This window comes from Anabrus simplex, chromosome 6, assembly GCF_040414725.1.
Source record: "Anabrus simplex isolate iqAnaSimp1 chromosome 6, ASM4041472v1, whole genome shotgun sequence".
Lineage (NCBI taxonomy): Eukaryota > Metazoa > Arthropoda > Insecta > Orthoptera > Tettigoniidae > Anabrus > Anabrus simplex.
In genome coordinates, this window is record NC_090270.1 from 283,127,306 (window position 1) to 283,399,684 (window position 272,379).

Genomic DNA, 272,379 nt, shown 5'->3' on the forward strand with positions numbered 1-272,379 from the left:
CCTTAATTCCCCACCTTTTTTACACTTTTGACGTTATGTGTCCACCTCCTCCATACTTCGGTTTCTTTGTTCGGTTACGTGGCTGGGTATACCGCTCTCAAGCGAAGCCCATTAAATAAGGTAGACAAGACAAGACAAGATAGCGTTTTACGGGCTCGGTTTCCAGGCCTTGTATTATAACGTAGGCAACGGAAAATATTATGGTTCTTGTTTGTATAGATAGCAGCACTGTTTGTAATGGTGGTGTACGTACGGTATAGAAGTTGAACATGGAAGGGTTGTGTTTGTATGGTTTAATGAAAATTTTGACAAAAATTTTTAAGTGTGTTGTTTTTAAGTCAATGGAAATTTAATATTTTCTGTCAGACGTATACTGTATTGATTATTCATTCCACCATGACGTCTGCTTTGTATTTAGAGCATTATCTTGACAGTAGGTATTTTTCCTTTGCCATACATTTATTTTAGTTTTGGATTAGAATCTCGTTTGTGAAACCTTGTGGAGAATTTATATATTTTAAAGCGATGATAGACTGGAGTTAATAATTTTGAACTTCATCTTAAATACTGTGTAGAATTATTTAAATATGTAAAAATGTATAGTCGTATCTAACCTGTGACTTACACGATATTTTGTCGTTTTCACACGTTCATTTCTGGCAGATTCTTTTAAAGTGCATGATAATGTTCTCTTTGCAGTGCACATCACTTTTGAGAGGAAATTTTCTGCAGAGATATATGTTTGTGATTTAAATTTTCTTTGGCAAGAATGCCATTTATTATTATTATTATTATTATTATTATTATTATTATTATTATTATTATTATTATTATTATTATTATTATTATTTAATATGAAGTTCTGTGCACACATATGAATTAATCTAATACAATTCATTATAATTTTGGTCAAGTTTCAATTTAGTCTTTGGTGAACCTTATGATTGAGTGGGTAAGTTCTGTTCTTGCAGTCCTTCAAATGGTATTGAGTGCACATCCCACCACACATTTGGCATCTGTAGGCTCTTTTTGGGATTATGATTGGCAGCTGTTGTGCTGATCTTTCTATAGAAGCCCTGTGCATCGAATCTTGTTGTAGACTTGCTGCATGGTGAAATTTGGTCCTTTCCATTTCCCGTTCTTCATGATATCATTGTCATATATTTCTGGGTTGACTTGCATTGTTGGCTGTTTCCTCTCTTCGTTATTAGCTTGGAGAAGATCTTGAAAAATTGCATTCTAATGCTGTACCTCTCTCTGTAGGCATCAGGGTTATTATTCTTACCCTTTCCCATGTATAGTACAATGATTGCTGAGTGTGTCTGATTTTGGGAAGTGTCTTTTTTTAGGTAGTATCCATTATATAATAGTGCTTATGTTGCTTTAATGTCCTGTTTCATTGCTTTTAGGTGTTCTGTATAATGTAAAACAAGAGCTAAAAGGTTTCCACCTATTCATTACAGTACTGTTTATTGTAACCTAAAGAAAAAGTTACATATATATACGATACTAGTTTCGGTCTCGATACAGACCATCAGTCAAAATCATTAAAGTTAAGGCAAGGCATGAATCTTGATTCTTTAAGGTGGATGTTCAAGTGTAATTCAGTGCATTTTCTGTAGCTTGGAGAGAGAACAGCAGTATGGGGCCGCCCATTGTCTTGGACGAGGATGACCTGTCGAATCGGTTGGTCTCATGTTTTGCGGCGATATGTAACCCTTGCCTTTTTCAACAGCTCGCAGTAGCAAGCAGCATTGATTGTTCATTGTTCATGCAAAAAAATCAATGAGCAAAATGCCTCGCCGATCGAAAAAGAAAACAGTTGCAAGAATCTTGCCAGCCGACAGTCGAGTCTTGGCTTTCACTGATGCTGCCTTCCCTTTCCTCCGCCACTCCTTACTGGCTTGTTTGGATTCGGGAGTGTAGTGGTGGACCCATGTTTCGTCGCACGTGACGATCCAAACTCAAAAATGCATAACCTTCTTCTGCAAACCTTGCTGTAAGCCTCTGACAGACCTCCAAACTCCAACTTCAGATTTTCGGTCGAAAGACGAGGGGCCCATCTGGAACACACTTTACGGAACTGTAGGTCATTTGTGATGATTGCTTGACAGCTCCCATAACTGATTCCGACTTGTTCTGTAATCTGATATTGTTGATCGTCGTCAATAATGTCTTTAACCACACGAATATTTTCATTTGTAATGCTGGTCCGAGTACGGTGATCGTGTTGCTGATTTTCCACATGTTCTTGTCCTTCCTTGAATTTTTTATGCTAGGCAAACACGCGTTCTCGACAACATTTGATCACCGAACTGTGCAGTCAAACTCTGGCAAATTTCCGCCGCTGTAACTCCTTCACGAGCAAGAAATTTTATAATTATGCGTTGCGCAGTGGAGGGGTGCACCTGTTGCTCTGACATCGTGAGTGTTATTGATGAAACAGCAGGAAATATCTAACAGCTCATTCTCCCCACTCCCAACAGTCCTGCCTAAGCATAGCAGAAGTGTGGGATCAGTCCTACCAACTGTTGATGTTCAGGAACAAAAATCCTGTTTATATTTGATCAACCTTCGTACCTGTACATCTATATAGTTAATTGTGTCATTAAACACTTTATACATATGGCCATTGGCTGCAGTTAAACTTTTAATAAATTATTTAATTGTGTAGTTCCACTTCAAAATTATTTCTTTCTCTGTCATGTGTGTGTCTTTTATTATTATTATTATTATTATTATTATTATTATTATTATTATTATTATTATTAACTTTATTGGCCACATTGGACCACTTGAGTCTTCCATGTACACTTTTCTTTGAAGGTTGTACTGTTTGATTCTTCTTATCTGCCCAGTACTTCTTCATTCATTCTGATTGCAGTGTTCTTAATTCGTCTGAAATCTCTACAGGCATTCTGTGCAGCATTTCAGTTAAAAATTTGTGATTCTTAAGTAGGATGGTAATTTTATTCTTGTTCTCTGCATCTGTAATTTTGAGTGCAACTGTTCGGAGATCCTCTTGAATTTCTTTGATCCAATGCCGTCCTGTCTTCTTTCCCAGATTTCTCATCACTAGTTGTCGTAAAATCCTGTTTCCTGGTAATCGTAAGATGTGAAAGAAATAAAAGATTCTTTTCTTCTTCATCGTGCAGGTAACTGGGTCGATCTCTCAATAGTTTCATTGGGGTGGATTCTCCAGACTCCTTCAACCTGGTACTTTTTATGTGTGCAAGTTCTAATAATTCTTCTTTCAGTTTTGAGGAGCTGATCAGTTCTTCTTTCATTTTTAATTTGGAACAAGGTTTCGCAAGCATAAGTGGCTTCAGGCAAAGTTACAGTTTTGTAGTGTTGGATCTTAGTGTCTATTGAGAAGCATTTTTTGTTATAAGTTGACCAGGTTAGAAATTGTGCTTTTTTCATTTTGTTGGTTCTATTTATCCATGTTGCTTTCTCACATAAGTTGTGCATAATGATTTCTCCAAGGTATATAAATTGTAGGACTATGTTAATATTTTGATCATTTATGATGACTTCTTTTATGTCAAGGGGTTTCATTGGCATGTTCTCAGTTTTCTCAATGGATATTTGTAATCCTATTTTTAATGCAATTTTCTGGAGACTGGTGATCTGAGCGCGGACTTCTTCCATGAAAAGGGCTAAAAGAGCTAAATCATCTACAAACCCTAGGCCGTTTTTCCTTATTGAGGGTTTTGCTCCAATTTAGGTGGGTTTTCTTTTTGCCAAATTTTCATGATGTAATCTAGAGCCACATTGAAGAGCAATGGGGATAATCCTTCACCTTGTCTGAGACCTGTATTTATTGTAAAAGCATTTGACATTTTTCCCCTGAACTTTACCTTTAAAATTGTGTTGGTTAAAGTTAGTTCAATAATTTTTGTTAATTTAGGATGAAGGCCATATGACCTGAGGATTTTTAAAAGAGTAGGTCTGTGTATACTATCATAAGCCTTTTTGAAATCTATGAATGAAATAAACAGCTGTTTATTTCTGTATTTGTAATATTCCATTATATGACCAAGCTCGATAGCTGTAGTCGCTTAAGTGCAGCTAGTATCCAGTCATCGGGAGATAGTGGGTTCGAGCCCCACTGTCGGCACCCCTGAAGATGGTTTTCCGTGGTTACCCATTTTCTCACCAGGCAAATGCCGGGGCTGTACCTTAATTCAGGCCACGGCCACTTCCTTCCAATTCCTAGGCCTTTCCTGTCCCATCGTCGCCATAAGACATATCTGTGTCGGTGCGACGTAAAGCAAATAGAAAAAAAAAATTCCAAGATATCCATTAAGGTGCGTCCACACCAAGATGTTTTCGTTAACTTTGTTAATAAACATTGTTAATGAACAATGTTCATGAACATTTCTGTCTGTTAATAAACAAAATAGCGTGTTCATTAACTTTTCGAGCATGTTGATAAACAAAATTTCTTTAACTTTTGTGAATGAAACTTTTCATTAACATTTCGTGTTTTCGTTAACATTTCGGTTGGCACATGCGCAAAGACGCAATTAGAACACGCAAATTCGTAGCGCGGAATACAATACTTTTATTAATTTTTGAAATCGACTGTCGAATTGCAAGCAACTCAATATACGCTATACAGATACATAAGTGAAGTGTAGGAGTATTTCTCTTACACTCTTACATGATCATTGGTAGGAGTCACCAGTCGCTAGGAATCTTCAAGTTATACTTAGTCTAACATTAATGCAGATGACATTCCGATAAATTTGTATCCTTTCTTCCAATTTCAGACTCAATTACTGTCAACAAGAACTGAAAGTCTTGTGGGGACATTCTCAGAAAGTTTTGAAAGCCTGCTGCATCATGAATTGAAAGTTCTGACATAGGCCTAAGTGTCCTCTCCAAACTTAATTCTAAACGCTTTTCCAATATTTTTCTTTGCCACACTTTGCGTCTACATTTTTCTCTAATTGCACTCATTAAAATAATGAAAGCTGCAGCTGTATTTTCTTCTTCCTGATCTTATCCATTGTAACCTCACAAACAGATATTTTGGTGTGGACACAATGTTAAAGAAGTTTGTTAACAAAAGTTTATTTGGTGTGGACACAATGTTAAAGAGGTTTGTTAACAAGAGTTTATTAACATCTTGAGAAATGTTTTCGTTAACATTGTTTATTAACTTTGTTTCGTTAACATTGTTTATTAACTTTGGTGTGGACTAACCATTATTTGTTTCAGGCTGAGAATTTGGTCTGGGCAACTTCTGTATGGGTGAAATCCTCCTTGGTATTCTCCAAGTTGTGGTTCTGGAATGTTTTTTATCCTATTGTAAATTATGCAGGAGAAAATTTTGTAAGTGCAGTCCAAAAGGGTTATTCCTCTGTAATTGCCTGGATTAGTTTTATCTCCTTTTTTGAATAATGGATGAATTACACCTGAGGTCCAGTGTTCTGGGATTTTCTCTGTGATCTACATTTTGACTAATTGCTGATGTAAATTTATGATTGCTGGTTTCCCTCCATTTTTCCAGATTTCTGCAAAGACTAGGTCTTCACCACATGCCTTATAATTTTGTAGTTCCTTAATTGCAAATTCTACCTCATTGATAGTTGGAGGATTTATTAGATCTGGGGTGGTTAAAATGGGCATATCAGTATTTACTTCCAACGTTTCCAGTGGGTCATCACAATTTAAAAGTTTGTTGAATGTCTCTGCGTGGATCTCTGCATTTTCTTGATTACTATGGGCTAACCTTCCTGATTTATCTCTCAGCATTAATATTGGGGGCTCATATTTTTTAAGGTATTTGCCAAAGGTTTTATAATAATCTCAGGATTGTTTTTTGTTAAAACTCTCCTCTTTGTAAGGTATTTTTAAAATGTTTGGTTTGTCTGACTTTATGGGTTGACTTTCTTTGTTTTATTAGTTCTAAATTTGATTTGTCTGATTTTTGGGCTTGATGATTTATCCAAGTTTGGTGTCTTCTCTCAATTGCCTGGTCACATTCTTCATCCCACCATTCACGTTTTTTCCTAGGATTTGTTGGAGCTAACTCTTCTGCTATTGATTTCAGTTTGGTGGTCAATTCTTCTAATGTATTAGCATGACGAATAGAATACCAAGTGTGATCACTCCTCTCTCTTAACATTGTAGTTGGTGGCCCTGCTGGAGCGTGGCGCTGTAGTCACAATGTACCAGCTGCAATAACACGTGCGCCAAACTGTCGGCGTGAAGTCGTAGTAATAATTTTAATGTCTGTTTCTTTGTTTTAATATTTTCTGAAAGTCCGTGTTAATATCTGTGCAGTGCTTTGTGTGTGCAATCAACAAGTTTCCTATTATTTCGGGAAAATGTCGTACTGTTTCGTTCCTGGTTGTAAATCGGGTTATGGAAGGAAGCGATTTTTTACACCATCAAAAGAAAATAATCTGTTTGCGAAGTGGCCAGAGTTATTCCGCGGAAAGATAGTTATAAAGGCGGACTGTTTTGTTGTGAATGGTGAAAACGATGGACTTCCTCATGTGAGGTGAAAATTAAAACCAGGAGCGGTGCCTCATCTATTTCCAAATTTACTGAAATATCTATCCACTGAGGTAAAATCGCGAAAGGCACCCAGTAGGAAAAGGAGTGAGGACAGTAACAAGAGGATAAGGAACAAGAACCACAAAGTGAGTGAAACAGTGATGAGAACAGTAGGCGGTGAAGTTCAAGGTCAGCTTAGTTGTAGTCAAATTCAGGGTCAGTCTAGTTCTCTTACCGATGCCGAAAAGACACTAGTGTCTGTCAAAGGGTGACTAAAGAATGCAATTCGTATAATGCGAGCTAAATGCAGTCTTTGCTCAGCCAAAGCTAGGATTATTTCCTACAGGGGCAGATTAAGATCACAGAATTTCAATTTAAAGATTGTAAATTTCTTAGTAAGAAGCAGAAAATTATTATCGACACTATGTTAAAGAAATGCCAAGTAAAATCTTCCAACGGTGTGAGGTACAGAAGTGATTTTCTTTTAGAGAATTTATTACTTAGAATAAAATCACCTAAAGGATATAACACTGTCTGCGGCATAATTTGTTACCTCTTCCCTTACAAAGCCATTTGAGGAAACTCTGCAAAGGCCTTAAATATCCCTATGGTGTAAATCCTCATTGCATAAGTGCTATTTCAGATTACTTCAAGGATGAAATGGACGAGAATAAACGGTATAGGATAGTTACATTCGATGAGGTTGAACTAAGAGAAGAGATTCAATTTATTGTGGGGCGATATTGTTTACGTGTGTCTTGACTCGATTGAGGCAATTTCAGTTGTGCCATCAGGAGCTGGCTGTTGTATTGAACACACTTTGAACATTATTCCAAAACTGGTCTACCGCTATTTAGATTGCCCATTTGTCTTCAGAGCGAGATAAATCCGCAGAGAACTGCAAGCCGGACAATCTGCTAAGTCTACTCCTAAACTATCGAAAGTGGCCTCAAACTAGTTTTGGCGAGTAATTTACTTCATTTAATTTATTTTAGAAAAGTGTGAAATGTTATTTACAATATGGTGTATGTTTAATGTACTCTGGTTAAAAAGTATTCTTTAATTATGTAAAGCACAATATTGCTTTCGCTTTTCGTAATGTTTCAATTTATTTCGTGTGTTCTCTTATTAAAGTTCAAAGATATTTCTTCATGGGGACTGAGAATATTATTTATAACTCTCTGACAGTATTATTCATATGTTATGTTTGATTATTTGCGTATCACTGTAAAACAGCTGACCAGGTAGCATTGGTGTTAAGCTCCACTAGCGCCGCTCTGTGGGAGCGCGCTTGAACTCGGTGAGTGATCTCACTTGGTATTCTATTCGTCATGGTATTAGTGTTGACAGATCCTTCTCCTGTTTTCCTATAGTACTCCCCTATTATTTATTAAGGTGGTAGGGTCAGATTTTTTCTATTTTTATTTGGAGGTCTTTTCTTAACACTTGGAGTTAATTTTATTTTGATCTTAACAACATAGTGATCTGACCCTGAGTCTTCCCCCCTTAGGACTTTGACATTGTAGATTTCACGATGGTAAAATTTATCCATGCAAACGTGATCCAGTTGCCGTTCACCTTTTTGGAAATCAGGATGTTTCCAAGTTTTTCATTTGTGAGGTTAAAGTACTGTATGTTGATTTTGAGATAAGATTGTGGTTTCTGTATAATTCAACCAATCTTTGACCATTTTGATTCATCCTCTTATGTGCTGGCCACTTTCCAATGATATCTCGGTACCTTCTTTCTTGTCCCAGTTGTGCGTTGAAATCGCCAAGGAGAATTTTAACGTGTGATGGAGGGATGTTGATTAAAGTTTGATACAGGAAATCCCAGAATTTTTGTGCTTCTTCTTTGTCCTTTAGTGTGTTATTTTTCTGATTAGTGGGAGCATGTACATTGATAATTGTGAAGATTTTGTTTGCAGATTTCAGAGTTAGTGTTGCAAGTCTGGGGGATTGAGATTTAAATTTTACAACTGAATATGATTTTGAAATTTATTAGAAATCCATTACCAAACTGTGGACAGTTTTTCATCACTCGTTTTCCAGGGATTCCTTTATACAGTCGGTACCCTTCTGATTCTGTTAGGTCTTGATCACTATTCCTTATCTCTTGAAGGGCCATGATTAGAATTTTATGTTTGTTCATGATGTCAGTGACAATCTTTAATTTTCCAATTTGGCACAAAGAGTTAACATTGTGTGTCGAGAAAAAAGAGATTTGTTTATGTTTAATTCTTTGAAGTTCTTGTGTAGATGCTGGCTGTTGAGTTTTCAGATGCTCCGATCCATCATAATCTTCCGAATGACACCCCACCGCATCCAAATGCTGTCTTTTCTGCAATATATTATTGCAGTCGGTGGAATTATTTTTCAAAAGACATTTTGACTGTCTAAGGTGTCAGCTTGAGATGAGGATAAATCCTCAAGTTACAATTCCAAATGTTATTTAGAAAGGTGAAGATGAGAGATGAAGGATGATTTTATGAAATTGTGAAGAAGGCTTTCTGCCTTATTTCATCCTAATTGTTCAGGACTGGGAGTAGGCATTTCCTCCATATCCCGCAAACATTATGGTTTTCCCACCAATACTCGGGTAGCTGATTGCAGTGGTTTCCCGCTGGGCGATGGGTTCGCCACATCCCTACGCCAAAGTGTGTGTCTTTTAACTTATATAAAAGCTATAATACCAATATAGTTGGTCCATTATTGGTCATTATAAATTTTCCAGCTAACTCTTTCCTGGTTGCCAGCATTTCTCCCCAGTGTGCTCAGTTGGGCTCATCAGCTGGTAAATAGCACACCTACCAAGAAACATGGCTAGTGCATACCGTGGAGGCCACTGTGTAGGCTACATGGACCCACTGGCAGTGCCAGTGCACTTTGAGAGACTTTGTCTCATTTTCAAAAATTGATGCCTGCCTGGCTGTCAGATGATATTGATTCCCAGAGGGAACCTGAAATATTTGTCCTGAATGAGTAACCAGGAATGAGTTATCTGGAAAATTTATAATGTCCAGTTATATTGGTATTATAAATGTACTCATTCGGGACAAATATTTCAGGTTCCCTATGGGAATCAATATCTGTATCAAATATAAAAGTTGTAGGGATTTCACTGTAAATTTACCAACTTTGATTATGAACACACAGTTGTGTATGACATGTAACTTAGGATTCTGTTTGTTGATATAATGTAAGTTATGGGAGTTCTGGACATTATTTAAAATAAACAAAAATATTTGTACTTTGTAGTAACCTAGGTAACTTAATTATGTATGAGAAAAGGTTTTGAATAATTTGAATAGATAGGGTTGTAATTAGCATTGTAGCTTATTTACAGTCCACACGGCTGAGTTTGGAATCCCAGTTGATCCTGGGTAATAATTTTCATCTGAAAAGTCGTGTGGCATCAAGAATGGTAGCATATTGAGCCTTAAATCCCTGGCCAAATCCAAAATGACCCAAAGTGACTGCAGCAAACCTAGAAATAACTAGGATAAATTGAAAGTTTTAATATCCCACACATTATTTCTGCATGTGCTGGTAACTAGGTCCACAATGTTCCACATTGATTAACTGCAGGTCTAGCAAGTATGCATGACATCTCTTAGGTGGAGGCTTGGTAGTTTACTGCTTGGTCTATATTGGCAGTTGTAGTAAGGCCTACGGCAAAGAAGGTGAATTATTGGGACTCTTCAAAAACTGAGTCCACGTTGTAACAGCCTTAACAGTTGCTGTTTTCTTATGAGTCGGTATAAAAAATTAGTGTGTTATTCCATTTTTATATCATAATTGTCATCAGCCAGTTGCAACCCTACATTGCTGTGAGCCATCTGAGATGTATTAATGAAATCCTTCAACTACCACAAAAAAATTAGTTATTTTATGCTATTATGATTCCCATAAATATCGTCCATTCCAACCTCTTGCTTGTTAGCATTCAGCAGTTGATATATACAGAAGGAATTTGATTGTCAAATTATGATAATTTTTGTTTTTTTGTTTGGGAGGTTTTCTTAAACTCACTCTCTAGTAATGCATTGTGTAAAGATTTTTAAGATCAGTGATGTGGTGTAAGCCATACAGAAAGTTCTTCCAGATTCCATGTTAATAAATTTTGTTTTCTTTCTAGGCCTCGAGCACTTACCTATTGAACTCCAGAGGAATTTCACGTTAATGCGGGACCTTGATGCTAGGGCACAAGGCCTCATGCGCAATATTGACCGTTTAGCTGGTGAATATTTGAAGAACATCAAAACCTTGTCATCTGAAAAGAAGAAAGAACAAATGAATTCCATTCAGAATTTATTTAACAAAGCAAAGGAGTATGGTGATGATAAAGTTCAACTTGCCATTCAGACCTATGAGCTGGTAATTGTAGTACCAATACATCTTTTTTCATTTTTCACAAATAACTTACAAGGCTATTTCATTAATATTTTTACCAAATACGGTGAACGAGTACACGTGAAAGCACAAAAAATTACTAGTGCTGAAATGTGAGGTTCTTGCACGTTTACCCTCCAGCCTGTCATATTAAGGCGCATTACATAGAATATACCAATAATTGTCGCATCAACAGTCACGTCATATAATGTCCCCACTTGTCCCCCTAGGAATCCGCTGGCATGGAGCACTGTCAGAGCTGCCAGTACGTAGTGATTTGCCCTGCATGAGCCATTGGTAACCTCGTTGGTGGAATGGGGACTGATGCTGCTCTCTGCTGCTGCCTACTCATTAGCCACAGTTTTTTTAATTTAAAGTGATATTTGTTCGTGGCGTCGACCTCTGTAGATCTTTTGCCACTACTTTCACCATATGATAGGAACCTGTATGTAAGTGGAATTGCAGAAGTGTAGAGTGTTGAATGTGAGGAAAGAACGTTAAGGACGACACAGACACCCAGTCCTCAGGCCAGGGATATTAATCATTTACAATTAAAAAACCCTGACCCGGCCGGGAATTGAACCCGAGACTGCCGGATGACAGGCGGGCGCGTTGTCCCATACGCCACGGGGCCGGACATTAGCCACAGTTACAATGCATGCCTCATCAGTGTTCAGAAGGTAGTCCTCGGTCCACATTATACCCTGGATAACGTTACAATAATTGGCATATTTTCCCTCAGTATTTTGAATCTAGAATTGCGCTGCTTCTGGATGGACGAGATGTGGCTAAAAATTAACTGGACGCTGGCTTCAAAATCTTAAATTATACTTTGGAAATATTATCCTCTTCAATATAGTCTCCTTCCCAGTCTCAACACCGCTCCATGCAAATTTTCCACTGTTGAAAGCAATGCTGTAGATCCGTTTGTGTCAGACTGTTCATCAGCTTTGCTGCTTTTGCTTTCACTGCTTCTAGAGACTCAAACCGGGTTCCTTTCAGTGCAGACTTGATTTTGGAACAAAAAATGTTGTAGGGGGACCAGATCTGGTGAGTACGTTTGATGTTCCAAAACAGGAATCTTGTGCTTTGCCAGAAACTGCTTGACAGAAAGTGTGCTGTGTGTCAATGTGTTATCTTGGTGCAGGATCCAGGAATGATACTTCCATATTTCAGATCTTTTCTGTCTGATCCACTCATGGAAGGTTTCTAAAACGCCCTTGTAGTAGGCCTTGTTAACTGTCTGATCTCGTGGCACTCAATCAACGTGAATGATTCCCCGGATGTCAAAAATGCACGTGTCCTTGAATTTGGATTTGCTCATGCGTGCTTTCTTCTGTCTTGGGGAAGGGGGACTATCAATGCATAGATTGGTGCTTTGGTTTGGGGTCCTATTGGAAAATCCAAGTTTCATCACGTGATCACATTCTCAAGGAAACTGGGATCATTTTCAGTGTTTTCAAGGTGGTCTGCGTAAATGTTCGTTCTCATGTCCTTTTGCTCAGGAGTGAGGAGTTTTTGAAAAACCTTTGGACATACTATTTTCATAACAAGGTCATCATGCAAAATGTGTCTTAACGTTTTCCTCATCAAGATTGGTTAATTCACAAAAAGCTTGTATGCTCAAGTGACGATCTTTCCTAACAATTTCACAAACTTCTGTAGTGTTTGCGTGTGGTCTTGATGTTCGTGGATCATCTTCAATCACCTCTCTTTGTTTGAATTTTTTGAACCAGTAAAAATCTTGAGTATGGGATAAACACTGATCACCATAAATTTTGCTTAAAAAATTGGAAGTTTTCATAGTGGATTTTCCAAGTTTTATGAGAAATTTCTCATTTGCATGCTGCTCGACTTCACACTCGGCATATTTTCGACAGAACTCAGGTGCACAAGCTTTTGAACGGCTGCTACAGCTCAACTGTTGGTTCCACGTCTACGTGAGTTGGAAGAAGAATGGAGTGGAGAAAAAGGTTGCATTCGCCCCTGCCAAAGTCTTTAGCAAGACCACAGCATGGTTTCCTTATTTTCGATTAAGGTGGCAGCCTTGTGGAAACACACGAAGCGAGCTCTATCGGAGACAATAGACAACTTGTCTTTATGACAGGTGACCCCAGCCCACCAAGAGCAACATAGAAAATGGTTGGAATATATGAGATGTACAGCCTCCTTTTTAAATCTTTTAGGAAGCAGGTTGATGGATCTCTGGCATACATTAAGGAAGGATCTCTCCTCTGTACTTCTTCAGGTGTCGTAAAATGTTATTTTTCTGTGGTTCCAACATTAGAGCTGGGTATCAGAGTACCATGTTTTGTTTATCCTGTCAAAGTTAGAGATGTATTCCCTTTCTTACACTTCATCAGTTTTATCTTAATGTACTGTTACTAATTACTACTTTTAAAAATGCAAATAATAATTATTATTATAAGACAGAAAAATATGACAACAAATTATAAAACCGGGCGAGTTGGCCGTGCGCGTAGAGGCGCGCGGCTGTGAGCTTGAATCCGGGAGATAGTAGGTTCGAATCCCGCTATCGGCAGCCCTGAAAATGGTTTTCCGTGGTTTCCCATTTTCACACCAGGCAAATGCTGGGGCTGTACCTTAATTAAGGCCACGGCCGCTTCCTTCCACCTCCTAGGCCTTTCCTATCCCATCGTCGCCATAAGACCTATCTGTGTCGGCGCGACGTAAAGCCCCTAGCAAAAAAAAAAACAAATTATAAAAATAATTCATTATAATTAATGTAACCCAGTGATATTTAAATAAAATATATCTTATACATAACTTACATATGACTATTAGATTCGAATGAATGTAAATTCATTAATGCTAAAATAATTTAATCGAAGAGAAGCCGTGTGTATGACTGTGTGATACTGAGCCGTATCCTGATGGCCCATAAGAGACAATCAGCTTTATATTTGCCATATTAAATAATTTTATTGAAACAAATTTCAGTCAGGCATGGTAAAAGTAGTAGATCACAGGATAGCTGAGACCGGAAGTCCATGGAGACATAAAGTCACTGAATATCGCGTGATGCTTCCTCGGGACCATGGGAAAGGCTTAACGTTACCAGAAGTTAGCACATCTCGGCACGTGTAGAAGACGTTGGCCAAGAGGAACATTCAGCCAATTAGAACGCGTAGGTGTGGCCAAAATGGAGTCTGGATCGCGCAGAATTAAAATCCCAGGTTGACCAACATAGACATTTGCATGAAGAAGACATCGCTATAAAGGAATCAGTTCTGTTAGTTGACGGATTTCCACAGGTCAGAAAGTGTAAAATAATAAGGAATACGCTATAGAAATAATCTGAGTCATTTTTATATCATCTGGAGTGTGTTTTATGTTGATTTTAATTAATACAAAAGCCATTGTGAATAGCAAGCACGCTGATTGGTTGCTTCTTTAAACATGCTGGAATCCCATAGCTACAATGGCGTTAGCCAAGCTTCTCAAGCATCCCAAGTTTCTGGAGCGTCACTCTGATTGTGGGAGCCGACGTGGTGTGAACATTGTTCGGTACTGCTCTGATACTTCTGCGTGAATGTTGCCATGTGGATAGATATATATTACAGTGTATGGTTTTACGACCGAGAGAGTGGTTTTAGTCGTGAAGTTTACTGAATTAACTAGTGCAGTGCTAAATTGCCGATTTCATTATGGCGCAAAGTTTTACTCCAGAGTAATAGACGGTTATATCAGCCGCAGACTGGAAAGTGAAGAAGAAACGCTCAGCTGTATTGCATTTTCGTGTCGGTCGCGTTTCGAGAAGAACTTTCGAACCGAACCGCAAGCCGATCGAACTAACTGTATAAAATCCTATATGTGTGATATAAATTTTACGTGTGTTTGTTTTGTCAGAGTGATGTTGGCTTAGTTCACAGCTAACAAGGATTTATTCGGCACGTGCAAATTGAGCGGTGAAGAGTCATTTATCTGAAGTCTTCTATGTTGCAGTGTACAGGAACTTTCATCAAGAAGATGGCACTGCCCATAGAAGAAAGAAGATTGTTTCCATGTGTTAAAGCTGTGGTAAACATGGATTAACCAAATACCATAGCAAGGATGTGAGCTGTTGCCAATGTCCAGAGAGTCGTCAAAGATAAGACGCATGTATTTAAATTAAATGGCATGTTATATGAATTATGTTTAAATACTAGTGAAGTTTAGTGTAGGGATTTTTCTTGAACGTAATTTTTGCCTTTGTGTTTATTGTATATTTGTGATGCTGTAAATACGGATAGAAGGGGAATGCATGATTTCTATATTTTTATTTTACTTTACGATTAGTTAGATGGGATATTGAGGGAGTTGTTAGGATTTATTTTGTTTTTGTGTCATTATGCATGTTAATTAGCTTAGTATTATTCCGATATTCTTGTATGTTAGAGATAGGAGGATTAGATTGACAAGATCATCCACTTTCCGAGTTAAACACTTGCTACGTTGAGAGTAAATTCAAATTTTTGTCATTTAGAAAGTTAGTAACAGTTAGATTGCATGACGCATGATATTTCAGGAGCTGACATGTGGAGATGTATCGCAACGTTGAATGAGAAAGGAATCTTCCAATGTAGGTTGGAAACTGTCTCGAACAATGATTTGTATGGGAATCGAACCTGGATTTATATTGCGAAAGGCTGATGATATTGTAAGAAATATAAGAGGTTTTAATGCATGCTGATTTATGAAGTTTATTATTCAGGCCGATTGCATGCCTGATGAAGTGATAAGAATGATGTGCAGTGAATATAGCCCTGCAATTGTATTCTGAGAGAATAATGAGAATCAGAATTGTCGGATATGAATGTCAGGCCAGTGAGTCTGATGTGTGTGATAAATTATTATAGCATGCTAGTAAGAAGCACGATTGTATGTGAGTTTCCGTGCAGTTGAGGAAATATGAGATTGCCTTACAAGTCTACTTATCAGCCGTGTTTACATAGACAGCGTGAATGAGATGTTATTTCCGTGATACAATCTTGTCGAACAGTAACCAAGCTTCAGTGCAGTATTGAGTTCTAACATTTCTTTTCAGCCCACAGCACAGCAGGAAATATGTGACGGATGAACGCGTTTTTGGGTGCGCAAATGCAGCAGAAGAACGCAATGTTGCCCATTGCTTTCCACATGTTTAATAAAGGATAATATATGTTTTCTCTTACAGGATGGTGTTTTGTGCCATTTCATGTTGTTTTGATATGTTGTCATGTTGTTTAATGAGGAACAGCCCGAGTTCTGAGTGAATGTTGGTTTTCAATCTAGTTCTCACTAGATCCTTTTGGTGAACCCCGTTTCACATCGAGTCAGTGTAATATGTAAGATTTCCCTTTCCAAATCCGATGTAAATATTCGAGATACTTTGCTTATATTGTGTTCATTGTAAATATAGCGTAGGGAAATGCCACTAGTATTTTTCATAATTCATATCTGTCCCATTGTGCCTTAATTTTCTTTTTATGTTAACTTTTGCGACGATTCTCCGCAATTTAAGTCCGTATCAATGTGATACTTAACATTGTGCTACTCCATGCGAATCGAATACGTATACGCACACGTATACTATTATGAACATGAACTTTGGAAAATCATGCGAAGAATATTTTTTGAAGTTCACAAGTATTTAAAGTTGTGTTTGAACTTTCCTTTTGCATTTAATTATTTGAGTAATTAACGTTTTTAATGTCCATTTCTTTTCAAGTTTATTTTTGAGATAATGTTATCATTTTTCATTATTTGATTTTCATTTTGTGTTAGTATGATTCGGGGTTATTTTATTAATAAACTCATCCTACCCCATATTATTGTTTCTCTAGAGTATGGTTCCAGTGTGTATGGGACCCTCACCAGGATTACCTGATTCAAGAACTGGAAAAAAATCCAAAGAAAAGCAGCTCGATTTGTTCTGAGTGATTTCCGACAAAAGAGTAGCGTTACAAAAATGTTGCAATGTTTGGGTTGGGAAGAATTGGGAGAAAGAAGAAGAGCTGCTCGACTAAGTGGTATGTTCCGAGCTGTCAGCGGAGAGATGGCGTGGAATGACATTAGTAAACGAATAAGTTTGAATGGCGTTTATAAAAGTAGGAAAGATCACAATATGAAGATAAAGTTGGAATTCAAGAGGACAAACTGGGGCAAATATTCATTTATAGGAAGGGGAGTTAGGGATTGGAATAACTTACCAAGGGAGATGTTCAATACATTTCCAATTTCTTTGAAATCATTTCGGAAAAGGCTAGGAAAGCAACAGATAAGGAATTTGCCACCTGGGCGAGTGCCCTAAATGCAGATCTTGATTGATTGATTGATTGATTGATTGATTGATTGATTCCATTGTGGAGTTTTATCTCCCATATGCAGTTATCAGGTTGTGCCTCTTATGAGGGCTTCTGATAAGTTCACCTGCATACACCCCAGCGTCAGAAGGTAGGGTCTGACACATCCCACTCTGAAGAGTCTAGTGTCAGACCTAAGACGAAACGCTGGTTAATAGAGCAAACACCTGAAAAGCCATACATCTAATTTTTGATCTGATTTTTTATATGCTCTATTGGTGGAAACATATCTAATTCCCTCCATGGGAACTTAGAATTTCCATTCGGAATTGCTAGGCGGGCATTAATTCCATTGTGGAGTTTTATCTCCCGTATGCAGTTATCAGACTGTGCCTGTTAAATAGGCTTCTGGTAAGTTCACCTGCATACACCCCAGCGTCAGTAGGTAGGGTCTGACTCATCCCACTCTGAAGAGTCTAGTGTCAGACCTAAGATGAAATGCTGGTTAATAGAGCAAACGCCTGAAAAGCCAGACATCTAATTTTTTATCTGATTTTTTATATGCTCTATTGGTGGAAACATATCTAATTCCCTCCATGGGAACTTAGAATTTCCAATAGAAGAAATACACTGACTTAGCAAATGTCATGGGATAGTCACCTAATAGAGTGTGGGGCCTCCTCTGGCCCTGCGAACTGCAGTGAGACGCCGTGGAAGTGAGTCAACCAGTCCCTGGTAGTCCTCTGGATGCAGCTGACACCAAATCGTTTGCAGAGCGGCCACCAGTGCTGGTCTGTTCGTGGGTGCAGGACCATAACAGAGACGCCAGCGCCCTGGACCACACCTTTGAGGCAGGCGGGATCCATCGCTTCATGTGGTCTGCGCCATACACGGTGCCTCCCATCAGCATGGTGCAGTTGAAATTGTGATTCGTCCGACCATATCACGTTACGCCATTGTTCCAGTGTCCATCCCTGGTGACTGGCGACAAATGCGCGTCGTTGTGCCCAATGACGTTGGGGTAACAGTGGCACCCGTGTGCGACGCCGGCTCCCATACCCCATAGAACCCATGTTCCTATGGATTGTCCACTGGGAGACATGTCTAGCATGGCCTGTGTTGAATTGAGCCGTGATTTGTTGCACAGCTGCCGGTCTGTTACTATTGAAAATCCGTCTCAGATGTCGCCGGTCACGGTCGTCGAGGGTGGCTGGACGGCCGGTTGTTCATCTGTTGTGGACGGCGACACCCGCATTCAACCATTCACGATACACTCTGGACACGGTTCATCGTGTGAAGCCGAATTCCCGCACCACTTCCGAAATCGCACTTCCCATCCGTCGGGCACCGACCACCATACCCCGTTTGAACGGTGTCAGCTCACGACGACGTTCCATGTTACACCTGTCACATGCACAGCCACTGCTCACAAGGTCTCCTATACAACTGCCGCTGGCACTGGGGACGTGTGGTGCGCAGGCAACACACCTGTGCATCAGTGCTCTGCTATCCCATGACATTTGTTCAGTAAATGTATATCTGTCTAATCAGTGGTTAAAAATGTATACAGATGGCTCACAGGACGAAGAAAACCAACCTGGGGCAGGAATACAGTACATTCATCCCTCTTCTCACTCCACTTCCCAGTAGGCCAAAACAAAACAAATTTTGATGCAGAGATAAAAGCAATTTCCCATGCACTACAACAGTTATTAGGCAGAAACAATGATTACCAAAAACTTATTATCCTTACAGATTAAAAATCAGCCATCCAAGCCGTCTCGTGAAATAAGTCTCAAAATAAAGACCTGAAAGAAATTCTATGTATGATAAAAACCCTCCAAAGACTCCACAAACAGATCTCATTTCAGTAGATTCCTTCTCATGTTGGAATAACAGGTAATGAAGATGCAGACAGATTAGCCAAAAAAGGTAGGCCCTACCACACTACAACAACCTGCCAGTCAGACTGATTTTATGTCAGGAAAAAGGATTCTGAAAAATACTATTAAAAACAAGTATGAAGAAATGGAAAAGAAAACAGCAGAAACCAAATTGTGTATGTGTGTATGTTCAGTCTTCAGCCCTAAGGCTGGTTCGATCCTCAACAGCTCTGCCATCAGCTGTCATAGATTGCCTAGGCATCATTGAAAAGGTGTACTAGGGAAATGAGGAGTGAGGTAGTTTCCCCGTTGCTTTCCTCACTGAGCCAGAAGTTGCTATTACATATCAGTCTGCCAAGCCCACTGAAATGCGTGCACCGACCGACCCTATGAGCAACATTTTCATACCATTCATAGCAGGGACTGGCTGTACAAGGAATGGCATTACTAGCATCGCTCATACCTCAGTAACTTTCATATTGTCAAAGCCAAGGATAAGACACACACAGATCAATGAAAGTAACAAAATTGCTCTAGCCTATACCAGAAGACATAGTGCACTGTAAGCACTAGGTCCTGCCAGCAAAGGCATGAAATCAAATTATGGAAGGATATTGATGCTAAATAGGATCAGTATAAAATAAAACCAAGAAGAGAGGCTCTAGCCTTCTTCAGGCTTAACACTGGCCACGACTGTCTTGCTGCTCATCTGAAACAAATTAACATCCTGAGATCTGAAAAATGCACACTTTGCCATGACCCTGGAAGCAAAATACATAAGGAACACCTACTACATTGCAACAAACTTGATTGACAGCCAGAACTTAAGGAAATCTCACTCAACCATACTGGATTGCAAGAAAGCTGATGAATTGGAATCCGGGCTAGCCATAAGTTACAACACCAACAACATCTTTATGTCGCACAAACTACATTCTACAGTTTTTGGAGACACTGATGCATGATGATTTTGTTCCATAGGAGTTCGTTTACGTGTCATTAATTGAACTGACATAGGGCTGAGGAATTTCAACACTTTCAAATATCACCGGACTAAGCCAGGATTGAATTTGCCAAGTTGGGCTCAGAAGACCAGAGCTTTACTGTCTGAGCTACTCAGCCCAGGGGATGGTTGAAATTGTTTTATTCAAGGAGAATATTGGCCTTTTATATCTGAGAGTTGACTCCTCCTCCTTTCACGGTCTTGCTACAAGATGATGAAATGATAATCCCTTTTGTGCCAAATAATGTTTAGTTTCAAAAGATTGTGATATCTCCAAACTATAGTCAAATTCATTTTCCTGATGTTGGATTTTTTTTGTAGCCTACTTATGAGAAGTTAGTGAGGTTTATTACTGGTACAACCATGAAATTAGTTTCATATCTGGCACCATGACATCATTATCCATTTACAAACTTTTACCCATCTCCATTTTAGTGCTCCTCAGTTCTCTGATTATATTAAACATAATTTCTTCATGTCTGGCTATTGAGAAAGTTATCCAGAACAATACCAGACTATTACAGAATATTGTTCTAATTCTGAACTGTCTGCAGACTGTCAATAGCATCAGAGTTTTCAAATTCAGATTTTGTAAATAGTGTTTCTATTTCCACCACTGTTTGATCAACAACCTTAATCTTGATTGTGTTTCATAAATTGAGGCACTACCTTTGTGAAGATAGTTATAAAAATTTAATTTTACAGCAGATTCAAAAAGTTCTCAGCACACAATGAAGGAAGTTTTATTAAACAGGTCACATAAAATTCGGTCCCTCCCAGTGCCTCCCGCGACCAACTGACCCCGAGCTGCCCCCACGACCCGCTGAAATAGCAAGCGGGTTTCGCGTGTATATGAGGCAGCACAGGCGTTAGCCGCGAGAGGCCAGCGGTGGGCGCTGAAACAAGCTGTCCCCTTCTGTGCTTTATTATATAATATTCAAAACATACAAGATGCAATTAAGTAATTTTTCATTCCATTATTCCTCGGGTTGTATAAGTGTCTCTACATTTTCACAGACTTCTTCCTTGAAATCGGTTTGTTGTTGAGGCACATATTTCATGATAAAAATTGTGTTACTTTTCATTTAACAAGGAACATTTGCAAATGCCTGACTGATAATGGTATAAAATCAAATACAATGAAAAGTTCAATTCGATACAGAAATGATTTTCTTTCGTGGCGTTGAAGCAGCATTTCACAAGTGGATTTTCCATTTGCCGTTCATTCAAATTGTGTGGGACACTTTTACTGAGTTTACTGATCTTCCCCATTGCTTGTAAACGTCTGCTGATTGTTTCTTGTGACACATTTAATGCTTGTGCCAATTGCTGTTGAGTTGGAGTTGGGTCATCATCCAGAGCGCACACTGTCTTTCACATTGAAATCACCACGTTTAAATTGTCGAAACCATGCCTCACATGTTCTAATCAATGTAGCGTGTTCACCATATGTTTCTACCAGCAAACTATGACTTTCCACAGCCTTTTTTTCTTTTGATTAAATAAGAAAATCAATGCATGCCTCAAATGTTATTTTTCGGGCACAAACGTCGACATGATCACTGAATGATACAACACAGGCGCTAGTGTTTGGCGGACTCGACTTGTATGTGTTGGTAGGTTAATGTTAGACGAACAAACTGAAGTATGTTTCAAATTCATATGCTGCGTACTGTTCGTGCTCTTAGTGAAACCGGAAAAGACTTGTATATACACCTGGTACAGTATTTACATTTTAATTTGAAGCTCCCAGTTGCTCAGATATGTATTAATATTATGTAACTAGTACATATCTTGGTTATATTGGCCGGGCGGTCTGTAAAAACAGCAGGGCAGTGCACCCATTGAAAAGGTCCTAGGGAGATCACTGAATTATATGAAAGTGAAACGATGTTCGTTTGTTTCGAATGGACTCAAAAACTACTGGACCGATTTTACTGAAAATTTCACAATTTGTTCTTGTTACTCCTGAGAGAGTTTAGGAGGTGGTTTGAACAAATTATGAAAGGTAGTTTTTAATATAATTCTTTTAATTACAAAGCCACACCAATATTGGATTGACCTTGATGGACAGATTATCACTATGCGACAGCGACTTGCTCTGTATCATGATAGTCTGGTAAGATATGCTATATATCGTTGCTGCTGGAACAAAACCTATGTGAAATATTTCATCTTAGAACTTTGGCCGGTAAGGTTCTGTCATCTAATGTGCAATATTGTGTGCATATTTTCAAGGAATCCTCACTTTTCATAATGTATGCTGCGGGTCAGTATATCTCCAAAAATATTATCACATAGGAGGTTTTGTCCTGGCAACGACGCTATATGAGACCAGGCGAGTTGGCTGTGTGGTTAGGGGCGCGCAGCTGTGAGCTTGCATCTGGGAGATAGTGGGTTCAAACCCCACTGTCGGCAGCCCTGAATATGTTTTTCCGTGATTTCCTGTTTTCACACCAGGCAAATGCTGGGGCTGTACGTTAATTAAGGCCACGGCGGCTTCCTTCCCACTCCTCAGCCTTTCCTATCCCATCGTTGCAATAAGACCTATCTGTCAGTGCGGCGTAAAAAAAATTCTTTAAAAAAACTATATATTAGGATGGGAACACGCCATCATATTTTATGACGTACCTTTCTTGCTAGGAGGTTTATGACCACGGTTGTATAAAGGAAGATGGAAACACGCTGCCATGTTTTATGAAGTACCTTTCTGGCTAGGAGCTTCATGTAACTAGGTAACTCATGGCCTCTTATTTGGAAATAGCAATCCAACATGTAGTGATCATGATACACTTTCATGTAACTAGACAACCCATTGCCTGTTATTCTAAACTACATGTATAAATGTGTCCTGCTTAATAGGCTAAGGGTTGCAAGAACTTTTCAAGTAAATATTGGCATACATTTTCATTACAGTTGTATTTGCTCTTTCCTTTGTAATTATAATTTTTTCAACAATAGAATTAGAATTATTTCATTATGCTATTCTATTTTTAATGTGAAAAAATGAGTCATTTCATTACACTCCAAGGGAAGGGACTGACATGCAAAATAACCAAAAATCACCAATGTTAGTGTAGAGTTCCCAGTTTTCGGGGTCACTCAGGTGAATCGTGGCACTCTGGGTGCTGTTAAAGTCAAAGTTCAATTCTATCGGCATGGCGGTAAGAAGGGATAAAAAATAAAATGTCCATAATGACCGAGATTAACATTGAATCCATAGTTTCCAGGGTCACTAGGCTGATTGCTGTCAGTCCCGATGTCAGTTGGAATTGTGTACGTTATATCTATAGTGCCAAGCGTAAATACATACAGTTGGCACTTATTTTTGCACTGTACTTATACATTTAAAAACTTATAAATAAAATGACTTTGATTTTACAGTAAAAATAGATATGAATCTTTTCTCTGTCTATAGAATGCTACAGCTAGTAATAAATATCATCACAGGTGTAAAATATATTGGAAGTGGAAAGTGTTTGTTGAAGATTTTATTTGTACACCTTGTTAAGTAGTACTTACTGTATGATCTAAAGTGTGGTGATAAAATATTTTATTTGTATTCCATGTAACTACCTAACCTGTACAGTGTCAATATTTTGATAACATACGGTATTTGTAACAACTAGATTTCATTTCTATCCAGAAAGTTGTAACTTGAATTTTTGAACAGGGTGTATGGGCCTTTATTAGTTGTGTATTTTAGAAAGTATGTTCTGACTGTTCTGGAAATGGAAGATTCGCGATCGTGCGTATTCAAGAAAATTATTTATACTTCGCGACTGAAGTAGGAGTTGTGATTGGTGAATCTGGATGGCGATAAGTGGGCTCCTGCGTTCTGATTGGTTACTCCAAGGCCAGGGTTTTCTTTTTAAAGAGAGGGAGACATCATTTTGTGGTCTGTCTGTCTGTCTATCCTCCTTCACTTGACTGTCCAAAGTTTTGACGTCTCGCTACCGGGATGGGTCACTTTGGGGTAAGCACTCTCGATTTCTGTTCCACCTTAAATTTCACTTAATGTTCGCTTACCTTTTCATATAGGAGTTTGCTCTAACCTCACCCAGACTCGCCACTCAATTATTTCGGATGCCTTAGCCTTTCAGCTGGGCTTGCGTGTTTGTTTCCGAGGCATTCCCCTTTCCTTGTTTCACTAAACATGTAAATTGTAGTTTTATTTATTTACCTTGGCGTTTTGCCTCTAATAGTTCCGTGTCCCTTGACGTTTTCAATTATGTTGTTCAGATATTTTGAAAGATACATTTAACTTCCCTCTAAATTGTATTGTACGACTTGGGTTGTAATTAGATGTATGGTATTTGCTTGATTCTTTGAACTTATAGAAGCTATTGTCAAGGAACGTCCACTTTGTGTGTCTCAAGGAACATGTAATTTGTAGTTCAGAAGTTTGGTATGACGAACCCTCGCACGGCCAATTAGCGCGGGTTATGGGGCAGTTATTACATTACCTGGACAGAATTAAGGATTTGTTGTCTCTCGAATTACCAGAAGTTGAGCGGCAGGAATGTCAAGCCTTACTAGTACAGTTTTCAAGAATTCTCAACAGAATCAGTGGTTGCAAATGATAAAAATCATTGTTGTCCGTATTGAAAATACTGAATGTAGGATGTTAAATGGTTTATTTTGTCACCTATTCAATACATATAAATTTTAATTAGGAATTTATTCTTAATTCCGCTTGAGACATGTTTCGCCCTTCATTGAGGGCATCATCAGTCAAAATTATCTCCTCAAGGTAAAAATCAGGTACCTGATTAGTATTTAACAGACACAAATTAATATACATTACAATGGGAAAATTAAGTACGAGAAACTCTTGTACAATGGTGATGGTTAAACAATATAAGTTTAAAGAATAAGAAGTCGGCACCAAAGCTTAAAATTATTGGGTAATTATAGCAGAGTTCAGCAGTGGTGCTCAGAAGAATAATTGATGCACTCATAGGAAATTATAAATTTTAAAATTATTTACAGTATAACAGTCGGGGGGAAGGGTATAGTGCTCGGCGTCAATGTTTTTAACAAAAGTAACTGCCATTGGTTGGCAACTATACATTAAATTTACATTATCCAAATGAACAGTTGAGAATTTACAGTTTATATACATATTTACAAGAGAGCAGCTTGGTGAGCAAGGATATAAAAAAGTAAATTAACAAGTGCGTCCAGTTGCTTTAATCGTTGGAAGATGATTGTAGCATTGTCATATCAGAAATATGCAGAGTGGTTTAATCTTAGTTAATAATCACAGGGGGCAGGGAAAATATTCCATAGCCAAATGAGGGTCTATAGGCATCAAACAGAAGGTTGTCTGGTTGAAGCACCGGGTTCGGTACGGTGAACTTGTCAGCGTGGACGGAGACTCAATGGGAGTCATTGAGTAAACAGTGCATTTGAATGGCAACAATGATGGCAGTTATTTGTAGGTAAATGTATTACTGGGAATGTGTTGCAGGTTGAATCCTTCACTTTTTCTTAGTAGATTTCTTGTAGCTTGGAATGATGTGTGAAAACATCGGTGTGAGATGCTGGTGAGACGTAAATTGATAATATTTTGTGAATGAATGTATGAAGGACCTCGGGACGAAGTTACAGTATTTTGTTGCTGTCTAGTGAAAAAGAATGGAGTTTTTTATGCTGTGAACTGCAGTGGAGAGATTAGAAAATATACAGTAACTATAGAGTCAGAGCGATGTAGCTGGGACGAGGCATCACTTCATTTGGTCTGCGAAGAGGAGCCGTAGTGGCACGCCATATTTGTGCCGATGTGCGCTGGAATTCTAGCGTGTTGTTGGCAGTTGTGTTGTATGAAGTGGAAGTTATCTGTAATCGAGATGTTAATAGTATTAGTTGGTGTGTAAGAAAAGATCGTGGTAAGTAATGAAGAGTAAATGTTATGTTACATACCAAATGTGTCGTTGAGAGGCAATTTGTTGACGGATGTTGGTTGACTATGAAGGAGGCACAGTCGGTAATACGCACATGTGGTTGGCAGTGGCGGCGGGAGGGGGTGAGGAGCTTTGGGAGGGAGGAGCCTGGGCGGGGATCATGCGCAGTGATGAGCTGTGAGAATGGAGGAAGGTAGAGTGGAGGGGTGAGCTTGTTGTGTGTTGATAAAGTGTTGGTTTGTAAAAAGAGGGAGGGGGGGGATGTACGGGCCCGAAAAATTATGTGGATAGTATTTATGTCTTTTTATTAATGCGGTTGAATGTTATTCGTTTGTGTTGGGTGTTGTAGTGTTTCTGTTGGTCAAGTGGCTTTTATGTCTCGTGTTGTATCGATGGAGTCGTAGTGGAGGGGGAAGTGTTTGGGTGGGAGGAGGTATGGGCTTGCTGTCATTGCGTGTGGGGGGATTGGTGCCGTAACTGTGGGTCAACTAGGCACTTCTCTAGGCAGTGCCCACGTAACACCTCTGGCTCTGGACCCCCAGGCAGTAGTAGTTCGAGATGACTAACTGCCAGTTCTAATGGTAAACCCCAAAGCATGGCTTCTTCTCTTGTCAATCATAACTGTACCTTGGATGATTTACTTAATTCTGATTGCTCCCAGACTGAATCTGGTGTTCATTTCTTGCAACCTTTTTAGTATTTCTGCCATACCTTCTTGTAAACTACCATATTTATGCATAGAGGTAAATAATGAACCTGTCTGTGCGTTACTAGACTCCGGGAGTAGTGTCCGCTTGATGAGTGAGACCTGGTATGATTCTATGAAAACTGTTTGCAAGTTACCTACATTAGAACCTGTGTCCTTAACCTGCCATACTGCTAATTCCAATTCATTGAACATTGTAGGGTCACTAGAGGTCAAGATTAGAGTCCGTGATTTCACCTGGAAAATGCCAGTACTAGTGGCAAAATATTTATCCTGCCAATTCATATTGGGTGCCAATTTTGTTGTTAAAACAGGCATGATTTTGGACCTGCAGTTCAGCAGATTCCATTTTAAATTTTGTGCGAGAACCTTTCAGCTGTGTGATTGCTCCCCTATTCTGCCTTGTCACGTTAACGCTGTTCCTGAAGATTCTGACAAACCCAAAGCTTTTTATTTTAATCATTTACCCGAAGAGCAAGCCAATCAATGTAAGAAACTCTGCGATAACTTCCCTGATGTCTTCACCGACAGGTTAAGTGTCACCAATGTCTTGGAATACAAAATTGAAGTTACGGATAACATACCTCTTCGCTCTCCTCTGTATCGGTTGTCACCTCCCAAAATGAAATCCCATAAGGCTATTATTGATCAAATGCTCGCTGATGGAGTGATACGCCCGTCCAAGTCAGCCTATTCTTCTCCAATGTTTCTGGTCCTTAAACCGCAAGGTGGTTATCGTCCTGTAGTGGACTATCTGATGTTGAACCGTACGGTAGTCCTCCAATCTGTCCCTCTTCCTGATTTGCACTCTTGTTTTTCTTGGTTTGCTAATGCAAAAATTTTTACCACCTTCGATTTAAATCAGGCCTGTTACCAGATACCTCTTGCCGAAGAATCCAAGCATCTCACAGTATTTGCGACCGATTGGAACCTATATGAATTTGAGTGTGTCCCATTTGGCTTGGGGACTGGAGCGGCTGTCCTTACTCGGTTACTAGATTGTTTTATCTGACATTGAGTTTATAATTACCTTGACGATTTGGTGATCTTTAGTGAAACCTTCGAGGAACACCTTGTCCATCTCAACGAAGTGCTTGAAAGACTGCGTAAAGCAGGCCTAACCCTCAAGGCCACCAAGGTTTCCTTCGCCCAACCCCAGATGTCCTTCTTAGGCCATATTGTGTCGGGGAGGGGTGTCTCAATCGATCAGTCTCATTCTGCCGCCATCCAGAATTTTCCCACTCCAAAGGACGTCAAGGCTGTAGCCAGATTCATTGGCATGGTTAATTTTTTCGAAAATTCATTCCCAATTTTGCTGAACGTGCAGCCCCATTAAATGCCTTGAGAAGAAAGGATGCCAAATTTGTGTGGGGTGATGCCCAGCGTGAAGCCTTCCTGGACTTGAAATCCGCCTTATGTAACGCTCCTGTACTGGCTATGCCAGACTTTTCTAAACGCTTCATCCTTCAGACTGACGCCTCTTCCTCAGGCATATCTGGTGTTCTTCTTTATGAATTTCAAGAAGGGCATCGTCCTATTTCTTATGCTTCTCGTGCCCTGAATCCTGCTGAGCAAAATTATTCCATTTATGAGTTGGAAGCCTTAGCTGTTGTCTTCTACTTAGAACGCTTCAGAATGTACCTGGAACATCTCCCTTTCGATCTGGAAACTGATAATCAGGCGTTGAGTTGGGTACTGGCCAAGCCGCAAAGGACCGGTCGTCTAGCACGTTGGACAGTGCGCATCTCAGCCTTCCAATTTGAAGCCCGCCACATTCGTGGCACGGAAAACGTTGTGGCTGATGGCCTCAGTAGGATGTTCTATCCAGGTAGCTCCGACCCTCAATCAGAGCCTGCAGATCCCTTTACCGAACAAGTATCAGCCTTTGTCAATGTAGTTCTCACTGACTCTCCCTTCCTTTTCAAGGATATAACCAAACATCAAGAGGACGATGCTGAGTTAAAAGCTATTATCAACAGGATTAAATCTGGCGAGCATGTTAAGCCCTACGTCCTTAAGAATGGTGTCTTGTGTTGTCCTGCTCGCGGTCGCAGAGACCCCAAAATTGTAGTCCCAACTAACCTGGTCCCCGCTCTCTTCAAATATTTTCATGATTCCCCAGTGGACGGTCATCTGGGCATTTTCAAAATGAGAGAGAAGATTCGTAACCACTTAATTTGGAAATCCATGGATATTGAGATCCGTACCCTTGTCAAGTCCTGTAAGACTTGTAACATCAGTAAACCTGCCCCGAATACTCGTCTAGGTCTCTTGTCTTCCGAGCAAGCTTCTTGCCCAATGGAGAGACTGTTCATAGACTATATTGGTCCTTTCCCGAGATCTCGGAATGGTCATTGTTTCATACTTGTGTGTGTTGATGCCTCTTCGCGCTTTACGTGGCTGTTTCCCACTCGTATGGCTAACGCCAACACCACCATCTTGTGCTTGAAACAGATATTCGCTTCGTTTGGACTCTGTCAATTTTTGGTAAGTGATAACGCAAGAAAGAGCCTTTTCTTCTGTCCAGTTCCGGAATTTCTGTTTTGATCTATCCATTGCTCATGTAACCGCTACCCCGTATTACCTGACGCCAAATTATGCTGAGAGAGTAAATCGTAACCTGCAATCTGCCCTCGTCGCTTATCACTCCTCAGACAACTCCAAGTGGGATTCTTCACTAAATTGGTTGTCGTTTGCATTTAACACTGCTGTCCATGAAAGCCACAAGCTTCGTTAATGTTGGCTTTTACTCCAAATTCTCCTCTATCTAATCTGTGGTCAATTAATGATCTTCTGCCCGACAATGCCAGCCCAGAAAAGATCCGAGCTAATTGGCACCATGCACGAAAAAACTTGAAGGTTTATTACGCTAAGGTCCAGCGTAATTACAACCACGGGCGAAGACCGCACGATCTGTCTGTGGGTGACCAGGTGTTTATTAAAACGCACCCCGTCAGTAGTGCTGCGGACCATGTTATCGGTAAGTTAGCCCCCAGATTTCGAGGTCCCTGCACCATCTTAAAGTTCCTTACCCCGGTGACATTATTGGTGAGCGATCCCGAAAAGAAAAGGATCAGCAGAGCCCACCTCTCCCAGGTCAAGGTACCTTAAGCCAGGTAGGGAGGGGTAAATACCATTGTTGGTGACCATGTAGATTTAGTTGTAAGCTATTTGTACGAGTTTAGTTATAAGATAATGATAAGTTTATTATAAAGTATTTATAAGAGTTTATTATAAGGTAATAATAAGTTTTGTTGTTAGTTGTAAGTAATTGTGTAGGTAAAAGCTTTAGGTATCCTCTTGTGTAATGCATTTAGTATTATAAGTTAGGTAGGTTTTAGTTTAGGGTCACTGCTTGGAATTTATTCCCCTTACTTTCAGGTTTAAGGTAAACTCCTATAGTTTCCTTTCACCCCCACCGTAAACTTGTCAAATGAATTAATTATATGCTTACCCCGGGGCTAGGTGCCCTAATATCCCTGGTGTGCGAGAGAGAGCCCCTACTGCATATTCATTAAGCCACCCATTGGGTGACTCTACGCAAGATCTTTGAGCCCAGCAGCATAATTTTTCCTCAAGTACTCCCCTGTCTGCTGTGGTTTGTTTATGTTACAGTGGCTGCAGTGACCAGCTTCTTCTGACGGCAATCTGAAGTGCCAAGTTGGGAGGCACACTGTGTGCCTTGGGCGCTACCGTTTGGCACCACAATCCTGTGATGAACGTCCTAATGGAGGCAGTCTGACTGGACGGTGTCTCACCCACCTGCTTATTTGGTGCAAGACCACTGAACTGCATCTCACCTAGCTACCTGGTTTGGACTGAAATTGAATGGAGGCTGGCGGCAATCGGCCGTGTCGGCAGCCACATCATCAGCGAGAACCTGTGGCCTAGTTGTGCTGTGACTGGTGTGAAAAGGTGGTGCAAGATATTTAGTCCGTAACTGGCTAAAAAGGAGGTTTTGAACGCTGTCTTACAAGAAAGCAAGAAGGTTCTGGATGACTAACAATGGGTAGAAGGAATGAGTATACAGCCTTTGGTGGACAGAGTAGAAATAGTCAAAGCAATTGTAAAAGGTTCAAAAGGCATTTTGGAGTGTAGTGTGACTCTCCATGTGGACATTTATGTGGTATTTATTGAATAGGTGGATCCATGAACACCTTTGTTATTTTTAAAAATTATAGGTAAACTGCAAACTCCAGGCTAATAAAAGGACCTTTGGTGTAGTGACTGTTTGTTTTGGTTTATTGTTAGAAAGTCAACTTCAAGAAAATCATGATTGCTTATCACTCCTCAGACAACTCCAAGTGGGATTCTTCACTAAATTAGTTGTCGTTTGCATTTAACACTGCTGTCCATGAAAGTCACAAGCATACCCCTGCTTCGTTAATGTTGGCTTTTACTCCAAATTCTCCTCTATCTAATCTGTGGTCAATTAATGATCTTCTGCCCGACAATGCCAGCCCAGAAAAGATCCGAGCTAATTGGCACCATGCACGAAAGAACTTGAAGGTTTATTACGCTAAGGTTCAGCGTAATTACAACCACGGGCGAAGACCGCACGATCTGTCTGTGGGTGACCAGGTGTTTATTAAAACGCACCCCGTCAGTAGTGCTGCGGACCATGTTATCGGTAAGTTAGCTCCCAGATTTCAAGGTCCCTGCACCATCTTAAAGTTCCTTACCCCGGTGACATTATTGGTGAGCGATCCCGAAAGGAAAAGGATCAGCAAAGTCCACCTCTCCCTGGTCAAGGTACCTTAAGCCAGGTAGGGAGGGGTAAATACCATTGTTGGTGACCCTGTAGATTTAGTTGTAAGCTATTTGCAATCTGCAGGTTACGATTTACTCTCTCAGCATAATTTGGCTTCAGGTAATACGGGGTAGCGGTTACATGAGCAATGGATAGATCAAAACAGAAATTCCGGAACTGGACAGAAGAAAAGGCTCTTTCTTGCGTTATCACTTACCAAAAATTGACAGGGTCCAAGTATCTATACTATAGTCAGAACGTTTTCTAAATTAATCGCCTCTCTCCCCAGTAAATTATGTTTAGGGTCGAGCGTGGCTCGACTTTCATGGGGAGGAAGATGTCACAGGTGTAAAATATATTGGAAGTGGAAAGTGTTTGTTGAAGATTTTATTTGTATACCTTGTTAAGTAGTTCTTACTGTATGATCTAAAGTGTGGTGATAAAATATTTTATTTGTATTTCATGTAATTACCTAACCTGTACAGTGTAAATATTTTAGTAACATATGATATTTGTAGCAACTAGATTTCATTTCTATATTTACTGGAACTATCCAGATAGTTGTAACTTGAATTTTTGAACAGGGTGTATTGGCCTTGTTAGTTGTGTATTCTAGAAAGTATGTTCTGACTGTTCTGGAAATGGAAGATTCGCAATCATGCGTATTCGAGAAAATTATTTATACTTCGCGACTGAAGTAGGAGTTGTGATTGGTAAATCTGGGTGGCGATAGGCGGGCTCCTGCATTCTGATTGGCTACTCCAAGGCCAGGATTTCCTTTTTAAAGAGAGGGAGGCATCATTTTGTGGTCTGTCTGTCTATTCTCCTTCACTTGACTGTCCGAAGTTTTGACGTCGTCTCGCTACCGGGATGGGCCACTTTGGGGTAAGCACTCTCGATTTCTGTTCCACCTTAAATTTCACTTAATGTTCACTTACCTTTTCATATAGGAGTTTGCTCTAACCTCACCCAGACTCGCCACTCTAATTATTTCGGATGCCTTAGCCTTTCAGCTGGGCTTGCCTGTTTGTTTCTGAGGCATTCCCCTTTCCTTGTTTCACTAAACTGGTAAATTGTAGTTTTATGTATTTACCTTGGCGTTTTGCCTCTAGTAGTTCCGTGTCACTTGACATGTTTAGTTTTGTTCAGATATTTTGAAAGATACGTTTAACTTCACTCTAAATTGTATTGTTTAACTTCACTCTAAATTGTATTGTACGACTTGGGTTGTAATTAGATGTATGGTATTTGCTTGACTCTTTGAAATTATAGAAGCTATTGTCAAGGAACATCCACTTTGTGTGTCTCAAGGAACATGTAATTTGTAGTTCAGAAGTTCGGTATGACTGAAATTGTTTGGAATTTGTTTGTAAAGTGCTTTGTAAATAATGTTTTGGTAAATAATATATTTTGAAAATCAAGGATCAGGGTTGATTTTCCGGAATCTGCAACCTAAGCCATCTCCATGCCCTTAGTAGGTTCCCAGCTCCTTTCACGTTCATGGGTTTTTATCATCAAGTTGCCCCCACTTATATTTACCAGTGGTGTTATCGGTGGAGTTCCGCGTAGTTCATCAGCTGTTTTCTTGTGTGTGTAGTGTCTTAGGTACCGTGTAATTGCACTTACTTTCCTCCCTTTACTGTGTTTGTTGTAGCCGCTGAAGTAACGGTTACAAATACGACTGGAAACTTGGGTGTAAATTATGATTATTCTCCTAATGTTAACTGTCCTTTGATATACTTCCACAATTTTGTGGTGCGTATAGAAATCTATTAAGCACGAATGTAAAAGACAGTAAGCTCATTGGATGAATGATGCTTTTGTGCAGTTTGGAGTTGAGCAACTCATATCTTCAATGTTACAGCTATCATAGTTAGGAGGATTAAAGCCACCACATTTAACTAGAAATGTAGCTTTCTTCCAGGGATGCTTAATCATATTATTGAATATGGGGCATCTGAACTGGTTCGGCAAACTTTTTCCATTGACAAAAACAGTATACATCCAAAGGTTGGAAAGGAAAGCTGCACCAGGTGGAATGATTGTTACCTGTATGTGTTTATCAGGAATTACAAACAGATTTTGTTGATGTAATGAAAATGAATCTAAAACCAGACAACGTAGTTCCAACATTTGGACGGAGACAGTTATCCCGCCATTGTTCAAGAATACTCTTGCCCTTTTTGCCCGATTTTGAACACTTTGTATGTATGTTAGGAGATTGGATCATCTGTTGCACAGGGGACTAGATGCGCTGCTTGGCTCGTGTTAGACAATAAAAAAATGGGGAGAAAAATTTTTCCTTTCCGTGCAGTGGGCTGAATTGTATATGAATGTGATATTCCAGGTGGTGGTTTTACTCCAACAATTGTGTTTCTTTCACTGATTCCAGATAGTCTGTGTGAATTTCATAATTAAATCCATATTGGTTGTTCAGAATTTCAGCTGATGAATAATTTGAAGAATCTTGTCATTGAATTCAGTACCAAATGTAGTCACAAAACTCTCAATCTCTTCTGGCAATTGAGCTTATTTGTTTGTTACAAAGTGAGTAACTTTGTGATTAACAACCTTGTGAACCACCTTGAAATTCCAAACTTGGGTTGATCCAGCATCGAAAGCAGTCAATTCACGAGCTCTAGCCTTGTGCATTGTGCACGGCCATTAGATTAGCCCTTGTCTCTTGAAAATTAGGCCACACTCCTATATGAGTTTCTCACATTTTGTTCCTTGTTCATAATATCTCTGATAATGAAATAGCTGGTGTTTTGACCCTTCTGAAGTGATGCATGATTGTTTTCATTGATCCTCATTTGTTTTTAGTTTTAGTTACTTTGGCATAATCGAAAGGAACATTGTAGTCTTCAGCTATGTCATATTGTGCTCCTTGGCTGAATGGTCAGCATAGTATTCTTCGGTTCAGAAGGCCCTGGGTTCAATTCCCGACTGGGTCGGAGATTTTAATCTTAAATGGTTAATTACCTTGACTTGAGGACTGGGTGTTTTTACTGTCCCGAATATCCCTGCAGCTCACACATCACACACAACACTATCCTTCACTACAATAACATGTAGCTTCTTACACACGGCAGATGCCGCCCACACTCGTCGGAGGGTCTGCCTTACAAGGGGTGTACCAGTCTAGACATAGCCACACAAAATTATTATTACTATTAGCTTCATCATCACTCAAAAGCTCATAAACAGGCTTGCCATTGGTAGTTTCCTTGGAAGACATTTGACCAGTTCTTCATCTTCTAGGATTTCAGCTATAGTGGTGTCTTCAAGTTTTTTGATGAAGTGAAAAATAGAGTTTTGCAGTTTCTTTTTCCTTGTCATGTACTTCATGTGATGAAGGCAGTAATTCAGTCTGGTATAACTGTTGATCTATAACTGTTGAGCTTTGATAGTTTCCCAGTATACTCGCATTTTCTGCTAGTGTAACTCCTTTCTCTCATCTGTCCAGGGAGGTACCTTTCTTCTGGGGTTTTTCCTGAAATCCATAGACTTCTTTCAGGGCGTGTTGTACAGACCGTCTATCTTGAAGATCTGATATTCCTAATTCTTCAATGTCCTCAGTTTCTGTCAGTCAAGTGGTACGAATCATCTTGTTCTGCCAGAAGGCGATTGGTCAGTCTTTTGGGATTACAGACTATGAATCTAATGTTACATCCGTATTGACAGTTGAACTTACAAAATTGTACAAAATTATTTTGGTATACTCCTTTTCAGTACTATAATATTTTTACGTCCAATTAAGACGAAAGTTTACACAGATAAGACATGTTTCGACCCGGCATTGGGTCATCCTCAGTAAGACACACATAATGAATGATCGTTAAAACAGTCTTGATCACCATCTCAAAGTTTTTAACATTCATCATGCTTTTTAAGAAAAACTTTTTAACTAACATTTCATTTTGTATTCCCAATGTTTTAAATTCATTATATATGTCTTACTGAGGATGACCTAATGCTGGGTCGAAACATGTCTATGTCTGTGTAAAGTTTCGTCTTAATCAGATGTAAAATATTATAGTATTGACTAGGAGGATACCAAAATAACTTTGTGCAGTTTTGTAAGAAGTCTTTTTGGAGGCAGTCTTACTATATGGCCATAGAAAGCTACTCTCCTTTTGCTGGCACAATCAGAGAGCCTTTCTATATATTCGTAGAGCTCGGAATTGTACCGTCTATGGAATTCCTGATCTTCCTTTACCGGACCTAAGATCTTCCTGAGAATTCTCCTCTCTCTGACTTCCAGTTTTTATTATTATTAGTTATTACTGTTATAGATCACAGTATGCACTAACAAACGTAAATAACTACTTTAACGGGCGAGTTGGCCGTGCGGTCAGGGGCACGCGGCTGTGAGCTTGCATCCGGGAGATAGTGGGTTCGAATCCCACTGTCAGCAGCCTGAAGATGGTTTTCCGTGGTTTCCCATTTTCACACCAGGCAAATGCTGGGGCTGTACCTTAATTAAGGCCATGGCCGGTTCCTTCCAACTCCTAGGCCTATACTATCGTCACCGTAAGACCTATCTGTGTCGGTGCGACGTAAAGCAACTGCCAAAAAAAAAAAAAAAAAAAACTACTTTGGAGTCGGACAGAATAGTGTTCTAATACACTGCTCACAGATTATCTCTGACTCCTTATCTGTAGTGAACAAGTCATTGTGGGCAGCTAAAACTTGCATTACTGCTATCTAGTGGATCATTTATCCTTATTCACAAACAATTAGATGAAGAGCTGCTAGGCACTTAGCGAATGTTCCTTGTAAGAAGTCCAGCAGATCCTTTCTCTTCTTCAGTTTTCTAATTGTTGAACTACTCAAGAAAGACCTGTGGCACTACAGCTTATGAAGAGAATTGTGCCTGGCTAGATGACTTCTACCCAGTCAGGTGGTTCGTAGATATTGGAGTCGCACATAGTCAGCATATCATCTTCAGCCATATTGCTTGACATTCATGACCAGGCCCACTGCCATTCATATTAGACAGCTTCCCAGTCAGTCTCGCAAGGTTAAATGAAATCCATTCCAGTCTTTAGTCTGTAGATTGAATTAGTTGGACTAACTGAAAATTGAACCCTTGGCTTCTGGGCAGGTTCACTACTCCTATACCATGGGACTGGCTCTAGATTTAATTTTTGTTGCCTGATGATACATTGAGATGTCTATGCTATAATTATAATTTTGTGTGCTATTGCTATGCTGGTGCAGCTCTTGTAAGGTGGATCCTCCGATGAGGGAGAGTAGCATCTGCCGTGTATGGAAATTCATGTGTTGTTGTGGTGGAGGATAGTGTTGTGTGTGATGTCTGAATGGAGTGAATTAACCATTTAAGATTAAAATCCCTTGACCTGGCCAGGAAATAAATCGGGACCTCAGCTACTAAAGGCCGAGAGGATGATTATTCGGCTAGTCGGATGCGTCATTGATTGCGATAGGCAGCTTGATGTTCCATTTCAATTTCATATGCCCTTGCAGTGTATTTCTTCCTTGCTTCTGAGAACTTTTTGGACAAATTCAATATTAATTTAGTCATTTTAAACCTGCGCTCTATAGAAAGTTGGACAGCGGACTGAAATGGCTGTCATGAACCACAGGAAACCCTAAAGAAAATACAGTTAAAAACCTTGAAACATATGCCACAACCAAGTTATCCTCAAGTTAAGGGTCAATATATAAATCAGTTGAAATTATCAAATTACACTTATTCTTATTCTTTTTCATCTTCATCCATTCCCTTTTCCAGATTCTCTCTGGGTAGTCTAGTGTATCAAAAAGCCCTCTACCTTACTCGATCTTTCTACCATTCCTCTTCTAGTACTTTATGACAAATATACCAAATTACTCTCGAGTTGAAATTAAGTAGTAAAAGAATTAAAGAGGTGTTCCAAAACTAGAAACAAATGACCACCTCTTTCAGAGAACATTCACTTATTCTCCTAATTGTGTGCGCTAAAATCACATATATATATATATTGTACCAGGAATGCCTATGGCCTGGAACATAGTTTTTAATTAGAATATTTGCAGCGGGGCGGCTCAAACACGTGAAGAACGCGCGAGGTAACGGGACGGCACAAAGCCACAAGCAAGAAGCGAGCGAGCTACGCCACCGGCTGCAAGCACATGGGATGATGCGATTATCACGTGAACTTTGCCTAATCGTCTAGAATGTACCACAAGGTATTTTATATCTTCTAAACCCTTTGAGGTATTTAGAAATGAAGTACATTGTCATGTAGCTCGTTATTTAAATGTCAACGTGCTCAAATTTCACGTAAATCGGTTCATGGATTGTTGAGATATGCAGCTACAAGGAAATTGCATTTTTCCACGAGGACAAGCAGCTGACCTCAACATTCTGTATAAAAGGACAGGTCCTGGCGAGGTATAAGCAGTTACAAATTGCAACTCACAGATGACAGACCGTCACGCTGTCTCCGCATACGGGTCTCGAACCTAGTAACTTCGTTGTCATACTCGTAAAATTTATACAGTATTTCAGAACTTAGAAAAATTCCAGTGTGTGCCGAGATGAACTTTAACATTTCACAGTGTTAGCTCTGCACTTATATTTTGAGATTCACGAACTTAAAATTTTTCGTGATCGAAAGTGAATGACTTTACTTAGCCTTTTCTTGTATTGAAACTCACACTTGACTTACTTTGAACTGTGATAGTGGACAACCGAGTGAATATTTCGGTTATTTTATGAGAATTGAGTGGACTACTAACTCTGTTTAAGGGAAATAATTCATATTATCCTTAATTCCAGCAAATCAAAAGGATGATTGTGATCTGATGATAGGGAACTCCGCATTTGTTTTAGTGAACACCTTGAAGTCTGAGGTGCAACTAATAGTTAGGGACGTCTGATCTACATCATACTTGTGTTGTGTGTGAACTAAATTTACACTTGGTAACACGATCATGATTCAAACTCGTACGTTGTTAGAAACGAAACATTTGTCATACATCGAGCTTTAAAGACAGTGATGTGAATTACGTGTGTAAATAGGATGAACTGTTTGATAAACTGTGTCTTGAACTGTGCTTCTAATTAATAATGCCATAATTATTTTTGAGCTGTGCTTCTAATTAATCAAGCTATAATTATTTTTTGAACTGTGCTTCTAATTTTGAATCTGTGCACGATAAACTGTGATTTGAACTGTGCTTCTAATTACTTTCTACTAGTGATTTAACATTTTTCACTTAGTCAAATCATGCTTATCCGACACTCGTAACATACAGTCAGTTGAACTTCCTCGTGTTCGCGAAACTCATTAGTGATACCAGAAACCCTGACCGAGTGTCTACTTCACCATATCATCCTGATGTTGGAGATGACATAGGAATTAACATGGTACATTGTGGGAGGTGGTATGTAGTACTATGGTGGACATCATGACATCAGAGGAATTCCAAATGCTGTTCGCTGAACCGCATTTTCCAGTTCCAGCATCAAGACTATTCAGGTGATATGAGTGCATTTACCAACAGACTTTTATCTCAAAGATTGAACTGTAAAGACAGTGATTACTTCATTTTCAACAAACTTTCATCACCAATTAGAAGTCATACAATTCACGTAATTTTTCAAAGAGTTAAACAGTACTCGTAAATTATAAAGTAATACTAGACTTAGCGAGAAGAGTAACTTTGTTCTTTTATTTCAAGTGTTAACTTTAGAAAGAATATAGGAGTTTGAAGTGCTACATTCTAAAGACTTTAGGAATTTGAAGTGCTAACCTTCTAGAATGACTGTAGGAATTTTAATTGGGATGGTGGGAGTAGGGTATGAGTCCTAATTGTAAGAAGTAGTGTATTGTGTTGAATGGGTGGAGCATTTTTGGAAATAAAGATATATTGATATTTTAATATTATATGATATTCAATACAGATTTAAAATGAGATTTATTACTTGCAATAAGTGGTATGTTCCGAGCTGTCAGTGGAGAGATGGCGTGGGAGGACATCATTAGACGAATACGTTTGAGTGGTGTCTTCAAAAGTAGGAAAGATCACAATATGAAGATAAAGTTGGAATTCAAGAGGACAAATTGGGGGAAATATTCGTTTATAGGAAGGGGAGTTAGGGATTGGAATAACTTACCAAGGGCCATGTTCAATAAATTTCCAATTTCCTTGCAATCACTTAAGAAAAGGCTAGGAAAACAGATAGGGAATCTGAAACTGTCTCAACTGCCTTAAATGCAGATCAGTAGTGATTGATTGATTGATTGATTGATTGATTGATTGATTTATTTATTTATTTATTTATTTATTTATTTATTTATTTATTTATTTATTTATTTATTTATTTATTTATTTATTGAAGTGCTAACATTCTAGAAAGACTTTAGGAATTCTAAGTGATAATATTCTAGAAAGACTTTAGGAGAATTACTTTCCAAGTGAAGTGATATTTATTTTGCGAACTCTATGAACTTAATAAAAAGAGTGATTAGTTTCAAATTTCATTTATTGCCAACATTCACAAAAATTCATAATATTGCTGGAATCAGACAACAGTAAATCCAACAGAGGAAATTTAAAGTTAATTTGTATTTTCAAATGCGAAATAATGAAGTTATTTGTGCCGTAAACAAGTTGAATAAACTTAACATCTTAAAAATAACATCTATTATTTCGCAATGCGAACACCTTTGTCTGTACCGGCTCCTGAGAACTGAACACTCCCTTAGATAAGTCTCATGCCCCTTTTCCTATGACTTTTCCTGGTACAATATATATATATATACCCACACACACCCACACACATTACTTGATTCGACATTTCTATGTCCAATACTTGCAACTAGGCCCTAAGCCTATCTTGAGTCTGTAATTTCATTATGGAATCTACCCCACTTCTTTCAGCTAATTTCTCTACCAAAATTATCATCAGATAAAAATTTTGACTGAGCAAGTTAGCTGCACAGTTTGGGTCGTATAATTGTGAGCATGCTTTCGGGAAATAATAAGTTTGAACCCCACCATCAGCAGCCCTGAAGGTGGTTTTCTGTGGTCTCTTATTTTAACCCCTGACAAATGGTGGGGCTTTATTGTAATTAAGGCCACAGTCCCTTCCTTCCCAGTCCTAGCCTTGTCCTATCCCATCATCGCCATAAGACCTAGCTGAGTCGGTGTGATGTATAACCCAAACCAAAAAGAAACTAACTTATGAATGACCTGATGGGAGATTACTTCTTGGGAATTGTATTTCAAATTATAGTGTTCTAACCAGCCTGGTTGGTTATTAGAAGCAACTCATCTAACCTTGTCAATTAACATATTTTTTTTTTTTTTCCTCCTTTGCAGGTTGATAAACATATTCGAAGGTTGGACTCAGATCTTGCTAGGTTTGAAGCTGAAATTCAAGACAAAGCCATGAGTAATTCTAGAAATCAGGATGAATCAGGAACTACAAAAAGTAAGAATCTAATTGTAATTAATTTTGAATTTTTTGTCATCCATATAGTTTTTTATGGTGTGAGTGCCTGTAGAAATTTGTTAAGAAGGAAGCCATACTTTTCAGTGTTGACTTAGTCAAATAGGACATAAAAAACTTTCCAGTCTGTCAAACACACAAAAATTCAATAAAAAATTATAACACTATAAACATACCTGTAAAAAATACACACTATTACACAAAGAATGACATGCTTCGTTCTACAAGAACATCCTCAGATTCTATCAAATCACTTAAATCATGCAAAAATATGTACAGTACTGTTTACATTGCATAAACTTGTCAATGATAGTTGGGTGATAATATGAACAAGTATTAACAAATTATGATTTTATATGTATTCAACCAGCACCGTATTAACATAATGAAAAACAAAATTCTGTACTTATCTGGATTGCAAAAGCTTAGTCCATTGTCACCAAACACTATTTCATGACTGTGGTCAAGGAAAAGTTTGTGGAAGATATTGGGCAAAGCATGTTGTTCCGCAGAGAGGGGAGGGGCTACTGGAACGTTGTGGATCCTTCCTGTTGGATAGGGGAGAACAGGTCAGTACTTTTTTCGTATTATAATCTAACATACTGTGCTGTGGAGAGGGGATGGAGAAGTAGGGGCAGGGCGATGTGTGTTGTGGAACCTTCCTTCATCTACTGGGATTGGGGAGGTTGGGGGGAGAAGGTTAATAATGTATTTATGTATTATGGATAAGTGCAAGTTAATGATTCAATAAGTGCGGAATAGAAATGGAGAGTATCTATTAGATGTTACTTTTACGGTAAACCATACTAGAAAAAGCTGTTAAGCGCTAATGTAAACAATAAGTGTTGACCAGATATTATGTAAGAGAGCAAAGAGCGGGGAATTCTTTAAATGTGTATGTTCATTTAGGTTGGTTTCGTTAGCTTTTCTTGTGACGTAAATTTTAATTGCTTCCTTAATATTCAAATATTTACTTTTATTTTCGATGTGTAAAATATTGAGGTCTGTGTTAATGTCAGTGAAATGGTGTGAACTGTCGTATATGTACTCTCCGAAGGCTGAGTGCCGATTATGTCTTCTTTGTATCTTGTGTGGAAATTACGTTTTGTTTGTCTTATATATGTGGCATTGCAATTAGGTTCTTGGAGAAAGGGTCTTTTTTGTTTGGGTTGCACTTGCTCACGTGTCTCTGCAGTGTGTAGCTCATTCTAAAGGCTGCTTTAAGACCTTGTTTAAAAAAAAAATATTAGCTACTTTGTATGTGTTCTTGTTAACGTAGTTGAGAACCATGTATTTTTCCCTGTGATATGATGTGGTTTCCCGGGCATTTTTCTTATGTTTATTTAAAAGTTTATTTACTGTGCTTGGAGGATGGTTGTTTTCTTTCGCAATTTCATTATTTGTATCTCTTCAATGAAATCCGTTGTGTTTATTGGTATGGAAATAGCTCTGTGTATCATAGTATTCAGTCCTGGTATCTTGTATGTGTATGGGTGGTTCGACTCGTTGTCAGTAGTGTGTGACGTCTGAGTGGGCTTTCTGTATACTTCGTAAGACAGGTTTTCATTATTCCTACTGATTGTGATGTCTAAAGAGTTTCTGGTTCCATTGCAAACTTGATGGACTTGTGTAAAGAATTTAGTGTGTTTAACAACTGGTGTGCATTAGTGATGTCATTATCATACATGCATATTACGTCATCTGCGTGTCTGTTCCAGTGTACGATTCCTTTTGAATGTTGGCTGGTTAAGAAGAAGTTTTTGAAATTATTAAGAAAAGCTGTTATACCTGACAATGGTGAGCCTGTGGCTAACCCTTCTTTTTGACAATAGATTTTGTTATTGAATGTAAAGCAATTTTGGTTAAACATTGTCCTAAAAAGGCTAATAATTTCCTTGGTAAAGTGTTTTCTGTAAGAAGATTTTTGATAATTTTAATGGATTTATCTACTGGTATGTTGGTGTACATGATGATGTCAATTGATATACGTGTGCTCTCTGTTATTTTAAGTTTATTTAGTTCTCTAATTAGTTCTAGGCTGTTTTTAATTGATCTATCTTCTTTAAGTGAGATTTTCTCTTTTAGAATTTTGTTGAGTTGTTTGCTAAAATTATAACTTGGTGCATCTTTAAGATATACTATTGGTCTAATGGGACACGAGTTTTTGTGTATTTTGGGGAGGAATGTTTATGTGCCTACTAGTTAGCACATGATGAAGAAATCAAAGAATATATGAAGAGATAGATGATTTAGTACAATACGTAAAAGAAGATGAGAATCTAATGAACTGGAAATGGCGTGTGGCTTTTTAGTGCCGGGAGATCCCAAGACGGGTTCGGCTTGCCGGGTGCAGGTCTTTTGATTTGACTCCCGTAGGCGACCTGCACATCGTGGTGAGGATGAAATGATGATGAAGACAACACATACACCCCGCCCCCGTGCCAGGGAAATTAACCAATGATGGTTAAAATTCCCGACCCTGCTGGGAATCAAACCTGGGAACCCCCCGGCACGCTAACCATTTAGCCATGGAGCCGGACACAAGAATCTAATTGTGATGGGAGACTGGAATGCAGTGGTAGTCCAAGGAAGAGAAGGTAATGCCGTAGGAGAATTCAGACTGGGACAAAGGAATGAAATAGCAAGGGGAGGGTTCTTAACGTGGGGAGTTTGGGATTTTTGATGGTGAGGTAACATGGAGAAAGTACTGACCTTCTCTCTCCTATCCAGTAGGAAAGATCCACAACGTTCCAGTAGTCCCTCCCCTGCGTCCCCTCCCCTCTCCGTGGAACAACATGCTTTGCCCAAAATCTTCCACTAGCTTTCCCTTGACTACAGTTGTGAAATAGTGTTTGATAACAACGGATTAAGCTTCGGCAATCCAGATAAGTACAGAATTTTGTTTTTCATTATGTTAATATGGTGTTGGTTGATACATATAAAATCATCATTTGTTAATACTTGTTCATATTATCAACTAACTCTCTATCATTGGCAGGTTTATGCAATACTGTACATATTTACACATGATTTAAGTGATTTGATAGAATCTGAGGATGTTCTTGTTGAACGAAACATATCGTTCTTTGTGTAACAGTGTGTATTTTCACAGGAATGTTTATAGTGTTACAATTTTTATTGAATTTTTGTGTGTTTGGCAGACTGGAAAGCTTTTTATGTCCTATTTGCCTGTAGTAATTTCATTGTTAATGAACCGTGATCATTGACCCGGAGGCTTAGTGGTTGTATGAGTTGGAATATTCGTTAATATGACATAGGAGTCAATGTAATAGATAAGATAAATGTTCCACCGATCAATACATTTATTGTGGATGAATTATTACACTAGTACCGGTTTCGACCTATCTTGGCCATCATCAGCTAGCACACAAATTTACAGTCATGGGATAAATTACAAAGAAGTTACTTAAGAACATCCGGATGTCTGATAAAAATGGAAGTAAAATATATTGCAGTATGTTGCGTTAAAATAGCTCTGATTAAAAATAGTGATGGTTAGAATAAACTAAAACCTATTGATTGAGCATGGGCATGAGTACATAAACACATTAAAATATATATGCCACATCATAAGACACTAAAAATATATAGCACATTAAACACATTAAAACAAGGTATATTTTAAAAAACGTCTATTAAAATTTGAGTTCATGTTGCGTTGCATTCATTCTTCAGTCCTCTTGTGGTTCTTGTGTTGATTAAGTTGAATATCGAGAATGTTCTATGGTTGATATACTTTGTATTGGTATGTTATAAGAACTCTTGTCAGTAAAATTTGAAAATTAAGTTGATGTAGCAAGATAGGTTTTAATATCAGAGTAGTTGGTGGTGACACTTCTCTCGTCTATGCACGTTATATGGTCGTTATCTGTAAAGAAAAGCTAATATGAGTATAGCGTATGTATGAATGTATATCGTATGTATGTATGAATGCCTTAATAACTTATAAATAATAATGACATAGGAGTCGTCGTTCTTTTACTCTGATGAGCAAGACTACATATCACTGGTTGCTTCAGAGGTGAAATCTGACAGGGCTGTATGTAAGGCTAGCATCTGTTTCATAGATATTCGCAGGAATTATCCTATAATATTTCCATTGCAAGAATCTATGGGAGTGAACAAGTGACCTTTACATTTTAATTTGTTGACTTCTTATTTTAAGCAAGTAGGTTTTTAAATGCATAGGGAATAATAAGGTAAATACACTTGTAGACTTCATATTAAGGTTGGTTTCATGATAAAAATGTACGAAGGTGGATCAAATATAAACACGAATTTGAATGTACCACTGCTGTTAGTAATCGTTCTGAGGTGGGGCTTTGCCAGGATGTTGGTGAGAGTGTCTGGAGAAGGGGTTTGTGCACATGAACGACAGTGGAGAGCTGGGCTGCTTCAGTACGCCATGAGTGAGCAAGAGGTGCACATGCCTGTTGCTCAACACATTATCAAATTTCTTGCAAAAGAGGGCACCAAACCTTCCAAAATTTTGAGACTACTTCACGCACAGTTTGGGGAAAGGAACACTTTCACAGACTCAAGTGTATGAGTGGGCTAAAAAATTTGTGGCAGGAAGAGAAGCTGTGGAAAATGAACCTCATGAAAAGAGACCGCAGACAAGCATTACTGCAGACAACATTGTTGCCATTCGTGACATTATTGGTGAAAATCGGCAAATAAAAATTTGTCAAATTGTTTTAGCCATAGGAATAAGTTATGGAAGTGTTCAGACCATCATCCGAGATGAATTCCATTTCAGAAAATTGTATGCCAAGTGGATTCCTCGTCTCCTCGACCAGGAACAAAAAACTTTATGCCAGGAAGCTTGTCAGAGACTCCTGCGTCGCTACGAGGAGGATTTATTGTGTCTTATTGTGACTTGTGATGAAACTTGGGTGGATCATTACGCCCCAGAGTCAAAGCAAGCAAGCAAGCAAGCAAGCAAGCAAGCATGGAGTGGTGGCGAGGAGACGAAGCAGGTCCGGTCAAGGCCAAACAACGCCCATCTGTTGGAAAGGTGCTTGCACCCGTTTTCTGGGACTCCGCGGGCATTTTGTTGGTGGATTTTCTTCACAAACAAAGGACAATTAATGCAGCCTATTACTGTTTTTTGGATTAAGCAAAAGCTGCGTATCACAACAGCCGACGCCTGCAACTGATCCGAATTGTCTTTCTTCTCCATGACAATGCAAGTCCGCGTACTGCCACTTTAACGCGGGAAAAACTAGAGGACATTCACTGAACACTTCTGGAACACCCTCCGTACAGTCCAGATTTATCGCTCTGCGACTACCATTTGTTTGGACCACTCAAACAAGAACTAGGAGGACAGCGGTTCGATGATGATGCAAGTGTAGAAGAGTTCATGCGCAACTGGCTTCGCACACATCCTTCTTCTATCAGGACGGCAGCAAAAACTTACCAATTCTAAGGTGCAAATGTTTATCGAAGGCAGGACACTATGTAGAAAAGTGATCTCTATGTGACTTTTTTTTGGTTGATGCAGTAAATTAAAAAAATAATTCCTGTTTATATTTGATCTGCCCTCGTATATGATTAATTTTGAATATTTTGTTATCCATGTCATTTTCTTGGTGTGAGTTAGTAATTTCCTGGTTAATGATCAGTGGACAACAGCCTAGTGGCTTAGCAGTTGTATGAGTAAGGATTTTAATTAATATGATTAGGAGTTGACCTCCTTTTATTCCGATGAGCAAGACTACACTTCCAACGATATAGCATGTTTTTTACATTTCTGAATGGGCCGTGATTAACCTCAAAGTTTCTTAATTATGATTCATTATTGTTGAACAAAATTAAGCAATTTTTTGTATATAAATTTTTCACTATACAGGAGGGGTTCCCAACCTGGGGGGGCGTGCCCCCCTAGGGGGGCATGGGGCTTTAGCAGGGGGGGGGGGCGTGAAGTGATTTCCGAATTCATTTTTTTAAACTCGAATATTACAATTTTGTGTAATAAACGTTTTTCGAATCTCTCCAAGTGATTGTCGCGCCAAGTCAATCGTTCAAAAGCACTGGTAATTGCCAACTGTTGCCACAAACCTGTACGCAGCTGCGAGGTTGGAGGTGAAATAAGGAATTTGCTGTGTTGTGAGGAGCAAAATGAAGCCTGAGAGCAGGTGCGGGAACAAGACCACGCAACGCGCGTTCAATTGCACACTTTGTGGACGTACTTGCGTGAAAGTATACTATGACCATACGTGACATGTTTCAGCTCATCAGTGATGTAGTAGTTGCTTTCATTTTCCAGTATCATTGTTACATTTTGTACAAGGTTTTTCTCATAAACGAAATATATTACATGAAGGAGGTACTCGTATAAATGACTGTATTATATCAAATTGATCTAGTAGCGAGAACAACAGGAGATACGGCAATAATAGGCTAAATTAGAATACATTTATTTAATATAACATGTTAGGCTATCATGGCTAGCGTGAAATTCTGTCTAGGGCTACTGGTATTTTGGGCTACAATTAATTAATGTTTAACCACAGCAGTTAATGAAACAGTGGCATTTTCTCACCAAAGATCTTAACTGGCAATAAGTTATTACAGTCAGGAGTTGACATTAACTTTGAAGAACAATGAATCAGAGTTTCAGAAGCAACAAATGAAGTGGAAGTTCCTCCTTCCCTCTCACTGTGCAATATATAGACTCGTCTGTGAGTAGCTCGTCCTTGAATGCTCTGTTCCCACCCCTACACATTCTTATTCTTCCCTTGCAGTCAAATTGGCGAGAGCTACACATTACAACTATTCCATCAGAGATGGCGCAGTAATGGCCATGACAATATATCGCCGGTAGACCATCAGTGGCAAAGCTCTTCAACTGTTGATTCTGTAAATACAAAGTATGTTACAAGTGTTATTATTTTTTATATCCACCTATTCAATACAAAGAGATCTTTTTAGAAATTAAATATTATTATAAAATGTTAAGAGACATGTTTCACCCATATTAAGGGCATCATCAGCCTCAAACTCAAACCTGTATGGTGAAAAATCAGGATCCTGATTGCTCTTACAAGTCATAAAAAGATGATATCATTGTAGGTGTCTGTCCAAACATACAAATTGTTAGAATGTCCTTGGCTGAAATTGCAGTATCAAGCTGCATGTCAAAAGTTCACACGATTATACTTTCTGGAGCGTTGAAAAACTTGTTGGGGTAGAGCAATAAACAGCTCAGTCTTTATAACGAAACAGAAATGTGCCTCCTTGAATATTCCTGTTAGAGGATAAGAAAAAGCAAAGCTGATAAACTGTCACAGATGCCAATTTCGTATGTTGTGAAAAGACAACAGCCTTCTTAAGTGGCTGTTCAGCTGCCTATAGTCTATTTAACTGGCTAAAGGAGTGAAAGTCGAATGCGTTATGATAAGATAACTGTCTTCCTTAAGTAATTGTGGGAGCAAGGAAAAAGCATTCGGTTGTCTATAGATGTATTTGTCTTGTTTGAAGGAGCGAAAGTCGAAGGTTTATCGACGCTGATAGAGCTCTTTGGTCTGAATTCCTTTCGTCCGTAAAGATGTAAATTAGTTATGGAAAGGTTACTTGAAGAAAAACAACGTTATGTGTAGGTTCATTTATTTCTTTACATCTTTACAGACGAAAGGACTTCACACCAAAGAGCTCTATCAGCGTCGATAAACCTTCGACTTTCACTCCTTCAAACAAGATAAATACATCTATAGACAACCGAATGCTTTTTCCTTGCTCCCACAATTACTTACGGAAGACAGTTATCTTATCATAACGCATTCGACTTTCACTCCTTCAGCCAGTTAAATAGACTATAGGCAGCTGAACAGCCACTTAAGAAGGCTGTTGTCTTTTCACAACATACGAAATTGGCATCTGTGCCAGTTTATCAGCTTTGCTTTTTCTTATCCTCTAACAGGAGTATTCAAGGAGGCACATTTCTGTTTCGTTATAAAGACTGAGCTGTTTATTGCTCTACCCCAACAAGTTTTTCAACTCTCCAGAAAGTATAATCGTGTGAACTTTTGACATGCAGCTTGATACTGCAATTTCAGCCAAGGACATTCTAACAATTTGTATGTTTGGACAGACACCTACAATGATATCATCTTTTTATGACTTGTAAGAGCAATCAGGATCCTGATTTTTCACCATACAGGTTTGAGTTTGAGGCCGATGATGCCCTTAATATGGGTGAAACATGTCCCTTAACATTTTATAATAATATTCAATTTCTAAAAAGATCTCTTTGTATTGAATAGGTGGATATAAAAAATAACAACACTTGTAACATACTTTGTATTTACGTACATTTCAGTACGGACCTAACATGAGAATTATAACGTGTAATGTTGATTCTGTGCCTCGTATACTTTTGCAGTGGACGTGTCAGTCAATTTGTTTATTGTTAGTGTTGTGTATGCTTCGCTGTAACAGTGCGACTGTGTGAATTGTGTTATTTAATATTGTGACTTTTTTTAAAAATTGATAACAATGTCCAAAAAGAGACTGTACAATGATGACTACATTAAATATGGCTTCACAGTCGTCGAACGGAACGGAATACAACAGCCTCAATGCGTAATCTGCCACTGTGTTCTGAGTAACGATGCGATGAGGCCTGTGCGTTTGGAGAGTCATTTAAACACGAATCATTCAGGCTAAAAAGATAAACCCACAGAATTTTTTGCAACTAAACTCACTAAAACGTATGAAATTAGATTCATCGGTTACTTTTAACCAAGAAAATGAGAAAGCAGTGGAATCATCATATGAACTAGCTCTTCTGATTGCTGAAGACAAAAAAAGCACACACAATTAGGGAAACATTAGTAAAGCCATGTATGTTATTAGCCGCAAATATAGTTTTGGGTGATGGGAGTCGGCAGAAATTGTCTACAATTCTCTTTCTGATAACACAGTGAAGTGCAGACTTCAAGAACTGTCAGAAGACATTAAAATGCAAATTTTGGAGAAGGTGAAATCATCTCCAGTCTTTTCAATTCAGTGTGATAAAACAACCGATGTGGCCCATTGTTGTCAACTGATTGTATATTGTCGATTTGTCGAAAGTGGAATTTTAAGAGAAGAAATGTTATTCTCCCAATGTTTGAAAACAGCTTCGAAAGCTTGTGATGTGTTTTCTGCCATCGATAGTTTTTTCCAAGAACATGGACTTTCCTGGGAAAATTTAGGGGGTGTATGTACGGATGGTGCACCTGCTATGATTGGGTCATGTTCTGGGTTTCTCAAATTGGCCAAAGATAAAAATCCAAACATCATGGAAACCCACTGTATAATTCAAGGCAGGCTTTGACGGCCAAAACCTCGCCCCAAGATTTTAATAACACTCTAAAAGTCGCTATAAGCATTGTGAACTCTGTGAAGACAAATTCTTTAAGGCAAGATCGTTTGAAGCCCTTTGTGTTGACCTTAAGCCGATCACAGAACTCTCCTTTTCCACACAGAGGTTCGCTGGCTATCAAAAGGGAACATGTTGACTTGGCTGTTTGAATTAAAGTCGGAAGTTGAAATTTTTCTTCTTGATGAAAGTAAGAACGATCTGTATGAAGTGTTTACTGATGCCAATTTTGTCGTCTCATTGGCATATCTTTGCGATGTTTTTTAAAGCTTTAAAAAATTTGAACTTAAATCTCCAAGGCAAAAACCCCAATATTATGCTTGCTTATGATGCCATCAGAGCTTTTCCGGGAAAAAAGTACAGTTATGGAAACACCGGCCTCAGTTGAACTACTTCTCATCCTTTTACCGCCTTAATTAAATTTTGCCGGAAAATGAACGTGATCGTAATAAACTTAAGGTGCAAATTCAGTCACATTTGGATTCCCTGGCACAAGAATTCAGTTTCTACTTCCCTGATATCTCATCAGATAAATGGTCCTGAATGTTAAAAAGAAATCCGTTTGCCATTGACATTGAAGCACTGCCAGCACAACTTCAAGAAGAAGTCATAGATTTGAAGTGTGATTCATAGCTAAAAGATGATTACAAAATATTAGGACTGGGTGACTTTGGGGTAAACTGTCTTGCATTGTATCCTGAAATAGCCAAAGTAGCATTGCGTGTCATTTTCCCTTTTTCAACGACATATTTATGCGAGTCAGGATTTTCAACGCTGAGTGTCATAAAATCAAAGCAGCACTGTCGGCTTGATGTTGCAAGTGATCTCCGTTGTGCTCTGTCTATTGTCAAACGAAACATACCGAATATTACCAAGAGAAAACAGTGTCAACCCTCTCAGTGACATTTGTTGACTAATTTAAGGATTTATTGTAAAAGTGTGTTCTTTGTATTGTACTAAAATGAAGTTAGTATGTCATAAAGTGCTTACTTTGTATTATATTTTCATAAGTAATTGAATAATGGAATAATTCATTAGGTTAGGTCTATATCCTCCACATCAGTTTATTGGTGAGGTTATAAAAGCGATTGGAGGGGGGGGGGGCATGACCATCCGTATCTGAAAAGGGGGGCGTCAGCTGGCAAAGTTCGGGAACCACTGTTATACAGAATACAATTTTTAAATCAATGTTCACAATGTCAGTTTTGATTTCGGCCATTGTTCATCACCTTAATGAACCAAAAATCATGCAGCGTTGGTAATATTAAGCATGCAGTGGCGAAACAAACAATTTCAGTTCAGTGTGATTACGTATAACCAAATATTTAACTATGACAATACTGGAGAGCAGTATATCAAGCGCATTGAGTGGAGTACGAACAGCGACGGCGGCGATGTCTAGTGGTATGGTGTGGCAAGCCCAAAACTCATACTTGTCATCGCTACAATTGAGGAAAAGCCGTTTCACTATTGGAAATCTTTGTTAAAATAATTGAACAATGAAATAATTAAGAAAGAATTTTTAATATATACAAAAATGGCCAAAGATTAATTGAACTTTGTGCAGGTCATGGACTCATTTTGGAAACCACCAGATTCATGAGGCGACCACATAAACTTATGGCATAGAAATGCCCTAACGTAAAATTGGGAGAGTTTCAGATTGATCATGTTGCTATGGATAAAGATTATCTGAAGAAATTTATAATGTCAGAGTCCTCCGTGGGGTAGACATTGACTCGGATCATTATACCTCAAAAATAAAAATCAACACCAAAAACGAAACACAAACGTAATCATCTGAAAGCAAGGAGAAATTATCATCCCAGTTATTTAATAAATAATAAAATATATTTAGAAAGATCCAAAACATCTTTAAATGACAAATTAGAGATGATGATCAACAAACTTAAAACCATAGCTGAAGAAATCGCTCCAATTAAAAGGAGAAAATAACATGCGTGGTGGAACGGGGAATGTGACAAAGCAATTCAAGCAAGGCACAAGGCATGGTTAAATGATCAACAGAGGAAAACAGAAAAATCTCGAGAAGAACTAATTAACATAAAAGTAATTGAGAAGTCTCCACCTTATCAATACATTAATTTATTTACTAAAGTAGTAAATTCTGTCAGTACCGGTTTCGATCCCTAGGGGATCATCCTCAGCTGACACGCAAAAAGATTTATATAATTACTAAAACATCACGTATGGGAGATTGTACCTTCATTAATAGTCCAATTGAATCAGACATTGAAAGATTGTTTGTTGATATATTAGTGGATTCATCTATTGGCTTAAAAATACCATTGTGTGAGGTATATAACTTTGTTATGTCTAGGTTATTGAACATCAAGTGGATTTTACACTTGTTCACATTAATTATAAAACTGAGATAAAGTTTACACTTACATACACTAGTGTTTGTAATTGTTGTACAGGCTTAAAACTCTATAGTATTGAGGCATATTGGTTCATTGTATCTAATCTAAAAACACCAAGTAAGTTTTTACATTTCTTGCATTAATTCTGGGACGTTACATTTTTGTGAAACTAGTCCAATTGGACCAGGAGTTAAAAATACTTATTAAAATAGAAAGGATTCTGAATTTAAAATTCCTTGTTGTATGATATATGTTGCCTCGTGTACCTATTTTTAACGTAAAATGGGGTTTACACTTCTTTACATTAGTATTATAAAATATGTATCAACATTGTCTTATAGTGTACAACATAAAGTTTTGATCCGACATAGCAAGCCGGTTAAAAATATTTATATACCAGGTGAAGTAGTAACAAATGGAATAGGTACAATTCCTTATTCTAATTTTCACTGTTTACATTACTACACTGCACTGGTGAATTAGTAAGTATATTGTAAGTCGAAGCTTATGTTGCTTTATCATTAGTTGCGATTTTCATGGATTGTTGCTAGTGATGAAGTTATCTTGTTTTGTAAATATCATTGAAGAGTTACATATGCTGTCACCAAGTCAAATGGTGACTGTTATGATTTGAGTTGCGTTTGATGTGCCGTGCATCTTGAATGAAGTTTAAATTGAGAATATGCGTTTATAGTGGTGATAGCGTGGAGGCTTCTTATATGTTGTAGAATGTATCTATCTGCAAATAGAAATAATCGGTGTGAGAGATAGTGTATGATAAACTGTGGAAGGTGAGTTGTGTGTTGGATTACTTACGTTGAGTGCTGGTGCTATGTGCTCTGTGCGGCTGCCTGTCGAGATCTGTTTCGTGTTATCCTGGGACTGTAGTTAGCGGCGGTGGAGGGGAGGTTTGGAGGGATGGGAGGAGTGCTTGTGAGGGGAGCGGAGTTGGAGTAGGGGGAATCTTTAGGCGGTTCATTTGTATGTGTAGGTCGTTGTTTGTTAATTCTTTTTAGATAATCATTTGTTAGGAGGGGAATGACTGCATTGAACAGGATATTATTTTTATCTGTGGTTTCATTTAGATTGAAATTTGGGTTGACGTATTGATCTAGATTTATGTAGAGTTCTTCTAGTATGCTGAGTAAGGGGCTCTTCGGATTGGTGTTGAGAATTTGCATGTCATTGTTGATATTTGTGAATCTATGTTTTTGGTCATTAATATGTTGTCCCATTGCTGAAAAATGTCTATGTTTGACTGCATTTATGTGTTCATTGTATCGTATTTGAAAGTTTCTCCCGGTATGTCCTATGTAGCTGGCTCTGCAGTCATTGCATTTCAGGCGGTAGACACCTGAGTGGTGATATTTATTTATATTATTGACCGATTTGGAATTGTATAATATGTTAGTGTTGCTGCGTGTGGTTTTGTATGCTATTTTCAGACCTTGTTTTTTGAAAATATTAGTTATGGAATGTATGTGGTTGTTATTATAGGTAAATAATACATAGTCTTTCTTGTCTTTAACAGTTCTGGTTAACTTGGTTTTTGATTGGTTTTTTATTTTGTTAATGATTCGGTTTATCGTTTCTCTTTTATATCCGTTTTGTTTAGCTATTTCATGTATTAGATTCAATTCTTTGTTTAAATCTTTTTTCGTGAGTGGAATATTGTATGCTCTATATATCATGCTATAGTAAGAGGCTTTTTGTGGGTGTGTGGGTGGGTAGAACCTATTTTTATTGTGTTGGATGTGTGGGTAGGTTTCCTGTATATTTTATATGTTAAATAGTTGTTGTGTCTAGTTATGGATATATCTAAGTAATTTAATAATAAACACTTTATTAATCATCATAATTCATAAAGACGCAAATTGTGCATTGTATAAACAAAGTTTACAATGGCGAAAAATGAAAGTATCCTCCTATTCAATACATCATATATTCCGTCATTAGACGGAGTAAACAAGTTCAGACATGTTTCGGCTCGTTTGAGCCATCTTCAGTGAAAAAATTAGGGGGGTTGGAATAATTTACATAATATGAATTGAAAAAATGCTAAAAAACATAATGAAAGCGCAAATGAAAAAACAAACAAAAGAGAGCCTAGACGGAAACAAAATAGCACAAATATACAATATTTACATCAATATGCAGAGTAAAAAACAACTTATTGCAACAAAATTCAGTGAAACAGGAGTTAATTTGAAATAATAATTGATACTAAAAAACTGCGTTAACCTAAGAAACAAGGGAATGAGAAAACAAATGATGCAGATGGAAATGAATGATAGTAGCACATGGTGAGGTTGTGGACCTCATAGTTTACAAATTATTAGTTTATAAAAACGACAAAACAGTTTGAAATCGCTGTCAAAATCCTAGTGGAAACCCATCACATTAAAATGGTCAGGAGGAGAGCGGGAGCAAACATTTTGAGAGAAACCAAGCCTGAATTAACCTGCAGGCGAAAAGCCTGTGATAAGGAGAAAAAACACCTTAAATTTAAGGCTTCAGAAATAGCAGCATTCTTAATATCTTCTCAATCTAGCGGTCCCTTTCTTCATTATTGTTTCATAATGTTGGCTGGTGTTTTGCCTTATTATAGAGGGGTCGGAAGGGCCGCATATATACATCAATAAATATATATATATTTCATATATACATCAATAAATATATATATATATATAAATAAATAAATATATGCGGCCCTTCCGACCCCTCTATAATAAGGCAAAACACCAGCCAACATTATGAAACAATAATGAAGAAAGGGACCACTAGATTGAGAAGATATTAAGAATGCTGCTATTTCTGAAGCCTTAAATTTAAGGTGTTTTTTCTCCTTATCACAGGCTTATCAGGCATATTAGCTGAAATATACATAGAATACCTAGAACATCTAGAAATTCAAAAACTAGACAACATCCCCTTTTGGTGCAGATTTGTCGACGATGTATTTGTAATAATAGACAATAGGCATACCAATGAAAATCAAATCCTAGAACAATTAAATAAAATAGATCCCCACATAAAATTCACTATGGAAACCAAAAATAACAACACTACAAATTACTTAGATATATCCATAACTAGACACAACAACTATTTAACATATAAAATATACAGGAAACCTACCCACACATCCAACACAATAAAAATAGGTTCTACCCACCCACACACCCACAAAAAGCCTCTTACTATAGCATGATATATAGAGCATACAATATTCCACTCACGAAAAAAGATTTAAACAAAGAATTGAATCTAATACATGAAATAGCTAAACAAAACGGATATAAAAGAGAAATGATAAACCGAATCATTAACAAAATAAAAAACCAATCAAAAACCAAGTTAACCAGAACTGTTAAAGACAAGAAAGACTATGTATTATTTACCTATAATAACAACCACATACATTCCATAACTAATATTTTCAAAAAACAAGGTCTGAAAATAGCATACAAAACCACACGCGGCAACACTAACATATTATACAATTCCAAATCGGTCAATAATATAAATAAATATCACCACTCAGGTGTCTACCGCCTGAAATGCAATGACTGCAGAGCCAACTACATAGGACATACCGGGAGAAACTTTCAAATACGATACAATGAACACATAAATGCAGTCAAACATGGACATTTTTCAGCAATGGGACAACATATTAATGACCAAAAACATAGATTCACAAATATCAACAATGACATGCAAATTCTCAACACCAATCCGAAGAGCCCCTTACTCAGCATACTAGAAGAACTCTACATAAATCTAGATCAATACGTCAACCCAAATTTCAATCTAAATGAAACCACAGATAAAAATAATATCCTGTTCAATGCAGTCATTCCCCTCCTAACAAATGATTATCTAAAAAGAATTAACAAACAACGACCTACACATACAAATGAACCGCCTAAAGATTCCCCCTACTCCAACTCCGCTCCCCTCACAAGCACTCCTCCCATCCCTCCAAACCTCCCCTCCACCGCCGCTAACTACAGTCCCAGGATAACACGAAACAGATCTCGACAGGCAGCCGCACAGAGCACATAGCACCAGCACTCAACGTAAGTAATCCAACACACAACTCACCTTCCACAGTTTATCATACACTATCTCTCACACCGATTATTTCTATTTGCAGATAGATACATTCTACAACATATAAGAAGCCTCCACGCTATCACCACTATAAACGCATATTCTCAATTTAAACTTCATTCAAGATGCACGGCACATCAAACGCAACTCAAATCATAACAGTCACCATTTGACTTGGTGACAGCATATGTAACTCTTCAATGATATTTACAAAACAAGATAACTTCATCACTAGCAACAATCCATGAAAATCGCAACTAATGATAAAGCAACATAAGCTTCGACTTACAATATACTTACTAATTCACCAGTGCAGTGTAGTAATGTAAACAGTGAAAATTAGAATAAGGAATTGTACCAGGGGCGTATTCTCCTTGAATGCAAGGCATTCATTGCATGCGTTATGATAACACAAAGAACTGTCTGATTTACGATTTTAGGTTGTTTCAGGTCAAATATTAACGATTTCATCTCTCAGAAGTTCAAAAGGTCCGCGCAACTGTACTGGTTCCGTTGCTTGACTACGTGTGGTGCTGGTGTAGTCTCACCGTCTACTCCACTCTCGGAAGAAAGAGACAGCAAATGGAGGAGTTAACGACGTAAGGCATTCAATCTTAAAATTGCATTCAGTGGCAGACGTAGTTCTGAAACCCTCCGAACGATGTCGCTGCAATTGAAACTTGGTCAGAATTTGTCACCCCATACCCGTGCTACCCTCTGCCATCTGTTAGCAACTTGGAGAAAGTCGATATGTTTACAGCGAACAGGACACACAGATTACCCCCTAGCGAGAACCCAACGTGACGAAACTGACCAATGCCACTAGGGTGACTTATCTCCAGTGCTTGAGTTGTGGCTAACTAGTGAGTTAATTCATTGTGTGTTTTGCTGATTAGTGAGTTCATTCTGTGTGTGCTGTTCCTGTGCTATTCGTCGTTTTCGGAGTTTTATTATATTTTGCGCAATGTGGTATTAGCGATGGACGAGTCTAAAACGGATATAATTGTAAATCAGTTTGAAAAGCCATTTACTGGCCGTTCGTTTGATGAAAAGATGCAAATAGTTAAAGCCGCGAGACCTCTACCTTTTCTCGTAAATTTCTTCTTCTTCTTCTTCTTCTTAATCTGCTTACCCTCCAGGGTTGCCTTTTCCCTCGGACTCAGCGAGGGATCCCTCCTCTACCGCATCAAGGGCAGTGTCCTGGAGCTTCAGACTCTGGGTCAGAGGATACAACTGGGGAGGATGACCAGTACCTCGCCCAGGCTGCCTCACCTGCTATGCTGAACAGGGGCCTTGCGGGGGATGGGAAGATTGCTAGTTTGGTTTTTTTTTGCTAGGGGTTTTACGTCGCACCGACACAGATAGGTCTTATGGCGACGATGGGATAGGAAAGGCCAAGGAGTTGGAAGGAAGCGGCCGTGGCCTTAATTAAGGTACAGCCCCAGCATTTGCCTGGTGTGAAAATGGGAAACCACGGAAAACCATCTTCAGGGCTGCCGATAGTGGGATTCGAACCTACTATCTCCCGGATGCAAGCTCACAGCCGCGCGCCTCTACGCGCACGGCCAACTCGCCCGGTGGGAAGATTGGAAGGGATAGACAAGGAAGAGGGAAGGAAGCGGCCGTGGCCTGAAGTTAGGTACCATCCCGGCATTTGCCTGGAGGAGAAGTGGGAAACCACGGAAAACCACTTCGAGGATGGCTGAGGGGAATCGAACCCACCTCTACTCAGTTGACCTCCCGAGGCTGAGTGGACCCCGTTTCAGCCCTCGTACCACTTTTCAAATTTCGTGGGAGAGCCGGGAAGCGAACCCGGGCCTCCGGGGGTGGCAGTTAATTACATTAACTACTACACCACAGAGGTGGACCCTCGTAAATTTAAAAAGAGAAAACAAGAATTGTGTACGCACGTTCAATCCAGAAACTTACAGTAAAACTGTTTGGCTCGAGTTCACCTACATGTAATTAGGGTGAGTAGAATTGAAATTTACTTAATACATTGTGTTAACTGCATGGTTACTAGTTGCATGCCTCAGTGGAGATTCCAGGATACGCCACTGAATTGTACCTATTCCATTTGTTACTACTTCACCTGGTATATAAATATTTTTAACCGGCTTGCTATGTCGGATCAAAACTTTATGTTGTACACTATAAGACAATGTTGATACATATTTTATAATACTAATGTAAACAAGTGTAAACCCCATTTTACGTTAAAAATAGGTACACGAGGCAACATATATCATACAACAAGGAATTTTGAATTCAGAATCCTTTCTATTTTAATAAGTATTTTTAACTCCTGGTCCAATTGGACTAGTTTCACAAAAATGTAACGTCCCAGAATTAATGCAAGAAATGTAAAAACTTACTTGGTGTTTTTAGATTAGATACAATGAAACAATATGCCTCAATACTATAGATTTTTAAGCCTGTATAACAATTACAAACACTAGTGTATATAAGTGTAAATTTCATCTCAGTTTTATAATTAATGTGAACAAGTGTAAAATCCACTTGATGTTCAATAACCTAGACATAACAAAGTTATATACCTCACACAATGGTATTTTTAAGCCAATAGATGAATCCACTAATATATCAACAAGCAATCTTTCAATCTCTGATTCAATTGGACTATTAATGAAGGTACAATCTCCCATATGTGATGTTTTAGTAATTATATAAATCTTTTTGCCTGTCAGCTGAGGATGATCCCCTAGGGATCGAAACCGGTACTGACAGAATTTACTACTTTAGTAAATAAATTAATGTATTGATAAGGTGGAGACTTCTCAATTACTTTTATGTTGTAGTATCTATCAATACGGACATGAAGCTAATAGATTATAAAAGAACTAATTAATGCCAGAAGACAAACTGTTACCTCTACTACAGTGGTAACACCAAACAAGGCACAAACACAGTTAAAAGGGGAAGGTAAGAGTACAATACACAAAATAAGAAAACACTACACACTCGGAAAAACAGAAACTAGCATTACGCGGATCTCCAACAAAACAAGTACGTAACTATCAGTAGGGCCAACTAGTGAACGACAAAACGGGAAGATGGAAGGGCTGGGAACCTACCAAAGACATGGACATGGCTTAGATAGCGGATTCCGAAATGAATCACCGTGATCCTTAGTTTTAAAAAATATTATTTACAAGATAATTCTACAAATACATTCCAAGTTATGAGCTATAAGTTCAGTGATATACATAGGTTATTCGTAGCAGTGTAAATTCAAATTACAAATCAACTGTACATCTAGTTACCAATGCAGTAGTACAATGCAATTTACCGGTTATCCAAAATCTAGCATACCTAAAGTGATACAGAACTATCAGAGGCAAACCCCAAGGGAAATACTATTAAACTACAATATACATTTTTGGTGAAACAAAACGGGAATGCCTCGGAAACGAACAGGTAAGTCCAGCAGAAAAACTAAGGTGTCATAAGTAACTAATTTGGTGAATCTACGCGAGGTTAGGGCAGACTCCTGTATGAAAAGCAAATCGGAACATTACGGAAATTTTAGCAGGAACGGAATTCAAGAGTGCTTACCCGAGCAGAGTGCCATCCCCGAAGCCGGGGGACGTCAACCAGATAGGCTGCTCGCAGACAGATAAACCGAGACCGACAGAATTCAGGATACAGAATTGATTCGAACACTGCCTCGCTCACTATATATAGGAATTACTGGCCTTGGAGGCAACCAATCAGCGTGCACGTGTTCCCTATCGCCACCTAGACTCACCAATCACAACCTTACTTTCGATCGCAAACTTTGACTAACATTCTAGAATACGCATGATCGCGAAAGTCATATTTTTCCAGAATAGATAGAACACACTTTCTAGAACACATACCAACAAAGTAACACACCCTGTACAAAAGTTATGTAACTTTCTGGATCTTTCCAGGAACTATAGACAGAATTCTACTATTTACAAATGCCTATGTTACAACATTATACAGTACAGGTTAGGTCATGATAAATAAAACATTATATAGTACTTTGCCAATAAAGTCTTCAAAAAATTACATTCCACTCATGCTACATAGTTCACTTGTAACACAAACAGCTAGAGAAATTAGAACAGTTAAAAGAAATTATCAAAAAGAAATGCTTAACACTATAGAGGAAACATTCAATCAGCATAAAACAAGAAACTATTACAAATCATTCAAGCAATATCAATCTAAATTTACCCCTCCCACACTTATGTTGAGAAATAAAAATGGAAATATGGCACACAATAATCAAGATAATGCTAACATCCTTGCAGAATACTTGAAAGAGTTACGTAATTGTGAGGATCCTGTGGAACATTTAGAATTTCATCCTAACCCAAAAAATAAAACTCCTTTACAAAAGACTATGCCACCAGTTTACAGTGAAGTGAAAACAGCAATTAATGCTCTTAAAAACTACAAAGCAGCAGGAGAGAATCAAATAGTAGCAGAAATATGGAAGAATGCTAATAATCAGACTATTCAAAACCTACATAAATAAATCATTGATATTTGGAACACGGAGAAGCTTCCCGAGGAATGGAATACAGCGATAATTTATCTGCTGCATAAGAAAGGTGATCCCTCCGATCCAAATAATTATCGGGGGATATCCTTGCTTGATATTACATACAAAATTTTATCCAAGATTATATACACAAGAATCCAAGAACAACTCGACCAAGAACTTGGAGAATATCAGGGAAGATTTTGACCAGGTAGAAGCTCTCCAGATCAAATCATTAGTTTAAAATGGGTAATTAAGCAGCAAAGAGTTCAAAGTAAGGGTCTAGTCATCACGCTTGTTGATTTAAAAAAAGCATACGACAGTATTCATCGTGAATCATTATTAAAAAGTGTTAGAGAATTTGGCTTACACCAAAAACTTGTTAACCTCATTAGTATGACTTTTAAAAATACGAAGGCAAAAGTTAAATTTAGAGGTGAATTATCAGTATCATTCACTGTAAGAACTGGACTTCGACAAGGAGACAGACTTTCACCATTGTTATTTAATTGTGCATTGGAGGAGGTTATGCGTGAATAGAACAAGAATTGCCAACCAACAATCAAGATCAGTAGAAATATTAAACTCAACTGCCTTGCTTTTGTGGACGATTTAGCATTACTTGCAAATACAATAGAAGAGGCTAAATTTCAAATTTGTAACCGCGGTTCGGAACAACTACAGTTACACATAAATAATAATCATAATTGAAATAGTAAATAACATAATAAATATAATAATGATAGGAAAATGACGCAGTGGCGGAGAATTCATATAAACCAAATACAGGGAACACTTACAGGCCTAAAAATGACAAACTAAGACAGGATAGTGGAACGTGCTGGGAAGCCCTATCTATGAGGTCCATGGGAACGTATGACGTTATGGGGGAGAAAAGACTTACAAGAAACACCCTCTAGCTCAACTATATTAAAAATGACAAGAAGGTTTTACAAAATACAGTTCCACGACACGGAAACAAGACATACTTAAGTAACTTAACATAAAATTTCATTTAACAATGAAGGGGATGCTACATTAAAGGTATAGTTTAAAGCGAAAGTATTTAATGGATGAAATAATTGAAACTACGGTAATTGGAACCTAGGGTAAACTCGGACACATTAAATTAAACTTTTAAAATGACATTAAGCAAAGAAATAATGAAACACAAAAGGAATTAAACTGAAACGAAACCAGAAAACATTGAGAATAACATTGCAAAAACACTGAAATAACACTTACGGCGGAAAGATGGAGTTCCCGAGGGTAGTAGCCCTCGAGCGCGAACGCTCGCTTGGGCGGTCGGATGGAAATTGACGCCGAGCTCACGCATCATTTTTCCCAAGCCGGCAAGAAGACCGGAAATGGCCCGATTACAATCAACCAATAAGATCAAACTTACCCTAGATTCCTGGACCTTTTTGCCAATAGGAAATCTCGTGACCATATATGGTCATTTTAACATCGTTAGGAATTGCACAAGTTCTGGAACCTTACGATTACAACACCAAAATTTCATCATTGGAAACCACACGTGTGGTACAGGGTGACTCAATTTAAATAACCTTTTACATATTAAAATCACATTACAAACATCAAATCAACCTTTGGACAAGTTACACCCTTGCTGACATTAATTTAAATTATAAATTACATAAAATTTACATACAAAAAAAATCACTTCGAAAACAATTCTCGTATCTTGCAATGTTCATCTACAGTTCCATATTATCGTGATGTTTCCATATTTAAAAAAAATTTACAAACATATTTCAGTTACATAAAAAAAATATTCCAGCAGAGTCCAGAGTTCTTATTTCTTCATTTCTCAAAATATTACAAACAAAAATGAAATCCTTCAGATAAGCCACACAAAAACTTTAAAATTTATATTTCTAAACACACTGTAGTTCCAATTGTCCGTCCCACCGACCGGTGACATTCTCCTCCTCCCAAAGTCGAGCTCAGCTCGACAAAAGAAAAGAAAAAAAAAATTTACCCAAAATAACAAAATTTAAATTAACTTAAAATGGGAGGCTTAATGGAGATTTGAAGATTCTCTCAACCCCACAAATTGCACCACAGCGCCTTTTTATCTTCGTTCTCTTCAGGAATGTCCTTACAGGCAAAAACCAGTTGAGCGTTGGTATCGCTGTCAAACGAAGTCGCTGACCGTGGCCGTTGCCAACGTCTCCATCCCTATTGCAGTCCAACCATTGCTTACTTACAGCCTCAGCACAGCCCACCCAACTTAGTGAACAGGTCCATAACTGGCGAAGGTAGGTGGCACAGCACAGACTACTGCCACTGTTAAACAGCTTTCCATTCCACCATCCGACATTTGTGGCCAATAGGTGCGTTGCAGACTCCAAATAGATATCCCAGGTTGAAAAGTCAGTGACATAGCGGTAACTGGAACATAAACATACGCAGCAGAAATTTTGAACTGAAGAACTTAGGCCACTGGCCTGAACTATCGAAGAACTAACAGTTGAGTTCCGAGGGTGGGATTATGGTGTTTTTTCATTAACAATAACAAGCCTCCTTAGGGAGATTCCCTCTCATGTTTCTGGGAAACCCCAGCCCTCCTGGCAAGTGCTATTTCAGAATTTCAAAATTTAGGAAAATTAAAAAAACTAAAAGAAAATTTGCCAGAGTTTACCCTAGTGCCAAAAACATTATAAAATCCCTAACTAATCATGAATAAACTTACCCCAACAGACATTACATTAAATTATATCTAACATGATTATAAATAACCCTTCCCGTTACAACTAAAGTGACTTAACTAAATTATTAACTATAGAATCCGTAAAATGGTACGCACCAATTAATTAAAATTTGCTTGCAACTAATTCTTTATAACTACCAAATTAAGTTACCATGTGCATTCTTAATCACCCAACATTAAGGAACAGAACGAAACAAATAAACGGAAGAATTAGAATGTTACAAGGGAACTCAAAACCGTGAAATAATTAATTACGTTGGCTTGCAACCACTTTCAATGAATTGAATAGTAAGTCACTATTTATTTATCATGTCATGTACTCATGAAATTTTTACATAGATAAACTCACATTACGTATTACGTGTCACACCAGTCAAATGAAGGCGCAATAAAGCCAGGAATACCAAATGAAAATCATATTAATTTATCAACAGGAACTCAAATATGAAAAACAAAAGCGATGCAAGAGTGCACATGCAGACATCCAACTCACTGATATAAGAAATAAAAAGGTACAAGAACAACCTTCATACCAGAGATTACCAGATAACCGCACGACACACAAGACTACGAAGCATATCTGTCCTTCGACATACACACAGACAACATCAAACCACCAAAACAAGTGCGACGATCCCTGAATCAGCATAACCAACGAATGGTAAAAGGCACGGACGACCTCAATACTGAGTTCACCTCACATCACAAGAACACACACACACACACACACACACACACACACACACACAAAAACACCCGTGCGATGACACATCAAGAAGTACCCACAAAATAAAAGGACAGAACATCAGAACCTGACCTCAAGTACCCTTGAACTTATCACACAACAATGAGACTCTTAGGACCAATATCGTACTCCTAGAAGAGGAACGGCCTCTCAGCACCTTAACCCTAAGTCTCAGTACACACACACATATGTCTACCAAAGGCACAATTATATACAACAATCGTAGGACAGATACAGCACAGCTACAAATTTAGAACCGTACTCAGTCTACAGAATCCCATACTTCTACAAATTGAGTACATAAATTTGGAAGACACGAACCCGTAATGCAAGAAATTTTTAATATCGATAAAATCGAACAAGACAAAACAAGCAGAAAAATTAACTGAATAGCTTAGCTAAATTACGATACCTTCAAAATTTCACTAGTGACAAATTTAAACTAACAGAACGTTAAATCTTGGCCATCTGCAGACCTACTATGAATTTAACAACAATTTATAGCTCAGCATAAGGACACCAAAATGAACATTTGCAGAAAATCTTCCTAGCAATCACTCTACAATAACAAGGGACATCATTTTCCATCTAGGCACCTAATACCAAGAAAAAGATTACGAGGAATCTCATACCAGATACACTAGATTTCCAACATGTCACGGGCACAAGTGCAGATCCATAACCCGTCAAATTTGCCCAAAATGATCCTCAGCATTACCTGCTCTAAAGATATGGTGAACACGTGTCACCCTATGAGCCTATCCAAGTCCTCATAGAACCCTCCCTAGCAAATATAGGAATACACGGGTAAATAAATATACGTGACAAGGAAACAGACACTTACACGAAGGAAAAGCACCAAACAAACTAGGAAACTTTCGAAATTAGCAGCTAGTTGGGAAACAATCACCAAAATAGTCCCATACCTACTTGGAAACGAACCCAGATCCAGCAAAAGACCAAAAACAACACATGACCGGAAATTTAAATATATACTGAGCTAAAATACAACGTAAAAATTACTTTAGAAGATCACACACGTAGAATAGTACCAAATATAACATACCAGGCGACAAGAAACAAAATTTAGAAAATAATTTGCCAAAACACGAGATTTATGAACAGGAAAATACTCGAAGAAATATACGAAACTTTACAACATAACCTCAAATTTGTTACAAGTAACAACTCTCAAAATTGTTCACAATTAAGTATTTATTTTCCACCTAGTCGATACAATGATTGCTTAAGGCAATTTTTAATGGTCAAAAGTGGTACATGTTTCGTATATTATCAACATCTTCAGCCACATAACACTGTTTAGATGAAAAATATATAAAATTGACAAAGTAATGCTTTAGAGGAAGTGTCCTTAAAATTAACATAAGATTGACAAGATTAAAACAAACAAATAACTCAAGAGAAAATATATAATATAATATAATATAATATAATATAATATAATATAATATAATATATAATATATATTATATATAATATATATATAAAATATATAATATAATTTATATATTTTCTCTTGAGTTATTTGTTTGTTTTAATCTTGTCAATCTTATGTTAATTTTAAGGACACTTCCTCTAAAGCATTACTTTGTCAATTTTATATATTTTTCATCTAAACAGTGTTATGTGGCTGAAGATGTTGATAATATACGAAACATGTACCACTTTTGACCATTAAAAATTGCCTTAAGCAATCATTGTATCGACTAGGTGGAAAATAAATACTTAATTGTGAATCTATTGAAGTGCGATACGGACCATGAAGCTGATTTTATGTAATCTCAAAATTGTTGTCAAAAATTTACCAAACGAGAAATTGCAGAAAAACTAAGGAAACTCCGTGCTAAAATTTAACCAGAACACAATGATCGCTGACAATTCACGCTACAATTTACGTGGTCTAGAAGGAAAACAAACAGAACGGACCCTCAATAACTTAGGATGTAGGGTGTGTACACTTCGCAATGGGTCAAACGCTCAGCTGTTTTCAAGACACTTCAGCTGTTCAAGAGATAAACATGAATTCAAACACGGGAGTACAGTACCAAATACACTATCGAGACAATACTTAGCACGATATCACGACGCAGTTTAAAACAACCGGAAATTACACAAATGTTACAATCGGAACACAAATGGAAGAAAACTAGACATAATCAAACATATTGAAATTTATCAAAGAAGGCTTTCGGAAAGCGAACACAGCACACGAAATGTGAAGATATCACTTTACTACAAAACACGTGGTCAAGCGAAATCTTGCCACACAGGAAAATTTATTGAAATTAACGAAACCAAAAACTTGTTACAAATAGTGACACAGCATTTCCTCCAACCGTTAATTACAAGAGAAACACAGTAACACAAGACTGCACATCGCGGAATGAAAACACGTGGTGAGATAAACTCGCGCAAGGATCATGAAAACAAAAGCGGGAATTAAGAACACACACGGAACACTTACAACCTATATTCAAACTTAAAAAATTTAAAATTAATTTTAGATAAGTTAGCCGAGAATGATCATTGTAAGTCTTCGCTCCTTTCCATAACACACGCTCTGATATCAAATGTAACCGCGATTGGAACAACTACAGTTACACATAAATAATAATCATAATTGAAATAGTAAATAACATAATAAATATAATAATGAGATAGGAAAATGACGCAGTGGCGGAGAATTCATATAAACCAAATACAGGGAACACTTACAGGCCTAAAAATGACAACTAAGACAGGATAGTGGAACGTGCTGGGAAGCCCTATCTATGAGGTCCATGGGAACGTATGTCGTTATGGGGGAGAAAAGACTTACAAGAAACACCCTCTAGCTCAACTATATTAAAAATGACAAGAAGGTTTTACAAAATACAGTTCCACGACACGGAAACAAGACATACTTAAGTAACTTAACATAAAATTTGATTTAACAATGAAGGGGATGCTACATTAAAGGTATAGTTTAAAGCGAAAGTATTTAATGGATGAAAGAATTGAAACTACGGTAATTGGAACCTAGGGTAAACTCGGACACATTAAACTTTTAAAATGACATTAAGCAAAGAAATAATGAAACACAAAAGGAATTAAACTAAGTGAAACGAAACCAGAAAACATTGAGAATAACATTGCAAAAACACTGAAATAACACTTACGGCGGAAAGATGGAGCTCCCAAGGGTAGTAGCCCTCGAGCGCGAACGCTCGCTTGGGCGGTCGGATGGAAATTGACGCCGAGCTCACGCATCATTTTTCCCAAGCCGGCAGGAAGACTGGAAATGGCCCGATTACAATCAACCAATAAGATCAAACTTACCCTAGATTCCTGGACCTTTTTGCCAATAGGAAGTCTCGTGACCATATATGGTCATTTTAACATCGTTAGCAATTGCACAAGTTCTGGAACCTTACGATTACAACACCAAAATTTCATCATTGGAAACCACACGTGTGGTACAGGGTGTCTCAATTTAAATAACCTTTTACATATTAAAATCACATTACAAACATCAAATCAACCTTTGGACAAGTTACACCCTTGCTGACATTAATTTAAATTATAAATTACATAAAATTTACATACAAAAAAAATCACTTCGAAAACAATTCTCGTATCTTGCAATGTTCATCTACAGTTCCATATTATCGTGATGTTTCCATATTTAAAAAAAATTTACAGACATATTTCAGTTACATAAAAAAAATATTCCAGCAGAGTCCAGAGTTCTTATTTCTTCATTTCTCAAAATATTACAAACAAAAATGAAATCCTTCAGATAAGCCACACAAAAACTTTAAAATTTATATTTCTAAACACACTGTAGTTCCAATTGTCCGTCCCACCGACCGGTGACAAAATTGAACAACTAGAAATTATAGCCAAAAAAATGGGATTACAAATTTCATTTGAAAAAACAGAAATGATGCCAGCTTTTGAAGTTGATTTACCAGTTATTCATCTGAACAGTAATAAAAAGATTAAAATTGTTCAGAAATTCAAATATCTTGGGGAAATAATAACATGGATCACAAATGAAAAAGAAGCAATAGAATACAGAACAACTAAATTTAAACAAGCACAAAGACTTACCTGGCCAACCTATTTAAAAAAAATCTATTTCGATAAACGTTAAGCTGAAACACTGTAATTCCTTAGTTAAACCAGAGGCAACGTATGCTAGTGAAACTTTATTCAAATTAAATGTAAAATCTACGACAGACAAATTATAGAAAACTGATGGAAGAATTCTTAGAACAGTTATTAATAAAAAACACCAAGTTGATGGACAGTGGAGATTGTTGCCTAACAACATTGTCTATCGTGAATGTGAATCAATAATATCTACAATGCATAAAAGAATAATTTCCTTTTTCTGTCACATATCAAGATTACCAGACACCAGGATATTGAAACAACTATTTTATTACTTTTTGAAAAGTAAAATCAATAATAATTGGTTCAAAGAAGTTCAGGATGATGTGGAAGAATTGGGTATAACTCGGCAACAAATCAAAGACAGAAAAGAGAAGAGGATTTTGAAGAACAAAAGCATAAGTCTTAAACTAAAAACAGTTGAACAGAAACAATATACTATATCGGACACACAAAGGGCTTCCAGGTCGGAGAGGATGAGAAAGTTCTGGGAGAAAAAGAAGAAATTAACTCAAATGTATTGATGTAAGTGCTCCAATGTGGATGTAAAATATGTAAATAATATACAATACCTCCTTCATATACCACCAAGTGAGCATTCTACTAGCTATGCCTTTTGCTGTCTTAAAAATTAAAAGCTGAATTTGTTTGATGATTCACCTAGCCTCCGGATGGAATACTTAACTTCCCTCTCCTCTTCTTCTTTCTGCTCTTTTCCCAGTTGCCTGGAGAAGACACATTTAATGGACTTAGCGTAGTTTTATGGCTGGGTGCCTTTCCTGATGCCAACTCTATGTGGAGGGCAGGGGTGTTTATTCTATGGAATAAAAGGAACGAGTTGATCCCTTAAAAATTATCATACAAAAAAAAAAAAAACCAATATATTTAAGCATGTTATTGCAGCCAGTATTTATTGTAAAGTCTGTGGCATTTTACATAATGTTTAGTTAACATTATTTTAAAATTTTAACCTTACAGTGATATATGGGCAGTTGATTCAAACATATGTCTGTCTCCAAAAGCCATGCAAGGATGAGCTTTCAAAGCCATTCATCACGCAAGTGGCTTGCCAGTAGCCAGCAGGGTTCTACTCTGCTCCCTTCATCATTCTTCGCCTGGGTTCGGGAATCACCGTCCAAGGAGAATGCATCTAACTAGTTCGTTCCATTTGAGAATATTTGTATGTGCTAAAACTTGTGAAGAAATATTTGCCCCAATTTGTCCTCTTGAATTCCAACTTTGTCTTCAAATTGTGATCTTTTCTACTTTTAAAAACACCACTCAAATGCATTCGTTTACTAACGTCGTGCTTTTTTTTTTTTTTTTTTTTTTTTTTTTTTTTTTTTGCTAGTGGCTTTACATCGCACTGACACAGATAGGTCTTATGGCGACTGATGGGATAGGAAAGAGCTAGGAGTTGGAAGGAAGTGGTCGTGGTCTTAATTAAGGTACAGGCCTGGCATTTGCCTGGTGTGAAAGTGGGAAACTACAGAAAACTATCTTCAGGGCTTACACGTATATGGACAAGAAAGATATTCCACCTATCAATACTATTTATTATGAAGCAGACTTACATCAGTACCAGTTTCGACTGTATAGAGTCATCAGCTGATAGGTCACAATATTACATCCATTAGGCATTGGTATGTGTTACAATGATGTTGTCATCCATTAGCGCATCCAGATGTCTAATGGGGTTGTGGGTTAGATGTTTTCGTCATATCATTAGTGATTACATGGGGTTAAAATTGCATCTGAGATTAAATATGGTAGTAAAAAGCTTAACTAGACTTAAAATAAATTGTACATATACATTAAACACATTAAAAACACATGAAACATATATATAAAACACTTGGTGAATTTAAACACATTAAAACATTGGAAACATGTATGTAAAAAATACTTGTTGAATTTAAAAGTTCGTCTTTCAGTGTTCTTTCTTCAGGCTTCCTCGTTGGGGTCTTGTGCGCCTATGTTTATGTTGATTGATTTTGACCTCGTAAACAGTTCTTGAGGATGTTCTATTTGACTAAATAATGTATTCATATATGCTTGTAACGAAACCCAATTCATTGGATGGTCAAATATTATGGGTAGAGATGATATGTACCTCAGCTGGTGATGTGTTTTTTAATGAATTTTGAAGCGGATTATAAAGTCTTGATTTTTAAATTTGGTGAATATATGTTTTTATTTAATTTAATTTCCGGGTTGAACCGTGTTGTACTTGTACGCACGTCACGTGCACTTTGCCGACGTTTCGAATACATTGCAGTATTCTTTGTCAAGGCGACTAAAATACCCCTACTCGATCCGAGGTAATCAGTCTCCCAGGCAGAAATTACACTACTAGAGTGGCCTTGATCTTGGCCTTTTATATCCTAGCCATTCTGGCTGACGTAAGCCCTGGCTGTCTCGTGAGAATTCTGGAAAGTATGTGTCACAGCCAGGTAGTGGGGGCTTGCCCGCGCTGTTATGTAATGGGGTTGCGGCCCGTGTGTTTATGTTGTGGTCTGTATGTCTTAAACTATGAATGATAGGCATCCAAGAATTACTGATTTTATATCCTTCTTCTAACTTTATGTTGTTCGGATGTTTCTTGATTTCGATAGCTTCGCGGATTTTCCTTTCCAGATTCCAAGGTATAGCTGCTAGGCTCTTGGTCTTGTCAAATGATATTCCGTGCCTAGTTTCGTAGGAATGGTTGGCTACTGCTGAAATATCTGTGTTTTGGTTCTTGGTGTGACGGATATGTTCTGTTAGGCGGGTGGAGATCAGACGTTTTGTCTCACCTACATAACAAGCTCCGCAGCTACATTCAGTGTGATATTCTCCAGGGGCCTGTACTGGTGGTAGATAATGGGCTAGCTTCCGGTGAGGTTTATAGATAGTTTTTATGTTGTATTTGTCCAGTATCTTGCCGATCCTGTCTGTAGTGTTTTTAATGTATGTTTGTAATGTATGAAAATGATACTGGTTTTCTCTGTAATGTCATTAATATTGTAATTAGGATTGGCGTATTGGTCTAGGGAAATGTAGAAATCTTCAGTTACGTTAAGCAGGGGGCCCTTAGAATTTATGTTTAATACTTTCATATCGTTTTCGATGTCCGTGAACTTGTGTTTGAATTCTTTGATATGCTGACCTATTGATGAAAAGTGGTTATGTTTTACTGCGTTTAAATGTTCGTTGTAGTGGATTATGAAGTTTCTGCCTGTTTGTCCAATATAACTTGTCTCGGAATTGTTGCATTTAATACGGTAAACTCCTGATTGGTTGTATTGGTTTTCAATAAAGCTATTCCCGTCCTAAAAAATGTGATCCTCAAAATAGTAAATAAACAGAACACAGCACGCCCCAGAAGACCGACTAATGAAAGTCCAGCTCCATCCCCACAATAGCCACTACCCCTACCCCTCCATCCATACCCCTCACTACAGTGAACATAAGTACATGCAGTAGTGTGCAACAAGCTCCTAAACAGAACGTCGCTCAACCACAACAACAACAGCAGTGTAAGTACCTATTTACTTCCACACACAACTTCAGGCATTCCTTCAAACTAACACTGTACTCATACTAGTTTATCTTTCACAGATAACTACAGCTCCTACGGATACAGACAAGAGGGAAGTTACCACCAAAAACTTATATTCACTAAATTTAAAAATCAAGACTTTATAATCCGCTTCAAAATTCATTAAAAAACACATCACCAGACATCACCAGCTGAGGTACATATCATCTCTACCCATAATATTTGACCATCCAATGACTTGGGTTTCGTTACAAGCAACATCCTCAAAATCAATCAACATAAACATAGGCGCACAAGACCCCAACGAGGAAGCCTGAAGAAAGAACATTACAAGACATGAACTTTTAAATTCAACAAATGTTTTTTACATACATGTTTCCAATGTTTTAATGTGTTTAAATTCACCAAGTGTTTTGTATATATATATGTTTCATGTGTTTTTAATGTGTTTAATGTATATGTACAATTAATTTTAATTCTAGTTAAGCTTTTTACTACCATATTTAATCTCAGATGCAATTTTAACCCCACGTAATAACAAATGATATGATGAGAACATCTAACCCACAACCCCATTAGACATCCGGATTCACTAATGGATGTATTACCACGAGGAAGGTGATGATTTTTTGAGTCAAATTGTAACGGGGAATGAAACCTGGGTGGCCTACGTTACACCTGAATCAAAACAGCAGTCTATGGAATGGCGACATTCAACTTCACCCAAGATAGTGAAGTTTAAGCAAACAACGTCAGGCCGGAAAATCATGTGTACCGTGTTTTGGGACAGAAAGCGGGTGTTACTGGTGGACTTTTTGCCCCGTGGTGAGACAATCAATTCAGCAACGTATTGTGAGACCTTAAACAAATTGCGCTGCTCAATTCAGAACAAAAGGCGTGGCATGCTCAGGGGCCTATTCCACAAAAGTATGGTCTTGTACATTACAAGTAAATTCTCTAGTAGCTAGTACAAATACCAGAGTTTCTGTTCCACAAAAGAATTTTCTACCGTTGTAATTTACTACTCCATACTTACAAATTACCAGTGAATTTTTATGGGTGTGTTCCACAAAAGTACTACTGTCGGATTTTTTATTATGGACACTCGAGTTTTGGCTTTAATTACAAACGAACCAATAGGCCTATTGCAATGCGAATTATACCAATATTTTGCTTGTTTAATTCTACATTAGTGTATATAAGACACATTGTTTTCGACGTTCATTAAATATTTTTTATTTGTGGTTATAATAAATATTGCCCGGGTTTTTGGCTTCTTCTCTAGGAAGCGCTCACTTAGGAATATATACAAGGAAAACTACTTGTCTGATGGTAATGAAATTTTTATATGTTATAACCACATGTATTTGTAGTGTAATACTCCAGTTGCAATTTTTTTCAACCACCCCGAAAAAAGTTCTTATCATTTTTCTAAAGCAACTCTTTCTCAGCCCAGGATAAAACTCTTTCTCAGCCCAGGATAAACGTACAACAGCAAACATGGGCTTGTTTTGAAGCACTCAGTCATGGTTATTAGAAACTACAACAACTGTAACCGTACAGTTTGGTACCGAATTTATGAAGAGTAATATTGAAAGGAGGTTTTGTGTACGCCGAACCGTGTGATTAACAGCAGGCCGGGTGGGGAAATCGGGCGCAGTGTTGCCGCGTTCAGTAGTAATCACGCGCGCAACGAACATAGCTTTTCGTTTACTTTCAACCTTTAATTTTATTTCCTCTTATAAATTCCACTTCCCATCACCTTTTCTCATAAGGGCTTTGGACCTTCAAAGGCAGGTTTAAAAATGGTTGACTTATTTAGGAATATCACGCTGTACAATTTTTACAAGAGTTATTTGCATTATTATTTACATATATTTACAATATTTAATTCTATCAATTTTCTTCGTCTGAAAAATCACTGTGTTCCGATGAATCGGTGCTGCTGTCATTCATGTTGATTATGACTGGCTCGAAATAAGGGACGTTTTCAGACAGTCCATCTTTTTCCCAGTAGTGGTCTTCAATTTTCTTAGCGTGTTTAATGCATTGTTTCCAGAGTTCAGGGGTGACGGTACGTAAGGCTTCTCGGCATAAAGCGTTAATTGCTTCCATACCTCTACCGTTTTCTAATGTGTTAGCCATATTTGTTTTTGCTATTTTCCCTTTTACATAAGCCCAAATGAGCTCGATTGGATTAAGCTCGCAATGGGCCACTGGTAACCAAACAAGCTGTACATCTGGTCGAAGTCGTTTAGTCAGTTGTTCCAGCTTCTTTACCGGTGTTTGAAAATAAGGCCTGGCAAGGACAATCCGCTCTGATTTCGTTAATTTGTTATAATCGTCAACTCCAGGTGGTAGTGAAATATTCTTTGATGTTATCCAGGATATAATTTCAGGTTTCAGCCATGACATGTTCGGGTTTTTAGATGAAGGATCGACCATCGTATGATATGGAGCTTGATCTATAACAACAGCCGACTTTTGAGGCAATAAACTCAGGACTTTTGTGAACCATTCTTCATAATGAGTCGAGTTCAAGCCACTGCCTTTCTTGCCAATAAAACAAAGTTCTGCACCGTCAAGAAATCCTTCTTCACTTCCGATGTGTAAAATTATGATGCGTTTCCCAGCTCCAGACGGTGTTTTGAACCCTCCACGCCATCCATAAATTTGCTGAATGTACCCTCTGTACAGATTATAGTTGTCAAAGTTTAGCCGTGCTCTGAAGTCTCTAATTCGTCTAAGGTAGGTATGTCGGGATGCAGCAACTGTCACAAATTCCATTAGCACTGGTTTCCTGTTTAGTTTTTTGAATCGGAATCCCAAGCTTCGAACTACTTTCAAAGGCGTAGAAATTGACATATCGGGAAAATCCGGCATATTTTCTAACAGTTTCATGCGGAGGCTTTTAATTGTGGGAAATATCTTATTCATATAAAAATCGTGCATATTTCTTCGTATTGTGCCCAAAGTAAAATCATCTAGATGGATTTTCGGACGCTCCGGTCTCACACACTGCTTCTGTCTTGACCTGGATGACGTATTTCCATCATTCTCCTTTGAAGCGGCTCCTACTCTCTTCACTGACGACAGCGATAATCCAAGACAATCTGCCACCTTCTTGTACACAGGGAACCTCTTGTCCTCTACTTTTTCCCCCTCACATTGAAAGAAACAAATAGCGCTCAAAATCATTGCAAGTTCACCCTCTGATAACGGCAGTCTTGGAGGCATCTTGAAGTGACGTGGCCAACATGCAGAACGTAGGACAACTGAAAATAGCTTGCGGATAAACCAAGGTCATGGGCATTCCGTTCCACAACTGCCCGGGGCGAGTGTACTGTGTTCGTTGCGCGCGTGATAACTACTGAACGCGGCAACACTGCGCCCGTTTTCACCACCCGGCCTGCTGTTAATCGCACGGTTCGGCGTACACAAAACCTCCTTTCAATATTACTCTTCATAAATTCGGTACCAAACTGTACGGTTACAGTTGTTGTAGTTTCTAATAACCATGACTGAGTGCTTCAAAACAAGCCCAACTTTGCTGTTGTACGTTTATCCTGGGCTGAGAAAGAGTTGCTTTAGAAAAATGATAAGAACTTTTTTCGGGATGGTTGAACAAAATTGTAACTTGATTATTACACTACAAATACATGTGGTTATAACATATAAAAATTTCATTACCATCAGACAAGTAGTTTTCCTTGTATATATTCCTAAGTGAGCGTTTCCTAGAGAAGAAGCCAAAAACCCGGGCAATATTTATTACAACCACAAATAAAAAATATTTAATGAACGTCGAAAACAATGTGTCTTATATACACTAATGTAGAATTAAACAAGCAAAATATTGGTATAATTCGCATTGCAATAGGCCTATTGGTTCGTTTTTAATTAAAGCCTAAACTCGAGTGTCCATAATAAAAAATCTGACAGTAGTACCTGTAACTTACTAGTGAATTGGGAAGTATTCTCTACCAGTGAATGGGCAATAATATATAAATGTACTAGGTGCTATTTAAATATACTTATTTCAGATACATTTTGATAAATATGTGGTCTAGCAGTAGTGATAGTGATGGTGATGAAAATGAAAACTACCATCTGTATAGGGAAAGAATAAACTTCCAGTTTAACACTTTATTTGAATACAATGAGCATTTTAGGTTAAGCACAATACAAGTGGAAGATCTTTTGATAGATATTGGGCATAGGTTAAAATATCCTATAAACAGAAATAAATCTCTAACAGTTACTAACAACACTACATGGCAGTACCATGGTATTGCAGATATGCATGGGAAGGCAAAATCTTCGGTCATATTGTTCACTGGCCTGAAAATACTGAGCAAACATGTTCCAAGAACATTACTGGAATCATTAATGAGCAGAGTATCTCTTACATACGTCCATCTCCATGAGCTTTTCCCAAGTCAAATATTTCTATCCAACCATTTATTTTGTCTTTTTTTTTTTTTTTGCCGACTCGCTGAATCCACCGAAAAGAATATCTTTCCTTCTTTCTATTTCCTTCAAAATCAATAACTTCATTTCTCTTGACACCATTTTAACAATTCATGCAGAGTTTGCAATTTCGTAACTGTTAAGTTTGGCGGCCAAATATCTTTATTAACAGCATCTGATTCCTAAAATGACAGATCAAGGTATGTCAGGCTATCGTGGGACATATGCAAGGATTGCAGAAGAACAGAATGGGTGATAATAATGGAGTGATTTCCTATCATCAAAGAAATAAACTGAAAAATAACATCGTAGCATTAAGAAATTCACAGAAATATTATTCTTTGAATGTTTGCTGCATAACTTACCTTAAAATATATCATGATAAATGAGGCATGCATAACCTAATTCAAAGAATGGAATATGAAGATAAACAGCTGATTCATGCTATGATGTAGTACATATATTGATGTCGTCACTTGTAAAACTTGTAACAGTTCACTGGTAATATACAAGAGACTTCAGTCTTTTGTGGAACAGAAATGTACAACTCCATACATTACAAGAATCCACACTAGTAACTTGTAATGTACCAGACCATACTTTTGTAGAATAGGCCCCAGTAAGGGTGTCGTTTTGCTTCATGATAATGCACGCCCACATGCGACTCACAGAAATGCGATATCTATTAGGTTCAACCTATTCAATACTAATGATGTTATTACATTGTTATTATTATTAGTAACATCAACACGTAATTAGTATTGAATAGGTTGAACCTAATAGATATCTCATCTCTGTGATCTCAGTTCAATACGGAAACTTCAATGAAGCTTATATCTTTGAACACATGCGGCTCATCGAACCCAGGACCTCATCACATCATTTTGCTGGGAACAACTTGATCACCCTCCATACAGTCCTGATCTTGCGCCCAGTGATCACCGCTTGTTCCTGCATTTGAAGAAACATATGGCCGGCAAAAGCCACGACGGCAATGATGGTGTCAAGATGGCCATGTAACAGTGGCTGACAAATCAGGCGGCCAACTTCTATGAGGATGGTATGCAAAAGCTCATTGTACGATATGACAAATGCCTCAATATTGCTGGGAATTATGTTGAAAAGTAGAGTAATGTACAGGCTTTCATATAAAAATAAAATTGTTAAAAAATCTGTTTTTCGTTTATTTCAAAATGGGACTTACTTAAAAAACTTGCCTCGTACGTTGGCAGGAAGAGCAGGATTTTTGGTCAGGCAACTACAGAATTATAAACACAAACATGGGAAACGCAGGAGTTGATTTAATAATGAATAAGTAAGAAAATAGGGCAACGCGTAAGTTACTACAACCAGCATAGTGAACGAACTATTGTCGACAAGGTACAGATCAAGCCAATACCCACCACAAAAGTGCAGGTCTGTGTGCCTACTAGTTAGCACATGATGAAATCAAAGAATATATCGTCGTCGTTCGGGCAGAAGTCACTAAGTAAAAAATTGACGGTTTTGAGTTAGGTGCAAAACCATACTAACAAAATGACGCTCTATCGGCAGGTAGAACTTACTAAGTCATATTGAGAAGCATTCCATTGCAAACTGCACTCGCTATTTTCACTAAGTGCATTTTTCCGGTTTGTTAGTCAGGCAGAAGTTTCTCAGTCCACTTAGTGACTTCTGCTTGTGCAAGTTCTTCCTTTGATTATTGTTCAGTAGAATTCACATCATATTATGCAGCTGTTATAACAATAACTCTGTCCATTTTTGGCCGTAATAATTACAGTATGGCTGCGTCATTATTACAATGTTTTTTCAGTCGCCAGAAAGCTGCTATTTGTGTCAAAAGCTGGTTGATATCTGTAAGTTTGCAATAATGTTGAAGTGTAAAGTATGTGATTTATCTTAAGAAAGCAGAAGTTACCTTATATAAAGGACACTAGGAAAGTTTTGCAATACGCAAAAATGGTTGGCTGGACACCCCTGTTATGGTGAGGGATGAAAAGAGGGGTGAAAACCGGTCTAGAAGACAGCAAGGCACGACCTTCACACCAGTTGTTACCAGGCAGTGGGATTGAAAGCAAGTCAAGATGTGGTCTAAAGATGAATATCGCGCAATTATACGCTACAGTTTTGCTCGTGGATTAACTGTTGACCAGCGCCTGGAGGAAATAACTCCTGTGCTGGGGAAAGACTATCCACATCGGGCAACAATTTTCTGCTGGTACAAAGAGTTCCAGAGGGGAAATTTTGGGGTTGAAGACGATCCTCGTTCTGGGCGCCCGTCTGAATCAGTGACTGAGCAAAACATTGAAGCTGTGAGGAAAATGTTGCAGCAAGAGAGGCAAGAGAGCCTCCACATTCCTGCACCAGCTATTCATTCAATTCTACATGGCCATCTCATTGCTAGAAAAGTTTGTTCCCTTTGGGTGCCCCATTCACTTTCAGAGCACATCGAATGAAATGGTGCCGAAAAATGCTAAAACAGTTTGAAAATGGGACTTTGCGTAGCATCAAAAGCATCGTTACAGGTGACGCAACTTGGCTTTATTATTACGACGTCCCAACAAAATCCCAGAACAAGGTGTGGCTGTTTGAAAATGAGGGTACTCCTGTGACTGTGCAAAAGTCAAGGTCAGTAAAGAAAAGGATGAATGCAATATTCTTCACTAAATGGGGCATCCTGACTCGGGTTGTGCTAGAAACACAAAGGACAGTTACTGCAAAGTAGTACAGTGAGACTTGTCTGCCTCAGGTCATCCAGGCTCTCAAGCTGCTCCGTCCAAGGTCATGGCTCAACACTTTGCTCTTGCATCACGACAATGCTCCAGCACATCGTGCTAATGTAACAATGAATTTTCTTGCCAGATCAGGGTTGACTGTGATTGATCACCCTCCATACAGTCCTGATCTTGCCCCCATGTGACTTCGCACTCTTCCCAGAATTGAAGATGAAGCTGAAAGGGCGGCATTTTGCATCTGACGAGGCGCTTCTGGCAGCATGGAATCAAGAGTGTGAAAATGTAACCGAATAAAAGTGGCAGAGTTGGTTCAGTGACTGGTTTCGACGTATGGAGAAGTGTATTGAGGGTGGTGGAAATTATTTTGAAAAACTCTAAAGCATTCGTTCACATCGCAAAACTTTCCTAGTGCCCTTTGTATGTGTAACAAAACCAAGGAGTGTGATGGAAATGAAGTAAACTGGTTGAAAGTAAAGTGCTTTAGATTTGAAAAGGATGCACCAGGTATTCTCAAATATCAATATGGTCATTCTGTAAGGTACTCTGAAATAAATACTTTTGGCCGAAGTCGCCCAAAAGAGATGCCCACCCTTCAGAAGGCTTACAAAACTCTTTTCCCTATATCAGAACAAAAGTACAAGGATCTTATTAGTCTCTGCAATAAAGGAGTTATTCCAACAGAATTTCAAGCATGCTACTGCTCCTTTTCCCATTCAGGTGCAGTGAGGGATCGAAATCCAGAACCAAGTGTGGACAGTGAAAGTGTGAAGCTAAATGATAATGAGTAAAACATGACACATAACAATGAGAAGGGTTTACTGATTTACTGACATGGGTATTTTAATTTTTTTTTTAATTGTCGCACTTTCGTTCTCTGAATCATACTGTGTAGTTATGAGAAATAGTTCAAAGAAATAATAAATAATAATAATAATAAAAACATACATACATTATCATTATAGATTGTTATGCCTTTCAGCGTTCAGGCTGCAAGCCTCTGTGAATTTACTAAACTTCGCCACAATCCTCGATTTGCAACTAGTGCTGTAGCCTCATTTAGTTCTATACCTCTTATCTTTAAATCGTTAGAAACCGAGTCTAACCATTGTCGTCTTGGTCTACCTCTAATTCTCGTACCCTCCAAAGCAGAGTCCGTTATTCTCCTAGGTAACCTATCCTCCTCCATTCACCTCACATGACCCCACAACCAAAGCCGGTTTATGCGTACAGCTTCATCCATCGAGTTCATTCTTAAATTAGCCTTTATCTCCTCATTCCAAGTACCCTCCTGCCATTGTTCCCACCTGTTTGTACCAGCAATCATTCTTGCTACTTTCATGTCTGTTACTTCTAACTTATGAATAAGATATCCTGAGTCCACCCAGCTTTCGCTCCCGTAAAGCAAAGTTGGTCTGAAAACAGATAGTTTCGTCTGGGAGCTGACTTCCTTCTTACAGAATAGCATTGATCGCAACTGCGAGCTCACTGTATTAGCTTTACGACATCTTGATTCAATCTCACTTACTATATTACCACCCTGAGAGAACACACAACCTAAATACTTGAAATTATCGACCTGTTCTAGTTTTGTATCACCAATCTGACATTCAGTTCTGTTGAATTTCTTACCTACTGACATCAATTTAGTCTTCGAGAGACTAACTTTCATACCATACTCATTGCACTTATTTTCAAGTTCCAAGATATTAGACTGCAGGCTTTCGGCACAATCTGCCATTAAGACCAAGTCGTCAGCATAGGCCAGACTGCTTACTACATTTCCACCTAACTGAATCCCTGCCTGCCATTTTATACCTTTCAGCAGATGATCCATGTAAACTACGAACAGCAAAGGTGAAAGATTACAGCCTTGTCTAAACCTTGTAAGTACCCTGAAGCAAGAACTCATTCTACCATCAGTTCTCACTGAAGCCCAATTGTCAACATAAACGCCTTTGATTGCTTTTAATAATCTACCTTTAATTCCATAGTCCCCCAGTATGGCGAACATCTTTTCCCTCGGTACCCTGTCATATGCTTTCTCTAGATCTACGAAACATAAACACAACTGCCTATTCTTCTCGTAGCATTTTTCAGTTTCCTGGCGCATACTGAAAATCTTATCCTGACAGCCTCTCTGTGGTCTGAAACCACACTGGTTTTCATCCAACTTCCTCTCAACGACTGATCACACCCTCCCTTCCAAGATGCCAGTGAATACTTTGCCTAGTATACTAATCAATGAGATACCTTGATAGTTGTTGCAATCCTTCCTGTTCCCTTGCTTATAGATAGGTGCAATTACTGCTTTTGTCCAATCTGAAGGTACCTTACCAACACTCCATGCTAATTTTACTACTCCATGAAGCCATTTCATCCCTGCCTTCCCACTATACTTCACCATTTCAGGTCTAATTTCATCTATTCCTGCTGCTTTATGACAATGGAGTTTATTTACTATCCTTTCCACTTCCTCAAGCATAATTTCACCATCATTTTCCTCCTCCCCATGAGCTTGGCTGTTCGCAACACCACCAGGATGATTTCCTTTTACACTGAGAAGATGTTCAAAATATTCCCTCCACCTCTCCAGTGATTCCCTGGGATCTATTATGAGTTCACCTGAATTACTCAGAACACTGTTCATTTCCTTTTTCTCTCCCTTCCTAAGATTCTTTATTACTGTCCAGATAGGTTTCCCTGCTGCTTGACCTAGCCTTTCCAGGTTGTTACCAAAATCTTTCCACGACTTCTTTTTTGGATTCAACAATATTTGTTTCGCTCTGTTTCTTTCATCTACGTACAAATCCCTGTCTACCTCGGCCCTTGTTTGGAGCCATTTCTGATAAGCCCTCTTTTTACGTTTACAAGCTGCTCTCACTTAATCATTCCACCAAGATGTTCGCCTTTTCCCATCTTTACACACAGTTGTTCCTAGGCATTCCCTTGCTGTTTCCACTACAGCATCCCTGTATGCCACCCATTCACTGTCAATATCCTGAACCTGCTTACTGTCTACTGTTTGAAACTTCTCACTAATCACATCCATGTACTTCTTTCTAATTTCCTCGTCCTGGAGATTTTCTACACTTATTCGTATGCAGACAGATTTCACTTTCTCTACCCTAGGCCTGGATATACTTAGTTCACTACAGATCAGATAGTGGTCTGTATCATCGAAAAATCCACGGAAAACTCGTACATTCCTAACAGATTTCCTGAATTCGAAGTCGGTTAAGATATAGCCTATTATGGATCTGGTACCCCTTGTCTCCCATGTGTAGCGGCGAATAGCCTTATGCTTGAAGAATGTATTCCTAACAGCTAACCCCATACTAGCACAGAATTCCAGCAAATGCTTCCCATTCCCATTAGCTTCCATATCTTCCCCACATTTACCAATCACCCTTTCGTATCCTTCAGTTCTATTCCCAACTCTCGCATTGAAATCGCCCATTAGCACTATTCTATCCTTGCTGTTGACCCTGACCACGATGTTACTCAATGCTTCATAAAACTTGTGAACTTCATCCTCATCTCCACCTTCACACGGTGAATACACGGACACAATTCTCATCCTAATTCCTCCAACTCTCAAATCTACCCACATCATTCGCTCAATTACGTGCCTAACAGAAACTATGTTCCGTGCAATGGTATTCCTGATAAAGAACCCTACCCCAGACTCAGCCCTTCCCTTTTCAAACACCCGTCAAGTACACTTTATAATCTCCTATCTCTTCCTCGTTAACTCCCCTTACACGAATATCACTTACTCCTAGCACATCCAGATGCATCCTCTTTGCTGACTCAGCCAGTTCTACTTTCTTTCTTCCAAAAGCCCCATTAATATTGATAGCTCCCCATCGAATTCCATTTCGTTCGCCAAGTTGTTTCCAAGGAGTCCCTCGCCTGTCAAATGGGAGTGGGACTCCGTTACTCCCATAGGTCCGAGGCTTGCTTAAAATGTTCTGAGCTCGGTAAATTCATGAAGCAGGATGCTGCCCTACTTGCACATAGTCCAAGTGAGGATCTCTCCTTTATCGGGTTATGGACCACCTGTGAATTGTATAGTCCTAGCCGCCTGAGCACAAGGAGGGCCATGACTCAGAATATGTCCGAGATGCCCACTCCCATTCCATAGCAACTGGTATCCTGACCCTCAGGACCGCTTACTAGGCCACTCAGCCGTTGCCCATGGTTCATGAACTGGGGCGTGACTGTAGTAACCCACAAACATAAATCATCAATAATAATAATTTCATGCACCTACACATTTATTGTGAGCCATTACTTCTTATTTTTGCCTTTATAACAACCTACGAAGAGGTTCATTTCCCGGCAGAAGTCACTAATAGTTATGAATTTCATTGGTTCCGTATTGAAGTGGGATTATAACAAAATTAAATTCTTTCAGGTCCACCTATTCAATACAATGACGTTTTATTGTGATTTAATCACATGTCAAATAGTCAAATGGTACTAGTTTCGGCATCTGTGTGCCATCATCAGCCTTGAGTACAAATTAAAACAAGATATATTTCCTAAAACATCTAAAACACATTTTAACACATTATAAAATAACATACAATTAATGTGGTGATACATGAAATACGATAAAATTATGATACAATTGGTGTGATATAAAATTCTTAAAATTCCGGCTGTTCGTTACATAATTCAGTCTATGTGCATCCGGGATAAGTGAATTTTTACAGTTGTATGCTGTCTATGTGAATGACATTTGTTCCTTTAAATATTAGGTGGTTCCAGGGAAGTTTACTTTGATCGTGTAAGATCGTGATGTATTTAGAGATGAATTCCCACTTCAGTTTGAACCTGGAGGAGAAAATAGCTAAGTTAGATGTTGGAAGCAATGTATGGAAGTTACTAGAAACATTAGAATCGTTAAATGATGATTGACTCACCTTGAGCAGCATGTGAACGTGTTGTTACACAGACGGAGCCGGACGACACTATAATTCAGAAGTAAGATTTCTGACTTAATGAATTCTGCCTGAACGGTGACGATATGAAGAGATAGAAGATTTAGTACAATACGTAATAGGAGACGATAATCTAATTGTGATGGGAGACTGGAACGCACTGTTAGGCCAAGGAAGAGAATTCGGACTGGGACAAAGGAATGAAAGAGCAAGTTGGCTAGTTGAATTCTGCACCAATCGTAATTCTAGATAATACTTTGTTCATACACCATAAACGACGGCTGCACACATGGACAAGACGTGGAGACACAGGAAGGTATTAAATAGACTACATTATGATTAGGCAAAGATTCAGAAATCAAGTGTTGGATTGCAAGACATTCACAGGAGCACACTTGGAGTCTGACCACAACGTGGCGCTCATGAAACATCATCTGAGTTGAAAAAATTGAAGAAAGGAAGGATTGCAGGAAGATGGGACTTAAATAAGTTGAAAGGAAAGAGTGTTGGGGATTGTTTCCAGTACAGTGTTGCACTAGGACTAAATGAAGAGGCTGAAGGAAACACAATAGATGAAGAGTGGACAGTCATGAAGAATGAGATCCGTAGGGCTGCTGAACAGAAGTTAGGAAGAAAGGTAAGATCAAGTAAAAATAGATGAATAACTTTGCAGATATTAGACCTGATTGAAGAACAACAAAAATACAAGAATGCAAAAAATGAGGAGGGCAGAAAAAAATACAGGCAATTAAAGAATGAAGTAGATAGAAATTGCAGGTCAGTTAAGGAATAATGGATGAAAGACAAATCCAACAATGTTGAAGGTTGTATGGTTGTAGAAAACTAGATGCTGCATGCTGGAAAATCAAGGAACTTTTGGAGAAAGGAAAAAAATGAAATGGCGTATGGCTTTTTAATGCAGGGAGTGCAAGTCTCAGGACAAGTTCGGCTTGCCAGATGCAGGTCCTTTGATTTGACGCCCGTACGCGACCTGCACATCGTGATCAGGATGAAATGATGATGAAGACAACATATACACCCCGTCCCCGTGTCAGCGAAATTAACCAATTATGGTTAGAATTCCTGCCCCGGGCGGGAATCGAACCTGGGACTCCTGTGACCAAAGGCCAGCTCGCTAACCACGTAGCCATGGAGCCGGACTGGAGAAAGGAATATGAGGTTTATGAATATTAAGAGCTTGGATGAAAAAGCACTTCTGGGGGAAGAAGACAAGGCAGAAAGATAGCAGGAAAATATTAAAACAGTTTTAGCAAGGGAAAGAAGTAGACGGTACGGTTTTGGAATAAGAAGCAGCTGTTGATGCTGATGAAATGGGAGACCCGGTTTTGAGGTCGGTATTTGACAGAGTTTTGAGGAGACACCTAAATAGGAACAAGGCACCTGGAATTTATGACATACCCTCAGAATTAGTGACTGCCTTAGGATGAACCAGCATAGGGAGGTTATTCCATTTAGTGTGCGAGATATTTGATTCAGAAGTGCCATCTGATTTTTTACAGAGTATTGTAATACCCATTCCCAAAAAAGGAATCAGGTGCTGACCAAAATGTTAACACTATTATTTACAGAAGAATGAAAATAATTTAAAACTGAGTTGTAAGAAGATCTGTTTGGTTTCAGAAGAAATGTAGGAGTTCCTGACTTTGTCTGATCTAAGAGGATCGAATTAAAGACAAGCTTACGTTGCATGGCATTTGTTGATCTACAAAAGCCATTTGATAATGTTGATTGGACCAAGCTATTTGAGATCTGAAGGTGATCAGGATCAGATACTGAGAAAGAAGAATTGTCTACAATCTGTACAAAAATCAGTCTGCAGTGATAAGAATCGAAGACTATGAAAAAGATGCAGCAATTCACAAAGGAGTGGGGCAAGGCTGCATTTTTCCCCTCTCATTTTCAATGTTTACATAGAACTGGTGATAAAAGAAATCAAAGAGGAATTTAGAATAGGAATAACTATCCAAGGAGGAGAAATCAAACTCTTGAGATTTGGCGATGATGTATTTATTTCATATGAGTCTGTAGAATATCTGGAGAAATTGTTGAATGGTGTGGACACGGTCTTGGAGAAGGAGTACAAGATGAAGATAAATAAATCCAAAACAAAAGAAATGGAATGCAGTCAAAGTCAGGTGACCCTGGAAATATTAGATCAGGAAATGAAGTCTTAAAGAAAGTAGGTGAATATTGTTACTTGGGTAGTAGAATAACGATGGAAGAAGGACATAAAATACAGACTAGCACGAGAAAGGAAGGCCTTTCTTAAAAGAAATTTGCTCACTTCATATATTGGTATAGGAATTAGAAAGATTGTTTTGAAGATTTTTGTCTGGAGCGTGGTATTGTATGGAAGTGAAACATGGAAAATAACTAGCTCAGAAAGAAATAGGATAGAAGCATTTGAAATGCGATGTTACAGAAGAACACTGAAGGTGAGATGGGTAGGTCGAATCACAAATGAAAACATAGTGAATTGAATTGGTGAGAAGAGAGAATTATACGGAGCAGTGAAATGAAAACTGAACACCCGCTACAACACGACCGTGAAATGGTTTGATTCAAAAGTAATCACCTAAAGCATTAATACATTTATCCCACTGAGAGATGAGATTGTCAATTTCAGTTTTGTTGACCCCCTGTGGGTGGGGGATGCAGGTGAAGAATACACCCACGGTATCCCCTACCTGTCGTAAGAGGGAACTAAAAGGAGCGACCAAGGGATGATTGTATTATAACCATGAAACTACTTGTGATTAGTACCATCATGTGGGAAAAGCCATGGGTCGCCTTTACTTGCAAGTAGTACCACTGTGTTGTGTACACAATAGGTTTGTGATTAGTAGCAGTAGAGAGTGGTTCATTGTGAGTTTCCAGTACCTGTGATTAGTACCATTGTGTGAAACACCACGGGTCTGGGAGTTGCCTGTGATTAGTACCGCTATATAAGCGCCACTGTGGGTCTGCGTTGCCTGTGAATAGTATCCACTATACGATGAACACCACGGGAATACCGGTGCCCGTGATTAGTACACCTAGGTGAGGCGCCATTATGTGAGAAACACCATAGGTCTACGTTACCTATGCGACGTACAATACTTATGAGTAGTACCATAATGTGTGGAACACCGTGAGTCTACGCTACTTTTGATCAGTACTGCAACACGACAAATACCATGGTTCTACTTTACTAGTGATAAGCACCATTAGGCTTATGAGGGGCCATTGACCTGGATTTTGGACCCCTTTAGACAACAAGCATCCTTGATTCAGAATTGTGCTTTAGAAGCAGTCTCTTAGTCAGTAATACAGTGCTATTTTTTATGTTAGTTTCTGGGTCGGTTCCACTGATTGTTTTAAATTCATATCCATCCATCCATTACATTTCGTAACAATAGGGGCCAATGACTTCGATGTTAGGCCCCTTTAAACAACAATCATCATCATCATCATCATCATCATCATCATTAGTTTTGTAGAATGAGGTAAGCTGCTGACAGATCCATAACCGCACCCACTCTTGCACTTCCTTGTCCGAATGAAACCGACATCCACGAATGTCTTTCTTCAGGTCGCCAAAAATGTGAAAATCACATGGTGAAAGATCCGGGCTCTATGAAGGATGTTGAAGTGTTTCCCAACCAAATTGCTGAAGCATAGCCTTCGCCAGATTGGAATTATGGGTGCAAGCATTATCATGCAAAAGGATGATTCTGTCCGACAGCATTCCGGGGTGTTTTGACTTTATGGTACGTCGCAGTTTCTTCAAAGTGTCTTCATAGCGCTGCACATTGATTGTGGTTCCACACTCGAAGAAGTCGACAAGCAGTGAGGGTCCCTGCAGTCATAGGAGGAGGTCATCATGAATTTACCGGAACTTGTGTGAACAGCTTTAGGTGTCTTTGGCGGGGGAGAATTGCGATGTTTCCATTGTTGATTTTTCCATTTACTCTCAGGCTCCAAATGGTGGTTAAATGAAATAAGTTTCATTATGATAGGTCCGTATTGAACTGTGATTACAATAGAGTTAAACTAATGTATTATTAAGGTCCACCTTTTCAATACAAAATATAGCCTACAGTTTAAATTACATAAATGATTAGGGACTAGTTTCGACCTAACATTAGGTCATCGTCAGCCTAAAGCAAATTAAAACATAAATACCAAAGAAATCAAACAATGTAAAGACACATAAGGTCTCGTAAATGTACATACCATGTGAGATATTGAGAAAAGAATTACACAGACGTGCAGCACTATGTTAAAAAACAAAAAATAACTCAATGGCAGAGATTCATAAAAAGTCCAGTGCGCATTGAAAATATGTTAAAGATAGGAATCCTTGAGTTGCTGGAAAAGGAGATTAGTATATGCTGGCTCCTTATCCAGCAACTCAAGGATTCCTATCTTTAACATCTTTTCAATACACACTGGACTTTTTATGAATCTCTGTCATAGAGTTATTTTTTAACGTAGTGCCGCACGTCTCTATTAATTCTTTTCTCAATATCTCACATGGTATGTACATTTACGAGACCTTATGTGCCTTTACATTGCTTGATTTCTTCAGTATTTGTTTTAATTTTGCTTTAGGCTGATGATGACCTGATATTAGGTTGAAACTAGTCCCTAATCATTTATGTAATTCAAACTCTGTATATTTTGTATTGAAAAAGTGGACCTTAATAATACATTAGTTTAACTCAAAATGGTGGCACGACTTTTCATCCTGTGTGATGATATGGGACAGAAACCCATGCTCTTCCCTGTGATACCGCTGCATATGACTCAGACATGATGCCATTCTGTCAATCTTCTGTCCCTCTGTCAGTTGATGCAGAACCTACTGCACGCAAGTTTTGCGAAAATGCGAGTTATCTTTGATAATGGCTTGTGCAGAGCCATGGCTAATGCCAACCTGAACACAAATTGGTTCCTCCGTGATTCGTTGGTTTTGCTGGATAAGACCATCAATCCACCCTATCACATGAGTGGGAATGTCTCGATGTGCCTGTGCTTTGCGTGCATTGTCTTGCATTGATGTGCGCCCTTCTCGGAATCTTCTTTGCCACTCTTACACACTTGTCGTGGACATGCAGTGTTCGCCATACACAGCAGACATGCAGTGATGAGTTTCGCATAATCCGACACCCTCAGCCACCAGAAAACGAACCACACTTCTCTGCTCTCCTGTGCTTACCTCCATTTCTATAACTGGGTGAACACACTAGACCAGTCTGCGCACCAACAAAGACCTAACCTAACAACTGCGTATACCTGTGACTTACATAAAATAAATTTCATCGTAAAGTCCGTATTGTCGTACGTATACTTTTAGGTTAAGTCAATATTCCATTGTAAGATATTTAAGAAAAAGCACCAAAAAAAAAAAAAAAAACAAGGACAGAGCAACACATTAAAATAAATCGGGTTGCCAAACACGTCAACCAAAATAGCGAGTATGTTCCAGATTGTTCCAAGTACAAACATTCAAAAGCTGTTGATGAACAAAATTAAAATCATACACATGAGACGATACAGTAAAGCTTGTTGTTAAAGTTCTTCTTGAGGGTGCCGTTGACATGCAGCATTTAGGTGCGTCGGCAAAGGCTGATAATGAAGTGCATAATGCTATTTGTAGCAGAAAAAAGACGATCAACGAGCATGTGTAGGGAATCCAGTGAGAAGATGTAAAGAACGTCATATTGGTGCAAAGTTGACATTTCTTAATAAAATTAGGTGGAATATCAGATCGTATGACGTATGTAAAAATACAGTGGACGGCGCTAGAATGAGAATAAAGATTATTATAAAAATTGAAAAAATTGAAATTAAGCAAGCTTTTACGATATAAAAATGAAAGAATGAAAAAAAAGAAGATTGTGGCACATCTGATTACTTGCGTTCTCGCTTCTCAAAGAGTAATTAGCTTAGCATGGATTTTTTTTTTTTTTTTTTACTGAGGATGAACTATGGAGGACGTGTGTGATGGGAGCCGGTGTGAGGGAAAATTAGGGGAAGGTTGGAATCAATAGACGGGGAGCGATCACGTGGAAGCTTGTTTGAATGTTTGTCGAAATAGGAACTGTTGAGTAATGCCTCAAAAATTACGTTTATGGTTTCTGAAATCTCATTTAAATTATGAGTGGGGTTGCGTTTTTGATCTGTGTTAATATAAATGTTTTCTAAAACGTTGAGTAAACTATCTTTACTATGAAAACAAAGAATTTTTAAGTCCTGTTCTATGGAAGTGAAGAAATGATTGGACTCTGTCATATGAGTGCTCAAGGCGGAGTATCTTTTATGTTTGGCGGCGTTGACATGTTCTTTATACAGTTGAACCTCCCTTCTGCGGACACTGTCGGTTCCAGGGAAAAATGTCCGTTACGAGAGGTGTCCGCTAAAATAAGTTTGTAAAAATAATCAAACATTTTTAAGGCAAAGAACATCCACCTTAAATATAAGCATACATATCTTTATTTTTATTATCCTAAGTCATTTCTGTGTTAGTATTTCATAGAGAGTTATTATAAGTGATGTTACATCATTTACAAACATTACAGCTTCGTGAAGTAATCGTGAAGCTTCGTCTGTGTAAATTTAGCACGTTTTCTTAACTGCGATATTCTCGAAAACGGAATAAAGTCTGTTAAATGGTTCCGTAGTATTCTCGGCGCACTCGTGGTCCAGCGTGATACACAAATTCTTTATCTGTTTAAGCACATTTAGTCCCTGCTTCATTGTCAGAACTTCTTGTTCTTCTACCGCCTCACCGTCGTCATCACTTTTCGTTCCTGATTCGGGCTCTGTAAAACGATAAGTTTTATTCAAAATGGTCCTTTTGTACGACTAATGAAGGCTGCTATGGACAGCTAGAAATATTTGCGAAGTGCAGTGAATTAAATGAAAACTGAAAATTTAGCTTAAAAGAATTAAAAGCTGTCTATCACAAGAAGAAAATGAATGAGGAGTTGAGATGCAAACAAACATGGACCTTACGATACATGCAACACACAATTACTGTATAACTTGATAACACAGAAAGCTTACCGTAAAGTGCGTCCTGGAGTCGGGACTGCCAGTCGCCTTCGAGATCGTCACAGCAAGGAATATTCTCTTCTTCGGCTTCAATATCATACGTCAATCCAGCTGTCGTTGCTAAAGTCTGAAGTTCATCATATTCATTTTGAACCTCTACCTCTGCTTGTTCTTCAACTGTGGAATTAACGATGCCGCATTTTGCAAAGCATTTCCATGTTTGTTTTGCTGACTGCATTCCAGGCTGCCTTTGTCCACGAAACTGCATCGCCAACATTGATCTTCTTCATCAAATCAAAAGCTGAGTCTGCTTCATCCATGTATGCCACTAACGACCGTAAAACCCTCTTACGATAGTCTTAATTTGAATGCTTGAATGATTCCTTGATCCAATGGCTGAAGATGAGAAGTGGTATTGGGTGGAAGGAACAAGAGTTTTACATTTGAAAGCCGTATTTCTAGATGACACGTAGCATTATCTAGCAATAAGATCACGTTACGGTTTCTGGCCTTCACCTTGGAATCCAAAGGTAGGAGCCAATTCTCGAATATTGCTGACGTCATCCATGCCTTTTTATTCGCATGCCATTCAACACCAAGACAATTTAAGTCCGTGTGTTCAGAGAATTTTGATTTCTATCCTGTTATGTGTTTGTAGTGGTTGGTATCATGACAGCCCTCACTTAAGTTTTGTTTAAAAACAGATGACAGTGCGTAAGTGCGTGTGTTTTATGTTCTAGTGAAAGTGCTTTTGTCAATAATGGTGTTAGGAAATATTCCTGTACAATAAATTATTTTCCTTATAGATTAAGCTCCAAATTTATTATTACGGAACATTTTCTGGCGACCGTGACAGGACTTAGTTAAGATGGAGGAGCTTAAACAGTATAATAAGGAAAGATCACAAATACGTAGACTGTTTACGAGAGCACATGGCGAGTTTCAAACAAAAATATCTGAAGCAGTCGTAGATGCGGAAGAAATGTTGACATACTTCCGTATTTTAGAAGATAAGGCAATGCGGATGTTATCTTTGGATGAAAAGATTCAAGCACTTAGGGGTGTCGAAGAAACGACAGAAGAAGACGACGCCAAGGAATTCGACACGGCAGAAACGTACCGCGAGAAGTGGCTACAAGCTAAGGTTAGGTTCGAAAGTAATTTTCAAGTGAATTTATCTGTTGGTGGAGGTGAAGCCTTAGGGAGTGAGATCGAGACGACGAAGAAAAGGAATTTCAGTTTACCCAAGCTACAGCTTAAACAGTTCGACAGAGATATAAAAAACTGGATTGGTTTTTGGGGACAGTTTAAGAAAATAAACGACGATAGTGATATCGACCCGGAAGATAAATTTCAGTATCTTCTACAGGCTACTGTTCCAGGTTCCGTGGCCAGGGAGCTAGTTGAGAGTTTCCCTCCGTCCGGAGCGAACTATCAAAAAGCAATAGATCACCTGAAATCCAGGTATGCCAGGGAAGAATTACTTATAGAAGTATATGTCCGAGAACTTCTAAATCTTGTTCTGCTTCAAGCTACCGAAGGTAGTACCCTTAGTATTGGAAGCCTCTATGATAAATTAGAAACACAACTGAGAGCTTTGGAATCTTTAGGAGTCACTAGTGATAAGTATGCAGCAATGCTGTATCCTTTGGTGGAGTCTGCATTACCAGAAGAGGTTATGAAGGCATGGGAGAGAGTTCGTGTATCTCATATATCAGAAAATGATCACGATCATCACCTAAGCAAGTTGTTACTGTTTATAAAACAAGAAGTGGAGAGCGAAGAACGTTTGTCACTTGCTCGCTCTAGTTTTATTGTCAAGAGGGATGACATGTTATGCAAGCCAGGTAAACAAGAGAGACTTCCTACTGCTGCTGCTTTGTACTCAGGTGAGGGTCAGAAAACTGAAACAGGTTGTATCTGGTGTGACAAGAGTTCCCATAGATCTGCTGATTGTTTTAAAGTGAGGAATCTCCAGAATGGAGAGAAGAAGGATATTTTGAAGAAAAGGGGTGCTTGCTTTCGTTGTTTGAGGAAGGGGCATAACTCGAGCAAATGTAAAGCATTTGTGAAGTGTATGATTTGCTTAAAAAGGGATCATTGTGCTATATTATGTCCTGATTTAGTTACTAAGAAAGAGGAGAGGGAAAGTTCAAAGGGAAAGGATAATCAATATAATCAAAACACTGAGACTTTAACTGCCTATCAAAATGCAGAGACGCTATTACAGACTCTTGTTGTGAAGGTTTCTGGTAGTGAAGGACCGGTCAAGCTTGCACGAGTTTTATTAGATTCTGGGTCACAAATGTCTTACATAACCAAAGAAAGCGCTGGGAAGTTAGGACTACAAAAACTGGGAAAGGAAGTGATGTCTCATTGTTTGTTTGGGGGTGTAGAAACTAGCAAAGAGACCCATAATGTTTATGATGTAACACTACAAGCGCTAAAAGGGGATTTCAAATGCACAGTCTCGGTGCTTGATAAGAAGAAAATATGTGGTTATGTTCCAAGGTTAGAAACTCAACATGTTTACCCTGTTCTTGCAACTAGAAACATTCAGTTAACAGATGTTGGGGTCGATGTTCCAGAGGTGCATTTGTTGCTTGGAGCAGATGTTTTGGGGAAGCTGCTTACAGGAGTTCTGATTAAGCTGGATGAAAATATGTATGCACTGGAAACCAGGTTAGGTTGGACAGTGATGGGTCAGCGAGATCTGGCTCAGGGCAATCAGTCACTAGTCAGTCTCACTTGTGGTAAAGCAATGGATATATCAGACTTGTGGAAGTTAGAAACTATTGGCATAAAGGACCCTGCAGAGTCTCAGTCAAAGAAAGAGATGGAAGAGGAAGTCGTGAAACACTTCAATGAAACTGTAAGGATGAATGAAGAAGGGAGATACGAGGTTCGTCTCCCCTGGAAGGATGGCCATTCAGAATTGTTGGATAACAGGAAGTTGGCCGAGAAGAGGTTGGAAGCAGTCACTAGAAGATTGGTAAACTTGGACAAGCTTAAAGATTATGATGGTGTGATTCAGGAGTGGATAGAATGTGGAATCGTGGAGACTGTAAATGAGAATGACGAGGCGTCAGGCCACTATTTACCACACAGAGCAGTAATCAAGGAATCAAGTTTAACTACCAAAATTAGGCCCGTGTTTGATGCCTCGGCAAAGGACAGACATGGCAATTCGCTGAATAAATGCTTGGAGAAGGGACCAAATCTAATCGAGATTATTCCCAAACTTTTGTTGCAGTTTCGAAAGCATGCCATAGGGGTCACGGCTGATATTAAAAAGGCATTCCTGCAGATAAGCCTCTATGAGGATGACAGGGATTTTCTGAGATTTCTCTGGTGGAAAGATTATTCCAAAGGCGAGGTCATCACATTGCGGCATTGCAGAGTAGTGTTTGGGGTTACGTGCAGCCCATTCCTATTAGGAGCAACGATAGCGCATCACCTGAGTAAAGTTTCAGCTGAAGATCTGAAAACGGCCAAGAAGCTGCAGAATTCTTTCTACGTGGACAATTGTGTCACTAGCTGTGAAACCGAAGAAGAGATGAGAGAGTTCATTGAAAAATCTACTAAAATGATGAGTTCAGCACATTTTGAATTAAGAGGGTGGATAAGCAATTCACCAGAAAAATCAGAGTCAGAGAACATTGTTTCAATACTTGGTCTTATGTGGGATGCTCGGTCAGATGAGATGTTCTGTATCATTAATACAGTTGAGCTAACCGCACTTTCAACTTCTAAGAGAAGCTTACTGTCAATTGTACAACGTATTTTTGATCCACTTGGTTTCCTGTGTCCAGTAACATTAATCCCTAAATTATTGATGCAGGAAGCCTGGAGAGAAAAATGTGGATGGGACGAGGAATTACCAGAACAAATAACAAACAAATTCCATTCTTGGGTGAAACACTTACCTTTGTTGCGACAATGCAGGATTCCAAGAAGACTTGTACCATGGGAATTTGATAGCAGGGGATTAACTATTCATGTATTTGCTGATGCCAGCAAGTTGTCATATGCTACGTGTATATTCCTAAGGGCAGAAAAGGACTCTATTGTGTCATTACAGTTGGTCCAAGCTAAAGCTAGGGTTGCACCTTTAGGACCAATAACTATACCCCGCCTAGAATTGTTAGCTGCGGTCATAGCCACTCGGTTATGCACACAAGTGAAAGGGGCATTAAACCTCCAAGACTGTAAAACATACTTTTGGAGTGACTCTACAGTGGTGCTCACCTGGATCAAGACGAAAGGAAACTGGAGTGTATTTGTAGGAAATCGTTGTGAGGAAATACGCAAGTTCAGTAACCCGAAGGATTGGCATCATGTTCCAGGGTTTTTAAACCCTGCTGACCTACTATCCAGAGGCATGAACGCAAAGTTTCTGGTAGAAAGTAAATGGTGGGAAGGTCCCACATGGCTCAAGGATGACACTGAACGATGGCCTAAATTGGACATTGCGGCTCCTGAGGATGAAGTCAACAAGGAGAAGAGGAAGATTCTCGTAACAAATGCAGTGTTTGATAAGGAAGAGTTTACATCGAGACTCTGCTATTTTTCTAGTTACCATAGAACGTTATGCATGATTGGCTGGGCACTGAGATTTGTCTACAACCTACGAAACCGAGATGCAAAAAGGAATGGAGAACTATCTGTAGAAGAAGTAGTCGAGGCAGAAAAGTGTCTGATAAGATGTGTTCAAACAGAGAACAGAGAGATCATAGAGCAAAAGTTGAAAAAGAAAACTCAGATTTTTGAAGACAGTCAGGGAATTCTAAGGCTGCGAACAAAGTTAGCCTACGGTGATTATACAGAAAACTTCAAGTGTCCCATTGTGCTGCCTTCAGATAACATCATCGTTGAGAGAATGGTGATGGAAAAACATTGCCTGTCTAAGCACGTTGGACTTCAAACTTTATTAACAATGCTTAGAGAAGACTTCTGGATCATAGGAGGAAGAAAGTTGGTTAGGCGAGTCATAATGAGCTGTGTCAGATGTAAGAGGTATCGGTCCAAGTCAATGGAGACACAATCTGCCCCACTTCCCAAGGAGCGAGTTAACTGCACCGCAGTATTTCAAGTCACCGGGGTAGATCTTGCTGGACCATTGTATCTGAAGACTGGAGAAAAGGCGTGGCTCGTGTTATTCACCTGCGCCGTCTATCGAGCAATTCATATTGAGCTTGTCAGGTCTCTGTCAACAAACGCATTCCTACAAGCCCTACGAAGATTCATTGCTCGCAGGGGCAGGGTGTCTGTTATCTACTCCGACAATGGCACAAACTTCACAGGGGCTAACCATGCTTTGCAAGGGTTAAACTGGGAAGAAATAGTTTCCAGTTGTGTTGTAGAAAGAATAACTTGGAAATTCAACCCTCCCACTGCTGCATGGTGGGGAGGGTGGTGGGAAAGGCTTATTGGAATGGTGAAAGAGCTACTTCGTCGTAATTTGGGCAAGGCTTCGGTTACTTGCGAAGAGTTAAGCACGATACTGTGTGACTGTGAAGCTATTATAAATTCACGGCCATTGACATATGTATCCGATGAGTTACACGATCTGAAACCACTGAAACCAGCTGATTTTCTTCATGAGATACCCAGCACTGATGTGCCAGATTTGGATGCCATCGACAGAAAAGGAATAGAATTAAGATGGCGTTATCTACAGAAACTGCGGGACGATCTTCGGCAGAGGTTCCGCAAAGAATACCTGGCTCTTCTTATTCAACAGGGAGGTAGGACATCCAACAAAGTGAACGTTGGAGACGTTGTGCTGATCGGAGCTGATGACATCAAACGAGCCGATTGGCCACTGGGTGTCGTCCAGGAGGTGTACCCTGGTAAGGATGGCGTCGTCAGGGTTGTCAAACTGAGAACGGCTGCAGGCGAGAGGGTGCGGCCAGTTCAAAGGCTTTATCCCTTAGAAGTCGCCTCATCAGATGAATCTGCAGTAGTGCAAAGCAATCGGCCAGATTCTATCCTAGAGATACATCCAGAGAAGGCTTCGCACGGATCATCGGATGCAGTGGCAAATCCACAAGTGAAGTCTACAAGAAGTGGTAGAATAGTGAAAACACCAAAACGTTTGGACTTATAAATACTCCAGAAGAGACAAGCATTGCATGAGAATCGGTGTCAAATGAAAGGTTGTAGTGTTTTATTGTAGAATGCTGCTGTCTATTTTCATTGTGTTGCAATTTTTTCTGTGGATTAGTGTAAACAAAATTGCAAGGTGGGGAGGATGTTCAGAGAATTTTGATTTCTATCCTGTTATGTGTTTGTAGTGGTTGGTATCATGACAGCCCTCACTTAAGTTTTGTTTAAAAACAGATGACAGTGCGTAAGTGCGTGTGTTTTATGTTCTAGTGAAAGTGCTTTTGTCAATAATGGTGTTAGGAAATATTCCTGTACAATAAATTATTTTCCTTATAGATTAAGCTCCAAATTTATTATTACGGAACACCGTGTTTTTAAAGCACCTGGGTCTCAAGGATTTACCGATTATTAGAGGATTTTCCTTTTCACTGAGTGCATTACAACAAAACATGATGGTGATTCTTTCTTTTGACATTTTCCCACCCTTGCAACTTTCATTCGGCAAAGTCAGTGACTTCTTCGGGATCGCCCTAAAGAACAGACAAGTTTCATCAACATTCAAAATGTCTTTCAGTTCGTAACTATTCAAAATGTCTGGTAACCTATCTTTCCAATCCGCTACTTCAGTCGCAGACACATCACCACCTTCTCCACAGACTGTTTTGAAACTAACGTTATGATGTTTTCTAAAACAATCTTAACCAACCATTGCTAGCTACAAAATTCTCAACTTTCAGATTATTTGCGATTTCTCAAGCTTTTTCTTGTAACATTGGTCCACTCACACACAGTTTCTTCACTCGAGCACACTTGAACCACTCATATACCGCAACGTTCACTTCTGAAAAAACTGACTCCTGCTTTCTTTTCACTCCTCGATTCTTATTTTCCTCTCACTCCTTAAATTTCAGTTCTATTCTTCACAATAGTGTTTATTTGAGTTTTCCCGCAGTTGAATTTTTTGGCAAGCTTTCTCACTGAAAGTCCCTTGTCACTTTCTATACTTACATTTCTTCTTGCCTCAAGATCTGAACACGATCGTCCCTTGTTACTCATGTTTAACAGATAACTGAAATGCTACGGTATTTCTGTCTCACTAATTAGTGCCTGTATTGTCTTTTCCTTCACATTTGCAGATGATGTTGCGATCTGGAGTGACTCAGAAGATGAATTGGGAGAGAGAATACAAAGCTGGAATGAGGAGTTTAAGAAATATGGTTTAAACATCAGCAAGACCAAGACGGTGGTGATGAAAGTGTATGGGGAAGGAGCAGAACCAATAGTCATGTTAAATGAAGCTCAACTGGACAGCGTTCCAGTTTTCAAATACTTGGGTAGCGTTATATCAAATGACAACCTAGCAAAACATGAGGTGAACAATCGAATCAATAAGGCAGCACAATTTTACCACCAGGTAAGACACCTGCTGTGGGATGAGCAAATACCCATGAAAACAAAAATGACATTGTACAAGTCTATTATACACCAATTCTTACATACAGTCTCGAAGCCACAACACTGACCAATAGAGATAATTCCAAACTTCAGGCAGCTGAAATGAAATTCCTACGCACTATGATCCAGAAAACCAGGAAAGACAAGATTAGGAATGAGAAAATTAGAGAAGAAGTAGGAATAGACAATTCTCTCCTAAATAAGATTCAGATATCAATACTGAAGTGGTTTGGTCACATGAAGAGGATGCCAGTAAACAGAACTGCAAGGAAGGAATTTGACAGAAAGGTAGAAGAAAGACGACCCGTGGGAAGGCCACGAAGGAAATGGATAGATTTAGTTAAGAGCGATGTAATGCTGAGAGGTCATGATTGGGACAAGTTGGTGGAGGAAGAATGGTACAAGGACAGGATGAGATGGAGGAGGCTCATATACCACACCCGGGAAACTGGAGATGGTTTAGGATGATGATGATAATGATTGTCTTTTCCTTCTTAAGTTGACCACCTGAGCTCGATCTTATCAGTGACAATCCAAGTTATGAATAGAATGATGCAAGAAGGGACGAAAATCCCCAGGTAACTTGTGAGTCAACAGTCTTTGACAGCATTTCTGGGCAACTAGAATTCTCAGAATAGGCCTATACACCACTAGGTAGAACTGCATTCCGATGTACACTCTCTCCCCTTGCACTCGAAATAGTACAAACATTCAAAAGGTATTTCCTTATGTCTGAAGAATGGTTGTAAAAGAAAGAGTACCATGAGCACTCATATGAAAGAGCACCATGAGCACTCATATGACAGAGTCCGATCATTTCTTCACTTCCATAGAACAGGACCTAAAAATTCTTTGTTTTCATAGTAAAGATAGTTTACTCAACATTTTAGGAAACATTTATATTAACACAGATCAAAAACGCAACCCCACTCATAATTTAAATGAGATTTCAGAAACTATGAACGTAATTTTTGAGGCATTACTCAACAGTTCCTATTTCGACAAACATTCAAACAAACTTCCACGTAATCCCTCCCCGTCTATTGATTCCAACCTTCCCCTAATTTCCCCTCACACCGGCTCCCATCACACACGTCCTCCATAGTTCATCCTCAGTAAAAAAAAAATCCATGCTAAGCTAATTACTCTTTGAGAAGCGAGAACGCAAGTAATCAGATGTGCCACAATCTTCCTTTTTTCATTATTTCATTTTTATATTGTAAAAGCTTGCTTAATTTCAATTTTTTAAATTTTTATAATAATCTTTATTCTCATTCTAGCACCGTCCACTGTATTTTTACGTACGTCATACGATCTGATATTCCACCTAATTTTATTAAGAAATGTCAACTTTGCACCAATATGACGTTCTTTACATCTTCTCACTGGATTCCCTACACATGCTCGTTGATCGTCTTTTTTCTGCTACAAATAACATTATGCACTTCATTATCAGCCTTTGCCGACGCACCTGAATGCTGCATGTCAACGGCACCCTCAAGAAGAACTTTAACAACAAGCTTTACTGTATCGTCTCATGTGTATGATTTTTTGTTCATCAACAGCTTTTGTATGTTTGTACTTAGAACAATCTGGAACATACTCGCTATTTTGGTTGATGTGTTCAGCAACCTGATTTATTTTAATGTGTTGTTCTGTCGTTGTCCTTTTTGTGCTTTTTCTTAAATATCTTACGGCTGATGATGTCTACAAGTTAGACGAAACATGTCCCGTCATAGTTAATAATGTTTGTTTAAATAAATCGACAATAAACTTATGGTATTGTAAAGGTGGAATATTGACTTAACCTAAAAGTACCTGTGAGTTATCACTATGCAGTTCTCCTACCACAACGATGGCAGTATCGATACGTAACAAGTGTTGCCATGTTTGGCTGGTGTTTGGTTTTCATTTGATTGACCCTTATATTTGTCAAAATTTGACCAGAAGAAGAGACGGAATGATAGGTCACATCTTAAGACACCCAGGACCCAGGACTTGTTCAGTTAGTTTTTTGAGGAAAGTGTAGGCGATAAAAAAGGCAGGGGTAGACCGAAGTATGAATGTGACAAGCAGATTAGAGTAGATGTAGGATGATCGGACGAGTTGGCCGTGCGGTTAGAGGAGCACAGCTGTGAGCTTGCATCCGGAAGATAGTGGGTTTGGATCCCACTGTCAGCAGCCTTGAAAATGGTTTTCTGTGGTTTTCCTTTTTCACACCAGGCAAATGCTGGGGCTGTACCTATTAAGGCCACGGTCGTTTCCTTCGAACTCCTAGGCCTTTCCTATCCCATTGTCGCCATAAGACCTACCTGTGTCGGTGCGACGTAAAGCAAATAGCAAAAAAAAAAGTAGGATGTAGTAGTTGCATAGAAATGAAAGGGTTAGTACAGAATAGGGTGGCATGGAGAGCTGCATTGACCTAGTCTGTGGACTGATGGCACAAACAACATATATATATATTTGATAAGAAAGTGCAATGCGTAAAACAGTAAATGTATCTTGCAACCATATAAGAGCTATAATCTAGCTGGCTGCATTGTAGACTAGCTCACTTGGAAGGAAGAGGCATGACATTGTAATGAACCAGTCATTTGGAGGGGCAGGTTCATGTCAGGGACAGAACTTCATTTTTTTTTTCTTTAATTTTGAGTGATATTTTGTCTCGCATACACATTTACAAGATTGAGGGATTTTATGTCCTAAGGTGGGCCAATATTTTGGAGGGTTGCAATAGGATAGGATGCCCAGTCAGTATAATAATTCCGTGTGGCTATTTCTAGCCGAGTGCAGCCCTTGTAAGGCAGACCCTCCGATGAGGGTGGGTGGCATCTGCCGTGTGTATGTAACTGCGTGTTATTGTGGTGGAGAATAGTGTTGTGTGTGGTGTGTGAGTTGCAGGGATGTTGGGGAAAGCACAAACACCCAGCCCCCGGGCCACTGGAATTAACCAATGAAGGTTAAAATCCCCGACCCGGCCGGGAATCGAACCCGGGACCCTCTGAACCGAAGGCCAGTACGCTGACCATTCAGCCAACGAGTCGGACTGACCAGTCAGTGAAACCAAGGTATGAGAACAATAGTTAAGTAAGGAAGTAAGTGCTCAAAGTGATGATATGCAAAGTTTACATTTCCCAGGACGCTGTTGGAGGGACATTCTGACGTTGTACTAAGTTGTCAAAGACTCTTGGGACATTCTGACTCTTGGTGCATAGATGGTTTGTTTTAAATGGCCCTTCAAGAAGTCTAATGGCATTAATATAACAGAATTTGAGGGATGTTCAACCATTCAACATACTGTAAAATATTTTAAATTTATTCAACGAAGACCGGTTTCAACTCCCTTGGAGTGATCCATCAGTTCTTGTTGAATATCAAATCAAGGGAAATCTGATAACAATCACCATTAGGGTAGCCTACATTCATTTCAATTGGTTGACATTTGGCATCATAATAAATTTAATCACATAATGGCGATTGCCTAAAAACACATCAATGGGTTGTAAAACATATACCTTGAATTGTAACGTACATACGATATGCAATACTTGGAACTTAAAAAGTTTTGGGCACATAAAGCAAATGAGTGATGGAAATGCAAATGCAAGGAAGGAGAGGCTGCGGACGACCACAATTGAGATGGAGAGACACAATCCAATGCAGTATTATAGAAAGAAACCTGGACTGGGACACAGTGTTGGAGAAGTGGTGGAAAGACCGAAGAAAGTGGAGAGGAACCATATTGACCCCTGCCTGGCTACAGATGGACAAAGGGAAATGATGATGATGATTCACATATGGAATAAAAGATGTCTTTTGTTTTGACTGTATAGCATTGTAGTGCAGGCTGTGAACTTGCGTAACACATTGGTATTTTACCGGTCAAATCTGGCAAGAATTGGCCTATGTTTGAAAAATGAAGCTCCATGTGCAATTAAAAATATGATGAGGGACTCAATCTACTACGGACTGGCTGGCACTGTGATATTGATCTCACTTTGCTACTCAGAAGCTGTGCAAGGGGCTTGTACTAAGGATGTCTAGCATGCAATTCTTCTCCATTTAGCTGTTTCATGATTGTGTCATGTCGTATCTTGATTTTAAGTATTAATACCACATTTTACTGTACCTAATCAATTGGTATGAACTGAAACTCCACCATTTGTTCAGTGAATGTGCAACAGCAGCTAGATAGAATGTCATATTTGAAAGTGCTCAGTTATACCAATATCATGTCATTGCATTTACTTGCACTTAAATGTGCGCCTCCAAAAATTGTAGAAGTTGTTAGTGAGACGTGAAAACAATATTGTTCACAGGAGACGTGATTGTTAGGCAATGATAACTTTTGAGTGCAAGACACTAGTATCTGACATCTACAGTTTAAGAATATTACTAAATGTTTGTACTGGACATTGTGAAGTTATTACTCACACGAGGATCGGACTAATAAGGTTTCTAACAGTAGATTAAGCTTTGGTCACAAACCAAGGTTCCCTATGTTCATCTGATATCTTTCATACCCATGTATTAGTTTTTTTTTTTAATTGTTCATCTTTGAATCGTTAATGTTTTATAGTGCCGATGCCCCCATAAACAACCCTTAATTGCTTTCTAGATGACCTTACAAATAGTGATCATGTTTGTTCTGTTACATGAAACATGTAAAATTGTAATATGCAGTTAATTGGATTTGCTGTTCTAGAAGGCCGAAAGAAACTGAAGGACAAGGAGAAGAAGAAACGCGTAGGTGGTGGAAGTTCGGAAGAAGAAGCAGCTAAAGCTGCTCGCAAGAAGCAGAAGAAGGGTGGTGCTAGTTCCACCTCTGGTAGTGGCTCAGGTTCAGGTGTTGGATCAAGTTCAGGTACTGGACCTGCAGGCATGGAGAACCCACTCATGTCTGTTTTACCGGGACTTGCCCATCCAGCTGATGTATTGGACATGCCTGTTGATCCCAATGAGCCCACGTACTGTCTCTGCCACCAAGTCTCGTATGGAGAGATGATTGGCTGTGATAATCCAGATGTAAGTATATAAGAACTATTATTTACAGGTATGGTCTCAATTTTTCAAGTCGGCAGAAAGGAATTGGTAAGCTGAAAATGTTTGCTATTTTATATATACAGATATGCGCAAAAACTTTCAAAATCCATATTGTAAACTTTGCTCTTTTCTTTCCATTGTGAACATAAAGAATAACACCATATCTGTAAGCTTAACTATATATGTACAGCAAACAATACTTACCAAATACAAGGGCATAATTGTACCTCTATCAGCTTCAGTACAGACTATGCCCAGCCTTCTGTATTGACCTAACAGCTTACGTGTCATGTCAGTACCTGCAAATCTGCCACCCAATTTTGTGATAAACATTCACATTTCACAAGCTTTACATCAAAATTATGAAATTTTTACCACCATCCTCACTTTCCCTTGCCCTGAGGTACTTTTTAAGGTTTGACATCTGCTAGTGTTTTAGATCTAAGGACTGCCACCATCATCATTGTACAGTTCCAGTTTCTGTTGGCAAGCCTCTTCCATTCTGTCTTACTGAGGCACGTTCTCTTGTTAATGACGTCCTCCAGAGTCCTTTCCCGATCTGCAATGTCCATCTTTAAGTTGTCCATCCAGTGGGTTCTTGGTCTTCTCACCATCTGTTTTGCTGCCACATGTGTCTCCAAGTTAACATATGCTGTTTTTGTTGACTCTATCCTCATCACATGCCCAAACCAGTCTGGACATGCTGACCTGATCTAACAATTATGTCTCAATCCCGGCTTCCTTCCTAACCACATTATTTCTTAACTTGTCCAATTTGGTTTTTTGAGTTGTAGACCTAAAGAACTCCACCTTAGATGCCTGCAACCTTGATGAGTCCTTCTTAGTGAGGATACAGGTTTCAATACCATAGGTTAAGACTGGTATGAAGTACTGACTAAACATCAACAGCTTTGATTTTGTTGGTACTTAGGGATCCCAGAGGAGTGTTGGTACTTGCTGGCAAAAGTGAGAGCTCTTCTGCACTCTGTTTGCCATTTCCTTTTGGCTAGTGTATCTCACAATATTACACTGCCAAGATATGTAAAGTTTTCCACACTTTCTAGTGGATGGTTTCCTAACACGATGTTCACTGCTCGTCCTTCTCTGTTTATTGCCGTTACTACTGCCATAACATCAAATAACTGCTCCTCTTTACTTCTTATTTTCCTCTCTCCATACAGCAATGTCCTAAGTCAGTGTCTTCTTTTGGCATCTTCTTTTTGGAGCTGCATATAAACTCCCCTTGATATATTTAATTCGCGGTTTGGTGTTGCTGAAATGTTGAAAAGAGCATGTAGTAAAACACAACCCCTTGACACTCCATACGATTTATCAAACTTGTTTGAACAAGAGAATGAGGTTACATACCGGCAGGGTTTTGGTAAGTATGGGCGATTTTTGCTTTGATATTAATATTATTACCATCTTAACCATAATCAAGGCTGCATTATATAAGCAATAGACAAAAAATTAATGTTAATTTCTTGTGAAGAAAGTATTACTGACATAGAAATAATTCAAGTATACTTCTCATGTAAAAGAAATGAATAATATCCTGTGATGCTCCTTTACTATAAAAATAGAATTTCTTTTGCTATTAAATTGATTATTTAACTGAGCTGTTATTGTAAAGTGAAATGGAGTATTCTCTCACAAAATTTATTTCCGTATGTTGACAGCCTACGAAGCTCCTAGGTTTGTGCATGGACACAAAAGGCACAAAAATGATATCTTGTAAAGTATGGGTTGTTCTTTGTATCATATCTTTTTCAGATAGGTACGGTAGATACAGTTTAAGTTTTAAGTTATTAGTCCTTTAACATGGCAGACTAACACACATGAAGGAATTGTGCAATTTGGTGGTGTTGAAGATAATATTCACTTTGCTATTTACATTTTACAATATACAAGTTTCTTAGAACAGTATCAAAATATAAGTATGCAACAATTGGCTAGTTTCATAAATTTGTATACATAGTGGCAGTCTTATTTAGTTCAGTGTCATGCCGTCTTTACATTTTGTGGTAATCTGTTGTAGTGTTTAAACCTATAAAATCACAATACCCATTGCTATTACTATCATGGTTTATCTTTCAAAAGGCTAGACGCCATATGTTAATGATGCAAGTACTAGAAAAATTACGTTTCTCCTAGGTTTGAGTGCTGGCTCCTAGATTTAAAAACATTTGTCATGGCCTGTACTAAGTGCAGAAGAACCTGCAAAGCCATTCTCTTGTCTCCTCCAGCCATGAATGTTTTACTAAATATTTTGTGTTGGTGCAATATTTTTATTTTATATGTGTAGTATTACAGCATTCTTGTCCATTAAGTTTTCAACTTGCTCCTTCTTTGGATTAGTGATAGTGTTGGATCCCATGATTGCAATTTCAAAACCCTAGTTGGATTTTTGAAGGGTAAAATACTAGTCCATTTGGTATTTCGTAGCTTCTGTGTCATCATGTAAATGATCTCTGGTGATATGAAATGAATTCCATTTTGGTCCATATTAATGATTAACCACTATCAACAAGGATGAGAAAGTCTACCTATTCAATACTGTATATAATATGTTACTGTTATTTATTACATCGGGACTAGTTTCGACCCTTGTATTAGGTCATCTTCAGCCTTAAATTATAAATGGAAAAGAACATTACATGTAACTTGTAACACACAAGTGATGGACGTATGTGCAAGAGACATCAGTTTTAATGGATTCATGCGTAGCTCATGTTTGAAGATATGCCAGTAGTGTTATATTAGGTTCTGGTGTTTGCAAGTTGTATGTAATGTTCTTTTCCATTTATAATTTAAAGGTTAGGGTGTACCCTGCTAAAAGCAGTGCACAGTTCTTGTGCTGTGGGGGGGAGCTGTGATAAGTGGGCAACCAGCAGTTAAAATTATGAAGGTGGGAAGAATAAATATTGTGACCATGGCGGGAAAATCAGAAGAGTTGATTTTATGGAGAAAGAGAATGTTGCAATGATAGGACAGAGTGAGGTCAAATGGATGGGAAAGGGAGTGAAAAGGATGAGTAGAGGGTACACCTTATACTAGAGTGGAGGAGGTGAGGCAAAGAATGGAGTAGGAATGTGTTAACAAAATCCTGGATGAAAATATGGATAGGGTAGACTACGTTAGTGATAGAATAATCCGAGTACGACTGAGGACGGAAGAAGGAGTAAAAGATTTGGTCCAAGTTTATGCACCCCAAATTGGAAACAGTGAGGAGAATGTAGAGAAATTCTTGGAGACCTCAATGCTCAGGTTGGAAATGACAGAATGGGTAAAGAAGAAGTGATTGATCCATTTGGATATGGAGAAAGAAATGGCGAGGGAGATAAAGTGATTGATTTTTGTGAGAGAAATGGAATGATTGTGGGTAACACATGGTTTAGAAAGATCACTAGATATGGCTTGGGTGTAAGCAGGACAAAAACAGTGGTGCAACAAATTAGAAGTTATTGATTATTTTTTGGTTGAGAAAATATATCTATTCTGTTAATGGATGTAACAGTGCTACCAGGTGAAGTGTTTGATGGAGACCACAGACTAGTGGTAGCAAAATTGAAAATAGGTAAAATTGTGAGAATAAAAGAAATAAGACAGAAGAAAATAAATGTGTGGAAATTGAAAGATAAAAGAACTCAGGAGGAATTAAAACAGCACATCCCAATATCAGATATAGAAAATGTAGAAAAATGGACCAAATTTAAAAATACATTTGTAAGCTGTGCATAGAAGATTTGTGGCAGAACTTTAGCGAGAGTTAAGGAAAAGGGAAGCACCTTGGTGGAATGAAAAAGTGAAGAGGTTGTTAAACAAAAGAAAGCATGGCAAGAATGGAATAGAGATTGGAAAGAAGGAAGTAAGATTAATTATCAGTAAACGTAAGTGTAAAAATGTGGTGAATAAGGATAAAAGAAAAAGTGAGAGAAAACAAAAATATCTACACAAAACAAGTGAAAGAATAAAGTGTAAATGTAGTAACAGACCCAGAGAAGGTAAAGAATAGGTGAAAAGACAATTTCGATAAAGTCCTAAATATTCTTCTTCTTCTTCTTCTTCTTCTTCTTCTTCTTCTTCTTCTTCTTCTTCTTCTTCTTCTTTGCTTCTTCATCCATTCCCTTTTCCAGATTCTGTCTGGGTAGGGTAGTGTACCAAAGCCCTCCACCATACTCGACCTTTCCACCATGCCTCTTCCAGTACTTTATTGCTGTCGACTCCTCTATTTGCAACATAGTCCACAACAGAGCTCCTCCATCTCATTCTAGGCTGTCCCCTAGACCTCTTTGCAGTCTCTGTATCCATGAAAATTCTCTTTGGTATTCTCTCTCCTGGCATTCTCATCATGTGTTCAAACCATTTTAGCTCTGCTATATCAATTTCTTCTTGAAGTTTACACACTCCCACGCTTCTCCTTATTTCCTCATTTCGTATTTTATCTCGTCGTCTTTTCCTGTATGCTCATCAAGAACCTAATTTCAGCTGCTTGTATCTTACTTTGGTTCTGCTTAGTCAACGTGCAGGCGCTGAAGCATAGGTCAGTATAGGTTGATAATCAGATGAGTATAAAGCCTTTTGGCACTTCACTGGCACATCTTTGTTCCATACAATGTCTCACACACTGGTAGAAACTTGCAGACTGCTATATTCTTAAATCAATCACCCCATCCAAATTTCCATCTTGTGACATCACGCTGCCCTGATATTTAAAATTTTTCACTCCTTCAAGAGGTTCATTTCCTATTTTATCACTCCCCTGGATTTTCTGTTACCTCTCATCATGATCAAAGTCTTGCTTTTCACAGTACTAATCTTCATTCCAAAATTTTTTATCTCCTCATTCCATAAATCAACTTGTGTCTGTACTTCCTCTTCATTATCTCCCCAAACTACAATGGCATCAACAAAGATCATAGAAATTACTTGCTTGCCCATCATATTCTCCTTGTTATTATGTAGAATTCTATCCATGATGATAATGAAGAGTAAGGGAGACAATACACTTCCCTGTCTTAAGCTTGTCTCAACTCTGAACCATTAAGTTTGATCCACGTTGGTTCTAACACAGCTTTCGCAATTTTGATACAATGCTATTACCATCTGCATTGTTTCATTCCTAATATGTGCCTCTTTCATTTTCCATACCAAATTACTAGCGACACTGTCATATGCCTTTTCAATATTTAGAAACGTTACTACCATGTCCTTTCCCTATTCCTAATACCTTTCCATAATTTGATGCAATGTAAATATTGGGTCATATGTGGGCCTGCCTCTTCTGAATCCATACTGGTGTTCTGCCAATTTTCCCTCTACTCTGTCTCTTATTCGTTTATCCAAGATTCTTTCAAGGATCTTCGCTGTATAAGGTATCAGTGTCACTCCTCTGTAATTTTCACATTGCTTCCAGTCTCCTTTCTTGAAAATTGGTATATTGACCCCTTTCGTCCACTCTTTTGGAACAGTCTTTTCTCTCCATATCATTCAGAAAGGTCTATACAACCACTGTATACCAATTACACCTGCTGCTATTATCTTTGCTATGGTGACCTCGTCAATTCCAGCTGCCTTGCCTCATTTCATTCTTTTAGTGGCCCACTCAATCTCTGCCCTGGACACCTCGTTTTCCTTATCTTCCATCTGCACTAAATCTGGTTCTTCAATTTCTCCTTGTACCGAGGTATTTTGCACATTGTAAAGCTGTTCAAAGTACCATATAATCTCAAATACCACCCGCCATCTAATAAGACCCGCACCCTTATTTTGAAAGAACAAAATTTAAAAAAAGTGAAGTCAAAATTATTTACAGTCTTTGCTAACACACATCAAATGATTAGAAAATACAAATAAAAGTAAACAAACATTTCCAGAACGATATCCGTCGAGTTCATTCATCATCATTATCATCATAATCATCATCATCAGTACAAACTTTGGAACTTTCATCACCATCACCTTTTCACAAAATGTCGACATTGCTGCCATCCATAGCATTAGAAATGCTACTTTTCCTGAATCTCTTCCATATGAGGTCTCCAGGGATACGATTCCATGCCGTCAAAATCCACTAACACAGCAGCTGAACTTCCGGGCACTGAATGCGACCAGTTGGCGTCAGTGTGTGATTATCAGCCACCATCCATTCTGTGTAGAGCTGTTTCAAGGCTCCTTTAAATGGGTGGTTCACACAGACATCCAGCGGCTGTAGCATAGACGTCGTCCCACCCGGAATGACTGCTAGGTCGGTTTTCCCATCCTTGATATGTTTCTTCACAGCGTCTGTTGTGTGCCTGCGATAACTGTCGAGAACAAGCAAGCTCTTTTGTCCCAATAATGCACCAAGGCGACGTTGCCAGACACACTTTACCCAGTCTTCCACAAGTGAACTGTCCATCCAGCCGGAGTTCTGAGATCTGACGATAACACCAGCGGGTAGATTTTTAGGAAGCGTCTTTCGCTTGAGAACAATGTACGGTGGCAATTCGGTTCCGTTAGCGAGAATATACAACATTACCGTACACCGTTGTTTTTTATTACCACCTGTTCTAATGGTAACACTTTTCGCACCCTTAACATTCACAGTCCTGTCCACTGGCATTTCAAAGTAGACTGGCGTCTGATCTGCATTGCCAATTCGGGAAAGCAAATATGCCCTTTCCTCCTGCAACCGAATTATGTGACGCTGAAATGACAATAACTTCTCATCGTAGGCACCAGGAAGACGCTGTGAAATTGAGGTACGCCTTCGTACGCTTAACCCATTTCTTTTATAAAAATTACAAACCCATCCTCGGCTTGCCTTAAACCCTTCCGATGAAAGTTCCTTTGCGATCTCTAATGCCTTTAGCTGACACATTTTGGTTGACGCACGATATCCCAATTCCCGCCTTTCTGTCACATATTTATAAAGTTTTTTTCAATTTTTGGAAACTGTACACTCAGTTCACGGAAAGCTCTACGATCACCACTACATGTTAATAGCACATTTTTCTTCTTTCTCCAATCGCGAACACACGACTCGTCAATATTGTATTCCCTACCGGCGGCACGATTTCCAATCATTTCAGCTTCCCAAACTACTTTCATTTTCTCACTCGCAGTAAAAGATCGCAAACGCTTTGTGGAATTCATGTTGATACTCCAAGAACATGTGTGAGACTGACACCAAGCGCGGAAGTAGTGTATATTGAGAGCGGAGAGAGCATTGTTGCCAAGCTGCGCCAGCGGTGATGCCCAATTTACACGCATTCGGAAAGAATAATTTCCCAAAATTTTAAATAAGACCCGCAACCAATTTTGGAAGCGTTATTTTCGAAACAACAGAGCGGGTGGTATTCGAGATTACAGTATACAGTATTTTCCCCACCTCTGCAATATGTCCTGCTTCTGTGTCATCACTTCGTCCTGTTCATTTTTAATGAAGTTAGGTCCTTCACTTGGGTTTTTCTTCTTTTTTACCCACTGGAATAAGATCTTTTTGCTTCCGGTTGTATCTCTTGCAGAGATGCAGTGAATATTTGCCAGCATTTCTTTTTTTCTTCTTGAACTACCTTGCGGAGCACTCCTTTTTGCAGTGCCCATATTCTGTTTTGCATTCTGTTGTTCTGTTTCTCAGCCATCTTTTCCAAGCTTGTTTCTTCCGTTTAACTATATATTTTACCCTGTCATTCCACCAGGGCGTTTCTTGATCTTTCTTCCTTCCTGATATTTTTCCACAGGTCTTATCTGCAGACTCCACCATGACTGTTTTAAAGTATGCCCATTCTTCTTCGACCCTTCCTATGTCTTCCTTAGGTATACTTGTTTTAATGTGTGTCTGGAACTCATTTATTTCCTTCTCCTGCAATTTCCACACCCTTTGCCTAATCTCAGTCATCTTTCCCATTTTAACAGCTATCACAACTCTGTGATCTCCTTCAAAAGATTCCTTGGGAGGGCTGTTACATCTACATTTTCCTGTTACCTTTCTCGACCAAAATGTAATCTATCAGAGGATTAATTTTGTTATCCCAGCTATATCTTGTTATCTTCTGTTTTTCTTTTGAAACCATTTGTTACCAATGATAAACTCATTTCTTAGCTGCCTCTGTGGATCAGTGGTAGAGTGTCAGCCTCCGGATCCTAAGATAGCGGCTTCAAACCCGGCAGAGGTAGTAGAATTCTTAAATGGTGGAAAAAAACTCCATTCGACACTCTATGTCGTACGATGTCCGGTGAACATTTGGTGTTTGCCTGACAAAATTCATTAATCTCAGCCATAGACGCCCAAGCCATCTAGCAGGCCTAGAGTAAAAACAGAACGTCGAAATTGACAAGCAGGCAGATGGCATCAAATTGAAATGTCTGCACACGGTAGCTGGGTCATATTATTATTATTATTATTATTATTATTATTATTATTATTATTATTATTATTATTATTATTATTATTATTATTATTATTATTATCTCATTTCTTCTACAAAAGTCTACCAAAATATCTCCAGCCATGTTTCTCTTCCCATATCCAAATGGTCCTATAATCTCTTCATCTTCCATTCTTTCCTGACTTACTGACCTATTTGGGCATTCATGTCTCCTGTGATCACAACTTGTTTGTCCTGTATATGGCCTTCCAAGGCCTTCCTCTAGATCCATATCTGTATTTCCTGTTCGTGGAGCATACCCTTGAATTATATCTGTAACACCAGTTTTTAGTTTCAATCTGACCTTAATCAACCCGTCATTTATGTTTTCCACCAATTCCAGGTATTCCTGTAGGTCTTTTCTAATTATTTGACCTACACCATTTTTGGCTTCTCTTCCTCCACTATAGTATAAGGTATCCTTTCTTTAGTTTCCTCTCACCTTTTCCTTTCCATTTGGTCACACTGATTCCTAGCAGTGCTATATCTTTGTCAACCATAAAATCTACAATTTCTTCCACTTTCCCTGTTAGTGTCACTACATTGATGGTCGCTATGTTGATATATTTGGTTGCTGGTCACCCATTTCTCACATTTCTCTTAGCGTCACAAGAACTGCACGTTGCTTGTGAGGAGTGCCCTAGCTTCAGTACACTTATCATATAGGCTTTTATTACGATGGGTTCGCCACTCCCAGAGGCATTTTAGAGCTACTGCCAGCTGAAACTTGTAGGCTACTCCTAACATGGAGAACAGATGCCTTTTTTAGCCGCTCCTCTGGAGTACAGACGCTACAGTTGATATGGGGTTTCAGTAGCATTTCCTGCACTGAGGGCCCATTCCCCTTCTATAAGGACTCCTCCGCCCATAGCCATTGGTCCTTATAGTGGGTCAGGCTATTTACTGCCGCCCAACACTCGGCGTGGAGACACTGGCTGAATGGTTTACTCCATTACCATAGCAGATTTAACTGGCCAGACATGAATGAATGAATGTGAGAAATGATGCAGAAGAGAGCGTAGTGGTAAATGAGGATGATCCGGAAATGGAGAGTGATATTGCAATGGCAGAGGTGGAAATGGCTGTTGAACGAAAGAAAACAGGAAAAGCAGCAGGGATGGATGAAATGTGTGTGGGAATGATAAAGGCAGCAGGACGTATTGGTCTACATTGGTTATATATATGCTGCTAAGGTATATATGGAGGTTAAAGCAAGTACCTGATGATTGGTGTAAAGATGTTAATACTAGTAGTTAAGAAAAGTGACAGGAAGGTATGTGACAATTATCAAGGAATTACACTGTTGTCACAAGTAGCCAAAATATTAGAATAATAGAAAGGAGGATGAGGTAGTGGTGGTGGTGGTGGTGGTGGTGGTGGTGATCATTGTTTTAAGAGGAAGTACAACTAGGCAAGCATCCTCTATATAACACTAATCAGAAAGAAAAAATGGAAGGGGTCCGACACTTCGAAAAATGAAGGTGTCGGCCAAAGGAAGGCAAGGGCCGCGAAGGGCATAGAAATTAAAGACTCCGTAGGCCTCCATAAGTAATACCGTCGGGGTCGGAAAAGAACAAGAATTGACCAAGGGAGATCGGATAGGATGTTCACAGCCCCTGGGCCCCTTTTAGTCGCCTCTTACGAAAGGCAGGGGATACCGTGGGTATTATTCTACCGCCCCCACCCACAGGGGATAGGAGGATGAGGGGAAGGGTGGAAAGAAATTTAGAAGAAGAGCCGTATGGATTTTGACAGGGCAGGTCAACAATAGACCCTATATTTATCATAAGATTACTGATGGAAAGACTGTGGAAATATGGAAAAGATTGGGTGACGGTATTCCTTGATCTAGAGAAGGCATACGATGGTGTTAATAGAGAAAAAGTGTGGGAAACCCCAGAAAGAATTGCCGTACTTCACCGCATAATCGTCAGACTTTTTATACCAAAATATTTGAAAAGGTAGTGGGGTGTGACCATTATGGGAAGAATATTTTAAAACCAGTATTTGTATTACTGAAAAAAATAATTACAACCAAATGATATTTTATGCAAGTTTACGGTTCACATAATAATCGCGTATACACATCAAAATAATTAAAATAGTCCAAATTAAAATTTGTAATTTATTCGCAACAGTTCGGCAAACGTTTCTCCAACCTAAAAATAAAAATGAACTTGTCACGTTAATAGTTATTAATCAGTTAAAATATTACAAGAGCAATAAATTATTGCATTATTGTGAAATACAGACTTCCCGGTAAACAATTTACTCAAAATCTTCTGTGTCGCTATCGCTGGTTTAGGTATCTGATGTGTTGTCCTCACCATTTGCTCATACCATTATCGGATTCTTTGTCATTCTGCCACACAGCGTCATCGTCGGATCCGTTTAGTGTGTTCAAAATACAAGTCTTTTTGAAGCTCTTGGAGACTAGTTCGGGTGGTACATGGTCCCAACTCTTCATTGCCCACGAGCATAATAAGTCGAAGGATGGACGCCTGATATTTCCAGCGGGTGTCATGTAACGCCACCAGGAATGACTACATGTTGTCTTATTTTTATTAAGAAGTTGCTTCACTTCGTTCACATAGTGACCTCCGGAATCTATCTAAAATAAGCGGAGCCAGCTGTTTCACTGAGTCTTCTATCCCACGCAGTTTTAACCCAGTCCAGCACGAGTTCTTTGACCATCCAACCCTTCGGTTGCACTTGTACATGAATTCCATGGGGAAACTGTAGTTAGTTAGGCATAGTTTTCCTCTTGAAAATTATGTAAGGTGGCAACTTTCTTCCGTCAGCTCTAATAGCAAGCAAGCATTGTCATGTATCGTGATTCCTCACTACTGCTTGTTTTCACAAATACACTCCATGATCCTTATAGTGCAATAGTGCTGTTGCGAGGCATACAGTATTGAGAAAGACTGGAACCTGATCAGCATTACCGATTCGAGAAACTAAGTATAAATTTTCGGGCGCAAACATAGGACAAATCGGTGAAAATTTGCAATCTTGTCCGTGTAATTAGCAGGCATTCTTTGGTATTGTTGATCTCCTTTGCACTGGCAGATTGTGTCATTGCATGAACCTCATAACCCACCCACAGTTCTCCTTAAACTGAGTTAGGGAACGTTGTGTTTGCAACACTATCTTCCGTGCCTTCATTTGTAACATTTCATATGATACACTGCAGCCAATGTTACGTATTTCATTGACGTACATGAACACTTCATCAATTTTCGGACACTTCCCTGTTCACTAAATTTTTACACTATTGAGATTCTTCCACCGTTTTGATACTTCATTTTGCCTTTTGGCAAATTTTTTATTTATATGTCAACAGTACATGTTTCGTTCCTTATTTAGGAACATCCTCAGCTGTTATAGTGGCTTAGGTGAATGGTTAAAATTTTTAAACACATAGATTTACAAATACATTGATTCACTTAAAAACTAATTACGAATTAAGATAGATGATATTTAAAGCAATGTGGGGTTAGTGTGTTACTGGTATGAGAGCAGATGATTACATGGTTGATTGACTTAAAACTATGTCTATTCATTAGAATAGTTGTTCAAAAAATTTTTCACTTTGTTACATAAGAAAGTCTGTATGCAATTAAAATTTTTTAAAAATGTTTAACTTCAAAACATTGTTCAAATTGTTGAAAGTTTTTCTTCTTTTCCTTCCAGGTAAGTTGTTGTATGTTGTGTTCTTGGTTATAGTGCTTTTGATTGAGTCTAATGTGGAAACTTTGGAGCTGATTGCTGATCTGTTAATGTGAAGGGAGCCTCGTTTCAAATTTCTGAAATGAAATAAAATACGGTAGTTGGAATTTGTTCGAAAGCATGTGTCTTCAAGTAATAATAGAATGTATAAGAAAGTTCCTTTACCTTGCTATAGCTGAATTCCGATTCTACTGTGACCCTGGAGGGTCGTTTGATGCTGCTTTGCGTCTGGTGAAGTAATGGTGTGTGTATTCTGTTGTATGCTCCTCCCTACGGGGAGGTGGGGCTGCGGAGAGGGGAGGGTGCGTGTCGGTTACAGTTACGGCATCAACTTTAGGAGGGTTGGGTAGAGGGGATGAACAAAATGGCGGAGGCTCTGTCTTGTTTATCCTTCTACTATTTGTATTATGTTTTTTGCCTAATGCTTCGAGACTTAATAATGTCCCTTCAAATAAAGGGTTTCTATTATCAATAGTTTCATTGAGGTTATTGTCTAAGATTACTTTTTTGTTCTATATAAATATATATAGATTTTCTAAAGTATTAAGGAGAGCTCCTTTGTTTATTTTCTGTAATATAGTTAAGTCCTGCTCTATGGTTGTAAATTGATGTCCCGTTAAACTCATGTGCTGGCCCATCGCGGAAATTTTTTTATGTCTTTCGGCATTGACATTTTCTTGGTATCTTACAGTAAAACTGCGCCCAGTCTGTCCGACATACCTTTTTTTTTTTACATTGATGGCACTTTAATTTATAAACCCCTGATTCAGAGTGTTTGTTTTTACATAGGGAATTGACACTGTTGTGATTAAAAAATTTTTGCTTCGTGTTGTTGCTGGTTGAAAATGCGATCTTATAATTATGTTTTCTGAATAAATTGGTTACTGTGTATAGGTTGGGGTTGTTGAATGTGAACTTAGCGTATTTGTCTTTCTTTTTTGTTTCAGGTGTTAGATTGGTTTGTAATTTTTGTTTGAATTTACCAATTATTTTGTTTATTATCTTTGGTTCGAAACCGTTATATTGGGCTTGTTTGCGAATAAAGAGCAGTTCTTTTTCTCTTTCTGTGTGTGTAAGGGGTATGTTAAACGCTCTGTATATGTAACTGTAATAAGCTGACCTTTTTTGCGATTCTGGGTGCAATGAGTAGTTCTTTATTGTGATGGGAGTAAAAGTAGGTTTTCTATGTATCTTGAAGACGAACTCTTCCTTTTTTCGTGTTACATTTATGTCTAAAAAATTTATTGAGTTTTCTTTTTCTTTTTCTAGTATGAACATTATTCTGGAATCAAGTGTATTTAATTAATTGAGGATATCGTCACTGTTATTCTCTTTTTGATCTATTACGGCAAAGATGTCGTCTACGAAGCGTATCCATAAATTAAGACCTTCTATTTGTCGTATTATTTTGGTGTGTTCTAGGTAGTCGAGATAAATATTAGCTAAAATGCCTGAAGCAGGAGCACCCATTGGGAGGCCTTCTTGTTTATATATTTTGTTATTGAAAGTGAAGTAGTTGTGTTTCGTAATGAATTTGAGTATGTTAATGAAATCCTCTACTTCTGGAATGCCGAGTTGATTATGTTCTATGAGATTCTTTTTGATAATTTTTATTGTTTCGTCCACTGGAATGTTTGTGTACATGTCCTTGATATCGAAGGAACATGTTACTTGATGTGGTGTTAACTTAAAGTTTTTGAGTACTTTGCAAAAATCTATGGAATTTTTTATTGGTGTCTTGTTGTGAAAAAAGTAATGTTTGGTTAGGAAAGTGTGTACGTATTGCAATGTTTTATAAGTAGGACTGTTGCGGAAATTTATTATTGGTCTTATGGGAATTCCTTCTTTATGTAACTTGGGTAAAGCTTTTGCTGTTGGAAGGCCGGGATTCATGTTTATCAATTTTTGGACGTCCTGTTCATTCGAAATAAAAGTTGCGTTTCTAAATAGTGTTTTGAACTCTTTCTGAGTTTTAGTTGTAGGGTCTCGTTCTATTTCCGAAAAAGTGCTATTGTTGAAGAAAGTTTCTGTTTTTTTGATGTATTCCTCTTTATCTAAAACTACTATTGTCCCTCCCTTGTCCGCTTTGGTAATTATTATTTCTTCTTGTTTTATTTTATGTGACAAGCTTGAAGTAGATTTATGTCTATTATGAGAAACTTTTAAACCTTTCATTAAGTTCGGAATTTTCTGTTTTACCTCGTGTCTGACGTCATTCTGAATTTCGTTAGGGAGTTTTTGTATTACCGTTTCTACTTCCGCAATGGTGGTTATTAGTTCTTTTTCTTTATTCCTACTTGTCCAATTGAAACTGGGGCCTTGACTTAGGGTTTTCATTTCCTCCTCGGTAAGATTAACCTTGGAAATGTTCTTAACTGGCAAAGGTAATCTTCCAATTCGATTACTGAATTTGAAGAGTAAGCTTGGCTGTTTTCGTTTTTGGACTTAGCATTTTTTAATGATGTTAATTTGTTGTTAAGGGTTTCTTGTTTTCTACTTAAAATGATATCCATTTTTTCGTTGATGTATCTTTGAAACGAATCCCATTCTAAGGGTAACAGTAGTGTTGGACTTTGGAGATGTGCTAAATACATTTTTCCATTGAGAAATGCTTTCTTTCTGTAAAGGTATTTTATTTCATTTTTTAGCCATATTTGATTGACTCTTTGCCGTAATAGATCAAAAAGAGAATAACAGTGACGATATCCTCAATAAATTAAATACACTTGATTCCAGAATAATGTTCATACTAGAAAAAGAAAAAGAAAACTCAATAAATTTTTTAGACATAAATGTAACACGAAAAAAAGGAAGAGTTCGTCTTCAAGATACATAGAAAACCTACTTTTACTCCCATCACAATAAAGAACTACTCATTGCACCCAGAATCGCAAAAAAGGTCAGCTTATTACAGTTACATATACAGAGCATTTAACATACTCCTTACACACACAGAAAGAGAAAAAGAACTGCTCTTTATTCGCAAACAAGCCCAATATAACGGTTTCGAACCAAAGATAATAAACAAAATAATTGGTAAATTCAAACAAAAATTACAAACCAATCTAACACCTGAAACAAAAAAGAAAGACAAATACGCTAAGTTCACATTCAACAACCCCAACCTATACACAGTAACCAATTTATTCAGAAAACATAATTATAAGATCGCATTTTCAACCAGCAACAACACGAAGCAAAAATTTTTTAATCACAACAGTGTCAATTCCCTATGTAAAAACAAACACTCTGAATCAGGGGTTTATAAATTAAAGTGCCATCAATGTAAAAAAAAAAAAGGTATGTCGGACAGACTGGGCGCAGTTTTACTGTAAGATACCAAGAACATGTCAATGCCGAAAGACATAAAAAAAATTCCGCGATGGGCCAGCACATGAGTTTAACGGGACATCAATTTACAACCATAGAGCAGGACTTAACTATATTACAGAAAATAAACAAAGGAGCTCTCCTTAATACTTTAGAAAATCTATATATTTATTTAGAACAAAAAAGTAATCTAGACAATAACCTCAATGAAACTATTGATAATAGAAACCCTTTATTTGAAGGGACATTATCAAGTCTCGAAGCATTAGGCAAAAAACACAATACAAATAGTAGAAGGATAAACAAGACAGAGCCTCCGCCATTTTGTTCATCCCCTCTACCCAACCCTCCTAAAGTTGATGCCGTAACTGTAACCGACACGCCCCCTCCCCTCTCCGCAGCCCCACCTCCCCGTAGGGAGGAGCATACAACAGAATACACACACCATTACTTCACCAGACGCAAAGCAGCATCAAACGTCCCTCCAGGGTCACAGTAGAATCGGAATTCAGCTATAGCAAGGTAAAGGAACTTTCTTATACATTCTATTATTACTTGAAGACACATGCTTTCGAACAAATTCCCACTACCGTATTGTATTTCCTTTCAGAAATTTGAAACGAGGCTCCCTTCACATTAACAGATCAGCAATCAGCTCCAAAGTTTCCACATTAGACTCAATCAAAAGCACTATAACCAAGCACACAACATACAACAACTTACCTGGAAGGAAAAGAAGAAAAACTTTCAACATTTCGAACAATGTTATGAATTACATAAAATCAGCTTCATGGTCCGTATCGCACTTCAATAGATTCACAATTAAGTATTTATTTATTTTCCACCTAGTCGATACAATGATTGCTTAAGGCAACTTTTAATGGTCAAAAGTGGTACATGTTTCGTATATTATCAACATCTTCAGCCACATAACACCGTTTAGATGAAAAATATATAAAATTGACAAAGTAATGCTTTAGATGAAGTGTCCTTAAAATTAACATAAGATTGACAAGATTAAAACAAACAAATAACTCAAGAGAAAATATATAAATTATTTCTACAATAGAAAGCAGTCGTCAAGGAAACACTTGTACAATATTCCATAGAGAAATTGTCCTAATAAATATTCTTTTCTTAATAATTCATGAAAAAAGATCAATTTATAAATTAAAAATTATACAATTTATAAGTAATTATCGAAATGAAGAAATCCTGATATCACAGTGCGGCTCTTATTATTAATGTAGGCTTAATAAAATTTGACAACTAGGAATTAGTTATATTTTCATCTACATTAATAATAAGAGCCGCACTGTGATATCAGGATTTCTTCATTTCGATAATTACTTATAAATTGTATAATTTTTAATTTATAAATTGATCTTTTTTCATGAATTGTTAAGAAAAGAATATTTATTAGGACAATTTCTCTATGGAATATTGTACAAGTGTTTCCTTGACGACTGCTTTCTATTGTAGAAATAATTTATATATTTTCTCTTGAGTTATTTGTTTGTTTTAATCTTGTCAATCTTATGTTAATTTTAAGGACACTTCATCTAAAGCATTACTTTGTCAATTTTATATATTTTTCATCTAAACAGTGTTATAGGGCTGAAGATGTTGATAATATACGAAACATGTACCACTTTTGACCATTAAAAGTTGCCTTAAGCAATCATTGTATCGACTAGGTGGAAAATAAATAAATACTTAATTGTGAATCCAATGTTATGAAGTTAAACATTTTTTAAAAATTTTACTTGCATACAGACTTTCTTATGTAACAAAGTGAAAAATTTTTTGAACAACTATTCTAATGAATAGACATAGTTTTAAGTCAATCAACCATGTAATCATCTGCTCTCATACCAGTAACACACTAACCCCACATTGCTTTAAATATCATCTATCTTAATTCGTAATTAGTTTTTAAGTGAATCAATGTATTTGTAAATCTATGTGTTTAAAAATTTTAACCATTCACCTAAGCCACTTTAACAGCTGAGGATGTTCCTAAATAAGGAACGAAACATGTACTGTTGACATGTAAATAAAAAATTTGCCAAAAGGCAAAATAAAGTGTCAAAACGGTGGAAGAATCTCAATAGTGTAAAAATTTAGTGATTAGATTTTGATACGGAAAATGAAGCTGATTACTTGCAACACTTCCCTGTTTCCGGACAGTAGACTAGTTTGTGTTTTTGAGCTTCTTTTAATTTCTGCCAGTCACGCACCAAGTTTCCACTCACTGAAAATTTTACTTCCACAGCTGTTACGTTGCTGTTCAGCAAAGACAGTTAGGTACCTTGAGGTTGAAAGCCGCAGAAGGGTTTCTGTAATTATCTACAATTACAAATATATGTTTCACGTGTTAATGTATTGCTATGTAAATTACAGTCCGTAAGTTCCTTATAATTGTATTAAAAAACAAAATATTTCTATAATCATCCTGAAAACAAAATAAAATTTAAATTCTCACGCATACATATCTACAGTAATAAAGTCGCTTATAAACACACACATGCATCTGTACATTCCAGAGCAGGCGATACTTCCACGAGAGTACCTAATAAACATGAAACTGAAAAAACCTACATGGAGAAGTCCATTAGAGGTGAAGTACAAGTGTTGGAAGCAGCTGTGTACCTACTCATAAATTTCCCAGTACCGGAACGTTCTATTATGTATAATAGTTTGCAAGGCTTTGAAAGCTGTACTAGAAACCAAGGGTGTGCGGTGTCCGTATTTCCCGGCGACATTGCCGATAAGCTATAACTTACTGCCTTACGTATTTCAAATGAGAAGTCATAATATGTCACTGTTGTATAAATTGTACACTGTCTCGTGACCACGTTTTCAAACTGCCGATAATCCATGCGTTGCACATATAGTGGTATTGTTTATTTATTTATGCGTTGTATGATTTTACAAATAAAAAGTCATATAATCCTCCTTTTCAATACAAAACCACCATCTATATTAGATGGGATATACATGTTTCAGCCTATCTAAAGGCCATCCTCTGTAGATGTTCAAATATTATATTTATGCAAACAAATAAAAACACTGATGAAGTGTGTGGAATTAAAATACAATTACTGTATCATGATTGACATACTAAAAAAATGTCGAGGTAGAAAAATCCTCTTATCTAAAAACTCGTTTGGTTGACATAAAACTAGCTAATCCTTTTAAAAAGTGAAACACTGTGTTGTGCAGCATAGTGAGACTATCACTAAAGGAAATAATAAGTGTGCATCATCTGTAATGGGAAAAAAAGATAATGAATGAATGAAACAACAAACCAAAAATATCGCATGAAAAGAAAAGGCTCAATCAACTTACTCTTTAAAAGGCTGTCGTCTCAAATGGTACGACCTTGTCGGTCTCATGTCGCTATTGACACTAAGCTTGTGTGTAGCTGGCAGTGTGTCAGAGCTGATGTGGTTGGGTGGGCAAGGCGGAGGGGTAAGGTACAGGAGGGGGATATTGAGGGAGCGGCGGCTCTAGTTCTGGAATGTTGATGGTGAAACTCGTTTTTATTAACAAATTGTTGACAGATGATCGAGACAAAGGTTTCCAGTAAAACATTTTTCTTCTTGTTGATTTCATTTAGGTTGTGTGAGTAATTGTTGTATTGATTAGTATGAATGTAAATATTCTCAAGTATATTGAGTAAGGGACCTTTCTGTTCATAATGTAGTAAAATCTTTAAATCCTCATCAATTCTTGTGTATTTGATTTTCTTCCTTACAATGTTCACTCATGGCTGAGTAGCGGTTATACCTCAAGGCATTAAGATGTTCGGTGTATCTTACAATGAAACTACGACCTGTTTGTCCTACATATATTGAAAAACAAGACTGGCACTTTAATTTGTATACACCAGAGTTCATAAATTTGCTGTTACCATTGACGTTATGGGAATTTAAAACTATTTTAGCATGGGTGTGAGTGGTCTTGAAAGCTATTTTTAATGTGTGCTTTTTAAAAATATTAGAAATTGGATATATGTTGTTACTGGTGAAGGTAAATGTGGTAAACTTCTATTTAGGGGGAGGTTCTTTTTCCAAGGTGTTGTTGGGTTTATTTCTAAATTTATTCAGAATTTTGTTCATGAAGGCTTTATTGAAACCATTATATTTAGCTATTGTATAAATGTTGTTGATTTCTTTCTTAAAGTTCTTATGAGATAAAGGAACAGAAGTGCTCTGAACATGCAATGGTAACGGCATCCAGGCAAGTAAAAAGGCAAATCTTTATTGTAATTTGATGGTAAAGGTTGCCAAATTAAGGTAAAGATATATATTTTTTGAGAAAATGCTTAACTAATGATGTCCCACCCAATTTTTTAAACTTTACAAAGTAAACTCATAGAGACACGGCTAAAACTCGCATGACCCAATGGAAAACTGATAATTTTGCATAAGGGAAAAAATTTAATTCCTTCAGAGAAAGAAAGCTCTTCTTAACAATAGTCTCTATGAAACTCATTTGGAAGTTTCGACCCTTTTATGTCCTCTCGAATTTACTTCCTTTCAAGCTCATGTCACCAATAGAATCAATAAGGTTTTACTGAAAAACAAAGCACTCTCGACAAGAAGTTAAATTATCTGATAAAAGCTACTTCCCACAAAACCTCAAATTTGTTGAATAACGTAGAATGGAATGTTTTTCACCCACCGGTATTGAATCTTAGTTGAGTTGACCTTGATCCTAACGATCTCATGATATTGAACAAGGGGTACTTCCTCCAATCACGACAATTTAATCATTATGTTGGCTGAGTCCGAATTAGCTGTTAATAGGTTGCCTACCGACATTCAAGTTGAGGTTAGATATAAAGTAAAACTGACCCACTAAGGAATATGTCACCAATATATGCAATCTCAAGAGGAAAATTAAAGATAATGATTTAACCATGGCAGATAAAGGCAACGACATTGTAGTTATAGAAAAAGGGACTACATAAACCAAACATTCCTTTTCTACTAACAATAATTTGAATGAAGCCTAAAAAGACCCCTCGAAGGGAACTCAAAGAGAACTGAAATTGTTAATTAAGAACCTTTTATTTTTATTTAATGACGTTGAGAAACCCAAATCGTTTGTCATGAACCCCACGTTTCCTACAGCGAAAGCATTACCGAAGATTCATAAGGCCGAAGTCCCCATAAGGCCCCTTATTAATTCCAGAAATGGTCCGACGTACTGTACAAAATATCTCAGTACATTCACGGTTTTCCCAAAAGACATTTTTTTCCAGGCTAATACGTCAGTTAAAAATTCCCTAGAACTTTGTAATAGAATTAAAGATCTTACTTTACCAACACTACACCCTTCACTCTTTTAATGTTGTTAATATGTACGCGTATGTACCTATTAATGAAACCATTAAATTAGTAAAAACTAATATTTCCAAATTTAGTAAAATGAGTGTAGGTGAGATAGACGAGTTTATTCAGCTCTCTAATTTCACATTAAAATAATAATTTCTTCACTTTTAATAATACTGTTTAGCAACAGAAGGGTCTTCCTATGGAGACATCAGCCTCGGGAATCCTCGCTGACATTTTAATTGATTTTCTTGAACACACTCATATCCTAGGCAAAATTAACGGTATCAAACACTGGACACACTACGTCGATGACACTTTCAATATCCTAGATTCTCATACTATAGATAGCAATACAGTACTTGAATTACTTAATAAAAGTTCACGACAGAGTCCGAAAACAATAACTCTCTTAATTATCTTGATGTATTGCTCGCAATCATAATAAAACCCTTTTCTTTAATATTTACAGGAAGCCCAGTCGCACCCCTAACACAATTCACTAGACTTCTCTACACCCGGGGATACAGAAGAAGACAGCTTTTAATAGCATGATTTTTCAGAGCACTTACTGTTCCTTTATCTTGTAAGAACTTTAAGAAAGAAATCAACACCATTAACACAATAGCTAAATGTAATGGTTTCAAGAAAGCCTTTATGAACAAAATAAATTTAGAAGTGAACCCAAGACCACCTTCGAAAAAGAACCTCCCCTAAAGAGAAGTTTACCATATTTACCTTCAATAAAAATAACATATATGCTAATTCTAATACAGTAGAAGTCCATTATAACGATAATTCAAAACAGCGAAAAATTTACTCGCCATAGCGGATTGTCATTATATCCCATTTTTGTTTAAAAGGCAAAACTTGTGTTTCCGCGGATGATATTCACACTGCAGCTTACTTGTTTTATATTTTTCAAAATCCGATACTGCGTGAAAATGTATGTTTAATTTCATCCTGAAAAAAAAAAACAAAAAACTATAATACCGTATTTTTCTGAATCCAAGACAAACCCCACTTTTTCCTTCAAAAAATTTAAATCGGGCTCAAAAAGTGCTTTGTAAAATCATATGAATGCCTTTGTTGTACAGTACACATTTTTAGACTATTTTTAGACGTCGAACATTGGCTTTTGTTATGCTTTTCTTTTTTGCGGCTGCACAATTCTTTATTTTCGCGCGTTTAATGACCATTAACTTAAAATTGGCATAGTAGTACCGAAGAGAACCCCTTGAAAATTTTCCAGCAATACGTATTCCATGCGTCTCTACAATACGATGATCCATCAGGAAAATATTCTTGCTGTCTATAAAACTGTTACTTTTATTCAGCGTCGGATATAACTGACTACCGCTACACGCACGTTTCGCTTGCCGGGCTCGGCCACTTTCAGCGGCTTGTGATGCATTGTCCTAATCACGGACGTTGAAGTTCAATAAACTAGTTTATTGTGTAACGGTATGGTCATTCCGCCCTTGCGTTTTTCGTGCACTTACCTCACAATTTCATCTTCAACTTCTTTAAAGCGTCCTTGTTGCAGACCACTGAATGCTTTTTTTTTGTACAGTACGCATTATTTTAGCTGTATTTGTCTTCACACTAACGCCAAATATTGGCTTTAGTTAGGCTTATGCCGTATTTTCTTGCGGTTACACAATTATTGTACATTTCCATTAACTTAAAATTGGCATCATAATATCGACGAGAGTCTGTTGAAAATTTGCCAGCAATAATTGTTCCACGTATCTTTACAATACGACTATCCATCACGAAAATATTCCTCCTGTCTATAAAACTTAATTTTACTAAGCGCCAGGTACAGTAGACATGTTATAACTCTGCCGCTGAGTAGCCATGGCCTTTCTAAGAATTCGAAGGCTCGCATGTTTTGATGCCATTCTGCAGATTTTAGAAACTTTTTGTAGAGGCTAATAGATCATTCTCTATTCACCATTTTCCGAGATCCAGTGACATTGCGGCACTGTACAACTGGTTGTCGCTGCTAGCTATGTATAATAAAGAGGCGGTCGTTTACTGTCAATGAGTTTTGTATGTGCAACTTTTATTATAACATGCATGCATGTGCGGGGGTGGAACGGGAGCAGTGTGGTTACCACGGTAGTTGCCATTGGTATTAATTACTGTTAGGCCGTGAATGCAAGAAAACCCTTGATTGTCGTATGAGATTCTGAGAAAAAAATTGTATTCGGAGAAATACGGTATCATTCCAGAGACTTCCGTGGCAAACATTTCAGTTTTCTTCTTCAAACGGCGTCACCTAACCTAACCATATATGTATCATGAAAACATATTTGAAACGCATGTAGAGAAATTATAACTTACCTCGCCAAAAATTTACACGTTAATAGCCTTTCCGAAATTTAATTAGACGCGAGAAAATATGAACTATCCTCTGAAATCAGTGATGTGCCATATTTTAAGTGTGTTGCATTCTTACTTAATTGCAGTAATTAACATTAAAATTAAGCGATCAATCCATTGCTTTTAACGAGTTAACAACTGTTATCGGACACATTATTTACGCATTTATTATAAAAATATGTTCTATTTTATTTCTAATTTTCTTTACGGAACAGCAGTCGACAGGTATTACTAATCGACTCCGACATTGCCTTTGAATGTCGACGAGAAAACTCACTGGTGGCAAGGAAACTATACCGAATCACATAATCACTTGGGTCCATAAATATCGGTAACGGAAAAAATCGTGCGCGCTTAATCGTCGTTATAACAGGGTTCTCGTTATACACCGTACTTGCTATAGCGGACTTCTTCTGTATTTTTAAAACGCACAAGTTAAGAATAGCTTTCAAGACCACACACACCAATGCTAAAATAGATTTTAATTCCCATACCGTCAACGGTAGCAGCAAATTTATAAACTTTGGGGTATACAAATTAAAGTGCCAGTCTTGTTTTTCAATGTACGTAGGACAAACAGGCCGTAGTTTCAATATAAGATACACCTAACATCTTAACGCCTTGAGGTATAACCACTACTCAGCCATGAGCGAACATTGTAAGGAAGAAAATCATAAGTACACAACAATCGACCAGTATTGAAAGATTTTACATTATGAACAGAAAGATTCCTTACTCAATATACTTGAGAATATTTATATTGATATTGATCAATACAACAATTCCTCACACAACCTAAATGAAATCAACAAAAAAAAAAATGTTTTAAGGAAACCTTTGTCCCAGTAATCTGTCAACAATTTGTTAATAAATACAAGTTTCACCATCAACACTCCAGAAATAGACCCACCCCTCCCTCAATATCCCCTTCCCGGTACTTACCCCTCCTCCTTCCCCACCCAACCACATTAGCTCTGACATGCTGCCAGTTACACACAAGCTTAGTGTCAATAATGTCATACCGTTTGAGACGATAGCCTTTTTTTTTTTTTTTTCCCCATTACAGATGATCCACACTTATTATCCCCGTTATTGACAGTCTCACTACATTGCACAACACAGTGTTCCACTTTTTAAAATGATTAGCTAGTTTTGTCAACCAAATGAGTTTTTAGACGAGAAGATTTTTCTACTTCAACATGTTTTTAATACGTCAATCATGATAATTGTATTTTAATTATTATTTAATTCCACACACTTCATCAGTGTTTTTATTTGTTTGCATAAATGTTATATTTGAGCATCTATTGTGGATGATTGTTTTGAAAAGGAGGATTATATAAGACGTTTTCTTTGTAAAGTTATAACCGTCAATATGGAATGAGATTTATAACATGCAATTGTACAACTTCTTGCAAATGTGACTTCGTTGCCAGTTGCCGATAAACCATATATGTATTGCAACTGTGCATTCATATGCAACTTACATTGTAGTTCCATTTACCTTTCAAACAGATTGATGAACAAAATTTGGACATGCAATGATTATGCGATGAAATTTTAAAATCTGATTCTTGTATTTAAAATACAGGATGCGACGATGACACACTGGCGACGATTATGCTGTGAAATACAGTGTTTCAGTTGTTTTCAGAATCCTGTGGGAAAAACAGATTGGTTTAGAAACAAAACTCTACTAAGGGAATTGTATTGTCTCCACTTATGTTTATAATTGTTATGGATGAAATTCTAAAGGAAACAAAGGCAAGATGTGGAGAGGATATTGTTGTTTGTAGATGACATAGTAATCTGGGGGGTCAGTACAGAAGTGCAAATCCAACTAGAGGCTTTAAATGACAATATTGAGAAACATGGTATGAAAATCAGCATGGAGAAGAGCAAAACAGTGGTGATGAGAAGAGGAGAAAGAGAAGGGGACAAAACCTTGAGGTTGTTGATTACTTCAAATATTTGGGAAGTGAAATAATGCAAGATGCAAGGTTGGATAAGGAGATCAGCAGAAGGGTGCAAGCGGGAAATACGTTCTACCAGAATGTAAGGGACCTATGAAATGTAAAGAGATAATGTACAAGATGTGCTATACTCCTATATTAACGGATGCATCAGAGACTTGGACTTTGACAGCAAGAAATTAGAGTAAAATTCAGGCCAGTGAGATGAAGTTCCTGAGGAGTATAGTAGGGAAGACAAGGAGATACAGAGTTAGAAATGTTGAGGTCAGAAGAGAGATAGGGTGTAGAAAAACTAAATGATAGGATGGAGAAGAATAAATTGAGACGGTTTGGACATGTTATGAGGATAGAGGAGGGGAGGATACCAAAGCAAGTGTTGAAGGCTAAGAAGAAGGAAAGAGGGAGGCCCAGAGCAAGTTAGATGGACTCTGTCAAGAAAAAAGATAATGTGTGTTTGCAACATGGCTAGAAAATGCCTATCGGTTCAGATTTTGCCGTAGACTCAGATATTATTATTATTATTATTATTATTATTATTATTATTATTATTATTATTATTATTATTATTATTATTTAATAATTTCAAATGCTCATCTGTGGACTACAATTGTTAATCAAAATGATTTTCAGCTTAGGAATTATCGGTAAGCGATTCATACTAACACTACAGATGCACTAAAGTTTGACGTAATTGTGATGTACAGTGGATTTATGACAAAGTATTTTTTAAAGACGCATAAAAAAAAAATTTCATACAGTTAGATCGCAATCGTGTATGGTATGTAAACGTTGGCCACTGGCGGTTCAAAACAAATCATTCATCGAGTATCCAGTTTAACAGTGAGTTTCCTTATGACAAGGGGGACTGAGTTTTCGAAGCATTGCTAAAAACCTGAACCTCTCGCATGTTACAAACTAACAAGATCTACGGCAAATGTGCGAAGGTCTGGACACCTTAGAGCTCTAATGGACCAAATGTTGTGATATGTACTACAACAAGCATGCAGGAACTCGTGCGTGAGCCCCCAAATGCTTTCTGAAGACGTCGCAACAGCAACAGGCAAGGAAGTAATCCCTCAAACCATCAGGAATTACATTCACGAAGCTGGCTTAAAAGACAGAGCGGCAAGAAAGAATCCATTCATTAATCAGCGCAATATGGTGAAATTATTGGAGTTTGCTCGCACATATCTCGACAAAGCCATGGAATACTGGGAAAAAAGTTTGTATTCTCAGATGAGAGCAAGTTTAACCTTTTTAGATTTGATGAGCGAAGGTATATATGGCGTAAACTAAATCAAGAATTTGACCCTGAGCACATTGTACCAACTCTCAAACATGGCGGAGGTCATGTCATGGTGTAGGGATGCGTGAGCTACGCTGGGTCAGGAGAATTGGTTGTTATTGAGGATAGTATGACTGCCACAGCATATGTGAACATACTTCGTTATAATTTGCTGCGAAACTAAATCTTGATCTTTTTTTTTTTTTTTTTTTTCAACAAGACAATGATCCCAAGCATACGGCTCATATAACTAAAGAACGGCTGCTGTATAAAGTTCACAAGCAATTTCCAACGCCTCCACAGTCCCATAGAAAATCTGTGGTCATTGTTGGAGCAGAGAGTAAAGAAATGGACATGCTCATCAAAAGAAGATTCCAGTGATCATCTAAAGAAGGAATGGTCAAAAATTGATGCCGAAACCACATCAAATCTTGTAAGCTCCTCGTCACGAAGGCTTCAAGCAGTTATAAATGCTCAGGGAATGCATACGAAGTATTGATTGTCAAACTGTGCGTGATTAAGAACAGTGTTTCAACATGTATGAATATTAATTTTGCAAACAGAAAATTATATTTGTTTTGTTTTGTTGCAAAGACTGCATAATTTTTATCCCTAGATGGTCCTTCATACTTCATTAAGAAATGTAATTCGAGTACTAGGGCATGAAGTATTTGTTTTTTTATTAAAGATATATGGCAAGCTGCACATGCAGTGTATGAATACTTATTTTACCCACTGTAGTTCCTTTTGGGGTCTGCAGTATCTTTCTCTGTTTATAATCATTGTGCCTTGACCTCTAGTCTCTGTAACAGTTTTTCTCTTTTGGTAGTAAAGAATGTTAGTTTTAATTACTGTGGTATAATGTCTCACTTTTGCATTGATTGACATAGATTTCTTTTGGTAAATCTTCCTGCATAGGTTGTAGATTAGGTTTTCCTATATGCTTGTATTTAATTATTATTCTTATCATCTCCATTTATTCTGCAACTTTTACAGTATTCATTAATAATATATTGTTGTAGTATTGTACTACCATCCTGTAGTTTGGTGTTGGATCGCCAAGGACTACAAGTTGCTTTACATTACACCGACACAGATAGGTCTTATTGAAAGTTAGAAACTTCATTTTGTTCCGTATTGAACTGGGATTACAGTAAAATGAAAATGTTAAAAGTCCACCTTTTCAGTACAATGAATGTTTATTGATGTGAGTATATATCACATAACGTTTAAAGAAGATTGGTACTAGTTTCGATGCTCATCAGCCAAAGAATCAATTGAACAACATACAACTTATCAAATAGCAATGTATAACACATGATAGCATCTACAAGACAAATATTAAACTATGACTAGTTAAAATATAAAAAACATGACAGCAAATACAAGGACTAATAAAAGTTAAATTCTAACAAGTTAAAACAATGAAAGCAAATTAGAGAAGGTAACACAACTGTTAAGGTATGATACACAAGAAAATAGTCCAGCTTGAGGTTTGTAGAACATAAAGTGTATCTATATACAACACTTGAATGCACCTACTAAGGCAAATTTTAAATGTAACTTTAAAATGATGAGGGTATGGTGCGTATGGCCATCTAAAACACATGACAGCACCTATAAAATCACTGTTAGATTATAACCAGTTGAAATGATGAGTTGCGTCTGACCGTAAAATATAAAAATTTTGAGAAGGTATCCCAGTTGTTGAGTCTTGATAAACAAGAGAATAGTCCAGCTTGAGGTGCATAGATCATAAGGTAACATATGTTATCAGTGGAAAAAATAAACTTTGTTCTCTTAAGTTGCGGTAATTAATAGGTTTAATTCAAGTGGTTTCTAAGCCAACAATGTGCTCGTGTGAAGATCATAATTTGAATGAACGTCATGATTCCCAGTTCAGTATGGAAACGTGAAGACCTAACGAAAAGATTGAAAGCCAAATTAGGCGTGATGTAAATGTACATAGCCAAAAGAAAGATAAGGGAAAGGAGGCGAACTCATCTTGAGCAGCGTGATGGCACAGTTGTTGAAAGGAGAGGAGCTGGCTGATGAAGAGAGCAATATTGGAGGCCGAGTAGCAGAGGGGAAGGGAGAGTGAGAGGAGGGGAAGGGGAAAGAGGAGGAGCTAAAGCTGGGAAGTAGGGCTATGGTGGGGCAGAGCTTGGTAGCTGCAGATAGGTCTTATGGCGACGATGGAACAGGAAAGGGCTAGGAGTGGGAAGGAAGTGGCCATGGCCTTAATTAAGGTACAGCCCCAGTATTTGCCTGGTGTGAAAATGGGAAACCACAGAAAAACCGTCTTCAGGGCAGCCGACAGTGGGGTTCAAACCCACTGTCTCCTGAATACTGGATGCTGGCCACTCTGAAGCGACTGCAGCTATCAAGCTCGGTACCAAGGACTAGGTCCACTGCTTAAAACTGTAGGTTGACGACAGACCGCGTGACAAGCTGGTCGATTACAATTACCGTCATATGAATATGGTTCAGCGTCAAGTGATGAAATGAAAAGGATGAAGGCTAGTGCATCCCCCGCAGGCGACGCATCTCAGCATGACCCAGACGACTCGAGAAGTGGGTGAGGGTTACTGGTATTACCTGGGTGGTGCCGCTTAAACATAAAATTTCACGACACAGGTTTTGCTTCACTCATTGTGATCACCATGACAGAAAAAGTATGTGAATTAGCTAAGGCATTGAAAAGTTGAACAATAAAATTCTGCGTGGTACCGGAGACCAGGTCTAGTGGGGACGGATATTAGTTAGTATATAATGGCAGCTGCCAGAACAACTAACAACATTGGATTGGTTGTTTGTGAGAGATTTAGAGACTCTGTTGCTGAGGTAGAGCGATATAACAATCGCTCAATGAAGATAATTGAGACTACGGAATCACAGAAGATTCCAGTCTTCTACTGATGTGCACCACAAACTAAGCTGCTCTCACAAGGGAACATCCACAATGGTGAAGTCGCCGATCGCGATGAAACTTAGAAAACACATTGAGGTACATGTAAAAACAATCCCAGCATCAATTTTAGGCGCCAACATTCATTAGCGCGTTAACTAAGGGGCCTAAAAGTTGCGACATTTCAAGTTCCGCGCGATCAGCGATGAATACCTGCTGGCCAATGCTAAGCCGGCACACACACTTCCCGTCTGGAGACACATCCTCTGCACCGCCTTTTACCCTCCAAGTGGTTCTCCCCAGCACGTTCCCCTCCCTTCTCCTCACGCTTGCCGGCTGCTTAGCTGTGGAACGAGACCGGCGCTATGTTTTGCTTCTTTACATGCTATAATTATTGAAATCCTTTAAATCACGTTCCGTTTCACACATAATGATAATAAAAAACCTAAACGTATTTACTCATATTCTATGCAAATGTTATATTTTCATTCCTGCTAATTCCGGTGGGTTGTCAATTCGTGGGTACAACCCCGAGTTAAGCACCATCGGGCGTGGACAAATGTGGTATAAGGTACCGCGTCCGACCTAGGCTTAAATTATTGTTTACGTCTGAAACACCTTGAAGCTCTCGTAGTGTCATTTATAGTGGACATACATATGAAATTTATTAAAATAAATCACCCACCTTGAAACAACGTTAAATATCCTTTTATTTAAAGAAATTACGTGCCCGGGTAGAGGATCTCAATGAATGTAATGAGATGTTGTACCTCGGGATATCAAAATATGGTTACAGGTCCACACCTTCTTTTCATGTCCACTCCCCTACCCCCATTTTGTGTACGCTATCAGTTGTGTCATAACGAAACGAAATCGCGAACAACAGCAATTATAAACTCCGAGTTAGAAACTGCTGGTATTTCCCGTATTACGTACTCTGGTATAAGGAATCTAGATAGAATGTTTTTATTTGTGCTTGTATTGAACGATGTATTTATGTTTTGCAGTGAAAGGCACAACACATTTCAATTGCAGCCATGGTTGTCGAACATAAATCGATTAAATGCATAGACAACTTTGATATATGAGTATGACATGGAATGATTGACGTAATAAGCAACGTCTTTAAAAAGAAATAAAGATGTGCATTTATATATGTAGTAGATATACCATAATCATAGGCAGAGCTGTAGTCCTACTTACTCGTACCTTTGCGCTATAGCTGACAGAGGTCTATGTATTCAACAAGTAGCCATATTAAAGTATCACACTACAGTCTTCTGGGTACAATGGCAGTTACATACGTAAAAGTGTACATGGCTATTGTACGAACTGGTACAACAACAAAAAATTACAAGGCACCACAATAAATGACTCCATATACATTACATCGGGCAAACTCCCCGTCAATATTAGTAAGCAAAAACAATTTATGGTCTATTCGACACATTACAAAATAGTGAAAAGACAACTGAAACAAAACACAATTAACAACAGGCACCATACTTTTCTCAAGGGACGTATGCTTTACAATAGTGGTGTTCCTCGTAGAAGTGTGTGACGCACAAGTCCTTTGTACACCATGCACATTTGACAAAACCAGTATTTGGGCACAAAGAACATACCAAGCCAACGCTGTCAAGGGAATACACTACCGCGTGTTCGAATTGTCCAGGATGATCATCAAGGTACCCACTGCGGTACCACGAGTACTTCCACATGTTTGTGAATCGAGGAGATGTCAGCTGGAAATGTAACAGTGATTGCAACTTTAAGATGGTGTTACGGTGATGCAGCACGATGCCGGTATTCATAAGTCGCAGCCCGGAATACATTCGTCTGGTGTATGTTTTCCAAATCCGAAACCCATACATGTCAAATGGCTGACAAACGGCTGTAGCGTCGGCTGGAATCTTCATAACTTCAACTTCCGTGCCATGAACAAGTGCATTGTGGCCAGAGAAAGAATCTAACAATAAAATATTTTGTCCATCAGGTAAACTTGGTTTCAAGATGTCTTTATACCAGCTCTGAACTTCTGCTTTGCCTATCTTTCCAGACATGGTGCACACGACATGAATATTTTCGTGTGAAAATATTCGTTTCTTAACAAGGGAACCAAAAACGCCATTTCTTTCCTTTAAAACGATTAGCAATGGGGAGAGTAGCTCACCTTCTGCTGACATGGTAGGCATAATCGTGTAGCTGTGCGTAGTAGAGGGAATTGATGGGACCCCCGTGCTAATCTACTTTTCTCCTCGGCACGCTAATGTTCTGCCAGTGTACATTTCCAAATTAAAACCGCTTTGGTCACTGTTAAAAACATGTGATGGGCTGTGTAACTGTATTTTTTTCTTTTACGTTTTCCACAAACATTTGTGCTTCCACCATAACATCACTTTCCCTATCAAGTTTTCTCGTCACGACAGTAATTTTTCGGGATGTGATCCCAAATTTCTTTTTGAAGTCGTTCACCCAGCGTGAGGACGCTTTAAAGTCATGGAGCCCGCGAGAGCGGGCACTTTGCATTGCCCAATGTTTGATTATGGCATTATGGATGGTGGACGTACGGTACTCCGCGTCAAAGTTTTTCTTGCAATCCATCGCAATAAGACCAAATTTGTCTCGGAGAGAGCCTCCTTCATCCACAACTTTTTTCCAGGCGGAGAGCTGTGACACACTATGCAAACGACGGAAGTGCTTTTGCACAGTTGTAAATTTAAGATTTTTCCGTTTTTCACTCCTCCAGAAGTTGACTGCTCTTGTTTTATACTGTAAGTCTACGGTGTCCACCGAACTGGCACTGTCTTGGCTTTGTCCCGGTTCTGGCTCGCTATATTCAATATCCTTTTCGGTTTCCTCCGACTGATCAGACTTGTACGTCAAACTTGTAACGTCCTCCAAATGGAGACTGTCACCTTCAAGACAGCAACTTATAAGCTCTGAAAAAAAATAAAACAAATAACTAAAATACATGTTGTTATGTGTATATGTATTGACAGGAGCAACGGAGAACACAACTGTTCGTTTAAAAACAGCGAGAGTGTTATCGGTAATTAAATGAAATGTCGTATGGCTTTTAGTGCCTGGATATCCCAGGACGGGTTCGGCTCGCCAAGTGCAGGTCTTTCTATTTGACACCTGTAAGCGACCTGCGCATCGTGATGAGGATGAAATGATGATGAAGACAACACATACACCCAGCCCCCGTGCCGTAGGAATCAACCAATTAAGGTTACAATCCCCGACCCGGCCGGGAATCGAACCCGGGACCCTCTGAACCGAAGGCCAGTACGCTGACCGTTCAGCCAGCGAGTCGGACAGAGTTATCGGTATCAACATATCATAAACCTACAATTTCACATGCAGCGCAAAAGACCACGCTTCAATCTACGTTATTACGGCCTATGTCCGCAGTGTGACATCTCCCTGTGAGCGTCAAAACCTATCTGACAATAGTTGACTGCTTAACACTCACCCTCAATCACGTCATAAAGCTGCAGCTCCCGAAAGTTCAGCAGACCTTCTTCACCGTGACTTCCGTGCTTTGCTTGAAGATGAAAAATAATTTTTGACACGCTCAGTGACATTGCCCGTAAGGACTCGTCGCAAACGTTTTCATAAATATTTCATAAAATGTAAACTGCCTATACAATGTGGAAATTCCAAGGGAGAGCTGTGAGGAAGGCTGATAGCGTACGCAGTGTAGCACAGGTTCTGTTTGACAGCTAAGCAGACGGCAGTGCGGGGAGAGGGAAACGAGTGGTGCTGAACCAGGCGGGGCGGAGGGGAGGAAGAGCAGAGGTGTGGCACAAAGCAGTGTTCTGGCTAAGCATTGGTCAGAAGGAATTCATCGCTGTTCGCGCGGAACTTGAAATGTCGCAACTTTTAGGCCCCTTAGTTAACGCGCTAATGAATGTTGGCACCTAAAATTGATGCTGGCATTGTTTTTACATGTACCTCAATGTGTTTGCTACGTTTCATCGTGATCGGCGACTTCACCATTGTGGATGTTCCCTTGTCAGACTATGAAGGACGACTTTTGGAATATGCTTGACAGTAAAATCATAGATGACCGAGCTCGATAGCTGCAGTCGCTTAAGTGCGGCCAGTATCCAGTATTCGGGAGATAGCGGGTTCGAACCCCACTGTCGGCAGCCTTGGGTTTTCCGTGGTTTCCCATTTTCACACCAGGCAAATGCTGGGGCTGTACCTTAATTAAGGACATGGGTGCTTCCTTTCCACTCCTAGCCCTTTCATATCCCATCGTTGCCATAAGACCTATCTGTGTCGATGCGACGTAAAGCAGCATGCAAAAAAAAAAAAAATCATAGATGTGTCACAGGGACACATGCTTATCAAGTGTCGATTTGAATGGACCCGTCAGTTCAACAGCAGAATGTTACTGATGTCGTGGAAATCTGAAATTGGCAACAGAATTCAGGTTGGTGAGAGAATTCTGAATTTTGTAGAGGTCAGTGATGTGGTTATTTCTGATACATTTCTTAAGATACAGCTCTTAAGTTTTTCAGTTTGCTGAATAAATCTATACTAATATTATAAAGAAGAAAAATTTGTTTGTTTGTTTGTTTGTTTGTTTGTTTGTTTGTTTGTTTGTTTGTTTGTTTGTAACGAATAGACTCAAACTACTGAACCGATTTAAAAAATTACTTCACCTGTAGAAAGCTACATTGCCACTGAGTAACATGGGCTGTATTTTTTTTTCAAAACAGTTCGAGGTGGGGGGCACGGGTGGTTGATATAAAAATAATAGGCTAATATAGGCAAAATATCGAATTTGTCGTATAAGGGCGAGACAAAGCTCAATTTAATCCTCTTGACGCAAAGAACAAAACTCGGTAAGCCCAACGGGCCCTAAAACCAACCGTTACGGAGACATTGGCACAACACTACCTCTGCTCTAAGAATCGGATAAAGTAATGAACTGCCGTAACCATGGCAACCTCAGCTCCAGGATTCTACAGCAGCGAAATTATCTACAATAAATCACAAAAACCTAACACGTTACAGACATGAAAATTGATATTTGGAATCCCCCTTTAAAAATAAAAGAACACAAATATTTGTTTACAGAAAATCCACTTAAGGGGGGGGAAATAAAGAAGGGGGTGTATTTTTAAAATGAGTATCTTCTTCTTCTATCGCTTTACCCACACCGGTGGTGTTGCGGGTGTGAAGTGTGTCGCACATGTGTATTTGACCCTGTTTTACGGCTGGATGCCCTTCCTGACGACAACCGTATGTGTAGGGATGTAACCTATACTTCTGTACTAATATTATAAAGAGGAAAAATTTGTATATTTCTTTGTAATAGATAGACTCAAAAACTACTGAACCGATTTTAAAAATTACTTCACCTATAGAAAGCTACATTGCCAGTGAGTAACATGGGCTGTATTTTATTTTCAAAACAATCCGAGGGGGGGGGGGGGGACGGGGGAGATATAAAAATATTAAAATAATAGGCTAATATAGGAAAAATCAAATTTGTCCTTGACGCAAAGAACAAAACTCGGCAAACCCTTCGGGCCCGAAAAACATGTTTTAAGGCCCTAAAACCAACCGTTATGGAGATATTGAAACCACACTACCCTGCTCTAGGAATTGGATAAAGAAACAAATGGCCGTAACCATGGCAACGTCAGCTCCAGGATTCTACAGCAGCTAGGTTATGCATGTACGTTTGGGCATAGCTGCCAACCAGAATTGATACACATATGACTTACTATCTGGAAAAAAATAAAAACTGTTGTGTAAAACGCTCATAGCACTCCTTTGGGCGGGGATGGAAAGGGAGTGAAGTATAAAAATAATAGCCCCGGAGATCTCCATAGTACAGCGACCAGCGGTTGCCGACGGGCCTCGGGTTTTACGTACTGGCTTAGGTTTCAGCATTTTGCATATTTAAAGATAAAAATTTCATAATGTTCCGTATTGAAATGTATCACAATGAATTATATAATACTTCTAAATTCATCCAAACATTTTTACTAAAAAATTATCGATTTTTGTCCAACAAATCTATCAAAAACATTTCTGAATTAATCGACAAATTAAAGAACTTTGACATCCAACCAAATTTTTCTCTCCATTCTTTCGACATCGTTAACATGTATCCTAGTATTACAATTTCCAAATTATTCCCCATAATAAACAACAACTTAATCAAATTCAGTAATCTGAGTAAACTAGAAATTCAAGACTTTATGTCTATCTTAAAATTGGTTCTCAGCAATAATTATTTCACTTTTGATAACACCATTTACCAACAAGATGGTTTAGCTATGGGCTTACCAGCTTCAGGCATTCTAGCTTAAATATACCTCAACTTCTTAGAAAACACAAAAATTAATAATAATAATAATAATAATAATAATAATAATAATAATAATAATAATAATAATTTCTCTAATATCCTCTTTTGGGCCAGATATGTTGACAACACATTAGTAATATTGAATGAAAAATCAACCAACGCAGCCTCTACTCTTCTTCTTCTCAACAACATTGACTCTAACATTAAATTCACCCTTGAATCAGAACACAACAAAACTATTAATTTTCTAGACTTAACTATAACTAGACATCCTTCTTCTTTAACTTACAAAATTTTCAGAAAACCAACCCAAACAGCAACCACAATACGGCAAGATTCTTCACACCCTCAAGCACATAAACGTGTTACTTATAACAGCCTAATTTTTCGTGCCTTCATCACCCCTATGTCTAAAAAAGATTTAAATAACGAATTAAACACCATCCATAATATCGCTAAATTTAATGGCTTTAACAACTCCTTCATAAACCGTATCATCAACAAATTCAAACACCGTCCTAAAACTACGTTATCAAAAGACAAAGCCATCCCACTGCATTTTCCACTTTTACTTTCACTCAAGATGCTTATAAAATAACTAATGATCTTAAAAAACACAACATGAAAATTTCCTTTAGAACCAATAACACAAATCTTGATATATTACACAACTCTAAATCAGTAAACAAATCTAATGCTTTTTCTAATTCCGTAGTATACAGATTCAAATGTAACAACTGCAGCTCCTCATACATCAGACAGACTGGCCGCAGCTTTAACATCAGATACTCCGAACATATCAACGCCATTAAATACAACAGATTCTCTGCTATAGGACAACACATACAAGATTCCAATCATAATTTCACCAATATTGAAAAAGACATAAAAATACTTAAAATCATTAACAAAGGTCCCCTCCTAAACACTACTGAAAATTGTTTTATTCACCTTGACCAATACTTCAACCCTAATTTCAATTTAAATGATATTTCTGAAAAACCCAATATCCTATTTGACTTCCTAATTCTTCTTCTTAAAAATTCTAAGTTTCAAAATCCAGATTCAATTTTCCATGCCTTACAAAGTTCCTACCCACGTTTTCTACCTCCAATAACCCATCCTCCTAACCCACCCTAAAATACTCCTCCTTTAATTCCCTGTCTTATCCTTTCCCATCTTTTTTCAACTTCCAACCCTTTTATCTTCTCTTATCTACTAATCCTCTTCCTTTATTAACTTATTCTATCTGTTTTCACCTCTCCTCTCAAAAAAAAGAAACTACTTTTTTCGAATTGAACTAAAAAAAAATATACTATAGTGCCACCTGCATTTTGGGTATTTACATACAAATTTAAACTCATACCTTGCGCTGCCTTGAACTACCTCAATTACGACCTGAATTCTTATCTTCAAGAAGTAGCACACTGTGCATATACGCTTTTCATTTGTTTCCGCTATTGCGCTTTTTACCATTTTTCTCTTTACAATTGTTTTTTACGTCAACTGTTCTAAAGAATCTACAAGATCCTGTTTACGTACTTAAATTATATTAAATTGTATTACTTATATATATATACAGTACACACATTTTTGCAACCGAAGCAATAACAGACTGGTTCATCAAGCTATTCACCGAGTTCCGTCGGCATTTGAAAGCACAGTGCCGGACATTGAGTGTGTTGCGCTGATCTCCAGGAGCTAGCAATTCGCTTCAATCAAGCGACTCATCTTCGACTTCTAATCAATTTTGGGACTTCATATTCATTAAATTATATTGTGACTTCGCGCCTCATTCGCTGGCTCATTTAACTTTTCACCTCTTCTTGTAAACATTATGAGACAGTGCTGAAATTTGTGGGTGTTGTGCTACTATTCAGAAGATCGCACCTTACTTCTTATAAGTTACTGACTTTCTACTTCTTCTAGATTTTACGATTTAAATTTGCACAGTGCCAATCCCCATTAACATATTTTGCCTCTTCAACTGTTTTTGTGAAAGACTCGCTCCTTAATTTCTTATTTACCTATGCATTGTTTTTTGCATTTTATTCGGCTGATGATGACCCAGATTAGGGTCGAAACCGGTACCGCTTCCACTTTTAATTAAATAGGAATGTAATACTACATTTCATATTTATTTTGTATTGAATAGGTTGAACTGCCTTATTTATTATTTCAATTTCATTCTGTTACCTATAGTTTAAACTTTCTATCAAATCATGGAGTAGTAGGATCACTGATGTTATTAGTGCCGATATTTTGGTCCACTTTTACAATCATTGTAACCATGAAAACAACCTATATACTGTACACAGTTGTATATACACAGTTGCCCATGACTTGGAAAAACTTCTCAACATTTATACTCAGATTCATTATATGATGTGCGAAATGAGTGACAAGCCCTGAGAATTATAACTCTCAAGAATTATAGTAGCTTCTTTTATGCATCGCAAATTTCCTTGAAAATTTGTAATAGTTGCGAAATGTCGGATCAAACAAATACATTCAATAATATTTATATTCGTAGTACTATCTAGCAGAAGTGTACTTACACTAAACCTGTAGTTTTGTGAAGGGAGCAGGTATATATATGTGGGAATGAAGGAAAAACATGGTAGCAAAAGGTCTTAGAAGTCAACGCTAATTAGGAACTAATATTTAGAGGTCCCCATGAAGAAAAGAAGAAGAAGAAGATACACAATAATTCCAAACATGACAAATAATTTCTACGTACTTAAGTAAATACAACAGTGATATAAATATCTAATGAAGTCAGTCACACCAATAGTATGAGTAACTAAAGCCAGTTTCTGAAAACCCGTACGAAGAATGGGTACTTCTGCTAGTACATTTATAAACTGCCTGAAGAAAGAAAAGTGTTCCAGAATTATACCTAAAAGAGAAGCAACTGAATTAAAATAGAATTACACGTTTCATTCTTGAAGGAACATCACCAGATTCTGTCAAATCACACTTAAAAATTTATCGGCAATGCCAAGGTCATCCCTTATGAACATTGATTGCATATCATCCAGTAGTCAATCGATTCCACATCAAACCTCCATTGTGAAAAAATGATCCAACAAGAATTAAATGATGGCGACTAAGAGAAAAGGAAACTGTTATTTCCAGCATCACCCTACTTCCTATTAATTATCTTGGAACGATATGGACAGTCTAAAGGAAAATGTTCATGTATCTGTTTAAGAATATGTATGACAAAGCATGGGTACTGAAGGATTGACCGTCTGCTGTGCCTGTAGACTGAACAGGTCAAAAGGAAGGTCTGATCAAAAAAGGAACTATCAGGTGTTCCTTGAGTCAAAGACAAGAAAAACTAAAGGCATGCTGTGAAGCCAGAAGTGCACCGAAGAAGGCAGTCACAACTGTCAAAGCAGCTCATCTCAATGAAATTTGTGAGAAACTTGATACACCAGCTGGTGAACATGGCATCTAATGACTATCCAAACAGTGACACAGAAGTTCAGCTGACATGGAAAAGTTCTGTGGCATCAGTGACGAGAACAGTAAGCTCCTTATAGACTGGAAGAGAGCATTTGAACGCTAGAGACAGTACTTTCAGGAAATAAGTAAGAATGAATATTTCCACATCGCCTGATTTTGCAGCCAGCACTAGTTTATGGACCTGTTATGCATAAAAAGGTCGAAGTGATGAGGGCTCTGGGCGAGATAAGACAGGCGAAGGCAACTGGATAAAACTCGATTTCTCGTTTTTCGATGCATCATTTTCCCTGGATCTGTCGTTCATCAATTTTAGTCCCGATGAACTCTAAACCCCAGTCTGTCATCGTTTCGATATACACTTGCCTGTTCCGTGTAATTTTGAGGCGCGCTGTGACATCGAGCCGTGCCATGTTGAATCACTGACCGCTATGACATCATCTGAGCTGTGTCGTGTTGCATGACTAACTGCTTCATTCTCTCGGATCTTATATTTCGTTATTCATCAGAAATTACCCTTCCTATTGTCTGTGTTGATTCTGGTTTGCAGTCTGGTTTAAGTAAAATTCAGGAAACTCAATCTTCAAAAATTACCAGTGTTTCGCCCCAGTTTGGCATGGGCTCATCAGTTGGATACCGCACCTTCCCAAGACACTGGCCGGCTAGCACGCCGGTAGCGACACCACTGCAAGCTATATGTGTGATAAGCACAATGCAGTGCCGATGTACTAGGGGAGAATTGCATCTCTACTTGCGATATATGCCCTCCCGGGCTAGCATGACGAAAAATATAGCTTCTGATTGAGGTAGTGAAACACTGGTAATTTTTGACGATTGAGTTTCCTGAATTTTATTTAGCTACCTCAATCGCAAGCCATATTTTTGGTCATGCTAGTTCGGGAGGGCTTATATAGCAAGTGGAGATGAAATTCTCCCCTAGTACATCGGCACTGAATTGTACTTATCACATGTATAGCTTGCAGTGGTGTCGCTACCGGTGTGGTAGCTGGTCAGTGTCTTGGGAAGGTGCGGTATCCAACTGATGAGCCCATGCGGCACTGGGGTGAAACACTGGTAATATTTGACGATTGCAGTCTGGTTTGTTTGTGAGTTTCCTGATTTTGTCAGTTTTGTTTCTTAGGTCATCCACTGTAATTTGTAGTTCATCCCTATCTTCCTTGATTTCTGTAATCTACTTAATGTTACTATTCCATCATTTTTTTATTATTCTCCTCATTATCTTGTTCTCTGGTGTCCTGATTAGATGTCCAAAAAATGAAATGCGTTTCTTTCTGATTGTGCTCATTAGTGGTTCTATTTCCTTGTAGACTGTTTCATTAGAAGCTGCTCTCCAGTGTCCATCTTTTTGGTATGATTTGTTGATGCACGTTCTAATGGTTCTTCTCTCTATCTTGAGTATTTTGTCTATTTGCGCAATGTTAGTTGTTTGCGTATGTTATTTCTGGTTGAGTGACTGTTTCGTAGTGTTTTAATTTTGTTGTTCTTGACAGGCCTTTTTTGTTGTAGGTATTCTTGGTGACATATTGTGCTCAGGACAATTTATTTATTCTGTTATGCCATGTTGGCTTTTCCTTAGGGTTATATTTTATGATTTCTCCCAGATATTTAAATTTATCTACAATTTTTATTTCTTCGTTTCGTATGGCAATTTTGTTTATGAATGGTGGGTCAGTTAACATGATTACTATCTTTTCAAAAGATATTCCAAGACCAATTTTCTGTGCTATTTCCTTTAGCGTTATAACTTGTCTGGTTTCCTGATTATTGTTGGACAGGAGAGCAAGGTCATCAGCAAATCCTAGGCAATTGAAACTTACGTTGTCTTTGGGTCTTCCAATCTGGATATTCTTTGAGTTAATCTTGTAGCATTTCTTCATTATATATTCCAAGGCACAGTAGAACAGCAGAGGTGACAAGCAATCTCCTTGTCTTAAACTTGTTTTTATGATGAATGGTTCAGAGAATTCCCGTCTGAACCTGACTTTTGATTTAGTGTTGGTTAAGATGAGTTCTATTAGTTTGATTTTGAATGGAGCCCGAAATTTCTTAAGATTTTCAACTTTGAAGGTCTATGGATACAGTTGTATATATTTTTTTTTAAATCCACGAACGTTATTGCAAGAGGTTTATTTTATATATTGTAATGTGCTATGGCTAATTTTAAAGTGATGATTTGTTCTGCACAGCTTCTGGTATTCACCTAATTCTTCCTGTAGTTCCTCTTTGATCCTCCTGCATATTATTCTGGAGAAAAACTTGTATGTGAAGTCTAAGAGAGAGATACCTGTGTAATTATCTGGATTGCTTTTATCTCCTTTTTTGTGGAGTGGGTGGATTATGGCTGTGGTCCAATGTTTGGGGAACTTTTCTGCTCTCCAGATTTTTTTTAGGGCCATGTGTAAGGATGTTTGAACTGTATCACTGGCATATTTCTACATTTCTGGGAAAAATCGGTCTTTTCCACATGCTTTATCATTTTTCAACTCTTTGAGTGCTTTTTCCACCTCTTGTATTGTTGGGGGTTTATTGTTTAGGCAGAGTCTTGATGGGCGTGTTTGTATTAATTGCTAAATGTTCCTGGGGTTCTTCACAATTCAAAAGTTTAATGAATGCTTTTGCCATGATTTCTGCAGTTTCCTTGTCATTATGTGTCTTTTTCCATCCTCACTTTTGAGCATTGACGTGGGAGGGACAAATTTTTGTAGTTGTCTTCCAAATATTTTGTAAAAATCTCTGGAATTGGTTTTGTCTTCTATTGAATCAATTAGGTCTTTCTGTGATTGTCTCTTGGTTTGCCTGATAATTTGTGTGAACTTTTTCCTGCTGTTTATGACGTTGGTTGCACTTTCTTCTGTTTTGTGTGTTTGAAATTTTAACCCTACCTGATGTCTTTCTTTATGAATTTTGTCACATTCTGAGGTCAACCAGGCATGTATTTTATGTGGGTTTAATCGGGCTACATTTTCAGCTTGTTGCCTGAGAATTGGAACCAGTTCTTCTAAGTTATCTGTTAGTTTTATGTTTTGTGTGACATCTCTATATTTATCATGTCTAATTAATTGGTGTGGATCAAAGTTCCTCTTTCGTTTATTGTAGGTTTCTTTTTTAGTGGTGTGAACTTAATTGTGATTTCAACTATGTAATGATCTGAACCTGTATCTACTCCTCTTAATACTCTTAACATTGTAGATTTCTCTGTGAAAGAATTTTTCCATAAATGCATGATTCAGCTGCCATTCTCTTTTTCTCCATTCAGGATGTTTCCAAGTTTTAAGTTTGTTTGGCCTCCTTTTGAAATATGTGGACTTTGAGATCAGTTTTTGTTCTCTGAAGAGTTCAACAAGGCTTTGATCATTCTTATTGTATGTTTATGTGGAGCCCATTTCCCAATGATATAGCAGTATTTCTTTTCACTTCTGAGTTGGGCATTGAAGTCCCTTAACAGGATCTTAACGTTGTTAATATTTACTTGGTTTAGTGTTTGGTTAAGGAGATCCCAAAACTTTTCTACTTCTTTCCTAGTCTTTGTTAGAAAATTCTTGTCATTAGTAGAGGCATGAGCATTTATGATGGTGTAAATTTTATTGGATGCTTTTAAACTCAAAGTTGCAATTCTAGGTGAGATGGCTTGAACATTGATTATCGAATCTATTATTTTCACATTGACTATAAACCCAGTTCCAAATTGGGGACATTGTTTCATTACCTTTAGCCCAGGTATCCCGTTGTAAATTCTGTGGCCTTGAGATTCGAACGGTTCTTCTGTAGTATTTCTCATTCCCTGGAGTCCTGCTACTAAAATTTTCTGTTTATCTAATTTATCTGTCAAATTCTTTAGGTTTCCTGCGTTAAGTAGAGAATTAATATTATGGGTTGCAATGTAGTTGATCTGATCTTGTTTGATCCTGTTCTTATGTGCTGGCATAAGAATGGGTGATTGCCAACACTCCGACTAGTTGGCGTCTTCTAGGTGGCTACCCACTAAATCTGATGTAGCCTTCTCCTGCTTTCTTGGACAGGACGGTGGAATTTTTTCCTAAAAGACCTTTCCATGGTTGACTTTCAAAGGTAATTAACCTTGGGTGGAGCAAGCTCCGATTTACAACTACGATTATTAATCACAGAGGGACAACCCCAGATGTTCGGGGTACTGGGTTGGTATTTCCTCCTAGCCCAGTAAGGTATGGTTTTCCCGCCAATACTCTGGTGGCTGATTGCAGTGGTTTCCCACTGGGCGATAGGGTCGCCACGTCCCGATCTTTACATACTGTTGACAGAATTCTTCTGCCTTCTGTAAGTCCTCGCATTTACCCTCCCCTTGTTCATTAATGATCCCTGGAATGTCCTTCCTGAAATCAGTTTCTGCCTTAAAGTGTAATTTCACTACAAGGATTGGAAATAGAATGGAGGGGTATGAGTAGGTGTTGGGAAAATATGGAAGCTAATACGAGGACGGTTTGAAAAGTTCTCGGAATCACCGCTAGATGTCAGTGCTAGGGCAACGAGGTTCTCGCACAATAATCACACATCCTTTGTGAGTGAACACGTGGCGCGTCAGTGCTCTAGCTGCAGGAGTGTGGTAGTGACGACTCTTTGTTGTTGTTCCCCCGTAGTGATTTGTGACAATGGAAAAAACTGAGATTCGAGCAGTGATTAAATACTTTGTAAAGAAAGGTATGAAAGCAAAGGAAATTCATGCCGACTTTCAGAACACACTGGGGGACTCTGCTCCTTCATTTTCAACTGTTGCCAAGTGGACCAGCGAGTTTAAATTTGGTCGGGAGAGCTTGGATGATGATCCGCATAGTGGACGGCCAAAAAATTTTACGACCCCAGAATTTATCGCAAAAGCGCATAAAATGGTCATGGAGGATCGTCGACTGAAAGTGCGGGAGATTGCTGAAGCTGTAGGGATGTCTTCTGAAGGGGTATATTATATTTTAACCGAAGAATTGGGTATGAAAAAATTATCCGCAAGATGGGTGCCACGGCTCGACATTGGACAATAAATGCACCAGATTGGAAATGTCCGAACAAAGTCTGGCCCGTTTTCAGTGCAACCAACAAGATTTTTTGTGCCGGTTTGTGACTACAGATGAAACTTGGGTCCACTACTATACCCCAGAGACAAAACAGCAGTCAAATCAGTGGAAACATGCTGATTCACCACCACCAAAGAAAGCAAAGGCAGTGCTTTCGGCCAGAAAGGTCATGGCCTCAGTTTTCTGGGGTGCAAAAGGCATTCTGCTGATTGATTATCTTCCTACTGGCCAAACAATTACGGGGCAATACTATGCAAACCTCCTAGACCAACTACAGGAAAAGATACGCGAAACAAGGCCTGGTTCATCTTTCATCAGGACAACGCTCTGCCGCACACAAGTGTTATTGCCATGGCAATACTTTATGAACTGGGGTACAAATTGTTGCCACATCCACCTTATTCACCTCATTTGGCACCATCAGACTTCCCCAAGCTGAAAATTTTCCTTGGTGGACGGAGATTTTCTACAAGGGAAGAACTGACAGCCGAATTGGAGAGGTATTTTGCAGGCCTGGAGGAATCTCATTTTCGAGATGGGATCAAGGCATTGGAACACCGCTGGACCAAATGCTTTAGTCTACAGGGAGACTATGTTGAAAAATAAAAGCAGTTCCACCGAGGTAAGATACTTAATTGTAGTACATTCCGAGAACTTTCCAAAGCTCCTACGTATGATAGACGTGATATTATAATTGACTCTTGAGCACAGAATATTTTTGAGGAATTTAGGAAATATGCACAGAATTATATTTCCTAGTGGATTGATGTAAATCTGTAAAGCCTATAAAAACTGTTTTGAACATGAAATGCTATAAATAGGAAATAATAGCTAGGGTGTAATGAAGAATTACAGGACTGGGGAAAAAAAAAACAATGTAAATGAACGTTTTGGAAAAAGTTAATTGGATGTAAAATCCTTATGAATTGCTGTATAGCTCAAAAGGAAAAGAAAGAAAACCTTACTGATGTTTGTGTAGATCGCAGAAACAGTGGGATGAGGATGACCGAGCTCGATAGCTGCATTTGCTTAAGTGCGGCCAGTATCCAGTATTCGGGGGATAGTGGGTTCGAACCCCACTGTCGGCAGCCCTGAAGATGGTTTTCCGTGGTTTCCCCATTTTCACACCAGGCAAATGCTGGGATTGTACCTCAATTAAGGCCACGGATGATTCCTTCTCACTCCTACCCCTTTCCTATCCCATTGTCGCCATAAGACCTATCTGTGTCGATGCGACGTAAAGCAGCTTGCAAAAAAAAAAAAAATTATTAATAATAATAATAATAATGAGGATGGAAGTAGAATCACAGTTTTAGAAGGAGAGAGAATGGCAATGCAACAGTAGTGTCATAAAAAAAACATGAATTGTTAAAGTTTGACCATACCTGAATTCATTAGGCAGGAGAAGATGGCTGTATGGAGTATAAACATGGACTTTGGCTAAGTTTATCTAAACAAGTGACAAAAGTCATTTATGGAGAGATAGGAAGAAGAGTAAGAAACCTATTATGTGTTCCTATTTTTGTTCTACTGCTTTGTACAGAGGGGTCCAAAATATGTACTCACTGTTTGATAGTCCGTATCTTCTGGCAAATTTGACTTGCAGGCACAATTTTTGTCACTGAGAGAGAGTAATAATGTTATATGTTTGAAACAACCACCAGCAGCTTCTGAACAATGCCGATGTCACTGAATTGCAGACCAAGTTACAGCTGTCTGTGTATCTAGCATAATGGCAGCACGTGGTTTCTCCGCATGAACGTAACGATTTACAGGAGACCAGTAGATGCAGTTCTGACAGACAGTATCGTTAAGTTTGAAATGCGCCTTGTCAAACCACACAAATTTCCCTGCAAACTCCTCATCCTCGTGAACCATGTGCTCAAACCATTCACATCGTAATCTTCTTGACTTTTGTCTCTTACTAAACACCAGCATCCTATCTCATCAACCCAGGTATCTTGTTTCTCGTTCCTTAATATCTTGAAGGAATCTTTTTCTCTATTCTTTACTTGGTTTCCATTAGTTTTCTCTAAAATGCTCCCCCCCCCCTTTTTTACACTATTCTTCCTTGAAATATTTGTGTGTAATGAACATCTTTTTTTGAAAACCATAAAATATGTCTAAATGTTATTTTATTATCTTGATTTTCAGTGTCCAATCGAGTGGTTCCATTTTGCATGTGTTGGACTTACTACAAAGCCGAAAGGGAAATGGTTCTGTCCAAAATGTACAGCTGATAGAAAAAAGAAGTAAGAACATTTTTCAGTCTCTTCACTGCATCATCACATTTTGCATCTTGATCATCTTTTATCATAAATGTCATGTAGTTTAATTTTTTATAACTGAATACTATCTTTGTGTTCATGTATTTATTACAAGACATTCCCTTTTAACATGCAATTTTGAATACTTTTAAGAAAGTTGCCTATGTTTTTAAAGAAATCTGACTTGTATATCTCATTATGAGTAAGAGAAACTAGAATGATATATTTTTTGTCATTATGTTCCATCTTAATGAAAAATATTTAGAGATGTGATAAGTAATATTTGGAGCAGTTTTCTGCCCCGAACATCGAAACTGTATCTATACTGCCAGAACAGTTTGTTGCTATTAACAGTAATTATTTCGTATGCATAGAAGTATCATGCGTGAGAATGATACTAAAATAAAAGTAGAAATATTTATACATATATTGTAGTTTATTTGTGTACTCTGCTAAAAATGGCAGTTTCTTGTTTCATACTTAAACTTACCTAAAGTTCTTATGAAGCTAGGTCATATACATGATTTGTTGCAGATGAACAGTTTACTTGTGTGTTTTTCGTGTGTGATATGTATAGATGATGTATCATAATTTTAATGACTGTATAGTGGGCAAATAAGTTTAAAGTTTATTTTTGAAAATGTAAACTATCAACTCTTGTTACAAGCTATATATATAGAATTTCAAAAATAATTTCCCTCCAGTTCATGTTATGTTCCATGAGTTTTATGCTTTGCTATAATATTACTCTATTTAAGCAGTCTGCTGAGTCAGAATAGTTTATTTTTTTAATATAAAACTGGCCTATTCAATGCAGTGAGTGTGATGAATGTAGTGGTAACTCACTTTTAATGAATTATTGTTTGATAATCACTGCTTAACCAGAATTTCCATATTATCTCACTCATTCCCAAGATGCCCAGTGGAAAATAGAAGTATTTTTGAAAATGATTTATGTAGCTCTAATATTCTCATTGTTTGAGGAATTGATTTTATAATTTGACTTAGCAATATTGGAAACCTACTCAAAAACGTTTTCTCATGTCATGAAGAATATATTCTTGATGCTGTACTGTACTGTATATTGTTTCTCAAGCCACTCATATTGCGCATTGATATTATTGATGTATATGTTACGGAAAATTGTAAAATAGTTATTCTCAGTAACATCCAGGCAGTGTTAACAACACCCAGTTACTCTCTGCTGTGTCAGCATAAACATTCCAGAAAGTATTTTGATCATCATCAAAACTAGCCCCTAATTTTTTATCTTCTACTACGAGTTGTGCAATGCCATATGATGAAAGAACCGTATCGATTCCCATCATTGTATTATTACAGAATTGAAATTGAAGGTATTAAATTTATCTGAAATTGTGAGAGGAAATTTAAATTAATGTTGAACATTATTATCTTTAATTATTGCAAGTTGCAAAGTATATTATTTCAATCTGTGATAATTTGAGCAGCTGATGGATGGTATTGTAAATAAATACTTATGCTCAGAACTTCAACTATAGGTACATTGGTGCAGTAGTTCATTTGTGATATTGGTATCCATTACAGTATTATATATTTGTATTAAAATATTTATATTTATGAATCAGAATTTTAGTAAATATTGAATGTTGACTAATATTGGAAAATGTAATTAATACCATATTGTACCAATTTGTTCATAATAATATATATAATCTTTATTTAGGGAAAATAGGCAGACTGCTGTGATCTGTAGAAATAGACTGTATTCCTGATTTGAAAAAAGATGGAATAATTTTTGGATATGGACTATGACTTACAACTATACCTTTTTGTATCTTTGTCTATTAAATAAAGAATTCTGTAAGATATTACACATATAGTATCTAACATAGTCTTGCCTTACTGAATTCTCAAAAGTTGCTCATAATTTGTCAGAGGTATTGTTTATAAAAGAAAAATTACACCTGATAAATATCTTGAACTTTGACTAATATCTGCTTAACCCCTTCGGTGGTGGGTTTTGGCAGACCTCCTGTGCCAGAAAAGTGAGGTTTTTTCGGAGGAAATCATTTATTTTTAAGAAGCAAGAAATGAGTAACAATTATTAAGGGAACACATTCATATATTATTCAAGGTTAATAAAATCTTACTTTACACTCTATTTACACTTTTTTACAATAGGCCTGTGATATAGTTTCATATAATATTGGTGTTTTGAGTAGGGCCTATACTGTCCTGTGAGCAATACATTTTTATTTCAGGCTTTTGTATTATTCCCATGAGCAACACTAGCGCAGTAAATTGCCAAATTCTGTAAGAGTTTGTTTTTTTCCAAAACTGTGCCCTTGCATGCGAAGATTTATTTACAAGTTTTTCAGTGCACTTTTAGCATAAGGGCAACAAATTTTTTCGGTCACTGTCGAATGTACAACTTCATCCGTTAGAATCAGTTCAAAACAGTCAATCGCACTTACCTCTGGTAATAATCCAAGCCTCACACCAGGATTTCCTGTAAATGAAATAATATTAGGTCGCACATTATCCCCAGGCTTACACTTTTTCCAAATGATTATATATTCAACATCTACCATCACCTTAGCTTCTGACATAATACCTTCTACACTTTCACTAGAATTACTAAGGTTGTCATCTGAAGAATCATTAGAATCATTATCGCTACTCTCAGAAATACTAATGTCACTTAGAGATTCATCTTTGATGTAGTTCCTTATTTTGTCTTCAGACAAACTTCTCTTCCGTTTCACGCTTGCCATTTCTGTTTACCTTGTCACCTGGCCAGAGGTTGTATATGTAAAGTAGAGAAGATAAGCATATTTTTAGGCCAGATGCTTTGTGAATACAGCTGGAAATCCTCCCGCCATCTGTTGAGAATGCTTAAAAACATTTTCTAAAGCCATTACAGTACCCGAGAAGTTATTGGGCGATCGCAAAATGAATGCTGCAGCTAAACGAGAATTTCTCGGGCGGTGACGTTATGGGCAGGCGTGCACCACCCGAGAATTTCTCGGGCGTGCCACTGAAGAGGTTAATACATGGGAATGGAGATGATGTCCTCAGTATCAGCAGCACGATGTTTATTGTTGGAGAGCTTAATAATTTTGTTATTATTCCTGATAGTAACATTTCCTTCCATTATAGGCCTATTCTCTGTGTGAGTAAAACAAAGTGGATTGCTTTTGACTTCAAGGTGGGATATAGTGGAGATTATGTATTTAATTCCTCCACTGGTATCGAAGGAACAAACCCCAGAAGAAAGCTTAACGCATATTATGCATGCCTTGTACAACTTCAAGGTCATCTTTGTCTATTCTGTCTTAGCTTTTATCAACAGATACTTGACTGCTTTATTGAATTAATGATGTAATGAAATTTATCTTCAGGTCTTCAAGCAACCCCAAAACATGGCTACAAAATAGACCCTTTGTTGTAAAAAACTTGGAAGGATATATGTGATTATTAGGGCTTAAGGAAGAGCTCTTACAAATGTCTTTAATACTTCTTACTGCATATCAATTTGATAAATTTCATGAGAGCCCATGTGTTGGTTATTTGTTCAATAAATCCTTGAGATTGAACCATGTTCTTCCCTTTGTCAGTAAAAACAGGGAGGAAAATAAATCATAGAAATACTTGTTGCATTTCTTTCTCTGACCCCAACGTGGCAGGTTCGATCCTGTCTCAGTCCGGTGGTATTTGAAGGTGCTCAAATACGTCAGCCTCGTGTCTGTAGATTTACTGGCACATAAAAGAACTCCTGCGGGACAAAAGTTGGCACCTCAGTGTCTCCTGAAACTATAAAAAGCAGTTAATGGAACATGAAAACAATAACATTATTATTATTGCATTTCTTTCATCTTCTATTTTGTCTGGCCATGTACTGTGGATATGTGACTGAAGAATGGTCATTTATATCTACTTAGTAACATACTGATATCTGGCGAGCAGTCTGCCTCCTTAACTGAATGGTCAGTGTAATGCAGTTTGGTTCAGAGGGCCCCGGGTTCAATTCTCAGCCTGGTCGGGAATTTTTATCGTAAGTGATACCTAATTCCTGTGGCTTGGGGGCTGGGTGTTTGTATAGTCTCCAGCATCCTTGTAATTCAAACACCACACACAGCACTATCCTCCACCACGGTAATACGCAGTTTCCTGTACACGGCATATGCTCCCTCCCTCGTTGGAGGTTCTGCCTTACAAGGGTGCCACACACAATTATCATCTATGAAGCAGTCTTGTTCTCAGATTTAATTAGTTTCTCTTCATCTACTACAAACAGTGTGACATTTATTGTTCAACGGTGATAGTCTTGTGGTTGCTTTGACATTTGGTTGTCATATTACTCTATTGCATTTTTCATTAGCTAAGAGAAGTTAACCTCTTCTCTCTCAGTATCTGTATTCGTAATCATTTATCTTTTAGTTAGCTATGTAGTACAGGGCATGTAGCAGTATGATGGTTTAATAGGTGGGAAGGTTCAAACTGGTCCTGACTCATGCCAGTTCGGCTACCAAGCCGACAGTTTTCTGTGATTTCCCATTTTCACACTGGGTAAATACTAGGACTACCTTAATTAAGTCTGTGGCCTCTACCTCCCCATTTTTAGTCCTATCCTACCCTAGCATCACCAGAAACGTATATAGAGTATGTTACAGCAATAGTAAACAGCTACCAAAAAAAATGTTGCCTGGACGTTGTCAATCTTCACCTAATTTCCTGATATTTCCTGTAACATATACATTTAAAAATAATGATCTCTATATTCCTTTAAGTGGCTAATCTGATGAACAGATGAGGATAAGGTTTGTCATTATATAGTACTAGTATTTCTTTCTATAGAAGAATCGGAGCTTTCCAATTACATGAGAAATGCTGACTGATAGAGAAAGCAGCTAATCTAATTGTTCTGTATATTTTATATTAAGATTTTTAAAATTTTTAATGTGGAAATAAGATGCCAGTGAACTTGAAGATGACTTCTTCAGAAATTTAATTTTTTATGAATATTTAAAACTGTTACCATTCACAATTTTTATTAAATGTTTTAAATTTAAATTTTGTCTTGAATTTCATTTTATTTGCCTGACCAGCTATGATTTGTGCGCTCTTCCAGAGTAATAAAAACCATAAAATTGATTTAACATATTTAGTCCTATGTGTCTGAAGTGTGCAAGTTCTAGTATAGATTGATGGTATTGAACAGTAAGACAGAAGTCATGCATGTCCAGGAGAGTATAAAAATACATTTTTTTAAATTATTGTATTTGAAATTACAGATGACCTCAAGGATCCAGAATAATGCATCATGTTCAAATTTAATAGTTTACATCAGTTATGAATACAGGTAGTGAAATATAAATATCATTGAGAAAGAATTGCATAATATAACATAATAGTTTCCCACATATGTTTAGCCTATTGTTAAAAACACAACTAGAAAAATCATATCTTGATAGCTTTTTCAGTTAATATTGTCAGCAGATGAAAATTGATAGAGGTAATATTTGCTGTAGAAATAGTTGTTGGTGGTGGTGATTATTGTTTTATGAGGAAGCACAGCTGGGCCACCATCCTCTATACAGTATAACACTAATCAGAGAGAGAAAAAAAAAATTATCTTCTTTGCCTGAACAGCTATGAGTCGTGCACTCTTCCAGACTAATAAAAACCATAAAATTGATTTTTAACATATTTAGTCCTATGTGTCTGAAGTGTGCGAGTTCTAGTATATGTTGATGGTATAGAACAGTAAGATAGCAGTCATGCTGAAGAAAATGCTGTTGGGCTTTAAAATGCCGTCTGGCTTTGAAGTCAGTTGAAAGAGATCAGTTACCATTTAGGTAATTCTAAAAATTTCCAGGCCTGATGGAGAAATAAACTTCCCCTTCAGGGATTCATATATCCTCAAAACATCGTAATTGATGCATTGTACCATGTACAGAAAAGCTGTTCTCTTTGCCTCTTATGTCACTGCAAGATAATGATTAGGATTATGTTCTTCAATCTGTGCTTCAGTGCAGTACAGGTATACTGAGTCAGCTTCCATTTGCAAATGTCCTTATTTTAAGTATTCCCATTCTATGGTAATATTTGTCGTCTTTACCAAATTGAACCATATGTTTGCTAGTGTTTTATTCTTGTTTTGGCATAGGTAGCCATCAGATCACGCAATAATGAACTTGAATTTTCTTCTTGCCAGGTTTTTATTTCATATCAAATTAAAATCTACAACACAAAATGTAAAACTACTATCCTTTAATTCAGCCCGTGATTCTTTCCACCAATAACAGCAAACTTCTTGTGAACTTAGATTGAAGTGAATGTGGTTGAGGTAACACAATCTTGTTTTATAGTATAATTCAGTGGCTTCTAGAGTTGGTAGAAGTTTCACTTGTTAGAGGGGCCTGTGTAGGCATAGCATTCACCTTTGCCTGCTCGTACTATACTTGTTTCTTTCCTTGCATGTTCAAGTGCCTTGAACTCTTCTTCAGATTCAGTTTCTACCTTAAGGCGGGTACTCACTAGGTTGATGCAACCATATTTTTCTAATGAGTACGCCTTGAGCTTCGTTGCTGCAATTGTTCGCAGTAGGGCGCGCTGTGATCTATCTGGTTGCCGGTATTCCGGCGAACACAAAGCGGCGCGCAGTGTGTTCATTGACGTGTTCCAGGCACATTTCGTAGTCAGGACGCGCAGAGGTCATGGAGTGGACTGAGGAATCCTGTTTAAATTTAACAGAATTTTGTCGCAATTCTACATTATCATGGGACCCTTCACTGAAGTGCCAAATGATTTCAATATCAGTGACGTCTCATACAAACAAAAAAAGTTTAATGAAATGAAATAAAATTAAATGAACCTTACCTCTATGTGATCTTTTAATTCGCTGATGATTGCCTGACACACTTGTAGTATAATTTTACTTATGACTACCGGGCGAGTTGGCCGTGCGTTTAGGGGCGCGCAGCTGTGTACTTGCATCCGGGAGATAGTGGGTTCGAACCCCACTGTCGGCAGCCCTGAAGATGGTTTTCTGTGGTTTCCTATTTTAACACCAGGCAAATGGTGGGGCCGCACCTCAATTAAGGCCACGGCCGCTTCCTTCCCAGTTCTATCCCTTTCCTATCCCATCGTCGCCATAAGACCTACCAACAGTTTACTTTACGTTGCACCGACATAGACCGATTTCAAATCCAGAAGCAAATTGGAATTAGCTTTACCTTTGTAAAAGTCACCTTGCCACCAACGACGGGGATGTTTATAGTCCTCAGTTAGGTAATAATAATAATAATAATAATAATAATAATAATAATAATAATAGTGTATGGCCTCCGGAGAGGCCTGGTGTAGGTCTTTTTCTCGTAGACGGCCTATTAGGTGACCTACATGTCTGTGAAGATGACCTAGGATGATTTCTAATGCTGAATACGTCCCAAAACCCAGCTCCCGAGCCATTGGAATTAACTAATTAAGGTTAAAATCCCCAATCCGACCGGGAATCGAACCCGGGACCCTCTGGACCAAAGGCCAGCACGCTAACCATTTAGTCATGGAGACGGATCTCGATTACGTAATGCAGCAGAATGTACACAGCACTTATGACGAGTACACTGGACGACATGGTTGCATGTGACACATCCCACTCTGACGAGTCTAGTGTCAGACCTAAGACGAAATGCTGGTTAATAGAGCAAACGCCTGAAAAGCCATACATCTAATTTTTGATCTGATGGTTGCATGTGTCGCAACGAACGCTGCGGAGCTACTGGTGTTCACATTGAGGTTGCAGCAACCATTGTGTTGCATGTTGCAGCCTCCTAGTGAGTACCCGCCTTTATGTTTACAGCACACATCACATTGGTTCTTTTCAGTTTGAACGAGATAAACATTCTGTGAAGTAGATTACAATCTTCTGGGTGCACGTTACACAGCTCTTAACCTGAGCAGATTATGGACACTTAGTTATAGTTGAGTGTGGCCTTACAGTTGTGGGATTCCATTTTGGCAAGGCAGTTAAAGAAATCAGTTGTAAAATATTTACCTTTAGGTTTTCTTTTGTCTTAGTAGACTTTGAGAGAATCACTTTATTGTAGTTCTTAGTGCCACTTCTCTAGGTAGATGCTTTGCTTCCTACCTAATTAGTAGAATTTCCCTTGTCTGTAATTTAGCAGCCAAAGGCTTCTGTAATGCTTATCCTTTGTTACAGTCCCATTCTAATTACTTACAGACCATTCCCCCAACATTGAAGGTACGCATTAAGAAATGTTTCTTGCACACTTTCCTTGATTTACTGATATTTTTGTGATAGTGCAAGGATCCTGAATAGCATTCTCCATAATCTTTTTTTTCTTATTTGCTTCTTGGCATGAAGTTACAAATAGAAGGTGTATATTGAATGTCTTTATAGAGTAGACCAAAGACCAAATGATTTAGAGATTGAAGGTAACAGTGTAGTTCATGAATATGAAATGGGATACTCCATTTTAGAGACAGAAGTAACAAGGCACTGAATGAATTGAAAAACCACAAAGCATGTGGTATTGATGAGATATCAGCAGAGATTTTAAAGAGTTTGGGAGAAACAAGATAATTTCACTCTGCAATGAAATAATATATGAAAGAGGTGAATAGCCAGAATATTTCCTTACATCCACAATTATTCCAAAACCAAAAGCATGAAAAAAATGTGACGAATACAGAACAAATAGCTTAATATCACATGCAGCAAAAGTGCTCCATAAAGTTCTAAATAGAAGACTATACAAGAAACTTGAAGACACAGTTGGAGAAGCACAATACGAACAATATGGTTTTTTTGAAAGGAAAGGGGACAAGAGATGCCATTGGTCTACTAAGCTTGATAGATGAAAGATCTATAGAAAAGGGCACAGTCTTATATCGTATTCATTGACCTAGAAAAGGCATTTGCAGAGTGCTATGGAACAAGTTGGTAGAGATTTTGAGGAGAAAAGGAGTGGAATGGAAAGAAAGAAGGCTGATCAAGAATTTGTACATGAACCAGAAATCAAGAATGCAAGTAGGGAATGAAACATCACAAGATAGCAAGATTGGTGGCCAGTGAGTGAAGAGCTGAAAAACTACATAATTGTTATATTAAAATTCGGATTTCAAACTTTGTACAGAAATGATGTGGAGGTTAACAGTAACTCACTACTGAAGTCAAAGTCATGTTTCTTCATCTGTTGCTGTCTGTCACTCACAGTAAGGTGAGTAAGCCTGATTGAAAGGGGTCAAGGAGTCATGCTTAGTCGGACGTTCTGGTGAACCAGTTGTTAAAGTACTTTCAAAAGAGGTGGAAGAATGGATATTGGTCAATAGACTGATGGAGTTAACAAGTTTTTCGGAATAGGCCTTACCAGTGGATCTCTCCAAATTTTGGGAAGTATCCCATTTGTCAAACAGTGGTTGAAGATATCATAGCACAGCCCTGATGATATTTTTAATTAATAATATGGAGATACCATCAAAACTTACAGTGTTAAATGTAATTAAATTTAGCACTTCCTTGACATTGTTCTCACTGACAGTTTGAAAAGTGAATTGATCGCTTTGAGGATTATGATAGTTACATTTTAGTGTATGTGTAGGGAATGGAACTGGCCCCACTTTAGACGGAGTAAAATGGATATTTTTGTTAGTCATCAAGTGAGGTGGTTGGAACGTGCTGCTCTACAGCTTTAAATGTGCCAGTTTAACATAGTCTTTTCCAGGTCTGTGTCAGTTTTGTTTATTTATTACACTTCCTCCATAAAAGCTGCCACAAGGAAAAAGTATAATGAATATAGAGTTATGTATTGAAATTTTTAAAGAAAAATAAATTTTAAAATCCAATAGATTATATACATGAAGAAGCATGCAAAGAGAATGGGACAACATACCACAAGAGGACATCTGGGGCTTAATCAAGAACATGCCCAGAAGACTCGTGATGATAACTGCAACCAGGGGTGGCAATACCTCCTATTGATCACGTAATCAACATCCAACAAGTTTCCAGTACATTTCCTTAAACTTATGTTATTCAAATCAATAATTTAGTAATCAGAAAATCAGTCAGATTCTGCTTAATTTAAAAAACATATGTTATTAAATTGAAATGTTTTGAGCACTGTTGTCTTTGGAATAGCTATGGAAAGTTCTTTCTTTTATTCTGCAATGATGTTTTGAAAATAAAAAATAGATTTTGCTACCTTAAACAGATTATAAAGTATCGAGCGTTAACCTTATTTTTGGAGGGCAGTGTTTAAACAAGTCATTGTATGTTTGTATGTAAGCCTGCCTGGTGGCCGTGATCATTAAGGCACCAGGTCTGTTTAGTCTGATGTTAACTCGATTCAACTCCTGTGGGTAAAAAAAAATGTTCGCCATCAGAATGTTGACCAGCAGAGTAGGAGAGATGGTGGTATACAATTTCTAATCTCTAGATTGCATGCCAGAAGCCTGGATTTTATTCCAAACCTCTCTGAAGTGTTCATATGGCGTGAGGGCATATAATGCTGTTGATGGAGATTCATCCTTCGCATGGCAACATTAAGCCTTGAGCAGACCCCTTGGTCCTCTTCGATGGGAGTAGGCTATGTGCCGGCACTGGGTTTCACCCTCTCCCTTCCTGCTGCCATGCATTACATCTCATTAACTCTTCTGATGGGATTGATGTAAAGAAGGGCACCCGGTCATAAAAACTTGCTGCAAAGATTAATTTTGCTTCATACCCGACCCTGTAGAGAAATGGGATAAGGCATTCCATTGCTGTTTCTACTTCAACTACTGAACCTGCTTACTGTCTATTGTTTGGAACTTTTCACTAATCATCATATCCTTGTACTTCTGTGTAATGTCCTTATCCTCGAGATTTTCTAGCCTTATTCATCCGCTGACAGATTTCACTTTCTCTATCCTAGGCGTAGAAAAACCATAACTTACTATATATTAAATAATGGTCTGTATCCTCAAACAATCCCCAGAAAAAAAGAAAAAAACCCACCTCATATCCAAGTGAATCAGTGAATCTATATATCTATTCTGGTATTATTAGTCCCATTTTTGAAGTTTTGTAGTCACTATTTGAACTCAGGACTCATTTGCAAGTAATCCTTCACATCGTTAATTAGAAAATGTCTGTCCATGACCAGCATTTGTTTTGATTAGTGTCAGCAGCATATATTTATGACAGTCCCCTCTGTCATATATATTTTTTAAATACATCTGTCACAATGTTCTGGTCATCTTTTGCATTTTAACTGAAATAAAGACAATATCATATTTATCTTTTAACATCTCTTTGGATTAAAATAAACCAGGTATAGCATAGAAATTTTTGTTGCCTAGCAAATAGGCATACTGTTCATCAAGTCCTACCTGACCTGCTAAAAGATCCACAGATGATAAGGAGAATATGTAAGTTTCAAATTACATTTATTGTAGATTATTACTAGACTTAATTTGTCATCTTTTACCATCTGACTGAGCAGTTACAACTGGATTTTACCTTTCCTTTTGTCTTCTGACTTCCAGTTCCAATCTCAATATTTAGTTGAATGCTATCACTGCTCTCCTACAAAGTATGTTACCCCAGTCCAAGCTCTTGTGCATCAGTGGTGAATGCAACCAACCAATTGGGAGAAACGGAATTCCAGTATGTCATAGGAATGTTAGACACCTATTAACTGTACCAAATATTCCTTTACAGCAAAAAAAAAATAACAAAATTATCTTCCCTCCCCAAAATATACTGCTCTAAGTTATCTTCACAATACCCAAAGTATTGCTATTGGAATAGATTAATGATTTATAATAAGTGAGTTGACTGTGCAGTTGGCATCACTTAGTTGTGAGCTTGCATTTGGGAGATAGTGGGTTTGAGTCCCACCGTCGGCAGCCCTGAAAATAGTTTTCCGTGGTCAATACCCCATGAAATGTTCAAAGTGCCCTCCATTAGCGTTGATAGATGCCTTTGCTGGCAGGACCTAGTGTTTACAGTGCATTATGTCTTCTGGTATAGGCTAAAGGGGCCGATGACCTTAGATGTTAGGCCCTTTTAAACATCAAGCATCATCATCGGTATAGGCTAGAGCAATTTTGTTACTTTCATTGACCTGTCTCACTTTTATCCTTGGCTTTGACAATATGAAAGTGACTGAGGTATGAGTGATGCTAATAATACCATACCTTATGCTATGAATGTTGTGAAAATGCTGCTCATAGCGTCAGTTGGTGCATGCATTTCAGTGGGCTTGGCAGACTGATATGTAATCACAACTCCTGGCTCAGTGAGGAAAGCAACGGGAAACTACCTCACTCCTCATTTCCCTAGTATGCCTCTCCAGTGAAGCCTAGGCCATCTATGACAGCTGATGGCGGAGCTGTTGAGGGTCCAGCCAGCCTTAGGGCTGAGGACTGAACAAACACAAACATGCATCATTCCGCCGCATCAGCCCATCCGAGATTCAAATCACAACTATTTAGCAGCTAATTGAGTATGCTTATTGTTTGTATTTTAGTGCAATGGTCACATAAATTAATAGCTTATTGTGAATAGTACCCCACTCGACATAGTGAAGTCTAGAGGTTGGGCTTGTTCAACATAGCGAGAACTATGAACTATGGACTATGAACACCATCTCTGTTGTCAGTATTCAAAATAAAGAAATAAAAAAAATTAAAATCTATTTGGTATAAGGTCTATATTTGTTTCACCTCTATTGACTTAAATGGTTGTTTTACAGGTAATTGTCTAATTTAGTCAATCACACTGGAGGTTGTGGGTTCGGATCCCACTGGTGTCCGGTTGGCCATTTTTGTTCTATACTTAACATCTCTTCAACACGTACTAAATTTACGTAGCATGACCTAATAGGTTGAAAGTCGGTTTCAATTACCTCACTAGGCTTTCAAAATTATAAGTAGCCATGTACCAGCATACCACATGAAACTCTTTCATACATGAAATGTTCAAAGTGCCCTCTGTTAGCAAGAAATCAGCAAGTGTGCATGAAGGCAGACATCTGGCAAGTGGGTTATCGTTTGTCATTTTAGAATGTTCAATTATTTATTTATTTATTCACGAAGCACAAGATACAGCTACACTGAGCAAATTTCACTTGCACTGTCAACAGACTATTTAACAAACGTAAACTTTCATAATAAAACATAAGAAACATAACAAAATATAACAAGATCAGGTACACAGCCTACTAATAACAACTGTCCAAATCGAAAAACATGAGAATGTCCATGTTCATAGCCAAGTCGTTGTGGGTCAAGATGGCGGTATAATCCCTTCACATCAACTTATCTTTAAGATACTATTTACACACCTCTCGAATACACTTTTATTTGATGCTAGATCAAGCTCTTGTCTCCTATTAATATTGTTAAAGAGTGTTGGGAGGCGGATTAGGAAAGATCGTTGAAGTATTGAGTGCTGAGTGTGGGGAATGTGGAGAAGGTCTTTGGTTCTGGTGGAGCGGGAAGGAATACGGAGAGAGAAGAGTGAGACAAGATGTTCCGAGCGGTAATGTCCATTTAAGATCCCGTGAAGGAATCTCAGGTCAGCTACCTGTCGCCTGATGTGCAGTGGTGACATATTGATTGCCATTAATACCTGCTGCGTATACATATTAATTAGAAGAATTGAAACGAAAAAATGCTCAAAAGTTAAACACAGCTGTGAGTCTAGCAGCAAATGACCTAAGAAGTGGATATATAAGGGGGAGGGGATCAGTATTTTTCAAAAATATCTACAATCTTTATACCTGCTTTTACATAGGTGTCATTTTTCAAGTGTGCAACTTCCAATAAATTGTAAGTCTAGTCTTCCTTTCACTCCGTTTATATAAAAAGAAGTTGCGTAGTGCATGAAATCATTTTCCATTTGTTTGAAGTCAGCAAATCATCTATCTCTAAATAAATTGTCCAGGAAGTTACAGTGTTTGTTTATTCTCGATTCAGAAACTTTCAAAAGTGACTTGAGACATGGAAAATGACAGTGGTTTTCAAACCAACATTTCAAAGATAGTGTAATCTCTACACAGCACCTACAGTCTTCGAACAGCACAGTTAGTAAACCGGGCGAGTTGGCTGTGCGGTTACGGGTGCGCGGCTGTGAGCTTGCATCAGGGAGATAGTGGGTTCGAATCCCACTGTCGGCAGCTCTGAAGGTGGTTTTCCATGGTTTCCCATTTTTCACACCAGGCAAATGCTGCGGCTGTACCGTAATTAAGGCCACGACCGCTTCCTTCCAACTCTTAGGCCTTTCCTATCCCATTGTCACCATAAGACCTATCTGTGTCGGTGCGACGTAAAGCCACTAGCAAAAAAAAGAGAAAGTAACATGGGCTTCTATCAATTAGTAATGCAGGCTTTTATTATTCACAAACCTTCATTTCATTCTAGTGTGACAGATTGTGTCTCTCTTCATCAAAGTATCTTGCATTCTTGTCTCTGATCTTTCAGAATTTTTCTCTGGTGTTGATCATCTTTTATTGAACTATCCTGCTAGCCTTTATTTTCAAAATATCTACTGATGTACTAAAGTTGTAGAATTGTAATACTACATACCTGGTATTATTATTTTGACGTGTTTGCATTTCAGTCAAAAATTCTCAGAACTCTCTTCCCTGGATAGTGCCAGAAAAATCTGTTAGAGTATGCTTTCCTTTTAAATAATCTTATCAAGTGGTAGCCGTTAGTAACAAAAATTCTACAACATTACATGAATTGGAACATAACTAATCCATTTTACATTTTGATTTACAAGAGAGTGTTTCATCACCCTTATCACAATCCTAATACAGTGAAACTTCTACTAATGGACACCTAAATTACATATTTTTAAAATTCCCCGATAGAAATACATGTGGTTTAATGGCTATATTACTTTTCAGTAATGGTCATTCGTAATAACAGACGCTGAAAAGTACCTTCTCAACGCAATTAACACTTCTTAAAGATGGACAGCCTGAAAGGAAAAGATCGCAATTCCTGGAAGTTGACACAGTAATTGACAGTATTTTGAACTAGCACATGTTCTTTCATGTTACCACCAAACACATCTCTTTTTTAAAAATTTTGTGCGGCTATTTCTAGCCGAATGCAGCCCTTGTAAGGCAGACCCTCTGATGAGGGTGGGCGGCATCTGCCATGTGTTAGGTAACTGCATGTTATTGTGGTGGAGGATAGTGTTATGTGTGAGTTACAGGGATGTTGGAGACAGCACAAACACCCAGCCCCCGGCCCACTGAAATTAACCAATGAAGGTTAAAATCTCCGACCCGGCTGGGAATTGAACCCGGGATCCTCTGAATCGAAGGCCAGTATGCTGACCATTCAGCCAACGAGTCAGACTCTTTTTTAAAGTGCAGACTGATTAACACTTCTTAAAGAGAGACAGCCTGGTGGGAAAAGGTTGCAATTCCTGGAATTGGACACAATAATTGACAATATTTTGAACTAGCATGTGTTCTTTCATATTACCACCAAACATATTTCTGTTTTAAAAATGCAGGCTGTAGACAGTATCTTTTGTGGTTATCTTGAGAAGTGTGTGTGTCACATTTGCTGTTGCAGAAATGCAAACGACTGACTGGTCGTGCCGTTTGTTGTTGGAAAACCACAGATCAGTGCCATTTTAATAAATAAAAGTGATATTCATAAATTGTGGACTGGAAATGAAAATCTTTCTGGTAAACGCTCATTTCCCAATACACTGGGTTTAAAAGTTGACAATTTAACATTTGAATGATTTTGTCATGTTCGTAGCAACAGCGTGCCTGTGAGTGGACCTCTTATCTATGAAAAAGCACTCAAAATCACTAAATAATAAGGGCATCATGAGTTTAAAGCATCTTTGGAATAGCTTGATAAGTTCAGAATTAGGTAGCTGGTACATCATCTCTTTTTGAAACATCTGTAGAAAATTGTGTTCATTGACAAAGACATTGTTTCGGAGTGGGAAAGAAACACACACTTTTCTTTAAAAAGCAGACACTTAATAATAATGGACATTTATTTTTTCCCTATGCCTGTCCATTAAAAAGAAGTTTCACTGTATATGAGTATATTCTTTCTGCCATTTTGGGTGAGGTAGTCCTAAAATATTGACACCTTCAAGTTGTACTGCCCAGTGTATATTGGTACCCTAGTTCTGTACTATAATTCTGTATTGTAATTTATGAGTGAAAATGTTCTAATACAGATCTAAAAATAATTATGTATTTCACATTGTGTGTTTAAAATAATGTAAATTAAGAGAACTATTGTCATAAATAAAGATGGTTTTGTTTTTTAATGAAGTCTTATGTTTCTAAAGTTTCTTTACATTTCACCCACAATATTTTCATATTTGATTCCCTGGTTGATGACTTTCGTATGTGAACTAGAATTGAGGAAAACAGACCCTTACACCAAGCAAGTTGGTTGCCAGATTTGGGTCATAAGCTTGCATTCAGGAGGTGGAGGCTTCAAATTCCACCATTAGCCAGCCTGAGGATGGTTTTCTAAGGTTTCCCATTTTCAAACCAGGCCATTAACTTATTAGTCTTTACCCACTCCTATTGCATCATCTCTAAAAACCCCATATGAGCTAGTGGGATATTAAACAGATATAGAAAAGAAAAACAGCCCTTAAACAGAAATTGTCTCCCAATAGGCCACTCTTAAGGTGAACTGGGAACATTTGAATGATTAAAATCAAAATCCTGACCTATAACAATGCCATCTCCTTCTTGGTATGTTGACTAATGGTAATGATCTTCAGAGTTAATTTAGTAACTCTGGCCTAATCTCACAGATGACCAGAGAAAAACATCTTTTTACTGGAAATGCAGCAGAAAATCATTCATGAAAGATTTGCTCTGGAATGAAAGAAAAGAGGAATATTTTAATCCCTTTATTGGATGAAAATCCCATGTCAAACCAAGAGGACTGCCTCTCTTTGAGGTCATCAATGATACTTTTCCTTGTAGAGATTTAGTTTACACACTTTTTTGAAACAACTAAGGCCTCTTTTACATCTTTCTGGAAGGAGGCATCTTGAATGATATAAAATAGATTTATATGTACTAAACCTTTCAGTACACTGTGGTATAATGAAAAATAATGAAAATCGTATCTTTGTGGCAAGTTTTGACTTGTGACTAATTTGAAAGCTTTGCAGCTGCATCTTCAGTCCAGGTATGAATTGCCACAAAGGTAAGATTTTTATTATTTTTCATAATGTTGTGGTGTGCCGAAAGGTTTAGTGAATATGAAATCTTATTGCCACAAAAGTATACAATAAAAAGGATTTACTTGCTTAATGCTCTCCTATACATGTAAAAATAAAATGAATAACTCTAAATTAAGAACACTTACCTAGACAGTCATCATACATACATACATTATCATTATAGACTGTTATGCCTTTCAGCGTTCAGTCTGCAAGCCTCTGAGAATTTACTAAACGTCGCCACAATCCTCGATTTGCAACTAGTGTTGTGGCCTCATTTAGTTCTATACCTCTTATCTTTAAATCGTTAGAAACAGAGTCTAACCATCGTCGTCTTGGTCTCCCTCTACTTCTCTTACCCTCCATAACAGAGTCCATTATTCTCCTAGGTAACCTATCCTCCTCCATTCGCCTCACATGACCCCACCACCGAAGCCGGTTTATGCGTACAGCTTCATCCATCGAGTTCATTCCTAAATTAGCCTTTATCTCCTCATTCCGAGTTCCCTCCTGCCATTGTTCCCACCTGTTAGTACCAGCAATCATTCTTGCTACTTTCATGTCTGTTACTTCTAACTTATGAATAAGATATCCTGAGTCCACCCAGCTTTCGCTCCCGTAAAGCAAAGTTGGTCTGAAAACAGACCGATGTAAAGATAGTTTCGTCTGGGAGCTGACTTCCTTCTTACAGAATACTGCTGATCGCAACTGCGAGCTCACTGCATTAGCTTTACTACACCTTGATTCAATCTCGCTTACTATATTACCATCCTGGGAAAACACACAACCTAAATACTTGAAATTATCGACCTGTTCTAGCTTTGTATCTCCAATCTGACATTCAATTCTGTAGGATTTCTTATCTACTGACATCAATTTAGTCTTCGAGAGGCTAATTTTCATACCATACTCATTGCACCTATTTTCAAGTTCCAAGATGTTAGACTGCAGGCTTTTGGCACAGTCTGCCATTAAGACCAAGTCGTCAGCATAGGCCAAACTATTTACTACATTTCCACCTAACTGAATCCCTCCCTGCCATTTTATACCTTTCAGCATATGATCCATGTAAACTACAAACAGCAAAGGTGAAAGATTACACCCTTGTCTAACTCCTGTAAGTACCCTGAACCAAGAACTCATTCTACCATCAATTCTCACTGAAGCCCAATTGTCAACATAAATGCCTTTGATTGATTTTAATAATCTACCTTTAATTCCATAGTCCCCCAGTATAGCGAACATCTTTTCCCTCGGTACCCTGTCATATGCTTTCTCTAGATCTAAGAAAAACATAAACACAACTGCCTATTCCTCTCGTAGCATTTTTCAATTACCTGGCGCATACTGAAAATCTGATCCTGACAGCCTCTCTGTGGTCTGAAACCACACTGGTTTTCATCCAACTTCCTCTCAATGACTGATCGCACCCTCCCTTCCAAGATGCCAGTGAATACTTTGCATGGTATACTAATCAATGAGATACCTCGATAGTTGTTGCAATCCTTCCTGTTCCCGTGGTTATAGATAGGTGCAATTACTGCTTTTGTCCAATCTGAAGGTACCTTACCAGCACTCCACGCTAATTTGACTACTCTATGAAGCCATTTCATCCCTGCCTTCCCACTATACTTCACCATTTCAGGTCTAATTTCATCTATTCCTGCTGCCTTATGACAATGGAGTTTATTTACTATCCTTTCCACTTCCTCAAGCATAATTTCACCAACATCATTTTCCTCCTCCCCATGAGCTTGACTGTTTGCAACACCACCATGATGATTTCCTTTTACATTGAGAAGATGTTCAAAATATTCCCTCCACCTCTCCAGTGATTCCCTGGGATCTGTTATGAGTTCACCTGAATTACTCAAAACACTGTTCATTTCCTTTTTCCCTCCCTTCCTAAGATTCTTTATTACTGTCCAGAAAGGTTTCCCTGCTGCTTGACTTAGCCTTTCCAGGGTATTACCAAAATCTTCCCATGACTTCTTTTTGGATTCAACAACTATTTGTTTCGCTCTGTTTCTTTCATCTACGTACAAATCCCTGTCTGCCTCGGCCCTTGTTTGGAGCCATTTCTGATAAGCCTTCTTTTTACGTTTACAGGCTGCTCTCACTTCATCATTCCACCAAGATGTTCGCCTTTTCCCATCTTTACACACACTTGTTCCTAGGCATTCCCTTGCTGTTTCTACTACAGCATCCCTGTATGCCACCCATTCACTTTCTATATCCTGAACCTGCTTACTGTCAACTGTTCGAAACTTCTCACTAATCATATCCATGTACTTCTGTCTAATTTCCTCGTCCTGGAGATTTTCTACCCTTATTCGTTTGCAGACAGATTTCACTTTCTCTAGCCTAGGCCTAGAGATACTTAGTTCACTACTGCCCCACCAGTTAGGTTACCCGGTGTCAAACTAAACTGATTGGCAGTAAAAACACAACACAGGACAAAGATCCCGTAGAAAGGAACAAAACGGAAGCGTGATAAACACTACACACCCAGAAAACACCAAAAGAACATAGTAAAAGGCAAACTTACCTCCAGGTGGTAGAAAAAAAAAACAGGTGGATCAAGCTACCAACCGACAGTGTGTCAAATAAATGTTGCGTGGAAATAAAGACCAAACTTTCTTTTTTTTAAAAAAGAAAATATATAATTCATGAAACTCAGATTAACAAATGTTAAATAAATGACATCCTCGTAGTTAGTAATATTTAAAAAAAACTAGGTACCAGAAACCAAATAAAATTAGGTGACATAGGTTTAAAATAAGGAGGCCTTTAGAATTTTAAAAGATTAATTTAAGTTAGGTAAAATAAGGGAAACAGACCTCACTTAAAACCACAGGAAAAACACAGTTAAACTCAAGAAACACCAAAAGATAAAATTAAAGAAAAATTATTTAAAAACCGCCGGACGGTAAGAAAGTAATGAGAGTAAATAAATTGGTACCTAGAGCTTGAAAAAGACCAAAATTAAGGAATTAAAACACCAAACGCCAGTCGGCAAGAAAGATATAGTCTGCAGGAAGTATTACAAACACCTCAACCTGTTTACTTAGTGACAACCACCAAATCAATTATCAGTGGATTCCATATGGAAAGGATACCATGTTAAAAATTAGAAAATACAACCTTCTTGGTTCACCGTTATTCCATGAGAGATACCAACTCTCTATCCGTTTCACATCAACAAACTGGTACCATTAATACGGTGGGAGTTCCAGTCATGGGATGCTAAGTGCTTTACGTAAAAATTTACCAAGGGAAAGAAAGCCACCACAACAAACGTAGAAGGAAAAGGAAAGAAATCAACTGGGGTGCCCGAGAAACAGTAAATGCGCAACGGGGTGACAAAAATACTGAAACAACATCAGACAGGGTAGTCTCCCAACATAAAAATCATCACCAACATCAATCCATTACAAAAATCAACATCCATTACCCCGGCAACAAAAGCAATAGTTAAACCATGGGAGAACCAATCCCGAAGGAAGAACCAACAATGGCACCAAAACAATGGAGGCCAGAAGGGCAAAGATCAAACGCAAAACACGATTAAAGCCCCCCCAAAAAAAATAAGGTAAATTAAATTAAAATAAACCAGCATAGCACAAATAATCCCTACTGGATCTCCCACGTATTACTCTACTTTTAACAAACCAAAATAAATTTCAGAGCAGCAGTAACATCTTTACGGAGTGATGATAATAATAATAATAATAATAATGAAAATTTTACACCACTGCTTTTCTTTGGAAATTACCCCAAGTAACACTTAAATTCCATTACAAGAAATGTTATACACTAGGTAACTGAATTAACAAGGACTTTTCAACCCGATACTTGGTTTTGGAAGAGCACAATAATTTTTCCCAACAGTGAAAAGGTCCACATCATTATAATCGAAACGCACAAGTTGATAATTAATAAGTTCCCTCCGAAGAAATCACACGAACAGTTTTCCGTTGATGAAAATACTAAAATAACAAGGTTGACTTACGGTTGGTTGGTTCTTCAATCAGTAGAATGATAATTCATGGCTCGGCCATGTGTACTTTACCAAGTTGGAGATCTTCCTTGCAGCTTTTTAAAACAATCACTCACTACGAGGTTACAAATACAGGAAAAAGAAAATATTTTTAGGGTGTGGGGCACATCCCCACATCCTTACGATTTACTATCCACCGTCCATGATGATATCCCAAAGCATCGCCTTGAGTACAGAACGCCAACGACCTTTAGCCATGTTTACCAAGCCGCAACTGCCTGCTCGCTTTGCTTCCCTCTCTCTCGCCCCAGAGAGAGTGACTACATCAAGATGGCTGACACCAAGCGCTGATTGGCCGGAGCAGCTTCAAGAAGAAAGCGACAAATAGTTCTCATCATAGCCGTAGATGGCGGTAACGATCAGAGCTCACATGCGCTCGCTGAGTTAAACATGAAATATTGTGAGAACTCCGTTGAAAGCAGAAGAAAATTAGAATACAGTTTTCTACACCGTAATAGGCAAACTCAAAACGTTGGTGGAAAGGAGACAAACGAAACCTCGGTTTCAGCCTCCCCCCCTTTAAGGGTTACATATCTTCTTACATCACTCCATGACGAAGTCCAGTGTATGAAATTAAGCTAGATTTTAAGTGTTTCAGTCCACAACAAATAAAAGTCACTGGTACCAAGTCCATCTCCAGATTGTCATAGCATGCAGAAGTTAAAGCATTCCAAAACGGGTAGTGTACATAGCTCAGCACCAATCAACCATTAAGTTCATTAAACACAGTTCAAGGTCCGGAAGTTATAGGATACGATAAACTTACACAGCGCCACAACACAGTTTTTCTTTTGAAATTCACAATCTCCAAACAGTTTAAGGATTCAATTTTCCTACATGCTTTACACCAAGTTCGCTTTAGATTACCTTTCACATACAGTCTCATAGCAAACGCTTTACCATAACCATTCCTGAGTTCATGTGGAATCTGGAAGTTTTTTAAAAATTTTCACATAACCAGAATCAATGTTCTTCGCTTGCAGACTTCAATCACCAAACACACCTTGTTTACAAGAGAAGTTCAATGGACCTTTAGAAACCAGTATTTTAAGTCCACTACAGTCCAGGGCAGATCACCTAACATTTCTTACAATACCCTTCCAACCTTTAAACCAATTTTCTTAATTAAATCGGGTTGCTAATAAAGAAACGCACCATCAAGATTGTTTCAATTACAGTGAAATGGCCCGTAAAAGAAAAAACAAGGACCAAAGGGAGGGAAGAAAAATGCAACGTTGGTGAGTAATCATACATAAGGTGATAAAATCCAAAATATCCAGGTCACGTGATAAATTAGGTTGGCACTAGTGTATATCTTTGGCTTGAGAAGGTACCAAGAGCAAGGAAAAGGAAAAAAAGGAAAAGAAAAGGAAGGGAACCTTACTAAACAGAATATACTCCCCCCAAAAAAATAGCAAGGAGCAAAATTACAATAACAGAAAAGTCACAAGCATACAATCGGAGCGCAATCAAAGTTTCCGATATCAGAAGGAAACCACCTTAAATAAGGTCAATTAAAATTTACACAAATCAATTAAGGGGAATTAAAGCCCTCAACGAAGGAGCACACTTACACATTAAATACAACACGGTAGTAGGCTACGCACAGACACAGCTTAACCTAGGAAAGGAAAACTAAACGAACCCCAATTACTCACTTTAGGGAGTTCCAACAAGATGAGGAGACGGTAGATACATGATAGCAAAAAAAAGAAAGTACCACGTACCTCGAAAAATACAGTTTAGGAAATAGGCAACATGACCATGCAATTCCACAGAACTGCCACAGAAACGCCGCAGAACCACCCACAGTGGGGCCAACTAAAGGCTAGCTTACTAAATATACTACAGAAATCTTCCCGAAAATTAGTAATACTCAGGTTTACAGTGCCACACAAGAAATCACATACATAACCCAGTAGAAGGAAAATATGAAACAGTATAGCGATCAGAATAAGTACACCAGAATGACAAGTTTAGCAAAAAACAAATCCATGGCTACAGGGTAAAGGTTTACTCAGGAAGAGCAAATTGATAGAACGGACGGAGACATCTAGAGCTCAAATAGATGGAGGGCACGCGTTCAAGTTGGTCATCAACGACCAAACTATCAACAGCATCAGGTAACGAGTAACCGGGATGGACAGAATTAAATTTCACAAGACCATAGCAGTACCATGGGAAAAACATAACAGGAGAGGTTTTGAGAAAATAAAATTTCACGAGTTTAGAGACAAGCACAACCCAAAGACCAACCAACGTCCGCTAACTCCAGTTATTTCCCACCCGGACAGCTAATCAAATTAAAAGGAACGTGAAATACGCCTCAGATCAGTTGACCAGCAGGAAGAAGGGGAACCATGTCCTACACAACATAACCTACCAGTAGCCCGTCAGGACCTCGACACAAATCGGACTAAAGATAAGTGACATCACCCTGTTGCTCAACAGCAGACAGGTACCTATCTCCATTTCCCAAGGAGATGAGGTAAATAAAAGAATAAATGGCAGAGACGAGGCAGGACGATAGAAAAAATATTCCATAAGACTAGGAAGAAGGAAGGAAGGCTACCCACAAACCTCATGATCCTTTAGCGGAAGGACGCTAGCATACATCCAGAGTATCCTCAAATAATCCCATACTTATTCGGAGAAACACCGAACGATAGATGTTAAAACGACCATATCGACAAGCATCGAAATCCACCAAGCAACACCTAGAGCGGTAGGTCGACATAAAATGAACTTATAGCAATAATAAAGGAATACATGATGACGTCAGAGAAACAGGTTATGCATGAAAACAAGGGAATGGCAGAAACAAAATACAACAGGAAACCAGTTTCCTAAATCTACCTTCATACAATACTACAAGAGTCGCGTGCAACCTAAAAACAACAATTCCCAAATCTACCAGGACACAGGAGAAATCAGAAGGCCGAACAATCTTCCATCAAGTGCCATAACTACCCAATAACGACTACACAACATCAAAACGACAATAACTTCCAAAAACATGTGCCAGCCCATCAGGGATAAAAAGATCTCACAATCTTCAACACCATGTTAAGAAGTCAACATGCGACCATCAAAATTTTACACATCAAACAACACTTCGGTACCGAAATAACACCACCAGATACAGGCCCAACACCAAACCTATCGCGGCTAAAGAAGAAGAATTCTCAGGTTAAGGACCTTACTTTGACAACCAAACGCTACAACAACAGGTAGATAAGGTAGGATACTCGACATACTACAAGAGCACACAACTCCCATAGAACAGCACAGAACAGGAAACAGACCAAATAATTTGAAACAAAGAACCTGGCGAAGAAAGCTTCCAGAGGAGCACAGAACTAAAAGATGATCGTGGGGCAACAGAAAACAATAATGAAAAGGGAATTTCCAACAGTTATCAAATTGAGTACGAAGAACTATTAGGAACAACGAGCTAGCTACGAGCCAATCTCAAAAGGAATTCACAACTCCCAAAGACATGGGAATAGTAAGGAACAGGACATTAGATGAATTAGCAAGGGAGGAGCACCTATTACCAACCGTCAGGCAGTGGAGAACCAGGAAGACGCAAGTCCATGCACAAGGCAAACAGGTTACCACTCTCAACACCAATCAACAGAGCTCCTTCACAACTAATCACATCCGCCAAAGATTTAACATAAAGAAGGCTTCACTGACATTAGAAGGGTTTTTCAACCTACACCATTTAACAAATGATATTACAAGGGAAACCAAATCCTGGGATGACACCTTACTATCAGCAGGAAAGAACAATCTTACAGTAGAAATGAAACAAACAACCCAGAGACAGAAGAACCAGAGAAACCAGAGATAATGATAATGTACAACATCTCGAAAGGGAGCCCTAACCCCACATTGCATAGGCAAATCACGATGAAAATCAATAGCTACAGATTATGCAGACTTAATTTTTTTTTGGGAGAACAATCCAGGGTTGTAGACAAACCCAAGCTACCCTAGAATGGGAACAAGAAATAGAACCCAGCAGGGCACGGAAAGATAGCACAAGCAGAACGATTTTAACCAACAAGTTTTAACTTAACACGGGTAGATAGACTAGAAATTCACCATATAGCGGAGCTACAAGGTCTGCATAAGATAATAAGCTTCACATGCCAAGTCCGTTTCATCACGAAAAATCAACAAGAGACCTTACAGGATAATTTTCCCACACCTATCAAAGGAAAAACTCACACAGGAAACCATCATAAGCCAGGGAATCAATACAGAGATTAAAAATCAGAAAATATTACACGGTTTACACACCACCCATGATTTAACCCTAATTAGCCCACTAAAGGTAGTTCTTAGGCGCATCTTTAAACCGTACACCACATCCTACCAAAGGTTGTACCAAACACCAAAATTAAAGGGAAACCAAAAGGGAAACTACACCTTAACCAGATTTGATTTGAGACAGATGAACCCGCCTAATTCTCTTAGCGATGGGATCACTAACTAACACTGATACAGGGGACAAGAACTGCAAAATGGTACAAGGTCCTTGGTACCTGGGAGCCAGTTTAGCAGTAAATTTTTTGATAGCTTTACTAATTGGGTAGCATTTAATGAAGACTTGGTCTCCAACCTTCAACCTTGTTGTTTTTCTACCCTTGTTGTACCGTTTCTTAGCCTTCTCGTACGATACAGACAGATTTTTCCTCGCTTCATCCCAAATTTTCTGAAGATCATTGGGCTTAGACAGGTCAGGAAGAAGGTCATCGATTCCAAGTAGGTTGGACATGGGCGAATACGGAGGGTAACCAAACATCAGAGACATAGGCGTCTTACCATGAGTTTCGTGTAAGGCTGAGTTGAACGCATGGGCCAACCAGTGCAGGCAAGAATCCCACTTGGACTGATTGTTATGATGAAACGCAATCAAGGCGGACTTTAGATTCCTGTTCATTCTCTCAGCGTAAGATGGGTTAGGATAGTATGGAGTGGTAGTTACATGTGAGATGCACAACTCAAATAAATATTTCCTGAATGAATGGCTGGTGAAAGAACTGGCATTGTCGGAAACTAAAAACTTGGGAGGACCAAAGGACGCAAAGATAGAGTTCAAACAACTGATAGTCGTTCGAGTGTCAGTAGATCTCGTAGGGATAATCCAGCTGAATCGAGAAAAGGCATCAATGCACACGAAGATGTGGGTGTTTCCTAAGGTAGAACGGGGGAGCGGACCCAAGAAATCGATGAAGAGCCGTTCCATTGGGCGAGAGGCTTGAGAAGAAGATAAAAATCCCACACGGTTGTTCAAACTCGGTTTACTAATAGCACAGGCTTGACAAGATTTCACCATGTTTCTAATGTCATTATCCATCTTTTTCCAAATGAAGATCAGTCTAATCTTTTCCCTAGTCTTGAACGTACCCAAATGTCCCCCAATGGGAGAGCAGTGATAATATTTGAAAATTTCCGGGACAAGGACCCTAGGGACAACAATTTTGAAATTCCGACTCTTTCGACCTTTACAACAAAGAACACCCTTAACAAGAGAGTATGGCTTTACTACAGATCCTCCGTTAAGCTTATCAATGATATCCTTCAAATCTGGATCAGTTTTCTGATGATCAGCAATTTCATGATATAGTAGAGGAAGATCCGAAAGAATGGCATTAACTCCAAAGACGTTAGTTACAACTTCTTTATCATCAGGATTTACATCGGTGCCAAAATTATCTTCAAACATCCTACTTAGGCCGTCGGCGATGACGTTCTCAGAACCCCTGATATGCCTGACATTGAAATTGAAAGATGAAATCCTCAAAGCCCATCTAGTGATACGACCAGTTCTCTTGGGTCGGTTTAATACCCAAGAAAGAGCTTGGTTGTCTGTCTCGAGATCAAAATTAACATGCTCGATGAAGGGTCTGAATTTTTCCAGGGCAAACAACACGGCCAGAGATTCCAACTCATAAATGGAGTACTTGTTTTCTAAGTTGGTAAGAGTCCTGGACACGTAAGCTACGGGCCTACGTCCATCCTCGTACTCTTGTAGAAGAACACCAGCAACCGCTTTGCCAGAAGCGTCGGTTTGCACAATGAACCTTTTTTTAAAATTTGGAATAGCCAAAACGGGAGCATTCATCAGAGCGGATTTCAAAGCTTCAAAGGCTTCTTGCTGAGGACGACCCCAGAAGAACTTCACGTCTTTACGTCTAAGATGATTTAACGGAGCAGCTATCTCTGCAAAATTAGGAATGAACTTCCTGAAAAAATTGACCATGCCTACGAACCGTGCGATGCCTTTGACATCTTTAGGGGGACGAAAGTCCCTAATAGCCTGAGTCCTAGAGTGGTCGATGGAGATACCATCGGAGGAAACTACATGACCAAGGAAAGACATACTCGGCTTAGCAAACGCTACCTTTGACAACTTGACAGTCAGTCCAGCTTTCCTCAAGCGATCCAGGACTTCTCTAACATGTTCGACATGTTCTTCGAAGGTTTTTGAGAATATAACCAGGTCGTCAAGGTAATTAAAGACGAACCTAAACTTAATGTCAGAGAGAATGGTGTCTAACAGCCTCGTGAGAACAGCCGCGCCACAAGATATGCCAAACGGAAGTCTCAGAAATTCATAGAGGTTCCAATCAGTGATGAAGGCGGTCAGTGGAATGGAAGACTTAGACAATGGGACTTGGTAATATGCCTGATTGAGATCTAACACGGTGAAAAACTTGGCACCCGAGAACCACCCAAAACAAGTGTGCAGATCGGGTAAAGGGATGGATTGCAAGATGACCTTGCGGTTTAAAGCCCTGTAATCGATAACAGCCCTGAAACCTCCAGAGGGTTTAGGTACCAGGAAGACCGGGGATGCATAGGGAGAGGTAGATGGACGGATCACTCCGTCAGCTAACATTTGGTCAATAATCTTTTTAAGTTCGAGCATACGAGGAGGTGAGAGGCGGTAAGGAGGGGATCTGACAGGAGTGTTATCTGATAACTCAATCTGATACTCGAGAACATCAGTAACTCCTAGCTTGCTAGTAAACACATCGGGGAAATCATTACATAGAACACGAATACATTCAGCTTCCTCCTCACTCAAATGGCTGAGATCCAATTTATCAATTTCACCAACTCCTTCCGGCACTGACTCGTCTACACAGGAAACCTTGATTGCACACGAGGAAAGATCCCTAAAATTAAATTTAGAATCAGGAGAAAATTTAAAGAAAAACATCCTAGCTTGAAGATCCATAACTAGTCCCGTTTTCGACAAGAAACCTGTCCCTAAAATCATGTTGCAAGACAGGTTAGGTGCCACAAGGCACGTGATTTTCCAGGTGAAATTCCCAATTCTTACTTTTACCTTTACAGCCCCCAGAATTTCCAACTTGTTCCCATTAGCAGCCACACACTTCACACCAACAGGTAATAATTCATCCAGTTTACAAGCACTCTTCAGCTTGGAATACCATCCAAAATTGATCACGTTGACAATACTGCCAGAATCAATCAAAGCTAACAGGGGTTCGTTATTTACTTCCACTTCAGCAAAGGTACCCTGGGAAACACCACAGGTAGAAATCTTATTACACCTTTGGGGACAGATAACCTTAGCAGAGCCCGGAGACCTTCCAAAATTAGAATTTTTATACTTTATTTGGGAAACTCCTAGTCATTGACCTGATTTTGGAGCAGACAAGGGGCAATTATTCTTAAGATGCTGAGCAGATCCACAAGTATAGCAACAACCCCTAGAGTTGCTCTTAACTACAGAACAAGCATTCCTGAGGTGATTCCTAGAACCACAGTTAAAACACTTCTTGGCATTGGCATCATTATACATAGAAGAGTGGACAGGAGGAACAGGTTTGGCAGGAGGAGGTAAACTTACAGTTCTGGAGGCATCTCCATGCTTGACGTCTTCAGCGAAGGAGCATGCAACCTCCAGTTCATCAAAATTAGTGGGGCACTTACTCAGGGAAAGGTAGGACCTGTATGAAGGAGAGATCCCTTTTAAAATTCTTGCCACCATTTCTTCCTCGGGAACAGTAATTTTGAAAACTTTACAGAAAAATCTGAGGTCAAGGATATACGAAAGTAAATTTTCATGAAGGAACTGCATCCGAAAACAATGTTGAGGAATTAAGCTCTGTAACGCCAAGGAGGGAATAAATTTTTTCAACACCGATTCATGAAATTCATCAACCTTAAGTTTTGATGAAATGGCCTCTGAGATTTCCCGTTTCAGAATACCTTCACAATGGGAGAAAAGAGCACGAAGGATACCCAAATCATCGATAGAATAAACTTTACCGGAATCCTTCATTTCTACTAGAAACCGCAGAAAACGAATGCTTTCCTCAATCGAATCTACTGAGAAATTTTTCACCCCATGGAAAAGCTCCTTTAAAGGGTAGTAGGTGGGAGTAAGGCTCATCTTAGACAACAAACTTTCCAGGACGGGAGAGGCAGCACAACATAAGCCTTGGTTATTAGGAGGGGTAACTACATGGTTTGAGGAACACTGAGGAATAGGGTCAGAAGGATTACATTTTTGACTGATTTTTAGGTTATCCATATCTCTGCTGGCAATCATCAGGTCCAGCTCAGCGGAAATGCTAGAGGCAATAGCCAACAATTTGGTGCACTGGGAGATAAACTCGGGTTCAGGTTTAAGCGACAACAAATCATGGATCCTTCCCAAGTAGTGATATACTCTGGCCTTTAAACGGTCAATTTGTGCTTTAGAAGGAGACAATTCCAAGAACTCTTCCCTTATTACTTCTATCTCAGTCAAGGCCTCAGTGATAAAATGAAGTGACTCACCAACATTGCTGGGGCGAACACGGGATGGATTAATGGGCACCTGAATAAGCTCGGAAAGAAGATTAGCACAATCAGCAACAGAACCAGCAGGACTAGCTCCACGTATCGCTAGCTCATAGGTTAACTCTGCCTTACGGAGCTTGTGGGGAAACAGGACCGCTCGAGACATCATGGAGGTACATGAAACAAAATTCCAACGAATTAATCAAGATAAATGCGCTTCTTTTCACAAAAGTAAGTAACCTTTAAGACCATTCGCCTTTTTTCCACCACTCAACTATTTGACACACTGTACGGTTTTCAAGAAAGGGGGATACGACCTACCTACAAGAAATTAACACTAGCACGAGCGTAGTCAACTTAGTAACCACGCTCTGAAGCTACCACTTACTGCCCCACCAGTTAGGTTACCCGGTGTCAAACTAAACTGATTGGCAGTAAAAACACAACACAGGACAAAGATCCCGTAGAAAGGAACAAAACGGAAGCGTGATAAACACTACACACCCAGAAAACACCAAAAGAACATAGTAAAAGGCAAACTTACCTCCAGGTGGTAGAAAAAAAAAACAGGTGGATCAAGCTACCAACCGACAGTGTGTCAAATAAATGTTGCGTGGAAATAAAGACCAAACTTTCTTTTTTTTAAAAAAGAAAATATATAATTCATGAAACTCAGATTAACAAATGTTAAATAAATGACATCCTCGTAGTTAGTAATATTTAAAAAAAACTAGGTACCAGAAACCAAATAAAATTAGGTGACATAGGTTTAAAATAAGGAGGCCTTTAGAATTTTAAAAGATTAATTTAAGTTAGGTAAAATAAGGGAAACAGACCTCACTTAAAACCACAGGAAAAACACAGTTAAACTCAAGAAACACCAAAAGATAAAATTAAAGAAAAATTATTTAAAAACCGCCGGACGGTAAGAAAGTAATGAGAGTAAATAAATTGGTACCTAGAGCTTGAAAAAGACCAAAATTAAGGAATTAAAACACCAAACGCCAGTCGGCAAGAAAGATATAGTCTGCAGGAAGTATTACAAACACCTCAACCTGTTTACTTAGTGACAACCACCAAATCAATTATCAGTGGATTCCATATGGAAAGGATACCATGTTAAAAATTAGAAAATACAACCTTCTTGGTTCACCGTTATTCCATGAGAGATACCAACTCTCTATCCGTTTCACATCAACAAACTGGTACCATTAATACGGTGGGAGTTCCAGTCATGGGATGCTAAGTGCTTTACGTAAAAATTTACCAAGGGAAAGAAAGCCACCACAACAAACGTAGAAGGAAAAGGAAAGAAATCAACTGGGGTGCCCGAGAAACAGTAAATGCGCAACGGGGTGACAAAAATACTGAAACAACATCAGACAGGGTAGTCTCCCAACATAAAAATCATCACCAACATCAATCCATTACAAAAATCAACATCCATTACCCCGGCAACAAAAGCAATAGTTAAACCATGGGAGAACCAATCCCGAAGGAAGAACCAACAATGGCACCAAAACAATGGAGGCCAGAAGGGCAAAGATCAAACGCAAAACACGATTAAAGCCCCCCCAAAAAAAATAAGGTAAATTAAATTAAAATAAACCAGCATAGCACAAATAATCCCTACTGGATCTCCCACGTATTACTCTACTTTTAACAAACCAAAATAAATTTCAGAGCAGCAGTAACATCTTTACGGAGTGATGATAATAATAATAATAATAATAATGAAAATTTTACACCACTGCTTTTCTTTGGAAATTACCCCAAGTAACACTTAAATTCCATTACAAGAAATGTTATACACTAGGTAACTGAATTAACAAGGACTTTTCAACCCGATACTTGGTTTTGGAAGAGCACAATAATTTTTCCCAACAGTGAAAAGGTCCACATCATTATAATCGAAACGCACAAGTTGATAATTAATAAGTTCCCTCCGAAGAAATCACACGAACAGTTTTCCGTTGATGAAAATACTAAAATAACAAGGTTGACTTACGGTTGGTTGGTTCTTCAATCAGTAGAATGATAATTCATGGCTCGGCCATGTGTACTTTACCAAGTTGGAGATCTTCCTTGCAGCTTTTTAAAACAATCACTCACTACGAGGTTACAAATACAGGAAAAAGAAAATATTTTTAGGGTGTGGGGCACATCCCCACATCCTTACGATTTACTATCCACCGTCCATGATGATATCCCAAAGCATCGCCTTGAGTACAGAACGCCAACGACCTTTAGCCATGTTTACCAAGCCGCAACTGCCTGCTCGCTTTGCTTCCCTCTCTCTCGCCCCAGAGAGAGTGACTACATCAAGATGGCTGACACCAAGCGCTGATTGGCCGGAGCAGCTTCAAGAAGAAAGCGACAAATAGTTCTCATCATAGCCGTAGATGGCGGTAACGATCAGAGCTCACATGCGCTCGCTGAGTTAAACATGAAATATTGTGAGAACTCCGTTGAAAGCAGAAGAAAATTAGAATACAGTTTTCTACACCGTAATAGGCAAACTCAAAACGTTGGTGGAAAGGAGACAAACGAAACCTCGGTTTCACTACAGATCAGATAGTGGTCTGTATCATCGAAAAATCCCCGAAAAACTCGTACATTCCTAAAAGATTTCCTGAATTCAAAGTCTGTTAAGATATAGTCTATTATGGATCTGGTACCCCTAGCCTCCCATGTGTAGCGGTGAATAGCCTTATGCTTGAAGAATGTATTCGTAACAGCTAAACCCATACTAGCACAGAAGTCCAGCAAACGCTTCCCATTCCCATTAGCTTCCATATCTTCCCCACATTTACCAATCACCCTTTTGTATCCTTCAGATCTATTCCCAACTCTCGCATTGAAATCGCCCATTAGCACTATTCTATCCTTGCTGTTCACCCTGACCACGATGTCACTCAATGCTTCATAAAACTTGTCAACTTCATCCTCATCTGCACCCTCACATGGTGAATACACGGACACAATTCTTGTCCTAATTCCTCCCACTGACAAATCTACCCACATCATTCGCTCACTTACGTGCCTAACAGAAACTATGTTGCGTGCAATGGTATTCCTGATAAAGAGCCCTACCCCAGACTCTGCCCTTCCCTTTCTAACACCCGTCAAGTACACTTTATAATCTCCTATCTCTTCCTCCTTATCTCCCCTTACCCAAATATCACTTACTCCTAGCACATCCAGATGCATCCTCTTTGCTGACTCAGCAAGTTCTACAGTCATCACATTCAAGAAATTTAGTTTTATAAATTATTATAAAAATTATCTTTAATTGAAAACATTGAATTTAACTGGTGAGCTTTTAGTAGAATATACCAAAGAGTTATTGGTCGAATAGACATTGGATTTATAGGTCCCAAATTAATTAGTTTCAGGTGCTTATATAGATGGAAAAAAAATTTTTTATCCATCTTATTGACTTAAAATAGATGCAATGAAATTAATTAAATACATCGGAAGGAATACTGTACAGTACAAGTAGAAATAATGCAGTGTGATTAAATTTTTTAATACTTAAAGTATAGTATGCAAGACATTATAATGCAGTATTTGTGTACAATAGTTTAAATCTAGTTAAGATGAAATTAATAAAAGTGGCAAATAGCTAATCAGTGCAACAATAAATTTAATCATGCATCACTGTCATTTCTGCCATTATTTTATATGCAGTAAATCAATAAAAACATTCCAAACACTGTGGTGTAGGTTTATGTCTGGACTGGATTAGTGTGAATGGATAGAATGACCTTTTAACATCTGCTGAAGTGAAAAGAATGTAAATTAAACGATGAAACCTTAACAGGGTTAAAGACCTTCCGAGAGATCTGCGTTACACCCATTCAAAATATCTGAGACACTTTTTCAGCTGACACACTGCTTTTCTAAACACAGACATTGACTGTTTTGTGTACTGTTTGTTAAGAATGTCAAATTAACATGAATGTATGCCAGAATATCCCTTAGTTTCTTCTCTCCTAGTACACTGTGGGGCATCTTAAAACACTGAGAGTCATCTTTCGATAAACTGTTGACAATGCTTTCTATCCACTGGATATTTTCACTCTAATATTGAACAGCCTGTAACCATGTACCCCACCTTGTTAAAATAGATGCTGGAGGCACAGGGAGATTTGCACAATTTTCTATAAAAGCATCAACTGTAGTATTTGATTTTTAAAATACTTCCTTTACTGAATAAATTAAATCGTTCACTTTTAGGAACTTGTTTCATATTTCTTTTGCTACCTGATGTAGTGCATGTATGAGTCAAGTAACGGGGATAACGGCAAAATTCACCTATTCCTGGCTCCAGGCTTGTCTCTTAACACATACACCTATCCTCTCTGCTGCTTAGCTTGCATCTTTACCTTAGATATACTCTTCTTCTTCTTCCTCATCCATTCCCTTTTCCAGATTATCTCTGGGTAGGGTAGTGTACCAAAGCCCTCCACCTTACTCAATCTTTCCACCATTCCTCTTCTAGTACGTTATTGCTATCGACTGCTCTATTTGCAATACAGTCCACAACAGAGCTCCTCCATCTCATTCTAGGCCGTCCCTTAGGCCTCTTTGCAGTCTCTGTATCCATGAATGTTCTCTTTGGTATTCTCTCTCCTGGCATTCTCATCATGTGTCCAAATCATTTTAGCTCTGCTATATCAATCTCTTCTTGAAGTTTACACACTCCCACGCTTCTCCTTATTTCCTCGTTTTGTATTCTATCTCGTCTTGTCTTTCCGTGTGTGCTCCTCAAGAACCTCATTTCAGCTGCTTGTATCTTACTTTGGTTCCGCTTTGTCAACGTCCAGGCTGCTGAAGCATAGGTCAGTATAGTTTTATAATAGGATGAGTATAAAACCTTCTTGCATTTCATTAGCACATCTTTGTTCCATACAATGTCTCTCACACACTGGTAGAAACTTGCAGACTGCTATATTCTTAAATCAATTTCTCCATCCAAATTTCCACCGTGTGACATCATGCTGGCCAAATATTTAAAATTTTTCACTACTTCAAGAGGTTCATTTCCTATTTTTACCATTCCCCTGGATTTTCTGTTACCTCTCGTCATGATCAAAGTCTTGCTTTTCACAGTACTAATCTCCCCAAAATTTATCTCCTCATTCCATATATCAACTTGTGTCTGTACTTCCTCTTCATTATCTCCCCAAAATACAATGTCATCAGAAAAGAGCATAGACTTTACTTGCTCGCCCATCATCTTCTCCTTGATATTATGTAGAATTCTATCCATGATGATAATGAAGAGTAAGGGAGACAATACACTTCCCTGTCTTAAGCCTGTAGCACTGACGCGGATTTGGAATTATTTGATAGGTTAGCCAGCTATGTGGGAAAAGACATGGAAAGAAATGTGATTGTAGCGGGAGATCTGAATTTGCCAGATGTCAATTGGGAAGGAAATGCGAACGACAGGAAGCATGACCAACAAATGGCAAATAAGTTAATATGGGAAAGACAGCTGATTCAGAAAGTGATGGAACCAACCAGAGGGAAAAATATCCTGGATGTGGTGCTGATAAAACCAGATGAGCTCTATAGGGAAACTGAAGTAATAGATGGTATTAGTGATCATGAAGCTGTTTTTGTGGTAGTTAAAAATAAATGTGATAGAAAGGAAGGTCTTAAAAGTAGGACTATTAGGCAGTACCATATGGCTGATAAAGCAGGCATGAGGCAGTTTCTAAAAAGTAACTATGATCGGTGGAAAACGGTAAATAAAAATGTAAACAGACTCTGGGATGGGTTTAAAGAAATTGTTGAGGAATGCGAAAACAGGTTTGTACCTTTAAGGGTGGTAAGGAATGGTAAAGACCCACCTTATTATAATAGAGAAATAAAGAGACTAAGAAGGAGGTGCAGACTGGAAAGAAATAGAGTTAGAAATGGCTGTGGAAGTAAGGAGAAACTGAAGGAACTTACTAGAAAATTGAATCTAGCAAAGAAGGCAGCTAAGGATAAGATGATGGCAAGCATAATTGGCAGTCACACAAATTTTAGTGAAAAATGGAAGGTTATGTTTAGGTATTTTAAGGCAGAAACAGGTTCCAAGAAGGACATTCCAGGAATAATTAATGAACAAGGGGAGTGTGTATGTGAGGATCTTGAAAAGGCAGAAGTATTCAGTCAGCAGTATGTAAAGATTGTTGGTTACAAGGATAATGTTGAGATAGAGGAGGAGACTAAGGCCAAAGAAGTAATAAAATTTACATATGATAACAATGACATTTACAATAAGATACAAAAGTTGAAAACTAGAAAAGCGGCTGGAATTGATCAGATTTCTGGGGATATACTAAAGACAATGGGTTGGGATATAGTACCATATCTGAAGTACTTATTTGATTATTGTTTGGTCGGAGGAGCTATACCAGATGAATGGAGAGTTGCTATTGTAGCCCCTGTGTATAAAGGAAAGGGTGATAGACATACATACATACATACATACATACATTATCATTATAGACTGTTATGCCTTTCAGCGTTCAGTCTGCAAGCCTCTGAGAATTTACTAAACGTCGCCACAATCCTCGATTTGCAACTAGTGTTGTGGCCTCATTTAGTTCTATACCTCTTATCTTTAAATCGTTAGAAACAGAGTCTAACCATCGTCATCTTGGTCTCCCTCTACTTCTCTTACCCTCCATAACAGAGTCCATTATTCTCCTAGGTAACCTATCCTCCTCCATTCGCCTCACATGACCCCACCACCGAAGCCGGTTTATGCGTACAGCTTCATACATCGAGTTCATTCCTAAATTAGCCTTTATCTCCTCATTCCGAGTGCCCTCCTGCCATTGTTCCCACCTGTTTGTACCAGCAATCATTCTTGCTACTTTCATGTCTGTTACTTCTAACTTATGAATAAGATATCCTGAGTCCACCCAGCTTTCGCTCCCGTAAAGCAAAGTTGGTCTGAAAACAGACCGATGTAAAGATAGTTTCGTCTGGGAGCTGACTTCCTTCTTACAGAATACTGCTGATCGCAACTGCAAGCTCACTGCATTAGCTTTACTACACCTTGATTCAATCTCGCTTACTATATTACCATCCTGGGAAAAAACACAACCTAAATACTTGAAATTATCGACCTGTTCTAGCTTTGTATCACCAATCTGACATTCATTTCTGTTGAATTTCTTACCTACTGACATCAATTTAGTCTTCAAGAGGCTAATTTTCATACCATACTCATTGCACCTATTTTCAAGTTCCAAGATGTTAGACTGCAGGCTTTCGGCACAGTCTGCCATTAAGACCAAGTCGTCAGCATAGGCCAAACTATTTACTACATTTCCACCTAACTGAATCCCTCCCTGCCATTTTATACCTTTCAGCAGATGATCCATGTAAACTACAAACAGCAAAGGTGAAAGATTACAGCCTTGTCTAACTCCTGTAAGTACCCTGAACCAAGAACTCATTCTACCATCAATTCTCACTGAAGCCCAATTGTCAACATAAATGCCTTTGATTGATTTTAATAATCTACCTTTAATTCCATAGTCCCCCAGTATAGTGAACATCTTTTCCCTCGGTACCCTGTTATATGCTTTCTCTAGATCTACGAAACATAAACACAACTGCCTATTCCTCTCGTAGCATTTTTCAATTACCTGCCGCATACTGAAAATCTGATCCTGACAGCCTCTCTGTGGTCTGAAACCACACTGGTTTTCATTCAACTTCCTCTCAACGGCTGATCGCACCCTCCCTTCCAAGATGCCAGTGAATACTTTGCCTGGTATACTAATCAATGAGATACCTCGATAGTTATTGCAATCCTTCCTGTTCCCTTGCTTATAGATAGGTGCAATTACTGCTTTTGTCCAATCTGAAGGTACCTTATAAAGCTGAAAATTACAGGCCAGTAAGTTTGACATGCATTGTATGTAAGCTTTGGGAAGGCATTCTTTCTGATTATATTAGACATGTTTGTGAAATTAATAACTGGTTCAATAGAAGGCAGTTCGGTTCCAGCAAGATATAGCAGGTATCTTGGTTTCTGGAGGTCAAATGGACTGTATCGTGATTGACCTGTCTAAAACATTTGATAGGGTGGATCATGGGAGACTGCTGGCAAAAATGAGTGCAATTGGACTAGACAAAAGAGTGACTGAATGAGTTGCTATATTTCTAGAAAATAGATCTCAGAGAATTAGAGTAGGTGAAGCTTTATCTGACCCTGTAATAATTAAGAGGGGAATTCCTCAAGGCAGTATTATCAGACCTTTATGTTTTCTTATATATATAAATGATATGAGTAAAGGAGTGGAATCGGAGATAAGGCTTTTTGCGGATGATGTTATTCTCTATAGAGTGATAAATAAGTTACAAGATTGTGAGCAACTGCAACGTGACCTCGAAAATGTTGTGAGATGGAAAGCAGGCAATGGTATGTTGAAAAACGGGGTTAAATGTCAGGTTGTGAGATTCACAAATAGGAAAAGTCCTCTCAGTTTTAATTACTGCGTTGATGGGGTGAAAGTTCCTTTTGGAGATCATTGTAAGTATCTAGGTGTTAGTATAAGGAAAGATCTTCATTGTGGTAATCACATAAATGGGATTGTAAATAAAGGGTACAGATCTCTGCACATGGTTATGAGGGTGTTTAGGGGTTGTAGTAAGGATGTAAAGGAGAGGGCATATAAGTCTCTGGTAAGACCCCAACTAGAGTATGGTTCCAGTGTATGGGGCCCTCACCAGGATTACCTGATTCAAGAACTGGAAAAAGTCCAAAGAAAAGCAGCTCGATTTGTTCTGGGTGATTTCCGACAAAAGAGTAGTGTTACAAAAATGTTGCAAAGTTTGGGTTGGGAAGAATTGAGAGAAAGAAGAAGAGCTGCTCGACTAAGTGGTATGTTACATGTAATAAATATCATTTTTGGTCCGTATTGATGATATTAGATTGAAATAATAACATTAAGTTATTTATTAGACCACCTAATCAATACAAAATCGTCTTGGATGATTTACATAAATTTGTTAGCTAATAATGGGACATGTTTCGCCTTCCCTGAAGGCATCATCAGCCATAGTCTTAACCTTAAATTAAAAATAAGCGTCTAAATAACATGTAGTAATGAAATGAATTTTAAAAATCTTGAAGAGATTTGAAGTAAAATAACATAGTTACTGACTTCAGTTATAACACACGTAGCAAGACGTCTACGGTTGCAAATTCTTCTAACTCATAATATTACAAGCTATCTTTGTCACCGTCAAATGATTCCACTTTTATATGCTTTTTCAACTAGAATATCTACAAACTCACAATTTACAACATTTGAACATCACTTCTAATTTTGAGATGGTCCATAGTGATCCTATTTGAAACTGTTCTTCAACTTCACCATATGCATCTGACTTTCGTCTTTTATCTTCAAGATCATGATGAACTTTGGATCTCTCTACTAACTTCGACTTTTATTCTCTCCTCTTTACTTTGATTATATAAGATTTTTCGCCATCGTCTAATTATAACCGCCTTGACTATCAACTTTACTTTTATGCAATCTTACTACTTGTTGTATAACAATCTGTTGTTTTATCCATTGTACTTATTTTAGTAGCCTTCTAATGTTAATTTTGTTAATACTTCCACTATTGTATCTCATCACATTGTATTTTCAAACCATCATTGTTATTTTTAATGTTATTTTACTTCAAATCTCTTCAAGATTTTTAAAATTCATTTCATTACTACATGTTATTTAGACGCTTATTTTTAATTTAAGGTTAAGACTATGGCTGATGATGCCTTCAGGGAAGGCGAAACATGTCCCATTATTAGCTAACAAATTTATGTAAATCATCCAAGACGATTTTGTATTGATTAGGTGGTCTAATAAATAACTTAATGTTATTATTTCAATCTAAGTGGTATGTTCCGAGCTGTCAGCAGAGAGATGGCGTGGAATGACATTAGTAGACGAATAAGTTTGAGTGGCGTTTATAAAAGTAGGAAAGATCACAATATGAAGATAAAGTTGGAATTCAAGAGGACAAACTGGGGCAAATATTCATTTATAGGAAGGGGAGTTAAGGATTGGAATAACTTACCAAGGGAGACGTTCAATAAATTTCCAATTTCTCTGAAATCATTTAGGAAAAGGCTAGGAAAGCAACAGATAGGGAATCTGCCACTTGGGCGACTGCCCTAAATGCAGATCAGTGTTGATTGATTGATTGATTGATTGATTGATTGATTGATTGATTGATTGATTGATTGATTGATAGGCCTATGCAGGCTATAGATTGGGAACTTTGGAGGGATTCAGAGCCAATATAAAATATCCTTGACTGAAGAAGAAAAAGAAGGAAGGATCCAGGAGGATGGGACCTCATTGTACCATTTCTTCCAATTAATAATCACTATGATAAAAATAAAGTGAAGTAAATCCTAACTAAATTAGTGGATAAAGTGTTTGTGAGTGTAATATCACAAATATTCATTTCAGTGGCCCTGTTTCTTGGAAGCTAGGTAAACAACAGATAGGGAATCTGCCACCTGGGCGATTGCCTTAAATGCAGATGAGGATTGATTGATTGATTGATTGATTGATTGATTGATTGATTGATTGATTGATTGATTGATTGATTGATTGATTGAACTCTGAAGCATTCAGTTTGACTCACTTTGGTTCTAACACAGCTTTCACAATTTTGATACAATGCTATTACCATCTGCATTGTTTCATTGCCACTCTGTGCCTCTTTCAATGTTTTCCATACCAAATCCCTTGGGACACTGTCATGTACCTTTCCAATATCACACATACTATGAAAACTTAATAAATATCCTCATGTTCATAAAAACCAGAACACCTTGAAAGACTGGAGATAGGAAGTTCATATTCATAGGACATGTGCATTAGTATGTTCTGAAGAAATGATTAGCATTTGAATCATGTCGGCCCTCAGGTTCAAGGTCCACATCGATATCTTGGTGCACCACCACCTACTGGTTCTCGTCGCTATAAACTTAAGGTAATGGATCAGTGTGACTTGAGCGTACGTGCAGGATGCCTCGCAGACATATGCGAGAACCGTACTGTCAAATGTGTGAGTTTGAAAGAGGGCGCATTATTGGCATGAGAGAACGTGATGCATCCATCCAGGAAATTGCTGCTCGTGTGGGACAAAGTGTGTCGGCAGTGCAATGGGTGTGTACAGAATGACAGATTGGTTCACAGAAGGCTGTAGAATATGATGATATGGGTCTGGTTGTACCACCCAGATCCCCCACCAGAAGATTGACACCTCATCCGAATGGCATTGCAGGAGAGATCTGCATCCTCCTTAGCTCTGGCACAACAGTGTAACACATCGTACACTATCAGGAGTGACAGTCTGTTGCCGTTTATTACGGTCTGGGTTACCGGCACATTGTCCACTTCTCCACCTACCTTTGACTAATGTGCAAAAACATACTACACTGCAATGGTGTATGAAACAAAGTCACTGGGGACAGGAATGGTAGCAAATAGTGTTTTCGGATGAATTCAGGTTCTGTTTGTTTGAAAATTATGGCCACATATTGGTTCATTTAAAGATAAAAATTTCATAATGTTCCGTATTGAACTGAATCACAATTAAATTGAAACAAAAAATAAAGTGGTTCAACCTATTCAATACAAGGAAAATAAGAAATATAAACTTTACATTCTTATTTGATTAAAAGCGGGACCGGTTTCGACCACTATTCTGGGTCATCATCAGCCGATTAAATAAAACTATAAAACAGTACATAGGAAGACAATAAATAAAAGATAAGTCTTTCACTAAAAGCAGTTCAAGAAACACTGTAACACTATGGGGATTAGCACTGCGTGATGTAAGGTCCTAAAATCCAGAAGAAGTAGAAGATCAGTCATTTAAATGAAGCAAGGTGCAAGTTCTTGACAAGCAGCATAACAGACCAAACCCTTTGGTCCACAAAGTCATGGGTTCAATACATAATGTCCGGCACTGTGCTTCTAAATGTTTATGAGAATTGGTGAATAGTTCAATGATCAAGCCTGCAAATGCTTCTAGGCTCAAAAATATATAATACAATTTAATATAATTGGTGTATATCTTAATGTTTATAGGATCTTATATGATAGATTCTTTAGAGATGCAGAAGAGTTGCCATAAAAAACAATTGTGAGGAGAAAAATGATAAAAAGCGCAATATTGGAAACAAATGAAAAACGCATATGCATAGCGTGTTATTTCTTGAGGATAAGAGTTTGGGTCGTATTTGAGGTAGTGTAAGGTATGAATTTAAATTTGAATGTTGTAATGATCTGAACTGTTGGTGATATTATAGTATACAGTTCAATTCGGATTTTTTTTTTTTTTCCTGAGAGTAAAGATGAAAAGAAAAGATAGGATATGGTAATAAATGAGGAGGATTAGTAGAAGATTAATAGAACTGGAAGTTAAAAGAAGATAGGAAAGGATAGGATAGGGAGATAACAGAGGAATAGTTTAGGGTGGGTTGGGTGGATGGGTTATTGGAGGTAGGAACTGTGTAAGGCGTGGAAAATTGAATTCAGGTTTAGAAATTTAGCATTTTTAAAAGAAGAATTAGGAAGTCAAATAGAATATTGGGTTTTTTAGAAATGTTGTTTAAATTGAAATTAGGGCTGAAATATTGGTCAAGGTAAATAAAACAATTTTCAGTAGTGTTTAAAAGGGGGCCTTTGTTAATAATTTTCAGTATTTTTATGTCTTTTTCAATATTGGTGCAATTATGTTTAGAGTCTTGTATGTGTTGTCCTATTACAGAGAATTTGTTATATTTAATGGCGTTGGTATGTTCGGAGTATCTGATACTAAAGTTGCGTCCAACCTGTCCAATGTATGAGGCGCTGCAGTTGTTACATTTGAATCTGTATACTCCAGGTTTAGAAAAAGTATTAGATATATTTAATGATTTAGAGTTGTGTAATATATCAAGATTTCTGTTATTGGTTCTGAAAGAAATTTCCATGTTGTGTTTTTTAAGAACGTTGGTTATTTTATAAGCATCTTGAGTAAAAGTAAAAGTGGAAAATCCAACGTCTGCTCAAACAAACTTTAAAAAATGCTTCCTTTCTCCTCACAGATCAAGAAAAAACTAAATTAATAAACATGAACCCAGGCCTACCCACTGCCAAAGCCCTTCCCAAAATTCATAAAACTAACGTTCCGATCTGCCCAACAATCAATTACAGACCCAATCCCTTATATAATTTAAATTCATCCAAAAATGTTTACTAAAATTTATCGATTTTTATCCAATAAATCTATCAAAAATACTTCTGAATTAATCGACAAATTAAAGAACTTCGACATCCAACCACATTTTTGTCTCCATTCTTTTGACATTGTAAACATGAATCCCAGTATTCCAATTTCCAAATTATTCCCCATAATAAATAACAACTTAAACAAATTCAGTAATCTGAATAAACTAAAAATTCAAGCCTTTATGTCAATCTTAAAATTGGTCATCAACCTTAATTATTTCACCTTTGATAACACCATTTACCAACAAGATGGTTTAGCTATGGGCTCACCAGCTTCAGGCATTCTAGCCAAAATATATCTCGATTTCTTAGAAAACACAAAAATTAATTTTAATTATAATTTCTCTAACAGCCTCTTGGCCAGTTATGTTGATGACACGTTAGTAATCTTGAATGAAGTATCAACCAATGCAGCCTCTACACTTCTTCTTAACAACATTGACTCCAACATTAAATTCACCCTTGAATCAGAACAATTCAAAACTCTTAATTATCTAGACTTAACTATAACCAAATACAGTAGAGACAATACGCGACACTCTGCGAGATATCGAGGGACAGCGATTAGAGCTCTATCTAGGGGAGTGACCTGAGAGTTACTGATTCTGTCATAAGAGCATGTGTATTTGTTTGTGAAGTTTTTGGGGTTATTTATGCGTTTGCATTAAGTTGACATAAGTAAATAGTAGCATGTGTCATTCCTTTATATCTCATGCCAATATGAGTGGAAAGATGTGCTGCGTTTGGCTGCAATTACTATGAAGTGCAGAAGGATTCGTGGTCTTTCTTCCATTTCCCTCATGACAAGAAATTGTAAGTAAGTACTGTGTTTGCACATATATTCTTCCAGTTACAAAGATATTTTTATAGAAGGCCTACTTACTAAAGTTCTGACCTGCGCGACCCATATTTTAACTGGCTTAAAATATAATAAGCTTATTTTATTGTATTAGTGGAGCAGTTAACCTTCAATACCGATGTGTTGTTTTAGGTGTGATCTGTGGGTTTTGATTTAATTCAGGAAAATGCATATGCATATATGTGTGTGGCTGGTTATGTTCCAAGTTACCCTATTTGGAATGCTGTAATGCATTGTCAAGCACTGAAGAAAATATGGGTGATTTAAGAAATATGATGATGCAGATTTGCTTTACCCTGGTAATGGCAAGTATTGCTTATAGGGAAATTTTGAATGTTTTTGCAGCTAAATTTATAGATTTTCTTTCTATTAATAGGTTTCAAGTTAAAAGGAAAATTGTCCAGCTCTTAAATGTAAATTTATTGACTCATGTGTGTAAGGAATATGCCGATATTTTTATTGACAAGTGTCCTAATGTGATGTACAATGCTTTTAAATGAGAAAAAAAGACAAATCTAGCCGTGAAAGTTCAGGCAGTATGCTAAAGCTAAGAAATTAATGCATAAATGAAAGATCAAGCCCTTTCACAGCAGTCCATTTCACATCTTGATTATATGTCTAATTTCAGCCTTTAAATAATAACCTGTTAAATAATTCTTCGTTCATGTATCCAGAATTGCTTTAGCAACTTTGGAGTTAATATTTTAGCAATACTTTATTCCTAGACATTATTTATTTATCCACTTGCACTTGCGAATTGTCTCCCATTTTAACAAGGCTAAATCCGGAAGTGTTGCGTATTGTCTCTACTGTATTTGCTATAACTAGACATCCTTCTTTTTTAACTTACAAAATTTTCGGAAAACCAACCCAAACATCAACCACAATACGACAGGATACTGCACACCCTCAAGCACATAAAGGTGCTACTTGTAACAGCCTAATTTTTTGTGCCTTCAAAACCGCTATGTCTAAAAGAGATTTAAATAACGAATTTAACCCCACCTGTACTATCGCTATATTTAATTGCTTTAACAACTCTCATAAACCATATCACCAACAAACTCAAACACCGTCCTAAAACCACGTTAACAAAAGACAAAACCAAATCCACTGCATTTTCCACTTTTACTTTCACTCAACATCCTTATAAAATAACCAACATTCTTAAAAAACACTACATGAAAATTTCTTTTAGAACCAATAACAGAAATCTTGATATATTACACAACTCTAAATCATTAAATATATCTAATACTTTTTCTAAATCTGGAGTATACAGATTCAAATGTAACAACTGCAGCGCCTCATACATTGGACAGGTTGGACGCAACTTTAATGTCAGATACTCCGAACATATCAACGCCATTAACAAATTCTCTACAATAGGACAACACATACAAGACTCTAAACATAATTTCACCAATATTGAAAAAGACATAAAAACACTTTAAATCATTAACAAAGGCCCCCTTTTAAATACTAGTGAAAATCATTTTATTCACCTTGACCAATACTTCAACCCTAATTTCAATTTAAACGACATTGCTGAAAAACCCAGTATTCTATTTGACTGCCTAATTCTTCTTCTAAAAAATGCTAAATTTCTAAACCTGAATTCAATTTTCCACGCCTTTCACAGTTCCTACCCACGTTTTCTACCTCCAATACCCCATCCATCTAACCCACCCTAAACTTTACCTCCTTTATCTCCCTATCCTATCCTTTCCTATCTTCTTTTAACTTCCAGTTCTATTAATATTCTACTAATTCTCCTCATTTATTACCATATCCTATATTTACTTTTCATTTTTCCTCTCGGAAAAAAAAAATTCCGAATTGAACAGTATACTATAATATCACCAACAGTTCAGATCATTACAACATTCAAATTTAAATTCATACCTTACACTACCTCAAATACGACCCAAACTCTTATCTTCAAGAAATAACACGCTATGCATATGCGTTTTTCATTTGTTTCCAATATTGCCCTTTTTAACGTTTTTATCCTCACAATTGTTTTTTATGTCAACTCTTCTGCATCTTTAAAGAATCCATCATACAATATCCTATAATCATTAATATACAGGGTTATTCACCTAACATGTTACACGGAAATAACTTCTAAACCATTAAAGATATCATCATTCTGTTTCCATATTCATAAATGGTACGCAGGGTCTTGTAAAATAACGCGATACTTAGTCTCATGGGGTGATTAACAACCGAGATATTGATACTAACTCCATATTTTGAAATGGAACGGCACAAATTCATAGAGCTGATTTAAAAGTTCATCTGCGTACAAGTTCAAATATGTAAGTATTTTCAAAATCGAACAATTACTTTTTGAGATATAAGTAAGAACAGCATATGCTGTTTTGCATGCCGCATTAGACGGCGTGAAGACGGGCAAGGACATAGTGAGGCGCAAGCAGTTTCCTGGGAGTGAGTTCAGCCACAGAATGGATACCAATCATGTAAGCACCTCGTACACATGTGATGGGTTTGCAAAGTGTGTATGACAGACGAACACATGACAAGACAGAAAGGGTTGATGTGTTTAAAAAGGAATAAAATACTTTGCCTTGAAAGGAACATAACGAAAGCTATAATTGTCACTGGTTTTAGTGTACAGTTCATACTACTCTATGAGTTGAGAAATAAACACTGCATAACACAAAACACCGGAAGAGCTCCTTCTAGAAAAGCAAATGTTCAGAGCTGATCGTAGTGAGATGGCAGCAACACTATTATTTATGTTTTATTTTACATGCATTAATCTCTGCAGATCTCCAGCACGACTGTAGTAGCGTGCATTCGGGAGAGCATAGGTTCGAGTCCTGCCTCGCCTAACCTGAAAGTGATTTTTATGGTGTCCCATGTTCAACACCAGGAAAATACCGGTTAGGTACCTTTGTGATAGGCCACGGCCGACTTCCTTTCCAAATCCTTCCCATTCCCATCCGTGAGAAATAAACGCTAAACTGACACATGTCAAAACAAAACAATACAACTTTAATCTCCCTTCCCCATTGTGTGTTCGCCAGTCATACAATAACGTTGCACACCCAGGGTATGTTACAGTACATCACATTATGTTTACAGTACATGCCTGGTATCCGTTCTGTGGCTGGAATCCAGGCCAGGAAGGCTCGCGCCTCAATATGTCCTTGCCCGACTTCACACCGTCTGATGCGGGAGCAAAACCGCGCATGCTGTTCTATTTTATATCTCAAAAATTAATTGTCCGATTTTGAAAATACTTACATATTTGAACTTGTACGTAGTTGATCTTTTAGGCCAGCTGTATGAATTTGTGCTGTTCCATTTAAAAATATGGAGTAAGTATCAATATCTCAGTTATTAATCACCCCATGAGACTAAGTAGCACGTTAATTTACAATGCCCTGGGTACCATTTACGAATATGAAAACAGAATGCCGTTATCTTTAATGGTTTAGAAGTTATTTCTGTGTAACATGTTAGGTGAATAACCCTGTATAACTCAAATTATATTAAATTGTATTATATATTTTGCGCCTAGAAACATTTGCAGGCTTGATCATTGAACCATTCACCGAGTTTCATTAGCATTTAGAAGCACAGTGCCGGACATTATGTATGTAGTGCTGCTGTTCAAGAATTTGCATCTTACCTCATTTAAGTGACTTATCTTAGACTTCTATATAATTTTAGAACTTCAAATTTATTAAATTATACTGTAACTTCACGCCTAGCAGTATTTGCAGGCTTGTTCACTGAACTATTCACCAATTCTCATAAACATTTTGAAGCACAGTGCCGCACATTACGTAAGTTATGCTGCTCGTCAAGAACTTGCATCTTGCTTCATTTAAATGACTGATCTTCTACTTCTTCTGGATTTTAGGGTCTTACATCACGCAGTGCTAATCCCCATAGTGTTATAGTGCTTCTTGAACTGCTTTCAGTGAAAGACTTCCTTTACTTATTGTTTTCCTATGCATTGTTTTATATTTTTATTTAATCGGCTGATGATGACTCAGAATAGTGGTCGAAACCGGTCCCGCTTTAATCAAATAAGAATGTAAAGTTTACATTTCTTATTTTCCTTGTATTGAATAGGTTGAACCACTTTATTTCTTGTTTCAGTTTAATCGCATATTGGTTCACCGCAGACAGGGTGAGTGGCATCACATTGACTGCTTTTGTACAAGACATACAGCGCCAACTCAAGGCCTTATGGTGTGGTGTGCTAATGGGTACAACCAGAAATCACAGTTGGTGCATGTCAGGGTACTGTGAACAGTTTGACCTACATGAATGACATCCTGCGACCCGTAGCCTGACCCTTTTTGCACGACACCCCAGACGCCATATTTCAGCAGGACAATGCACGACCACATGTTGCTGCACGAACACATGCTTTCTTGTTGTCACAGGATGTCAGACTGTTGCCCTGGCCCATCCAATAACTGGACTTGTTGCCAGTCGAAAATGTGCGGGATATGGTGAAACGATGGGTGCGGCGCTGTGACCCATTGCCAACCACCAAAGATGAACTGTGGAACCAGGTGAATGCAGCATGGTTGGCTATACCCCAGGATGCCATTCGTGCCTTATATGCGTCGATACCATCACGCATGAAACAAGTTATCTGTGGCCATGGAGGATCCAGTGCTTACTAGGCAACAGGACACATGCTGCACCTAGGTGACTGAAATGCTAATCGTTTCCACAGAACATACTTTTTTTTTTTTTTACAATTGGTTTTAAGTCACACCGACACAGATAGGTCTTATGGCGACGATGGGACAGGAATGGGTTAGGAGTGGGAAGGAAGTGGCGATGGCCTTATTTAAGGCACAGCCCCAGCACTTTTCTGGTGTGAAAATGGGAAACCACGGAAAACCATCTTCAGGGCTGCCGGCAGTGAGATTTGAACCCGCTATCTCCTGGATGCAAGCTCATAGCTGCCTGCCCCTAACCGTACGGCCAGCTCGCCCGGTACAGAACATACTAATCAATATGGACATCCTATCTCTAGTCTTTCATGGTGTGTTTTTTATGAACATAAGTGTATAATCAAATTAAATATACTGACTGGCTTGCATCTTCATTTTAGATGCATATTGTGCAAACTTAATAATATAATAAATTAATAATATTACTGTTTATTTTATTAAATATATATTTAAAGCAAAACAAAAGGTTCTTTTAGACTCAAAAAGACAAAAATATGTTATAAGGTCAAAATAGATAAAGGCACTATAAAATTGTATTTACTGTGACGGTAGGTACATAACACACATACACTGACTGACAGAGCAAATGCAACACCAAGAAGGAGTGGTTCGAAAGGGATGAAAGTTGGGGAAAAAACAGAGACGGCACGGACGAATAATTGATGTTTATTTCAAACCGTAATGCAGGTTACACAATGCGCACGGCATCGACTCAGTAGGATGTAGGACCACTGCGAGCGACGATGCACGCAGAAACACGTCGAGGTACAGAGTCAATAAGAGTGCGGATGGTGTCCTGAGGGATGGTTCTCCATTCTCTGTCAACCATTTGCCACAGTTGGTCGTCCGTACGAGGCTGGGGCAGAGTTTGCAAACGGCGTCCAATGAGATCCCACACGTGTTCGATTGGTGAGAGATCCGGAGAGTACGCTGGCCACGGAAGCATCTGTACACCTCGTAGAGCCTGTTGGGAGATGCGAGCAGTGTGTGGGCGGGCATTATCCTGCTGAAACAGAGCATTGGGCAGCCCATGAAGGTACGGGAGTGCCACCGGCCGCAGCACATATTGCACGTAGCGGTGGGCATTTAACGTGCCTTGAATACGCACTAGAGGTGACGTGGAATCATACGCAATAGCGCCCCAAACCATGATGCCGCGTTGTCTAGCGGTAGGGCGCTCCACAGTTACTGCCGGATTTGACCTTTCTCCACGCCGACGCCACACTCGTCTGCGGTGACTATCACTGACAGAACAGAAGCGTGACTCATCGGAGAACACGACGTTCCGCCATTCCCTCATCCAAGTCGCTCTAGCCCGGCACCATGCCAGGCGTGCACGTCTATGCTGTGGAGTCAATGGTAGTCTTCTGAGCGGACGCCGGGAGTGCAAGCCTCCTTCAACCAATCGACGGGAAATTGTTCTGGTCGATATTGGAACAGCCAGGGTGTCTTGCACATGCTGAAGAATGGCGGTTGACGTGGCGTGCGGGGCTGCCACCGCTTGGCGGCGGATGCGCCGATCCTCGCGTGCTGACGTCACTCGGGCTGCGCCTGGACCCCTCGCACGTGCCACATGTCCCTGCGCCAACCATCTTCGCCACAGGCGCTGCACCGTGGACACATCCCTATGGGTATCGGCTGCGATTTGACGAAGCGACCAACCTGCCCTTCTCAGCCCGATCACCATACCCCTCGTAAAGTCGTCTGTCTGCTGGAAATGCCTCCGTTGACGGCGGCCTGGCATTCTTAGCTATACACGTGTCCTGTGGCACACGACAACACGTTCTACAATGACTGTCGGCTGAGAAATCACGGTACGAAGTGGGCCATTCGCCAACGCCGTGTCCCATTTATCGTTCGCTACGTGCGCAGCACAGCGGCGCATTTCACATCATGAGCATACCTCAGTGACGTCAGTCTACCCTGCAATTGGCATAAAGTTCTGACCACTCCTTCTTGGTGTTGCATTTGCTCTGTCAGTCAGTGTAATTGTCACACGTAGGCTTAATATGGTCTTACGGAAAACAAGAGATAAAAAGCTAAGATCTGATGTCTATTAATGAAAGATTTGTGCTAGAATGAAGGAAAACTTTTTACACTTCTTAAGAGGAATACAGATCTAAACACAACTACAAAAGAGATAAAGAATCCAAGGAAAGCACAGAAGAGGTGTTTGATTAATCCGAGATTCAAATCTATTATTTTTGATGTAGCCACAAAGACGCACACAAAATGCTGTCAACTTGCATACACGGATTTATTTACAATTATTTACAAATTAAACACACATAACCTTAATCACTGTTTCACAAACAACACAGTTCATTCCGAGAACATCAACAAACCACCATTTTTAACAACTGCCTATCACGAAGCACATGGAGACTCTAACCACTGCACGTCAACTACCAACTTTACTAAACCAATTCACATACTTCAAACACTCACTAGCACGACACACGTCTGATCAAAACAACTCCAGGTAAACCATAACTCCAACGAAGCGATAACTCGTCTCTACCAACAAGACCACCTCCTTATATACTTAAGAAAATGGAAATTACAACACCATGAAGGCATTGGTCGTTTGTGTTGATTTTCAAGATATGGAACGATGACATGTAGGTATGTAAACAATCAAAGTTTCAGACCCATTGGATTGTTGCTACAGGTCTCCCCACGTGATTGGTCGCGGAGGAATCAACTCCAGTATACGGACTCTGGTGTAGCGTAGTTGACTTGCAGTCTGTGCAGTGAAGTGTTCCCCATCAAACATGCCTTGACGACAGAGAAGAGCACGCTATCAACAACTGTCGCCGTTTGAGAGGGCTCGGATTATTGGGCTGTGTGAGGCTGGATTATCGCTAAGCACTGTCGCTGCACATGTTGGCCGACAGGCATCTACGGTACAACGTGTATGGCAGCAGTGGTCAAATTAAGGTACCCACACTCGTAGACCTGACACAGGCCCAGCACGACAGACAACTGTGAGAGAGGATCGCCGCATCATTCGCATGACCCGGATGGAACCCCATGCAACAGCAGCACAAATTTGAGCAGCTGTGGCAACCCACGTTACACAACAAACAGTTGGTAATCACCTGCGTGCAGCTGGCTTATGAGCCCGTGTTCCTGCAGGTGTTCCATTGACCCCACAACAGCGATGTGTTAGGCTGGCCTGGTGTCGAGAAAGATCGACGTGGGTCGACGAATGACATAGAGTCGTCTTTGGTGATGAATCGCGCTTCTGTCTTGCCCGCAATGATCGCCGGAATCGTGTGCGCCGACGTACCGGGGAGAAGGGCCACCCAGATCTTATTGTTGAGAGGCACACAGGGCCAACACCAAGCATTATGGTCTGGGGAGCTATTGGCTTTAATGTGAAATCACAATTAGTACTTGTTAAGGGCACTATGACTGCTCGACAGTACATTGATAGGGTACTCAATCCAGTGGTTGTCCCTATGATGGCGAACATTGCTAATGGGATGTTTCAGCAGGACAATGCCCGGGTTCACACTGCACGCATCTCCAGAGAAGCTCTTCACGACATAACCTTAGAATGGCCCGCCAGATCCCCGGACCTTAGTCCCATTGAGCATGTGTGGGACATGATGGATCGACAACTGGCCAACCATCCTCAGCCACCAACAACTCTGAAACAACTGACCTATGCAGTGCAGCAAGCATGGGCCACAATTCCTCAGGAAGCGATCCAGGGCCTTATTGACTCCATGCCTCGACGAATTCATCAATGTATTGCAGCTCGTGGTGGGCACATCCTGTATTGATTGTTGTCCAAACTTGCGGTCAAAGGGATCTAAAAGTGTAATCATCGAATCACAACTGAACACTCGTCCTGCATGTTCAATTGCAGCAATGTAGCACCACTCGTTCTGGGTGTTGCAATTTCCATTTTTTTCAGTGTGTATGTGCCTGGACAGGCTTCTAGAAAGATATGTTACAAAATACCTTCTTGTATGTTCTAGAGTGCTTAATACATCGATATAGTGTACAGAATATTCTACCATCATCTAGTGTCAATGATACATCATTCTGGATGTTACAGTGTGTTTCACAATACTGTAGTGGAATACACATCATATATACAGGTAGTAATAAATTATATACAGGTTCTTACATTAACTGAATTCATATAAATATAAATGTCTATACACAGTACATGTTTCATGGCATAACCTCACAAATAATGCGATCATCCGACTACGTAAATAATAATAATACTAATACTAAATGGATGTAAACACTTCATAGTCATACATTACAAGTCATAATTAAAATAATAATAATAATAATAATAATAATAATAATAATAATAATAATAATTCGAGTTCGATACTTGCGTTATTTACCCATGAGTTAAAGGATACTGTTTCAAGTTATATCAGTATTACACTTGCATCATTCTACTTAGACATGCATTATACACAGTTAAAAAAATTAGGGTAACATGTTTTGTAATGTCTGGTATGTGAACATTAATTTGTTAGGTGGGGTTCCAATGGTCGTACAGCATTCCTTAAGACCTTAGCTGCTCAAGGTATGTCAAATCAAAGTTATACTCCATCTGTAGGCATAGCCATGCATTAAACTGTCAGGTGACCCCTCCAAACAAAGTATGTCGTTGTGAGGTACACAGACTACTGTGGTCATTTGGGCATGTTGTACGTAAACCAGCATATCCCATGAGACATCATAATGAGGTTCAAGTCGCAAGGGCCATCACTTTGATCCAGAAAGGATGGACTTTTCATCATGTTGCTGTGGATCTCAATGTCTCTCCGTCAGTTATTCAACGCTTGTGGAATCTCTACATTGAGACAGGCCAGTTCACAAGGAGGGTTGGACAAGGTCATGGATGCATGACAACCCCACCAATATCTGACCATCTGTGCGTTGCGGTGTCATTCAACAACTCCCAGAGAACTGCAACAAGACCTCAGGAGGGTCACTGGAGTCACGGTGTCTGACCAGACAGTAAGGAACAGGTTAAGAGAAGTGTCCTTACAACTCAGACGTCCTGTTCGAGCGTCCCGTTTAATGCAGCAACATCGCACAGCTTACCTTCTGTTTGCCCGTACCCATGTCAACTGGCAACTTCTCCAATGGAAACCTGTGTTGTTCACAGACAAGTCCAGTTTTCCCCGACACAGTGTGATAGATGTCAACGTGTATGGAGGCGCCGTGGTGAGCAGTACATGCCAAGTGTTGTCCAGGAAGGTGACTGATTCGGGCAAGGTTCTATGATGTGTGGGGTGGCATCAGTATTGATGGCCTACGGATCTTGTCGCCCGTGGTAATATTACCACTGCAGGGGGTACATCGAACAGATACTGCTACAGCAGGTAATGGTTGCTGCATACGGTGTTAGCCATGAATTCGTATCATGCACGACAGTGCCAGGGCTCATGTAGCACACATCACCAGAGCTGTCTTGCGAGAACTGGACATTCAAGAGATGGAATGGCCAGCAGTGAGTCCCGACCTTAATCCCATCGAGCATGTGTAGGCTTGACAGAAGTGTTCGTGGGCATTCTGTTCTACCACAGACTCTCCAAGACCTTGAACAGCCTCTCATTGAAGAATGGGACCTGATACCGCAACATGACCTTTGTCGACTTATATGGAGCATGCCACATAGGTGCCAAGCTGTGATAAATGCTCGTGGAGGACATACACCATACTGAATCTCTCCAACTGTGATAAAAATCCACTCTTGAAGACTGTTATCACTTTGTTTTTGCCCCTATTTGGACATTTCCATTTCTGTTCTGAAAATGAATCCATCGATGTTCTTTTGTATACTTGGGCGGTAAAGAATAAAGGTTTAGTTGGTAATAAACCTGGGTGTGAGGTATTGTTTTGTGGAGCATGGCATACATTCAAAAACACATTCCCCTAATGTTTTTGAACTGTGTAGTTCTCCTCAATCAACTAATTCGGTTTCAAGCTGCTAAGAACTCCAAAGACTTGGCTGGAAGGCTAGTTTATTTAGAATCAAATAACATTTGCTCTGACTTATTTATATGTGTACAGTCCAGGGTCTGTCCACAGGATTGAACACTTGAGTTCTAATTGTGTACATATACCAGGTAATAAAACTTACAGCTGTTAATGTACTATTTTGCTATCATTGCCAAATTTTGAAAATTGTAAATGTTTGTATTTTAAACATTTATCTTAGAGTGTACTTCATGGCCCTTATATACTAATATGTCTAATTTAATTTACAGCTTGAATTTCTCATGAAACTTCCTGTAAATAAGGCTTGTAGCTTGCTTCTTATATAACCTTATATATTTTTAAGAAACTGGGTAACATTATTGTGAGCAAGTCTTGGATGTATGAGAGAGTCCCACTTCTATTTGACAGTCTAGGAAATCTTCGAGATGGGGAAAAACCTGGTAAACAAGATACAGTTCAGTTGAGTACCATGCTAATAATGCCCATGCGAGTAACAGAAGAAAGTTGAATTTGCTGGACCGGAATGTGTAGCTCAGAGGTAAAGTGCTGGCCTTCTGGATTTGATCTTTGCTCAGTCTGGTGGTATTTGAAGGTGCTCAAATACATCAGCCTTGCGTCAGTAGATTTACTGGCACATCAAAGCGCTCCTGCAGGACAAAATTCCAGTACACCAGCATCTCTGGAAACTGTTCACACAGTTAATACAGAGTGAAAGCTCTTGAGAAACTGAAAGCTTGCATTTGTAAAGTTCACCCCTAAAGAAATAAACAGCATCCTGCTCCTCTATGATACTGCAAGACCTCATGTTAGTTTGGGAGCAATTGCTAACTGGGATAAACTTTGCTTCCTCTTCTTCAGCTACATTTCGACCTTTGTAATTGCACTTCAGTGACTTTATTCATAGTAATGTCATATTTTCACTGTCAGTTCTTCATGTTTAATAATTAGTGACTATTTTACTTCCTAATAAATATTTATCTTTGTAGCCCTGATCTGGTACCTTTGAATTATCACCTTTTTGGCCCTGAGAAGAATGCGCACCTTGGTCACCGTTCTACAGATGACAGCTCACTGATGGCGAGTGTACGTTCTGGCCTCCAGAAATACAATGAATTTTGCATGTTGAGGTACAACATGTCACTCATAAAAAATGAGGAAATTTGACGAGATGTTTGTGAAAGATACACAACATGTAAATTCTCTTAGTAATTAAAGTTCATAAGAAAATAATTGTAGGAAAATGTGCATAAAATTGTCTTAGATTGAAATATGTTTCTCTTATGTTCAGAGTCAATTTTTGAATTACCATTATTATCGGTGGATATGCAGAAGACCACAGTAGAAAGTAGAGTTATCCATTGAGAAACTAAAGAATACAATATTGTCTTTCTTGGGTATGCAAGTTAACAACTGATGTAGCTGTATTTAACAGTTACTTTAATTAATAGATTTGTTGAGATCAGTTATTTTAAGGGACAGAACCACAAGATTATCTACACCAGGCCCTCATAGCATTAGCTTCATCATTGGTGTCATGACACCACAGGCTGTGTTCCAGTTCATTGCATTTCTGAGGTAGTGTCATCATCCTACATGGTCTTCAAATTTCCTCAGGGCACTCTAAAATGATATGCGAATCATTGTCTTCACTTGTTTCATCCATCTGGTTGCGATTCTTCCTCATGGTCTGTTGCTTTCAATCCTCCCTTCCATGCTGGATTTGTGTAGATTATCTCCAGTTCACCTCACCCAAAGAAGCGGAGTATTCTCACATTAGATTAAGCAGGAAAATTCATGTAACTAGGAAATATATATTATGTTGTTCAAAACATACAGTTGAACCGCTCCTCTGCAGACACCATCTGTTCCATGGAAAAATGTCTGTTATAAGAGGTGTCCGCTAAAACAAGGTTGTAAAAAAATAATCGAACATTTTAATGGCAAAGAACCTCCACCTTATATATAAGCATAAGTTATTATAAATAGTTTCTAACTAATACACTCTATAACAAAATACAAAAAAACAACGCACCGGGAAGGCGTTGGCCGATTGTAAGGAAATTACGTGTACAAAGACATTCAGACCAAACATGCAAATGATTAAAGTTTCGTGTCCAATGAATTAATAGCGCGAGCTCCCGCACATGCGAACTGCGCATGCAGCAGATGTATATAAAGCATGATTCTGAAGCGTATGCTCAAAGTAGCTGTTGCATTCAACTGTGCTATCTTAATGTCTGCTGTAAGAATGCCATGCCGAAGGACTCGTGCTCATTACGAGCAGATGTCAGAGTTTGAAAGAGGTCGTGCGATCAGATTGAAAGAAGCTGGTTTGTCGAATCGAGCTGTCACTGGACATTTGGGTTGAAGTGATGCGGCAATCAGACGATGCTGGCAAGCGTGGGTCAGCAACGGCAGGCATCAGCGTCAGGACGGCAGTGGTCGACCGAGGGCCACAACAGCATGAGCAGACAGAGTGATTGTCAGAACAGCTGTCACAGCACCAGAGTCGTCATTATCAATGATCCAGAGTGTGACCTGCACACGTGTCCACCATGACCATCAACAGACACCTAAGCGAGAGGAATTTGCGCTTGTGCTGCCTGTTACGCCGCTTACCACTCTCGCTTGTTCACCGTCAAGCCAGATTACAGTGGTGCCACGCTCGAGCAACGTGGAACTGCGCTGACTGGGGACATATAGTCTTTAGTGAAGAGTCCCGTTTCCAACGGTGCCCTGACGACAACCGCAGACATGTTTGGAGACGTTCAGGCCAGCGTGGGGATCCTGCCTTGACTATCGCATGCCACACAGCCCCACAACAGAGGATGATGGTCTGGGGTGCCATCTCCTTTGATAGCCGGACCCCTCTGGTAGTCATTCCTGGCACACTGACAGCACAGCGGTATGTTGATGATATTCTACGGCCGGTTATGTTACCGTTCCTTCAGCGACATCCTGGCCTTACTTTCCAACAGGATAATGTCCGGCCGCACACGGCACGTGTTGCTATGAACTGTCTTCAAGCTTGCCCTATCCTTCCTTGGCCAGCTCGGTTGCCGGATCTCTCTCCCATAGAGCACATTTGGGACGTCATGGGAAGGCGATTGCGAACATCCCGGAATGTTTCTGATTCAGCCCAACAGTTGGAGAACATTTGGCACGAAATTCCACAGGACACCATCCGGGAACTGTGTCAGTCTATGCCATGTCAAGTGACAGCTTGCATCGAGGCCAGGGGTTGACCAACACCTTATTGACGTCCTCACTTTGTAACGCTCCAACTCTGCAATAAATCATTTTACTGTTCTGCACTTTTGATCGTTTGTTTTTCTATGTCTGTTCCTCACATCCATCGATTTGTATCTCCAGCAGACAATTCCTTCCTGGTGCGTAATTTTTTGTTATACAGTGTATTTGCCTGGGAGATATTGCAAGTGATTTTACAGCCTTTACATTCATTACAGCTTCGGGAAGTAATCATTTAGCTGAGTGTACAAATTTAGCACATGTTTCTTTACTGCAGTATTCTCGAAAAAGGAATAACAACCCAGAGTGACACACAAATTCTTTTTTTTTCAATTAACCTCAACTTGATGATGATGATGATGATGATGCTTGTTGTTTAAAGGGGCCTAACATCGAAGGTCATCGGCCCAACCTCAACTTTTAGGTTATTTGCAGTTTCTCACACTTTTTCTTATAACATTGTCCCATTCACTCACAGTTTCTTTGCTCAAACGCATTTGAACCTCTCATATACCACAATGTTGACTTCTGCAAAAACTGACTCCCACTTTCTTTTCATTCCTTGATTCCTATTTTCCTCCCACTCACTTAAAATATCATTTTTATTCTTCACAATTGTGCTTTCCCACAGTTTCATTGTTTCATTTTTCAGGTAGCTTTCTCCCTGACAGCCCTTTTGCACTACATTTTTTCTTGTCTCGAGATCTAAACTCGCTCGTTCCTCCTACTCATGTACTCATGTTTACTGGGTGATTGAAATGCTATGGTACTTCTGCCTCAACAATCAGCACATGAAATTCTCTTCCTTTTCAAGTTTAACTGACCTACCAGACCTCGACCTTATCAGCGACAGTCTGAGTTATGAATAGAATGATGTAAGATATGTTGGAAAATTCCTTGGTAATTTGTGAATAAGCAGTCACTGGTTGCATTCCCAGGCAACTAGAATTCTTAGAATGTACACTAATTAGAACGCAAGACAACCCTAACAAAAGGTTTGGAAAGAGCCCTATACAAAACAATTAACTTCATGACTACTTCAGCATCCCTATGTACATTTCATCTCTCTTTTCCTTGGACTTGAAGTAGTTCAAATATTCAAAAAGAATGACAGCCTTGTGTAAATAAAGTGTCCTGGAATGCATAAAGTGTCCGCTTAACATAAGTGGACGAGACTAATGGCGATGTCCGCTGTGCATAATTCGAGGTGCCCAATTAAATGAGGCTTATTTAACTTGTGACCTATGTGAAACAAACTCGGTTCCATGGAAGAAATATCCATACAGGGAGGTGTCCGCTGAATAAAGGTGTTCCCAATATTAATAATATAATACACGACACCCTTGGGAGTCCTCACACGCACCCTCACCATTCTAGAGTTGGCTAGTGTGTGTATGCTTCGAAACACTGAGCCAGCACAATCAGCTGTCTCGATCCCTCAACACATTAATGCTTCACTGTTTCGAAACAATGAGATTGCTTTGTGTGTCATATCGCGTGAACAGAACCAACAGTTGTTCCATATATGTGAGCTACATAGATGCTTTGAAACAGTGACGTCCTTTATCTTCTTGCCTCAATAGATATATTCCACGTGACATTGCCCTGAAGATGAGCCAAAACTTGTTAAATGAAACTTCATATTCTGAACCGCAATTCAGGTTACTAAAAGGACAATTAACTCCACAATATAACGTCTTAGTTTTACACAGAAAAGGACATTGGTTTCAAAGCAGGGTCATATTATAACATAAAAACGCTCTCATTTGTCAAGTGCAAAATTTTTGACAATTATGTTTTTAAACTTCAGTTTGAAGTAGATTTTTAAACTGGATTAGGGCAAGTTGTTACTTTACATATAATACCAACCTTGGACTCTTCTTAGATTTAATTTTTCATTTTATAATCATTCAAATTAGTTCATTTAGTTCATTTAGTTCATTAACTATCTTAGTATGCTTTCGTAACTAGTGTAGGTTTTTTGTTAATGTATGTAGAATTCCGATTTCCAACTCTTCTTAGATTTCATTAGTCATTTTATTATTCATCATGATCCTCATTTCCTGTTTCCACCTTCCCGGGTTGGGTTGTGAATCAAGGACCTCCATCGCTGCCTGTCTCTCCACCACTCTTCTCCTTTTTTAAGTACATCTTCTGGTTTTTCTTCCCCTCTTCTCTATGCACTCCCACACTGGATCTGTCCACCTCTTTCGGGGTCTTCCTCATGGTCTCTTTCCTGTTCACTTCTTTGAAAAAGCTTTTTTTTTTTTTTTTTTGACACACACTCTTCTCCCATTCTCATCATATGCCAATACCACTTTAGCTTTGTTGTTTCTATCCTGTCTTGAAGTTTCAAGATTCCTCTCCTTTTCCTTATCTTTTCATTTCTAATTCTATCCTTTCAAGTCTTGCCCTCGATACCTCTTAAAAATTTCATCTCCGCTGCCTGTATTCTACTCTCCTCTCGTTTTGTTGTAGTCCACAATCCAGCTGCATAGGATAGTATGGGTTCATAATAGGTTGAATATAATACTTTCTTACATTTCTTCGGGACATGTTGGTTCCACAAAATACCCCTTACACTCTGGTAGAAGCTGTTTGCTTGTTGTATTCTTTTCCCAATTTCCTCAGTAATCTTTCCATCTTCTGTGATCATACTTCCCAAGTACTTGAAACTTTTAACTACTTCCAGAATTTTATCATTCAGTTTTATCTTTCCTCTTCCTTTCTTCCTTCATTCCCCTTGTCATCACTATTGTTTTACTTTTCTCGGTGCTTTTTTTTTTAAATGCTATTTGTTCGGGGTGTGACATATGAAGAATTTTTGCCCCTACTTGCACCATATGTGAGGAAAGAACGTTAAGGAATACACAAGCACCCAGTCCCCAGGCCAGGAATATTAATCATTTACATTTAAAAACCCCTGACCTGGTCGGAAATCGAACCCGGGGACACGTTGCTCACTACACCGTGGGGCCGGACTTTCTCTGTGCTTACTTTCATCCCAAATTTTTCTGTCTCTTGATTCCATACATCAACTTGTTTTTGCACTTCCGTTTCATCCTCACCCCATATATCACTATATCATCTGCAAACAACATGGCTTTTGTTGCCTGTCTTCCCAATCCCTGATGTTCTTATGAATTTAATCCATTACTATGATGAATAGTATGGGGGATACTACACTTCCCTGTCAGAGACCAGTTTCAACTATAAACCATTTTATTTTTCCTATATTAGTCTTCACACTACTAACACAAATTTTGTACATAGCTTTTATCATTTGCACTTCCGCTCCGTTAACTTGTTTTTTTCCTTAATGTGTCCCATACCAACTGTCTGGGCACACTGTCATAACCCTTTTCAATGTCAATAAATGTCATCACTATGTCTTCTCCAGACTCCCATCTTTTCTCCATCATATGTCTTAATGTAAAGGTCAGGTCAAACGTTGATCTGTTTTTTGTAAAACTCTACTGTTCTTCTTCTATTTCTCCTTCTAGCTTCCCCCTCAGTCTTCCTTCCAATACTCTCTTAAATAGCTACATGGGCAATAAGGGTGATCCCTCTGTAGTTATTGCATTCCTTTTTATCACCTTTTTTAAATATCAGGAAAATTAAACCCTTTTACCACTCTTCTGGGATCTCTTTCTTCCTTCAGATTATTCTAAATAATCTATACAGGCACTGTAGCCCTATTGGTCCTGCTGTTCTTATCATTTCCTTAGTTACCTCATTCATTCCTGCTGCTTTACCGCTCTCCATCTTTTGTATGGCTTTCTCTATTTCTAAGATCGATATATCCTTTTCTTGTTCTTCTCCTTTCCCCATTGTTCCTTCTTGCTCCTCATCTACCAGTTCACTATATTTAATATTTAGCAATTCTCATAAGAATTCTTTCCATCTTTTTAGTATGTCATCTCTTTACATCAAATTTTTTATCTTCCCTATTTCATAAACTATTCTTCACCAAACCATACAACACATTTTTACTTCCCTTTATATCCTCCTGTAAAGTTTCTATGAACTTTCCCAGCTCTTCCGTTTGTCTTCTTATACTATTTTCTTACATTCCTTTTTGACTTCTGTATATTTCTGCCAATTCTCTGTACTGTTGCTGCCTATCCACTTCCTCCAAGGCATTTGTTTCTCTTAACTGCTTCCTTTACCCTGCTGTTTCACGAAGGAGTCTCCTTTTCCTTTTTTCTCCCTGATAGTCTCTCACAGGTGTTTACTGCACACTTTACAAATGCATATCTAAAACATGTCCATTCCTCTTCCACACTGTTCAAGTTGTCTTTGGGAATTTTTTTCTTCAGATCCCCTTGAAACTTTTCCCTTATTTCTTTCTCTTTTAACTTTCATCCCTTTATTTTTCTTTCCCTTTTTTCTATTAACTTCATTATTTTACCAAGTCTTAATTTGGCTACCACCACTTTATGGTTTCCTTCAAAATCTGCTTTTGGCATTGCTGTCACATCTTCCAGTTGTCTACCTTTCTCCTTCTCCACCAAAATAAGATCAATCATTGCCTTTGTCTTTCTATCTCCCCAACCATATCTAGTTATTTTTTATGAGTTCTTTTTTCTAAACCACGTATTGCCAACAATTAATCCATTCCTTCTACACTATCTATTACCAAATCTCCTTCTTCATCTCGGTTTCCATAACTGTTGGGGCCAATTATCTCTTTTTTTTCCCTGTCTGTCTGTTCCAACATATGCACTCATGTCTTCCATAATTACAACCTCTTTGTCTTCAGTACAACTTTGCAGTTCTTCTAGAAACTCTTCTAAACATTCATCTGCATTCCCCGATTGGGGTGCATAAACCTGTATAAAATCCTTGATTCCACTCTTAAGTCCAAGTCTAACTTTAATTATCCTGTCACTGATCTGGTCAATTTTGTCCACATATTACACTAGGTCTTCTCTCAATATAATTTTGTCCACATATTACACTAGGTCTTCTCTCAATATAACACCAACACCATTTGTTGCCATCTTTCCTGCATTACAATATAATCTATACCCTTTCTTCAGTTCATTTTGACCTTTCTCCTTCCATTTTATCTCACTTACTCCCAACATTGCTATGTCTTTCTTCATATTATACTTTATCAGTTCATCTACTCTGCCATTCAAAGTCATGACATTGATGATACTGATTCTTGTGATGTCTGATAGCCCACTTCTCACAGTTCCCCCAGAGTACCAGAAACTGCACGTCACTTCAGGGTGATGTCCTACCATTTTCCAAGGCCTCAGTTCACTCGCACTCATTTTATAGTCTGTTTGTACGATGGGTTCTCCACTCCCAGGTTAATTATTGATTCCAGTTAATTATTCAAGTTAATTAATTTACTCATTTTGTTATTTTTCAAATTAATTCATTTATTTAGACTACCCAGTCTTACCATAAATACTGTCCCAACTTTTGAGGGTGGCTGTACTTCCGCCTGAACGAGGGAGCGGCTACAAAACCGGTATCGTGAGGCGTGAGTCATTGTTGGTTTAGCTGCAGAAGTGTACAGTTGTCAGTTTGAAGTTTTCAAGATGGAAGGGGGGAAGTATGAGAATCGTATGGCCGTGATAGCATTACACAAGGTAGGGCAATCACCAGGAGATATTTTCAAAACCCTCCAGAAGCTGAAAATTAGTAAGAAATTTGTTTACCGCACTATAAATCGATTTGTTGAGGTTGAAACTGTGAGAGATCGCCCACGGCAAGGAAGACTACGCACAGTACGAATGCCAGAACTCATCAAAGCAGTGGCGGCTTGTGTGCAACGAAATCCGGTAAGAAGACAGTCAGTGATGGCTCGTGACTTACAGATATCAAAAATGTCTATGTCTCGCATGTTAAGCATTGACCTGGGACTCCATGCTTACAAACGACGCAAAAGACATCTCCTTACAAATGAACTGAAGCACCAGAGGCTCCTAAAATCAAAGCACTTACTTAAGCGCTACACGGCTAATGGTCATCGTCGAATCCTGTTTACGGATGAAAAGATTTTCCGTGTTGAGGAGACTTTTAACTCCCAAAATGACAGGGTATATGCCCATTCCTCTACAGAAGCTGGTGAAAAGGCTCCAAGGATCCAGAGGGGTCATCATCCCTCATCAGTTATGGTGTGGTGGGGTGTGAGCTTCGAGGGCACAACGGAGCTCAATTTCTGTGAAAAGGGAGTCAAAACTTCAGCTAAAGTGTACCAGGAGACAGTGTTTGAGGGACTGGTCAAGAATCTCAACAACACCCTCTTCCATGGACGGAACTGGAGCTTCCAGCAGGACTCAGCCCCAGCGCACAAGGCACGGGCAACCCAGCAGTGGTTGGAGGCAACTGTTCCTGATTTCATTTCCACTTCAGATTGGCCGTCTGCAAGTCCAGATTTAAACTCTTTGGACTAAAAATTATGGTCCAAGCTTCAAGAGATGGCTTGCAAGAAAAGACATTCCAATATTGAAAGCTTAAAGCAGTTTCTTCGGAAGGCAGTTGCAGAATTTCCAGTTGATGTGTTGTATAATGCCATTGATGAGTGGCCACAAAGACTTAAGGCCTATGTGCGTGCAAATGGTGGCCATTTTGAATAATTATTTGTGGTTATGGTTCATAATGCATCTATGTAACACTTGTTATTAGGATATTAAAATATCTCTAACCATTTTGTGTCAATTTACTTAAACGTTTGGGACAGTATATATGGTAAGACTATATAGTATTTTACTATGCTTTCATAACTGGATTAGGTTAAGTTTGTTATTGTACATAGAATACCTATTTTGAACTCTTCAAATTTCATTCATCATTTTATAATTATTCAAATTAGTTACTGCTTTAGTGCGCTTTTAACCATAAAACCGATCCCTTTTAGTACCATTCTAAGCACTTAGTGAAAAAACAAACGCACTTAGTTACTATATACTGGTACTATTATACTGTATGTCATTATTTATCATACTTTATTTTGTACATTTAATCATTAAATATTTCATGAACCTCATATTTAATCATTATAAGAATGTTGAACAGTTTATTCAATGAACTGAACATAGCTATAAAGCATGGTTCATATTTTACAACGCCATCGCGAAACACTCTGCGCCCTTGTAGTCTGTGACAGAAGTGTGCCGTGTGTCGACACACTGCTTCACTGTGACATCGCGAGACACTGTCGAGGTACTGCTTGTTGTGCAGTCCAAGACGGAAGTGTGACGTTTGTCGACACACTGCTTTGAAACAATTCACTGTGCCGTATCGAACGTTTCCAAACAGGTAGCAGTGTCACTTTGACCATCTCTACACCATTCCCCTTCAATAGTCATGGAAGAGTCCTGCAGCCAGGCCCACCGTGCAGCACTTCAAACCAATGGGCTCCGGCAGCCCAGCCCGTGCAGTGCAGTTCTCTTCTGACGTGGCCACGTACTGGCCTACAGCACTGGTCTCATCCAGCCCATCGCAGTCCACCGCACTGGGCGGGCTCAGTAGAATAACCTTGAGTACTTCTCCACAATAACATGTGCGCCGTGCACAACGAAATGTTCGCGTCGCACTAGTATTCAGATCACTCACTCTACAAATTCCCGTACTCTAATAACATATTTCAGAGTAGTCTAATCGCATTTTGAAATTAAACGGTAGAGATTTCTCCTGCACTGTAATAATAATAATAATAATAATAATAATAATAATAATAATAATAATAATTGAAAACAAACAGAAACTTTATTATAAACTAATATTCGTCTGCAATTGACATCAAGTTAACTGAAAATGAATCTAAATAACACAAAGCATATTCATAGGACTTCATTGGCATTTACCTCAAAATAAAATACAAACTGAAATGACGTGAATATGCCAACAAGAAAAATAAACCTGAACATAGCTTTTACTTAGTGTGCGTAGTTTATTGGTCATTGCTAATGGTGGTGGAATAGAATTACTGTGAATGAAAAGAAGAGCATCAACATTGTCTGGCTGTAGAAGAGACCGTCGTGCGTTGAGAATGAAGCCTGCTGAACTGAAATTTTTCTCTGAAGCTGAACTTGATGCTTGCATACATAATACTTTGTTAGTGATCTGGAGAAATTTTGGATAGTTTTGTCCAATTGTTCTCCAATAGGACGCTATATTTATCTTCTTCCATTCCACAATTTTTTTTAAATATCTTTCCAGCTCATCTGTTGGAATAGGAACATCGTGAACGTCAGTCCACGAAGAAAACTTCATTACTTTAGCAGGTTGTGGCATAGTCGTGGAGTCTGATGACACGGAAGCATTAGAATGCTCGTCATTCAAGCACACCTCATTCATCATAAGTTTTTTATCTAATCATAAAAAGACAAAATCAGTCTGACTCCTTTGATCTATACTAATATAATAAAGAGAGAGTGCGAATTTTGTTAGTATATATAGTTTGTATATATCCGGAGGGTAATCTCAGAAACTACTGGACCAATTCTAAAAATCCTATTACTAATGTAAATATATATTATCCCTGAGGGACATGTGCTGTATTTTATTTTCAAAACAATTCAAGTGGGAAGGGGGGGGGGAGATATAAAAATAATAGGCTAATATAGGCGAAACATCGAATTTGTCGTGCAAGGACAAGACAAAGGTCATTTTAAGCCCCTTGACGCAAAGAACAAAACACGGTAAGCCCTACAGGCCCTAAAACCAACTGTTATGGAGAATTTGGCACCACACTAGCCCTGCTCTCGGAATTGGATAAAGAAATGAACTGCTGTAACCATGGCAACACGTCAGATCCAGGATTCTACAGCAGCAAGATTATGCGTGTATGTTTGCCAACCAAAATTTGTAGATATGTTACAGACTTGAAGTGGTATTCATAATCTCTTTTAATAATAAAGAGACATGTATTATTTTGTTTTTGGAAAAAACACTTAATGTGGGGGGAGGGGGGTAAAAAGGACTGAGATGTGGGTTGGCGTGAATTTTTAAGATGAGCATACCTACAGTATATCTCCAACACTTAACATGTTACAAATGTGAAAACTTATATTTTTAATATTTTAAAAATAAAAAACAGGTATTATTTTGTTTTTTGACCACACGACACCTCGTAATCTGCAGGTCTTCGGGCTGAACAGCGGTCGCTTGGTATGCCAAGGCCCTTTAAGGGCTGTAGTGCCATGGGGTTTGATTTTATTATTTTGTTTTTGGAAAAGCCACTTAACATGGGCAGTAAAAAGGACTAAAAAGGGGGTTGAATTATTTTTATTAGGGTACTGATATCTCAAAAACTGAAGTTGTTACACACGTAAAAATTGGTATTTAGAGTCTCTTTTAAATAGAAAGAAATACATATTATTTTGGTTTCAGAAAATCCACTTAAGGAGGGATGAAAGGACTGAAATATTAGTTGAATTATTTGTATGAGGATACTTTTATCTAAAAAGAACCTAAAGATATTGCAGCCGTGAAAATGGGTATTTGAAATCACATTTAAGAATAAAAAACACTCATTTTTGGGGGTAACATCAACTTTGGCGTGGGGGGGGTAAAAATAGGTGTTGAATTCTTTTCATGAGGATACAAATATCTCAAAAACTGAATATGTTACAGTTGTGATAATTGGTATTTGGCAGCTCCTTTATCAGTACTAGTTTTTTACGTTAATTTTTACTTTTACGTTAAAAGCGGGGTAGAATGTTGGTAGTGTAACACCAGAGAGCAAAAGTACAGTTTTGGCCCACAGAGTAAAATTTCAAAATTTTGCTTGGTGCTCAACGTGTTAACAATCCTGTATACAACGTGAACACTGTACATAATAAACAGACACCAGTGTACAACTTAACAATCCTGTATATTACTACATTGTAACCAAATATGTATTATTTCAGTATTCATATGCAGTAGAAACTAGTAACTCCTGTACACTTACTCGCATTAATATTCGGCCAGGGTGACTCGTTTATTAATACTGCTTGTATTATACACTGAAAAGAAGTATAAGAATGAAAATGTTCGATAGATTTGTTGAAGTGTTCCACATGTATGTGTTAGAAACTAATGTGTGGTCTTCTATAGTTTCAAAATTAATACCATGTATGTTGAAAGTGTCACCGGAGTGCACCACTTTAATATTCGGCCCAAGAGTTGACCACTACCATGACTGTTTATTCAAGCGCAGTTCTCCCTAATCACTGTATTGAACTGCTGCTGCAGAACGTCAGTAAAATGGGTCGGAAAGGAAAGAATACCACATATGAGCAACGTCAACTTACTGTATTCCATCATGCCAAGGGAATGTCTGAGACAAATAAGGAAGCTTTTGATCATACCAATCAGCACAATAGGAGACACAGTAAGATTTGACAAGGAAAACAGGCTCATATCACTTCCTCAGCAAGGCCAACCTAAGAAACTCACTGAGCGAGAAGAACGGATATTGATTAGAAAGATTAAGAAACAACCCGGGCTTAGAGCTCCTAAATTAGCAGCGGAACTGTTCCAGGAGTGCGGTAAGGAAGCCCATCCTGAAACAGTACGTCGAGTCACGAGGAAAACAGGATACAGCAGTAGAGCTCTGTGGAAGAAGCCCTTCTTTAGCAAAGTAAACCAAAAGAAGAGATTGCAGTTTGCAAAATACTATGTCAAGAAAGATGACTCTTGGTGGACCAATGTCATTTTTGCCGACGAAAGCAAATTCAATGTCTTTGACTCGGATGGCAAGGTATATGTGTGGCGGAAGCCAAATACAGGAAGGAAAACATAAATATACGGCCCACTGTAAAACACAGTGGAGGAAGCATCATGATATGGGGCGCTGTATGTCTTCAGGTGGAGTCGGTGAAATAATCCTACCAGTATGTTCCCAGCAGTGTAGCGTAGCAGATGTGATTAGGTGTTAGTCTAGCAATCAACGGAATTTGCCATCGGCGATTCGAATCCTGCATCGCTCAAATATTTTTTGTTATGATGTTTGAAAACGTAAACACAGGCGCACGTTTGCCACATTCAAACAGTAGAACGACGCTGTTATTAATCTTGTGTCCAGCGCATACTCTGCTGGTAGGGCCTGAATGTAATCTCTGCTGTCATTCGGCATGTTTTCCACAGAGGAATACGTTGACTTGCTCCTCATTTATGGGGAAGCAAGACAAAACACGTTCGCGGCACTACGTCTGTACCAGGAATGGTATCCTGACAGGCATGATTTTTAAGCAGCCACCAGTCTGCAATAGGCTCATTACATTGTCTGAAACAGAAGAGGCCGTTCTGGAGGCAGTTTGTAATAATCCACACATCAGTACAAGGGCAATTGAATGGTGTGAAAATGGGAAACCACGGAAAACCATATTCAGGGCTGCCGATAGTGGAATTCGAACCTACTATCTCCCGGATGCAAGCTCACAGCCGCGCGCCTCTATGCGCATGGCCAACTCGCCCGGTCCAAGTATATTAAAGTGCCAAGTGTTTCTCATTAGTGTATAAACTTTCAATCAATTAATTTCAACTGCGTTAATGCATTAGTTTCCAGTAGACAGAAGCAGGACCAGCAGTTCTATTCTGTGTTCCACGAACATATGACAATTTTTGAAACCAAAAACCAGAACTTTAAATACCAAGTAGTTTATCTTTAACATTCAATGTATATTTATTTCACTAGTTTAGTCAGGGGAAGCAGCACAGTCAAACCCATAAACGTTCTTGTAACGCCAATATTTCATATGGTTATAAGTGTTTTCATTTGAACGAGTGTGTTATCAAACAATACAAGTGTTCCCAGTGTTCCGCGTACATGAACGCGCGACAGTTTAGACTAGATCTATGTCTTTATACATTTTGCTTCATTGTGTATATTTCATCCAATCTTTTTCAGACAGAAACAGGACTGTCAAATCCAAGAATGCTCTTAAAGAGCCAAGTTTTCCACACCATTATAAGTGTCCTTATTGTGTTTCGTATATATTTTCAATCCAGTTCATGTAATTCCAGTGTTCCATGTTCTATGAACACAAGACTGTTAGAGCCAGAACTGGGAACTTTCTAAGCTCCAAGTTCTCCTTGCCAAGTGTATGTTGCATTTCAAGGTAATATCTATCAACTCAATGATGTATTTCCATGCAACCACCTATAAGTGCATGGTTTTCCATTATGATGATTGTTATCCGTTTCCCCTTAATTTAATTTACACCAAGAACTGATGATGACTCCATGGGAGTCGAAACCGGTCTTCTTATAATTGAATAAATTGTTGCAATGTGTTGAATGGTGGAACATCTCTCAAACTCTGCATTATTGGAGTTCTGTTGGTGGCTATTAGGCAGGCTGGAAAATGAGGCTGCATTCTTATTGCACATCTTGTTCTCGGATGAATTGCGCTTCCACAATAATGGGAACGTCAATCGCCACAATATGGACTATTGGCCCGCCAGATCACCGGATTTAATGCCGCTATACTTCTCTCTTTTTTTTTTTTCTTTTTTTTTGCATCGCACCAACACAGAGAGATCTTATGGGGACAATGGGATAGGAAAGCCTAGGAATTGGAAGGAAGCGGCCGTGGCCTTAATTAAGGTTCAGCTCCGGCATTTACCTGGTGTGAAAATGAGAAACCATGGAAAACCATCTTCAGGGCTGCCGACAGTGGGGCTCGAACCCACTATCTCCTGATTACTGGATACTGGCCGCACTTAAGCGACTGCAGCTATCGAGCTCGGTCGTTATACTTCTTCTTGTGGGAGCATTTTCATCATGGACGCCTGCCAATTTTGTCTTCTAAGTTACTGTTGAGTTTGCTAGTGTGCCAGGTAGAAATAATCACCACAAGGCTCAGGAATAAATTTGCAATATGGTCCTTCAAATGTTATATAGATGATTGCTGAGTCTGGTCACTGAACCTCGTATTGCGGAGATCGCAATCAACAAATTAATTTAAAAACCACATAGATCGATATTTTTTTGCCTTGGGCAAAATTAAAAATACATCAGCACACACAGAACATGTTTCGACCACATTACGACGCAATTTCGTGAAGTAGCTGAGACTGAGAGAATCCCATAGCTGTACAAGAAATTTAGGGATTGTGCCTCGAGCTCCGATCATGAGTCCACGGACGGAAATATTGTCTAGGTGATATTTATCTTTATAGTAGTTTACAGTTGGCTGGTAAATTGACTTCTTTTCGGCGTCCACCTCTTCGGCCTGGCCAAAGTGCGACTCGAAGCGTATTGTGGGTTCTAAGATTAGTCCTTGTTTGCTAGCTGGTTGAAAGACTATCATGTCAATGCGCCTGTTACTCCTGTCGGTAGCTAGGCCAGAGACCTCTTCGTGCACCGTGAAACCGTGATCCCTCAGCGAGGTCGCAATCATGTGTCGTATTGTATGATGGCGGGAATTTCTCAATACCTCCCCGTGAGGGCAGGCTCCCAGGACATTACTATTATACAATATCTACAAGTTACAAATCAGGTATTACCATCATAATCAGTTAAAAGAAGACTGAAATTATAATCACATAAATGATTTAATTTGACAAGATAGTGATTTGTGGTTTCACAGCAATGGTTAATTAATAGATCTATCAAACACGTGGTCTGAAACTTATCATGTTATAAGACACTCACTGCTTCACAGTCAAGAAATTCACAATCTGACGCATCATAGCATGGATTCACATTCAGTGCTTCTCAATAACTTCACACAGCATGTCCTCTACTTCGCAAAAAACCACATAATATCTGACTCTCAAGTCAATTCAACTGCTCATGAACATTATAACAACCTGCGACTGACAAGTCGACTTACAGAAATCGTTACTCATCACGAAGTAACTCAAATATTCAATTGCACAGTGAAACACATGATCTTACCGCTCATGACGTCGATGATGGGTACGGACACATCTTATCTGAAGAAATCCCACCATTGTCTGCTTTCGCATTCGCTAGTGATATACTGTAGCCATAATCAGCAAAACCGAACAAGATGCAACAATTTTACTCAATTTAGCCATAAGTAGCTTCACAGAAATAGGTCTGAATATTAACCTACAAAGTAAATCTGTTATGCTAAAGAAAGAAAAACTGGTTTCAGCAAAAATCAACGCTCTTTAAAGATCAGTAATACCATCAGTAACATTGAGCATCTAGGAAATGATTTCAATAATGAAATATCTCTTGCCAGATCTAAAGTAATTAATATCTTCAATTCTGATTTAAACAATTTAGTTAACATTTTCAATGAATGTATTTAGCCAGGATCAAAATACCCACTACAATGCGCACTACAATCTTTTCTTAAAGATCTGGACAAAATTATAAGAAGAATTATAAAGAAATAATGACACTAGCGGATGATACACCAATCTCCATGTCATACAGTCCAAAGAAATTCAGAGGTACCGGACAACTCTTCACCAAATGGGAAGCTAATTTTCAGCATGATAATATCTGCAGTCATTTACTCCCAATTAAGGATGTACAACTGCATCACGTATGAAAACTTTCTGATGAGCAGAACATGGCACCTCCATAAACTGAACATCGATAAAGAAAGTCTTCCCTTTAAAACTAATGGAAGAAAGCTGCGAGAGATAATGAGAGATTGATATTTTCAGTTACGTGTCAATTGCCTCGTAAAGGGAGAGGAGTGATTTTGTATGCTGATCACCCGAAAGCAAACTCCTCAATGTCTCACAAATCACCTTTATCTTCATCTTATAAATGCTATAAAAATGTTCTGCAACCTGACCGCAGTAAGATCGGTTCCCAGCAGAACTTTCAGCTCAACTCCTTGCCACCAAAATGGTTGCAACGAGACCGAAACGCTTGGACAAGTGCTGGGGTTCTGCAGGAGCACCGAATTACTGCGTAACAATCATCACCATTGAGTAAGGACGTCAATTATGGGAGGTGCATGAAGAAGTTCATTGCATCTCCTCCGATGACTCAACGAAAGAGTGGACATCATAGCCATCAATAGGAAAGTGTTAGATTCAACCATTTACTTCGAGAGGGACCTGCAAAGGATGTTAATCTGGAAAAACAAGCAATTTATACACCATGTCTGCCATATCTATCAACCAAATATAATATTTCTCTTGGTCAGTGGCTTGTCAGAGGCCTCCTATTTGTATTCAGAGGTATCCTGCCGAAGAACACAGCCACTACCATCCAAAATTTGAAAATTCTGTTTTATGATGTAGAAAAAATCTTATTACAGATCATAAGAGATTCTCTACAAATTATACAGTTGCATTTATACCTGAAATCATAATCTCTGGCTTACGACAAATTTTCCAGCAAAAATTATTAAGTCTGATTTCATTATTATTATTATTATTGTTATTATTATATACTGTAAGTTATATATTTTAGACCTTTATGGTCACCCTCACTGGAGAACGGATGATTTATTTCTAATAAATCTTACTACTATTTTCGTATCAAAGCAAACTAATTAAATTTGTGATTATTAAACATTCATCCTTCTCATCACTATCAAAAGTAAAAATGAAATATTCAAGACAAACTTCTAACACTTAATACATCCCGAGGCTGAAATAAAGATTGTATCCGCTCATAATCTTGTTATGTGCAAGTCTCAGAAGAGATTCCTGCAGACAGACTATGGTGGCCGCATAGACAGACATCGGTTGATGTAACTCAACTAGGCAACAGCGGTAACTATTACAATTCCATTGCAATAATGCCATTGTGTGGAACAAAAAGGTGACGAAATTAGGACAATTGCTCATCCTTTTGTCCAACTATCTGTCATTGTTGTCATCATTACCATCTACAATAATGAGTGGTTCAATCTTCATGTTCTCCTCAGTAGAGGGTGACTTGGTGGCTGAGAACTCCATAGATGGTAAGCTCACTGATTGGGAATAGTGGGCTTTCTTATAGGAAGAACTAGGTTTGCCAAAAGGGGATTGAGCAAGATGGTATTGAGACCTCTCACTCTTGCCCACCATCTGCGGATTCTTTGAAACAGAGCCAGCAGATGGTTGCTGGGTTTCTTCGGGGATATGGTGACCTCTGATCAGATTGGAAAAGCCTTCTTCTCCAACCGTGTAAGGGAGCACTGGGGCTTCCCCTTCTCCTTTGTCTGGGCATTGTAAGGCGGGCTGGAAAGTTCTTCTCACCCACCCTGGTAGAAGTACTTCCCAGCTGAACATGACTGGAAAAAGCCCTTGGAAATGACGTACTCATTGGTTTCCCAGGAAGAGGTACAGGTACCTTCCTTACTCTTACTCCATTCTATTGGTAGCTAGTAAACTCTCTGGAGAGATCCGTACTTTTGTGACCTTTTCAGCAAAGGAGACTGAGAACTCCGTAACAGCAATGGATCCAAATTTTCTTTGGGCATCTGGATAAGAGAATTTATCCAGAATTTTTATACCCTAGATCTTTTCTCCTCCCTGAATGGATGTTCTCTTTGGATATCGGAGCATGCACACCTGGGCAGTTGACACACACAGATGGTGCTGTGAACTCAACTCCAGTATGCTCATCTTTTCCACACATTGCACAGGTCATCAAACTTTGACAACGTAGTAAGTTTTGGCCAATAAAATAGATTTTGAATGAGTTTTTAGTTGCTTGGTTTATACTTACACTGCAAAATTTTTGCCAAATATACATCTACACAGCATTTGTCACTAGAATACCTAGTGCACTTAAAATTGGACCAAATGAGAGATGTATAAAGGAACATAAGATGGATTAATGAAAATTATCAAGTAAGTAATACTTTTATTTTTAAGGAATCTTTTCATCTGATCTTACACAACATTGGGACGGTGGTACATTCCAATTATATATGTATGACATCCTTGCTTTGAATTCCACTTCACATAGTTTGCCATCAGTCTGAAGATTTTCATACAGCATGCTCTGTTCTGTCTCACTCTGTTTATGTGTTACAAGGTAGCTGTTGGAACAACCTCGGGATCTATACTCGGTATCAAAGCGTGGATCATGGAGTCTATTAACATCAGCTTTGTTAGCTAGCCATACTCCAACAGAAACATCTTCACTACTGAATAGCCTGAAACATCATAAAAATTGTTTTAGACCTTTTACAGAGGTGGGGAATCCAATTAACGGAGAATAAGTGTGCATATGAATATTAATATTAGGAGAAGTGATGTTTCACGAATGTGATTTACATAATATGGTCAATGCTATATTTTTCAAGCAATTAATATTATACAGAGTTGAAAGGTAGATGTCCCAGTTTTAAATTAAATAACTCACTGGCATGAAATTTATTCCATTCTTTTGCCTGTCAAATGAAAGATCTTCCAGGAATAGAACTGTTCTATTTGAAAACTATAAATATCCATGCAGAATGTTATTTAATCATATGAACTCCTTTGAGTCTTATAATTATGGGCTGATAATGTATCATATAGGAGGGTTGGTGCATAAGTCAAGGCAGCTATTTTTTTTCAATCAATCACTACTGATCTGCATTTAGGGCAGTCGCCCAGGTGACAGATTCCCTATCTGTTGTTTCCTAGCCTCTTCTTACATCATTTCAAAGAAATTGGAAATTTGTTGAACATTTCCCTTGATAAGTTATTCCAATCCCTAACTCCCCTTCCTATAAACGAATATTTGCCCCAATTTGTCCTCTTGAATTCCAACTTCATCTTCATATTGTGATCTTTCCTACCCTGCACGAATGCAAGATCTACCAAACAAATGAAAATATACAGATGGGGGTTGGGAGTGTATGAATAATGCCAAGTAGGTTTACCAGGTGTAGGATATAAATCAAGGAAACTGTCAGCCATGAAATCTTTGTGCTACATAATGTTTATTCTCAGAGTGTACAGGAACATTCATGGTAAACCGTCAAAGTGTCCACAGCACACTGCTAACAATGTGGGAGGTATCAGATACCAATCGCTTCACCCTGCGTGAATTTTGCAACCTCATGTTTCACAGCATTGGCAATGTCCTCTCATACTATAATCTATTAGCTTCATAGTCCGTATTGATAGTTCAAGCACACAAGTATGAAGGATGAGTACTCCACCTAATCAATACTTCATTTTACATAGTGTCAATATTATTTACATAAAAGGACAGTACCGGTTTCGACCTGTAAATAGGTCATCTTCAGCTGTTGAAGACCCTGCTTAATAGTGACAGGTACTACTAAAACTAAAATTAAACAAGAATGCCTTAAAATAAACATGAATGCCACTATTCTAAAACGACTTACGGTTAAGATATATACATATGGTACAGTTTTGGGGGTTAAAGGGCTTTTATCCCGGCCCCATGATTTCTACATATTTTAAAAATTATATTTGTTGAGGTTGCAATTGGATACAATTCTTAGAGTTTATGAAGAATCACTGACATTCAGGTGTCAGGCTCAGATATCTAGCCTATTGTTAAATTCCAACACTATGTCCAACGGTTTTATGAGATGATTCAAAATGCATTGTTGGGCCGCAAATATGCAAGGACGTCGTATTAATTAGAATAAGAGGTTTAGTAATCTGTTTACAGATACATAGCTAACTCTCAGTTTATATCAATGCTGAAAGACATGCTAGTCTATATCAAACTTCCTTGTTGAGGTTTACTTTGCTGTGTGCGACATATTGAAATCAATGAAAGTGAGTTGTGGGTGCTCCCCTCTTCATACTTGCGTTCCTTCAGGTAAATTTAAAAAATATGAGAAAGAAGAAAAAGAAGGTAGGTATTAGAATAACTGATAGAGTGTGCCTGTTAAATAGGTTGTGTACATGGCGTGTGTTTTTGGGGGGGTGCGTGCGTGCGTGTGTTACTTACGTGTGAGTTGGATATGTCCTCGAGCATAGTTGGGAGCGTGTTGCACATTGTTGCGCGTACGTCTTGTGGCTGTCGTAGCGTTAAGAAAGAGAGGTGGTGGGGAGGGGGAAGCAGCTTGTGGAGGGGGTAGTGTGGGGGTGGGGTGCATCTGCTAGGCTGTGTGTGGTTTTGTGTTTGCTGATTCTTTTTAAACATGTGTCCTAAACCGTCTCCCACGCAATGGTTCTTTCACTTTGGGGACGAGGTCAAAATAGCAAGGAGACAAGTCCGGTGAGTGTGGCGGGTGTTCCAGTACTTCCCACCCCCCAGCACTCAGGTTGCCTCCCTGCAGCCTCTGCTGCATGCAGTCTGGTATTGTCATGGAGAAGGATGACATTGTCGAGAAGATCTTGGCACTTGTCCCTAATGGCACAATGTAACTGTCTCTGCAGGAAGGTTCTGCGCTCCAGTTCATATTCCCTGGCCTAAAATTCATCCATGATCACTATTCTCTCCAGCATTTGCTCACCTTCCTGCTGGTAATGTACCAAGTGGTACCATGTCTACATTTGCATGTCAGTAAGTGCACGTGGCACCCACCATGATGCAATTTTATGCAAATTAAGATTTTCCTGTAACATAATATGGATAGTTCATTTATCAATCCCTATTTCAGCTTGTAACTCAAGTAGTGACCATCTTCTGTCCACATCCAAGCACTGGATAATACCGCATGTGACACGTAAGTCCAGATACTAACAGGTCTTCCAGACCGCTGGTCGTTTCACATCTGTGCTAAAATGCAGCTGCCCATCTTATACTCTTTGTTTGGCATCCCGATCTCGGTGAATGGCCAGTTTGATGTATGCACACAATTCTTGCATCATCAAATCTGGTGACTCACTACTGCGGTCCCATCACCCTGTGCATGGTACCTGTCCAACAAACCGCCATCTTGTGCTGTGTCCACGTACGATAAGTGTTGTGCTTTCCAGGACATATGACCATTATATGGCAGCGCCGTGTAAACGTAAAGAAAAAAACTGTAGCAGGACTTATGTCCCAACCCTCGTATAATTATATCGCTCAGCAGCAAATTCTTTTCTCCAAAGCTTTAATGACAGCCAAATATGAGATGTAGAGGCAGCCACTGTGAGCAGGAAAGTTAAAAGTCGAAAACTCAGAAATTTAAAGATGTTATATTCAGAAAAAACATAACTACCTGCTGCATATACAGTAGACTATATTGTTTTGGGATATCTAATTTAAATTTTAAACCTAAGAATGATAATAACAGAACATCATTAGATGCTGAATCCGCTGAATCGTTTCACTGCCACCAATGTTCTAAAACGTAAAGAGTATGTTATCTTGAACATTTTTATTCCCATTATTTTTTAATTCATACATTATTATTATTATTATTATTATTAAATGGTAATCACAATAAAAGTCTATGTAATAAACATAATGTCCTGATTTATCTGTAATAAAATTTGGCAACCCTACCCAGCTGGTTATAAATTAGGTATGGTAGGCCTACCAGTAGGCTATAGAAAACCACTTGGTGAATGACAAAACTGAAATATTTCAAGGATGAAAATTTCCTTTTCCCTTAAGTAATGTTGATTGAATCCATTTGTACACAGTTTAAGGGAAGATGTGGCTTAAATCAATGGACAAAATGATAACTGAGCTGGAACTCTACAGTTTGTTTCTTTGACATGGCAAAATCCTAAAAGATTGTCTAAAAGATAATTGAGTTCGTTCATCAACATACTAATGATATTAAAAGAATTTACTCACGCTAAATCATCTGCATTCCGGGTGATATAACTTACTAATCTGTGTGATAAGACGTACCCTCCACCTAGTGCATATGGTAAGTAATAATCACATAAAATCCATCCATTTTCTTTCCATTTTCCAGATTTTTTCACAGCTGCTCGACCATTAAAGAAGCCCCAATACAAATTCTTTCCACTACCTTCATTATCAATAGTTTTCAATTTTCTAACAAGTTCTTTAACGTGCACAAATGAATCATCGTCACACTTAAGAATATACTGAAATTTCTTATTTTTTTCTATCCATACAAATGCTGAGAGAACTTTTCTGGTTAAAAAAGAGTATGTATCAAGAATGTCTTCAAGAATTAAAATATCACTGTAAATATTTTGCTCTGATTCAATTTTTGAGGAAATATCGCTGGGTAAACTTTTAGAACCAATAACAAAGTAATATTTTACATTAATATCTGCACACGTCTTCAGCCAAGTTTCTCTAAGTGTATGTCTTCTCTTGAAATTGGCAGGACTAGACACGACTAACACAACTAAGAAATGCACATGCCCTCCGGAGTTTTTGTTATTTTCAATTTGGTTTAATTCAAGTGTTCTTTTTAAATTTTCCGGGCAAGCATCTAAATTTAGAAAAACCAGTGACAATGTGCAACCTAAAATAAAGGAAAATACGCAGATGAAAATATTGGTTCTATGTTTTAAAAATCGGTGAAACATATTTAGGATGTGATGGAGCGAGATAAATAAGCACAAAATGTGTAAAAAACATGTTTTGTTCTTGGTATTGCCATGTCAGATTCAGTCAGATCGGATTACACTCATTCCCGTTAGGAGTAGCAGGTGTCAGCTAGTGAGTAGTGGCAGAGTTATGAAGCGTAGCAACCTGTACGAGTACCGGTACCTCTCGAGTACTGTACATTATCTCTTACATGATGCTTGTGGAAACGAAGTTCAATACAATTTGGAACGGGCCAACACTATAGGAAGATAATTTGTACCGAGTATTGAAAGAGAAGATTTTGTGTGGGTAAAAAGCATAAAGCTGACAGATGTTGCATGTTATGAAAAAAGAATGAAGCTGTTCATTCTAGGATCTCGGAAACGTAGGTTATCTGCACGTTGAAAGTCAATAATTGCAATGTTGCAGGACAGACTTTCACATAGTGACAGTCATGCTCTTGGAACAACGGCAGCAACACAAATAGAGCAGGCACACACAATTGCACAGTATGTTTAATTTTGCTACTATTCTCAGTTCTAAACGCACGTCTCAACTATACTCACTGCGCATTGCGGCATCACTACCAGCTGTGTCTCTACTGTATTTGCTACCAGTGACAAGCATTACCAACCTCCCGTTTGAAAAGTTGCTGGTTTGCGAGTGATTAACTACAGTTAACAAGCAACCATTTACACACGCGCGATTGTAAATCACTGTTGTGAACAAATCCATTCTTAAAGATAAGAGAAAAAACAAATATTATCTGTACTATCTCAAACTTTTAATCGTTAAGAGCAAATTATTGTTTGTATCCTAGCGCGAGATTTAAACAGTAGATAGGGGTCTTTCACTATCCCTATATTAGAAGTTTTAAATCACTGGGTGAGCGAATTACCGGTAGAACTCGACTCTGAATTCTCGCGAGTCGTGATGAAGACGAACGAGGACTTTCTATCCGACTCGTACGGAGCGCGCCCCCTTAGCAAAAAGCATGCTCATCTCCAGTGGGGGTGTGCCTAAAAAAAGAGCTGCACCACCTCGGTACGAGGACATTAGTTTATCTTTCTTTTACAACTAATTAATAAATAGAAAAATACAATTTAAAAAACTGACTATACATATTGTAAGCAAGTGCTGGTGAAAATGAAATGGCGTATAGCTTTTAGTGCCGGGAGTGTCCGAGGGCAAGTTCGGCTCGTCAGATGCAGGTCTTTTGATTTGTCTCCCGAAGGCGACCTGCGTGTCGTGATGAGGATGAAATGATGATGAAGACGACACTTCTACCCAGCCACCGTGCCAGCGAAATTAACCAATTAAGGTTAAAATTTCCGACCCTGCCGGGAATCGAACCCGGGACTCCTGTTACCAAAAGCCAGCACGCTAACGATTTAGTCATGGAGCCGGACAGCTTGTTTCCTTCACCCTGCCGGTAGAATAACACTCACGGTATCCCCTGCCTGTCACAAGAGGTGACTAAAAGGGACCCCAGGGACTCTGAACTCCGGAGCGTGGTTTGGCGATCACGGGGCCCTTAGCTGAATCTTGGCATTGCTTCCACTTACTTGTGTCAGGCTCCTCACTTTTATCTATCCTATTCGGCCTCCCTTGGTCAACTCTTGTTCTTTTCCGACCTCGACAGTATTACAGCACTCGAGGCCTAGGGAGTCTTTTATTTTCATGCCCTTCGTGGCCCTTGTCTTCCTTTAGCCAATACCTTCATTTTTTGAAGTGTTGGATCACTTCTATTTTTTCTCTCTGACTAGCATTATAAAGAGAATGGTTGCCTAGTTGTACTTCCTCTTAAAACAATCATCACCACCACTTAAGAAGAGTATGGAATATAGAAATATTACATTTCTTCACAACAGCGAATTCCTATGAGAATAAAATACTAGAAGTGGTTATTAATAATAATAACAATAATTAATCGTGGTGATCACTGGTTTTAAGGTGCAAAACTGTATCATCAGCTTTATAGTGGATGTGTTCATTTCTGGTGAGTCCTAGGTGGATTCCAGATAATTCTAAAACCCCCATTCTCGTCTTTAGGGTGACCATCCAGCCTGCTTTTCACAGGAGGCGTCTTGTTTTTAAAGGCATGTCCTTCTGGTTGCAAAATATTGTAAAAACTAAGATACGTCCATTTTTTTCTTATATGTCCTGCTTTCCAAATCAACTTTGTATTTAACATGGTTTTAAATAGTTTAAAAGAAAATGAGGAGGATAGTATCAAAGTCGGACGTGTCACATTTCAATTTTTTTTCACGAGAGACGAAAAACTGGTTGAGGGGTTTCTGGATGAGAAACAGTATTGGAAATTTTTCTTGAGGTGTGTTAGGCCTTCAGGATTGGATTTTTGCTATTTGCTTTACTCCACACCGACACAGATAGGTCTTAGGGCGACGATGGGACAGGAAAGGCCTAGGAATTGTAAGGAAGCGGCCGTGGCCTTAATTAAGGTACAGCCCCAGCATTTGCCTGGTGTGAAAATGGGAAACTACGGAAAACCATCTTCAGGGCTGTCGACAGTGGGGTTCGAACCCACTATCTCCTGGATTCAAGCTCACAGTTGCACGCTCCTAACTGCACGCCCGGTAGGATTGGATTTTAATGGCTGATTTTAATGATACATTTGATACTTATGTAAAAAATACGTTTAAAAAATGGGCTTGGCCGGTTTTGAAACTAATATTTGGACCTGGCTGGTTGCCCAGTTGTACTTCCTCTTAAAACAATAATCACCACCACCACCTCTAGCTTGTAAGCAGTCCTCTGGTATTCCCAAAATTTCACTATGAATGTTATTTTCTATTTGTATTGTAAGACAATTATTTATTGCTTAACCAAGCAAGTAGGGTGTGTGGTTTGGGTCGTGTAGCAGTGAGCTTGTATTTGGGAGATGACGGGTTTGAATCCCACCATTGGCAGCATGGTTTTCTGTGATTTCCCATTTCCATACTAGGCAAATGCTAGGGCTGGATTTTACCTTTACCTTCTTCCCATTGCTGAAAACATTCCATGTGCTAGTGCAATGTTAAACCACTAGCAAAAGTCTGCCTCCGCGGTGTAATATAGCTGCCAGCCTCAGTTCAATTCCTGGCACTGACAGAGATATAAAAATGCCAGGAGGGCTGGTAAGTGGCTAAGATGGCACATGCAGCTATATGCCTGAAAAGAGCTGTACCTCTTTGGAACGAGAACACAATATAACTAGCTAAAGAAAAAATACTGCATAAATAAATCCCAGAATGTACTAAATCAGGAGAATGAACTAACTAGAAATCAAAGCTAATTATTCAGTTTCCAAAAACATTACACTCTGCTTTCTTTGAGTTACACGTATAGTATATAATATGACCTTTCTTCTCCAGTGGTAACATACATACATACATACATACATACATACATACATTATCATTATAGACCGTTATGCCTTTCAGTGTTCAGTCTGCAAGCCTCTATAAATTTGCAACTAGTGCTGTGGCCTCATTTAGTTCTACACCTCTTATTTTTAAATCATTAGAAACTGAGTCTAACCATCGTCGTCTTGGTCTCCCTCTCCTTCTCTTACCCTCCATAACAGAGTCCATTATTCTCCTAGGTAACCTATCCTTCTCCATTCGCCTCACATGACCCCACCACCGAAGCCGGTTTATGCGTACAGCTTCATCCATCGAGTTCATTCCTAACTTAGCCTTTATCTCCTCATTCCGAGTACCCTCCTGGCATTGTTCCCACTGTTTGTACCAGCAATCATTCTCGCTACTTTCATGTCTGTTACTTCTAATTAATGAATAAGATATCCTGAGTTCACCCAGCTTTCGTTCCCATAAAGCAAAGTTGGTCCGAAACCGGACAGATGTAATGATAGTTTTGACCAGGAGCTGACTTCCTTCTTACAGAACACTGTTGATTGCAACTGCAAGCTCACTCCATTAGCTTTACTACACCTTGATTCAATCTCACTTACGAATTACCATCCTGGGAGAACACACAACCTAAATACTTAAAATTATCTACCTGTACCAGTTTTATATCACCATTGTATCACTATTGAATTTCTTACCTACTGACAACAATTTAGTCTTCGAAAGGCTAATTTTCATACCGTACTCATTGCACCTATTTTCAAGTTCCAAGATATTAGACTGCAGGCTTTCAGCTTAATATGCCATTAATACCAAGTTGTCAGCGTAGGCCAGACTGCTTACTACATTTCCACCTAACTGAATCCCTCCCTGCCACTTTATACCTTTCAGCAGATGATCCGTGTAAACTATGAACAGCAAAGGTGAAAGATTACAGCCTTGTCTAACCCCTGTAAGTACCCTGAACCAAGAACTGATTCTACCATCAATTCTCACTGCATCCCAATTGTCAACACAAATGCCTTTGTTTGATTTTAATAATCTACCCGTAATTCCATAGTCCCCCAGTATGGCAAACATCTCTTCCCTTGTTATCCTGTCATATGCTTTCTCTAGATCTACGAAACATAAACAACTGTCTATTCCTCTCGTAACACTTTTCAATTACCTGGCGCACACCGAAAATCTGATCCTGACAGCCCCTCTGTGGTCTGATCCCACACGGGTTTTCATCAAACTTCCTCTCAACCACTGATTGCACTCTCCCTTCCAAAGTGAATACTTTGCCTGGTATCAACGAGATACCTCGTTAGTTGTTGCAGTCCATCCTGTTCCCTTGCTTATAGATAGGTTCAATTACTGCTTTTATCCAATCTGAAGGTACCTTACATGTGGATTAAACCCATGACTGGTTGCCCTTTCTGACACCAACCCAATGAGAAAGAATATATTCCGTTTTGGGTGTTTCTGTAGTGACTATTAGTGTGGTGTGAAAAAAAAGAGATGTGTATTAAGATGAATACAAACACGAGGTCTCTGAGCGAGAAAAATTGACCAGACATGGCTAAAACCCCAAATATGACCAAAAATTAATCCAAGTCCCTCTGAACCACTGCTACCCTAACTACTCCTCAGTCAAGTATAGAATGCATTTGAAATCATTGAGTTGGAATAAATAATGTTTACTTGAATGGCTGTGTAAGTACAGTTTGTTTAAATATTCATATCATGCCAAAAAGGGTCAATATTTCCCCTCAGTTCCCTAGAGTGGTAAGGTTGGGTCTACTACACTGAGAGTAAAATTTATTGGGATATAATCTAACTTGACAACAATGGATTTTCTTCTCTGTACATTTCAAATCAAGCTTCTTCTTCTTCTTCTTCTTCTTCTTCTTTTTTTTTTTTTTTCAACACCCTTGTTCAATTAATTAAGAGATAAGAAATTTTTGGGTTGAGCAGTATATCGTTAACATCCATTCTCAATCTACTTTGACTCTTGATGTAAGCCTATACTGTAAGTCCTGAAATCTAACTAGCAAGACTCATTTTACAGTAGTTCATTGTTGAGTAATTATCGTATGGACTCAGCTACCACGTGCACACAATTTGATTTGACACTATTTAGGCTACCTACTTGTCAATTTTGACATTCCATTTTAATCTACTAGATGACAAAGAAACAAAAATCCTGCTGGACAATCTGTGGCAAAGATTTAATGAGGTAATTTTGTTAGGTGAACACCAAATGTGTCACCAGAGATTTTTTACATGCCGATATTTTACGACATGGAGTACTGAATGGAGAATTTTCTGTCCTTCAAAAACCCGACTACCTCTGCCAAGTTTGAACCTGCAATGATTAAATCGAGAGGCCTATGCTCTACCACTGATCCACAGATGGGTGTCAGCAGGAAGTTTGAAAGCTTTGTGTCTGGCAGACTCAATGTTAACTTTAATATTATTGAGTTAAATTCAAATACTTTTTTCCTTATTCTTTATTACAACCAATATTGTTTGGGCATTTTATACCTTCTTCAATCAGAATATGCTCTATATTTTAATGCTGATATCCATTATGAAGTGAAAATGAAATGGCGTATGACTTTTAGTGCCGGGAGTGTCCGAGGGCATGTTCGGCTCGCCAGGTGCAGGTCTTTTGATTTGACGACCGTAGGTGACCTATGCATTGTCATGAGGATAAAATGATGATGGAGACACATACCCGCAGTCCCCGTGCCAGCGGAATTAACCAAGGATGGTTAAATTTCCTGACCCTGCCGCGAATGTTTCTCCAAAAGCATATAATATTTATTGGAGGTATAGGGGAAGCAGGGTAGGTGGAGTATTTGTGTTAGTTAGTGTTACGGAGTTTTCCGTGGTAGGTAGAGGTGAAAGAAGGTGCGGGTGTGAATAGGTCTCCAGCTACGAAAGCAAAATTAATTTAAAATTTAACAAGGTTATATTTTCTTTTTAAAAACAAAGAAATAACAAGCATAACAGGTACAAAGTAGCAAATCAAAAAGGGTAGTTACAATATTTACAGGAATTGGGCTTCGCGCCCTGATTTTACACTGCTTGGGCAATCAGCTCAGTTTTACCCCAAACACGAGTTTTAACAGAGGGGCAGAAAACCCCATTCATACCTAGGAGCCCTTGCTCCAAATTACACAGAAAAGCCTCCACGAGGCATACAACACTCAATTTTCAAAAGAGCCACTCGCTCTCAAAATTTAAGCCTCTCCCAGGCCACACCAAACTCCACCTTCAAGTTGTCCTCACTGGACATAGACACAGGGGTAAAATACCCAACCTACTGAGGTCTATTAAATAAAAATGGGCAATTACATGACCTCTAAAATAACAATTTGAGAGGAGGCGATCTTGCACTCCTAATACACTTGTTTTTAAAAACCTAATCTGGCTCTAGGCCACTAATGCAAGGGCTAATCCCATACTACCGAGGTGACTTTAGAAAAGAGCAATTTGTTTTACATTAACGAAGAATAGGTAGAGAAAATAAGTTCACCTCAAGACAATGTGAGTGGGAGCTCGAGAGGGTTAGCACTCTCTATCCCAATATGCAGCTTAAAAGAGAATAGAAGAGAAGATCGTTACATTTTAGGAAAAGGTTACATGGAGGAACGCTTCGCACCCGCCCCGAGAGTTAAACTGCTGAGCTAGCAAAGAAAGAATTTATTAATCGGCCATTACCTTATTGATGACCGCTGCCGAGGAAAGAGGCGCTTCCCGCCTCCTGCTATGTACTTTATACACTGAAAGATGGAACAGAAGTGGCCCGGAGACCCTAAAATCAGCAGTTTAAATACTCTCGCAGAAGGTTCTAGGCGTTAGGGGAATGAAAACACCCTCCCACAATTACTTTATTGGCTAGGGTACAGAAACATATCCAAGTTGGGGGAAGATACATCGGATTGGTCGGAAATTACTAAAAGAAATTCGGGATTGGATAAATCTAAAACAAGGGGGAAAAGAGGGGTATACAGCCAACTTAAACAATAACAGAAAGAAATTTAACAAGAAACAAACATTTGAAATAAAAATTTCTCCAACAAAATAGTTCTTTGACTTCGCACTAGGTTGCACTATTGTTGATCTTCAGTAGTGTCCTCTAGAAGGGAAAGTTCACACTTCTTACTTCAAGCGAAACAAAAACACATCACAAATGACAGCGTTCAAAAACTCAAAGTTTTCCATGTGGTGACATCTTCAGAAAAAGTAAAGAATTAATAGCGTAGATAAAGTTCAGACTTCCTCCAACAGAGGAGTTTCAACTGGCGCACATTTTAAATTAGCGGAGTGGAGGTGTACCGCCCGGTACAGACCTCCCCCCCCCCCAAAAGTTCCTCCCGGGGTGACACATGAAATTGTTTGAAAACAAGGTCCAAGTTTTGATGTAGATATGGAGATTAATTGCCAAAAAAATTTATAAGATTTTCTTAATTTGGTTTGATTTAGTTTCAAAATTTTGTTGTTGCAGGTGAAGTAAAGTTTTTAAGTTTGTAGAAGTAGAATTCCGAAGATAGACTTTTAATACTTAAAAGTGATGAAAAATTTTGCAATGTCCACCAAATATTGCTGTTGAATTCCCAAGTGTAGTCATTGCTTATAGTAACTGTTCATGTAGTTGATGTTAATGAAGTTGGATGGCCAGACCGGCCGTTGCAGCTTGCGTCCAAAGGAGGCCGCTCGGACCCCTCAAGTACCCTGAGATACCGCTCGCCCGCACTATGAGGGGAGCAGAGGTGTTGAAACACGCCGCGCCCGCGGTGAACATATACAGGCTGCGGGCAAGTAGCAGGTCGTGCGCCGCACATCAGCCTTGGCCGGGAGGAGAGCTCCGGCTCGCCGTGCACATGTCGTCCTCGCTGGGGCCGAGGGGGCCCTTCCTCAAACCCAGTTGCGGCGCGGCGCCGCGCGGCTGCGGGGGCACTGAAACATTAAAGCTAGGCGGCAGAATTGTGTTGGACCATCATGTTTCTTTTGAGGGCACAGGCATGTAGAGAGATTGAGGGGCCAGCGGCGTGCAGATATCCATGGCATTTCATCTAAGCCAGCCACTGTGTGTAGTGGAGCAGGAGACGGGAGCGTGGTAATGGCCGTGGCAAGGACAGGATGGCAGTTTAACAAATCGGGGGAGGTTTCACAGAAATGCTTACATATAAAATAAAATAGAAGGAGCAGAATGCCTTAAGAGTGGAACTCAAAAAAAAAAAAAATATATAACCTTCATATTCCTATCAAATTATATGAAGCAAGTTGACACAAAATTTACACCGGTTTCACCTGGGACAGGTGAACCCTAAATATCCTCTCGGTGGCTGGATTGCTTACTAACAATGTAACCGGCGTAAGAAAATCGAGAATGATGCATGGCCCATGAAATCTGGGGGCAAGCTTGCCCGCGGGAACAAAATTCTTGACCATCACCTGGTCACCTACCTTCAAAGTGGTGGGTCTCCGTCCACGATCATACTTTTCCCTAACCTTTTCATGAGATACCTTAAGATTGGCTTTAGCCTTCTTCCAAAGATCTTTAATATTATCCGGATCTATTGTCTCGGGTAGAATGTCACTCAGAGACCAAAGGTTAGAGAGTGGCGTGTTGGGAACAAACTTGAACATCAAGGAAGCTGGAGTGAACTTATGAGATTCATGAACCGCCGAATTCAAAGCAAAAGCTAACCAATGCAGGGACGTGTCCCACCTGGAATGATCTTCATGATGATAGGCAATAAGTGCGGACCTGAGATTACGATTAACCCGTTCAGCCAGAGATGGTTGAGGGTAATAAGCAGAAGTAGTTACATGAGAGATGGATAAGTCAAAACAGAATTTACGAAATAAGTTAGATGTAAAAGCCTTAGCATTATCAGATACAATATATTGGCACGGACCAAAAGAAGCAAAAATAGAATTTAAGCAAGTAATGGTAGACTGAGCGGTAGCCAGCTTAGTCGGAAATAACCAAGAAAATCTGGTAAAACCATCTACACACACAAGGATGAACTTGTTGGCATTACCCTTTGACTGGGGGAATGGTCCTACATAATCAATATACAGGCGTTCCATGGGGCGCGACGCTTGCTGAGAAGACAAGAGGCCTACCTTGGTGGACATGGTCGGTTTACTAAGCAAACAGGATTTACAAGCCTTTACTAGTTCACGGATTTCACCGTCCATACCTTTCCAGATGAACATTTCACGAATCTTTTCACGAGTTTTAAAGATACCAAGATGCCCTCCTAATGGGGTCTCATGATAATACTTGAAGATCATAGGTACAAGAACCGCTGGAACAACAACTTTCATCATCTTATCATGCCTCGAAGGGCAACATAGAACACCATTCCTCAGAACATAAGGGACAACATGTTCCCCAGAAGAAAGGGTTTCCATTATCGGAGCCAGCGTCGGATCTTCACGTTGGTATTTCTCGATATCCCTAAAGAGCATGGGAGCATCTGTTAGGATGGCATTAACCTTAGATAGTATGGACTCGGAAGGTGATGAACTGTCGACCGGTTCGTGGGTCTCGACGTCGTTAGAAAACATACGGCTGAGTTCATCAGCAACAACATTTTTGGTACCTCTGATATGTCTAACATCAAACTGGAAGGCAGAAATACGGATGGCCCAGCGGGCTATACGACCAGTACGACGCGGCCTACCTAAGACCCAGCTTAAGGCTTGATTATCTGTCTCCAGGTCGAATTTGACATGTTCCAGATAGAGACGGAACTTCTCTAAGGCGAATAAGACTGCCAAACCTTCGAGCTCATAGATGGAATACTTGGCTTCTTGAGCCGACAATATCCTAGACGCATAGGCGATGGGGCGCCTCCCTAGTTCAGTCTCTTGAAGAAGGACTGCAGCTACCGCTGACGACGATGCGTCGGTTTGGACAATGAATTTCTTCGAGAAATCAGGCATAGCAAGTACAGGGGCATTACAAAGAGCTAATTTAAGGTCTTCAAAAGCGGCTTGTTGAGAAGGTCCCCACTCGAATTTGATGCCTTTCCTACGAAGAAGGTTTAAGGGCGCCGCTCTATTAGCGAAGTTAGGAATAAACTTCCTGAAGAAATTCACCATACCAATGAACCTGGCGATACCTTTAATGTCCTTGGGAGGTTTAAAATCACGGATGGCCTGTGTTCTAGAATGATCGACTGCTACACCATCCGGTGACACAATATGCCCTAGGAAAGACATAGAGGGCTTAGCAAAGGCAACCTTGGACAACTTAACAGTTAACCCAGCCTTACGAAGGCGATCGAGAACTTCTCGCAGATGATCTAGATGTTCTTCAAAAGTCTCTGAAAATACGACGACATCGTCCAAGTAGTGATATAAGTACTCAAATTTGATGTCGGAGAAGACCCTATCTAGTAGCCTAGTGAGTACAGCTGCTCCCGTGGGGAGCCCGAAAGGCACGCGGTTGTATTCGTATAAATTCCAGTCCGTGGCAAACGCTGTAAGATGTTTAGACTCTTCGGCAAGGGGAATTTGATTATAGGCCTGATTCAAGTCCAAGATAGTAAAGAACTTGGCCTTACGAAACCATGAAAAACAAGAATGAAGGTCGGGAAGGGGCACAGATTGTAACACCACCTTCCGATTGAGAGCCCTGTAATCAATGACAGGCCTGAAGCCTCCTTGGGGTTTCGGGACTAAAAAATAGGCGAAGAATACGCTGACTTAGAGGGCCTAATAATACCGTCCTTCAACATCTGATCGATGATTTCTTTTAGAGCCTTCATTTTAGGTGGAGATAGCCTATAAGGTGGAAAACGGACAGGAATCGAATCCGTGACCTCAATTTTGTATTCAATAAGGTCAGTAACACCAAGAGTATCAGAGAACACCTTGGGAAACGACTGACACAATTTGCGAATACTATCAGCCTGCTCCTCAGGTAGATGTCTAAGGTCTAACAACATCTCATCCTGGGTAGGCGAAATAGAAGAACATGATGCAGAATTACACTTTAATAGAGGGATATTACAATTAGAGGCAAATTTGAAAGTGCAAGACCTACTCTGAAGATCGAGCACAAGACCAGTGTGAGAAATAAAGTCCGCTCCCAATATAATGGGGCAAGACAAATGCTTGGCCACAAACAATTTAACTTTCCATGTGAATTGAAAAATACGAATTTTGACATATAAGGAACCGAGAATTTCTAATGGAGAGGAATTAGCCGAAACATATTGGATCGCCGACAAACAATAGTTAGGAAGCTTACAAACAGATTTCAATTTTGAATACCAATCAGCCGAAATAATAGAACAAACACTACCTGAATCTAAGAGAGCAGTTATAGGCTCGTTATTTAACTCAATTTTGAGAAAGGGGACCGGTGCGGGGGTATCCGCCGCAATCCTAAGACACTCTTTGGGACCTTCAAAAGATGAATTTGAAAATTGCTCGTTCCCTGAATTTACAACCTGTTTACCCGGGGCTGAGTCTCGGGAAGATGGATTAGTCGACTCAGCCGAAGCCACTAGTCATTTTTTATTATTGGCATAGGTGGAATTTGCACCAGAAGTTGAGCAGGAGGGGGTGCTATTCGAATTGGGACAATTCTTGGCGATATGTGAGAAAGCCTCACATTTAAAACAGCCTTGTGATGACCCGGCTCCATTCCTTGTTCCACTTGACTTGATCAGTGGACACTTGTTGCGCAGATGGTCAGGCGACCCGCAAGCATAACATTTACGGGGATTGACTGGTCGGCGAGGTGGAGGCCGAGTATTACTAAAGGAAGGCGGGGGTTCTTTCGCGACACGCAAAGAATCGGCGTATCTAACTCCTTCCGCTGAGACGGCCAATGCTTCAAGTTCAGAGAAAGTTTGCGGGCACGCCGCGAAACACAAATATGACCTGTAGGGTGGTGAAATCCCTTCCACAATAGCTTGTACAATCTGATCCTCAGGGAAATGAAGAGCAAACACCCTAGTATAAAACTTAATGTCCTGTATGAAATCAGCCAAGTTTTCATCCAAGCGTTGTACACGGTAATAGTACTTCTGAATAAGGGAGGACCTGGCCCTAGCCGGGATGAAGTTAGCTAGCAAATGGGCATGGAAATCCTCAACAGATGATTGCTCGGCAATGGCTCTTACGATTTTATCTGAGAGAATACCAATAGCATACGGATAGATAATTTGCAAAATTTGACATGGAGAAAGAGAAAACACAAGGGCATGATCCTGAAATTCAACTAGAAATCTTAAAAAAGAAATTACATCACTGGTGGTATTAACGGAAAACTTAGAGATACCTCTGAGCAACATTGCCAATGGATGAGGCAAGCTGCTAAACCCGGGTGACATAGTAGGTAAAGGTTTCAATGGCAAGGAAGTTAATTCAGAACGGATGTTACTCAATGATGCACGACGTTCAGATTCGTTGTCCAATGGGGCAGGGATAGTTTGAGCAGCAACGGTTATCCTATTAACTTCTCCCTTGGGAGGCGCTTCCTCACTACCTGCATTCACTGTGGTGGGTAGATCGCTTTTGGGAGGAACCTCCCCTGTTAACAATTGAGTGACCTTGCTAGATAATTCAGACATATTTTCAAGCAGCGTACTAGCTTCCTTCTTCTAAACGTCATTCAACTTTAGAGACAACAGATCGTTAACCCTATTCGAAAAATGATATAGCCTAGCTTGCACACGCTTAATTTGATTAGGAGAAGGATCATTTTCATCAAAAAAACTAACTACAGAAGCTAGCCCAGTAATATTCTCCGTGATCGTGGAAAGAGAGTCGTCAATTTCTTTCTCTCCCAAATTGGGGATGGGAATGGGCAAATCTAGGGACTCTCTAAGCTTGTTTGTGTCTACTGCAACCGTGCCTCCACATTTCTAATAGTCAATTCATAGATCAACTCCTCCTTGCGCAAATAGTTAAGATGGAGAACATTGCGAGGGCCGGGCATGGTGACAGAACAATTTTGAAAAACTCAAAAAATTCCAGCAACTGGGAAAATAGTTAGAGTTCGGAACAAACAATGTTTAGCCGTCAAAAGGGGCTAAATTGAGACCCATTCAACCACGCTCTGCTACCACTTGTTACGGAGTTTTCCGTGGTAGGTAGAGGTGAAAGAAGGTGCGGGTGTGAATAGGTCTCCAGCTACGAAAGCAAAATTAATTTAAAATTTAACAAGGTTATATTTTCTTTTTAAAAACAAAGAAATAACAAGCATGACAGGTACAAAGTAGCAAATCAAAAAGGGTAGTTACAATATTTACAGGAATTGGGCTTCGCGCCCTGATTTTACACTGCTTGGGCAATCAGCTCAGTTTTACCCCAAACACGAGTTTTAACAGAGGGGCAGAAAACCCCATTCATACCTAGGAGCCCTTGCTCCAAATTACACAGAAAAGCCTCCACGAGGCATACAACACTCAATTTTCAAAAGAGCCACTCGCTCTCAAAATTTAAGCCTCTCCCAGGCCACACCAAACTCCACCTTCAAGTTGTCCTCACTGGACATAGACACAGGGGTAAAATACCCAACCTACTGAGGTCTATTAAATAAAAATGGGCAATTACATGACCTCTAAAATAACAATTTGAGAGGAGGCGATCTTGCACTCCTAATACACTTGTTTTTAAAAACCTAATCTGGCTCTAGGCCACTAATGCAAGGGCTAATCCCATACTACCGAGGTGACTTTAGAAAAGAGCAATTTGTTTTACATTAATGAAGAATAGGTTGAGAAAATAAGTTCACCTCAAGACAATGTGAGTGGGAGCTCGAGAGGGTTAGCACTCTCTATCCCAATATGCAGCTTAAAAGAGAATAGAAGAGAAGATCGTTACATTTTAGGAAAAGGTTACATGGAGGAACGCTTCGCACCCGCCCCGAGAGTTAAACTGCTGAGCTAGCAAAGAAAGAATTTATTAATCGGCCATTACCTTATTGATGACCGCTGCCGAGGAAAGAGGCGCTTCCCGCCTCCTGCTATGTACTTTATACACTGAAAGATGGAACAGAAGTGGCCCGGAGACCCTAAAATCAGCAGTTTAAATACTCTCGCAGAAGGTTCTAGGCGTTAGGGGAATGAAAACACCCTCCCACAATTACTTTATTGGCTAGGGTACAGAAACATATCCAAGTTGGGGGAAGATACATCGGATTGGTCGGAAATTACTAAAAGAAATTCGGGATTGGATAAATCTAAAACAAGGGGGAAAAGAGGGGTATACAGCCAACTTAAACAATAACAGAAAGAAAATAACAAGAAACAAACATTTGAAATAAAAATTTCTCCAACAAAATAGTTCTTTGACTTCGCACTAGGTTGCACTATTGTTGATCTTCAGTAGTGTCCTCTAGAAGGGAAAGTTCACACTTCTTACTTCAAGCGAAACAAAAACACATCACAAATGACACCGTTCAAAAACTCAAAGTTTTCCATGTGGTGACATCTTCAGAGAAAGTAAAGAATTAATAGCGTAGATAAATTTCAGACTTCCTCCAACAGAGGAGTTTCAACTGGCGCACATTTTAAATTAGCGGAGTGGAGGTGTACCGCCCGGTACAGTTAGAAATTAATTTTCAAGTCACCAAATATTTAAATGGAATGAAAATGGTTTAAGGCATTAGACTTCACATCAATGGCACAAGAAAGGTTTACATTTTTGGGGCATACTGAACAGAGGAAGGGGGAGCTGAAAAATTAGTGAATGATTTAATACAGTATAGAATGGAGGCAGAGAAGTATTACCATTGGTGGTGACCTAAATATGCCAAAAGTGGTATGGGAGGGAAATATAAACTCCAACAGATACAACCAACTTTTAGCAAACAAATTGATCAAAGAAAGTGGATATACCCATCTAGTAAAGGAAAATACAAGAACTTGCTGGAAGTTAAAACAGAAGTACTGGAAAGGGTGAATGATCATAAGGCAGTTTTGTTAGATATTAACATTGAAACAACAGGGCAGAAAAGAGAAATGAAGACAGTTAATATTGTATTATAAGGCAAACAGAAGCAATATTTTCATAAGTCGATTTCATCATCATGACGTGCAGGTCTCTATGAGTGTCAATTCAAAAGACCTGCTCGTGGCAAGCTGAACTTGTCTTTGGACACTCCCGACACTAAAAGCCATATGACATTTTCTTTCCAATGGGCTTATCAAAGCAATAACAGCTCCTTTACCTTTAAGAAACTATTTCCTACACTATTTGTTGTTTTTGCACTGAGAGTTGATCCAGAACCTGGATCTAAGTGATGTCTACAAGCTAGGTAAAATGCATGCTTCAGTTTCATGGTCAGTACTCTACATTGTCTATCATGATTTGTGGGTCTCGAATTGGCGGATTCTTCAAATTTCGCTGATGGCCAATTTTTTTTCTTTCTTTTTCACTCGAATGTACATATTTACAACTTGCCGGTTTTTGTCACTTAACATTTCCAGTACATGATGCATGGAGCGTTGGTTTCACTCTACCTACTGTAAATTAGGCCTATGTCTCATTACCGGTCCACCATCTTTATTGCTACACACAGCACTGTTTTAGGTTACGTCTTGGAAGTTTTTCCATTAACGCTCCCAGAGGATTTGGGTCTGTCGGGTTGTGATGGAGGAAAGTTTATTTTCAGACTTCCACTCACCTTTGAGAGCTTCGGCAATGGAGGATGCAAATTTTTGTCTTTGCATTATTTTTTATGAGGTGGCCATGACTACCGTACATCATTACATACAGTATATGAGAAGCTCTGTATTAGTACTTTTATAATTCTGTTTTTTCTGAATTGATATAGATTTGATGCTGTTGTTATGAAACTTATAAGTCATCTTTGTAATATACACTTACTGGTGTCCTGAATTTTATAGTAGTTTTTTTGGAAAATATGAAAATGATGGTGCTGTGAAGGATTAGTGACAGTTGCTATGGTTATCATAAACAAGTCTTTTATACGGTGAATATTTTAAAATTATGATATTTTATACACTTTATATGTATTTTATCTACACCATGAAGAACTTGGCATATTAACCTATTTGTTATTGTTCTGTATATTATCCAAAATGAACTTTATATGGAATACATAACCTCTCCTGGCAATGAAAAGGACAGTGAAATGGACAAAGATTGGAAGAAGAAAAATACTGGAATGTACAAGGTATCTCACACAAAGATGACCAGCTGGACGACATTCTCACAAAAAGAAAGACATTTTAATTGCAGAAATTTCAGAAACAAAAAGAAAGCTTCAGGGATCAAAAGAGACAGTATATTATTTACAGTTTTACAGTGGGGTTGACAGAGATACTAGAGCACAGGCGGGTGTACTGCTCATGGTACACAAAAGATTAAGATCAACAATTGATAGCTACACTTTTTGGAATGAAAGGATTATCCAATTAAGACTAAAACTATTCATGGGTTATCTTACAGTTATAGGAGTATACACTCCAGTGGAGGGCAATTCAAACGAAAGTGATGGGTTCTATAATGATCTGCAAAAGATAGTCAATAAAATTAACAAACAAGATATGCTATTATTACTGGGAGACTTCAATGCCAGAGTTGGTAATGAAAAAATTCAGAATCACATCGGAATCCATGGAGAAACAACCTGTTATAACAATGGAACGAAATTAATAGATTTCACTGTCTTCAATCAGTTAAAGATTATGAATACAATGTTCCCACACAAGGACACCCACAAGTATACGTGGTCTGCACGAAATCAGAAATCGATTATAGATTATATAATTTGTAATGGTAAACTGGCAGATTTAGTCTTGGATACAAGAGTCTATCGAGGCCCTGAATTGGAAACTGATCACTATCTATTAGTAGCACCTATTCGTCTGAGGCCTAGATGGTATAAAAGAAACAAACAAACAACACAAGAAATTAAAACTTCTTACAAGGTTAACCATTAAGAGACCCCAGTATAAAATGGCTGTACCAGAACAGACTTAATAAACTTACACAGATGACACCAGTTAGTGACAACGTGGAAATGGAGTGGTCTAATTTGTGTTCAATTTTAAAGCAGTCTGCTTCTGAGAGTTTGGGAGGTAAGAAAAAATGGCAGAGGAAAAAGGGTTTAAGAATCTGGGATGAAGAGATTGAAAAAGTTATTTCAGACAAAAGAAATGCTTATAAAAAAATGTTGTCAACTGGCAAATTAGAAGATAAAATAGAGTATCACCACAAGAGAGCAATAGCAAAAAGGGAAGTGCAGAAAAAGCACAGAAAGAGTTGGGAAAACTTTGTTTCACAACTGGAGACTGATATAACAAGACCACAACCACAGACCTATAAAATACTCAAGAAACTAAATAATGATGTAAAAGAAGACATACGCATTAATGCAATACCTCTAACGGAGTGGCTCATTTATTTTTGGAACCTTTGGAGAGGTTCAAATATTGAGCCATTTCTTCTGCCAACATCTCTTAACAAGTCTTCGGAAACCATTACACTCGAAGAACTGGTGCTAATACTCAGAAAACGTAGAAATGGAAAAGCATCTGGAGAAGATTCAATAAATGCAGAATTATTCAAGTATTCCAGTGACATCTTCAAGCAAAGATTTCTCAAATTCATCAGTTTAATTTGGAATGGCAACAGACCACCAGAGAATTGGCAAAAAGGTATAGTTATTCCTCTTTATAAGAAGGGCAGTGTGAAAGATTGTGGAAATTACAGAGGGATAAGTATACTCAACTCAGGTTACAAAATTTACTCTAATATTGTCAGAGAAAAATTATTCAGGTATTATGAAAATGTGATTAGAAATGAACAACATGGATTTCGAAAGGGGCGCTCATGTGCTGATGCTTACTTTACCTTGAAAATCTTAGTCGAAAAATGCAGGGAATTTAACTTGGAAACTCACATAGCATTTGTTGATTTTAAGAAAGCCTTTGACCTAGTTAACAGGAACAGACTTCTTAATATCTTAGCAGAAGATAATGTCCCACAACAGTTAATAGATAACATATACAACATGTACAGTGACAACCTTATTGCAATAAAGTTAGGTAATCATCAGACAGAATGGAAACTGGTCAGCAGAGGTGTGAGACAAGGTTGTGGACTTTCTCCTTTGTTGTTCATAATCTATATGAACAACATAATACAGGAATGGAGGCATGAAAGGCATGGATCAATCCCAGTCAGCAGATATCTCACACATCTTGATGCCATACTCTTTGCTGATGATGTTGCATTGGTAGCATCATCAGAAGATGATCTTCAGTGGTCAGTATTTAATCTCCAGAAAGTCTCTTCAAAATTCAACATGATCATTTCACCACAAAAGAGCAAAATAATGGCCTTTAAGGGGAAGGACCCTATCCCGAGTAAAATAAAATTTTGGAAAGAGTCAACGAATTCAATTATCTGGGATTCAATTTATCTTACCAAGGGGAAATTGATATCTCTGCAAAAATAACCAAATTTACCAGAACAACAGGAATCATAAATCATATCATGAAGCCATCTCTTGTCCAAAAACACACTTGCTTACGTCTTTATAACACTTTAGCCAGACCAACCCTTTGCTACGGCAGTGAGGCATGGACAATAAGAACTCAAGACATTTCCAGAATTACAGCACGTGAAATGACGTTCATGCGCAGAACAGCAGGCTATACGAAATGGGATCGTATAAGAAATGAAGATGTGCTTAAAGGACTGAATGTGAAATCAGTAATCAATTACATCTATGATTACCAAGAAAACTGGAAACGTCATGTTTAAAGGATGGAATCTGGAAGACTACCAAAGGAGATCCTACGCTATCAACCAAGAGGACAGAGATCTATAGGACATCCAATGAAGCGATGGAAAGAAAATGCAAGACCGCAACGGTTCACATGGCCCAATACTTGGAAGGAAGATGATGATGATGATGATGCATTATTTTGCTACTTTTTTCCTTATGTATAATGCATGCAATCCATTCACACAAGAATTGAAAAGATAACATTCTTCCAGAATTTTATGTTCAGTATTCATCTAGTAAGTGTAAAGCATCATATCCAAACCATCAACAACTCCCTATGAATTTGTTGTACTGATGTATAATTGCTAGTTTTGTTATCTCCTTCAGAGGTCTGTTCTTTCTTGGCTTAGTGGATGTCTTGCTTTCTGCAGTGGCACAAGCAGACCAGAGCAAAACTGGATGTTTTTAAAAAGTTTCTTCCCCTATCAGGCTAGGAGAACCTCGTCCTTTCCTAAGTACTTCGCCTCTCCCACAGCAAATTTTCCTTTCAGTTCTGTTGGGAATATCCTTTCTATTTTGCAAGAGTGTATTTGAAGCTCAACAACATTACACTTAAGGAATCGTTGCAAACGTTTTCATGAACATTTCAGAAAAAGTAAACTGACAAGTACAATGTGGGAATTACAAAGGAGAACTATGAGGAAGGCTGATAAGAGTACGCAAAGTGTAGCACCGGTCCCCTTCAACAGCTAAGCAGGTGGGCTGGTGTGGGGAGAAGGGAAACGTGTGGCGTGAACCAGGAAAATGCTGACATTTTTTTATGTGTACCTCAATCCATTGCCGATGTTCCCTTCTCAGTAGCATCACTGTTCGAATGAGATGCACACTTCAGTGAATCTGTCTTCAACCAATGATCCATGATCTGCAAGTACTATTATATTTACACTTTATTACTGTTCGTTTCTGAATTCCTGCAGATTGAATATGAGGAAGAGTGTTAGTATAAAATGACTGACTTGTTAGCATCAGGGGACAACAATAAAAATTTGCTTTTTAAGTACTTAGAACTTATATTATTATTGCAGACCCCTTGGATTATCGTTGCGGCCCCCCAGAGGCCTGTGGATCACAGTTTGGGAATGGCTGCACTAGAGGACTGAAGCAAGCACATGGGTCATACTTCTCATAGTCTGGTCGAAACAATGAATCAGCCACAGGGCCTGAGTAAACAACAATGAAAATACAAAATAGGTTTTGCATTAGAGGGGAGGCAGTGGCATGCACTGAACCCCATCTAACCTAGTGCTGCTGGGGTAAAGAACTTTGTATTAACATTTTATAATTATTCCTTAAAATGCTTTTTATAAAGTTTAAAAAACTGCAAACATCTAAGCCTGCCAAGTACAGCTGTCTTGACAATCCTCTCGCATTACCACAGTTCAGCTTCTCCAGCGAGCTGGGTTTCCTTGCCGGCTCAAAAGAGAGCTACCCCAGCAAAATTTAAGGTCACTTGGGTGACACATGCACTTGAAGCTTCCTTGTCCTAGCAGCGGGTCGGAGCTGTAGGCCCTCCCCCGACAGCAATTTACAGTGACATGTCAGCTAGCTTAGGTAAGGTAATGTTAATTTTAATACTTGACACTCAAAGTCTTCAGTGCCACAGATTACAGACTGCAAGAAAAATATCAACATTTTAACAGTATAGCCACTTGCACATCATCTTTCTAGTAAAAATAGAGCCAGTATATGAAATCAATTGTAATATAGAAGAATACAGTTTAGTCTTGGGTTGCGGCACATATACAGTTTTTCGAGCAATTCATTGATGGCACGTGTACAGTATGTGTTCCGATAGCTGTAGAAAAATATTTACGTTGTCCAGCATGAACACAGAGTTAAGCGCGAAGTAAAAGAATTTTGTATTTGGTTGTCTATAGTGAATTTTTGTAGTGTTCTTCTTGGATTAGAGGTGAAGGTTTAGCAAGTTTTGTGGCATTCTTCATGAATATAACACGTTATACATCGAGACAAATATATCCCCTCGTTTGTCGTTGATGCACGTACATTCAGCATGCGAGTAAAACTAAAAAACTTCAGCAACGGTAAAATACCAGTTAACTTTCGCTGATTAGTTTAGATCAGGGTTTTAAAGTAAAAAACAAATAGTCCCAGTGTATTTTTGTGAAAACTATGACTGTACTATCTATCATGAAGCATCACTGGATGAAACTGTAAGTACATTGTTTAAAATCTGCTACAGATTAAGTTATGATGGTGTTGTCACTGCTGTGGATATCAATTTGGAAGTATGTGGGAGCATGTGGTTGAAAATATTCATGAAAGATCTTTCCCAGGAAGATCTTTCCACGAAAAACGCAGCCTTATAAAATGGCAATGTTGACTTTAAAGAGTGTAGTGGGGTTATGATTGTTTATATTTAAAAATACTTTTTTGCAGCTGGGGTAATGAATATGTTCACCACACACCACTGAGGGCAGGACATGCTTTGAACCCAGATTTTCCAAGTAGACAGGTGCAGGCCGATAACCATCACTACCATCTCTACTGTTATTTATGGCAACATTATGCTTCCAATCACTCTTAGTCAAGTCTAAAGTGTTTGAATACTCTGCTTCTTTTCTTTCTTAGGATGCCACCTCTCTGTGAAGATTGGCGAACCAATTGATTATGATTACCATTTGACGATAATGCTTCAGTCTTGTTCACTCTGTTGAGCGGTGCAGTCATATAGCGAGCCGGTTCTAGAATTTTCTACTTAGTGCTTGAAGAGTGGTAGAGTGCATAGTGTGGGACAACATGGATAGTGACAGTGGCGGAGGTGAAGAACCTGATCCTTCAGTTAACGAAAATGTAGATCATGAAGAAACAGTGAGGACGAATCTAAATTCAGCAAATAACGTTAAGGATACCTCTGTGGCTATTAATCCTCCAACTAATAAGGCTCATAATTCAACTACTAAAACCACTAACAATAAGTTTGCTTCATATAGCTACTCTACCCATCACCAAGGTCCATATATTGTATTTGTGTCCGCTAAAAATATGAATAACATTGGCAACCTACACCCAATGGCACTCGGAAGACTTCTACACGAAAGTAATTTCCATGTTCACTCCATTCAACCAAAAAGGAGAAACAGGATTCAGATCACTTTTCAATCTGTCCTACATGCTAATTCATTTGTACAGAGTAATTTTCTTGCCTCACACAATTTACAAGCATTCATTCCACATTCAAACCTATTTCAGATTGGTATAATTAGAGGGGTTGAGAAAAATCTTACAGAAGCTGACATATTAGCTCTAATTAAAAGTGATGTAAAGGTACATTCTGTACAAAGGCTAAATCGTAAAACTATAGAAGAAGGGAAGGTAATATATGTGCCGACTGGCTTAGTCAAAGTTGTCTTTTGTGTGAAACATCTTCTTAAATATGTCTCCATTTTTCAAGTTGTGTTAGAAGTTACTCCATTTATTTTTTATCCAATTATTTGTGCAAAATGCCAAAGATATGGCCACACGTTAAGAAATTGTCAATCTTCCACCTTTAGATGCAGGAATTGTGCTTTAAATCACGCGACAACTGATTGTCTATCTAATGTAATACAATGTCTGCATTGCAATCAGCAGCATGTATCGGGTTCGACTGATTGTGAGGTACACAAACGCCAAGTCGAAATAAAAAAAATAATGTGCCTAGAGAATGTCTCCTTTTCTGAGGCTGCTTTGCGTTTATACCCACAGCCAACAGCTCCACAAGATTCTCTTCAAAATCCCCCCCCCTGCCTACATACTCAAGCGACTCCAATTGTTGTTGAAGCTCCGCGTAAGCGGAAGTTTCCACAGGTTATTGTTCAAGATATGCCACCCAAACCAACTCCTGGTTATGACCGTATGGGACATATGCAACTTCTGCAACACTATCAAATTCCTTGACACGCATCAGTGATGGCTCAGCAAAACCCCACTTCACATCCTAAGCCGATCCCATCTACATCCAGACAACACTCATCACAGCAAGCGGTAAACCAAGCTGGTGTGCCCTCTCAACACGATACGCAAAAGGACCAAGTCCTACATTGCCTACATACACTCATGTTGCTACTACAACCACTACTTAAGGATCAACCCAATATGTTAACCATGATTGGACAATTCTGCGACAGCCTCCAGCACTTATTCAAACAAGACGATGAAAATAATTCAGTGGAATGCTAGAAGTATTCGGAATAAATATCATGAATTGTGAATATTGTTAAAAGAAACAACACCGGCTATAGTAGTCCTACAAGAAACTTGGCTTGCGCCCGATAATGTTTTTTCTATACCTTCTTTCCAAATTGAATGCAAAGACGGCCCAGGGTATGATGGAGTAGCATTTCTAATACATAAATCAGTCTCATATCAGCTATTTCACCTCCAGTACCAAATACCTAACACATTTGTACTTGGTATAATATCTGACAATATACAAGTCATAAATATATATTGTACACCTGATCAATATATATCAAATATGCAATGGCAACAATTTTTTAATCAATTCCCCGACACCAGCTTACTCCTGATTTTAGGAGACATGAATATTCACCATACCCAATGGGGTTCACAAGTTGATACACCTAGGGGAACTAACTTCTTGAATGCAGTACAACAACGTAACCTAGTCATTCTCAACGATGGGTCACCGACCAGACTAACCTCCCCTGGAGCACCTCCCAGTGCAGTGGATATTTCATTGTGCAGTTATAATATAGCATCCACAACTACCTGGCGTACATTAAGTGATACCCACAACAGTGATCATTTTCCAAAATTTATCACTCATGGTTCCGGATCAATAGTGACACCCCCATAGTCCCAAAAGGTAATGAGTACAACACGCTCTTTACATTTGATCCTGAGGCGTTCAAGATATTTATACTCAATCAGATTGAAAAACATACAGACGATGAATTTAATTACAATACTCTCTATCAAATGATATATCAATATCTGGAATGTTATCATCCATTTAAACCAACACCTAACACACAGTCCCACAATATTGGTGTCCTCAGATGGTGGGATGAGGAATGCCACCACTTAGTTCTTAAACGGAAACGCCTTTTTAAAATCTATCGGAAAACATTAAACTTAGCGAATTATATTTGCCAGAAACACCATACTGCTACACTACGACAAATATTCCACCAAAAAAGATGCAAAGCTTGGCAAACATTTATCAATTCTTTCCATAAATATATATCAGTAACAAGTTTATGGAACGCGGTCAGAGCAATGATGCGTGTCTCCACACAAATTACTAGACCTTTAATTCAGCCCGATATATTGGAATAATTCCTTTACTTATGAACTCCAAATACGGTGGTCCCATAGTATATACCTAAACACAACGATTCTACACGATCATCCTCAGTTTTGTTCCAGAACATCACCCTCCGTGAACTTACAGCTATGTTACAAAAATGTAAAACATCCACACCTGCTCTGGATTACATTAATTACACAATGATAAAAGCCCTCCCCAATCAGGCCTTACAAGCACTTGTTAATCACTATAACCAAATCCTAAAAACCTCGGTACCTCCAGATGACTGGAATAAATTTTTCTTAGTACCTATTCCCAAACCACGACTACCGTTGAATGATCACAAGAATATTCGTGGAATAGTATTAGCATCTTGCATACGCAAAACATTTTAAAAAATAATACTACAACATTTTTTATGGTACTTAGAATACCATGAATTAGTTCCCAAATACCAATATGCATATTTTAAAGGTCGCAGTTCACATGATGCCATTAATATACTACTAACTGACATATTGCTTGCTAAAACATGCAAATACCACACAATTGCAATCTTCCTGGATATACGGGGGGGCGTTTGATTCAGTCCCATTGCATATGTTATGGGACTCACTATCATCCAAAGGCATTCCTACTTCATTCATCACACTACTCCAAAACCTCCTTACATATAGAATGCTTATAATAAAACACCCTGATTCTCCACCTATTTCTCGTCTACATCCAGACAACACTCATCACAGCAAGCGGATGGAATTCTGCAGGGCGATATTTTTAGTGGCATATTATTTGCATTGTATCTCTCAAACCTAGAACAACTTGTACTACAATATGCCCGAATCTTACTCTGTGCGGGTGATATAGTCATTTACACAGTAATACTATTACTAAAGTAATGCTTGAAATACAGAACTGGCTCAATGCCCATCGTTTATCGCTATCTCCATCTAAGTGTTCTACACTCATTTTTACGCAGAAACGGATCTACAACACTGAACTGCTAACAGTGGGTTGCTATGAGATACAGATAAATATACATCATAAATATCTAGGCATCATCCTAGATAACAAACTAAATTTTTCAAGACATGTCAACTACCTCAGAAATATGGCTGCTAATTATATAAAACTCCTCAAAGCTATAACGAGGCGATCATGGGGGGCAGACCCTACAACAGCCAAGTCAGTGCACTGCGCTACAATTCGTTCAAGATAAAATTATTGCTCACATATCATTGATATTGCTAATCCCGCAACACTGAATAAGCTAAATACTATACAACACCAAGCATTACGTACTTGTTTTGGTGTATTAAAATCTACACCAACGAATGCTTTGCAAGTGGAAACGGGAGATCCACCACTCCATATTCATCTGCAGTACCTTGCTTCCAAGTACCTACTACGATGTTTAATATCAGTTTCTAATCAGATTATACCGAAACTCCAACTACTGTATGAAAGATACAATTCGTATAATATAAGAAATAAAAAAACCTGGCTCTAATAAGTGTATTCCAACATGTATCTACATTCAAAACAAATATCATCAGGAGCGCAAACCTCCCCCATTATACAGTATCGTATGAAGTAGTCCAATACTACCCGATACTATAAAAGCTATAACTACTAGTTTTGCTTTGCTGCAGTATAAAACCTCTACGTTTTCATCAACCTCGAAGAAACATAGTTTATCATACTCTAATATTGGTAATAATTTTTATACCGATGGATCTAAGAATTCCTGCGGAGTAGGCACAGCGTTTTATTATGAATGAATACAACACATTGAACTATATAAACTTCACCCGGATTTCTCTATATTCACAGCAGAACTTCTAGCAATAAGACAAACACTACTGTATATAAAAAAACGAATCAATCCTGAATGCCAATATCTTCACAGATTCACTATCAGCATTACAATTGATCCAGTCCTCTAAATTCACGTTTAACTGGAATGTTTATAATGTTAAGCAGCTCTTATATGACCTACATAATACTGGTACACAGATTATGATTATATGGATTTCGGTGCATAAAAATATTCCCGATGATGAAAAAGCGGATAAAGCTGCCAAAGAAGCATCACTGCTCAACACCCCTCCAATGGCATTTATGACTCCAGTTACTGATCTAATTCCAATACTAAAGAAATCAAAAATGAACATGCAACAGTTCTGGAATGAAACTGCAAGAATAAAAGGGAAATTTTATCACAGAATCCAACCTTCCCTGCCAATCCAACACTGGTATCAATGAACAACATACACATGGCATCATATAATAAATATTATTAGGCTACGTTTCAACCATGCGCTGATGCCCATGTATAAGTATCGTTTCAACGTTGTCAACCGACCAATATGTCAGTGTGGTTCAAATGAGGCGGATACAAATCACCTCATTCTCCAGTGTCCGTTATATATTCAGGCTTGAACACGGTTACTTGCAAGTCTAATACGTTTACGACCACTGCTTCCAACAAGTGTTGATTGTCTTGTTTCCAACCCGACACCAGAGGTAATATACATAATAAACAGATTTTTAGATGATACGGAAATCATACTATAAGAAATTCCATACGGTTAAAATTTTCTTTAATAGTTGTGTCATTTACTAAGTCTTCATCATACTCCCGACTATGCCTACTTAAGATTTGATTAGGTTTAGTTTAATATACAACTCTAACAGGTACTGAGACCCATGTTCGCACTACTACTGTCATTTGTCGACTCTATCTCATATGTCATAGTGCGTTGTTCTTTTGTTAGAAAGATCCAGATTCAGTAGGTAAGGTTTAGGGTAACACGTCGTTCGTAATAACACACGTCCTTGGTACTTTTTCATTACACATTGAGTAATATCTACATTACATCCCTCTATTTGTGTTACCCCATCCTCAATACTAGATCCTTTAGTTGTTGAGTTATATTCACTGTCCTTCCCAATTGTAGACCCGTTCTCGTATGTCAAAGTAGCAAGACGCCAAGGTGGGTCACTTCGGCCTTGTGTCCATGTGCTTACTCCTAGGTCTATTACCCTTATACCCACATGATGTAGATTTTCACTCCTACTAGTGATCATTGTCCTAAAGTACTTTCTGAATAGTGCATTACTTCCTCTTACTAAGGTCCGATCCCTACATGATAACAGCCAGCAAGTTTACAGTTTTACAAGCTTTAAAATCTGTGAGATAAAGTGTTTATTAGTCACCATAAATAAGTGGTTCTGAGTGTTGGGAAGTGTTTCATTCATACAGTATTGGAACTGGGTGTTAGTTAAATACCAAGCCCAATCAAATATCAAGAATAAGAAAAAGAAGAAGATTATGATTACTTGTGAAACAACGGCTCCAGAGATTTCAATAGAAGTTTCTCCATATACCAGCAGCACAAGTCTTCAAGCCAGGAATTTCTCCATCTTCCCACAGATGGTTGTCCTTCAATTTTCCCCTTGATGAGGAGTTGGAGAACATATCGTTCACCTCTCATGATGTGCCTGATGTACCTGAACTGTCACTTTTTAATAGTTGTTAGTAGCTCTTCTTTCTTACTTGATGATGATGATGCTTGTTATTTAGAGGGGCCTAACATCTAGGTCATCAGCCCCTAATGGTGAAAAAAGAGACTAAATGAAATGACAAATTAAAAGTCCAAAATCTTCCACTGACCATAATTCAAAACATGAGGACGAAGAATGAATGGATGGATATGAATTTAAAACAATCAGTGGAACCGACCCACAGTGCCTCACATGCACAGAAGCTGGTGTAAAATAATAGTATTACTGACCAAGGGACTGCTTCTATAGCACGATACGAAATCGATGATGCTTGTAGTCGAAAGGGGTCCAAAATCCAAGTCATCGGCCCCTCATAATGGTACTTATCTCCAGAAAAGGAGAACCATGGTATTTGTCATGTTGCGGTACTAATCAAAAGTAGTGTACACTTGCGGTATTCCACACATTATGGTTCTACTTGCCGGTAATGAAATTCGCACATGTAATACAGATCTACGGTGTGTCGCACATTGTGGTGCCATTTACAGGCAACGCAAACCTATGGTGTTCATCACATAAGTGTACTAACCACAGGGACTCACGCTATCCCGTGGTGTTCCTCATGTAGTGGGTACTAATCATAGGCAAGCCATAACCATTGGTTCCCTCATCCCATGGTATGGCTCAGATAGTGCTACTAATCACAGGTACTGTAAAAGCCATCGCGCTCTTTTGCTACTAATCACAAACCTATTCGGTACCTAACATAGTGGTATTATCACCAAGTATAATTAAAGAACCACCTAATCGATACTTTATTTTTTGCATTGGGCAAAATTAAATATACATTATCACTCACAGAACATGTTTCGACCACTTAGTGGTCATCATCAGCTGTATAAGGAAAACATAGATGAAAAATATTGGACAATAACCACAAGCGTTAATCTTTAGGTTATGGAAAAAATATTTGCTGTGTTGATTGTTTGATGGGTAAAAGTTCTTTGGTATCTTCACTGTTATAAAATGGCGGTCATCTGGTTAGGGCAGCTTGCCTCACGTTATCATATCTTGGAAAGATGTTTATTCTGCGCTGCCTTGGGGGTCTGTTTTTGTGCACGACCGAGTGTAGTAGCGATGTGACACCGTTTGATTGTTCGTGCAATCCACAAAAGAAAAGGGAAGTGGAGTTGTGTCATCATCTAGTACGTCATTTGCAATAGTGGTATTACGCGCAAGTAAAAGCGACCCATGGGGTTCCCCGCATGGTGGTACTAATCACAAGTAGTTTCACGGTTCTAATACAGTCATCCCTTCCTCCCTTTTAGTCGCCTCTTACGACAGGCAGGGGGTACCGTGGCTGAATTTTTCGTTTGCATCCCCCACCCACAGGGGGTTCTTTCTTATTTAACAAGTTGAGAAATTCCTTATGGGTCTTCCTTTCTACCCAGGAAAGGGCTGAGTGAGCAGCCTTTGAAACCATACAGAAGGGCAGGGAATACAGTAAAAACTTGTTAATTCAAAGTCGTTGGGATGCATAATCGGACTTCGAATTGGGTGATTTTGAATTAACCGCCAACTCGTAATTCGATGCCAACCCTTACCATATCACAAAATATTCTAAAACCCGTTACTGCATGCAATTAACCTTGATTCACAGTTTAAACTTTTCAAAGCCATGGAAAAAAACTATTTCCAAAATGTATCCAAGAAGGTGCATTTAGAGTATTCAAATAATGCACTTGGATAATTCTCTGACAAACATAACCTCACGCAAGGTGACACCGAGGTGTCATTGTTTATTCTACTTCCCCTCCTCTAAACATTTTGGTTGTGGGCTAATCGCTGCTGAAATTTGTATTAAACTATCTTCATTTCTTTTCTTTCTCATTCCTGTTTAATTTAATACACATGTACTCTGAGCATAGGGCTCATCACCTTCATTGAACCTACGGGAAGAAACGCACCTTGTACGTGCTGAACTCTACACGGAGCGTTCGTACTACGATGTTCTGCCCCCTAACCAGTTAGAGCTCTCTGTGGAGCAAGCTGTTCCTTGCCGATTCTTGCTGTGGGTGAGAGCGGCCATTATTGAGTTGTGTATTGTTGGAGATGGACCTGTGTTCGGCATCTCTCAGGTGTGAGAGGTTTCGGCGTACACCATGGACTTCGGGTGATGGAAATTGTTAGAGGGCTTCTTCTCTCGCCCTCAATATGTTTTAATGTTTTTCAATCGTCGAGGGAGCGTCACCAGATTGTATGTTTGTTTTAATTTTCCTTATGGTCTCATCATCAACGATGTGAGTATTAAAATGGCGGTATGGCGTCATCTCAATCCAGCAGAATTTTTCGGCGCCTTAAAGAACTTGGTCTCCTTTCGGCTTTCATCAATTTGAGAAACTATTATGTGGTGTATGGGACTCTAAGTTGCTTTCCGTCGTAATGATCACGGCTTAAAAAAAAACAAAAAAAAACAAACTGATTTACTACTGGCAATGTAACATTTCGGATTAATGATTTTATTTTTTCCTATATTGATCTGGGGTGTTGTTGGCAATATGGGTAGTATAGTGGTGCCATCTACAACTAACTTGACTACCGTATTAAAGTGTTGCCGTTTTGTCTATCGCCGCTAGCATGTGGTCAGGTATGATTCATGCGTTTATGAAAATGTTGTTTTCATTGTAAGATAAGTGTGAAATTTTATTTTAACGAATGCAGTGCGATGTCTCGAAAATGACAACGTAGTCATGAATCGCGAAGTGATAATCCTTTGCGCCGCGGACTGTCCCTTAATAGTCAGGCATTAGAATTAGTGCGGAGAACTCGTGAGTTTTACGAGAGGGAGAGGAAATTCGTACGCTTGTATAGCCGTCTCTCTGTTCCTGCAGATCATGTCGTGGAACGCATATGTCAAACATTAGGCCTTTAAGAGAGGTGTTCGCCTCCAAGAACAGAAGGAAAAAGTGACTGGGGAACATAGCAGTAGCGGAAACGGGGCTGATAGTAGGGACTTGTTTCACAGCACTCCGGGAAAGAAACGCATTAAGCTATCTCCTGTAACAGGAATTAATTCTTTCCAGGCTGATGCAATACGAAGACACGAGTACGATTATTACAGCTCAAATCCCTTCTGTCATTATTATGGACAATGCACCTTACCACTCCGTAATAATGGACAAGACCCCTAGTTCGAGCGCCCGTATAGAACTGTTAGTGGAATGGCTGCAGTAAAACAATATCCCAGCGCATATGTGTATGACTAAATTAGGCGACACCGGGCGAGTTGGCCGTGCAGTTAGGGGTGCGCAGCTGTGAGCTCACATCCGGGAGATAGTGGGTTCGAATTCCACTGTCGGCAGTCCTGGAGATGGTTTTCCGTGGTTTCCCATTTTCACACCAGGCAAATGCTGGGGGTGTACCTTAATTAAGGCAACAGTCGCTTCCTTCCCATTCCTAGGCCTTTCCTGTCCCATCGTCGCCATAAGACCTATCTGTGTCGGTGCAACGTAACGCAAAAAAAATGTCGACGAGGTTGCGAAGGGACAAGGGCATGAGGTTATTAGGTTGCCGCCGTACCACTGTCACTTCAACTTCATTGAGTTGGTACGGTATGGGGTGAAGTAAAACATTACATACGCACTAATAACAAGTCCTTCACAGTTACTGAAGTGGAAGGACTGTTCCGGGAGAGTACTGCTCGAATGGATGCGGCTTTGTGGAGGAAGAAAGTTAGCCATGTCGCAGCATTCATTTACTCGGCAATGGCAATACATGGCATCATCAGTGACTCTCAGGAGTTGATGATCTGCCAAGGCGATGATGACAATGACAACGAAGGCGACGGTAGTGAAGGCAGTGATCTGGAGGGTATCGAGCCTCTAACTTTGTGAATCAGGTATGAAAATACGGTTTCTGAATGTTCGTAAATTTTATAGATTGTACTTGAAAGATTTTGTGTTATCACCGGTGTATATTATTCTAACATTTATTGGTGTATTTAAAGTGAGATCCTTGTCGGCCGATTTCTTCCGTATTTTCTAATATCGTGTTAATAAGAAATTCGTAGTATATTTATTTAGTATAATTTTGTGTGATGAATAATCGGTGAGTTGTAACTTCGATTTTTGTTGGCCGATTTCATTTGTATTGTGTATCGTCGCAATGACATTAAAAACATTTCTCCCATGTTTTTAAAAACTCATGTGTCGTGCAATCAGCTGTTGTTACGGCGGCAACATCGCTTCGTGCGCCAATGCAGTATGACCAACATTGTGCGCAGCTGTCATGTGCAACCTTACGCCGGCCCACCTATAATTTACCTAACCTTGACAACTTGAAGATTGGTGAGTCCTTGAATCCAATTAAGACTTCCTTGGTAGAAATAGAAATTATTAAGAAAGAGTTTACTGAAACGCCACCTATTAAGTCTCAAGTCAATCGTCACAAGGCTAGGGTCTGGGTGCATCCAGGATCTCCTCGCCTTGAAACCTAATGCTGAATTTATTAGTGAGTGTACTAGACTTTTGACTCTGGCTTCCAGTATGTCAGCTGATCTTGATTTGATTATTGCAACTAGGGAAATGGAGAACCTGTTAGTTACTGATAGGACAACTGTCCCCAATACTAATGTAAATGATAGTGTAAACCAAATTTTGTCTCCTCCATCTCATCAAGGTGCATGTTGTGTAGCTACCCCGGTACTAGAAACTATTTTATCCTGACTAAGTGGGTCATAGATTCACAACTAAGTATTTATTTTCCACTTAGTCAATACAATGATTACCTAAGGCAATTTAATGGTTAAAAGTGGTACATGTTTCGTATATTATCAACATCTTCAGCCACATAACACTGTTTAGAAGAAAAATACATAAATTGACAAAGTAATGCTTTAGAGAAAGTGTCCTTAAAATTATCATAAGATTGACAACATTAAAACAAACAAAAATCCCAAGACAAAATATATACTTAGTTGTGAATCTATTGAAGTGCAATACGGACCAAGAAGCTAATTTTATGTACGTGGGCCATCTCATAATTCTTTGAAAGAGCTGTTTCATGGTGTGAAAAATTTCTCTGTTAACTCAATTGAGGAGTGCCTTAGAGTTTTGAGATTCCTTGTGGAAATGACGGAGTCTGCTAACGTATATTCTGTGGATGATTTAGGCATGTTTCGAGCCTTATTCTCTCATTGTAAGGAAATTTTGAAAAAGGAGATTTCTGACGCTATGTCTCAGAACCTCAGTATTAGTCAATTTCATGGGTTAGTTCTTGAAAAGTTTATTCCTTCTTTAGCTCTTCAGAGCCTTGTACCACAACATTGCTTTAGATCTCAGTACCTGCATGAAAACTTACTAGCTTTCATTCTAGACTTGAAATTCTTTTGTAAAGTATTCAGGATTTCGGTCCCTGTAGAAGAAATGGTGGCTCGAATCCTAAAAGGAATATCACGTTCATACAGATCCTATCTTTCCCTTATGAAGTGCCCCACTAATTTTATTGAATTAGAGGCTACGTGTTCTTTCGCAGAGGATATGAAGCACGGAGACCAATCCAGATCTGTACACCTTCCTCCTCCCTCTACCAATCCTAATTGTTCTGGTTATGCTAATGTACCCTGTAGTGTGAACTTAAAAAAATGTTATGTGTGTGGTTCTGCTGAGCACCTCAAGAATTCATGTCCATCCAAAGGTCGTAAACAAGATATTTGTTGTTATCTATATGGCTCCAAGCAGCATACTAAAAATTTCTGCCCTAATTCATTTCAAAGAGGTCATAAATGACTAAAAACTAATAACAGGTCTTGTAAATTTCAACATTCTGGGAATGTAGATAATTTTGATGATGTTATTTGCCCTCTAAACTGCAACAAAATATGTGGTAATGTTGTTTCTCAAGGTACCTACACTAGTGTTGAAGTAAACAATGAATCATTAATTGCATTAATAGATTCTGGAAGCATTGTGAACTTGATCAATTCTGCATGGTATTCTAAACTGAAGTGTGCTTGTAAATTACCTGTGTTACAACCTATTGGGGTAAAATGTGTCACTGCTAATGGTAATAATATGGTAGTTCTTGGGGCTATGAAGGAGAAATTGAGGATAGGAAATTTTACCTGGAAAATCTCGTGCCTTGTAATACCTAACCTATCATGTAATATGATTTTAGGAACTGGGTTCTTGTCCAAGACTGGATGAGTTCTTGACCTTCAGGACAAAATATTCTTCTTTAAATTTTCTCCCACCTGTAAATTTAATTTGATTGATGCTCCTAGGGGTACCTTTAATGTCTCTTGTGTATCTGGGAATGTACCAGATGAAACTTGATCATTTGAGTAATGAAAAAGCTGAGGAAATCTGTGCCCTCTGTTGTGAATTTCTGGAAGTATTCACCAGTAAGTTAGGGGTGACAGATGTTCTTGAGTATGATATCGAACTGACAGATACCAAACCTGTCAGATCTCCTCCGTATAGACTCTCTCCTCCGCGTATGCTTGAACTGAAGAAGATTATTGAGAAAATGCTCGAAGAAGGTGTCATCCGACCTTCCACCTCTCCTGTTTTCCTGGTACCCAAGCCCTCTGGTGGCTTCCGTGCCGTTGTGGATTATCGTGCATTGAATCAGAAGGTGGTCCTTCAGTCTATTCCATGACCTGACGTTACACACTTGGTCTGGGTGGTTTTCTGAGGCAAATTTTTTTACTGTACTGGACCTTAACCAGGTCTACTACCAAATTCCTCTATCTAAGCGGTCCATACCGTTACTGCTTTCATTACTGACTGGAATCTGTATGAATTTGTTCGTCTGCCTTTTGGTTTGAACTCAGGTGCAGGGGTTCTAACACGTTTACTTGATTCTATCCTCTCTGATAAATTTAAATTCGTTTTTAACTACATTGATGACCTGGTGATCTTTTCAGAAACCTTTGAAGAACATGTGACCCATGTACGGCAACTTCTTGAACGCCTGAGGAAAGCTGGCCATACCGTTAAGCTATCTAAGATAGCCTTCGCCCAAACTAGTATGTCCTTTCTGGGGCATGTTGTGTCTTCAAATGGAGTTTCCATTGATCAGTCTAGGACACATGCCATTCGTGAGTTTCAGCCCCCCTAAAGATGTCAAAGGCATTGCCTGTTTTGTGGGAATGGTTAACTTTTCCCGGAAATTTATTCCTAATTTCGTTGAGGTAGCTGCTCCTCTCAATTATTTGAGGTGGAAAGATGTGAAGTTCTTCTGGGGTCCTCCCCAACAAGAAGCTTTTGAGAAATTGAAGCTCGCTCTGTCGAACGCTCCTGTTTTGGCCATACCTGATTTTACTAAACGTTTTATAGTTCAGACTGATGCTTCGGGAAAGGCTATTGTTGGTGTACTGTTGTAAGAGTACGAGGATGTACGCAGACCTGTTGCCTGTGTATCCCGATTCCTAACTGACCTTACTCTATTTATGAGTTGGAAAATCTTGCTGTCCTGTTCGCCCTCGAAAAGTTTCGGCCCTTTGTTGAGCATGTGAATTTTGACCTTGAGACGGATAATCAGGCTCTGTCATGGGTGTTGAACCGACCCAAAAGAACTGGAAGGATTACTCGATGGGCACTTCTGATTTTCGCCTTTAATTTTCAGGTTAAACATAAAGGTACGGAGAATGTCATTGCCAATAGTCTAAGCAGAATGTTTGATGGGGAACCTTGTTCTAACGTAAAATCTAATGTTGAAAATTTTGATGAAGATAATGTTGTTGGAGTTAGTGCCATCCTCTCTGATTTACCTTTACTTTACCATGAATTCGAAGATCATCAGAAATCTGATCCTGAATTAAATGAGATCATTAACAAAATTAATAATGGAATTCTAGTAAAGCCTTACTCACTAGTCAAGGGTCTCCTGTGTTGTAAAGGTCGTGGAGAACATTGTTTCAAAATTGTTGTTCCCAAGGTACTAGAACCGATTATCTTCAAGTATTATCACTACTGTCCAATTGGAGGTCATTTAGGGACGTTTAAAACTAGGCAGAAAATTAGGCAATTTTTCATTTGGAAAAGAATGGACAGTGATATCCAAAACATGGTTAAATCTTGCAAAATTTGTGTCATCAGTAAAGCTAGTTTGAACAACCGTGTGGGTTTGTTATCATCTTCACAAGCCTCTCGCCCGATGGAACGATTATCCATCGACTATGTGGGACCAATGGTTCGATCTACTCTGGGGAACACCCACATTTTTGTATGTGTTGATGCGTTCTCGTGGTTTACCTGGATTATTCCCACTAGGTCTACTACTTCTTGGACTACTATTAACTATCTAAATTCAATCTTTGCATCTTTTGGCCCTCCCAAGTTTTTAGTTTCTGATAATGCCAGTGCGTTCGCTAGTCATCTGTTTAAGAAATATCTATTTGAGTTGTGCATCTCGCATGTTTCAACCACCCCATATTACCCATCTTATGCCGAGAGAGTAAATAGAAATTTGAAGTCTGCATTGATAGCCTATCATCACAATAATCAGTCTAAGTGGGACTCCTGTCTGCACTGGTTAGCTCATGCATTTAACTCTGCTATCCATGAATCTCATGGTAAAACGCCCATGTCTCTTATGTTTTCTTATACTCCATATTCCCCAATGTCAAATGTGCTTGGTATTGATGATCTTTTGCCCGATCTGTCTAAACCGTATGTTAGAAAGGTTTGGGATGAAGCAAAGAAGAATCTGTCCGTCTCATATGAGAAAGCCAAGAAAAGGTATAATGTTGGCAATAAACGCACGAGGTTGAAAGTTGGAGATACAGTCTTCATTAAATGTTACCCCATCAGTAAAGCTGTTAACTAATTTTCTGCCAAGCTAGTGCCTAGGTATAAGGTCCTTGCATCGTATTGCAATTTCTGTCCCCAGTATCAATGTTAGTGAGTGATCCGGTTGCTAAAAGAATTAGATGAGTCCATCTGTCTCAAATTAAGCCTGGTTAAAGTGCAGTACATCCCCTCCTTCCCGTCCTTAATGATACTGCTTGATGAAGCACTTTGGCGTTGATATTGACATACAACTGAGAACCGCATTTCAGTGAGCTAATTGAAATTTTATCTCTTTGTTGTTTAATGTAACTGTACCTGGGGGTATTTATTTATGGTGAACGTTTCAGTGATTATTGAACCTAGGTTTCATGTGTTTCTGTCGGTCTCTTGTACTGTTACAATTTTCGGTGTGAGCATTGTGGTTCTGTGGTGTGGGAAATTTTACCACACGACTGTTACTTGGTTGTTTGTTACTACCAAATATATATCTGACCTGTACACCTTATGTTTTTCCCCTTCTGGATTTTGATATTTATTTCTCATGCCAAGTCTGGTTTGGTTGCGAGTTGGATTATGTATTGAGTATTGCGAGTCTGCAATCCGTCATTTACCTGCTCATGCTATGGCATAGCAAATATATTATGATTATGTTTAGTTGATATGTATTGTACCTCTTGTACGGGGTGTCTACTTTCTTGTAGTCACCGGGACTATTGCTTGTTCGATTTTATTTCCTTCACCTGGGTGTTTGTTTCTAAAATTACAAAAAAGGGGTTACCGAGTATTACCTAACCGGGTGGTCGATTTAAACATGGATTATTATCAGTTCATATCTTTGGCCTGCTGCCAGTTTGGTAAGCTTTATCCTTATTCATCCCTTAAAAATTATTCTTGCTCTGTTTTTTAATTCTTCCCTTGTAGCAAAATTTGTTTAGAGGTTGTGTTTTATATCTACTTGTGTATATTATTTTGGGCCTATTATCGGTCTTTGATAATTTACTCTATTTCCATGTATCTTTCACGTTTGGTTTAACGCTTTGAAATTTATCACTACTACTTGTTGCTGATCTGTCGCTGCAGTTCTATGGTCTAGGTTAATCCTTTTGGGTGGTCGTTAGTTATCGGGGAGGTCTGTTAATCTGTGTTGGAGTCAGTAGCCCATTTGCTTCGTGCATGGATCCTGGATCTTTACGGTTTTACCTCCTCTAACTATTGGTTACTGGGCCTCTTCATTTCTAATGGTTGTGTAGCCTTCTTCATAATTGTTCTGGTGACTGATGGTGGTACGCCTTTCCTAAATAATCTCTGTCTAAAACCTTGCATGACTTGTGGAATTTCTGATGTCAAAACTAGTGATCCACCTCATTTTGAAATTTTTATTTGTTAAAAACTACTTTTCTGCCTTTGGTTGAATGAAGGTTATCTATTATTATGCTCACCGATCTTGTGGTATTGATTTCACGCACTACTATAATCACTAAGCTGCTAAAATATTTACTTGAAACTAGTAATCTACTTGTGTATCATATTGTTCTGTACAAGTTGTAGATTGTATATGGGTGTGTTGCCTGTGATCATCTTCCATTTGTTGGTATGTGGCGAAGTATGAGCATGGATTAATAACCTGAGAAGTTTATCTTCTTTTGCCTTAGTGCTTGGTTAGTAGACTGTTTAGACTCTTCGTGTGTTAACATTTCTTCTGTGGGGTTTCTATGAGTCATTATGGGTTGTGTTATAGCACTCTGGTGGGTGGTTAGGCACCCTTGTTGAACCATTGCGTCTTAGTGAAGATGGAAATTAATAATGTAGTATGTATCTGCAACTCGTGTAGTATGGTATGATCTTGGTGAGTGTAATTTGTGTTTACCCGCATAACCTATTGCTCTGATGTCCTCTTTGTTTCCATCAATGATACTGTAAAGTTCAATTTAGATTAACCTACCTCGTATGGTGTTTTTCCCTCAGTGGAATTTTCTAAAATCCGAGGATATTGTCGATTTATCTTCCTATCATTCTGCGTTCTGGTTTGTTGAGCATGTGATTGTCTACCTATGCGCTGTCGTTAATGGCATCATCCTGCTAATTAATTTTGTGATCTCTTAGTGGAGTTACTTCATTCTTCTACGTGTTATCAGGCGAATTCTTGCCACCAACATCGTTACCTACTATGTATATTTAATATTCCCACTCTCCTGTTTGTTGGGAAGTGGTCCTGTTTTGCTTCCGTGCAACAGTGTGTATCTGCGGATATCACTTATTTTTAAAACCGCGTTGTGGCGAGGTCCTTATCGACAATCGGTAGTGTATGATGTTGGGTTTTTGCTCCATCACGTTCCCTGTAGTCATCTAATTGAGGTATCTCATTACCTTTCTTGTCTTAGCTGGGTGTACTATTGTGGAAGGTATGTTTTAGTTTTTTCTTGCAATGTCGGTTGGTAATATGACTCCAAAGTAAGTATCCTCCTGACGCCTTATCTATCTTTTCCTGTATGGTACTTCCCGTCGTGTTAATGGTACTATCTTCCATCCTTGAGTTTATTCCTTGCTTTGCGTGCCTCCGTGGAATGATTGTCGATGACAAACTGTTGCGCTCCCTACACCTGATAGTACTAGAGGTCTCCAACTCATTTTGCCTAGGGTATCCTTAGCTTGGAAAGACCATTACTTTTAACTCATTTATTACTTCTCAAAGCTTGTGCTCTGGTCTGTAGTTGCTCTGTTTGGTGTGTTCATATTTGACACGTCTCTCTTTGCTGGGTTATGTGAGGTCAATTATCTGTGATTTCAAACCCACCTTCCTTAAAGGTTTAATTAATAATTTTGGTTGAATTATGGTAAGTTTAAAAAAAAAAAAAAAAAGGAATGATTGGCTCACTGGTTTGAGGATCTCAGTCGGTCTGTTTTTAAATTTGTTCATACTTACCTTGGCCATCTTGTTCCTGTTTATGTAAAACGTTTTGATTGGGGAATTGTATCTTGGTATATTGTTTTGGTTTATTGTATTTACCTTGTGGTGAGGTAAGTGTTCTCTGTTGGAACATGTTAATTAGTTATCCTCCTTGTGGCTCCCAGTTTTGGTGGGAAACTTTGTCGGACGTTACGCCCATTCTTCTTATTCATCTCCATCGTTTAAAAATGGTGAACTGTATTATTAAAAAAATTGAGGTAAGTTCTGTGATCTTGATATTTGTGTTCCACCTTCAGTGTATGGTGGGTTAACATTACCTTTTTCCCGTGCTGATCTATTATGTATTGTAATCGTGTGAATTAGTGTGCTGTTATGGGTTTGTTAACCCATTTTCCTAGCGTTATTTAGGTTGGTGGTATGCTCTAGACCTGAGTCTATTGACAATATCTCTAAATTATGTTTGAATTATGAGATTAATGATTTGACTTTGATTATCGAAAGGATGTAAGATGCTGCATTTCTTAAAACTAGAAACCCGAAAAACAGTAATTCTAATGAAATGCCAATTTCAATGTTTAATGTTGAATGTACAGCCAGAGAAATCGCTAGGTAGAATTAATTGGCAGAAAGAACAACTGTGGATGCGTTGTGTATAATGTTTCATGAACTCTATAGTAGAAATTATCTTCGGCGAGTAATCATCACAGTGTATACTATTGTAAACAAAATCCAAAACTAAATTGGGAATCAACTAAGTTTGAAGATGTGATTTGAATTAGACTATGTACTACGATCTTCATCGGACCTAATGTGTTTTGTGAGGCTCCATTGACTATAAAGTACTGTGGTGTGTAATCCGTGAATGGATGTTATGTGGAAGCTGAAAATGTGGTGAAAATTGGCGAACTCTGTGTTTAGTATAAGTGGTGATGTCGGACATGATCTAAAAATGGTAGTAAATTTTAAACTACCACCTTATCTCAAACTGCCTTACATGCTGGATATTTTGGAAGTTGGACTTGGTACTTGTGGTCGCTTCGATTTGGAAATTGATTAAAATTTAGTTTATTTCAGACCACTGTGCCATGGGTATGTATATGAATAAGCTGAGCTTCGGGGAGGGAGACTGACACCGAGGTGTCATTATTTATTCTACTTCCCCTCCTCCAACAGTTTTGGTTGTGGGCTAATCGCTGGCTGAAATTTGTATCAAACTATCTTCATTTCTTTTCTTTCTCAGTCCTGTTTAATTTAATACACATGTACTCTGAGCATAAGGCTCATCATCTTCATTGAACCTACGGGAAGAAAAGCACCTTGTACGTGCTGAACTCTACATGGAGCGTTCGTACTACGATGCTCCGCCCCCTAACCAATTAGAGCTCTCTGTGGAGCAAGCTGTTCCTTGCCGATTCTTGCTGTGGGTGAGAGCGGCCATTATTAAGTTGTGTGTTGTTGGGGATGGACCTGTGTTCGGCGTCTCTCAGGTGTGAGAGGTTTTCGGCGTACACCATGGACTTCGGGTGATGGAAATTGTGAAAGGGCTTCTTCTCTTGCCCTCAATATGTTTTAATGTTGTATGTTTATTTTAATTTTCTTTATGGTCTCACCATCAACAATGTGAGTATTAAAATGGCGCTATGGCGTCACCTCAATCCAGCGGAATTTTTCGGCACCTTAAAGAATTTGGTCTCCTTTCGGCTTTCATCAATTTGAGAAACTATTATATGGCGTATGGGACTCTAAGTTGCTTTCTGTTGTAATGATCTCGGCTTTCAAAAAAAAAATGATTTACTACTGGCAATGTAACAATTCGGGTTAATGACTATTTTTTCCTATACTGATCTGGGGTAAAGCTAAATCATCAATTTAATCATGTAGAAAATTTTTGAAGACCTTGTAATGTTTAAATTATTTATCTTTATCAAATCACCCCAACTAGGTTGAGTATTAAATCATTTGAGTTCTAACCAAGAGGAGGGAGGTTTTATTTAATTTTTCTATGTCCTTATTTTAATTTTCTTGGTTCATTCTTGTTCTTTTGGTGTAGTATTATGCTTTCTTCTTCCTTTTACGGGCTACTGTTTCCATGGTAACCTTTGGTATTGCTTGGTACATGGCGTTCGTGCGTTACTGTGACAGCGGGTGATTATGGAGATTGTTGAGAATAAATAAATGTGAAAGAAGATTATGTTTTCTGCTTTCTCGGAGACTACCTATTTGGTGTGACGATTCTAATTATTGTTTGATTTCCCCTTTCCTTAATGAAATTTTGAGCTCGCATTCGAGTATTTTAATTTAAATATTCTGTTTTATTGCTACCGGTGTTAAGTGTCATCATGTTTATTCT

At 38.6% G+C, this 272,379-nt stretch overlaps 2 protein-coding genes across 3 annotated transcripts; one reads left to right on the forward strand and one right to left on the reverse strand.

Moving 5' to 3' along the window:
* Window positions 1-236: 236 nt before the first annotated feature.
* On the forward strand, window positions 237-207,099 carry Ing5 (inhibitor of growth protein 5). 2 transcript variants are annotated; one of them, XM_067150450.2, is made up of 6 exons: window positions 237-433; window positions 10,648-10,886; window positions 40,770-40,881; window positions 103,996-104,315; window positions 150,722-150,819; window positions 206,833-207,099. In XM_067150450.2, the coding sequence occupies exons 1-6, from the start codon at window positions 397-399 to the stop codon at window positions 207,008-207,010; spliced, it is 984 nt and encodes a 327-aa protein (XP_067006551.1). In that variant the 5' UTR covers window positions 237-396; the 3' UTR covers window positions 207,011-207,099. The 2 variants fall into 2 exon arrangements, with proteins under 2 accessions (XP_067006551.1, XP_067006552.1); XM_067150451.2 differs by lacking the exon at window positions 206,833-207,099 and having other exon boundaries at window positions 150,722-156,160.
* An 18,716-nt stretch (window positions 207,100-225,815) lies between these two features.
* LOC136875745 (beta-1,3-galactosyltransferase 6) lies at window positions 225,816-230,975 on the reverse strand. The gene is made up of 2 exons (XM_067149322.2): window positions 229,679-230,975; window positions 225,816-226,130 (listed from the first exon to the last, which is right to left on the reverse strand). Exons 1-2 carry the CDS (start codon window positions 230,389-230,391, stop codon window positions 225,842-225,844), a joined length of 1,002 nt encoding a protein of 333 aa, XP_067005423.2. The 5' UTR covers window positions 230,392-230,975; the 3' UTR covers window positions 225,816-225,841.
* Window positions 230,976-272,379: the final 41,404 nt, after the last annotated feature.

What these genes read in the sequence shown, in the direction of transcription:
- Ing5 (XM_067150450.2), top strand. Translation starts at nt 397, where the DNA reads ATGACGTCTGCTTTGTATTTAGAGCATTATCTTGACA. An exon ending in TTTAGAGCATTATCTTGACA is followed by an intron (nt 434 to 10,647) that starts GTAGGTATTTTT and finishes TTTTCTTTCTAG; the next exon opens with GCCTCGAGCACTTACCTATT. An exon ending in TTGGCTGTGATAATCCAGAT is followed by an intron (nt 104,316 to 150,721) that starts GTAAGTATATAA and finishes CTTGATTTTCAG; the next exon opens with TGTCCAATCGAGTGGTTCCA.
- LOC136875745 (XM_067149322.2), bottom strand. Translation starts at nt 230,391, where the DNA reads ATGTTTCACCGATTTTTAAAACATAGAACCAATATTTTCATCTGCGTA. An exon ending in CGGAATGCAGATGATTTAGC is followed by an intron (nt 226,131 to 229,678) that starts GTGAGTAAATTC and finishes ATGATGTTTCAG; the next exon opens with GCTATTCAGTAGTGAAGATG.